The following is a 284,054-nucleotide window of genomic DNA, read 5'->3' as shown; positions in this document are numbered from 1 at the left end:
TCTATACAGATTTTTTTATTAATCCTAATTTGACATGAAGGGGCGGTGGTAAAAATACTTTTTCTGGTTTAACTAGAGGCTCAGGAATGGTTTTTTTTTTACCAGGAGTTAAGTTCTCATGTTTCTTCCACTGTTTTACCACATTTATAACATTTCACCAGGAGTTAAATGTAATAAATTATTTCTTTCATAATTTCATGACAGATTGGTACAGAAGGGTTTATTACTATTGTAAAGTAGAACTACTTTTTATTTAAGCTATGCTTGCAGGAATCAATGAAAATGCACCACTTCTAAGATTTATGCAACTTGCCCTAATAATAACATAAGCTCATGATTATTTTACAATAAACTAAGTAATTTTCTTCAGCAAAGCGGGGAGAAAAATTTTTCTATCGGGTTCAATCACCTGAGATTTATATATTTAAATCCCAACCTTGCAATCTTGAGCCTAAACGTTTAGCTTAGTTTTTTGATAAGTTTAAATCTCTCATTTACCTTACTTTGTGATATAAGATGTGGCTTACTGGATTGTAATTCTAAGTCTCAATCATGATTGTTATCTTCCATTTTTTTATCAAATATCAAAACAAGTTTTCAGAAACCTTGGAAACTCTAATTGATTCACAATGACGTACAGGTCTGAGTACAGTTGGCTTAGATTTCTTAGAAATTTCATAGACATTAGTTTAACAGAAATAACAATTAAGTGATCTTTTGGTTCACATCAAACCATAAAGACACCAAATTGCAAGGCCTTTCATGTGCCTTTTAGTTATCCTCTTATTTTGATCGAAACAATTGTTAGTACATGTTATATGAGGAGCCAGTATCTTATCCTGATCACCAGTTTTACATTCAAAGTAAAATTAATAACATTTATTTATTATTGTTAATGAAATGAAATTTTAAATTTAAAAAAATAACCTACACGAGTTTTATAATTTCTTATTCTTAATGCACAACTTATTGTGTGTAACTTCTTCTGTAACGTAAAAATCCTTTATTTGAATACAACTTAATTATTGGTACATCATTACTTCCTTTAATAATATTATCCTTTCATATTATGTAATTTAAGAGTAATTTACACTTAAATCTATGAATATTATAAGATATTATGATCAGCATTACACTAACAACTTTATTTGTGATGACAGTTCTTGTAGAACTCTGATAATCAGCTTCCAACATAAGTTACAGTGGCTAGAATATCTGGCTTTTTGTAGAATAGGTTGTTTTTTAAATTTATCATTATTCATATTATTAAAGATTTCATGGAGTACTTTCTTTCTGTATTAGTATAATTTAATTGTACCTATTAATTAATGACTGAGTGCTCAGAAAATGTGTTTGTTTAATTTTTTATTAAATACTGGTAATATTTGTTTGGCAGAATGACAGCAGTATTTTCTAGCTATACTCAGAACTCTCTTCGGCACATGTTATTTATCCTACATACAGAATGTCCCACGAGGAAACTGATACTTCACAGGTGTATTCCTCTCATCAAAATAATGAAAGAAGTTCACATAAACGTAGGTCTGGAAACGCTTTGGTAACGAATTACAGTTAGCAAGAGATTTCGCCCAGAATTCAGCACCCCAGTGAAATGAGGTCGTAGTGAAATTTTTAAGATGTTGATTGAGGGCAAAATTAATGGTTTCCTATGTTTTTTGACCTGAAAAAATTGAATAAAATAGTCCCAGAACTGTATTTCTAGTAGTGAAAATGTTTTTGTCTGAAATTGTTTTTTTAGGTGCGCAATAGAATACATTTTTTAAATGACTATTGTAAAATAGAGAATTTAATTCTAATTCTAAAAACAGTAATGTAAATATAAATAAGTCCAATAAAAATGAAATAAATGTTTTAAAAAAACAAATTTTACTGAAGAAGAAATAGAAATGGCTTGCATAAAAATTATTATTTTTAAATTTAATTTCCATATCTTGCAGATAGTATTCAAAATGATCTCCTTGATAGTTTATGCAAAATCTAGTATAACATGTTACATCAAAGGATGTTTTTCTAATAGTGTCGGTTGTTCTTAAGATATTCAAAATCATTTAAAATTTGATTTAATAATTCTTCTTTGTTTCAAATTTTTCTTCTTTGTTCCTTTAAATGACCCCAAAGGTAATAGTCTCAGGGATTTAAATCGGGAGACCTAGGAAGTCAGTTTGGACCCACCTTAACCAATCCATCTGCCTGGAAAACTAATATTAAATGCGGCCTAACGTCTTATGAATAATAAGGTGGTTCACCGTCGTTGGAATAACATTTGTGCACGTTTTTCAGAGCAGAACTGGCAATTGGTTTTGTAAAAAATCTTTGTACACAAAACAAGAAAGGTGATTTTGAAAAATAAATGGTCCAATTAACTGGTCCCAACTATACCTCACCAAACATTTATTGAAAATCAAGTTTGAAACTTTGAATCTAGTTGCATTTGAATTTTCACTTGACCAGCTGTGACTGTTCTTCAAATTTTTTATTCTGTTTCTTGAAAAAAATCGGTTCATCAGTGAATAAAATGTAATGAGTAATATTTCAATTTTCTTGTACCCATCAACAAAAATTTTATCTTTATTCACTGTCACCTGATTGAAGATTTTGAACAGTTTGCAAACAATAAGGATAGCCTCTTCTTTCGTGCTCTCCAGACTGTACTGCGAGATATGCCTGTATGCCTGTTCAATTTGAAATTCTGTGAGTGCTGAGTTGAGAACTGCGCTGCATCATTTGAATGATTTCTTGTTCAACTTCATACTGCCCTACAGGATGTTCAATGGAACAAACAATCATTGGAAAAGAATCTTCATTCATATTCATGTTTTGTAGTCCAGTTATTTCCGAAATCAATATCTGCATATTCTTGATTTGGAAATTTGAATAGCATCTCCCTTTTTTTAAAAAAGCATGAATACTTTATACGTACATGCATATGTACATGCAAAAGGAGCATGCACACTACATAAATCACAGATAAGAGACTAGTTATGATTAATAATAAGTAAGTTTTTGAACAGCTGAACAATAACTTCGATTCAAATTTTGTTTCTGAAAAGAACACCGTTGCCAACTTTAGATTTTCTATAAACTTAAAGAACTTCAATGAATACCATATTCTTGAAATCCTGTTTTTGTAGAATGTTTTATAATTGTTTTGTAAGTACTTACTTAATTAAATACAATACTATGTGTTTATTAGTAACTGTATTTTTTAAACAAAAATTGAAAGGATTGCAAAAATTTTCAGAATAGGTCATTTCATTTATTTTTTGTTCTGTTTCTTCAGTAAAATTTGATTTTTTAAAACATTTGATGTTTATTGGACTTATTATTTTTATTGGACATCACTATTTTTAAAATTAAATCTTCTGTAAGTCTTTTTAATAAAGCACATTTATTAGTCGTTTAAAAAGGTTATTTTATTACAAAGCTAAAAAAAATGGTTTTCAGACAAAATATTTTTCAGTTTTACTTTGAATATCATGAAAACTACTGGAGGTACAGTTCTGGGACCTATTTTATTCAATTCTTCAGGTCAAAACCGTAGGTGTCCTAAAAATTTCAGTGGGAACCGTGTTTCCAGGGAACTGGAAATCTGATAAAACTGACCTTTTTTTATTATTTTGATGAGAGGAGTGCACCAGTGAAGTATGTCAGTTTCCTTGTGGGACTACTCAATTATTTTGATATTCTTTATTATTTTTTATGAAAACATTCTCTAAAAGAGCACACATATTATTCACAAATATTCACAGATGATTCAGTCATATTGAGGCACACATAAAAAATACAGTTTTTATTGTCTTCATAAACTAGAATTAAGGCTGTAGAAAAAGAATAACATTATGCTGCAATAGGCACATTCAACTCTAGATATTTTATAAAAACATATTTTTTATCCTCTATTTTTATTTTCTGTAGAATTTAATCAAATTTTAATAAAACTAAATAAACTACAGTGAATTTATGTTTAGAATTTTTAAAAGGTTTTCCTGAGATAAGATATTCATTATAAACTTTTATTTATTGCAGCAAATGCAATTTGAGGTGAGCTTTCAAGTGTACAATAAACTTTATAAAATACAATTTATTTATATTTCTTTCTTTGCTTGTTTTTATAATTCATTTATTTTAATATAATATTTTACATATTGCAGAATGTTTTTCTTTTTTAGAATTTTTCATATATCTACTTTGTATATAAGATTTATAATTCATTTTTTTTTTAAATTCATCTACTATTTCCATAATTTGCTTAGGTATTCTAGTTTCCCCAGCTTAACTAGTTATTTTACCATCAAATCACATTCTCTAGGGTTGAATCATCATAATAACATCTTTTATACACAAAAAACAATAGGTAATCGCCAACTGCTATGTATAACTCCAAGCTGACATCGTTTTCAATTTTATTGAAAAAGATATTAATTACTGGAGCACTGATAATTTCATATATCAGTGTGTTTATGTTGAATTAGTTTTTTTTGTTATGTAGTATAAGGATTGTCTAGAAAGTAATAAATTTTTATCTGAAAGAAAATGACAACGGAATGTTTTTGATTCACAAAACTTATTTAAAAAATGACAGCTTTCAGTACACAGTACCTTAAGGGGTGCAATAAGTATTACTTATAAAGTATATTTTAAGTATTACCTACAAATGTTAGATAAACTTCATATATTATTGTAAATATTCCCCTTTTTCTGAGTCGACTAACTATTAAATTTATTTACAACTGATAAATGTGTTCACTCCCTAATGTTGAACTTATCTTTTTGCTTTATCTCTACTTTTTTGCTTTTGCATTCTGTACATAACATCTGAGGAAGGTAATGTGTACCAAAACAGCTGCAATCTTTTAAGTAAATTTTATGAATTTTTTCATTTTGTTTTCATTTTTTTTGTTATGGATTCTCACCAAGTAAAGGCATCATCAATTGATTATTTATTAAATTTTTCATTACATGAAAATAATAATGAAAACATTTTTGAATATTTACTGTATGAATTTTTCTATATGAACTATATTTATCTTCATCACTAAAATTAAAGTACTATTATATTGGAAAAAGATTTAAAAAATCAATCGCCAAGTTTTTGATAACTTTTAATACCATATCCTGAGAGCTTAACAAAATTCTCTACTGCTTGTTTTTGAAAACTAGTTTTATGTAATAAAATTAGTCCAAATAAATGGAAAATAAATAAAAATTATAAAAATATGCCGAATAATATTATCTTGAAAATGTCAGAATTATCGAAATATGCAATGTATGTATGTATGTTAAATATATAATGTATGTTATAAATAATCAAAAACTTTGTACATCTATCTTTCTTGTAACTGTAATACATTTGGTTTTAAAGTATCTGTGGTACAAGCAGCACCAGTCCAGTTAGTTTTGCCGAGTATACAGCCATTCCTTGCAGTGGTCTAAGTGAAGATGACAGTTGCACAGGGCTGAATATTACCTGTATTTTGGTAGGGTCGACATACTGATATGCGACAGTGCATTCAACTTAGTGAAGAAATCACTTCATTCTCTTTAGTAAGCCTGGCATGGGATCTGTTATTCAGATTATACAGCCATTTTTGCCACTTTTTCCATGAGCTGTAGCATTATTTTTTGGAAAGAGTAAAGATGGAAAACTAAATCTTGTTACACTCTGTAACTAAGTATTGAACTAAGTACTACTAGTACGTAAAAGTTAAAAGGTAAAAAAAACAGCCCTGTTACCCTAAGCCTGTCATTATTTATTTTGGGCCAAAAATTTGAAAAAAAACAAAAAAATGACTTCCAAAGTGAAGTTACGTGCTAATAATTTTCCTCTGCAGCCATTTGACAATACTTGACTACTATGTTTAATCAAGACTGATTTTATCTAGTATTTTTTGGCAGAGAAATTTAGAAATGTATTCTAAACAGTTCAGAATTGCTCTCTCAGAGGACAGTGTTGCTTAGTATACACCAAGTTTGTGTGACTAAATATACCGCTATAGGAAACAGGGAAGTAATCACTTAATCGGGCTGAATGTCAGTTGAATGAGACAAAATCAGCTACAGTGGACATTTACTCATTGTCTATATTTTAAAATTTGTATATATTAAAAAGTATTATTGGTTAATTTATTTTAATCTTTTCTAAAGTTAAAATCTTTCTTCATGATTTAACAAGTTTTTATAAAACAGACTATATTCTATGGATTTAATTAAGTGAAATTACTGTTGTAATCAGTTTCAACCACTTCTTATTAAAATTATTTTCTTTTTATTGCTTTACACAGTAGATTTTCTCAGAATAGTTTTTCACAGTACTTTAAACTGTTTTCTTGTTTTATTTGCGTGCTTCTAAATTCTTGTGTTTCCTCTGCTATTTTATTTAAATAGGAAAATAATACTGTATTTAAAGTTTCTGTGTGTAAATGTGTATGTTTGTGTGCTTCAGAATTTCATAAAATGTAAAAATTGTAGCGGAAAATTTAGTTTAGCCTTAATTTATACACATTTTTTTTTAAGCTTGTGTGTGTATGTGTGTGTTTTTGCACAGGCAATGTACACCATATTCAGGAATATTAAAAATATTTTTGAGCAGTTTGCAAAAATATAAAGCAAGTTAGAAACTGAATTATTAAATTTTTTTGAAATTCTCATTTGCTAACTAAGTATAGCATAACATGTGCACTAAAATTGTAGGATACAAAACAATGTTTGAGAATTGTTCAGTTTAATACTTCAGTTGGGCATTGGAATCCAGACACAAAACCAAAGGATTATACAAGGTTTTATAAATAAATGAGATTGGTTCAGAAAAACTTTTTACTTACAATCCAATTATACATGGACTATCACCTTCAAAATAGTTCCCTTAAGAAGCCATTCAGTGCTTCAATCCACTCTTCATAGCAATGTTAGAACTCAGAAACTGGTATATCCTTCTGATAGTCGGTTACATTTTAATTTTCTGCTGTTCCAAAATGGCATCCTTTGAGGTGTTTTTTAAAGTCGGGAACAGGAAAAAGTCACAGGGACTCAAGTCAGGTTAATAAGGTGGTTGAGGAACTGCAGGAATTTTTTTTTTGCCAAAAACTCGTTAATTGAGGGTGCAGTGGGACAAGGTGCATTGTTGTGATGCAGCATCCAGTTGTCTTTGATGGCTGGTCTCATGTGGGCAACTCTTTTTCATGGTCTTCCAAGAATTTCTCAGTAAACATATTGATTTACAGTCTGCCCTGTAGGCAAAAATTTCTTATAGATAATGTCATTACTATCGAAACAAATTAGCATGGTTTAATTTTTGAGCTCATTTTTGTTTTTTTTGGGTCGTGGTGAATTTGAGGTGTGCCACTTCTTGCTCTAAGGTTTTGTTTCTAGGTTGTACTCAAATATTCAAGATTCATCTCCAGTAATAACATTTTTTTAGCAAATCAGGATCAGTTTCAATTTGTTCTAGAAGATCATGGCACACTTCCACCCTGTTGTTTTTCTGTTCAACAGTGAGGTTTTTTGGGACCAATATTGTACAAACTTTTTTCATGTCCAATTCATTTGTAAAAATTGGATGGACTGTGGTATGGTTCAAATTCAGTTGTTGTAAACCACCTGTAAATTTGGGCTCATGACAGAGTGTAATCTCCATACACCCTTTTCAATTTTTAAAAAGTTCCAATGGCATTCTCATCGAGTTCATAATTAGTATCATTCATTTTTGTAACACACAACAAAAACTTGTTTCAAGAAAAGTTTGTTTACGTTTCACTGGCAACAATAGATTAAAAATATTAATACCTATTACAAATGAGCTGTTCATATTTAATAAACAATATGTTTACTAGTAACAATAAACAATACTAGGAACAGCAAACAATATGTTTACTAGTAACTTTACAGTGTTGCCACTTTGGCTGCCAAAAAACTTAGTCTCATTACTTTATTCACAGAAACCTTGTATTAGATGTTAATTTGAAGTAATACGGGCAGTTTAGAAAGTAAAAGTATGTTATATATTTCTTCAATAAAAATTATATTCTTAGTAAAGTAAAGAAATTCACATAGTACTCATCATATTTTGCTTACTCCAGTTTGCTATCTGAAATCAAGCTTCACTCCAAAAATTAGATTAAAAATCTTTTCATACATGAAATTAATTTTTTGAAAAAAAATTATTTTTTAATACTACTTAATTACATATTGTATACGATTGTATACATTCTTAAGAATGTATAAATAACTGATAGTAATCTAATGGCTATGGTCTATCTAAGATTTGTCCAATGATGAACCTGTACTACTCTTTACATTTATGAGATCTCTGCTGTATTATAGCATATTATAAGCTGATGAACATTATATAAGAATATCTAACTCCATCTTAACATTCAGCTTAATATTATCTTCCTTATCATAGACTGACAGTGTCCATTAATGTCTAAAGAGAAAGACAGAATTGAGATTATTAAATAAATTGCAAGGTTGATGCTAGAATATAATTTTAATTTATGTTAGCTATCAGATTTATTAATATCAAGTTTTATTTAAAATCCTCTATTTATAGTTTTTTGCATTCTCTATTAATTAGTTTATTGTGGCTTTATATAAATTTTATTTTTTTTATTTGTCAAGACAGAGTGCCTTAAAATGTTGTTTTGTCACTCTTAATTTAACGCTAATCATTCTTAGAAAACTACTAGCACAAACTAATACAATTATAAACTGAAACAGGTATTGTAATTTAGAAAAAAAAAGTAAGTAAATTGTTGACTTAATTGGCAAGAGCAAGCTCTGCCAGTAACAGTAAACAGGGTTCTACATGAGAAGGTGTGTGGTTCATTCCTTACAGGCTGTTTTCACAATACCGAAACATCTCAGGGAAAAATCATTCGGAAGTTGGCTGTATGAAATAAGAATAAATATCAATAGCTGAAGCCATATTTAATAAACCATCTGCAGAAGATCACCAAAGTTAAATGTCTGCATTTTTTCTTGTTCAAGTAGCAGAAAAAATTAAAAAAATGAAGGAAAAGTTAAAAGATAATTTTGTGATACCAAATTGTAGTTCAGTATCAGATAGGTTTGAATTCAACCGCTGAGGCATGGCATTTTTCATATGCTACCAAACTTACTTATATTTCATATTTCAATTCACAAATTTCGAAGCTTGTAAGAGGAATTAATCATCAAAAAAAAATTCAATAAGTTCTTTCTGCTAAGAAAGTCTAGACTAGACAAATGAACGTGTATTGAACAGATTTTAGAATTTGTACTCGTGTTATTAAATAGGACATCCGCTAGTGTAAATAAGTATTAATTTATGTTTATTCAGTCGTTTGGTGTGTGCTGACTATTATTTGTGTGACAAAGTTCATATTTTTAATAAAAAAAATAATATGATCTATACTGACTGCAGTTTCTCCAGATTTTTTTTGGTTCATACCATCTAGTTATTCAGTATTTCACAACCTAAAATCTATAAAATGACGTGTTTTTATTTAGTAAAACTTGATTATTACAAATAATTAAGTTTTTTTTTTCAAGAACTACTCTGCATTTTATAATTTCATACCTCATGGTTTTTTCATGGTAGTTTAAAAACAATATTTTTATATGCTAAGATACTGTGTTATGTGCTCTGATAATCAAATGTATACCTGTCTGTATGAATATATAATACTTACATAGAAATAAGTAGTAACAATAAATAATGAACAATTTGAAATGTTTTAATTTAATTTTAGGGTTATCGATGTTGTGGAGGGATATCATCTATGTACCCCCACAAGGTGGGAGAGTGGCAGACTCGCATTCGACTAGATGTTATAGAGCGTATGTGTGCCCGCACCCTACCAACTAAAACTCCGGTTTCACCGTTCCTTTCTACCCAGAGCCAGTTTTGCAATTAAGTATATCAGTGGCAGACTCGCATTCGACTAGATGTTATAGAGCGTATGTGTGCCCGCACCCTACCAACTAAAACTCCGGTTTCACCGTTCCTTTCTACCCAGAGCCATTTTTGCAATTAAGTATATCACAACTCTGAAGGTGACAAGCACCTTCTATATTTCTCACAGCTATTTTTAATGCTGATATTATTAAAATTATTTAAAACCATTGCCTTTAAACTACGACACAAAGAACATGGTGGTATTCTGGATGATAATGTTACAGTAATTGATAAGTTGCTTACATTTGTGAAAGCTGTAAGTAGTTATTTAAACTTAGTACATTTTTCATTGTTTGTTCTTAATTTCATTGTGATCTCTATACTACCACAAGAATCTACTTTCAGTGAACACATACTCTATGTTTTATCATACATACAGAACATATTAAAGCAATTTCCTTCCCTTTTTTTCAAAAGTAGGAACCTTGAATAATGTTGCATCTATTCAGAAACAAGAGGAAGGCCAAAAATTTTAAAATCGCATAAAAAACAGTATTTTTGTCCAGTATTTTTTGTAGATATGGCATCGGTCAAAATAATATAAATTAACAATTGTAGAAAAAAATAGGAGACTTACTTTATATACGATCTGCACATACTTATCATATATTTATTTTTGGCACAGTTTTTTTTTATTACAGCTTTTCTTCCTTTTTTTTATGCGATTGATTTTTTACACTAATCTAGAGCTTTTTACAAAACTGCCCAAAAAGGAATGTATTTAGGGTGTATGTATATGTATGTATGTACATTTGCTCCACCATACCAGCTCATTGGACCCATATATGACCCACTGTTGGAATCCTTATGTTACCAGGAGTGACTTAGTGTATAAATAATATTTATATATTATTAAACATATTATGTATATATATATATATATATATGTGTGTGTGTGTTAAATAAATTTAAAAAAAAGTCTGTCAGATGAATGGGTTGTTTTTGAATAACTCACATCTCGCGCTTTATTTTTAATGATTTGGAAATCTTGTATCTCATACGTGTGAATTTGTTGCCTTACTAGTGTTTTTACATGACTGCCCAAAAAAGGAGTGTAATGCATTTAAGGTATATATATGTATGTATATACATACAAATATATATATATTTGTTCCACTGTAGGAGTTCAACTGCTGATGTATATATGTTTAAATAAATTTAACAAAGTAGAAAAAATATACAATATATACAAAATTGTCACCTGCATACTCTTTAATTATCCTATATTGTTAATTATCCTACATTAAAGAGCAATGTTTGTCGGCAATGATTTTTTTTGTCGGTTATGTTTTTTAATTTTTAATATTTACCTCTTGATTCTCCCTTTTGATATCATCTTTACACAACTCATTAGCATAATTTCTTTTGCAGGTCATTTTATCTCATTGTATGTTACTGCTTACAATGTTTTTTTTTATTACTTTATGACCCTTTTTTAGTGCTTCTACAAAGTTAAATTCTTATTAAATTTAAGATAATATACTTTTTATATGTGTTAATAATAAGCTCCATTTTTCCATTTGGAAAAAGTATTATTACAAATCATGTTAAAGAAGATACTATGAATAGTGCATAAACATTCACAAATATATTAATAGATGTGAATATTTCAATCCAAAAATGTATAAACTGAAATGATACACTTAAGAAATTTTTTACGCTAATTTTTTTGTAAAACCACCTTTGACATTTTATACGTATTTAAATATTATTCAGTAAGAATTTTGTAAGAGCAAAATCCACATTGTTAATGGTACTTGATAGACATTATAAGATAATATTGTTCTTCAAAAATACAAATAATTCTTTTTATATTTTAAGAAGCTCGATTCAACAAAAATTAGTCATAAGAATTATTGACTATTAAAAAATGTGATGATTATAAAAACAATATGAATGAAATGAATAGAAGATAAAAATCAAGATAAGTATTGCAGTATTTAACATTCCACTGAGGAAGCAAAATTTAGAAAAAATTAGTCCACAAAAAAGTAATAGAAAATGCATAAAACTAGTTAAATGAAAATGATCGATATCAAAACATAATGAAGCAAAAGAATCTTGCGAGTATTGCATATCCCAAAAATAAACTAAAATATTAAGAATAAGAATAATTATCTGCTGATTTTTATTTACTGTTTAACTCATCTCTATGAGTGGAATGAAGATGATGTCTGTCCTCCAATGAGGAAAGTGTAAATAAAAACAATAAACTATTAAAAGTTTTAACACATTTGGGAAAACCAGGTAGGTTTTAATGCTAATAGTTCTTCGATACTACCTTCTCACCACCATTTTATTATTAATAATAAATAATATGTAACACCTATTATCCTAGTGAACCAGAGGTGTAAAACATTTCAGGTATACTCCACTATATGTATATGGGATCCGGCTACTACGAGCCCCAAATTGACAAGATGGATGTGATGCAAAGAGACTTCTATAGTACACAAATTAGCTTATTACCTTTCCTCTCTCCCCTGATTACTACACGGTATCTATATGCAAGTATCTCTGATAATATTCAGTTAATTCAGATAAAATGAAAAGAGCTATTATTAAATGGCATTTCTAAGGAGATTTCAACAGTTACAGGAAATCTTCTGTACTTACTGAATTAATTCTCAGTAAAATTAAGAAAAATTACCAAAATTAGATATTTTATTTTACAGTTAATATTTTTATTTTCTATATTCATTCTGTGAAATTTTGAAAAAAATTTATCATAGTTTCTTAAAAATCCTGACCCAAAAGCTTTGACTGGGAATCCCAAACCATTGGAATGTGGACAATCAATCATTAGTTGACTTTAAAATCGGTCTTGGGTTCAATTCATAGCAAGGATGTGACATTTTTTCAGGTACTGTCTCATTCATATAATCCTCCTCACTAAAATACATTCCAATTTGGTTAACAATGTCATATTTTATTAAAAATAAATTGTTTTAAGCATAATAAATTTTATTTCAGGTATTTATTGATTTAACAAAACTTGTAGATACTACTTTCTCTGGGTTTGTATGTTTAATTGTACTTATTTCAGAGAGGGTCAGACATCTTCTGAAGAATGTCATAGACTATATGGAAGATGTTCTGGGAATGAAATAAACCGCATTCAGTTACAAGATTCCAGATTTTTTGGTGAATATGAAGGAAAAAGTTTTACGTACGCTAGCTTCCATTCGCGTAGAAAGTAAGTTTATTATATTTAAATTGAATGATCTTTACTTCCTGGCGTGGCAATTAATCAAAAAATGGGACATGAACCAAGGACACCAAAAAAGCAAAAATAAAGATGGGGGTAATGTTAGTACTTATGTACTTGCATTGGCGTGTTTGAAGCTTAATAACGTGACTGGATGAACCGATTTTGATGAAATTTTATACAGACATTCGTGTATATGGGGCAATTTGTTGGTAAAATTTTGGGATCAATATCTCCAGGAGAAGGGGATGGGAGATTTTGGGGGGTCAATATTTTCAAAATTTTGTTAACATTATCGCACTTTATATTAAGCTTATATGCAGGCATTACATGCCTGCATCTTAACCATCTTTTTTAAAAAAATTGTCCCAAAATTAAAAAATATTTTGTTCAAAAATTAAAAAAATATATTTTTATTTATTGCATGTTTTTAATCAAATTTTTTAAAACTTTTCCGGGGTATAGTGATAGTGCAAGTAATAAAAAAAAAAATACTTTAAGGGCAATATTAAGGGGCAAGCCAATCAAAGTTAAAAATATTAATTTTTTGAAACTTTTTGGGGTTTATTTAAAATTTTAATACTATTAAGTGATAAAATTTTAGTGGTAATATTACAATAAAATTTCATCGTAATTCATCCTCCCCTCCATAAAAAGAATCTTAGGTAATTTTTTATTGGTTGTCCACTTTTTAGTGGAATTTTTTCTGTTTTCTTCCATTTAACATAGTAAATGTATAAAATCAAAAAAAATTTCTTGTAAGATCATTTTGGAGGGGAGCAGAAAAAGTAAAAAATACAGATTTTTTGAAGTCCTTTTTGGTTTATTTAAACATAATTTTAAAAATTCATCATAAAAGAAATCTTAAGTATCAAAAAAGAAATTTTAGATTCTTTTTCAGTTATGTATAAATATATGTTATTATTTTTCCACTACATAAGAAGAAGTAACCGATGCCAGGAAAGTATTACAATTTAAAAAAAATTACTTTAGAGTTTTGACTTCTTTCAGTTGATGTATAAACTAGTCATAGTTAACTACAGTGTGCGCTGCGGCGCTCCAGGGAGCCGCGGAGCACCCTATTCACAGGGGCACCCTATAATTATTAATTTAATGTTAATAAAGTAAAAAAAAGTAATGAAGATACACAAGTTTTATTTATTTTTATCTGTTACGAGTAGTCATTTTTTTACTTATGGTAGGGCCCGTGGAAAAATTTTAATTGAAAAAGGGCGCTGTGATTCGGAAGAGTTTGGGAACCACTGGTTTACTATTATTTATCAAATTTTATTAATGGATATTATGAATTTGCATCAGTATCATTCCACACGATGAGTAAGCAAAATTTTTTTGTTATTATTAATGATAATTTGTCTGTAGTATGATAACTACTTGTTAAATGCAAAGTGTAAAACTAGATTTAGTAGTTCTGTCCTGTACTTTTTGTGTAAATGTCCTGTACTGTTTTTGTAAATCTCATGCGTATCATATCAAATATTAGGATCTGATATCAAATCAATATTAGTAGTACTGACAGATAAAGTTGCGATTTGTACCGATGAATGCACCCAGATTTCTTGTTTGTGTACGACGTGGTTTTATGAAAGAGTTATAGTACTAGGTGAAAATTATACTGTTCAAAAGTAAATGTATAGAATTATAACATTTGTATGAATAACTTTTAGAAATAAATTAAACACTTATAACATTTTTTATACCGTTTAAACTCTGTTAACTTTTATTTTCCTTTAAATTAAAAATTCTTCAGTTTTCCATTCTGACTAGCAGACAGTTTTTAAAACGCACAAAAAAATAAAAACAGAATTTTCATTTTATTTTTTTTTTAAAAAAGTTTGAAACTATAACAGTAAACATCTTACCTACCATGTAAAAAAATAATTTAATCTATAATTAAACTCTAAAAGATCGATTCTATTTATTTCAAAATTGAAATGTATTTCAGCAACCTTCATATTTCAAAAATGATTATGAAGAATTGAATTCAATATATTACAGAAATTATTCGACTGATTGACTTAAATATAACAATCTTCACTGGAATGAAGATGATTTTACTTTGGATTTTTTTATATTCTTAAAATTAAACATTTTTTACCCCCAGAAATGTTATTACCTATAGAAACAAAATTCCGTATTACAGGAAGATTAGGAAAAATATTTACCTACATTTTGAGGTAGATTTCAAAAGAAAGCTACCTATTGTAATGGGTACCATGATTCGCCTTCCGTAAAATTACAACATTTTTTATATATATTTCACTTTCTTGTGGACACGATAACAGCCGTAATTTTGCGACAATCACTTTCAAATTTATACGTAAAATATAACGACCCAAAATCTCGGTCGAGTTCATTAATGAGCAAAATCGGACCATTGGAGAGGAAATGGGGAGCTTTTTCGAATAAACAAAGTATAGCTATAACTTTCTTATTAAGTGAAATATCGAATTGTTTAAAATTGTTTAAGGGCCTAAAACTTATCTAAGTTAAGTTTTTTGAGATCAACCATTGGCTCTGGGGAGGGGGGGTAAAAAATGGGGTTTCGAAGAAAAAATAGATCATACCTCCCTTTATAGGTACAATATCGAATCGGTTTAAAGTGGTCGTTTGTTCTTTAAACATTATCTACAACTTTTGTCTTAAACAACTTTTGATATAACCAACCCTTACGGTAGGGGACGACCAAATGTTTGCTGAAATTGTAAGAAGATGGTGCTTGTCGTATGCTAAACATGTAGTATTGAGTAAACAACCAATTTCGTATTGAGTAAAATTGAAGTTTTTCTTAACTTTAAACTGGAACGCTTTTTTATCCCCTACTTAGCACCGGTGAAATCTACCTCCGTCTTCTGGCGTGCCGAAAGGTATTTTTTTTATTGTTATGTAAATAACTACCAGTACAGTCTGCTAATTTGTATCTCCAACACACTTATTCACATGTACATAACTAAGGAGAATGCGAAGAAAAAATTACGTGTTGTATATCTAAGATTCGTATTGTAGAATTTCTAATTGAAATTAAGCGACGATGGATAACTTCTTTACATTATTTATCTCAATCTACCGATATTCACGGCAGTCCTTTATTTTTAATATCGTCATCAACGGTAGGGATCGTTTACTATATTGTTTTTAACCGTAATTGTAATTAAGTTACGTGAAACCGAAGTTTATAATAGAGGTGTGATTTAAAAAAGTATCCAATCTTGGCCCATAAAAAAATACTTAACTCATTTAGTTCCGTGATTTGTCCTCTTCAAAGTGTAGGCCCACGCTTATCTTAAGCAATGTTGCAATTTTTGATTCTTTCCTAAGCCTAAAATTCCATTTATAGAAATAAGATTAAAGACGGATTCATTCATAGTGTTCTCTCATTCGGGCAAATCCTGTCAGTACTGGCTCTCCACCAGTACCGCCATGTCATTAGCAAAACTTCCCCCGATCTTTATTCCTCTTTTCCCATTCAGGCAGCGTTTAATTATTTTTTCAGATATGTTTTAAACAGTGTTGGTGACGTGCATCATCCCTACCTAATTTCCCTTCCAATCCCTGTTCTTCCTAAATTAATTATTATTTGAAATTTAAATACAACTGTCAATAGAATAACTTTATAATTTTCAAAATTTTACCATTTTCAGTTCTAATGTTATCAAATGTGGGAATTATACTTCCCGGAGCCCACTGGAGTTCCCAGGCAATAATAAAATAATATTTTTAAATAAGTGGGAAGTATACTTCCCAGAGCCTGTTAAAGGGTTGTATAAAAAAAAATTAGCAATTACTCCTGTCTGAAGTCTATTTTTTGTCACACCCGAAATCACCATAGGAGGCAACTCAAACATTTTAAATAAAAAGGGTAAAATTGTGACAATTTTAAAATACATAAAAAAGAAAACATTTGATGTAAAATACTTCAGACTACAACTATGACCAAAATGGCTACTGTTTAGTATATTTCATTGAAGTGACCAACAATAAATCCCCTTCCTCTCAAGTAGTATAGCATTTTTCTGTTTTCTACGATTCTCCTAAATACTTCATTTGTTGCCGTCTAACATTTTTCATTGTGTGCCACATCCACATCTCAAAAGTCTCAATTTCTTAAAAGTCTTTAATTTCTACTGTGCAAGTCAATCTTTAAATCTCTTTCCTTTAAGTGGAATTTAAGGTTAGGAAAGAGTCAAAAATCGCAGGAAACATCCGGTGAGTAAGAAGCCTGCTGAAGTCGATCGATCGTATGTTTTACTATGAATCTCTGGATAAGTAGTGATGTATGGTCTGAAACATTGTCATGATTCTCAAGGACAAACTACAAATTGGCAATAAAAACTACTACATAACTTTTCTTTGTAGTCTAAGAGATGTTGTTCGAAGCAAGAGATCTCAGCTTTTGGAAAATTCATCATAATTTATCCAGAAATTATTGGCAAAATATGGGATCAAACCAACTTCACCGGACTTTGCTTCCTGCGATTTTTTACTCTTTTCTGTGCTAACAATTCCCCATAAAGGAAAGACATTTGAAGAAATAATGTTACCTGTATCAAACAATATATATATATATATATATACACAAAATTCTGTCATCAGAATTCAGTAACAGTTAACAAAAAATGATACTGTTTTTAGATAATCTTAGGAATGGATATAATATTTACAAAATTAGGATAATTCGGAGTTAGTCCTTTCTCTTAAGACAGTTACGGTTAGACTAATTCCTTGCACTTGACAAGTGCGAAGTGATTCTTAGTGAATCGACGTAGTCTGCGGGTAGGATCGGGTTTCTAAAGATTTTTTTTTTCTGAACATAGTAGACCCAAATGAAAATTTAGATGCTTCTTTTTTACTGACTTTTCGAAGAAATGTACGGTATAACAGTCGGTCGCACAGTGATATTGGAGGATGAAATAGATTTTTTTTTTACGTTGTATGGTATGAGGATTACGAAAATACCATTCAATTAAAGTGCAATTTCCTTATAAGCCTATATATAAAATTTGTGGCTCGAAAATGTACAAAACCATTTCATTGAAATTTAGATATGCTTTGGTAGAGCATCTGTAGTTGTGCATGTGAAAATTTGATGAAGACTAACCGAGTCGTTTTTCAGTTACGCTCAATTTAAGTTCGACAACAGACAACATAACCTCAATTTGTGGTTATGTTGACTTTGTATTGGTGTAATTTCATACAAGTTTATACAGTGAATCATGGTGGTGAGCGAGTTTAAACTTGCTTGATTGGAGGATCTCTTCTCGTTATTTTTAATTAAATTACGATTTTAAACAAATAATATATTTTAATATTATAACGAAAAGTCGGTCTTCCTTTTAAGAATAATTTTAGTATGTATTGATTAAATATGCATTAAGTTATTATTCCTATAATAAGGATAAATAATTATATGTGAAATAAACTATATTGTATACGTACTGTTTTAAAATATATATTAACTACATACTTTTTTTAGTGAACTATAATCTGTAATAAATACCAATAACTATTTTGTTTGTTTTTTTAGGTAAGTTTCGTTTTCTGATTATTATTCACTTCTATTACGTAAGTAACATTTTAAATTAAAATTTTGATTTTATATTTATAGATTTTTAGTTTATGCAAATGCTTGTTTATTGATTTCTAAACAGTATTATAAAAAAAAAAAAAAATCAAAGTCGTTTTATTTTCTATTGATTTCTTAAAATAGAGGATGTGTTTTCAAGCAGGCATTATTTCACTTCCTCTGTTGTCAACGGATTAACATTCGGAGGAAAAACGTTTCTACAAGCAGGTATTTACTTATGACCTAGTTGCATTTATCTAGAGAAAAAAATCTTCGCATCGTGTAAGAGACGATAAATTGTGCTCTGAGTATAATCCATCGTTAATGCGTTACTAATGGTTTAGGAATAAAGAAAGAACGGTAATTTTTTTAAAATAGACCCCTGAGGGAGATCGGTAGCTGTTATACAAGATGAAACTCATAAGAGACTCTCATCCGAATAAAAAAGCCGGATTACTTATTAGTAATAATAATGATGATTTTAATAGTAGGCGCTTATGAGGTAAAAAAGTGAAATATAAAATGTGTTACGGGGGCTATAAGAGTCTGCAATAAAGTCGCAGATCGTGTGCTCTGGTATCTTAAAAATGTCCGCAAAACGAAATTTAGTCCTAGTTCCCTTGGTGAACTCTACTTCAGTTCATACCCCTGATTTTGGGTTAATTTACGGACTCCGGTCTGTTCTACAAGGGAGAGGCGGACAGACCTCCCTTGTTGATGCTCTAGAGAAACCTGTTGCAAGAGATCCATCAAGAAGAACAAATCTTAACTAATAAAAGAAATAAACTTTCTCATTAATTGTTGCAAAAATTGTCCAGGTTTTGAGAATTTTATGACTGGCAAGGATTTTTTTTTTAATTTTAGACCTATATGTTTGACATCGCATTTTTAAACATTCTCTTATGGCCATGCATCTCTCAGCCAACCTTGAAGCAAACGCTGATGTCCATTTTGATGGAGGTGTGGCTACTGGTCTCACCACAACTTTTTATTTAGTCATTTGGCAACAAAACAGGGGCAGTATGTTTATGTTGTTTTTGTGCGTGAAATAACTCGTCTAGACATTTTTAATCATTTTATCTCTATTCGTTTTCTGTCTCATACTTTAGCAGTGGCAAAAGGAAATGTGTATTTAATGTTAACCTGCAACAGGAATACAAATTTTTAAAATTGTGTAATGACCGTAACAATGAACGTATTTATTGCACGCAATGTCCCGGAGAATTTTCTGTTTCACATAAAGGAAAGGGTGATATTGAGTACCACGTGAAAACAGCTAAACATAGAAGTGCTACTAATGTTACTGCTTCACTAAACATAAAAGATTTTTTTTAAAGCCAAAGATGGGAATAACAGTAACAGTGATCTGAATGTGCTGCTAAAAAAGCTACATTTTCATACCACACTGCTAGATATAAACTCAGTTTCAAAACATGACTGCACAACTAAACTGGTTAAAAAGTTATGTGACCCAAAATTTTCATGTGTTAGAATCACAACCAAGGCAATTATTGTTAACCTTATTTTGCCATTTGCATTTGATGTGTTGCGTTCTATGGAAAAAAAAAGTTGTACCAGTAACAATGGAGCTCAAACAGAAGTGAAGTAAAACACATTCCAATTGCTGTAAGATTTGAGTCTGGAGGAGGGAATTCAAGTTAAACTTTTAAATTTCATTGAAATGTCAGTTTAAACTGCTCAAATTTTGACTCAGTGTATTTTGCAGTGTGTGAAAAATTACAAACTTGAAGAAAAGTTGGTTTGTTGTACTGCTGATAATACTAACAATAATTTTGGTGGTGTGATGAGAAAGGGGAATGAAAATGTGTTCAGAAAATTTCAAAGTGATTTAGATAGACCTATTTTAGGTATTGTTTGTCCAGCCCACATTGTACACAGTTCAGTACAAATGGCATGTGATTCTCTACCCCTGGATATAGAGGTTATTGTAATAAAAATTTATAAATATTTTCACATGTATACTGAAAGATTAAACTTAAAGATTTCTGTATATTTATGGAAACAGATTACAAAAATGTATTACTTTATAGCAGCACAATGTTCCTTAATCTGTTACCTTCAATAGAAAGAATTATTTTGTTTTTTATGGTCTAAAATCATACTTCTCTTGTGACAAATGCACAAAATTAATGTTTGATTTTTTTGAAAATCTGAAAAATGAACTTTTTTGAAATTTTTCTATGGTACTCTACAGTTATTTAATAATGCAGTTCAGAAATCTGAAGCTAATTCTGTCACAGCAACAGAAGCATTTCAGACATATTCTTAATTAATTTATCAACTTCAGGAAAGAAAAACCCACAAATTTATACTTTTGTCAAACAATTGCTATGGACTCAAAGAAAATAATGATGTTCAGGAACAAAAATTCTTCTCAAGCGTAGACAATTTTTATAATTCTAGTATCCAATACTAAGAGTTGTGAAGAACCAGTTTTGATAAAGTTAGTAAGTTTCAGTGGATAAAATCTACGAAATGAAATTGCCTGGTCTGATCTAGAAGAAAGTGCACAAGTTGTTAATGAAATTATAAAAGTAAAAAGTATAAATTATTTGATTGAACGAACATTGTTGAACCAGGAAATTCAAAACCAAAGGATAGGTTGTGGTTCAAGTTCTGAAAAAGTACCAGATACTATTGAAGAGAAGTGGAATGCAATTTTTAAGGCGGACTTAATGTTGCAATATTTCTAAAATGGTTGATTTTGCAATGTCTTTGCCTGGGACATCTGCTCTAGTTGAGAGTTTTTTCAATTATGGGAAGCATTTGGTTTGCAGAAAGGGGTCAACTTTCAGTATCTGCTGTTAAACATCTGCTAAATGTTAAAAATTAATTCAGAACTTACTTGTTATGAATTTTATGTTGTAATTAAAACAAACAAACCATTTCTGAAAAAGGTCATATCTAATGACAAATAAACTGAATAGATAGTTTAATGTTTCACTAAACTGTTAAGACTTAATTTCAAAAATATATCCCGAGTTGGACCCAGAAAAATATGATAAGCCTATTTATTTAACTTTATTTAAATTATCAGATTTAGTTTAAATAAGTTTTAATTTTTTCCATTTTCCCTAATCTAATATACATACCACATCTTATATGGTTAAAGGAATAATAAAAGCCTTCCAAAGTGAGGTTTTCTTTATCTTTGATGTCAATATATCGAATTGAATGCAGCCGATCAGCCAACCTGGAAAAGTGCTTTGATGTTATTTGTTTTATCAACCACTTGGTTTAGAATTCTGATTACCATGACTGTTCTTCACAATCATAATTAGCTATTCTTCAGGAAAATCTATGACATATTACTTTAAAGCTTCTTTTTCTGTATTCACTAAGCTCAGGAATCTACATTATTTACCATTTGTTTGGATACATTTCCACACCACAATAGAAATAAGATTTCATGTTGTAGCATCCATGGCGCGTTGAGATTTTTTTTTGTTAAAGAGTGAAATCTCTCCCCCGGAGGCCTACTATAAAACACTCAAAACTGTTGTCGACAGGGATCGACATTATGGAAATTTACTAGAAATTCCCATAGGGAGTGGAAAAGGGTAGTTTTTCAACCAATCTGCAATTCGATCCCTTACACAGTTGTTTTAATTATACCAGGCAACAGAGTATTATTTAATAAGTCCTATTTTATAAAAAAAAACCTTTGAGACCGACAAATAAATCGCGTAATAGCAATGTAAGACCACGGTCTTTTAATGCTGCGGTCAAATGAAAATCAGTAACTGTAGTACATGAACAACAGAATGTTGTTCTTTAAAGACCGTTCAGTTGAGACTTATCCTTCGCCAATATTCGTTGACGACGACCTATTAGAAAACGCACATCGAAATCGTACGTAAATCGATTCACCGCACTCTCTGCGAGTGGTCAGTGTTACACCAGCCCTTACACCCACTACCATAACGGGTACAGACTCAGTATTTAGGTTACCCATAAAAAGTGCCCAATCCATTCTACCTAGACCTGATGAAGCATTATCATAACAAACCCATTTCATTAGTAGATCTGATTTTACCTAACCATTTACTGTCCTGTCATTTCAACACTCAACATTTCCTTGCCTAACATTTACTTGCCTAGTATTTTGTGGCCTAGTATTTCCTCACATAATTATGACATCGTAGTCATTGAATTGAACATTTGATCAGCATAAGGATTCATACGTTTCTATATGGTTTTGCTAATAGGTAGTTGTTGTCGAATAGAGGTGAAGGAATACGTCTCACTCAAAGGTCTTATTATTAAGTCTTTCATGCTTCAACAACTTTACGATGTTGTTAAATGTATTTGTAGGATTTAATGCTTTTCCCCTGATATCCGGCATCATTAAATGAGCGCCGGTTATCTTGAGTACTTTCCTTGGTTGTCCTCAAATCGCTGTTATACGATTTATCTGTTGATCTCAAGCCTGGATTTTTATAAAACAGCAATTGTAACAAAAGAGTATGAGATAAAATTTGCTCCCATCGTCGAATATCGTATACCATATTAGCTTTCTCAAACTTTATAAACCGTACAATCCATAGATTGTACAATCAGTAGAAGTAAATAGTATTTTTACTCCAATATATAAAATGTCATATTACAATTACTTATAAATTACAATAAGTTACGCAATATGTTTTTTCGGTTTTATAAATCTTATAACAACAAATTGTCGAATCGGGTATTTAATCTTCATAAGCATTTTTTAAATACCCTCCTTATATGGTTTCACAGCTTCCTCGATATTAGTTAGGATTTTAAATGCAACATTTTCGTTGCCACAACTTGGACAACCAAGTTATTACGTACTAACTAATAGTACTAAACAAATAGTATTAAAACAAATACTATTAGTACTATTAATACTATTAGTACTAACTAATAGTATTAAAACAAATTTAAACTAAAGTATTAACCTAATAGAATATTAATAATAATAAAATCTGAACAATTAGAATGATAGACTCATGAAACAAGTAAGAAGAGTGGAATGAGAACAAAGGTGTGCGGGAATCCTATCGAAAGCTTTTAGAAATGCACAAAAATTTACAGGATCGGTGGGAGAGTAAAGTGGAAGGCCGCTGCAATATAGGTTGATGAAGACTAACATTAAGAAAATAAGAGAATTTTTACTTAAATTATGACCGTTAACATAAAAAAATCTGATATGGTCACCACATGACTTCCTTGTACGCCTATTAAATTACATTACGCATTTTTTTTTTAGTAAAAAGTACATAAAATTTTATTTCATTAATAACTTCTGATACTTTTCATTTTTTTTAATATTATTATTGAATATTATTTATCGTAATTTCTTTTTTACAATCAGGTAAATAATTATTAATAAATCAATATATTTAAGTTAAAAAAAAAGGAGATGAAGTCGGATTTGAACCGCTGTGCCCGTGTAAGATTCAAGTCTTAAAAATACGATAAGTTTATTTAAAAGAAACATAAAAGTAAAAATAATTTAAAAAAACTAGGTGGGAGAGTAAAGTGGAAGGGTGCTGCAATATAGGTTGATGAAGACTAACATTAAGAAAATATTCCAGAAAGGTCTGAAAAAAGAATAACCTGAGAAAATGTTTGCCATCAGAATGGAGACACCAGGCGCAAAGAATATTGATGGCTTCTTAGAGGACAACTAAAGGCTGAAATCCAAGCCCTAATTGAAATGGACGTATTAACCTAATAGAAAGTAATATTAATTATAATAAAATTTGAAGTCTTAGAACGATACACTGATGAAACAAGTAAGAAGAGTGGAATGAGAACAAAGGTGTGCGGGAATCCTATCGAAAGCTTTTAGATATGCACAAAAATTTACAGGATCGGTGGGAGAGTAAAGTGGAAGGCCGCTGCAATATAGGTTGATTAAGACTAACATTAAGAAAATATTCCAGAAAGGTTTGAAAAATAACGTGAGAAAAGTTTTGCCATCAGAATGGAGACACCAGGCGCAAAGAATATTGATGGCTTCTTAGAGGACAACTAAAGGCTGAAATCCAAGCCCTAATTGAAATGGACGTATTAACCTAATAGAAAGTAATATTAATTATAATAAAATTTGAAGTCTTAGAACGATACACTGATGAAACAAGTAAGAAGAGTGGAATGAGAACAAAGGTGTGCGGGAATCCTATCGAAAGCTTTTAGATATGCACAAAAATTTACAGGATCGGTGGGAGAGTAAAGTGGAAGGCCGCTGCAATATAGGTTGATTAAGACTAACATTAAGAAAATATTCCAGAAAGGTTTGAAAAATAACGTGAGAAAAGTTTTGCCATCAGAATGGAGACACCAGGCGCACAGAATATTGATGGCTTCTTAGAGGACTATATGCTGGAGTAAGTAACAGCAACGAACAAGTAAAATGTATCAATGTTAAGGTATGGTAGGTAGTTGTGAATGTTAAGTGTACTGAATTTGAATGTTAATTTTGTGAATATAATTGTACTGTGATTAATTTAACGTATGAATGTTAATTTAAAAATGTATGAATGTTAATGGTAGTTGTGAATGTTAAGTGTACTGAATTTGAATGTTAATTTTGTAAATGTAATTGTACTGTGGGATTAAATAATAATAATAACATGTAACAGTGCACACCAGTAGGAAGTTTGTAAATAGTTGTGAATGTTAAGTGTACTGAATTTGAATGTTAATTTTGTAAATGTAATTGTACTGTGATTAATTTAACGTTATGAATGTTAATTTTAAAATGTATGATGTTAATGGTAGTTGTGAATGTTAAGTGTACTGAATTTGAATGTTAATTTTGTAAATGTAATTGTTAAATTTGTTTGTGCGATTAAATAATAATAATTAATAATAATAATAATAATAATAATAATAATAATAATGTGTGTAACAGTGCACCCTAGTAGGAAGTTTGAAAATACCTCATTCATGACATGCTCATCCTGTCATTTAAAAAAATACACCTTCCTCGATGATTGTGTTCAGATGAACACAATGATTGTGTTATCATCACCTGGATGATAACACAATTGCAGATAGGTTGAAAAACGTTCGACAGTATGGGTGCACTGCAGGTAAAGAATAAAGAAATATATCTCTATATTTAAAAAAAAAAACAAGTACAAGAAAATTTTATATATAATTAGTTATTAGTAATTTATATACATGGTGAAATAATTTTCAATAGTTACTAATGATTGACAAGGGTATTTATACTGTAATTTTGGTAATGAGCAGCCTTTTGTTATTTAATGGAAATTTTTACTACTACTACTACTGCAACTACATCTACAACTACAACTATTAGTAAATTTATGTTCTAAGTTGCCAAGTTTTTTCGTAGTTTCAATTTTGTCAACTAAGTTCATTTTGTGTTGTAATTCTGTTTCTAAAGCTCTTAGTGTGTCATTTTGGGATATGTTTTCTTGTTCCATAAGATTTATATGGTAAAGGGCTGCAGGCGCCTGGTGTTGGTATAGTAGGAATTCTTTTTGAAGCCGTTGGATGTGTTGGAAATCGAGAGTGGTTTCTTCACGAAGACGTTGGAGTTCATCTAGGAGATCGTCTATCGTTTCTAATTGTTCATTTTTTTTACCTTTTTTTCTAAAGATAATTCTAAAAATGTTAATTATGCAAGACATAACTTATATATATACAATATGACTAATATATATATCGTAAGCTGATTGTATTTACCTTTATCAGAGTTTTCTTAAGGTGCTATCTATAGCGTTTTACAGTTTTTTTTAAATTGTTTTATAGTAATATTTTATTTAGAAAACGACGTTGCTATAGAATCCAAGAGTTAACAATTTGAACACAATAAACAGATTTAATAAAATTACGTTGCTCGGTGACCTAACTATAATAAATTATTAAAAAAAAAAAAGATTAAAAATAATAATAGTAGTAATAATAAATTAAAATCAGAAATAATTAGAAAATATTCATGTTTTTCTAGTCAATATACAAAAAAATCTCTTACCAACAAGTGAATTTGATGCGTTGAAGGGTTTTCGGAATTAATTTCCATCCTAAGGTACTCGCATATTTGTAACAATAATAAAACTTCACATATTAATTATGAAAGTTGTAATATTTGCATAATTACATCAGTTGATCGTCGTATGTTTTAAAATTATGTCAACGTGAACGTCATGTGAACTTATTATAACAAAATTATTATAAATTCCTGTTTTTATTTGCAAAGTCAAATCAGAATAACATCTTTCTTTTCCACTCATTTTTTAAAGATATTAATTTTAAGCTACAGAATTCAGAATTTTATTTTAATTTTTAACTGATGCTGTTCCTTTACGGTATGTGAATAGTTAAGTTTATTAAATTCATTCGTTGACTATGATCACAATTATAATTTTATTCTGATTGAAGGAGATTGTTTCATGTTCAAATTATAAATGGAATTCAAGTCAAATAAAAATGTTCGAAATGAATAATGGGATTGAAAATTCTTTGAATACTGTCAAATAAAATAAACAAAAAAAAGCGTGTACAATTGTTATTTACTTTTTAATAACTGAAAACTACGTTTATACATGTTTTATTAGAGTATAGAAAAGCTTTATAAATCTATAGATATTATAAAATTCAGAGATTAATAGTATCAAAATTGATAAAAAAAAAAAAAATGGGCGTAGAGAGAATAAGGGTCACTATTTTTTGTTTGAAATATTTAGTTTTTCTCATGAAAATTCAGAAAAATCCTAAAGATTAAAATAATCATTATTCTTTAAGATTCCTTTTTCAACGTAAGGGAGAATGAAACAGAGGTAAACATTTTATTTCCAAAGCAAAAAATAATTATACCAATTTATTTAAACCTTTCTAAATAATTTGGAATTTGATGTTTTTATATGAAGATTTATATCAAATTTTTAATATTTCAAGTTAAAAATTTTGATTTTTTAAAAAAAATAGTATGATATTTTTTTCATAGATGAGTACTCAATTTGTATCGTATTGTTAAATTTAAATTGTAAAATATTATACCAGTTTGTCCTTTGCTTCTTCTAGTTAAATAAGAACTATTGTCCCTAAAAAATTATTTTTCTCAATGAAATCACACGTTTTAAGTATACTTTCTATAACTCAGATCAGTTCTGTAGGTATAATAAATTAAGAAAAATCAAGTGGATAGATACTACTAATGTCACTAAACCCTATCTTTCATTCGTTTGGATTTGCTTTTCACGTTTACTGCCAAAAAAAAACGAGCATTCTTCTGAGGAAATCAAAAATTGAAATATTTACAAACGTCATAACTAAATTATTTTTCATCGTAAAGAATAAATTTTTTTTTGTCTACAGTCATTTGACTGATTTGATGCATCTTTCCAAGATTTCCAATCTAGTGCTAGTCGTTTCATTTCGTTATACCCCCTATATTTTACATCCCTAACAATTTGTTTTACATATTCCAAACGTTGCCTGCCTGCACTATGTTTTCCTTCTACCTGTCCCTCCAATATTAAAGCGACTATTCCAGTATGCCTTAATATGTGGCCTATAAGTCTGTCTCTTCTTTTAACTACACTTTTCCAAATTCTTCTTTCTTCATCGATTTGCCGCAATACCTCTTCATTTGTTACTTTATCCACCCATCTGATTTTAAAATTCTCTTATAGCATCACATTTCAAGAGCTTCTAATCTTTACTTCTCAGGTATTCCGATCGTCGATTAATTTTTGATGTAAACAAATTATATTTCTGACTGAAGGCTCGTTTCGCCTGTGCTATTCGGCATTTTATATCGCTCCTGCTTCGTTCATCTTTACTAATTCTACTTCTCAAATAACAAAATTCTTCTACCTCAATAATTTTTTCTTTTCCTATTTTTACATTCAATGGTCCATCTTCTAAAGAATAAATAATAGAACTAAACTGCAGGGAATTTAATAAGTTTTAAAAAAGGTTATAGATATTCTTTTACTAAAATCAGTTACTTTTTATATACATATGCAAAAAATCATCTTTATTCCCATTCACCGCACTTAACTCTTTAACAGATAAGTCTATTAGAAACGTAGAACTTTCTGGAATCCTTTATAAATAATTAAAGATGAACATTTCAAACAAAACTAAATTAATGAATGACCTCTCTTTCCTTATTCTGTATCTATTTTTACAATATTAGAATGAAATCCCAATAATTTATCGATACAAGAATTTAACCCTAGTAAATTTAATAATTAATTTTTTTGTAAAATCATTTTAAAGGAAATTCGTGTGCGTCCTGTTAAAAAAATTAAAATTGCATCCTTTATTCTGGTAAAAGATTTTCGTTTTAAAAAAAGTTTTTTCAAATATATCATTTCCTTATCAGTGTGAAGTGACTAAATTATAAAATTTTATGTGATTTGGTTACGGATTAGGTAAGTTATTTGACTTTTTTATAAGTTAAATATTTTTCAAGTGAAAAGTGAAATTTTTTATTATTTTTTCTGGTTTTGGTGGGTTGTATTGTGATTGGAATGGATTGTCTTTACAATACAATATAACGGAGTGAATTAAACTTAACATTTTTTAAGTGAATAAGTTATTTTAAGGTTATATATTATATAAGTTACAGTAAAATATTTTAAGTTATACTGACAAGCTTTGGCTTGTCAGTTACGTCATACTCAGACGAAAGTAAACAAGAACTTAGATTTATTTTCGTTTAATAAATCTTCAGTAGTGAAATATTCTAAGTCAAACGAAGTGTTATAGGGGTTCCAGTTTCAGAACTATAACTTTTTCCCTATAGCTCCGATTCCAAAATATCTATCCGAATCATAAAATTGCCTATCCCCAGACCCCCCATCCCCCAATTTTTTTGGGGCCCCCCATTTTGGAACCCCTAAAATGGGGTTCCATCATGTGTGGGTACTTGTTGGAAAAGGAATTGTCTCCAGAGTGTAACTAGCTATAATGCGTCGCCGAGGCTCACTCCCGACGGAAGATATGGCCTCCCAAAGTGGTAGTTTTTCGAAGGCATCCACGTCGAAGAAAGTAGAAGTAAAGGGGAAAAAAGAGCACATCAGGGTTCATCAGAAGAAGAGGAACCTTCGCCTGGAAGTTTGGGGAGCCTGACCTATCAGTTGGGATTGGTCATGATCTCCCTTAAGCAACATATGGGAGCCCGGGTATCCAAGTATATTAACGAACATGAGCAGGAATTGAAAAAAATATATACTTGGGGTTGAAATCGTTGATAGAAATGTCTCCCCCATTGGCGTCAGCCACTCAGGCTACACAGACAGACACAGTGGCTATGGAGGTGGACATGGAGGCAGTATTGTCTGGAGATTTGTCAGACATGAAATTAATAGAGCTCTTACCGAGGAAATGGCCAAATACATTGCGAGAAAGAATTTTAAACATCACAGAAGTTCCTGCGGAAGCGGGAGATACTTGTAGAATTAATGACAGCAAAAGTCAATAGAGCAGAGGATAGTGAAGGTAGTCGTTTAAAGTATAAGGCGGGCGATATATTAAAGGTTGAAATTTCCATTATTGGAGAAGAAACAGTTGAAGTCAGAAGAAGTAAATATAAAATATACTATGATTCAAGAGCAGCGGAGAAAATAAGAATGAACATCGTTCTTAAGGCAATTAGCAAGGTTTTACAACAATCACCGGGGACTGCATTTTTACTGCTGCCCGGAAGCATTGGTAATTATACCAAAAAGGCATTGTAATATATAACAAAAGACCAGGTGGAGCCGGTTAGAGTATTGACACTCCATGCAGATACACAGGCAAGACAGTTAAGGCCGGGACAAGCGGCAATAAAGAAGGCCACTCCACCTGCGGAGGAGAGCCGCACAGTGATAGTAAAAGCAGTGGGTAAGTTGTATGCTGAACTACTCAAAACAATGAAATCTGCGGTAAATAGTGACGAGGCCAATGACATCATATCCCTCAGAAAAGGTAGGAATGAGGAGTTACATGTCCGCATCAAGGGGGCTCAAAGTGCAGCAGATTTTACTAGTACGCTCAGGGATAAAGCCGCGGACCTGCAAGTAGACTTAAAAACTAGAGCAGATAGAAGAACAATAGTGCACATAAGGGACATTGAAATGGATACTCCAGAACAGGAGATACTGGCAGCAATAATGAATAGGGCAGGGGATGGTGAAGAGGTTAAAATTACATCCATAAGACCAGGGTATGATGAAACACAGAATGCTACGGCAGTCACGTCCTACAGAGCAGCATGCAGATTGGTTCACCAAAGAATAAAGATAGGATGGGTCAATTGTAGGGCGTACATACGAGAAGATCAAGAAAGGTGTTTCAGATGTTGGAGCACGGGACATCGCAGGAGTGAGTGTAACGGCCCAGATAGATTGAACTTTGCTTCAATTGTGGGGGCAAAGGTCACAAAATTGCAGATTGTAAAGAGCTCAGTAGCTGTCTTAACTGCGGGAGCCAGGATCACCGAACAGGGGCTTGGGCATGTTTAAAAAATCAAAATGCTTAGGGCTCTCCTAGTTAATACTAATCGGAGTTCTATGTCATGTGATTTGGTCAGTGAACTGGCGGTGTCACAGAGGACCGACTTGTTGGTGGTTACAGTACCCAACATTTATGTAGCAGCAAGAGCGGGCTGGATAGCCGATACAGAAGGGGATGTAGTGGTGAGAGATATCAGTGGGAGAATAGCCTGGAGGAAAACTGCGAGATCGAAAGAAATAGTGGCAATTGAATCCGACTCTATACTCGTAATTGCAGTATATATTTCGCCTAATTGTGAGTTGAGTGAATTTGTGAGATGCATGGATACCATACAAAGAATAACTACTAGAAATAGGAAGAAATTTATACTCCTGGGGGATTTTAACTGTAAATCAGTGGCTACAGGGTGTGCTTACACAAATAGAAGAGGTGAAATATTGACGGACACTATGAGCTCTATTGGCGGTCATTGTGTCAATGACAGTAACCCCACCTATCAGGCGAGAGGGCACTCGTCGGTTCTGGACCTTACAATCCTGGACAACAGGTGGAGAGGGGAGCAATGGGACTGGCGAGTATTACCTCACGCCAGTGATCATTTAGCGACCAGAATTTGTATTGATGATTCGATGTTTGCTACTATAGAAAGACTGTTACCCCAGAAGTTTATGGCAGAAGAGATTGAAAGAATAGTTAGTAGGACATCCACGAGGCTCATAAATATGACTGAATTAACACCGCTGGTGCTGACCAATGTAGTCAAACAAGAGATGGAAAGGGAGGAGAGACACAGAAAGGGAGGAGCAGAAAGAGAAGCTCAGCATATTGGTGGTCAAAGCAAATAGAGACCCTAAGAGATAAGTTACAAAAATCCAGTAGAAAGAAACAACGACTCAGGATCACAGGTGAACAAGAATATGAGGCAGCGGCCCTTGTATATATTAAAGATAGACGATCATTAAATAGGGCTATTAGGACAGCAAAGAGAAATCGCTGGCGGGTATTGTGTGAGGAGTTATTCAACGACCCCTGGGGACAGGCGTATAAAATAATTACAAAGAGATTTGGCAGGCGCCTGGCTATTTTAAGTAGGTCGCAAGCGGAACAGGAAATTAGTGAGTTATTTCCTTGTACAGAAGAGGTGATCGAGGGAATCATTAATTGTGACAGCAGGAGGTTCACTCTTGGAGAATTAATCGCAGCGGTCGGGCATCTTGGGAATAAAAAGAGCCCCGGATTGGACGGGATTCCTGCGGCGCTCCTAAAGGGTCTAGTTAGGAGAGTCCCATGGGAAATGCTGGAGATTACCAGTCAGGGCCTGGAGAATAGAAATTTCCCGGCGTGCTGGAAAGAAGCCAGAATTGTGTTCCTTCAGAAGGGTCCAAAGGAAAATGGAGATATATCTTACAGACCACTTAGCCTCCTTAATACCTTGGGTAAGGTAGTGGAAAAAATGGCATTAATAAATAATTAATAAATAGCATTAATGTGATGATTGTTTTCAGGTTTCTTGTGTAAAAGTTTCTTTTGGAAAGGATTTTTAGTTTGCACAAGACTTTCATACACATTCTATCTCACGCAGTTTCCAGTATTTTTCTACTATGTCGGTCAAGTCAGGACACCAATGTTTTATTCTTTCAAAATACATAATCAAAATACAAAAATTGGAGATGTGGGGCATCATGTTGATAGTTGTCCTGTTGAAAAGGCGGGTGGCTCACCAACTTGTGCAAATTTTCCAAGTTTAGAAAGCCGGCTGGACACAATAGTAAGTCGATTGATTGTCCCACATACTAGTGAACACGGGACTTATTAATTGAATTGAGAGGTTGTTTGGAATTTTAGTTGTGAGTTTTATCATTTGTTTTAATTTGTATTTTACTTTAGTCTTGTAGGTTTTATTTGTTGGTTATGTTGTTCTCTTTAGTGCTCTTTCTTTTAAAGAACACTTTCTTTTTAAGTTTGTTTTAATGTAGTAAATACAACCTGAAATGTATACTATGTTTTATGTTAAAATTCAGCTGGATAGGTATATATGCTTTGGACTGAAATAAAAAAGGATATTGTTATTTATCTGTTAATACACATGTACATGTATGATAGATAACATACAATGAATAAATAATAACTATGGTTTAAATTCGTTATACTACTCTATTTAGTTAAAATACAAATATATTAAAGTAATAAGTTTTACTCTAATTAATTTTTTTATAGGATTATTATGTGGTGCTATTATCTCCTATGGAGTTAGATACTACAATGAGAATGATTCTTCAAGTACAAATTTGGGCACAAAGAGTCATTTATATTCAGGGTTCCTGCTTAAAAGATGTTGATCTAGCAAAAGCTCGTATGAATGAAGCTGAGGCATGTTTTGTTCTAGCTGCACGCAATTATGCTGATAAAACAGCTGCTGTAAGTTAAACTTATATATTTTCTTTCAGGTTTCATATTTATGGTATTATTTTATATTAATTAGAATAAAAAAATTAAATAGATTTTTTAACTTAGAATTAAAGTAATGCATCAGTTTGTTTCTGAAAAAAAAAATGGTACTTTTTTAAATCAACTAAAAGACATCTCTTATAAGAAATCTGTATTTATAACAAATGGAAACATGTAAGGTAATATATTCCCTACACTCTAAATTGTAATGATTAGATAAAATTGTCACTTTTAATTATACAAATTACACTGCTAAACATAATTTTTGTTTCTTAACATGTGATACATGATTTTAATCTGTTTTTTGATGATGAAAACATATATGAACTCAGAACCTTTCTATCACCAACCATTTTTGAAAAGTTTAATTTTTAATTAATGGATTTTTTTTAAATTTTTCAGGATCTATTTTGTATTTTGTTAGTTCATTTTGTAATGTTTAACTTTATTAACATAATTTTTAAGCCATAAGTAAACAATTATATTTATGATAATAAAATAAACAATTATATGATTTAATTCTAGTCACATTATGACATCATATCTAATACTGAAGAGTGAGCCTTCATGGACAAGATTAATCGTGTCTGTGCAGGTCAAAACATGTAGCTGAAAACACAGCTGTGTTGTTTGTAGTAAGGACTGGATTTAGGAATGAATTAATTTTGTTCAGTCTTATTGATGTATTAATTTTGTGTCGTTATTAACAGTATTATGTATTAACAGTGTTGTAATGCCTCGAAATTGTGTAAATGATGAGAATGCCTTTTGTTATGTATGTGGTGAGTTTATCGTAAAATCAAATAGAAAACAATTATACCTTTAATTAAAAAAGCATATCATTTGTACTTTCAGTGTAAAATTGGTGATCAGGATAAGATGTGGGCTCCTCATATAGTATGCACTAATAGTTCTGTATATTTAAGAGGATGGCTGAAAGGAACACAAAAGGCTTTGCCCTTTAGTGTACCTATGGTTTGGCGTGAACCAAAGGATCATGTAACCGATTGTTACTTTTGTAAAATATTTTTACCTTCTCCTCATATCAAGCTAGGACTACTGAAAAATGTTGTTAAAGCAGTGAAGAAGGACAGTCCTGGATTTTTGCACATCAGGCAGAAATTTCCGAATGTAAGTGAAGGAAAAATTAAAGAAGGAATTTTGTTAGTCCTCAAATAAGAGAGTCGGTCAAAGATGATGTATTTAACTCAATGTTAAATAATGTAGAAAGTGCAGCTTGGGCTTCATTTAAAGATGTTTGCAAAAATTTTCTCGGCAAACAAAAATTCAACAATTACCACGATATTGTTAATCAACTTCTTACTTCATACAGAACTATGGGATGTAATATGTCTTTGAAACTTTGAAAATACATTTCCTCCACTCGGATCTGATTTTTTTTCCTGGACAACCTCAGAGATGTAAGTGATGAACATGATAAATGTTTCCACCAACACATATTTCAGTGATGGAAAGCCGCTGTGAAGGGAAATGGAATACTAACATGCTAGCCAATTATTGACATTAATTCGAAATGTGTCTGAGGTTATTTATAAAAGAAAAGCATCAACAAAATCATTCTAGCACAGGGATGGCCATGAAAAATTATAAATTTTACAGATTTTAACTATATTTTTCGATTATAATTATAATTACATTTTTCAAAACACAATTTTTTTTTTTGAAGTATAATTTATTTAAAACTAAGACTGATAGAAAAATTGTGTTTACAGATCTGTAATGTATGCAAAAAAGTAATTCAAGAAATGTTATCGCACTTGGAGAAACATTAAAAAACTTTTTTTGTCTATCGGTGTTATTTACTACAGCTTCCATCTCTTTGCAGACTTTTATTTAATGCATTTTATTTTTTTGTTTATTTTTATTCATTTAAGAAAAAAAAAATTGGTAATGTCTTTTAATAAGAAATATTAAATAAAAATCTGCCTAAGAAATTGAAATTGTAAATAATTTTTATAATTTAAAGAGATAACCATTTGATCTTATGGTTACAACTTAGAGTGCAGTGGACACTTTACCTTATATGTTTCCATTTCTTCTGATTAAAATGTATAAAGTTTAAGTGTGCACTCCTTTTTAAAACAACGATGAGCTAAAAGGTAGTTTCCCTAACTACTAATAAGAAAATAGTTAATGAAAAAAGTGTCTTATTATTACATTCTTTATTTGCATTAGAGGATGTGTTCAAAGTACTGTCCTTCTGACCTTATTCATTCATGTCAGCATCTAACCGCTGAGTTACACTTTTTTTTTTTATTAAGTTTTGTCCTAGTTCATAAAATCAACTGATTTTTCAGTCGATAGTTTGGGACACCTCATGTCATTTTCATTCAAAGATAATACCATATCTTCGGCATCTCCAAATAAAAAAAAGCATAAAATCGCATTAGCTGTTAAATATCCTATGCGTTCAGGAAAAAGTTTGATTGAGGTTGTCTATCTTGAAAAAGATAGGAAGAAGGTGGTATCCCATATTAGTCCCAATAATAGGAATAGCTAATGTCAAACATATGATTGTTTATTAGTTATTAACATCTCAAGATATAAATCACCTGTTACACTTAAATCCTTACATTCCTTTTTACGTGATCCCTCAACTAATAATAACATTAAGTTTCTTCTCTATAATTATACAGGAATTTTTAGACCACAGTTATGATAAATTAGTAATGGAGAATTAGGAAATCTTGCGAAAAAGTCTTCATTGATAGCAATAGTACTTTTATTATTTTTTTGTCAATACTGAAGCGTAAAATATTTGTACTAGTTTTCTGTACTTCAACGCTTTGTATTATCAACACACGTATAAAAATGAATTAAATAATAGTCATTATACAACACAAGATTTTGTATCTAACATGTTACACAACTTTTCTCACTGTAATTTGGGTGCTGATTTCAAATACGCTATTGAAATTGTGTTATCACATAAAGGTTTTTAAAAAGTTGTTTTTAAAACATCATTCAATTTAGCAAAACTTATTTTTAAATGATTAAATCATGGTCCTTCTTAGTCTAGTGCCTTTACAAAAATTTTCTCGAATTTGATGTGAATTAGCAACAGTATGATTTTACACTCTCATTTAATGATAAATGCTTTACATTAGCTACAAAGTTATGTTGCAATGGCCAATTCTATACTTGGTAATGTCTTTTGTATCTAAACTATTTCAAAGACAAAGAAAACAACAATATTTCATAAACCCACCTTGTAAACCAAGAAGTAATGCAACAATTTTCAGATCACTGCAAACTTGCCACATATGCTTTTTGTATTTTATTGATTCTAAGAATGATGGTAAGCTTAAGGAGGATATATATTTATGAGTCTGAAAATCAAGAAACTGCTTAAGGACTCAATAAATGGCAATAAACTTAACGAATATGAATTAGCTGCATCGAAGTCCTTCAAACATGTTGTTGGTGGTTTTTAGGCATCAGAAAAGATGAAAAGATGTTTTTTGGTTAGTAAGCTGTTAGAAAACTACAAATGTTTAGGATGCAGAATGTCGTTAAAAATTAATCTCCTACACTCCCACCTAGACTTTTTTTCCAAAAATTTGGGTTTTGTCAGTGATCAGGATATTCTGACCATGGAGCATCTGTACCATAAACCTAAGACAATTCCAATAATTTAAATTTTTGAAAGTTGTTATTTTAAAACCATTTCCAATGATTATGCATTTGTTGGTAAAAAATTGTATGTCTTATTCGTACGTATCTAATTTTGATAACAGTTTGAATTCAGCTCCCCAAAATTGGTTAAAATCACCATGTACGATTCCAGGTACACATAGATAAATCGATTACCATCAATTGCAAAACCAAAATTTATTGCTTGTTATAGAATCTAAAAAACAGACTTTTAGATCACCATGTATGAAAGATACTTAATAAAAAGGATATTTTTTTTTTAATTTTCAATTTTACACTAGTTCAAACTACAATTTTTTCTGTGTTGTATACTTTTTACACTGAATTAAATATTAATGAGTGAGTGCAGCTGGCTGTATGATTTTTTATAATCACTTATATGATACTATTATTTACATGAATTATAGCTGTTTTCATCTTCACCAATACAAATATTCGTAATGTTTTTTGTTTCTAGTCATATATTTAATACACATTTTTATTTTGCAGTATTGTAATAAAATAATTTTTTTGTTGAAACCTTAAAATGTGAAATATGTTTTTGTATGTTACCTTACCTTTTGCAGCATTTTTTTTGTTCACAGAGGTTTTTTTAGTTTATAGAAATCTGTAAGCACAAATAAATTGTCATCAGTGTTACCTAAGTATATTATTTTTATATAACTTCATAACATAGCACTGTTTATTGATTTCTTCTCATAGCACTCCTGTGGCAGTAACCACTTAATCAGATAAATTTGAAAAAAAAAAATTGAAAAAAACAGACATTTTGTTTAAAAATTTTTAACAGTTCCTCCAATCATCGAAAAAAAAAAAAACATTGATTACTATAGCAAGTGGTGAAAATATGGTAGCAGTAAAAATATGGTTAGAGTACAACATATATACGGAATAAGAATAGTTTGCAGCTACTATGCAGTTTAATAAGATTGATATTTATGTATTTGTGTGTTCTTGAATCCTTTCTAAAATTAATAAAGTAAATAAAGTAATGAGACTAGTTTTTTTTTTTAGCAGCAAAAGTGACAACACTGTAAAGTTACTAGTAAACATATGGCTGTATGAACAGCTGATTTATATTAAGTATTAATATTTTTAATCTATTGTTGCCATGTGATTTGTTTAAGTCTATACAGATTTTTTTATTAATCCTAATTTGACATGAAGGGGCGGTGGTAAAAATACTTTTTCTGGTTTAACTAGAGGCTCAGGAATGGTTTTTTTTTTACCAGGAGTTAAGTTCTCATGTTTCTTCCACTGTTTTACCACATTTATAACATTTCACCAGGAGTTAAATGTAATAAATTATTTCTTTCATAATTTCATGACAGATTGGTACAGAAGGGTTTATTACTATTGTAAAGTAGAACTACTTTTTATTTAAGCTATGCTTGCAGGAATCAATGAAAATGCACCACTTCTAAGATTTATGCAACTTGCCCTAATAATAACATAAGCTCATGATTATTTTACAATAAACTAAGTAATTTTCTTCAGCAAAGCGGGGAGAAAAATTTTTCTATCGGGTTCAATCACCTGAGATTTATATATTTAAATCCCAACCTTGCAATCTTGAGCCTAAACGTTTAGCTTAGTTTTTTGATAAGTTTAAATCTCTCATTTACCTTACTTTGTGATATAAGATGTGGCTTACTGGATTGTAATTCTAAGTCTCAATCATGATTGTTATCTTCCATTTTTTTATCAAATATCAAAACAAGTTTTCAGAAACCTTGGAAACTCTAATTGATTCACAATGACGTACAGGTCTGAGTACAGTTGGCTTAGATTTCTTAGAAATTTCATAGACATTAGTTTAACAGAAATAACAATTAAGTGATCTTTTGGTTCACATCAAACCATAAAGACACCAAATTGCAAGGCCTTTCATGTGCCTTTTAGTTATCCTCTTATTTTGATCGAAACAATTGTTAGTACATGTTATATGAGGAGCCAGTATCTTATCCTGATCACCAGTTTTACATTCAAAGTAAAATTAATAACATTTATTTATTATTGTTAATGAAATGAAATTTTAAATTTAAAAAAATAACCTACACGAGTTTTATAATTTCTTATTCTTAATGCACAACTTATTGTGTGTAACTTCTTCTGTAACGTAAAAATCCTTTATTTGAATACAACTTAATTATTGGTACATCATTACTTCCTTTAATAATATTATCCTTTCATATTATGTAATTTAAGAGTAATTTACACTTAAATCTATGAATATTATAAGATATTATGATCAGCATTACACTAACAACTTTATTTGTGATGACAGTTCTTGTAGAACTCTGATAATCAGCTTCCAACATAAGTTACAGTGGCTAGAATATCTGGCTTTTTGTAGAATAGGTTGTTTTTTAAATTTATCATTATTCATATTATTAAAGATTTCATGGAGTACTTTCTTTCTGTATTAGTATAATTTAATTGTACCTATTAATTAATGACTGAGTGCTCAGAAAATGTGTTTGTTTAATTTTTTATTAAATACTGGTAATATTTGTTTGGCAGAATGACAGCAGTATTTTCTAGCTATACTCAGAACTCTCTTCGGCACATGTTATTTATCCTACATACAGAATGTCCCACGAGGAAACTGATACTTCACAGGTGTATTCCTCTCATCAAAATAATGAAAGAAGTTCACATAAACGTAGGTCTGGAAACGCTTTGGTAACGAATTACAGTTAGCAAGAGATTTCGCCCAGAATTCAGCACCCCAGTGAAATGAGGTCGTAGTGAAATTTTTAAGATGTTGATTGAGGGCAAAATTAATGGTTTCCTATGTTTTTTGACCTGAAAAAATTGAATAAAATAGTCCCAGAACTGTATTTCTAGTAGTGAAAATGTTTTTGTCTGAAATTGTTTTTTTAGGTGCGCAATAGAATACATTTTTTAAATGACTATTGTAAAATAGAGAATTTAATTCTAATTCTAAAAACAGTAATGTAAATATAAATAAGTCCAATAAAAATGAAATAAATTTTTTTTAGGTGCGCAATAAAATACATTTTTTAAATGACTAATAAATTTGTAAAATAGAGAATTTAATTCTAAAAACAGTAATGTAAATATAAATAAGTCCAATAAAAATGAAATAAATGTTTTAAAAAAACAAATTTTACTGAAGAAGAAATAGAAATGGCTTGCATAAAAATTATTATTTTTAAATTTAATTTCCATATCTTGCAGATAGTATTCAAAATGATCTCCTTGATAGTTTATGCAAAATCTAGTATAACATGTTACATCAAAGGATGTTTTTCTAATAGTGTCGGTTGTTCTTAAGATATTCAAAATCATTTAAAATTTGATTTAATAATTCTTCTTTGTTTCAAATTTTTCTTCTTTGTTCCTTTAAATGACCCCAAAGGTAATAGTCTCAGGGATTTAAATCGGGAGACCTAGGAAGTCAGTTTGGACCCACCTTAACCAATCCATCTGCCTGGAAAACTAATATTAAATGCGGCCTAACGTCTTATGAATAATAAGGTGGTTCACCGTCGTTGGAATAACATTTGTGCACGTTTTTCAGAGCAGAACTGGCAATTGGTTTTGTAAAAAATCTTTGTACACAAAACAAGAAAGGTGATTTTGAAAAATAAATGGTCCAATTAACTGGTCCCAACTATACCTCACCAAACATTTATTGAAAATCAAGTTTGAAACTTTGAATCTAGTTGCATTTGAATTTTCACTTGACCAGCTGTGACTGTTCTTCAAATTTTTTATTCTGTTTCTTGAAAAAAATCGGTTCATCAGTGAATAAAATGTAATGAGTAATATTTCAATTTTCTTGTACCCATCAACAAAAATTTTATCTTTATTCACTGTCACCTGATTGAAGATTTTGAACAGTTTGCAAACAATAAGGATAGCCTCTTCTTTCGTGCTCTCCAGACTGTACTGCGAGATATGCCTGTATGCCTGTTCAATTTGAAATTCTGTGAGTGCTGAGTTGAGAACTGCGCTGCATCATTTGAATGATTTCTTGTTCAACTTCATACTGCCCTACAGGATGTTCAATGGAACAAACAATCATTGGAAAAGAATCTTCATTCATATTCATGTTTTGTAGTCCAGTTATTTCCGAAATCAATATCTGCATATTCTTGATTTGGAAATTTGAATAGCATCTCCCTTTTTTTAAAAAAGCATGAATACTTTATACGTACATGCATATGTACATGCAAAAGGAGCATGCACACTACATAAATCACAGATAAGAGACTAGTTATGATTAATAATAAGTAAGTTTTTGAACAGCTGAACAATAACTTCGATTCAAATTTTGTTTCTGAAAAGAACACCGTTGCCAACTTTAGATTTTCTATAAACTTAAAGAACTTCAATGAATACCATATTCTTGAAATCCTGTTTTTGTAGAATGTTTTATAATTGTTTTGTAAGTACTTACTTAATTAAATACAATACTATGTGTTTATTAGTAACTGTATTTTTTAAACAAAAATTGAAAGGATTGCAAAAATTTTCAGAATAGGTCATTTCATTTATTTTTTGTTCTGTTTCTTCAGTAAAATTTGATTTTTTAAAACATTTGATGTTTATTGGACTTATTATTTTTATTGGACATCACTATTTTTAAAATTAAATCTTCTGTAAGTCTTTTTAATAAAGCACATTTATTAGTCGTTTAAAAAGGTTATTTTATTACAAAGCTAAAAAAAATGGTTTTCAGACAAAATATTTTTCAGTTTTACTTTGAATATCATGAAAACTACTGGAGGTACAGTTCTGGGACCTATTTTATTCAATTCTTCAGGTCAAAACCGTAGGTGTCCTAAAGATTTCAGTGGGAACCGTGTTTCCAGGGAACTGGAAATCTGATAAAACTGACCTTTTTTTATTATTTTGATGAGAGGAGTGCACCAGTGAAGTATGTCAGTTTCCTTGTGGGACTACTCAATTATTTTGATATTCTTTATTATTTTTTATGAAAACATTCTCTAAAAGAGCACACATATTATTCACAAATATTCACAGATGATTCAGTCATATTGAGGCACACATAAAAAATACAGTTTTTATTGTCTTCATAAACTAGAATTAAGGCTGTAGAAAAAGAATAACATTATGCTGCAATAGGCACATTCAACTCTAGATATTTTATAAAAACATATTTTTTATCCTCTATTTTTATTTTCTGTAGAATTTAATCAAATTTTAATAAAACTAAATAAACTACAGTGAATTTATGTTTAGAATTTTTAAAAGGTTTTCCTGAGATAAGATATTCATTATAAACTTTTATTTATTGCAGCAAATGCAATTTGAGGTGAGCTTTCAAGTGTACAATAAACTTTATAAAATACAATTTATTTATATTTCTTTCTTTGCTTGTTTTTATAATTCATTTATTTTAATATAATATTTTACATATTGCAGAATGTTTTTCTTTTTTAGAATTTTTCATATATCTACTTTGTATATAAGATTTATAATTCATTTTTTTTTTAAATTCATCTACTATTTCCATAATTTGCTTAGGTATTCTAGTTTCCCCAGCTTAACTAGTTATTTTACCATCAAATCACATTCTCTAGGGTTGAATCATCATAATAACATCTTTTATACACAAAAAACAATAGGTAATCGCCAACTGCTATGTATAACTCCAAGCTGACATCGTTTTCAATTTTATTGAAAAAGATATTAATTACTGGAGCACTGATAATTTCATATATCAGTGTGTTTATGTTGAATTAGTTTTTTTTGTTATGTAGTATAAGGATTGTCTAGAAAGTAATAAATTTTTATCTGAAAGAAAATGACAACGGAATGTTTTTGATTCACAAAACTTATTTAAAAAATGACAGCTTTCAGTACACAGTACCTTAAGGGGTGCAATAAGTATTACTTATAAAGTATATTTTAAGTATTACCTACAAATGTTAGATAAACTTCATATATTATTGTAAATATTCCCCTTTTTCTGAGTCGACTAACTATTAAATTTATTTACAACTGATAAATGTGTTCACTCCCTAATGTTGAACTTATCTTTTTGCTTTATCTCTACTTTTTTGCTTTTGCATTCTGTACATAACATCTGAGGAAGGTAATGTGTACCAAAACAGCTGCAATCTTTTAAGTAAATTTTATGAATTTTTTCATTTTGTTTTCATTTTTTTTGTTATGGATTCTCACCAAGTAAAGGCATCATCAATTGATTATTTATTAAATTTTTCATTACATGAAAATAATAATGAAAACATTTTTGAATATTTACTGTATGAATTTTTCTATATGAACTATATTTATCTTCATCACTAAAATTAAAGTACTATTATATTGGAAAAAGATTTAAAAAATCAATCGCCAAGTTTTTGATAACTTTTAATACCATATCCTGAGAGCTTAACAAAATTCTCTACTGCTTGTTTTTGAAAACTAGTTTTATGTAATAAAATTAGTCCAAATAAATGGAAAATAAATAAAAATTATAAAAATATGCCGAATAATATTATCTTGAAAATGTCAGAATTATCGAAATATGCAATGTATGTATGTATGTTAAATATATAATGTATGTTATAAATAATCAAAAACTTTGTACATCTATCTTTCTTGTAACTGTAATACATTTGGTTTTAAAGTATCTGTGGTACAAGCAGCACCAGTCCAGTTAGTTTTGCCGAGTATACAGCCATTCCTTGCAGTGGTCTAAGTGAAGATGACAGTTGCACAGGGCTGAATATTACCTGTATTTTGGTAGGGTCGACATACTGATATGCGACAGTGCATTCAACTTAGTGAAGAAATCACTTCATTCTCTTTAGTAAGCCTGGCATGGGATCTGTTATTCAGATTATACAGCCATTTTTGCCACTTTTTCCATGAGCTGTAGCATTATTTTTTGGAAAGAGTAAAGATGGAAAACTAAATCTTGTTACACTCTGTAACTAAGTATTGAACTAAGTACTACTAGTACGTAAAAGTTAAAAGGTAAAAAAAACAGCCCTGTTACCCTAAGCCTGTCATTATTTATTTTGGGCCAAAAATTTGAAAAAAAACAAAAAAATGACTTCCAAAGTGAAGTTACGTGCTAATAATTTTCCTCTGCAGCCATTTGACAATACTTGACTACTATGTTTAATCAAGACTGATTTTATCTAGTATTTTTTGGCAGAGAAATTTAGAAATGTATTCTAAACAGTTCAGAATTGCTCTCTCAGAGGACAGTGTTGCTTAGTATACACCAAGTTTGTGTGACTAAATATACCGCTATAGGAAACAGGGAAGTAATCACTTAATCGGGCTGAATGTCAGTTGAATGAGACAAAATCAGCTACAGTGGACATTTACTCATTGTCTATATTTTAAAATTTGTATATATTAAAAAGTATTATTGGTTAATTTATTTTAATCTTTTCTAAAGTTAAAATCTTTCTTCATGATTTAACAAGTTTTTATAAAACAGACTATATTCTATGGATTTAATTAAGTGAAATTACTGTTGTAATCAGTTTCAACCACTTCTTATTAAAATTATTTTCTTTTTATTGCTTTACACAGTAGATTTTCTCAGAATAGTTTTTCACAGTACTTTAAACTGTTTTCTTGTTTTATTTGCGTGCTTCTAAATTCTTGTGTTTCCTCTGCTATTTTATTTAAATAGGAAAATAATACTGTATTTAAAGTTTCTGTGTGTAAATGTGTATGTTTGTGTGCTTCAGAATTTCATAAAATGTAAAAATTGTAGCGGAAAATTTAGTTTAGCCTTAATTTATACACATTTTTTTTAAGCTTGTGTGTGTATGTGTGTGTTTTTGCACAGGCAATGTACACCATATTCAGGAATATTAAAAATATTTTTGAGCAGTGTGCAAAAATATAAAGCAAGTTAGAAACTGAATTATTAAATTTTTTTGAAATTCTCATTTGCTAACTAAGTATAGCATAACATGTGCACTAAAATTGTAGGATACAAAACAATGTTTGAGAATTGTTCAGTTTAATACTTCAGTTGGGCATTGGAATCCAGACACAAAACCAAAGGATTATACAAGGTTTTATAAATAAATGAGATTGGTTCAGAAAAACTTTTTACTTACAATCCAATTATACATGGACTATCACCTTCAAAATAGTTCCCTTAAGAAGCCATTCAGTGCTTCAATCCACTCTTCATAGCAATGTTAGAACTCAGAAACTGGTATATCCTTCTGATAGTCGGTTACATTTTAATTTTCTGCTGTTCCAAAATGGCATCCTTTGAGGTGTTTTTTAAAGTCGGGAACAGGAAAAAGTCACAGGGACTCAAGTCAGGTTAATAAGGTGGTTGAGGAACTGCAGGAATTTTTTTTTTGCCAAAAACTCGTTAATTGAGGGTGCAGTGGGACAAGGTGCATTGTTGTGATGCAGCATCCAGTTGTCTTTGATGGCTGGTCTCATGTGGGCAACTCTTTTTCATGGTCTTCCAAGAATTTCTCAGTAAACATATTGATTTACAGTCTGCTCTGTAGGCAAAAATTTCTTATAGATAATGTCATTACTATCGAAACAAATTAGCATGGTTTAATTTTTGAGCTCATTTTTGTTTTTTTTGGGTCGTGGTGAATTTGAGGTGTGCCACTTCTTGCTCTAAGGTTTTGTTTCTAGGTTGTACTCAAATATTCAAGATTCATCTCCAGTAATAACATTTTTTTAGCAAATCAGGATCAGTTTCAATTTGTTCTAGAAGATCATGGCACACTTCCACCCTGTTGTTTTTCTGTTCAACAGTGAGGTTTTTTGGGACCAATATTGTACAAACTTTTTTCATGTCCAATTCATTTGTAAAAATTGGATGGACTGTGGTATGGTTCAAATTCAGTTGTTGTAAACCACCTGTAAATTTGGGCTCATGACAGAGTGTAATCTCCATACACCCTTTTCAATTTTTAAAAAGTTCCAATGGCATTCTCATCGAGTTCATAATTAGTATCATTCATTTTTGTAACACACAACAAAAACTTGTTTCAAGAAAAGTTTGTTTACGTTTCACTGGCAACAATAGATTAAAAATATTAATACCTATTACAAATGAGCTGTTCATATTTAATAAACAATATGTTTACTAGTAACAATAAACAATACTAGGAACAGCAAACAATATGTTTACTAGTAACTTTACAGTGTTGCCACTTTGGCTGCCAAAAAACTTAGTCTCATTACTTTATTCACAGAAACCTTGTATTAGATGTTAATTTGAAGTAATACGGGCAGTTTAGAAAGTAAAAGTATGTTATATATTTCTTCAATAAAAATTATATTCTTAGTAAAGTAAAGAAATTCACATAGTACTCATCATACTTTGCTTACTCCAGTTTGCTATCTGAAATCAAGCTTCACTCCAAAAATTAGATTAAAAATCTTTTCATACATGAAATTAATTTTTTGAAAAAAAATTATTTTTTAATACTACTTAATTACATATTGTATACGATTGTATACATTCTTAAGAATGTATAAATAACTGATAGTAATCTAATGGCTATGGTCTATCTAAGATTTGTCCAATGATGAACCTGTACTACTCTTTACATTTATGAGATCTCTGCTGTATTATAGCATATTATAAGCTGATGAACATTATATAAGAATATCTAACTCCATCTTAACATTCAGCTTAATATTATCTTCCTTATCATAGACTGACAGTGTCCATTAATGTCTAAAGAGAAAGACAGAATTGAGATTATTAAATAAATTGCAAGGTTGATGCTAGAATATAATTTTAATTTATGTTAGCTATCAGATTTATTAATATCAAGTTTTATTTAAAATCCTCTATTTATAGTTTTTTGCATTCTCTATTAATTAGTTTATTGTGGCTTTATATAAATTTTATTTTTTTTATTTGTCAAGACAGAGTGCCTTAAAATGTTGTTTTGTCACTCTTAATTTAACGCTAATCATTCTTAGAAAACTACTAGCACAAACTAATACAATTATAAACTGAAACAGGTATTGTAATTTAGAAAAAAAAAGTAAGTAAATTGTTGACTTAATTGGCAAGAGCAAGCTCTGCCAGTAACAGTAAACAGGGTTCTACATGAGAAGGTGTGTGGTTCATTCCTTACAGGCTGTTTTCACAATACCGAAACATCTCAGGGAAAAATCATTCGGAAGTTGGCTGTATGAAATAAGAATAAATATCAATAGCTGAAGCCATATTTAATAAACCATCTGCAGAAGATCACCAAAGTTAAATGTCTGCATTTTTTCTTGTTCAAGTAGCAGAAAAAATTAAAAAAATGAAGGAAAAGTTAAAAGATAATTTTGTGATACCAAATTGTAGTTCAGTATCAGATAGGTTTGAATTCAACCGCTGAGGCATGGCATTTTTCATATGCTACCAAACTTACTTATATTTCATATTTCAATTCACAAATTTCGAAGCTTGTAAGAGGAATTAATCATCAAAAAAAAATTCAATAAGTTCTTTCTGCTAAGAAAGTCTAGACTAGACAAATGAACGTGTATTGAACAGATTTTAGAATTTGTACTCGTGTTATTAAATAGGACATCCGCTAGTGTAAATAAGTATTAATTTATGTTTATTCAGTCGTTTGGTGTGTGCTGACTATTATTTGTGTGACAAAGTTCATATTTTTAATAAAAAAAATAATATGATCTATACTGACTGCAGTTTCTCCAGATTTTTTTTGGTTCATACCATCTAGTTATTCAGTATTTCACAACCTAAAATCTATAAAATGACGTGTTTTTATTTAGTAAAACTTGATTATTACAAATAATTAAGTTTTTTTTTTCAAGAACTACTCTGCATTTTATAATTTCATACCTCATGGTTTTTTCATGGTAGTTTAAAAACAATATTTTTATATGCTAAGATACTGTGTTATGTGCTCTGATAATCAAATGTATACCTGTCTGTATGAATATATAATACTTACATAGAAATAAGTAGTAACAATAAATAATGAACAATTTGAAATGTTTTAATTTAATTTTAGGGTTATCGATGTTGTGGAGGGATATCATCTATGTACCCCCACAAGGTGGGAGAGTGGCAGACTCGCATTCGACTAGATGTTATAGAGCGTATGTGTGCCCGCACCCTACCAACTAAAACTCCGGTTTCACCGTTCCTTTCTACCCAGAGCCAGTTTTGCAATTAAGTATATCAGTGGCAGACTCGCATTCGACTAGATGTTATAGAGCGTATGTGTGCCCGCACCCTACCAACTAAAACTCCGGTTTCACCGTTCCTTTCTACCCAGAGCCATTTTTGCAATTAAGTATATCACAACTCTGAAGGTGACAAGCACGAACAGACGGTGGACTCCAATGAAAGCTGTCCCTCAACCCACACCCCCCCAAAATGACTCTTGATACCTCTGTCAGCTACTTCTGGGCTGTTTCTTTTCAGACTGTTTTAGTTCACTGCTTCAACTAATTAACTATATAGTTTAATCAATAACTAGATAACATAATGACTTACCGACTCTACTCACTTTGGCTAGTATTCACATACTACATCCTGTCTACCTTCCTTTTGGACATTGGTATCACTCACTTCTTGCTCAGAGGCTACGGGAGTCCCACCGTTTTATCACTAACACCCATCCATGTAAACACAGATGAGGGGCAACTCCACGAGGGGCTGTCTTTCACCCCCTTGCAACATCCGACCTGGCTGCCAGGGCTTCGTTGTGTATTCAACTCACTTGTCTAACTCTCCTTGCTTCATCATTTTCTTTCTGTTGTAACACTCATCAGACAAAATTAGCCACGGCTGCAAATTGGTCACTTCCCATTAGCATTATATTAATCACATTGTCAAGATTAATTTGTGTTATTATGCTGCGCACTATCATCTTTTCTTCTCCTGTCTACTACAGGAAAAGATGATGTTTTGCTCTTTCTCTTTCACTGCAGTACGGACACTCTGGACTATCTGCTCTGTGTTGTCTCGCAAACAAGTACGCTCTGAAGGAGCCATGGCCAGTCAGGAACTGTGTGAGCCAGTGATTTAGCTCATCGAATTCCCTCCTGATCCATGGCACAATCTCGCATATTTAATCGTCTCGTCCATTCACTTTTATGTGAAACAGTCCACCTTATCTGCCACTCCTAGCTCACAATGTGCCTCCTCTTTACTCGTACCTTTGACTACTTTCACCCAGGAATCAGCCATGAGCGGGGTTTTCGCTGCAGCGGAAACACCTCGGTGACCATGAATTCTCAGAGCTATCCTCAAATCTCTGTACCATACTAGTACACCATACAGTAAAATGGAATTTACTATGTGGGAATACAATCTCCGTTTAGAGGCCCACACCCCAGTCATAGTTCTCAGCAATCTGTTCAGGCTTTGGACGACTTGTTTGGCTTTTACCCAAACTTCCTGGACATGAAACGTGAAAGACCTCCTGTGGCCCAACCATAACCTGAGGTATTTTGCAGTCTTAACTGCCTGGATTGTGCCTGAAGAATACTTAGCGTAGCATTTCATCACCATAAAGCTTCTTTAACGAGTATTTTAAAAAGACAGCCAGCCAGTAATGATGTTAAGGACTTTAGATAAAGGATTTTTTTTTTAATAGCCTCTAGGTACATATACAAAAATAGCATATTCTACAAAATAATTAACATTTAGGAGTGTCTAGGAGACAAGATTAATCTCTAGGCTCTTTCAAGCATCATTTTTCTCAAATTATTGCTTTATGGGTATATATTTTTCTTTTATAATTTGGGTATATATTTTCCTTTCGTAATATTTAACTTCTATACCACTTGAGTTCGGGTTGGTGTTGAAAAGCTAATAAAAGGTATAACATATTAAGATGTTACCAAAACATGTTATGAACTGTTTTCAAGGAATACAATTTCTGCATTTACAAAGTATTTAGCTACACCTTTTTTTTATCATATTCTAGTAATTTTATTCATTATATTTTACTAGCTTTTATACACTTCATTTTTTCAACATTTCATTTCAGCATATATCATACTTATTATTCTTCACTTACTTGCTTACAACTTATTTTTACTAAAAACTAGTTGAAATAAAATTTTTTTGAAGCAATTACAGTTCAGCATTGTCATAAAAATTTGGTTTGGTGTTCTAGTTATTCCCCTGTTTCTTCCAAAACCTTTCCGTCTCTTTAATAACACCTATGTTTCTTAAAATCATCAAAATGTGTATTTTTTTTTTTTTGTTTTGACTTTCTTTGAATAAATATGTTCTTTTGTGTTCACTTTTCTGTATTATATTTTCATTGCAACCACTCTGTCTTCCTCTCATTTCCCCACTATCAATTTTTCACTTCCATTTAATCGCATGGTCTAAGTGAAGGATATAAACAACGAGCATTCCTTGTCTCAGGGTTATATGCTTACAAATTAAAAAAACATTTCTGATAGTTGGGAGGGTTAATTTTATAAAAATAAACCATCTGGTAATTTGATTATATACTTATACATTGGATAAGTAAATATTTCATTAAGTGAAATTAAGATTTTTAGTTTTTGTTAAAAACACAACTGTTAAAATATATTATGTAAAACAGTAATAAGTTGAACAAAAAATGACTGTTGAGAAATTATCACATTACCTAAAGCTTATAAAGAAATTTTTGTTGTAAAAACTACTTTACTCTTATTTTTGTAGAAAATATAGAAATAAATTTAAATTTGGAACTAGTCATTAAAACTTGGAGGTAAATACAATATTACATGTGGTGTTCATCAGTCATTTTTGAATTAAAATTGTAATACGCTCACAGAACTGTTGTACTTATTCAGTTTTGAAGTTTACTTTATTATTTTTTTTATCTCTTCCTCAATCCTTATATAGGTAACACATGTTCTTAAATTTTATTTAAGAATATGTACAAATTTAACTGTAAAAGTAGTTAGCTAACTATAACTTTTCTGTTATATAAAACTCTATGTAGATTTACAATCTTACCACGATGAAGTAACTAAATTAGATGATGTGATGAATAAAATAAAGTCAGTCCCTTGCTGAGAATTGAAACAAAATATGAAGAAAAAAGTTTTTTTTACTAAATTTGTATTAAAAAAAATTTGTGACTTTAAGTTTGAGTTAAAACACAGTTTAATAATAACAGAAATACTGCCATCATAATCTTGCAGGTAGTACTGGAATTATTCATCACATTAAAGAAAATAATAAAATACGTACGTTTTATATTTCAGTATTTGTTCAAACATCACCAAAATAATTTATATACATTGAACGAATTCAAGTTAAAGAATAAGCAGAAAATTCTCTCGATTGTCAAATTGCTTTTTAGTTTTAACACTATAATATGCACACCAACATGTCAGAATTTTAATTTTAAATGTTTGGAAATATTAATTTGCAATATAACATTTCCTTATGTGAATTCTGGTGCTAGTTATGTAGCACTACATAAATTACTGATACATTAATGTTTATTAAAGATTGTTTAAAAAATAGTTTATATCTGTTACCATGGAAATTCTTATTTTCATAAATAATATGATAAGGTTGACAGTTGGGACTTGCTTTGCTTGCCTGACTGTCTAGCCATTAAACCTGGACCTTTAGGACCCATGTTGGCCCAGGTGAGTCCTGGGGCCTCCAGGGGTCATATGGCTGAACCCAGGGCCACAGATTCATTTTTGCCATTCCTGTCTGACCAGGGGCTCTGCCCTCAGACCCCCCTGCATTGTTTGTTACTCTCAGTATTGTGAGAATAATACTAAAAGTATTCAGGTTTTATAGAAACCTGAAAAAGAAATAAACAGACATAATAATATTAACTATGGTACACAGACTTTTGGTGAGAAAAACTCCATAACCTGTTTCTGTTGTCAAAATGACAGGAATTTAATAATGAAGTAAAAGGATTAATTTTTTTCTCTTTTATGAATATCTTTAATTCACAACTTCACCCGTGGGAGCTAGGGCCTCAACTATGTCTTAAAACCTTCCCGGGGATAACACAAATGTATCCTGCAAATTTGAAAGGGATTGATCAGTTGGTTCTCATGTGAGGCTGTTGCAAATAAACAGACAAACTTGCAGAATTAAATGTAAGATTCATCGTTACAATTTTTGATAAAGGATAAAAAATGTCGGTTTGAAAATTTGAAATTCATGGAAACTGTTTTCTTTTGTGTTTAGTACATACGATCGGTGCTCTTTTCTTACAGCTATGTTACTTTTATAAGTAATATGTTCTTATTTACTTTAAAAGGAATAAATTAAAAATTACTTGTACATATAATTTTTTTTTTGTACTTATAATCAAATTGTTCCAATATGAATACATTTTCTTTTATCAGCTTTTAAATGCTAATCTGTTACTCCATCAGTGAAATTATTTATCACAATCTTCCTTTTCAAAATATATTCTTATTGATACTGATTTCTATACTCATTTCTACACAAGTTGGTTGTTTGCTGAATATTGTTCATAAAATCCGAATCTATAACGCACTAAAAAATATTTAATTTTTAAAAGTCTCAAGTAGTATTTTTTATTCATAATATGAAAACTAAACTTTTATTAAACAATAATAGATTGATGGTATCAGTATACCCGATAAGTGCTTCAAGGTTTCACATTACAGAGCTCATCAAGACGTCTTTCTGAAATTAAAATAATACCATCTAATTAAAACTATTCATTGATGTTCCTCACTATTTTATTGATATGTAGCACTTTACAGGTAATTTTTCTACAATTATTATGTATTAATATTTTTATTTTTCTTTCACTGCACAGGATGAGCACACGATATTGAGATCATGGGCTGTGAAAGATTTTGCACCGTGTGTGCCACAGTATGTTCAGATCTTCCGTCCCGAGAATAAACTACATGTTAAATTTGCTGAGCACATTGTATGTGAAGATGAATTGAAGTATGCCTTGCTAGCAAACAACTGCACATGTCCTGGTGCCTCTCCCTTGTTACACTTTTATTACATACCTCAAGAGGACAGTAAGTTCATTTTTTTTTTCAGTTATTTTATTTGTAAATAATATTTAAAGAATAATGCTGAATTACTAAAAACTGAATTCTCATTCCAGTGAGGAAAAATTAATTCATAAAACTAATAGTATTTTTGAATCATTTTAGTCTAATTTTGTCAACAACTGCTTTGTATTATCAGTTAATAATATTATACTTTTAATATTTTATTATTTTTTTAATGTTTACTGAAATATTTGTATTACTAATATTTATTTATGAATCCACAATGTGTAGAGTTCCAGTTGATTGACTAACTGATACTCTTTAAATCTATAAAAATGACTGAGGTCATGATATTTTGTAAACCAATAATTTTAAATATGTGTTATTGGTTTCAATGATACACATGAGATAATTAATTTACTCTGCTAAATATAGCATAATTTTTGCTCATTAAAGCATAGTTTTTAGATGGAAACTGTAGAATACAACAAAATAGTTAGTATATTCAACCACTTTTTTTATTAACTCAATAATGGATCCACTACATATAACTCAGTTAATTTATAAAAGTGAAACAGATATTCATCAAAATGTTTGAAAAGACAGTCAACAAAATATATGTAAAAAGTAAGATTTTTTTTTAAAGAAGTTATGTCTGTCTAACTGTATTGATATAGTGTGACATATTCCATTTAGATCAGAAATTCAAGTCAAAAGATTAAATTTCTGGTTCTATATTTCTCACAGCTATTTTTAATGCTGATATTATTAAAATTATTTAAAACCATTGCCTTTAAACTACGACACAAAGAACATGGTGGTATTCTGGATGATAATGTTACAGTAATTGATAAGTTGCTTACATTTGTGAAAGCTGTAAGTAGTTATTTAAACTTAGTACATTTTTCATTGTTTGTTCTTAATTTCATTGTGATCTCTATACTACCACAAGAATCTACTTTCAGTGAACACATACTCTATGTTTTATCATACATACAGAACATATTAAAGCAATTTCCTTCCCTTTTTTTCAAAAGTAGGAACCTTGAATAATGTTGCATCTATTCAGAAACAAGAGGAAGGCCAAAAATTTTAAAATCGCATAAAAAACAGTATTTTTGTCCAGTATTTTTTGTAGATATGGCATCGGTCAAAATAATATAAATTAACAATTGTAGAAAAAAATAGGAGACTTACTTTATATACGATCTGCACATACTTATCATATATTTATTTTTGGCACAGTTTTTTTTTATTACAGCTTTTCTTCCTTTTTTTTATGCGATTGATTTTTTACACTAATCTAGAGCTTTTTACAAAACTGCCCAAAAAGGAATGTATTTAGGGTGTATGTATATGTATGTATGTACATTTGCTCCACCATACCAGCTCATTGGACCCATATATGACCCACTGTTGGAATCCTTATGTTACCAGGAGTGACTTAGTGTATAAATAATATTTATATATTATTAAACATATTATGTATATATATATATATATATATGTGTGTGTGTGTTAAATAAATTTAAAAAAAAGTCTGTCAGATGAATGGGTTGTTTTTGAATAACTCACATCTCGCGCTTTATTTTTAATGATTTGGAAATCTTGTATCTCATACGTGTGAATTTGTTGCCTTACTAGTGTTTTTACATGACTGCCCAAAAAAGGAGTGTAATGCATTTAAGGTATATATATGTATGTATATACATACAAATATATATATATTTGTTCCACTGTAGGAGTTCAACTGCTGATGTATATATGTTTAAATAAATTTAACAAAGTAGAAAAAATATACAATATATACAAAATTGTCACCTGCATACTCTTTAATTATCCTATATTGTTAATTATCCTACATTAAAGAGCAATGTTTGTCGGCAATGATTTTTTTTGTCGGTTATGTTTTTTAATTTTTAATATTTACCTCTTGATTCTCCCTTTTGATATCATCTTTACACAACTCATTAGCATAATTTCTTTTGCAGGTCATTTTATCTCATTGTATGTTACTGCTTACAATGTTTTTTTTTATTACTTTATGACCCTTTTTTAGTGCTTCTACAAAGTTAAATTCTTATTAAATTTAAGATAATATACTTTTTATATGTGTTAATAATAAGCTCCATTTTTCCATTTGGAAAAAGTATTATTACAAATCATGTTAAAGAAGATACTATGAATAGTGCATAAACATTCACAAATATATTAATAGATGTGAATATTTCAATCCAAAAATGTATAAACTGAAATGATACACTTAAGAAATTTTTTACGCTAATTTTTTTGTAAAACCACCTTTGACATTTTATACGTATTTAAATATTATTCAGTAAGAATTTTGTAAGAGCAAAATCCACATTGTTAATGGTACTTGATAGACATTATAAGATAATATTGTTCTTCAAAAATACAAATAATTCTTTTTATATTTTAAGAAGCTCGATTCAACAAAAATTAGTCATAAGAATTATTGACTATTAAAAAATGTGATGATTATAAAAACAATATGAATGAAATGAATAGAAGATAAAAATCAAGATAAGTATTGCAGTATTTAACATTCCACTGAGGAAGCAAAATTTAGAAAAAATTAGTCCATAAAAAAGTAATAGAAAATGCATAAAACTAGTTAAATGAAAATGATCGATATCAAAACATAATGAAGCAAAAGAATCTTGCGAGTATTGCATATCCCAAAAATAAACTAAAATATTAAGAATAAGAATAATTATCTGCTGATTTTTATTTACTGTTTAACTCATCTCTATGAGTGGAATGAAGATGATGTCTGTCCTCCAATGAGGAAAGTGTAAATAAAAACAATAAACTATTAAAAGTTTTAACACATTTGGGAAAACCAGGTAGGTTTTAATGCTAATAGTTCTTCGATACTACCTTCTCACCACCATTTTATTATTAATAATAAATAATATGTAACACCTATTATCCTAGTGAACCAGAGGTGTAAAACATTTCAGGTATACTCCACTATATGTATATGGGATCCGGCTACTACGAGCCCCAAATTGACAAGATGGATGTGATGCAAAGAGACTTCTATAGTACACAAATTAGCTTATTACCTTTCCTCTCTCCCCTGATTACTACACGGTATCTATATGCAAGTATCTCTGATAATATTCAGTTAATTCAGATAAAATGAAAAGAGCTATTATTAAATGGCATTTCTAAGGAGATTTCAACAGTTACAGGAAATCTTCTGTACTTACTGAATTAATTCTCAGTAAAATTAAGAAAAATTACCAAAATTAGATATTTTATTTTACAGTTAATATTTTTATTTTCTATATTCATTCTGTGAAATTTTGAAAAAAATTTATCATAGTTTCTTAAAAATCCTGACCCAAAAGCTTTGACTGGGAATCCCAAACCATTGGAATGTGGACAATCAATCATTAGTTGACTTTAAAATCGGTCTTGGGTTCAATTCATAGCAAGGATGTGACATTTTTTCAGGTACTGTCTCATTCATATAATCCTCCTCACTAAAATACATTCCAATTTGGTTAACAATGTCATATTTTATTAAAAATAAATTGTTTTAAGCATAATAAATTTTATTTCAGGTATTTATTGATTTAACAAAACTTGTAGATACTACTTTCTCTGGGTTTGTATGTTTAATTGTACTTATTTCAGAGAGGGTCAGACATCTTCTGAAGAATGTCATAGACTATATGGAAGATGTTCTGGGAATGAAATAAACCGCATTCAGTTACAAGATTCCAGATTTTTTGGTGAATATGAAGGAAAAAGTTTTACGTACGCTAGCTTCCATTCGCGTAGAAAGTAAGTTTATTATATTTAAATTGAATGATCTTTACTTCCTGGCGTGGCAATTAATCAAAAAATGGGACATGAACCAAGGACACCAAAAAAGCAAAAATAAAGATGGGGGTAATGTTAGTACTTATGTACTTGCATTGGCGTGTTTGAAGCTTAATAACGTGACTGGATGAACCGATTTTGATGAAATTTTATACAGACATTCGTGTATATGGGGCAATTTGTTGGTAAAATTTTGGGATCAATATCTCCAGGAGAAGGGGATGGGAGATTTTGGGGGGTCAATATTTTCAAAATTTTGTTAACATTATCGCACTTTATATTAAGCTTATATGCAGGCATTACATGCCTGCATCTTAACCATCTTTTTTAAAAAAATTGTCCCAAAATTAAAAAATATTTTGTTCAAAAATTAAAAAAATATATTTTTATTTATTGCATGTTTTTAATCAAATTTTTTAAAACTTTTCCGGGGTATAGTGATAGTGCAAGTAATAAAAAAAAAAATACTTTAAGGGCAATATTAAGGGGCAAGCCAATCAAAGTTAAAAATATTAATTTTTTGAAACTTTTTGGGGTTTATTTAAAATTTTAATACTATTAAGTGATAAAATTTTAGTGGTAATATTACAATAAAATTTCATCGTAATTCATCCTCCCCTCCATAAAAAGAATCTTAGGTAATTTTTTATTAGTTGTCCACTTTTTAGTGGAATTTTTTCTGTTTTCTTCCATTTAACATAGTAAATGTATAAAATCAAAAAAAATTTCTTGTAAGATCATTTTGGAGGGGAGCAGAAAAAGTAAAAAATACAGATTTTTTGAAGTCCTTTTTGGTTTATTTTAACATAATTTTAAAAATTCATCATAAAAGAAATCTTAGTATCAAAAAAGAAATTTTAGATTCTTTTTCAGTTATGTATAAATATATGTTATTATTTTTCCACTACATAAGAAGAAGTAACCGATGCCAGGAAAGTATTACAATTTAAAAAAAATTACTTTAGAGTTTTGACTTCTTTCAGTTGATGTATAAACTAGTCATAGTTAACTACAGTGTGCGCTGCGGCGCTCCAGGGAGCCGCGGAGCACCCTATTCACAGGGGCACCCTATAATTATTAATTTAATGTTAATAAAGTAAAAAAAAGTAATGAAGATACACAAGTTTTATTTATTTTTATCTGTTACGAGTAGTCATTTTTTTACTTATGGTAGGGCCCGTGGAAAAATTTTAATTGAAAAAGGGCGCTGTGATTCGGAAGAGTTTGGGAACCACTGGTTTACTATTATTTATCAAATTTTATTAATGGATATTATGAATTTGCATCAGTATCATTCCACACGATGAGTAAGCAAAATTTTTTTGTTATTATTAATGATAATTTGTCTGTAGTATGATAACTACTTGTTAAATGCAAAGTGTAAAACTAGATTTAGTAGTTCTGTCCTGTACTTTTTGTGTAAATGTCCTGTACTGTTTTTGTAAATCTCATGCGTATCATATCAAATATTAGGATCTGATATCAAATCAATATTAGTAGTACTGACAGATAAAGTTGCGATTTGTACCGATGAATGCACCCAGATTTCTTGTTTGTGTACGACGTGGTTTTATGAAAGAGTTATAGTACTAGGTGAAAATTATACTGTTCAAAAGTAAATGTATAGAATTATAACATTTGTATGAATAACTTTTAGAAATAAATTAAACACTTATAACATTTTTTATACCGTTTAAACTCTGTTAACTTTTATTTTCCTTTAAATTAAAAATTCTTCAGTTTTCCATTCTGACTAGCAGACAGTTTTTAAAACGCACAAAAAAATAAAAACAGAATTTTCATTTTATTTTTTTTTTAAAAAAGTTTGAAACTATAACAGTAAACATCTTACCTACCATGTAAAAAAATAATTTAATCTATAATTAAACTCTAAAAGATCGATTCTATTTATTTCAAAATTGAAATGTATTTCAGCAACCTTCATATTTCAAAAATGATTATGAAGAATTGAATTCAATATATTACAGAAATTATTCGACTGATTGACTTAAATATAACAATCTTCACTGGAATGAAGATGATTTTACTTTGGATTTTTTTATATTCTTAAAATTAAACATTTTTTACCCCCAGAAATGTTATTACCTATAGAAACAAAATTCCGTATTACAGGAAGATTAGGAAAAATATTTACCTACATTTTGAGGTAGATTTCAAAAGAAAGCTACCTATTGTAATGGGTACCATGATTCGCCTTCCGTAAAATTACAACATTTTTTATATATATTTCACTTTCTTGTGGACACGATAACAGCCGTAATTTTGCGACAATCACTTTCAAATTTATACGTAAAATATAACGACCCAAAATCTCGGTCGAGTTCATTAATGAGCAAAATCGGACCATTGGAGAGGAAATGGGGAGCTTTTTCGAATAAACAAAGTATAGCTATAACTTTCTTATTAAGTGAAATATCGAATTGTTTAAAATTGTTTAAGGGCCTAAAACTTATCTAAGTTAAGTTTTTTGATATCACCATTGAGATCAACCATTGGCTCTGGGGAGGGGGGGTAAAAAATGGGGTTTCGAAGAAAAAATAGATCATACCTCCCTTTATAGGTACAATATCGAATCGGTTTAAAGTGGTCGTTTGTTCTTTAAACATTATCTACAACTTTTGTCTTAAACAACTTTTGATATAACCAACCCTTACGGTAGGGGACGACCAAATGTTTGCTGAAATTGTAAGAAGATGGTGCTTGTCGTATGCTAAACATGTAGTATTGAGTAAACAACCAATTTCGTATTGAGTAAAATTGAAGTTTTTCTTAACTTTAAACTGGAACGCTTTTTTATCCCCTACTTAGCACCGGTGAAATCTACCTCCGTCTTCTGGCGTGCCGAAAGGTATTTTTTTTATTGTTATGTAAATAACTACCAGTACAGTCTGCTAATTTGTATCTCCAACACACTTATTCACATGTACATAACTAAGGAGAATGCGAAGAAAAAATTACGTGTTGTATATCTAAGATTCGTATTGTAGAATTTCTAATTGAAATTAAGCGACGATGGATAACTTCTTTACATTATTTATCTCAATCTACCGATATTCACGGCAGTCCTTTATTTTTAATATCGTCATCAACGGTAGGGATCGTTTACTATATTGTTTTTAACCGTAATTGTAATTAAGTTACGTGAAACCGAAGTTTATAATAGAGGTGTGATTTAAAAAAGTATCCAATCTTGGCCCATAAAAAAATACTTAACTCATTTAGTTCCGTGATTTGTCCTCTTCAAAGTGTAGGCCCACGCTTATCTTAAGCAATGTTGCAATTTTTGATTCTTTCCTAAGCCTAAAATTCCATTTATAGAAATAAGATTAAAGACGGATTCATTCATAGTGTTCTCTCATTCGGGCAAATCCTGTCAGTACTGGCTCTCCACCAGTACCGCCATGTCATTAGCAAAACTTCCCCCGATCTTTATTCCTCTTTTCCCATTCAGGCAGCGTTTAATTATTTTTTCAGATATGTTTTAAACAGTGTTGGTGACGTGCATCATCCCTACCTAATTTCCCTTCCAATCCCTGTTCTTCCTAAATTAATTATTATTTGAAATTTAAATACAACTGTCAATAGAATAACTTTATAATTTTCAAAATTTTACCATTTTCAGTTCTAATGTTATCAAATGTGGGAATTATACTTCCCGGAGCCCACTGGAGTTCCCAGGCAATAATAAAATAATATTTTTAAATAAGTGGGAAGTATACTTCCCAGAGCCTGTTAAAGGTTTGTATAAAAAAAAATTAGCAATTACTCCTGTCTGAAGTCTATTTTTTGTCACACCCGAAATCACCATAGGAGGCAACTCAAACATTTTAAATAAAAAGGGTAAAATTGTGACAATTTTAAAATACATAAAAAAGAAAACATTTGATGTAAAATACTTCAGACTACAACTATGACCAAAATGGCTACTGTTTAGTATATTTCATTGAAGTGACCAACAATAAATCCCCTTCCTCTCAAGTAGTATAGCATTTTTCTGTTTTCTACGATTCTCCTAAATACTTCATTTGTTGCCGTCTAACATTTTTCATTGTGTGCCACATCCACATCTCAAAAGTCTCAATTTCTTAAAAGTCTTTAATTTCTACTGTGCAAGTCAATCTTTAAATCTCTTTCCTTTAAGTGGAATTTAAGGTTAGGAAAGAGTCAAAAATCGCAGGAAACATCCGGTGAGTAAGAAGCCTGCTGAAGTCGATCGATCGTATGTTTTACTATGAATCTCTGGATAAGTAGTGATGTATGGTCTGAAACATTGTCATGATTCTCAAGGACAAACTACAAATTGGCAATAAAAACTACTACATAACTTTTCTTTGTAGTCTAAGAGATGTTGTTCGAAGCAAGAGATCTCAGCTTTTGGAAAATTCATCATAATTTATCCAGAAATTATTGGCAAAATATGGGATCAAACCAACTTCACCGGACTTTGCTTCCTGCGATTTTTTACTCTTTTCTGTGCTAACAATTCCCCATAAAGGAAAGACATTTGAAGAAATAATGTTACCTGTATCAAACAATATATATATATATATATACACAAAATTCTGTCATCAGAATTCAGTAACAGTTAACAAAAAATGATACTGTTTTTAGATAATCTTAGGAATGGATATAATATTTACAAAATTAGGATAATTCGGAGTTAGTCCTTTCTCTTAAGACAGTTACGGTTAGACTAATTCCTTGCACTTGACAAGTGCGAAGTGATTCTTAGTGAATCGACGTAGTCTGCGGGTAGGATCGGGTTTCTAAAGATTTTTTTTTTCTGAACATAGTAGACCCAAATGAAAATTTAGATGCTTCTTTTTTACTGACTTTTCGAAGAAATGTACGGTATAACAGTCGGTCGCACAGTGATATTGGAGGATGAAATTGATTTTTTTTTTACGTTGTATGGTATGAGGATTACGAAAATACCATTCAATTAAAGTGCAATTTCCTTATAAGCCTATATATAAAATTTGTGGCTCGAAAATGTACAAAACCATTTCATTGAAATTTAGATATGCTGTGGTAGAGTATCTGTAGTTGTGCATGTGAAAATTTGATGAAGACTAACCGAGTCGTTTTTCAGTTACGCTCAATTTAAGTTCGACAACAGACAACATAACCTCAATTTGTGGTTATGTTGACTTTGTATTGGTGTAATTTCATACAAGTTTATACAGTGAATCATGGTGGTGAGCGAGTTTAAACTTGCTTGATTGGAGGATCTCTTCTCGTTATTTTTAATTAAATTACGATTTTAAACAAATAATATATTTTAATATTATAACGAAAAGTCGGTCTTCCTTTTAAGAATAATTTTAGTATGTATTGATTAAATATGCATTAAGTTATTATTCCTATAATAAGGATAAATAATTATATGTGAAATAAACTATATTGTATACGTACTGTTTTAAAATATATATTAACTACATACTTTTTTTAGTGAACTATAATCTGTAATAAATACCAATAACTATTTTGTTTGTTTTTTTAGGTAAGTTTCGTTTTCTGATTATTATTCACTTCTATTACGTAAGTAACATTTTAAATTAAAATTTTGATTTTATATTTATAGATTTTTAGTTTATGCAAATGCTTGTTTATTGATTTCTAAACAGTATTATAAAAAAAAAAAAAAATCAAAGTCGTTTTATTTTCTATTGATTTCTTAAAATAGAGGATGTGTTTTCAAGCAGGCATTATTTCACTTCCTCTGTTGTCAACGGATTAACATTCGGAGGAAAAACGTTTCTACAAGCAGGTATTTACTTATGACCTAGTTGCATTTATCTAGAGAAAAAAATCTTCGCATCGTGTAAGAGACGATAAATTGTGCTCTGAGTATAATCCATCGTTAATGCGTTACTAATGGTTTAGGAATAAAGAAAGAACGGTAATTTTTTTAAAATAGACCCCTGAGGGAGATCGGTAGCTGTTATACAAGATGAAACTCATAAGAGACTCTCATCCGAATAAAAAAGCCGGATTACTTATTAGTAATAATAATGATGATTTTAATAGTAGGCGCTTATGAGGTAAAAAAGTGAAATATAAAATGTGTTACGGGGGCTATAAGAGTCTGCAATGAAGTCGCAGATCGTGTGCTCTGGTATCTTAAAAATGTCCGCAAAACGAAATTTAGTCCTAGTTCCCTTGGTGAACTCTACTTCAGTTCATACCCCTGATTTTGGGTTAATTTACGGACTCCGGTCTGTTCTACAAGGGAGAGGCGGACAGACCTCCCTTGTTGATGCTCTAGAGAAACCTGTTGCAAGAGATCCATCAAGAAGAACAAATCTTAACTAATAAAAGAAATAAACTTTCTCATTAATTGTTGCAAAAATTGTCCAGGTTTTGAGAATTTTATGACTGGCAAGGATTTTTTTTTTAATTTTAGACCTATATGTTTGACATAGCATTTTTAAACATTCTCTTATGGCCATGCATCTCTCAGCCAACCTTGAAGCAAACGCTGATGTCCATTTTGATGGAGGTGTGGCTACTGGTCTCACCACAACTTTTTATTTAGTCATTTGGCAACAAAACAGGGGCAGTATGTTTATGTTGTTTTTGTGCGTGAAATAACTCGTCTAGACATTTTTAATCATTTTATCTCTATTCGTTTTCTGTCTCATACTTTAGCAATGGCAAAAGGAAATGTGTATTTAATGTTAACCTGCAACAGGAATACAAATTTTTAAAATTGTGTAATGACCGTAACAATGAACGTATTTATTGCACGCAATGTCCCGGAGAATTTTCTGTTTCACATAAAGGAAAGGGTGATATTGAGTACCACGTGAAAACAGCTAAACATAGAAGTGCTACTAATGTTACTGCTTCACTAAACATAAAAGATTTTTTTTAAAGCCAAAGATGGGAATAACAGTAACAGTGATCTGCTAGATATAAACTCAGTTTCAAAACATGACTGCACAACTAAACTGGTTAAAAAGTTATGTGACCCAAAATTTTCATGTGTTAGAATCACAACCAAGGCAATTATTGTTAACCTTATTTTGCCATTTGCATTTGATGTGTTGCGTTCTATGGAAAAAAAAAGTTGTACCAGTAACAATGGAGCTCAAACAGAAGTGAAGTAAAACACATTCCAATTGCTGTAAGATTTGAGTCTGGAGGAGGGAATTCAAGTTAAACTTTTAAATTTCATTGAAATGTCAGTTTAAACTGCTCAAATTTTGACTCAGTGTATTTTGCAGTGTGTGAAAAATTACAAACTTGAAGAAAAGTTGGTTTGTTGTACTGCTGATAATACTAACAATAATTTTGGTGGTGTGATGAGAAAGGGGAATGAAAATGTGTTCAGAAAATTTCAAAGTGATTTAGATAGACCTATTTTAGGTATTGTTTGTCCAGCCCACATTGTACACAGTTCAGTACAAATGGCATGTGATTCTCTACCCCTGGATATAGAGGTTATTGTAATAAAAATTTATAAATATTTTCACATGTATACTGAAAGATTAAACTTAAAGATTTCTGTATATTTATGGAAACAGATTACAAAAATGTATTACTTTATAGCAGCACAATGTTCCTTAATCTGTTACCTTCAATAGAAAGAATTATTTTGTTTTTTATGGTCTAAAATCATACTTCTCTTGTGACAAATGCACAAAATTAATGTTTGATTTTTTTGAAAATCTGAAAAATGAACTTTTTTGAAATTTTTCTATGGTACTCTACAGTTATTTAATAATGCAGTTCAGAAATCTGAAGCTAATTCTGTCACAGCAACAGAAGCATTTCAGACATATTCTTAATTAATTTATCAACTTCAGGAAAGAAAAACCCACAAATTTATACTTTTGTCAAACAATTGCTATGGACTCAAAGAAAATAATGATGTTCAGGAACAAAAATTCTTCTCAAGCGTAGACAATTTTTATAATTCTAGTATCCAATACTAAGAGTTGTGAAGAACCAGTTTTGATAAAGTTAGTAAGTTTCAGTGGATAAAATCTACGAAATGAAATTGCCTGGTCTGATCTAGAAGAAAGTGCACAAGTTGTTAATGAAATTATAAAAGTAAAAAGTATAAATTATTTGATTGAACGAACATTGTTGAACCAGGAAATTCAAAACCAAAGGGTAGGTTGTGGTTCAAGTTCTGAAAAAGTACCAGATACTATTGAAGAGAAGTGGAATGCAATTTTTAAGGCGGACTTAATGTTGCAATATTTCTAAAATGGTTGATTTTGCAATGTCTTTGCCTGGGACATCTGCTCTAGTTGAGAGTTTTTTCAATTATGGGAAGCATTTGGTTTGCAGAAAGGGGTCAACTTTCAGTATCTGCTGTTAAACATCTGCTAAATGTTAAAAATTAATTCAGAACTTACTTGTTATGAATTTTATGTTGTAATTAAAACAAACAAACCATTTCTGAAAAAGGTCATATCTAATGACAAATAAACTGAATAGATAGTTTAATGTTTCACTAAACTGTTAAGACTTAATTTCAAAAATATATCCCGAGTTGGACCCAGAAAAATATGATAAGCCTATTTATTTAACTTTATTTAAATTATCAGATTTAGTTTAAATAAGTTTTAATTTTTTCCATTTTCCCTAATCTAATATACATACCACATCTTATATGGTTAAAGGAATAATAAAAGCCTTCCAAAGTGAGGTTTTCTTTATCTTTGATGTCAATATATCGAATTGAATGCAGCCGATCAGCCAACCTGGAAAAGTGCTTTGATGTTATTTGTTTTATCAACCACTTGGTTTAGAATTCTGATTACCATGACTGTTCTTCACAATCATAATTAGCTATTCTTCAGGAAAATCTATGACATATTACTTTAAAGCTTCTTTTTCTGTATTCACTAAGCTCAGGAATCTACATTATTTACCATTTGTTTGGATACATTTCCACACCACAATAGAAATAAGATTTCATGTTGTAGCATCCATGGCGCGTTGAGATTTTTTTTTGTTAAAGAGTGAAATCTCTCCCCCGGAGGCCTACTATAAAACACTCAAAACTGTTGTCGACAGGGATCGACATTATGGAAATTTACTAGAAATTCCCATAGGGAGTGGAAAAGGGTAGTTTTTCAACCAATCTGCAATTCGATCCCTTACACAGTTGTTTTAATTATACCAGGCAACAGAGTATTATTTAATAAGTCCTATTTTATAAAAAAAAACCTTTGAGACCGACAAATAAATCGCGTAATAGCAATGTAAGACCACGGTCTTTTAATGCTGCGGTCAAATGAAAATCAGTAACTGTAGTACATGAACAACAGAATGTTGTTCTTTAAAGACCGTTCAGTTGAGACTTATCCTTCGCCAATATTCGTTGACGACGACCTATTAGAAAACGCACATCGAAATCATACGTAAATCGATTCACCGCACTCTCTGCGAGTGGTCAGTGTTACACCAGCCCTTACACCCACTACCATAACGGGTACAGACTCAGTATTTAGGTTACCCATAAAAAGTGCCCAATCCATTCTACCTAGACCTGATGAAGCATTATCATAACAAACCCATTTCATTAGTAGATCTGATTTTACCTAACCATTTACTGTCCTGTCATTTCAACACTCAACATTTCCTTGCCTAACATTTACTTGCCTAGTATTTTGTGGCCTAGTATTTCCTCACATAATTATGACATCGTAGTCATTGAATTGAACATTTGATCAGCATAAGGATTCATACGTTTCTATATGGTTTTGCTAATAGGTAGTTGTTGTCGAATAGAGGTGAAGGAATACGTCTCACTCAAAGGTCTTATTATTAAGTCTTTCATGCTTCAACAACTTTACGATGTTGTTAAATGTATTTGTAGGATTTAATGCTTTTCCCCTGATATCCGGCATCATTAAATGAGCGCCGGTTATCTTGAGTACTTTCCTTGGTTGTCCTCAAATCGCTGTTATACGATTTATCTGTTGATCTCAAGCCTGGATTTTTATAAAACAGCAATTGTAACAAAAGAGTATGAGATAAAATTTGCTCCCATCGTCGAATATCGTATACCATATTAGCTTTCTCAAACTTTATAAACCGTACAATCCATAGATTGTACAATCAGTAGAAGTAAATAGTATTTTTACTCCAATATATAAAATGTCATATTACAATTACTTATAAATTACAATAAGTTACGCAATATGTTTTTTCGGTTTTATAAATCTTATAACAACAAATTGTCGAATCGGGTATTTAATCTTCATAAGCATTTTTTAAATACCCTCCTTATATGGTTTCACAGCTTCCTCGATATTAGTTAGGATTTTAAATGCAACATTTTCGTTGCCACAACTTGGACAACCAAGTTATTACGTACTAACTAATAGTACTAAACAAATAGTATTAAAACAAATACTATTAGTACTATTAATACTATTAGTACTAACTAATAGTATTAAAACAAATTTAAACTAAAGTATTAACCTAATAGAATATTAATAATAATAAAATCTGAACAATTAGAATGATAGACTCATGAAACAAGTAAGAAGAGTGGAATGAGAACAAAGGTGTGCGGGAATCCTATCGAAAGCTTTTAGAAATGCACAAAAATTTACAGGATCGGTGGGAGAGTAAAGTGGAAGGCCGCTGCAATATAGGTTGATGAAGACTAACATTAAGAAAATAAGAGAATTTTTACTTAAATTATGACCGTTAACATAAAAAAATCTGATATGGTCACCACATGACTTCCTTGTACGCCTATTAAATTACATTACGCATTTTTTTTTTAGTAAAAAGTACATAAAATTTTATTTCATTAATAACTTCTGATACTTTTCATTTTTTTTAATATTATTATTGAATATTATTTATCGTAATTTCTTTTTTACAATCAGGTAAATAATTATTAATAAATCAATATATTTAAGTTAAAAAAAAAGGAGATGAAGTCGGATTTGAACCGCTGTGCCCGTGTAAGATTCAAGTCTTAAAAATACGATAAGTTTATTTAAAAGAAACATAAAAGTAAAAATAATTTAAAAAAACTAGGTGGGAGAGTAAAGTGGAAGGGTGCTGCAATATAGGTTGATGAAGACTAACATTAAGAAAATATTCCAGAAAGGTTTGAAAAATAACGTGAGAAAAGTTTTGCCATCAGAATGGAGACACCAGGCGCAAAGAATATTGATGGCTTCTTAGAGGACAACTAAAGGCTGAAATCCAAGCCCTAATTGAAATGGACGTATTAACCTAATAGAAAGTAATATTAATTATAATAAAATTTGAAGTCTTAGAACGATACACTGATGAAACAAGTAAGAAGAGTGGAATGAGAACAAAGGTGTGCGGGAATCCTATCGAAAGCTTTTAGATATGCACAAAAATTTACAGGATCGGTGGGAGAGTAAAGTGGAAGGCCGCTGCAATATAGGTTGATTAAGACTAACATTAAGAAAATATTCCAGAAAGGTTTGAAAAATAACGTGAGAAAAGTTTTGCCATCAGAATGGAGACACCAGGCGCACAGAATATTGATGGCTTCTTAGAGGACTATATGCTGGAGTAAGTAACAGCAACGAACAAGTAAAATGTATCAATGTTAAGGTATGGTAGGTAGTTGTGAATGTTAAGTGTACTGAATTTGAATGTTAATTTTGTGAATATAATTGTACTGTGATTAATTTAACGTATGAATGTTAATTTAAAAATGTATGAATGTTAATGGTAGTTGTGAATGTTAAGTGTACTGAATTTGAATGTTAATTTTGTAAATGTAATTGTACTGTGGGATTAAATAATAATAATAACGTGTAACAGTGCACACCAGTAGGAAGTTTGTAAATAGTTGTGAATGTTAAGTGTACTGAATTTGAATGTTAATTTTGTAAATGTAATTGTACTGTGATTAATTTAACGTTATGAATGTTAATTTTAAAATGTATGATGTTAATGGTAGTTGTGAATGTTAAGTGTACTGAATTTGAATGTTAATTTTGTAAATGTAATTGTTAAATTTGTTTGTGCGATTAAATAATAATAATTAATAATAATAATAATAATAATAATGTGTGTAACAGTGCACCCTAGTAGGAAGTTTGAAAATACCTCATTCATGACATGCTCATCCTGTCATTTAAAAAAATACACCTTCCTCGATGATTGTGTTCAGATGAACACAATGATTGTGTTATCATCACCTGGATGATAACACAATTGCAGATAGGTTGAAAAACGTTCGACAGTATGGGTGCACTGCAGGTAAAGAATAAAGAAATATATCTCTATATTTAAAAAAAAAAACAAGTACAAGAAAATTTTATATATAATTAGTGATTAGTAATTTATATACATGGTGAAATAATTTTCAATAGTTACTAATGATTGACAAGGGTATTTATACTGTAATTTTGGTAATGAGCAGCCTTTTGTTATTTAATGGAAATTTTTACTACTACTACTACTGCAACTACATCTACAACTACAACTATTAGTAAATTTATGTTCTAAGTTGCCAAGTTTTTTCGTAGTTTCAATTTTGTCAACTAAGTTCATTTTGTGTTGTAATTCTGTTTCTAAAGCTCTTAGTGTGTCATTTTGGGATATGTTTTCTTGTTCCATAAGATTTATATGGTAAAGGGCTGCAGGCGCCTGGTGTTGGTATAGTAGGAATTCTTTTTGAAGCCGTTGGATGTGTTGGAAATCGAGAGTGGTTTCTTCACGAAGACGTTGGAGTTCATCTAGGAGATCGTCTATCGTTTCTAATTGTTCATTTTTTTTACCTTTTTTTCTAAAGATAATTCTAAAAATGTTAATTATGCAAGACATAACTTATATATATACAATATGACTAATATATATATCGTAAGCTGATTGTATTTACCTTTATCAGAGTTTTCTTAAGGTGCTATCTATAGCGTTTTACAGTTTTTTTTAAATTGTTTTATAGTAATATTTTATTTAGAAAACGACGTTGCTATAGAATCCAAGAGTTAACAATTTGAACACAATAAACAGATTTAATAAAATTACGTTGCTCGGTGACCTAACTATAATAAATTATTAAAAAAAAAAAAGATTAAAAATAATAATAGTAGTAATAATAAATTAAAATCAGAAATAATTAGAAAATATTCATGTTTTTCTAGTCAATATACAAAAAAATCTCTTACCAACAAGTGAATTTGATGCGTTGAAGGGTTTTCGGAATTAATTTCCATCCTAAGGTACTCGCATATTTGTAACAATAATAAAACTTCACATATTAATTATGAAAGTTGTAATATTTGCATAATTACATCAGTTGATCGTCGTATGTTTTAAAATTATGTCAACGTGAACGTCATGTGAACTTATTATAACAAAATTATTATAAATTCCTGTTTTTATTTGCAAAGTCAAATCAGAATAACATCTTTCTTTTCCACTCATTTTTTAAAGATATTAATTTTAAGCTACAGAATTCAGAATTTTATTTTAATTTTTAACTGATGCTGTTCCTTTACGGTATGTGAATAGTTAAGTTTATTAAATTCATTCGTTGACTATGATCACAATTATAATTTTATTCTGATTGAAGGAGATTGTTTCATGTTCAAATTATAAATGGAATTCAAGTCAAATAAAAATGTTCGAAATGAATAATGGGATTGAAAATTCTTTGAATACTGTCAAATAAAATAAACAAAAAAAAGCGTGTACAATTGTTATTTACTTTTTAATAACTGAAAACTACGTTTATACATGTTTTATTAGAGTATAGAAAAGCTTTATAAATCTATAGATATTATAAAATTCAGAGATTAATAGTATCAAAATTGATAAAAAAAAAAAAAATGGGCGTAGAGAGAATAAGGGTCACTATTTTTTGTTTGAAATATTTAGTTTTTCTCATGAAAATTCAGAAAAATCCTAAAGATTAAAATAATCATTATTCTTTAAGATTCCTTTTTCAACGTAAGGGAGAATGAAACAGAGGTAAACATTTTATTTCCAAAGCAAAAAATAATTATACCAATTTATTTAAACCTTTCTAAATAATTTGGAATTTGATGTTTTTATATGAAGATTTATATCAAATTTTTAATATTTCAAGTTAAAAATTTTGATTTTTTAAAAAAAATAGTATGATATTTTTTTCATAGATGAGTACTCAATTTGTATCGTATTGTTAAATTTAAATTGTAAAATATTATACCAGTTTGTCCTTTGCTTCTTCTAGTTAAATAAGAACTATTGTCCCTAAAAAATTATTTTTCTCAATGAAATCACACGTTTTAAGTATACTTTCTATAACTCAGATCAGTTCTGTAGGTATAATAAATTAAGAAAAATCAAGTGGATAGATACTACTAATGTCACTAAACCCTATCTTTCATTCGTTTGGATTTGCTTTTCACGTTTACTGCCAAAAAAAAACGAGCATTCTTCTGAGGAAATCAAAAATTGAAATATTTACAAACGTCATAACTAAATTATTTTTCATCGTAAAGAATAAATTTTTTTTTGTCTACAGTCATTTGACTGATTTGATGCATCTTTCCAAGATTTCCAATCTAGTGCTAGTCGTTTCATTTCGTTATACCCCCTATATTTTACATCCCTAACAATTTGTTTTACATATTCCAAACGTTGCCTGCCTGCACTATGTTTTCCTTCTACCTGTCCCTCCAATATTAAAGCGACTATTCCAGTATGCCTTAATATGTGGCCTATAAGTCTGTCTCTTCTTTTAACTACACTTTTCCAAATTCTTCTTTCTTCATCGATTTGCCGCAATACCTCTTCATTTGTTACTTTATCCACCCATCTGATTTTAAAATTCTCTTATAGCATCACATTTCAAGAGCTTCTAATCTTTACTTCTCAGGTATTCCGATCGTCCAAGTTTCAACTCCAAATAAAGGTACGCTCCAAAAATATACTTTCAAAAATCTATTCCTGACGATTAAATTAATTTTTGATGTAAACAAATTATATTTCTGACTGAAGGCTCGTTTCGCCTGTGCTATTCGGCATTTTATATCGCTCCTGCTTCGTTCATCTTTACTAATTCTACTTCTCAAATAACAAAATTCTTCTACCTCAATAATTTTTTCTTTTCCTATTTTTACATTCAATGGTCCATCTTCTAAAGAATAAATAATAGAACTAAACTGCAGGGAATTTAATAAGTTTTAAAAAAGGTTATAGATATTCTTTTACTAAAATCAGTTACTTTTTATATACATATGCAAAAAATCATCTTTATTCCCATTCACCGCACTTAACTCTTTAACAGATAAGTCTATTAGAAACGTAGAACTTTCTGGAATCCTTTATAAATAATTAAAGATGAACATTTCAAACAAAACTAAATTAATGAATGACCTCTCTTTCCTTATTCTGTATCTATTTTTACAATATTAGAATGAAATCCCAATAATTTATCGATACAAGAATTTAACCCTAGTAAATTTAATAATTAATTTTTTTGTAAAATCATTTTAAAGGAAATTCGTGTGCGTCCTGTTAAAAAAATTAAAATTGCATCCTTTATTCTGGTAAAAGATTTTCGTTTTAAAAAAAGTTTTTTCAAATATATCATTTCCTTATCAGTGTGAAGTGACTAAATTATAAAATTTTATGTGATTTGGTTACGGATTAGGTAAGTTATTTGACTTTTTTATAAGTTAAATATTTTTCAAGTGAAAAGTGAAATTTTTTATTATTTTTTCTGGTTTTGGTGGGTTGTATTGTGATTGGAATGGATTGTCTTTACAATACAATATAACGGAGTGAATTAAACTTAACATTTTTTAAGTGAATAAGTTATTTTAAGGTTATATATTATATAAGTTACAGTAAAATATTTTAAGTTATACTGACAAGCTTTGGCTTGTCAGTTACGTCATACTCAGACGAAAGTAAACAAGAACTTAGATTTATTTTCGTTTAATAAATCTTCAGTAGTGAAATATTCTAAGTCAAACGAAGTGTTATAGGGGTTCCAGTTTCAGAACTATAACTTTTTCCCTATAGCTCCGATTCCAAAATATCTATCCAAATCATAAAATTGCCTATCCCCAGACCCCCCATCCCCCAATTTTTTTGGGGCCCCCCATTTTGGAACCCCTAAAATGGGGTTCCATCATGTGTGGGTACTTGTTGGAAAAGGAATTGTCTCCAGAGTGTAACTAGCTATAATGCGTCGCCGAGGCTCACTCCCGACGGAAGATATGGCCTCCCAAAGTGGTAGTTTTTCGAAGGCATCCACGTCGAAGAAAGTAGAAGTAAAGGGGAAAAAAGAGCACATCAGGGTTCATCAGAAGAAGAGGAACCTTCGCCTGGAAGTTTGGGGAGCCTGACCTATCAGTTGGGATTGGTCATGATCTCCCTTAAGCAACATATGGGAGCCCGGGTATCCAAGTATATTAACGAACATGAGCAGGAATTGAAAAAAATATATACTTGGGGTTGAAATCGTTGATAGAAATGTCTCCCCCATTGGCGTCAGCCACTCAGGCTACACAGACAGACACAGTGGCTATGGAGGTGGACATGGAGGCAGTATTGTCTGGAGATTTGTCAGACATGAAATTAATAGAGCTCTTACCGAGGAAATGGCCAAATACATTGCGAGAAAGAATTTTAAACATCACAGAAGTTCCTGCGGAAGCGGGAGATACTTGTAGAATTAATGACAGCAAAAGTCAATAGAGCAGAGGATAGTGAAGGTAGTCGTTTAAAGTATAAGGCGGGCGATATATTAAAGGTTGAAATTTCCATTATTGGAGAAGAAACAGTTGAAGTCAGAAGAAGTAAATATAAAATATACTATGATTCAAGAGCAGCGGAGAAAATAAGAATGAACATCGTTCTTAAGGCAATTAGCAAGGTTTTACAACAATCACCGGGGACTGCATTTTTACTGCTGCCCGGAAGCATTGGTAATTATACCAAAAAGGCATTGTAATATATAACAAAAGACCAGGTGGAGCCGGTTAGAGTATTGACACTCCATGCAGATACACAGGCAAGACAGTTAAGGCCGGGACAAGCGGCAATAAAGAAGGCCACTCCACCTGCGGAGGAGAGCCGCACAGTGATAGTAAAAGCAGTGGGTAAGTTGTATGCTGAACTACTCAAAACAATGAAATCTGCGGTAAATAGTGACGAGGCCAATGACATCATATCCCTCAGAAAAGGTAGGAATGAGGAGTTACATGTCCGCATCAAGGGGGCTCAAAGTGCAGCAGATTTTACTAGTACGCTCAGGGATAAAGCCGCGGACCTGCAAGTAGACTTAAAAACTAGAGCAGATAGAAGAACAATAGTGCACATAAGGGACATTGAAATGGATACTCCAGAACAGGAGATACTGGCAGCAATAATGAATAGGGCAGGGGATGGTGAAGAGGTTAAAATTACATCCATAAGACCAGGGTATGATGAAACACAGAATGCTACGGCAGTCACGTCCTACAGAGCAGCATGCAGATTGGTTCACCAAAGAATAAAGATAGGATGGGTCAATTGTAGGGCGTACATACGAGAAGATCAAGAAAGGTGTTTCAGATGTTGGAGCACGGGACATCGCAGGAGTGAGTGTAACGGCCCAGATAGATTGAACTTTGCTTCAATTGTGGGGGCAAAGGTCACAAAATTGCAGATTGTAAAGAGCTCAGTAGCTGTCTTAACTGCGGGAGCCAGGATCACCGAACAGGGGCTTGGGCATGTTTAAAAAATCAAAATGCTTAGGGCTCTCCTAGTTAATACTAATCGGAGTTCTATGTCATGTGATTTGGTCAGTGAACTGGCGGTGTCACAGAGGACCGACTTGTTGGTGGTTACAGTACCCAACATTTATGTAGCAGCAAGAGCGGGCTGGATAGCCGATACAGAAGGGGATGTAGTGGTGAGAGATATCAGTGGGAGAATAGCCTGGAGGAAAACTGCGAGATCGAAAGAAATAGTGGCAATTGAATCCGACTCTATACTCGTAATTGCAGTATATATTTCGCCTAATTGTGAGTTGAGTGAATTTGTGAGATGCATGGATACCATACAAAGAATAACTACTAGAAATAGGAAGAAATTTATACTCCTGGGGGATTTTAACTGTAAATCAGTGGCTACAGGGTGTGCTTACACAAATAGAAGAGGTGAAATATTGACGGACACTATGAGCTCTATTGGCGGTCATTGTGTCAATGACAGTAACCCCACCTATCAGGCGAGAGGGCACTCGTCGGTTCTGGACCTTACAATCCTGGACAACAGGTGGAGAGGGGAGCAATGGGACTGGCGAGTATTACCTCACGCCAGTGATCATTTAGCGACCAGAATTTGTATTGATGATTCGATGTTTGCTACTATAGAAAGACTGTTACCCCAGAAGTTTATGGCAGAAGAGATTGAAAGAATAGTTAGTAGGACATCCACGAGGCTCATAAATATGACTGAATTAACACCGCTGGTGCTGACCAATGTAGTCAAACAAGAGATGGAAAGGGAGGAGAGACACAGAAAGGGAGGAGCAGAAAGAGAAGCTCAGCATATTGGTGGTCAAAGCAAATAGAGACCCTAAGAGATAAGTTACAAAAATCCAGTAGAAAGAAACAACGACTCAGGATCACAGGTGAACAAGAATATGAGGCAGCGGCCCTTGTATATATTAAAGATAGACGATCATTAAATAGGGCTATTAGGACAGCAAAGAGAAATCGCTGGCGGGTATTGTGTGAGGAGTTATTCAACGACCCCTGGGGACAGGCGTATAAAATAATTACAAAGAGATTTGGCAGGCGCCTGGCTATTTTAAGTAGGTCGCAAGCGGAACAGGAAATTAGTGAGTTATTTCCTTGTACAGAAGAGGTGATCGAGGGAATCATTAATTGTGACAGCAGGAGGTTCACTCTTGGAGAATTAATCGCAGCGGTCGGGCATCTTGGGAATAAAAAGAGCCCCGGATTGGACGGGATTCCTGCGGCGCTCCTAAAGGGTCTAGTTAGGAGAGTCCCATGGGAAATGCTGGAGATTACCAGTCAGGGCCTGGAGAATAGAAATTTCCCGGCGTGCTGGAAAGAAGCCAGAATTGTGTTCCTTCAGAAGGGTCCAAAGGAAAATGGAGATATATCTTACAGACCACTTAGCCTCCTTAATACCTTGGGTAAGGTAGTGGAAAAAATGGCATTAATAAATAAATTAATAAATAGCATTAATGTGATGATTGTTTTCAGGTTTCTTGTGTAAAAGTTTCTTTTGGAAAGGATTTTTAGTTTGCACAAGACTTTCATACACATTCTATCTCACGCAGTTTCCAGTATTTTTCTACTATGTCGGTCAAGTCAGGACACCAATGTTTTATTCTTTCAAAATACATAATCAAAATACAAAAATTGGAGATGTGGGGCATCATGTTGATAGTTGTCCTGTTGAAAAGGCGGGTGGCTCACCAACTTGTGCAAATTTTCCAAGTTTAGAAAGCCGGCTGGACACAATAGTAAGTCGATTGATTGTCCCACATACTAGTGAACACGGGACTTATTAATTGAATTGAGAGGTTGTTTGGAATTTTAGTTGTGAGTTTTATCATTTGTTTTAATTTGTATTTTACTTTAGTCTTGTAGGTTTTATTTGTTGGTTATGTTGTTCTCTTTAGTGCTCTTTCTTTTAAAGAACACTTTCTTTTTAAGTTTGTTTTAATGTAGTAAATACAACCTGAAATGTATACTATGTTTTATGTTAAAATTCAGCTGGATAGGTATATATGCTTTGGACTGAAATAAAAAAGGATATTGTTATTTATCTGTTAATACACATGTACATGTATGATAGATAACATACAATGAATAAATAATAACTATGGTTTAAATTCGTTATACTACTCTATTTAGTTAAAATACAAATATATTAAAGTAATAAGTTTTACTCTAATTAATTTTTTTATAGGATTATTATGTGGTGCTATTATCTCCTATGGAGTTAGATACTACAATGAGAATGATTCTTCAAGTACAAATTTGGGCACAAAGAGTCATTTATATTCAGGGTTCCTGCTTAAAAGATGTTGATCTAGCAAAAGCTCGTATGAATGAAGCTGAGGCATGTTTTGTTCTAGCTGCACGCAATTATGCTGATAAAACAGCTGCTGTAAGTTAAACTTATATATTTTCTTTCAGGTTTCATATTTATGGTATTATTTTATATTAATTAGAATAAAAAAATTAAATAGATTTTTTAACTTAGAATTAAAGTAATGCATCAGTTTGTTTCTGAAAAAAAAAATGGTACTTTTTTAAATCAACTAAAAGACATCTCTTATAAGAAATCTGTATTTATAACAAATGGAAACATGTAAGGTAATATATTCCCTACACTCTAAATTGTAATGATTAGATAAAATTGTCACTTTTAATTATACAAATTACACTGCTAAACATAATTTTTGTTTCTTAACATGTGATACATGATTTTAATCTGTTTTTTGATGATGAAAACATATATGAACTCAGAACCTTTCTATCACCAACCATTTTTGAAAAGTTTAATTTTTAATTAATGGATTTTTTTTTAATTTTTCAGGATCTATTTTGTATTTTGTTAGTTCATTTTGTAATGTTTAACTTTATTAACATAATTTTTAAGCCATAAGTAAACAATTATATTTATGATAATAAAATAAACAATTATATGATTTAATTCTAGTCACATTATGACATCATATCTAATACTGAAGAGTGAGCCTTCATGGACAAGATTAATCGTGTCTGTGCAGGTCAAAACATGTAGCTGAAAACACAGCTGTGTTGTTTGTAGTAAGGACTGGATTTAGGAATGAATTAATTTTGTTCAGTCTTATTGATGTATTAATTTTGTGTCGTTATTAACAGTATTATGTATTAACAGTGTTGTAATGCCTCGAAATTGTGTAAATGATGAGAATGCCTTTTGTTATGTATGTGGTGAGTTTATCGTAAAATCAAATAGAAAACAATTATACCTTTAATTAAAAAAGCATATCATTTGTACTTTCAGTGTAAAATTGGTGATCAGGATAAGATGTGGGCTCCTCATATAGTATGCACTAATAGTTCTGTATATTTAAGAGGATGGCTGAAAGGAACACAAAAGGCTTTGCCCTTTAGTGTACCTATGGTTTGGCGTGAACCAAAGGATCATGTAACCGATTGTTACTTTTGTAAAATATTTTTACCTTCTCCTCATATCAAGCTAGGACTACTGAAAAATGTTGTTAAAGCAGTGAAGAAGGACAGTCCTGGATTTTTGCACATCAGGCAGAAATTTCCGAATGTAAGTGAAGGAAAAATTAAAGAAGGAATTTTGTTAGTCCTCAAATAAGAGAGTCGGTCAAAGATGATGTATTTAACTCAATGTTAAATAATGTAGAAAGTGCAGCTTGGGCTTCATTTAAAGATGTTTGCAAAAATTTTCTCGGCAAACAAAAATTCAACAATTACCACGATATTGTTAATCAACTTCTTACTTCATACAGAACTATGGGATGTAATATGTCTTTGAAACTTTGAAAATACATTTCCTCCACTCGGATCTGATTTTTTTCCTGGACAACCTCAGAGATGTAAGTGATGAACATGATAAATGTTTCCACCAACACATATTTCAGTGATGGAAAGCCGCTGTGAAGGGAAATGGAATACTAACATGCTAGCCAATTATTGACATTAATTCGAAATGTGTCTGAGGTTATTTATAAAAGAAAAGCATCAACAAAATCATTCTAGCACAGGGATGGCCATGAAAAATTATAAATTTTACAGATTTTAACTATATTTTTCGATTATAATTATAATTACATTTTTCAAAACACAATTTTTTTTTTTGAAGTATAATTTATTTAAAACTAAGACTGATAGAAAAATTGTGTTTACAGATCTGTAATGTATGCAAAAAAGTAATTCAAGAAATGTTATCGCACTTGGAGAAACATTAAAAAACTTTTTTTGTCTATCGGTGTTATTTACTACAGCTTCCATCTCTTTGCAGACTTTTATTTAATGCATTTTATTTTTTTGTTTATTTTTATTCATTTAAGAAAAAAAAAATTGGTAATGTCTTTTAATAAGAAATATTAAATAAAAATCTGCCTAAGAAATTGAAATTGTAAATAATTTTTATAATTTAAAGAGATAACCATTTGATCTTATGGTTACAACTTAGAGTGCAGTGGACACTTTACCTTATATGTTTCCATTTCTTCTGATTAAAATGTATAAAGTTTAAGTGTGCACTCCTTTTTAAAACAACGATGAGCTAAAAGGTAGTTTCCCTAACTACTAATAAGAAAATAGTTAATGAAAAAAGTGTCTTATTATTACATTCTTTATTTGCATTAGAGGATGTGTTCAAAGTACTGTCCTTCTGACCTTATTCATTCATGTCAGCATCTAACCGCTGAGTTACACTTTTTTTTTTTATTAAGTTTTGTCCTAGTTCATAAAATCAACTGATTTTTCAGTCGATAGTTTGGGACACCTCATGTCATTTTCATTCAAAGATAATACCATATCTTCGGCATCTCCAAATAAAAAAAAGCATAAAATCGCATTAGCTGTTAAATATCCTATGCGTTCAGGAAAAAGTTTGATTGAGGTTGTCTATCTTGAAAAAGATAGGAAGAAGGTGGTATCCCATATTAGTCCCAATAATAGGAATAGCTAATGTCAAACATATGATTGTTTATTAGTTATTAACATCTCAAGATATAAATCACCTGTTACACTTAAATCCTTACATTCCTTTTTACGTGATCCCTCAACTAATAATAACATTAAGTTTCTTCTCTATAATTATACAGGAATTTTTAGACCACAGTTATGATAAATTAGTAATGGAGAATTAGGAAATCTTGCGAAAAAGTCTTCATTGATAGCAATAGTACTTTTATTATTTTTTTGTCAATACTGAAGCGTAAAATATTTGTACTAGTTTTCTGTACTTCAACGCTTTGTATTATCAACACACGTATAAAAATGAATTAAATAATAGTCATTATACAACACAAGATTTTGTATCTAACATGTTACACAACTTTTCTCACTGTAATTTGGGTGCTGATTTCAAATACGCTATTGAAATTGTGTTATCACATAAAGGTTTTTAAAAAGTTGTTTTTAAAACATCATTCAATTTAGCAAAACTTATTTTTAAATGATTAAATCATGGTCCTTCTTAGTCTAGTGCCTTTACAAAAATTTTCTCGAATTTGATGTGAATTAGCAACAGTATGATTTTACACTCTCATTTAATGATAAATGCTTTACATTAGCTACAAAGTTATGTTGCAATGGCCAATTCTATACTTGGTAATGTCTTTTGTATCTAAACTATTTCAAAGACAAAGAAAACAACAATATTTCATAAACCCACCTTGTAAACCAAGAAGTAATGCAACAATTTTCAGATCACTGCAAACTTGCCACATATGCTTTTTGTATTTTATTGATTCTAAGAATGATGGTAAGCTTAAGGAGGATATATATTTATGAGTCTGAAAATCAAGAAACTGCTTAAGGACTCAATAAATGGCAATAAACTTAACGAATATGAATTAGCTGCATCGAAGTCCTTCAAACATGTTGTTGGTGGTTTTTAGGCATCAGAAAAGATGAAAAGATGTTTTTTGGTTAGTAAGCTGTTAGAAAACTACAAATGTTTAGGATGCAGAATGTCGTTAAAAATTAATCTCCTACACTCCCACCTAGACTTTTTTTCCAAAAATTTGGGTTTTGTCAGTGATCAGGATATTCTGACCATGGAGCATCTGTACCATAAACCTAAGACAATTCCAATAATTTAAATTTTTGAAAGTTGTTATTTTAAAACCATTTCCAATGATTATGCATTTGTTGGTAAAAAATTGTATGTCTTATTCGTACGTATCTAATTTTGATAACAGTTTGAATTCAGCTCCCCAAAATTGGTTAAAATCACCATGTACGATTCCAGGTACACATAGATAAATCGATTACCATCAATTGCAAAACCAAAATTTATTGCTTGTTATAGAATCTAAAAAACAGACTTTTAGATCACCATGTATGAAAGATACTTAATAAAAAGGATATTTTTTTTTTAATTTTCAATTTTACACTAGTTCAAACTACAATTTTTTCTGTGTTGTATACTTTTTACACTGAATTAAATATTAATGAGTGAGTGCAGCTGGCTGTATGATTTTTTATAATCACTTATATGATACTATTATTTACATGAATTATAGCTGTTTTCATCTTCACCAATACAAATATTCGTAATGTTTTTTGTTTCTAGTCATATATTTAATACACATTTTTATTTTGCAGTATTGTAATAAAATAATTTTTTTGTTGAAACCTTAAAATGTGAAATATGTTTTTGTATGTTACCTTACCTTTTGCAGCATTTTTTTTGTTCACAGAGGTTTTTTTAGTTTATAGAAATCTGTAAGCACAAATAAATTGTCATCAGTGTTACCTAAGTATATTATTTTTATATAACTTCATAACATAGCACTGTTTATTGATTTCTTCTCATAGCACTCCTGTGGCAGTAACCACTTAATCAGATAAATTTGAAAAAAAAAAATTGAAAAAAACAGACATTTTGTTTAAAAATTTTTAACAGTTCCTCCAATCATCGAAAAAAAAAAAAACATTGATTACTATAGCAAGTGGTGAAAATATGGTAGCAGTAAAAATATGGTTAGAGTACAACATATATACGGAATAAGAATAGTTTGCAGCTACTATGCAGTTTAATAAGATTGATATTTATGTATTTGTGTGTTCTTGAATCCTTTCTAAAATTAATAAAGTAAATAAAGTAATGAGACTAGTTTTTTTTTTTAGCAGCAAAAGTGACAACACTGTAAAGTTACTAGTAAACATATGGCTGTATGAACAGCTGATTTATATTAAGTATTAATATTTTTAATCTATTGTTGCCATGTGATTTGTTTACGTCTATACAGATTTTTTTATTAATCCTAATTTGACATGAAGGGGCGGTGGTAAAAATACTTTTTCTGGTTTAACTAGAGGCTCAGGAATGGTTTTTTTTTTACCAGGAGTTAAGTTCTCATGTTTCTTCCACTGTTTTACCACATTTATAACATTTCACCAGGAGTTAAATGTAATAAATTATTTCTTTCATAATTTCATGACAGATTGGTACAGAAGGGTTTATTACTATTGTAAAGTAGAACTACTTTTTATTTAAGCTATGCTTGCAGGAATCAATGAAAATGCACCACTTCTAAGATTTATGCAACTTGCCCTAATAATAACATAAGCTCATGATTATTTTACAATAAACTAAGTAATTTTCTTCAGCAAAGCGGGGAGAAAAATTTTTCTATCGGGTTCAATCACCTGAGATTTATATATTTAAATCCCAACCTTGCAATCTTGAGCCTAAACGTTTAGCTTAGTTTTTTGATAAGTTTAAATCTCTCATTTACCTTACTTTGTGATATAAGATGTGGCTTACTGGATTGTAATTCTAAGTCTCAATCATGATTGTTATCTTCCATTTTTTTATCAAATATCAAAACAAGTTTTCAGAAACCTTGGAAACTCTAATTGATTCACAATGACGTACAGGTCTGAGTACAGTTGGCTTAGATTTCTTAGAAATTTCATAGACATTAGTTTAACAGAAATAACAATTAAGTGATCTTTTGGTTCACATCAAACCATAAAGACACCAAATTGCAAGGCCTTTCATGTGCCTTTTAGTTATCCTCTTATTTTGATCGAAACAATTGTTAGTACATGTTATATGAGGAGCCAGTATCTTATCCTGATCACCAGTTTTACATTCAAAGTAAAATTAATAACATTTATTTATTATTGTTAATGAAATGAAATTTTAAATTTAAAAAAATAACCTACACGAGTTTTATAATTTCTTATTCTTAATGCACAACTTATTGTGTGTAACTTCTTCTGTAACGTAAAAATCCTTTATTTGAATACAACTTAATTATTGGTACATCATTACTTCCTTTAATAATATTATCCTTTCATATTATGTAATTTAAGAGTAATTTACACTTAAATCTATGAATATTATAAGATATTATGATCAGCATTACACTAACAACTTTATTTGTGATGACAGTTCTTGTAGAACTCTGATAATCAGCTTCCAACATAAGTTACAGTGGCTAGAATATCTGGCTTTTTGTAGAATAGGTTGTTTTTTAAATTTATCATTATTCATATTATTAAAGATTTCATGGAGTACTTTCTTTCTGTATTAGTATAATTTAATTGTACCTATTAATTAATGACTGAGTGCTCAGAAAATGTGTTTGTTTAATTTTTTATTAAATACTGGTAATATTTGTTTGGCAGAATGACAGCAGTATTTTCTAGCTATACTCAGAACTCTCTTCGGCACATGTTATTTATCCTACATACAGAATGTCCCACGAGGAAACTGATACTTCACAGGTGTATTCCTCTCATCAAAATAATGAAAGAAGTTCACATAAACGTAGGTCTGGAAACGCTTTGGTAACGAATTACAGTTAGCAAGAGATTTCGCCCAGAATTCAGCACCCCAGTGAAATGAGGTCGTAGTGAAATTTTTAAGATGTTGATTGAGGGCAAAATTAATGGTTTCCTATGTTTTTTGACCTGAAAAAATTGAATAAAATAGTCCCAGAACTGTATTTCTAGTAGTGAAAATGTTTTTGTCTGAAATTGTTTTTTTAGGTGCGCAATAGAATACATTTTTTAAATGACTATTGTAAAATAGAGAATTTAATTCTAATTCTAAAAACAGTAATGTAAATATAAATAAGTCCAATAAAAATGAAATAAATTTTTTTTAGGTGCGCAATAAAATACATTTTTTAAATGACTAATAAATTTGTAAAATAGAGAATTTAATTCTAAAAACAGTAATGTAAATATAAATAAGTCCAATAAAAATGAAATAAATGTTTTAAAAAAACAAATTTTACTGAAGAAGAAATAGAAATGGCTTGCATAAAAATTATTATTTTTAAATTTAATTTCCATATCTTGCAGATAGTATTCAAAATGATCTCCTTGATAGTTTATGCAAAATCTAGTATAACATGTTACATCAAAGGATGTTTTTCTAATAGTGTCGGTTGTTCTTAAGATATTCAAAATCATTTAAAATTTGATTTAATAATTCTTCTTTGTTTCAAATTTTTCTTCTTTGTTCCTTTAAATGACCCCAAAGGTAATAGTCTCAGGGATTTAAATCGGGAGACCTAGGAAGTCAGTTTGGACCCACCTTAACCAATCCATCTGCCTGGAAAACTAATATTAAATGCGACCTAACGTCTTATGAATAATAAGGTGGTTCACCGTCGTTGGAATAACATTTGTGCACGTTTTTCAGAGCAGAACTGGCAATTGGTTTTGTAAAAAATCTTTGTACACAAAACAAGAAAGGTGATTTTGAAAAATAAATGGTCCAATTAACTGGTCCCAACTATACCTCACCAAACATTTATTGAAAATCAAGTTTGAAACTTTGAATCTAGTTGCATTTGAATTTTCACTTGACCAGCTGTGACTGTTCTTCAAATTTTTTATTCTGTTTCTTGAAAAAAATCGGTTCATCAGTGAATAAAATGTAATGAGTAATATTTCAATTTTCTTGTACCCATCAACAAAAATTTTATCTTTATTCACTGTCACCTGATTGAAGATTTTGAACAGTTTGCAAACAATAAGGATAGCCTCTTCTTTCGTGCTCTCCAGACTGTACTGCGAGATATGCCTGTATGCCTGTTCAATTTGAAATTCTGTGAGTGCTGAGTTGAGAACTGCGCTGCATCATTTGAATGATTTCTTGTTCAACTTCATACTGCCCTACAGGATGTTCAATGGAACAAACAATCATTGGAAAAGAATCTTCATTCATATTCATGTTTTGTAGTCCAGTTATTTCCGAAATCAATATCTGCATATTCTTGATTTGGAAATTTGAATAGCATCTCCCTTTTTTTAAAAAAGCATGAATACTTTATACGTACATGCATATGTACATGCAAAAGGAGCATGCACACTACATAAATCACAGATAAGAGACTAGTTATGATTAATAATAAGTAAGTTTTTGAACAGCTGAACAATAACTTCGATTCAAATTTTGTTTCTGAAAAGAACACCGTTGCCAACTTTAGATTTTCTATAAACTTAAAGAACTTCAATGAATACCATATTCTTGAAATCCTGTTTTTGTAGAATGTTTTATAATTGTTTTGTAAGTACTTACTTAATTAAATACAATACTATGTGTTTATTAGTAACTGTATTTTTTAAACAAAAATTGAAAGGATTGCAAAAATTTTCAGAATAGGTCATTTCATTTATTTTTTGTTCTGTTTCTTCAGTAAAATTTGATTTTTTAAAACATTTGATGTTTATTGGACTTATTATTTTTATTGGACATCACTATTTTTAAAATTAAATCTTCTGTAAGTCTTTTTAATAAAGCACATTTATTAGTCGTTTAAAAAGGTTATTTTATTACAAAGCTAAAAAAAATGGTTTTCAGACAAAATATTTTTCAGTTTTACTTTGAATATCATGAAAACTACTGGAGGTACAGTTCTGGGACCTATTTTATTCAATTCTTCAGGTCAAAACCGTAGGTGTCCTAAAAATTTCAGTGGGAACCGTGTTTCCAGGGAACTGGAAATCTGATAAAACTGACCTTTTTTTATTATTTTGATGAGAGGAGTGCACCAGTGAAGTATGTCAGTTTCCTTGTGGGACTACTCAATTATTTTGATATTCTTTATTATTTTTTATGAAAACATTCTCTAAAAGAGCACACATATTATTCACAAATATTCACAGATGATTCAGTCATATTGAGGCACACATAAAAAATACAGTTTTTATTGTCTTCATAAACTAGAATTAAGGCTGTAGAAAAAGAATAACATTATGCTGCAATAGGCACATTCAACTCTAGATATTTTATAAAAACATATTTTTTATCCTCTATTTTTATTTTCTGTAGAATTTAATCAAATTTTAATAAAACTAAATAAACTACAGTGAATTTATGTTTAGAATTTTTAAAAGGTTTTCCTGAGATAAGATATTCATTATAAACTTTTATTTATTGCAGCAAATGCAATTTGAGGTGAGCTTTCAAGTGTACAATAAACTTTATAAAATACAATTTATTTATATTTCTTTCTTTGCTTGTTTTTATAATTCATTTATTTTAATATAATATTTTACATATTGCAGAATGTTTTTCTTTTTTAGAATTTTTCATATATCTACTTTGTATATAAGATTTATAATTCATTTTTTTTTTAAATTCATCTACTATTTCCATAATTTGCTTAGGTATTCTAGTTTCCCCAGCTTAACTAGTTATTTTACCATCAAATCACATTCTCTAGGGTTGAATCATCATAATAACATCTTTTATACACAAAAAACAATAGGTAATCGCCAACTGCTATGTATAACTCCAAGCTGACATCGTTTTCAATTTTATTGAAAAAGATATTAATTACTGGAGCACTGATAATTTCATATATCAGTGTGTTTATGTTGAATTAGTTTTTTTTGTTATGTAGTATAAGGATTGTCTAGAAAGTAATAAATTTTTATCTGAAAGAAAATGACAACGGAATGTTTTTGATTCACAAAACTTATTTAAAAAATGACAGCTTTCAGTACACAGTACCTTAAGGGGTGCAATAAGTATTACTTATAAAGTATATTTTAAGTATTACCTACAAATGTTAGATAAACTTCATATATTATTGTAAATATTCCCCTTTTTCTGAGTCGACTAACTATTAAATTTATTTACAACTGATAAATGTGTTCACTCCCTAATGTTGAACTTATCTTTTTGCTTTATCTCTACTTTTTTGCTTTTGCATTCTGTACATAACATCTGAGGAAGGTAATGTGTACCAAAACAGCTGCAATCTTTTAAGTAAATTTTATGAATTTTTTCATTTTGTTTTCATTTTTTTTGTTATGGATTCTCACCAAGTAAAGGCATCATCAATTGATTATTTATTAAATTTTTCATTACATGAAAATAATAATGAAAACATTTTTGAATATTTACTGTATGAATTTTTCTATATGAACTATATTTATCTTCATCACTAAAATTAAAGTACTATTATATTGGAAAAAGATTTAAAAAATCAATCGCCAAGTTTTTGATAACTTTTAATACCATATCCTGAGAGCTTAACAAAATTCTCTACTGCTTGTTTTTGAAAACTAGTTTTATGTAATAAAATTAGTCCAAATAAATGGAAAATAAATAAAAATTATAAAAATATGCCGAATAATATTATCTTGAAAATGTCAGAATTATCGAAATATGCAATGTATGTATGTATGTTAAATATATAATGTATGTTATAAATAATCAAAAACTTTGTACATCTATCTTTCTTGTAACTGTAATACATTTGGTTTTAAAGTATCTGTGGTACAAGCAGCACCAGTCCAGTTAGTTTTGCCGAGTATACAGCCATTCCTTGCAGTGGTCTAAGTGAAGATGACAGTTGCACAGGGCTGAATATTACCTGTATTTTGGTAGGGTCGACATACTGATATGCGACAGTGCATTCAACTTAGTGAAGAAATCACTTCATTCTCTTTAGTAAGCCTGGCATGGGATCTGTTATTCAGATTATACAGCCATTTTTGCCACTTTTTCCATGAGCTGTAGCATTATTTTTTGGAAAGAGTAAAGATGGAAAACTAAATCTTGTTACACTCTGTAACTAAGTATTGAACTAAGTACTACTAGTACGTAAAAGTTAAAAGGTAAAAAAAACAGCCCTGTTACCCTAAGCCTGTCATTATTTATTTTGGGCCAAAAATTTGAAAAAAAACAAAAAAATGACTTCCAAAGTGAAGTTACGTGCTAATAATTTTCCTCTGCAGCCATTTGACAATACTTGACTACTATGTTTAATCAAGACTGATTTTATCTAGTATTTTTTGGCAGAGAAATTTAGAAATGTATTCTAAACAGTTCAGAATTGCTCTCTCAGAGGACAGTGTTGCTTAGTATACACCAAGTTTGTGTGACTAAATATACCGCTATAGGAAACAGGGAAGTAATCACTTAATCGGGCTGAATGTCAGTTGAATGAGACAAAATCAGCTACAGTGGACATTTACTCATTGTCTATATTTTAAAATTTGTATATATTAAAAAGTATTATTGGTTAATTTATTTTAATCTTTTCTAAAGTTAAAATCTTTCTTCATGATTTAACAAGTTTTTATAAAACAGACTATATTCTATGGATTTAATTAAGTGAAATTACTGTTGTAATCAGTTTCAACCACTTCTTATTAAAATTATTTTCTTTTTATTGCTTTACACAGTAGATTTTCTCAGAATAGTTTTTCACAGTACTTTAAACTGTTTTCTTGTTTTATTTGCGTGCTTCTAAATTCTTGTGTTTCCTCTGCTATTTTATTTAAATAGGAAAATAATACTGTATTTAAAGTTTCTGTGTGTAAATGTGTATGTTTGTGTGCTTCAGAATTTCATAAAATGTAAAAATTGTAGCGGAAAATTTAGTTTAGCCTTAATTTATACACATTTTTTTTAAGCTTGTGTGTGTATGTGTGTGTTTTTGCACAGGCAATGTACACCATATTCAGGAATATTAAAAATATTTTTGAGCAGTGTGCAAAAATATAAAGCAAGTTAGAAACTGAATTATTAAATTTTTTTGAAATTCTCATTTGCTAACTAAGTATAGCATAACATGTGCACTAAAATTGTAGGATACAAAACAATGTTTGAGAATTGTTCAGTTTAATACTTCAGTTGGGCATTGGAATCCAGACACAAAACCAAAGGATTATACAAGGTTTTATAAATAAATGAGATTGGTTCAGAAAAACTTTTTACTTACAATCCAATTATACATGGACTATCACCTTCAAAATAGTTCCCTTAAGAAGCCATTCAGTGCTTCAATCCACTCTTCATAGCAATGTTAGAACTCAGAAACTGGTATATCCTTCTGATAGTCGGTTACATTTTAATTTTCTGCTGTTCCAAAATGGCATCCTTTGAGGTGTTTTTTAAAGTCGGGAACAGGAAAAAGTCACAGGGACTCAAGTCAGGTTAATAAGGTGGTTGAGGAACTGCAGGAATTTTTTTTTTTGCCAAAAACTCGTTAATTGAGGGTGCAGTGGGACAAGGTGCATTGTTGTGATGCAGCATCCAGTTGTCTTTGATGGCTGGTCTCATGTGGGCAACTCTTTTTCATGGTCTTCCAAGAATTTCTCAGTAAACATATTGATTTACAGTCTGCCCTGTAGGCAAAAATTTCTTATAGATAATGTCATTACTATCGAAACAAATTAGCATGGTTTAATTTTTGAGCTCATTTTTGTTTTTTTTGGGTCGTGGTGAATTTGAGGTGTGCCACTTCTTGCTCTAAGGTTTTGTTTCTAGGTTGTACTCAAATATTCAAGATTCATCTCCAGTAATAACATTTTTTTAGCAAATCAGGATCAGTTTCAATTTGTTCTAGAAGATCATGGCACACTTCCACCCTGTTGTTTTTCTGTTCAACAGTGAGGTTTTTTGGGACCAATATTGTACAAACTTTTTTCATGTCCAATTCATTTGTAAAAATTGGATGGACTGTGGTATGGTTCAAATTCAGTTGTTGTAAACCACCTGTAAATTTGGGCTCATGACAGAGTGTAATCTCCATACACCCTTTTCAATTTTTAAAAAGTTCCAATGGCATTCTCATCGAGTTCATAATTAGTATCATTCATTTTTGTAACACACAACAAAAACTTGTTTCAAGAAAAGTTTGTTTACGTTTCACTGGCAACAATAGATTAAAAATATTAATACCTATTACAAATGAGCTGTTCATATTTAATAAACAATATGTTTACTAGTAACAATAAACAATACTAGGAACAGCAAACAATATGTTTACTAGTAACTTTACAGTGTTGCCACTTTGGCTGCCAAAAAACTTAGTCTCATTACTTTATTCACAGAAACCTTGTATTAGATGTTAATTTGAAGTAATACGGGCAGTTTAGAAAGTAAAAGTATGTTATATATTTCTTCAATAAAAATTATATTCTTAGTAAAGTAAAGAAATTCACATAGTACTCATCATATTTTGCTTACTCCAGTTTGCTATCTGAAATCAAGCTTCACTCCAAAAATTAGATTAAAAATCTTTTCATACATGAAATTAATTTTTTGAAAAAAAATTATTTTTTAATACTACTTAATTACATATTGTATACGATTGTATACATTCTTAAGAATGTATAAATAACTGATAGTAATCTAATGGCTATGGTCTATCTAAGATTTGTCCAATGATGAACCTGTACTACTCTTTACATTTATGAGATCTCTGCTGTATTATAGCATATTATAAGCTGATGAACATTATATAAGAATATCTAACTCCATCTTAACATTCAGCTTAATATTATCTTCCTTATCATAGACTGACAGTGTCCATTAATGTCTAAAGAGAAAGACAGAATTGAGATTATTAAATAAATTGCAAGGTTGATGCTAGAATATAATTTTAATTTATGTTAGCTATCAGATTTATTAATATCAAGTTTTATTTAAAATCCTCTATTTATAGTTTTTTGCATTCTCTATTAATTAGTTTATTGTGGCTTTATATAAATTTTATTTTTTTTATTTGTCAAGACAGAGTGCCTTAAAATGTTGTTTTGTCACTCTTAATTTAACGCTAATCATTCTTAGAAAACTACTAGCACAAACTAATACAATTATAAACTGAAACAGGTATTGTAATTTAGAAAAAAAAAGTAAGTAAATTGTTGACTTAATTGGCAAGAGCAAGCTCTGCCAGTAACAGTAAACAGGGTTCTACATGAGAAGGTGTGTGGTTCATTCCTTACAGGCTGTTTTCACAATACCGAAACATCTCAGGGAAAAATCATTCGGAAGTTGGCTGTATGAAATAAGAATAAATATCAATAGCTGAAGCCATATTTAATAAACCATCTGCAGAAGATCACCAAAGTTAAATGTCTGCATTTTTTCTTGTTCAAGTAGCAGAAAAAATTAAAAAAATGAAGGAAAAGTTAAAAGATAATTTTGTGATACCAAATTGTAGTTCAGTATCAGATAGGTTTGAATTCAACCGCTGAGGCATGGCATTTTTCATATGCTACCAAACTTACTTATATTTCATATTTCAATTCACAAATTTCGAAGCTTGTAAGAGGAATTAATCATCAAAAAAAAATTCAATAAGTTCTTTCTGCTAAGAAAGTCTAGACTAGACAAATGAACGTGTATTGAACAGATTTTAGAATTTGTACTCGTGTTATTAAATAGGACATCCGCTAGTGTAAATAAGTATTAATTTATGTTTATTCAGTCGTTTGGTGTGTGCTGACTATTATTTGTGTGACAAAGTTCATATTTTTAATAAAAAAAATAATATGATCTATACTGACTGCAGTTTCTCCAGATTTTTTTTGGTTCATACCATCTAGTTATTCAGTATTTCACAACCTAAAATCTATAAAATGACGTGTTTTTATTTAGTAAAACTTGATTATTACAAATAATTAAGTTTTTTTTTTCAAGAACTACTCTGCATTTTATAATTTCATACCTCATGGTTTTTTCATGGTAGTTTAAAAACAATATTTTTATATGCTAAGATACTGTGTTATGTGCTCTGATAATCAAATGTATACCTGTCTGTATGAATATATAATACTTACATAGAAATAAGTAGTAACAATAAATAATGAACAATTTGAAATGTTTTAATTTAATTTTAGGGTTATCGATGTTGTGGAGGGATATCATCTATGTACCCCCACAAGGTGGGAGAGTGGCAGACTCGCATTCGACTAGATGTTATAGAGCGTATGTGTGCCCGCACCCTACCAACTAAAACTCCGGTTTCACCGTTCCTTTCTACCCAGAGCCAGTTTTGCAATTAAGTATATCAGTGGCAGACTCGCATTCGACTAGATGTTATAGAGCGTATGTGTGCCCGCACCCTACCAACTAAAACTCCGGTTTCACCGTTCCTTTCTACCCAGAGCCATTTTTGCAATTAAGTATATCACAACTCTGAAGGTGACAAGCACCTTCTATATTTCTCACAGCTATTTTTAATGCTGATATTATTAAAATTATTTAAAACCATTGCCTTTAAACTACGACACAAAGAACATGGTGGTATTCTGGATGATAATGTTACAGTAATTGATAAGTTGCTTACATTTGTGAAAGCTGTAAGTAGTTATTTAAACTTAGTACATTTTTCATTGTTTGTTCTTAATTTCATTGTGATCTCTATACTACCACAAGAATCTACTTTCAGTGAACACATACTCTATGTTTTATCATACATACAGAACATATTAAAGCAATTTCCTTCCCTTTTTTTCAAAAGTAGGAACCTTGAATAATGTTGCATCTATTCAGAAACAAGAGGAAGGCCAAAAATTTTAAAATCGCATAAAAAACAGTATTTTTGTCCAGTATTTTTTGTAGATATGGCATCGGTCAAAATAATATAAATTAACAATTGTAGAAAAAAATAGGAGACTTACTTTATATACGATCTGCACATACTTATCATATATTTATTTTTGGCACAGTTTTTTTTTATTACAGCTTTTCTTCCTTTTTTTTATGCGATTGATTTTTTACACTAATCTAGAGCTTTTTACAAAACTGCCCAAAAAGGAATGTATTTAGGGTGTATGTATATGTATGTATGTACATTTGCTCCACCATACCAGCTCATTGGACCCATATATGACCCACTGTTGGAATCCTTATGTTACCAGGAGTGACTTAGTGTATAAATAATATTTATATATTATTAAACATATTATGTATATATATATATATATATATGTGTGTGTGTGTTAAATAAATTTAAAAAAAAGTCTGTCAGATGAATGGGTTGTTTTTGAATAACTCACATCTCGCGCTTTATTTTTAATGATTTGGAAATCTTGTATCTCATACGTGTGAATTTGTTGCCTTACTAGTGTTTTTACATGACTGCCCAAAAAAGGAGTGTAATGCATTTAAGGTATATATATGTATGTATATACATACAAATATATATATATTTGTTCCACTGTAGGAGTTCAACTGCTGATGTATATATGTTTAAATAAATTTAACAAAGTAGAAAAAATATACAATATATACAAAATTGTCACCTGCATACTCTTTAATTATCCTATATTGTTAATTATCCTACATTAAAGAGCAATGTTTGTCGGCAATGATTTTTTTTGTCGGTTATGTTTTTTAATTTTTAATATTTACCTCTTGATTCTCCCTTTTGATATCATCTTTACACAACTCATTAGCATAATTTCTTTTGCAGGTCATTTTATCTCATTGTATGTTACTGCTTACAATGTTTTTTTTTATTACTTTATGACCCTTTTTTAGTGCTTCTACAAAGTTAAATTCTTATTAAATTTAAGATAATATACTTTTTATATGTGTTAATAATAAGCTCCATTTTTCCATTTGGAAAAAGTATTATTACAAATCATGTTAAAGAAGATACTATGAATAGTGCATAAACATTCACAAATATATTAATAGATGTGAATATTTCAATCCAAAAATGTATAAACTGAAATGATACACTTAAGAAATTTTTTACGCTAATTTTTTTGTAAAACCACCTTTGACATTTTATACGTATTTAAATATTATTCAGTAAGAATTTTGTAAGAGCAAAATCCACATTGTTAATGGTACTTGATAGACATTATAAGATAATATTGTTCTTCAAAAATACAAATAATTCTTTTTATATTTTAAGAAGCTCGATTCAACAAAAATTAGTCATAAGAATTATTGACTATTAAAAAATGTGATGATTATAAAAACAATATGAATGAAATGAATAGAAGATAAAAATCAAGATAAGTATTGCAGTATTTAACATTCCACTGAGGAAGCAAAATTTAGAAAAAATTAGTCCACAAAAAAGTAATAGAAAATGCATAAAACTAGTTAAATGAAAATGATCGATATCAAAACATAATGAAGCAAAAGAATCTTGCGAGTATTGCATATCCCAAAAATAAACTAAAATATTAAGAATAAGAATAATTATCTGCTGATTTTTATTTACTGTTTAACTCATCTCTATGAGTGGAATGAAGATGATGTCTGTCCTCCAATGAGGAAAGTGTAAATAAAAACAATAAACTATTAAAAGTTTTAACACATTTGGGAAAACCAGGTAGGTTTTAATGCTAATAGTTCTTCGATACTACCTTCTCACCACCATTTTATTATTAATAATAAATAATATGTAACACCTATTATCCTAGTGAACCAGAGGTGTAAAACATTTCAGGTATACTCCACTATATGTATATGGGATCCGGCTACTACGAGCCCCAAATTGACAAGATGGATGTGATGCAAAGAGACTTCTATAGTACACAAATTAGCTTATTACCTTTCCTCTCTCCCCTGATTACTACACGGTATCTATATGCAAGTATCTCTGATAATATTCAGTTAATTCAGATAAAATGAAAAGAGCTATTATTAAATGGCATTTCTAAGGAGATTTCAACAGTTACAGGAAATCTTCTGTACTTACTGAATTAATTCTCAGTAAAATTAAGAAAAATTACCAAAATTAGATATTTTATTTTACAGTTAATATTTTTATTTTCTATATTCATTCTGTGAAATTTTGAAAAAAATTTATCATAGTTTCTTAAAAATCCTGACCCAAAAGCTTTGACTGGGAATCCCAAACCATTGGAATGTGGACAATCAATCATTAGTTGACTTTAAAATCGGTCTTGGGTTCAATTCATAGCAAGGATGTGACATTTTTTCAGGTACTGTCTCATTCATATAATCCTCCTCACTAAAATACATTCCAATTTGGTTAACAATGTCATATTTTATTAAAAATAAATTGTTTTAAGCATAATAAATTTTATTTCAGGTATTTATTGATTTAACAAAACTTGTAGATACTACTTTCTCTGGGTTTGTATGTTTAATTGTACTTATTTCAGAGAGGGTCAGACATCTTCTGAAGAATGTCATAGACTATATGGAAGATGTTCTGGGAATGAAATAAACCGCATTCAGTTACAAGATTCCAGATTTTTTGGTGAATATGAAGGAAAAAGTTTTACGTACGCTAGCTTCCATTCGCGTAGAAAGTAAGTTTATTATATTTAAATTGAATGATCTTTACTTCCTGGCGTGGCAATTAATCAAAAAATGGGACATGAACCAAGGACACCAAAAAAGCAAAAATAAAGATGGGGGTAATGTTAGTACTTATGTACTTGCATTGGCGTGTTTGAAGCTTAATAACGTGACTGGATGAACCGATTTTGATGAAATTTTATACAGACATTCGTGTATATGGGGCAATTTGTTGGTAAAATTTTGGGATCAATATCTCCAGGAGAAGGGGATGGGAGATTTTGGGGGGTCAATATTTTCAAAATTTTGTTAACATTATCGCACTTTATATTAAGCTTATATGCAGGCATTACATGCCTGCATCTTAACCATCTTTTTTAAAAAAATTGTCCCAAAATTAAAAAATATTTTGTTCAAAAATTAAAAAAATATATTTTTATTTATTGCATGTTTTTAATCAAATTTTTTAAAACTTTTCCGGGGTATAGTGATAGTGCAAGTAATAAAAAAAAAAATACTTTAAGGGCAATATTAAGGGGCAAGCCAATCAAAGTTAAAAATATTAATTTTTTGAAACTTTTTGGGGTTTATTTAAAATTTTAATACTATTAAGTGATAAAATTTTAGTGGTAATATTACAATAAAATTTCATCGTAATTCATCCTCCCCTCCATAAAAAGAATCTTAGGTAATTTTTTATTAGTTGTCCACTTTTTAGTGGAATTTTTTCTGTTTTCTTCCATTTAACATAGTAAATGTATAAAATCAAAAAAAATTTCTTGTAAGATCATTTTGGAGGGGAGCAGAAAAAGTAAAAAATACAGATTTTTTGAAGTCCTTTTTGGTTTATTTTAACATAATTTTAAAAATTCATCATAAAAGAAATCTTAGTATCAAAAAAGAAATTTTAGATTCTTTTTCAGTTATGTATAAATATATGTTATTATTTTTCCACTACATAAGAAGAAGTAACCGATGCCAGGAAAGTATTACAATTTAAAAAAAATTACTTTAGAGTTTTGACTTCTTTCAGTTGATGTATAAACTAGTCATAGTTAACTACAGTGTGCGCTGCGGCGCTCCAGGGAGCCGCGGAGCACCCTATTCACAGGGGCACCCTATAATTATTAATTTAATGTTAATAAAGTAAAAAAAAGTAATGAAGATACACAAGTTTTATTTATTTTTATCTGTTACGAGTAGTCATTTTTTTACTTATGGTAGGGCCCGTGGAAAAATTTTAATTGAAAAAGGGCGCTGTGATTCGGAAGAGTTTGGGAACCACTGGTTTACTATTATTTATCAAATTTTATTAATGGATATTATGAATTTGCATCAGTATCATTCCACACGATGAGTAAGCAAAATTTTTTTGTTATTATTAATGATAATTTGTCTGTAGTATGATAACTACTTGTTAAATGCAAAGTGTAAAACTAGATTTAGTAGTTCTGTCCTGTACTTTTTGTGTAAATGTCCTGTACTGTTTTTGTAAATCTCATGCGTATCATATCAAATATTAGGATCTGATATCAAATCAATATTAGTAGTACTGACAGATAAAGTTGCGATTTGTACCGATGAATGCACCCAGATTTCTTGTTTGTGTACGACGTGGTTTTATGAAAGAGTTATAGTACTAGGTGAAAATTATACTGTTCAAAAGTAAATGTATAGAATTATAACATTTGTATGAATAACTTTTAGAAATAAATTAAACACTTATAACATTTTTTATACCGTTTAAACTCTGTTAACTTTTATTTTCCTTTAAATTAAAAATTCTTCAGTTTTCCATTCTGACTAGCAGACAGTTTTTAAAACGCACAAAAAAATAAAAACAGAATTTTCATTTTATTTTTTTTTTAAAAAAGTTTGAAACTATAACAGTAAACATCTTACCTACCATGTAAAAAAATAATTTAATCTATAATTAAACTCTAAAAGATCGATTCTATTTATTTCAAAATTGAAATGTATTTCAGCAACCTTCATATTTCAAAAATGATTATGAAGAATTGAATTCAATATATTACAGAAATTATTCGACTGATTGACTTAAATATAACAATCTTCACTGGAATGAAGATGATTTTACTTTGGATTTTTTTATATTCTTAAAATTAAACATTTTTTACCCCCAGAAATGTTATTACCTATAGAAACAAAATTCCGTATTACAGGAAGATTAGGAAAAATATTTACCTACATTTTGAGGTAGATTTCAAAAGAAAGCTACCTATTGTAATGGGTACCATGATTCGCCTTCCGTAAAATTACAACATTTTTTATATATATTTCACTTTCTTGTGGACACGATAACAGCCGTAATTTTGCGACAATCACTTTCAAATTTATACGTAAAATATAACGACCCAAAATCTCGGTCGAGTTCATTAATGAGCAAAATCGGACCATTGGAGAGGAAATGGGGAGCTTTTTCGAATAAACAAAGTATAGCTATAACTTTCTTATTAAGTGAAATATCGAATTGTTTAAAATTGTTTAAGGGCCTAAAACTTATCTAAGTTAAGTTTTTTGATATCACCATTGAGATCAACCATTGGCTCTGGGGAGGGGGGGTAAAAAATGGGGTTTCGAAGAAAAAATAGATCATACCTCCCTTTATAGGTACAATATCGAATCGGTTTAAAGTGGTCGTTTGTTCTTTAAACATTATCTACAACTTTTGTCTTAAACAACTTTTGATATAACCAACCCTTACGGTAGGGGACGACCAAATGTTTGCTGAAATTGTAAGAAGATGGTGCTTGTCGTATGCTAAACATGTAGTATTGAGTAAACAACCAATTTCGTATTGAGTAAAATTGAAGTTTTTCTTAACTTTAAACTGGAACGCTTTTTTATCCCCTACTTAGCACCGGTGAAATCTACCTCCGTCTTCTGGCGTGCCGAAAGGTATTTTTTTTATTGTTATGTAAATAACTACCAGTACAGTCTGCTAATTTGTATCTCCAACACACTTATTCACATGTACATAACTAAGGAGAATGCGAAGAAAAAATTACGTGTTGTATATCTAAGATTCGTATTGTAGAATTTCTAATTGAAATTAAGCGACGATGGATAACTTCTTTACATTATTTATCTCAATCTACCGATATTCACGGCAGTCCTTTATTTTTAATATCGTCATCAACGGTAGGGATCGTTTACTATATTGTTTTTAACCGTAATTGTAATTAAGTTACGTGAAACCGAAGTTTATAATAGAGGTGTGATTTAAAAAAGTATCCAATCTTGGCCCATAAAAAAATACTTAACTCATTTAGTTCCGTGATTTGTCCTCTTCAAAGTGTAGGCCCACGCTTATCTTAAGCAATGTTGCAATTTTTGATTCTTTCCTAAGCCTAAAATTCCATTTATAGAAATAAGATTAAAGACGGATTCATTCATAGTGTTCTCTCATTCGGGCAAATCCTGTCAGTACTGGCTCTCCACCAGTACCGCCATGTCATTAGCAAAACTTCCCCCGATCTTTATTCCTCTTTTCCCATTCAGGCAGCGTTTAATTATTTTTTCAGATATGTTTTAAACAGTGTTGGTGACGTGCATCATCCCTACCTAATTTCCCTTCCAATCCCTGTTCTTCCTAAATTAATTATTATTTGAAATTTAAATACAACTGTCAATAGAATAACTTTATAATTTTCAAAATTTTACCATTTTCAGTTCTAATGTTATCAAATGTGGGAATTATACTTCCCGGAGCCCACTGGAGTTCCCAGGCAATAATAAAATAATATTTTTAAATAAGTGGGAAGTATACTTCCCAGAGCATGTTAAAGGGTTGTATAAAAAAAAATTAGCAATTACTCCTGTCTGAAGTCTATTTTTTGTCACACCCGAAATCACCATAGGAGGCAACTCAAACATTTTAAATAAAAAGGGTAAAATTGTGACAATTTTAAAATACATAAAAAAGAAAACATTTGATGTAAAATACTTCAGACTACAACTATGACCAAAATGGCTACTGTTTAGTATATTTCATTGAAGTGACCAACAATAAATCCCCTTCCTCTCAAGTAGTATAGCATTTTTCTGTTTTCTACGATTCTCCTAAATACTTCATTTGTTGCCGTCTAACATTTTTCATTGTGTGCCACATCCACATCTCAAAAGTCTCAATTTCTTAAAAGTCTTTAATTTCTACTGTGCAAGTCAATCTTTAAATCTCTTTCCTTTAAGTGGAATTTAAGGTTAGGAAAGAGTCAAAAATCGCAGGAAACATCCGGTGAGTAAGAAGCCTGCTGAAGTCGATCGATCGTATGTTTTACTATGAATCTCTGGATAAGTAGTGATGTATGGTCTGAAACATTGTCATGATTCTCAAGGACAAACTACAAATTGGCAATAAAAACTACTACATAACTTTTCTTTGTAGTCTAAGAGATGTTGTTCGAAGCAAGAGATCTCAGCTTTTGGAAAATTCATCATAATTTATCCAGAAATTATTGGCAAAATATGGGATCAAACCAACTTCACCGGACTTTGCTTCCTGCGATTTTTTACTCTTTTCTGTGCTAACAATTCCCCATAAAGGAAAGACATTTGAAGAAATAATGTTACCTGTATCAAACAATATATATATATATATACACAAAATTCTGTCATCAGAATTCAGTAACAGTTAACAAAAAATGATACTGTTTTTAGATAATCTTAGGAATGGATATAATATTTACAAAATTAGGATAATTCGGAGTTAGTCCTTTCTCTTAAGACAGTTACGGTTAGACTAATTCCTTGCACTTGACAAGTGCGAAGTGATTCTTAGTGAATCGACGTAGTCTGCGGGTAGGATCGGGTTTCTAAAGATTTTTTTTTTCTGAACATAGTAGACCCAAATGAAAATTTAGATGCTTCTTTTTTACTGACTTTTCGAAGAAATGTACGGTATAACAGTCGGTCGCACAGTGATATTGGAGGATGAAATTGATTTTTTTTTTACGTTGTATGGTATGAGGATTACGAAAATACCATTCAATTAAAGTGCAATTTCCTTATAAGCCTATATATAAAATTTGTGGCTCGAAAATGTACAAAACCATTTCATTGAAATTTAGATATGCTGTGGTAGAGCATCTGTAGTTGTGCATGTGAAAATTTGATGAAGACTAACCGAGTCGTTTTTCAGTTACGCTCAATTTAAGTTCGACAACAGACAACATAACCTCAATTTGTGGTTATGTTGACTTTGTATTGGTGTAATTTCATACAAGTTTATACAGTGAATCATGGTGGTGAGCGAGTTTAAACTTGCTTGATTGGAGGATCTCTTCTCGTTATTTTTAATTAAATTACGATTTTAAACAAATAATATATTTTAATATTATAACGAAAAGTCGGTCTTCCTTTTAAGAATAATTTTAGTATGTATTGATTAAATATGCATTAAGTTATTATTCCTATAATAAGGATAAATAATTATATGTGAAATAAACTATATTGTATACGTACTGTTTTAAAATATATATTAACTACATACTTTTTTTAGTGAACTATAATCTGTAATAAATACCAATAACTATTTTGTTTGTTTTTTTAGGTAAGTTTCGTTTTCTGATTATTATTCACTTCTATTACGTAAGTAACATTTTAAATTAAAATTTTGATTTTATATTTATAGATTTTTAGTTTATGCAAATGCTTGTTTATTGATTTCTAAACAGTATTATAAAAAAAAAAAAAAATCAAAGTCGTTTTATTTTCTATTGATTTCTTAAAATAGAGGATGTGTTTTCAAGCAGGCATTATTTCACTTACTCTGTTGTCAACGGATTAACATTCGGAGGAAAAACGTTTCTACAAGCAGGTATTTACTTATGACCTAGTTGCATTTATCTAGAGAAAAAAATCTTCGCATCGTGTAAGAGACGATAAATTGTGCTCTGAGTATAATCCATCGTTAATGCGTTACTAATGGTTTAGGAATAAAGAAAGAACGGTAATTTTTTTAAAATAGACCCCTGAGGGAGATCGGTAGCTGTTATACAAGATGAAACTCATAAGAGACTCTCATCCGAATAAAAAAGCCGGATTACTTATTAGTAATAATAATGATGATTTTAATAGTAGGCGCTTATGAGGTAAAAAAGTGAAATATAAAATGTGTTACGGGGGCTATAAGAGTCTGCAATAAAGTCGCAGATCGTGTGCTCTGGTATCTTAAAAATGTCCGCAAAACGAAATTTAGTCCTAGTTCCCTTGGTGAACTCTACTTCAGTTCATACCCCTGATTTTGGGTTAATTTACGGACTCCGGTCTGTTCTACAAGGGAGAGGCGGACAGACCTCCCTTGTTGATGCTCTAGAGAAACCTGTTGCAAGAGATCCATCAAGAAGAACAAATCTTAACTAATAAAAGAAATAAACTTTCTCATTAATTGTTGCAAAAATTGTCCAGGTTTTGAGAATTTTATGACTGGCAAGGATTTTTTTTTTAATTTTAGACCTATATGTTTGACATCGCATTTTTAAACATTCTCTTATGGCCATGCATCTCTCAGCCAACCTTGAAGCAAACGCTGATGTCCATTTTGATGGAGGTGTGGCTACTGGTCTCACCACAACTTTTTATTTAGTCATTTGGCAACAAAACAGGGGCAGTATGTTTATGTTGTTTTTGTGCGTGAAATAACTCGTCTAGACATTTTTAATCATTTTATCTCTATTCGTTTTCTGTCTCATACTTTAGCAGTGGCAAAAGGAAATGTGTATTTAATGTTAACCTGCAACAGGAATACAAATTTTTAAAATTGTGTAATGACCGTAACAATGAACGTATTTATTGCACGCAATGTCCCGGAGAATTTTCTGTTTCACATAAAGGAAAGGGTGATATTGAGTACCACGTGAAAACAGCTAAACATAGAAGTGCTACTAATGTTACTGCTTCACTAAACATAAAAGATTTTTTTTAAAGCCAAAGATGGGAATAACAGTAACAGTGATCTGAATGTGCTGCTAAAAAAGCTACATTTTCATACCACACTGCTAGATATAAACTCAGTTTCAAAACATGACTGCACAACTAAACTGGTTAAAAAGTTATGTGACCCAAAATTTTCATGTGTTAGAATCACAACCAAGGCAATTATTGTTAACCTTATTTTGCCATTTGCATTTGATGTGTTGCGTTCTATGGAAAAAAAAAGTTGTACCAGTAACAATGGAGCTCAAACAGAAGTGAAGTAAAACACATTCCAATTGCTGTAAGATATTTGAGTCTGGAGGAGGGAATTCAAGTTAAACTTTTAAATTTCATTGAAATGTCAGTTTAAACTGCTCAAATTTTGACTCAGTGTATTTTGCAGTGTGTGAAAAATTACAAACTTGAAGAAAAGTTGGTTTGTTGTACTGCTGATAATACTAACAATAATTTTGGTGGTGTGATGAGAAAGGGGAATGAAAATGTGTTCAGAAAATTTCAAAGTGATTTAGATAGACCTATTTTAGGTATTGTTTGTCCAGCCCACATTGTACACAGTTCAGTACAAATGGCATGTGATTCTCTACCCCTGGATATAGAGGTTATTGTAATAAAAATTTATAAATATTTTCACATGTATACTGAAAGATTAAACTTAAAGATTTCTGTATATTTATGGAAACAGATTACAAAAATGTATTACTTTATAGCAGCACAATGTTCCTTAATCTGTTACCTTCAATAGAAAGAATTATTTTGTTTTTTATGGTCTAAAATCATACTTCTCTTGTGACAAATGCACAAAATTAATGTTTGATTTTTTTGAAAATCTGAAAAATGAACTTTTTTGAAATTTTTCTATGGTACTCTACAGTTATTTAATAATGCAGTTCAGAAATCTGAAGCTAATTCTGTCACAGCAACAGAAGCATTTCAGACATATTCTTAATTAATTTATCAACTTCAGGAAAGAAAAACCCACAAATTTATACTTTTGTCAAACAATTGCTATGGACTCAAAGAAAATAATGATGTTCAGGAACAAAAATTCTTCTCAAGCGTAGACAATTTTTATAATTCTAGTATCCAATACTAAGAGTTGTGAAGAACCAGTTTTGATAAAGTTAGTAAGTTTCAGTGGATAAAATCTACGAAATGAAATTGCCTGGTCTGATCTAGAAGAAAGTGCACAAGTTGTTAATGAAATTATAAAAGTAAAAAGTATAAATTATTTGATTGAACGAACATTGTTGAACCAGGAAATTCAAAACCAAAGGATAGGTTGTGGTTCAAGTTCTGAAAAAGTACCAGATACTATTGAAGAGAAGTGGAATGCAATTTTTAAGGCGGACTTAATGTTGCAATATTTCTAAAATGGTTGATTTTGCAATGTCTTTGCCTGGGACATCTGCTCTAGTTGAGAGTTTTTTCAATTATGGGAAGCATTTGGTTTGCAGAAAGGGGTCAACTTTCAGTATCTGCTGTTAAACATCTGCTAAATGTTAAAAATTAATTCAGAACTTACTTGTTATGAATTTGATGTTGTAATTAAAACAAACAAACCATTTCTGAAAAAGGTCATATCTAATGACAAATAAACTGAATAGATAGTTTAATGTTTCACTAAACTGTTAAGACTTAATTTCAAAAATATATCCCGAGTTGGACCCAGAAAAATATGATAAGCCTATTTATTTAACTTTATTTAAATTATCAGATTTAGTTTAAATAAGTTTTAATTTTTTCCATTTTCCCTAATCTAATATACATACCACATCTTATATGGTTAAAGGAATAATAAAAGCCTTCCAAAGTGAGGTTTTCTTTATCTTTGATGTCAATATATCGAATTGAATGCAGCCGATCAGCCAACCTGGAAAAGTGCTTTGATGTTATTTGTTTTATCAACCACTTGGTTTAGAATTCTGATTACCATGACTGTTCTTCACAATCATAATTAGCTATTCTTCAGGAAAATCTATGACATATTACTTTAAAGCTTCTTTTTCTGTATTCACTAAGCTCAGGAATCTACATTATTTACCATTTGTTTGGATACATTTCCACACCACAATAGAAATAAGATTTCATGTTGTAGCATCCATGGCGCGTTGAGATTTTTTTTTGTTAAAGAGTGAAATCTCTCCCCCGGAGGCCTACTATAAAACACTCAAAACTGTTGTCGACAGGGATCGACATTATGGAAATTTACTAGAAATTCCCATAGGGAGTGGAAAAGGGTAGTTTTTCAACCAATCTGCAATTCGATCCCTTACACAGTTGTTTTAATTATACCAGGCAACAGAGTATTATTTAATAAGTCCTATTTTATAAAAAAAAACCTTTGAGACCGACAAATAAATCGCGTAATAGCAATGTAAGACCACGGTCTTTTAATGCTGCGGTCAAATGAAAATCAGTAACTGTAGTACATGAACAACAGAATGTTGTTCTTTAAAGACCGTTCAGTTGAGACTTATCCTTCGCCAATATTCGTCGACGACGACCTATTAGAAAACGCACATCGAAATCGTACGTAAATCGATTCACCGCACTCTCTGCGAGTGGTCAGTGTTACACCAGCCCTTACACCCACTACCATAACGGGTACAGACTCAGTATTTAGGTTACCCATAAAAAGTGCCCAATCCATTCTACCTAGACCTGATGAAGCATTATCATAACAAACCCATTTCATTAGTAGATCTGATTTTACCTAACCATTTACTGTCCTGTCATTTCAACACTCAACATTTCCTTGCCTAACATTTACTTGCCTAGTATTTTGTGGCCTAGTATTTCCTCACATAATTATGACATCGTAGTCATTGAATTGAACATTTGATCAGCATAAGGATTCATACGTTTCTATATGGTTTTGCTAATAGGTAGTTGTTGTCGAATAGAGGTGAAGGAATACGTCTCACTCAAAGGTCTTATTATTAAGTCTTTCATGCTTCAACAACTTTACGATGTTGTTAAATGTATTTGTAGGATTTAATGCTTTTCCCCTGATATCCGGCATCATTAAATGAGCGCCGGTTATCTTGAGTACTTTCCTTGGTTGTCCTCAAATCGCTGTTATACGATTTATCTGTTGATCTCAAGCCTGGATTTTTATAAAACAGCAATTGTAACAAAAGAGTATGAGATAAAATTTGCTCCCATCGTCGAATATCGTATACCATATTAGCTTTCTCAAACTTTATAAACCGTACAATCCATAGATTGTACAATCAGTAGAAGTAAATAGTATTTTTACTCCAATATATAAAATGTCATATTACAATTACTTATAAATTACAATAAGTTACGCAATATGTTTTTTCGGTTTTATAAATCTTATAACAACAAATTGTCGAATCGGGTATTTAATCTTCATAAGCATTTTTTAAATACCCTCCTTATATGGTTTCACAGCTTCCTCGATATTAGTTAGGATTTTAAATGCAACATTTTCGTTGCCACAACTTGGACAACCAAGTTATTACGTACTAACTAATAGTACTAAACAAATAGTATTAAAACAAATACTATTAGTACTATTAATACTATTAGTACTAACTAATAGTATTAAAACAAATTTAAACTAAAGTATTAACCTAATAGAATATTAATAATAATAAAATCTGAACAATTAGAATGATAGACTCATGAAACAAGTAAGAAGAGTGGAATGAGAACAAAGGTGTGCGGGAATCCTATCGAAAGCTTTTAGAAATGCACAAAAATTTACAGGATCGGTGGGAGAGTAAAGTGGAAGGCCGCTGCAATATAGGTTGATGAAGACTAACATTAAGAAAATAAGAGAATTTTTACTTAAATTATGACCGTTAACATAAAAAAATCTGATATGGTCACCACATGACTTCCTTGTACGCCTATTAAATTACATTACGCATTTTTTTTTTAGTAAAAAGTACATAAAATTTTATTTCATTAATAACTTCTGATACTTTTCATTTTTTTTAATATTATTATTGAATATTATTTATCGTAATTTCTTTTTTACAATCAGGTAAATAATTATTAATAAATCAATATATTTAAGTTAAAAAAAAAGGAGATGAAGTCGGATTTGAACCGCTGTGCCCGTGTAAGATTCAAGTCTTAAAAATACGATAAGTTTATTTAAAAGAAACATAAAAGTAAAAATAATTTAAAAAAACTAGGTGGGAGAGTAAAGTGGAAGGGTGCTGCAATATAGGTTGATGAAGACTAACATTAAGAAAATATTCCAGAAAGGTCTGAAAAAAGAATAACCTGAGAAAATGTTTGCCATCAGAATGGAGACACCAGGCGCAAAGAATATTGATGGCTTCTTAGAGGACAACTAAAGGCTGAAATCCAAGCCCTAATTGAAATGGACGTATTAACCTAATAGAAAGTAATATTAATTATAATAAAATTTGAAGTCTTAGAACGATACACTGATGAAACAAGTAAGAAGAGTGGAATGAGAACAAAGGTGTGCGGGAATCCTATCGAAAGCTTTTAGATATGCACAAAAATTTACAGGATCGGTGGGAGAGTAAAGTGGAAGGCCGCTGCAATATAGGTTGATTAAGACTAACATTAAGAAAATATTCCAGAAAGGTTTGAAAAATAACGTGAGAAAAGTTTTGCCATCAGAATGGAGACACCAGGCGCAAAGAATATTGATGGCTTCTTAGAGGACAACTAAAGGCTGAAATCCAAGCCCTAATTGAAATGGACGTATTAACCTAATAGAAAGTAATATTAATTATAATAAAATTTGAAGTCTTAGAACGATACACTGATGAAACAAGTAAGAAGAGTGGAATGAGAACAAAGGTGTGCGGGAATCCTATCGAAAGCTTTTAGATATGCACAAAAATTTACAGGATCGGTGGGAGAGTAAAGTGGAAGGCCGCTGCAATATAGGTTGATTAAGACTAACATTAAGAAAATATTCCAGAAAGGTTTGAAAAATAACGTGAGAAAAGTTTTGCCATCAGAATGGAGACACCAGGCGCACAGAATATTGATGGCTTCTTAGAGGACTATATGCTGGAGTAAGTAACAGCAACGAACAAGTAAAATGTATCAATGTTAAGGTATGGTAGGTAGTTGTGAATGTTAAGTGTACTGAATTTGAATGTTAATTTTGTGAATATAATTGTACTGTGATTAATTTAACGTATGAATGTTAATTTAAAAATTATGAATGTTAATGGTAGTTGTGAATGTTAAGTGTACTGAATTTGAATGTTAATTTTGTAAATGTAATTGTACTGTGGGATTAAATAATAATAATAACGTGTAACAGTGCACACCAGTAGGAAGTTTGTAAATAGTTGTGAATGTTAAGTGTACTGAATTTGAATGTTAATTTTGTAAATGTAATTGTACTGTGATTAATTTAACGTTATGAATGTTAATTTTAAAATGTATGATGTTAATGGTAGTTGTGAATGTTAAGTGTACTGAATTTGAATGTTAATTTTGTAAATGTAATTGTTAAATTTGTTTGTGCGATTAAATAATAATAATTAATAATAATAATAATAATAATAATAATAATAATAATGTGTGTAACAGTGCACCCTAGTAGGAAGTTTGAAAATACCTCATTCATGACATGCTCATCCTGTCATTTAAAAAAATACACCTTCCTCGATGATTGTGTTCAGATGAACACAATGATTGTGTTATCATCACCTGGATGATAACACAATTGCAGATAGGTTGAAAAACGTTCGACAGTATGGGTGCACTGCAGGTAAAGAATAAAGAAATATATCTCTATATTTAAAAAAAAAAACAAGTACAAGAAAATTTTATATATAATTAGTGATTAGTAATTTATATACATGGTGAAATAATTTTCAATAGTTACTAATGATTGACAAGGGTATTTATACTGTAATTTTGGTAATGAGCAGCCTTTTGTTATTTAATGGAAATTTTTACTACTACTACTACTGCAACTACATCTACAACTACAACTATTAGTAAATTTATGTTCTAAGTTGCCAAGTTTTTTCGTAGTTTCAATTTTGTCAACTAAGTTCATTTTGTGTTGTAATTCTGTTTCTAAAGCTCTTAGTGTGTCATTTTGGGATATGTTTTCTTGTTCCATAAGATTTATATGGTAAAGGGCTGCAGGCGCCTGGTGTTGGTATAGTAGGAATTCTTTTTGAAGCCGTTGGATGTGTTGGAAATCGAGAGTGGTTTCTTCACGAAGACGTTGGAGTTCATCTAGGAGATCGTCTATCGTTTCTAATTGTTCATTTTTTTTACCTTTTTTTCTAAAGATAATTCTAAAAATGTTAATTATGCAAGACATAACTTATATATATACAATATGACTAATATATATATCGTAAGCTGATTGTATTTACCTTTATCAGAGTTTTCTTAAGGTGCTATCTATAGCGTTTTACAGTTTTTTTTAAATTGTTTTATAGTAATATTTTATTTAGAAAACGACGTTGCTATAGAATCCAAGAGTTAACAATTTGAACACAATAAACAGATTTAATAAAATTACGTTGCTCGGTGACCTAACTATAATAAATTATTAAAAAAAAAAAAGATTAAAAATAATAATAGTAGTAATAATAAATTAAAATCAGAAATAATTAGAAAATATTCATGTTTTTCTAGTCAATATACAAAAAAATCTCTTACCAACAAGTGAATTTGATGCGTTGAAGGGTTTTCGGAATTAATTTCCATCCTAAGGTACTCGCATATTTGTAACAATAATAAAACTTCACATATTAATTATGAAAGTTGTAATATTTGCATAATTACATCAGTTGATCGTCGTATGTTTTAAAATTATGTCAACGTGAACGTCATGTGAACTTATTATAACAAAATTATTATAAATTCCTGTTTTTATTTGCAAAGTCAAATCAGAATAACATCTTTCTTTTCCACTCATTTTTTAAAGATATTAATTTTAAGCTACAGAATTCAGAATTTTATTTTAATTTTTAACTGATGCTGTTCCTTTACGGTATGTGAATAGTTAAGTTTATTAAATTCATTCGTTGACTATGATCACAATTATAATTTTATTCTGATTGAAGGAGATTGTTTCATGTTCAAATTATAAATGGAATTCAAGTCAAATAAAAATGTTCGAAATGAATAATGGGATTGAAAATTCTTTGAATACTGTCAAATAAAATAAACAAAAAAAAGCGTGTACAATTGTTATTTACTTTTTAATAACTGAAAACTACGTTTATACATGTTTTATTAGAGTATAGAAAAGCTTTATAAATCTATAGATATTATAAAATTCAGAGATTAATAGTATCAAAATTGATAAAAAAAAAAAAAATGGGCGTAGAGAGAATAAGGGTCACTATTTTTTGTTTGAAATATTTAGTTTTTCTCATGAAAATTCAGAAAAATCCTAAAGATTAAAATAATCATTATTCTTTAAGATTCCTTTTTCAACGTAAGGGAGAATGAAACAGAGGTAAACATTTTATTTCCAAAGCAAAAAATAATTATACCAATTTATTTAAACCTTTCTAAATAATTTGGAATTTGATGTTTTTATATGAAGATTTATATCAAATTTTTAATATTTCAAGTTAAAAATTTTGATTTTTTAAAAAAAATAGTATGATATTTTTTTCATAGATGAGTACTCAATTTGTATCGTATTGTTAAATTTAAATTGTAAAATATTATACCAGTTTGTCCTTTGCTTCTTCTAGTTAAATAAGAACTATTGTCCCTAAAAAATTATTTTTCTCAATGAAATCACACGTTTTAAGTATACTTTCTATAACTCAGATCAGTTCTGTAGGTATAATAAATTAAGAAAAATCAAGTGGATAGATACTACTAATGTCACTAAACCCTATCTTTCATTCGTTTGGATTTGCTTTTCACGTTTACTGCCAAAAAAAAACGAGCATTCTTCTGAGGAAATCAAAAATTGAAATATTTACAAACGTCATAACTAAATTATTTTTCATCGTAAAGAATAAATTTTTTTTTGTCTACAGTCATTTGACTGATTTGATGCATCTTTCCAAGATTTCCAATCTAGTGCTAGTCGTTTCATTTCGTTATACCCCCTATATTTTACATCCCTAACAATTTGTTTTACATATTCCAAACGTTGCCTGCCTGCACTATGTTTTCCTTCTACCTGTCCCTCCAATATTAAAGCGACTATTCCAGTATGCCTTAATATGTGGCCTATAAGTCTGTCTCTTCTTTTAACTACACTTTTCCAAATTCTTCTTTCTTCATCGATTTGCCGCAATACCTCTTCATTTGTTACTTTATCCACCCATCTGATTTTAAAATTCTCTTATAGCATCACATTTCAAGAGCTTCTAATCTTTACTTCTCAGGTATTCCGATCGTCGATTAATTTTTGATGTAAACAAATTATATTTCTGACTGAAGGCTCGTTTCGCCTGTGCTATTCGGCATTTTATATCGCTCCTGCTTCGTTCATCTTTACTAATTCTACTTCTCAAATAACAAAATTCTTCTACCTCAATAATTTTTTCTTTTCCTATTTTTACATTCAATGGTCCATCTTCTAAAGAATAAATAATAGAACTAAACTGCAGGGAATTTAATAAGTTTTAAAAAAGGTTATAGATATTCTTTTACTAAAATCAGTTACTTTTTATATACATATGCAAAAAATCATCTTTATTCCCATTCACCGCACTTAACTCTTTAACAGATAAGTCTATTAGAAACGTAGAACTTTCTGGAATCCTTTATAAATAATTAAAGATGAACATTTCAAACAAAACTAAATTAATGAATGACCTCTCTTTCCTTATTCTGTATCTATTTTTACAATATTAGAATGAAATCCCAATAATTTATCGATACAAGAATTTAACCCTAGTAAATTTAATAATTAATTTTTTTGTAAAATCATTTTAAAGGAAATTCGTGTGCGTCCTGTTAAAAAAATTAAAATTGCATCCTTTATTCTGGTAAAAGATTTTCGTTTTAAAAAAAGTTTTTTCAAATATATCATTTCCTTATCAGTGTGAAGTGACTAAATTATAAAATTTTATGTGATTTGGTTACGGATTAGGTAAGTTATTTGACTTTTTTATAAGTTAAATATTTTTCAAGTGAAAAGTGAAATTTTTTATTATTTTTTCTGGTTTTGGTGGGTTGTATTGTGATTGGAATGGATTGTCTTTACAATACAATATAACGGAGTGAATTAAACTTAACATTTTTTAAGTGAATAAGTTATTTTAAGGTTATATATTATATAAGTTACAGTAAAATATTTTAAGTTATACTGACAAGCTTTGGCTTGTCAGTTACGTCATACTCAGACGAAAGTAAACAAGAACTTAGATTTATTTTCGTTTAATAAATCTTCAGTAGTGAAATATTCTAAGTCAAACGAAGTGTTATAGGGGTTCCAGTTTCAGAACTATAACTTTTTCCCTATAGCTCCGATTCCAAAATATCTATCCGAATCATAAAATTGCCTATCCCCAGACCCCCCATCCCCCAATTTTTTTGGGGCCCCCCATTTTGGAACCCCTAAAATGGGGTTCCATCATGTGTGGGTACTTGTTGGAAAAGGAATTGTCTCCAGAGTGTAACTAGCTATAATGCGTCGCCGAGGCTCACTCCCGACGGAAGATATGGCCTCCCAAAGTGGTAGTTTTTCGAAGGCATCCACGTCGAAGAAAGTAGAAGTAAAGGGGAAAAAAGAGCACATCAGGGTTCATCAGAAGAAGAGGAACCTTCGCCTGGAAGTTTGGGGAGCCTGACCTATCAGTTGGGATTGGTCATGATCTCCCTTAAGCAACATATGGGAGCCCGGGTATCCAAGTATATTAACGAACATGAGCAGGAATTGAAAAAAATATATACTTGGGGTTGAAATCGTTGATAGAAATGTCTCCCCCATTGGCGTCAGCCACTCAGGCTACACAGACAGACACAGTGGCTATGGAGGTGGACATGGAGGCAGTATTGTCTGGAGATTTGTCAGACATGAAATTAATAGAGCTCTTACCGAGGAAATGGCCAAATACATTGCGAGAAAGAATTTTAAACATCACAGAAGTTCCTGCGGAAGCGGGAGATACTTGTAGAATTAATGACAGCAAAAGTCAATAGAGCAGAGGATAGTGAAGGTAGTCGTTTAAAGTATAAGGCGGGCGATATATTAAAGGTTGAAATTTCCATTATTGGAGAAGAAACAGTTGAAGTCAGAAGAAGTAAATATAAAATATACTATGATTCAAGAGCAGCGGAGAAAATAAGAATGAACATCGTTCTTAAGGCAATTAGCAAGGTTTTACAACAATCACCGGGGACTGCATTTTTACTGCTGCCCGGAAGCATTGGTAATTATACCAAAAAGGCATTGTAATATATAACAAAAGACCAGGTGGAGCCGGTTAGAGTATTGACACTCCATGCAGATACACAGGCAAGACAGTTAAGGCCGGGACAAGCGGCAATAAAGAAGGCCACTCCACCTGCGGAGGAGAGCCGCACAGTGATAGTAAAAGCAGTGGGTAAGTTGTATGCTGAACTACTCAAAACAATGAAATCTGCGGTAAATAGTGACGAGGCCAATGACATCATATCCCTCAGAAAAGGTAGGAATGAGGAGTTACATGTCCGCATCAAGGGGGCTCAAAGTGCAGCAGATTTTACTAGTACGCTCAGGGATAAAGCCGCGGACCTGCAAGTAGACTTAAAAACTAGAGCAGATAGAAGAACAATAGTGCACATAAGGGACATTGAAATGGATACTCCAGAACAGGAGATACTGGCAGCAATAATGAATAGGGCAGGGGATGGTGAAGAGGTTAAAATTACATCCATAAGACCAGGGTATGATGAAACACAGAATGCTACGGCAGTCACGTCCTACAGAGCAGCATGCAGATTGGTTCACCAAAGAATAAAGATAGGATGGGTCAATTGTAGGGCGTACATACGAGAAGATCAAGAAAGGTGTTTCAGATGTTGGAGCACGGGACATCGCAGGAGTGAGTGTAACGGCCCAGATAGATTGAACTTTGCTTCAATTGTGGGGGCAAAGGTCACAAAATTGCAGATTGTAAAGAGCTCAGTAGCTGTCTTAACTGCGGGAGCCAGGATCACCGAACAGGGGCTTGGGCATGTTTAAAAAATCAAAATGCTTAGGGCTCTCCTAGTTAATACTAATCGGAGTTCTATGTCATGTGATTTGGTCAGTGAACTGGCGGTGTCACAGAGGACCGACTTGTTGGTGGTTACAGTACCCAACATTTATGTAGCAGCAAGAGCGGGCTGGATAGCCGATACAGAAGGGGATGTAGTGGTGAGAGATATCAGTGGGAGAATAGCCTGGAGGAAAACTGCGAGATCGAAAGAAATAGTGGCAATTGAATCCGACTCTATACTCGTAATTGCAGTATATATTTCGCCTAATTGTGAGTTGAGTGAATTTGTGAGATGCATGGATACCATACAAAGAATAACTACTAGAAATAGGAAGAAATTTATACTCCTGGGGGATTTTAACTGTAAATCAGTGGCTACAGGGTGTGCTTACACAAATAGAAGAGGTGAAATATTGACGGACACTATGAGCTCTATTGGCGGTCATTGTGTCAATGACAGTAACCCCACCTATCAGGCGAGAGGGCACTCGTCGGTTCTGGACCTTACAATCCTGGACAACAGGTGGAGAGGGGAGCAATGGGACTGGCGAGTATTACCTCACGCCAGTGATCATTTAGCGACCAGAATTTGTATTGATGATTCGATGTTTGCTACTATAGAAAGACTGTTACCCCAGAAGTTTATGGCAGAAGAGATTGAAAGAATAGTTAGTAGGACATCCACGAGGCTCATAAATATGACTGAATTAACACCGCTGGTGCTGACCAATGTAGTCAAACAAGAGATGGAAAGGGAGGAGAGACACAGAAAGGGAGGAGCAGAAAGAGAAGCTCAGCATATTGGTGGTCAAAGCAAATAGAGACCCTAAGAGATAAGTTACAAAAATCCAGTAGAAAGAAACAACGACTCAGGATCACAGGTGAACAAGAATATGAGGCAGCGGCCCTTGTATATATTAAAGATAGACGATCATTAAATAGGGCTATTAGGACAGCAAAGAGAAATCGCTGGCGGGTATTGTGTGAGGAGTTATTCAACGACCCCTGGGGACAGGCGTATAAAATAATTACAAAGAGATTTGGCAGGCGCCTGGCTATTTTAAGTAGGTCGCAAGCGGAACAGGAAATTAGTGAGTTATTTCCTTGTACAGAAGAGGTGATCGAGGGAATCATTAATTGTGACAGCAGGAGGTTCACTCTTGGAGAATTAATCGCAGCGGTCGGGCATCTTGGGAATAAAAAGAGCCCCGGATTGGACGGGATTCCTGCGGCGCTCCTAAAGGGTCTAGTTAGGAGAGTCCCATGGGAAATGCTGGAGATTACCAGTCAGGGCCTGGAGAATAGAAATTTCCCGGCGTGCTGGAAAGAAGCCAGAATTGTGTTCCTTCAGAAGGGTCCAAAGGAAAATGGAGATATATCTTACAGACCACTTAGCCTCCTTAATACCTTGGGTAAGGTAGTGGAAAAAATGGCATTAATAAATAAATTAATAAATAGCATTAATGTGATGATTGTTTTCAGGTTTCTTGTGTAAAAGTTTCTTTTGGAAAGGATTTTTAGTTTGCACAAGACTTTCATACACATTCTATCTCACGCAGTTTCCAGTATTTTTCTACTATGTCGGTCAAGTCAGGACACCAATGTTTTATTCTTTCAAAATACATAATCAAAATACAAAAATTGGAGATGTGGGGCATCATGTTGATAGTTGTCCTGTTGAAAAGGCGGGTGGCTCACCAACTTGTGCAAATTTTCCAAGTTTAGAAAGCCGGCTGGACACAATAGTAAGTCGATTGATTGTCCCACATACTAGTGAACACGGGACTTATTAATTGAATTGAGAGGTTGTTTGGAATTTTAGTTGTGAGTTTTATCATTTGTTTTAATTTGTATTTTACTTTAGTCTTGTAGGTTTTATTTGTTGGTTATGTTGTTCTCTTTAGTGCTCTTTCTTTTAAAGAACACTTTCTTTTTAAGTTTGTTTTAATGTAGTAAATACAACCTGAAATGTATACTATGTTTTATGTTAAAATTCAGCTGGATAGGTATATATGCTTTGGACTGAAATAAAAAAGGATATTGTTATTTATCTGTTAATACACATGTACATGTATGATAGATAACATACAATGAATAAATAATAACTATGGTTTAAATTCGTTATACTACTCTATTTAGTTAAAATACAAATATATTAAAGTAATAAGTTTTACTCTAATTAATTTTTTTATAGGATTATTATGTGGTGCTATTATCTCCTATGGAGTTAGATACTACAATGAGAATGATTCTTCAAGTACAAATTTGGGCACAAAGAGTCATTTATATTCAGGGTTCCTGCTTAAAAGATGTTGATCTAGCAAAAGCTCGTATGAATGAAGCTGAGGCATGTTTTGTTCTAGCTGCACGCAATTATGCTGATAAAACAGCTGCTGTAAGTTAAACTTATATATTTTCTTTCAGGTTTCATATTTATGGTATTATTTTATATTAATTAGAATAAAAAAATTAAATAGATTTTTTAACTTAGAATTAAAGTAATGCATCAGTTTGTTTCTGAAAAAAAAAATGGTACTTTTTTAAATCAACTAAAAGACATCTCTTATAAGAAATCTGTATTTATAACAAATGGAAACATGTAAGGTAATATATTCCCTACACTCTAAATTGTAATGATTAGATAAAATTGTCACTTTTAATTATACAAATTACACTGCTAAACATAATTTTTGTTTCTTAACATGTGATACATGATTTTAATCTGTTTTTTGATGATGAAAACATATATGAACTCAGAACCTTTCTATCACCAACCATTTTTGAAAAGTTTAATTTTTAATTAATGGATTTTTTTTAAATTTTTCAGGATCTATTTTGTATTTTGTTAGTTCATTTTGTAATGTTTAACTTTATTAACATAATTTTTAAGCCATAAGTAAACAATTATATTTATGATAATAAAATAAACAATTATATGATTTAATTCTAGTCACATTATGACATCATATCTAATACTGAAGAGTGAGCCTTCATGGACAAGATTAATCGTGTCTGTGCAGGTCAAAACATGTAGCTGAAAACACAGCTGTGTTGTTTGTAGTAAGGACTGGATTTAGGAATGAATTAATTTTGTTCAGTCTTATTGATGTATTAATTTTGTGTCGTTATTAACAGTATTATGTATTAACAGTGTTGTAATGCCTCGAAATTGTGTAAATGATGAGAATGCCTTTTGTTATGTATGTGGTGAGTTTATCGTAAAATCAAATAGAAAACAATTATACCTTTAATTAAAAAAGCATATCATTTGTACTTTCAGTGTAAAATTGGTGATCAGGATAAGATGTGGGCTCCTCATATAGTATGCACTAATAGTTCTGTATATTTAAGAGGATGGCTGAAAGGAACACAAAAGGCTTTGCCCTTTAGTGTACCTATGGTTTGGCGTGAACCAAAGGATCATGTAACCGATTGTTACTTTTGTAAAATATTTTTACCTTCTCCTCATATCAAGCTAGGACTACTGAAAAATGTTGTTAAAGCAGTGAAGAAGGACAGTCCTGGATTTTTGCACATCAGGCAGAAATTTCCGAATGTAAGTGAAGGAAAAATTAAAGAAGGAATTTTGTTAGTCCTCAAATAAGAGAGTCGGTCAAAGATGATGTATTTAACTCAATGTTAAATAATGTAGAAAGTGCAGCTTGGGCTTCATTTAAAGATGTTTGCAAAAATTTTCTCGGCAAACAAAAATTCAACAATTACCACGATATTGTTAATCAACTTCTTACTTCATACAGAACTATGGGATGTAATATGTCTTTGAAACTTTGAAAATACATTTCCTCCACTCGGATCTGATTTTTTTTCCTGGACAACCTCAGAGATGTAAGTGATGAACATGATAAATGTTTCCACCAACACATATTTCAGTGATGGAAAGCCGCTGTGAAGGGAAATGGAATACTAACATGCTAGCCAATTATTGACATTAATTCGAAATGTGTCTGAGGTTATTTATAAAAGAAAAGCATCAACAAAATCATTCTAGCACAGGGATGGCCATGAAAAATTATAAATTTTACAGATTTTAACTATATTTTTCGATTATAATTATAATTACATTTTTCAAAACACAATTTTTTTTTTTGAAGTATAATTTATTTAAAACTAAGACTGATAGAAAAATTGTGTTTACAGATCTGTAATGTATGCAAAAAAGTAATTCAAGAAATGTTATCGCACTTGGAGAAACATTAAAAAACTTTTTTTGTCTATCGGTGTTATTTACTACAGCTTCCATCTCTTTGCAGACTTTTATTTAATGCATTTTATTTTTTTGTTTATTTTTATTCATTTAAGAAAAAAAAAATTGGTAATGTCTTTTAATAAGAAATATTAAATAAAAATCTGCCTAAGAAATTGAAATTGTAAATAATTTTTATAATTTAAAGAGATAACCATTTGATCTTATGGTTACAACTTAGAGTGCAGTGGACACTTTACCTTATATGTTTCCATTTCTTCTGATTAAAATGTATAAAGTTTAAGTGTGCACTCCTTTTTAAAACAACGATGAGCTAAAAGGTAGTTTCCCTAACTACTAATAAGAAAATAGTTAATGAAAAAAGTGTCTTATTATTACATTCTTTATTTGCATTAGAGGATGTGTTCAAAGTACTGTCCTTCTGACCTTATTCATTCATGTCAGCATCTAACCGCTGAGTTACACTTTTTTTTTTTATTAAGTTTTGTCCTAGTTCATAAAATCAACTGATTTTTCAGTCGATAGTTTGGGACACCTCATGTCATTTTCATTCAAAGATAATACCATATCTTCGGCATCTCCAAATAAAAAAAAGCATAAAATCGCATTAGCTGTTAAATATCCTATGCGTTCAGGAAAAAGTTTGATTGAGGTTGTCTATCTTGAAAAAGATAGGAAGAAGGTGGTATCCCATATTAGTCCCAATAATAGGAATAGCTAATGTCAAACATATGATTGTTTATTAGTTATTAACATCTCAAGATATAAATCACCTGTTACACTTAAATCCTTACATTCCTTTTTACGTGATCCCTCAACTAATAATAACATTAAGTTTCTTCTCTATAATTATACAGGAATTTTTAGACCACAGTTATGATAAATTAGTAATGGAGAATTAGGAAATCTTGCGAAAAAGTCTTCATTGATAGCAATAGTACTTTTATTATTTTTTTGTCAATACTGAAGCGTAAAATATTTGTACTAGTTTTCTGTACTTCAACGCTTTGTATTATCAACACACGTATAAAAATGAATTAAATAATAGTCATTATACAACACAAGATTTTGTATCTAACATGTTACACAACTTTTCTCACTGTAATTTGGGTGCTGATTTCAAATACGCTATTGAAATTGTGTTATCACATAAAGGTTTTTAAAAAGTTGTTTTTAAAACATCATTCAATTTAGCAAAACTTATTTTTAAATGATTAAATCATGGTCCTTCTTAGTCTAGTGCCTTTACAAAAATTTTCTCGAATTTGATGTGAATTAGCAACAGTATGATTTTACACTCTCATTTAATGATAAATGCTTTACATTAGCTACAAAGTTATGTTGCAATGGCCAATTCTATACTTGGTAATGTCTTTTGTATCTAAACTATTTCAAAGACAAAGAAAACAACAATATTTCATAAACCCACCTTGTAAACCAAGAAGTAATGCAACAATTTTCAGATCACTGCAAACTTGCCACATATGCTTTTTGTATTTTATTGATTCTAAGAATGATGGTAAGCTTAAGGAGGATATATATTTATGAGTCTGAAAATCAAGAAACTGCTTAAGGACTCAATAAATGGCAATAAACTTAACGAATATGAATTAGCTGCATCGAAGTCCTTCAAACATGTTGTTGGTGGTTTTTAGGCATCAGAAAAGATGAAAAGATGTTTTTTGGTTAGTAAGCTGTTAGAAAACTACAAATGTTTAGGATGCAGAATGTCGTTAAAAATTAATCTCCTACACTCCCACCTAGACTTTTTTTCCAAAAATTTGGGTTTTGTCAGTGATCAGGATATTCTGACCATGGAGCATCTGTACCATAAACCTAAGACAATTCCAATAATTTAAATTTTTGAAAGTTGTTATTTTAAAACCATTTCCAATGATTATGCATTTGTTGGTAAAAAATTGTATGTCTTATTCGTACGTATCTAATTTTGATAACAGTTTGAATTCAGCTCCCCAAAATTGGTTAAAATCACCATGTACGATTCCAGGTACACATAGATAAATCGATTACCATCAATTGCAAAACCAAAATTTATTGCTTGTTATAGAATCTAAAAAACAGACTTTTAGATCACCATGTATGAAAGATACTTAATAAAAAGGATATTTTTTTTTTAATTTTCAATTTTACACTAGTTCAAACTACAATTTTTTCTGTGTTGTATACTTTTTACACTGAATTAAATATTAATGAGTGAGTGCAGCTGGCTGTATGATTTTTTATAATCACTTATATGATACTATTATTTACATGAATTATAGCTGTTTTCATCTTCACCAATACAAATATTCGTAATGTTTTTTGTTTCTAGTCATATATTTAATACACATTTTTATTTTGCAGTATTGTAATAAAATAATTTTTTTGTTGAAACCTTAAAATGTGAAATATGTTTACCTTACCTTTTGCAGCATTTTTTTTGTTCACAGAGGTTTTTTTAGTTTATAGAAATCTGTAAGCACAAATAAATTGTCATCAGTGTTACCTAAGTATATTATTTTTATATAACTTCATAACATAGCACTGTTTATTGATTTCTTCTCATAGCACTCCTGTGGCAGTAACCACTTAATCAGATAAATTTGAAAAAAAAAAATTGAAAAAAACAAAGACATTTTGTTTAAAAATTTTTAACAGTTCCTCCAATCATCGAAAAAAAAAAACATTGATTACTATAGCAAGTGGTGAAAATATGGTAGCAGTAAAAATATGGTTAGAGTACAACATATATACGGAATAAGAATAGTTTGCAGCTACTATGCAGTTTAATAAGATTGATATTTATGTATTTGTGTGTTCTTGAATCCTTTCTAAAATTAATAAAGTAAATAAAGTAATGAGACTAGTTTTTTTTTTTAGCAGCAAAAGTGACAACACTGTAAAGTTACTAGTAAACATATGGCTGTATGAACAGCTGATTTATATTAAGTATTAATATTTTTAATCTATTGTTGCCATGTGATTTGTTTACGTCTATACAGATTTTTTTATTAATCCTAATTTGACATGAAGGGGCGGTGGTAAAAATACTTTTTCTGGTTTAACTAGAGGCTCAGGAATGGTTTTTTTTTTTACCAGGAGTTAAGTTCTCATGTTTCTTCCACTGTTTTACCACATTTATAACATTTCACCAGGAGTTAAATGTAATAAATTATTTCTTTCATAATTTCATGACAGATTGGTACAGAAGGGTTTATTACTATTGTAAAGTAGAACTACTTTTTATTTAAGCTATGCTTGCAGGAATCAATGAAAATGCACCACTTCTAAGATTTATGCAACTTGCCCTAATAATAACATAAGCTCATGATTATTTTACAATAAACTAAGTAATTTTCTTCAGCAAAGCGGGGAGAAAAATTTTTCTATCGGGTTCAATCACCTGAGATTTATATATTTAAATCCCAACCTTGCAATCTTGAGCCTAAACGTTTAGCTTAGTTTTTTGATAAGTTTAAATCTCTCATTTACCTTACTTTGTGATATAAGATGTGGCTTACTGGATTGTAATTCTAAGTCTCAATCATGATTGTTATCTTCCATTTTTTTATCAAATATCAAAACAAGTTTTCAGAAACCTTGGAAACTCTAATTGATTCACAATGACGTACAGGTCTGAGTACAGTTGGCTTAGATTTCTTAGAAATTTCATAGACATTAGTTTAACAGAAATAACAATTAAGTGATCTTTTGGTTCACATCAAACCATAAAGACACCAAATTGCAAGGCCTTTCATGTGCCTTTTAGTTATCCTCTTATTTTGATCGAAACAATTGTTAGTACATGTTATATGAGGAGCCAGTATCTTATCCTGATCACCAGTTTTACATTCAAAGTAAAATTAATAACATTTATTTATTATTGTTAATGAAATGAAATTTTAAATTTAAAAAAATAACCTACACGAGTTTTATAATTTCTTATTCTTAATGCACAACTTATTGTGTGTAACTTCTTCTGTAACGTAAAAATCCTTTATTTGAATACAACTTAATTATTGGTACATCATTACTTCCTTTAATAATATTATCCTTTCATATTATGTAATTTAAGAGTAATTTACACTTAAATCTATGAATATTATAAGATATTATGATCAGCATTACACTAACAACTTTATTTGTGATGACAGTTCTTGTAGAACTCTGATAATCAGCTTCCAACATAAGTTACAGTGGCTAGAATATCTGGCTTTTTGTAGAATAGGTTGTTTTTTAAATTTATCATTATTCATATTATTAAAGATTTCATGGAGTACTTTCTTTCTGTATTAGTATAATTTAATTGTACCTATTAATTAATGACTGAGTGCTCAGAAAATGTGTTTGTTTAATTTTTTATTAAATACTGGTAATATTTGTTTGGCAGAATGACAGCAGTATTTTCTAGCTATACTCAGAACTCTCTTCGGCACATGTTATTTATCCTACATACAGAATGTCCCACGAGGAAACTGATACTTCACAGGTGTATTCCTCTCATCAAAATAATGAAAGAAGTTCACATAAACGTAGGTCTGGAAACGCTTTGGTAACGAATTACAGTTAGCAAGAGATTTCGCCCAGAATTCAGCACCCCAGTGAAATGAGGTCGTAGTGAAATTTTTAAGATGTTGATTGAGGGCAAAATTAATGGTTTCCTATGTTTTTTGACCTGAAAAAATTGAATAAAATAGTCCCAGAACTGTATTTCTAGTAGTGAAAATGTTTTTGTCTGAAATTGTTTTTTTAGGTGCGCAATAGAATACATTTTTTAAATGACTATTGTAAAATAGAGAATTTAATTCTAATTCTAAAAACAGTAATGTAAATATAAATAAGTCCAATAAAAATGAAATAAATTTTTTTTAGGTGCGCAATAAAATACATTTTTTAAATGATATAAATAAGTCCAATAAAAATGAAATAAATGTTTTAAAAAAACAAATTTTACTGAAGAAGAAATAGAAATGGCTTGCATAAAAATTATTATTTTTAAATTTAATTTCCATATCTTGCAGATAGTATTCAAAATGATCTCCTTGATAGTTTATGCAAAATCTAGTATAACATGTTACATCAAAGGATGTTTTTCTAATAGTGTCGGTTGTTCTTAAGATATTCAAAATCATTTAAAATTTGATTTAATAATTCTTCTTTGTTTCAAATTTTTCTTCTTTGTTCCTTTAAATGACCCCAAAGGTAATAGTCTCAGGGATTTAAATCGGGAGACCTAGGAAGTCAGTTTGGACCCACCTTAACCAATCCATCTGCCTGGAAAACTAATATTAAATGCGGCCTAACGTCTTATGAATAATAAGGTGGTTCACCGTCGTTGGAATAACATTTGTGCACGTTTTTCAGAGCAGAACTGGCAATTGGTTTTGTAAAAAATCTTTGTACACAAAACAAGAAAGGTGATTTTGAAAAATAAATGGTCCAATTAACTGGTCCCAACTATACCTCACCAAACATTTATTGAAAATCAAGTTTGAAACTTTGAATCTAGTTGCATTTGAATTTTCACTTGACCAGCTGTGACTGTTCTTCAAATTTTTTATTCTGTTTCTTGAAAAAAATCGGTTCATCAGTGAATAAAATGTAATGAGTAATATTTCAATTTTCTTGTACCCATCAACAAAAATTTTATCTTTATTCACTGTCACCTGATTGAAGATTTTGAACAGTTTGCAAACAATAAGGATAGCCTCTTCTTTCGTGCTCTCCAGACTGTACTGCGAGATATGCCTGTATGCCTGTTCAATTTGAAATTCTGTGAGTGCTGAGTTGAGAACTGCGCTGCATCATTTGAATGATTTCTTGTTCAACTTCATACTGCCCTACAGGATGTTCAATGGAACAAACAATCATTGGAAAAGAATCTTCATTCATATTCATGTTTTGTAGTCCAGTTATTTCCGAAATCAATATCTGCATATTCTTGATTTGGAAATTTGAATAGCATCTCCCTTTTTTTAAAAAAGCATGAATACTTTATACGTACATGCATATGTACATGCAAAAGGAGCATGCACACTACATAAATCACAGATAAGAGACTAGTTATGATTAATAATAAGTAAGTTTTTGAACAGCTGAACAATAACTTCGATTCAAATTTTGTTTCTGAAAAGAACACCGTTGCCAACTTTAGATTTTCTATAAACTTAAAGAACTTCAATGAATACCATATTCTTGAAATCCTGTTTTTGTAGAATGTTTTATAATTGTTTTGTAAGTACTTACTTAATTAAATACAATACTATGTGTTTATTAGTAACTGTATTTTTTAAACAAAAATTGAAAGGATTGCAAAAATTTTCAGAATAGGTCATTTCATTTATTTTTTGTTCTGTTTCTTCAGTAAAATTTGATTTTTTAAAACATTTGATGTTTATTGGACTTATTATTTTTATTGGACATCACTATTTTTAAAATTAAATCTTCTGTAAGTCTTTTTAATAAAGCACATTTATTAGTCGTTTAAAAAGGTTATTTTATTACAAAGCTAAAAAAAATGGTTTTCAGACAAAATATTTTTCAGTTTTACTTTGAATATCATGAAAACTACTGGAGGTACAGTTCTGGGACCTATTTTATTCAATTCTTCAGGTCAAAACCGTAGGTGTCCTAAAAATTTCAGTGGGAACCGTGTTTCCAGGGAACTGGAAATCTGATAAAACTGACCTTTTTTTATTATTTTGATGAGAGGAGTGCACCAGTGAAGTATGTCAGTTTCCTTGTGGGACTACTCAATTATTTTGATATTCTTTATTATTTTTTATGAAAACATTCTCTAAAAGAGCACACATATTATTCACAAATATTCACAGATGATTCAGTCATATTGAGGCACACATAAAAAATACAGTTTTTATTGTCTTCATAAACTAGAATTAAGGCTGTAGAAAAAGAATAACATTATGCTGCAATAGGCACATTCAACTCTAGATATTTTATAAAAACATATTTTTTATCCTCTATTTTTATTTTCTGTAGAATTTAATCAAATTTTAATAAAACTAAATAAACTACAGTGAATTTATGTTTAGAATTTTTAAAAGGTTTTCCTGAGATAAGATATTCATTATAAACTTTTATTTATTGCAGCAAATGCAATTTGAGGTGAGCTTTCAAGTGTACAATAAACTTTATAAAATACAATTTATTTATATTTCTTTCTTTGCTTGTTTTTATAATTCATTTATTTTAATATAATATTTTACATATTGCAGAATGTTTTTCTTTTTTAGAATTTTTCATATATCTACTTTGTATATAAGATTTATAATTCATTTTTTTTTTAAATTCATCTACTATTTCCATAATTTGCTTAGGTATTCTAGTTTCCCCAGCTTAACTAGTTATTTTACCATCAAATCACATTCTCTAGGGTTGAATCATCATAATAACATCTTTTATACACAAAAAACAATAGGTAATCGCCAACTGCTATGTATAACTCCAAGCTGACATCGTTTTCAATTTTATTGAAAAAGATATTAATTACTGGAGCACTGATAATTTCATATATCAGTGTGTTTATGTTGAATTAGTTTTTTTTGTTATGTAGTATAAGGATTGTCTAGAAAGTAATAAATTTTTATCTGAAAGAAAATGACAACGGAATGTTTTTGATTCACAAAACTTATTTAAAAAATGACAGCTTTCAGTACACAGTACCTTAAGGGGTGCAATAAGTATTACTTATAAAGTATATTTTAAGTATTACCTACAAATGTTAGATAAACTTCATATATTATTGTAAATATTCCCCTTTTTCTGAGTCGACTAACTATTAAATTTATTTACAACTGATAAATGTGTTCACTCCCTAATGTTGAACTTATCTTTTTGCTTTATCTCTACTTTTTTGCTTTTGCATTCTGTACATAACATCTGAGGAAGGTAATGTGTACCAAAACAGCTGCAATCTTTTAAGTAAATTTTATGAATTTTTTCATTTTGTTTTCATTTTTTTTGTTATGGATTCTCACCAAGTAAAGGCATCATCAATTGATTATTTATTAAATTTTTCATTACATGAAAATAATAATGAAAACATTTTTGAATATTTACTGTATGAATTTTTCTATATGAACTATATTTATCTTCATCACTAAAATTAAAGTACTATTATATTGGAAAAAGATTTAAAAAATCAATCGCCAAGTTTTTGATAACTTTTAATACCATATCCTGAGAGCTTAACAAAATTCTCTACTGCTTGTTTTTGAAAACTAGTTTTATGTAATAAAATTAGTCCAAATAAATGGAAAATAAATAAAAATTATAAAAATATGCCGAATAATATTATCTTGAAAATGTCAGAATTATCGAAATATGCAATGTATGTATGTATGTTAAATATATAATGTATGTTATAAATAATCAAAAACTTTGTACATCTATCTTTCTTGTAACTGTAATACATTTGGTTTTAAAGTATCTGTGGTACAAGCAGCACCAGTCCAGTTAGTTTTGCCGAGTATACAGCCATTCCTTGCAGTGGTCTAAGTGAAGATGACAGTTGCACAGGGCTGAATATTACCTGTATTTTGGTAGGGTCGACATACTGATATGCGACAGTGCATTCAACTTAGTGAAGAAATCACTTCATTCTCTTTAGTAAGCCTGGCATGGGATCTGTTATTCAGATTATACAGCCATTTTTGCCACTTTTTCCATGAGCTGTAGCATTATTTTTTGGAAAGAGTAAAGATGGAAAACTAAATCTTGTTACACTCTGTAACTAAGTATTGAACTAAGTACTACTAGTACGTAAAAGTTAAAAGGTAAAAAAAACAGCCCTGTTACCCTAAGCCTGTCATTATTTATTTTGGGCCAAAAATTTGAAAAAAAACAAAAAAATGACTTCCAAAGTGAAGTTACGTGCTAATAATTTTCCTCTGCAGCCATTTGACAATACTTGACTACTATGTTTAATCAAGACTGATTTTATCTAGTATTTTTTGGCAGAGAAATTTAGAAATGTATTCTAAACAGTTCAGAATTGCTCTCTCAGAGGACAGTGTTGCTTAGTATACACCAAGTTTGTGTGACTAAATATACCGCTATAGGAAACAGGGAAGTAATCACTTAATCGGGCTGAATGTCAGTTGAATGAGACAAAATCAGCTACAGTGGACATTTACTCATTGTCTATATTTTAAAATTTGTATATATTAAAAAGTATTATTGGTTAATTTATTTTAATCTTTTCTAAAGTTAAAATCTTTCTTCATGATTTAACAAGTTTTTATAAAACAGACTATATTCTATGGATTTAATTAAGTGAAATTACTGTTGTAATCAGTTTCAACCACTTCTTATTAAAATTATTTTCTTTTTATTGCTTTACACAGTAGATTTTCTCAGAATAGTTTTTCACAGTACTTTAAACTGTTTTCTTGTTTTATTTGCGTGCTTCTAAATTCTTGTGTTTCCTCTGCTATTTTATTTAAATAGGAAAATAATACTGTATTTAAAGTTTCTGTGTGTAAATGTGTATGTTTGTGTGCTTCAGAATTTCATAAAATGTAAAAATTGTAGCGGAAAATTTAGTTTAGCCTTAATTTATACACATTTTTTTTAAGCTTGTGTGTGTATGTGTGTGTTTTTGCACAGGCAATGTACACCATATTCAGGAATATTAAAAATATTTTTGAGCAGTGTGCAAAAATATAAAGCAAGTTAGAAACTGAATTATTAAATTTTTTTGAAATTCTCATTTGCTAACTAAGTATAGCATAACATGTGCACTAAAATTGTAGGATACAAAACAATGTTTGAGAATTGTTCAGTTTAATACTTCAGTTGGGCATTGGAATCCAGACACAAAACCAAAGGATTATACAAGGTTTTATAAATAAATGAGATTGGTTCAGAAAAACTTTTTACTTACAATCCAATTATACATGGACTATCACCTTCAAAATAGTTCCCTTAAGAAGCCATTCAGTGCTTCAATCCACTCTTCATAGCAATGTTAGAACTCAGAAACTGGTATATCCTTCTGATAGTCGGTTACATTTTAATTTTCTGCTGTTCCAAAATGGCATCCTTTGAGGTGTTTTTTAAAGTCGGGAACAGGAAAAAGTCACAGGGACTCAAGTCAGGTTAATAAGGTGGTTGAGGAACTGCAGGAATTTTTTTTTTTTGCCAAAAACTCGTTAATTGAGGGTGCAGTGGGACAAGGTGCATTGTTGTGATGCAGCATCCAGTTGTCTTTGATGGCTGGTCTCATGTGGGCAACTCTTTTTCATGGTCTTCCAAGAATTTCTCAGTAAACATATTGATTTACAGTCTGCCCTGTAGGCAAAAATTTCTTATAGATAATGTCATTACTATCGAAACAAATTAGCATGGTTTAATTTTTGAGCTCATTTTTGTTTTTTTTGGGTCGTGGTGAATTTGAGGTGTGCCACTTCTTGCTCTAAGGTTTTGTTTCTAGGTTGTACTCAAATATTCAAGATTCATCTCCAGTAATAACATTTTTTTAGCAAATCAGGATCAGTTTCAATTTGTTCTAGAAGATCATGGCACACTTCCACCCTGTTGTTTTTCTGTTCAACAGTGAGGTTTTTTGGGACCAATATTGTACAAACTTTTTTCATGTCCAATTCATTTGTAAAAATTGGATGGACTGTGGTATGGTTCAAATTCAGTTGTTGTAAACCACCTGTAAATTTGGGCTCATGACAGAGTGTAATCTCCATACACCCTTTTCAATTTTTAAAAAGTTCCAATGGCATTCTCATCGAGTTCATAATTAGTATCATTCATTTTTGTAACACACAACAAAAACTTGTTTCAAGAAAAGTTTGTTTACGTTTCACTGGCAACAATAGATTAAAAATATTAATACCTATTACAAATGAGCTGTTCATATTTAATAAACAATATGTTTACTAGTAACAATAAACAATACTAGGAACAGCAAACAATATGTTTACTAGTAACTTTACAGTGTTGCCACTTTGGCTGCCAAAAAACTTAGTCTCATTACTTTATTCACAGAAACCTTGTATTAGATGTTAATTTGAAGTAATACGGGCAGTTTAGAAAGTAAAAGTATGTTATATATTTCTTCAATAAAAATTATATTCTTAGTAAAGTAAAGAAATTCACATAGTACTCATCATATTTTGCTTACTCCAGTTTGCTATCTGAAATCAAGCTTCACTCCAAAAATTAGATTAAAAATCTTTTCATACATGAAATTAATTTTTTGAAAAAAAATTATTTTTTAATACTACTTAATTACATATTGTATACGATTGTATACATTCTTAAGAATGTATAAATAACTGATAGTAATCTAATGGCTATGGTCTATCTAAGATTTGTCCAATGATGAACCTGTACTACTCTTTACATTTATGAGATCTCTGCTGTATTATAGCATATTATAAGCTGATGAACATTATATAAGAATATCTAACTCCATCTTAACATTCAGCTTAATATTATCTTCCTTATCATAGACTGACAGTGTCCATTAATGTCTAAAGAGAAAGACAGAATTGAGATTATTAAATAAATTGCAAGGTTGATGCTAGAATATAATTTTAATTTATGTTAGCTATCAGATTTATTAATATCAAGTTTTATTTAAAATCCTCTATTTATAGTTTTTTGCATTCTCTATTAATTAGTTTATTGTGGCTTTATATAAATTTTATTTTTTTTATTTGTCAAGACAGAGTGCCTTAAAATGTTGTTTTGTCACTCTTAATTTAACGCTAATCATTCTTAGAAAACTACTAGCACAAACTAATACAATTATAAACTGAAACAGGTATTGTAATTTAGAAAAAAAAAGTAAGTAAATTGTTGACTTAATTGGCAAGAGCAAGCTCTGCCAGTAACAGTAAACAGGGTTCTACATGAGAAGGTGTGTGGTTCATTCCTTACAGGCTGTTTTCACAATACCGAAACATCTCAGGGAAAAATCATTCGGAAGTTGGCTGTATGAAATAAGAATAAATATCAATAGCTGAAGCCATATTTAATAAACCATCTGCAGAAGATCACCAAAGTTAAATGTCTGCATTTTTTCTTGTTCAAGTAGCAGAAAAAATTAAAAAAATGAAGGAAAAGTTAAAAGATAATTTTGTGATACCAAATTGTAGTTCAGTATCAGATAGGTTTGAATTCAACCGCTGAGGCATGGCATTTTTCATATGCTACCAAACTTACTTATATTTCATATTTCAATTCACAAATTTCGAAGCTTGTAAGAGGAATTAATCATCAAAAAAAAATTCAATAAGTTCTTTCTGCTAAGAAAGTCTAGACTAGACAAATGAACGTGTATTGAACAGATTTTAGAATTTGTACTCGTGTTATTAAATAGGACATCCGCTAGTGTAAATAAGTATTAATTTATGTTTATTCAGTCGTTTGGTGTGTGCTGACTATTATTTGTGTGACAAAGTTCATATTTTTAATAAAAAAAATAATATGATCTATACTGACTGCAGTTTCTCCAGATTTTTTTTGGTTCATACCATCTAGTTATTCAGTATTTCACAACCTAAAATCTATAAAATGACGTGTTTTTATTTAGTAAAACTTGATTATTACAAATAATTAAGTTTTTTTTTTCAAGAACTACTCTGCATTTTATAATTTCATACCTCATGGTTTTTTCATGGTAGTTTAAAAACAATATTTTTATATGCTAAGATACTGTGTTATGTGCTCTGATAATCAAATGTATACCTGTCTGTATGAATATATAATACTTACATAGAAATAAGTAGTAACAATAAATAATGAACAATTTGAAATGTTTTAATTTAATTTTAGGGTTATCGATGTTGTGGAGGGATATCATCTATGTACCCCCACAAGGTGGGAGAGTGGCAGACTCGCATTCGACTAGATGTTATAGAGCGTATGTGTGCCCGCACCCTACCAACTAAAACTCCGGTTTCACCGTTCCTTTCTACCCAGAGCCAGTTTTGCAATTAAGTATATCAGTGGCAGACTCGCATTCGACTAGATGTTATAGAGCGTATGTGTGCCCGCACCCTACCAACTAAAACTCCGGTTTCACCGTTCCTTTCTACCCAGAGCCATTTTTGCAATTAAGTATATCACAACTCTGAAGGTGACAAGCACGAACAGACGGTGGACTCCAATGAAAGCTGTCCCTCAACCCACACCCCCCCAAAATGACTCTTGATACCTCTGTCAGCTACTTCTGGGCTGTTTCTTTTCAGACTGTTTTAGTTCACTGCTTCAACTAATTAACTATATAGTTTAATCAATAACTAGATAACATAATGACTTACCGACTCTACTCACTTTGGCTAGTATTCACATACTACATCCTGTCTACCTTCCTTTTGGACATTGGTATCACTCACTTCTTGCTCAGAGGCTACGGGAGTCCCACCGTTTTATCACTAACACCCATCCATGTAAACACAGATGAGGGGCAACTCCACGAGGGGCTGTCTTTCACCCCCTTGCAACATCCGACCTGGCTGCCAGGGCTTCGTTGTGTATTCAACTCACTTGTCTAACTCTCCTTGCTTCATCATTTTCTTTCTGTTGTAACACTCATCAGACAAAATTAGCCACGGCTGCAAATTGGTCACTTCCCATTAGCATTATATTAATCACATTGTCAAGATTAATTTGTGTTATTATGCTGCGCACTATCATCTTTTCTTCTCCTGTCTACTACAGGAAAAGATGATGTTTTGCTCTTTCTCTTTCACTGCAGTACGGACACTCTGGACTATCTGCTCTGTGTTGTCTCGCAAACAAGTACGCTCTGAAGGAGCCATGGCCAGTCAGGAACTGTGTGAGCCAGTGATTTAGCTCATCGAATTCCCTCCTGATCCATGGCACAATCTCGCATATTTAATCGTCTCGTCCATTCACTTTTATGTGAAACAGTCCACCTTATCTGCCACTCCTAGCTCACAATGTGCCTCCTCTTTACTCGTACCTTTGACTACTTTCACCCAGGAATCAGCCATGAGCGGGGTTTTCGCTGCAGCGGAAACACCTCGGTGACCATGAATTCTCAGAGCTATCCTCAAATCTCTGTACCATACTAGTACACCATACAGTAAAATGGAATTTACTATGTGGGAATACAATCTCCGTTTAGAGGCCCACACCCCAGTCATAGTTCTCAGCAATCTGTTCAGGCTTTGGACGACTTGTTTGGCTTTTACCCAAACTTCCTGGACATGAAACGTGAAAGACCTCCTGTGGCCCAACCATAACCTGAGGTATTTTGCAGTCTTAACTGCCTGGATTGTGCCTGAAGAATACTTAGCGTAGCATTTCATCACCATAAAGCTTCTTTAACGAGTATTTTAAAAAGACAGCCAGCCAGTAATGATGTTAAGGACTTTAGATAAAGGATTTTTTTTTTAATAGCCTCTAGGTACATATACAAAAATAGCATATTCTACAAAATAATTAACATTTAGGAGTGTCTAGGAGACAAGATTAATCTCTAGGCTCTTTCAAGCATCATTTTTCTCCATAATCTAATAATATATTTTAAAAATTATTGCTTTATGGGTATATATTTTTCTTTTATAATTTGGGTATATATTTTCCTTTCGTAATATTTAACTTCTATACCACTTGAGTTCGGGTTGGTGTTGAAAAGCTAATAAAAGGTATAACATATTAAGATGTTACCAAAACATGTTATGAACTGTTTTCAAGGAATACAATTTCTGCATTTACAAAGTATTTAGCTACACCTTTTTTTTATCATATTCTAGTAATTTTATTCATTATATTTTACTAGCTTTTATACACTTCATTTTTTCAACATTTCATTTCAGCATATATCATACTTATTATTCTTCACTTACTTGCTTACAACTTATTTTTACTAAAAACTAGTTGAAATAAAATTTTTTTGAAGCAATTACAGTTCAGCATTGTCATAAAAATTTGGTTTGGTGTTCTAGTTATTCCCCTGTTTCTTCCAAAACCTTTCCGTCTCTTTAATAACACCTATGTTTCTTAAAATCATCAAAATGTGTATTTTTTTTTTTTTGTTTTGACTTTCTTTGAATAAATATGTTCTTTTGTGTTCACTTTTCTGTATTATATTTTCATTGCAACCACTCTGTCTTCCTCTCATTTCCCCACTATCAATTTTTCACTTCCATTTAATCGCATGGTCTAAGTGAAGGATATAAACAACGAGCATTCCTTGTCTCAGGGTTATATGCTTACAAATTAAAAAAACATTTCTGATAGTTGGGAGGGTTAATTTTATAAAAATAAACCATCTGGTAATTTGATTATATACTTATACATTGGATAAGTAAATATTTCATTAAGTGAAATTAAGATTTTTAGTTTTTGTTAAAAACACAACTGTTAAAATATATTATGTAAAACAGTAATAAGTTGAACAAAAAATGACTGTTGAGAAATTATCACATTACCTAAAGCTTATAAAGAAATTTTTGTTGTAAAAACTACTTTACTCTTATTTTTGTAGAAAATATAGAAATAAATTTAAATTTGGAACTAGTCATTAAAACTTGGAGGTAAATACAATATTACATGTGGTGTTCATCAGTCATTTTTGAATTAAAATTGTAATACGCTCACAGAACTGTTGTACTTATTCAGTTTTGAAGTTTACTTTATTATTTTTTTTATCTCTTCCTCAATCCTTATATAGGTAACACATGTTCTTAAATTTTATTTAAGAATATGTACAAATTTAACTGTAAAAGTAGTTAGCTAACTATAACTTTTCTGTTATATAAAACTCTATGTAGATTTACAATCTTACCACGATGAAGTAACTAAATTAGATGATGTGATGAATAAAATAAAGTCAGTCCCTTGCTGAGAATTGAAACAAAATATGAAGAAAAAAGTTTTTTTTACTAAATTTGTATTAAAAAAAATTTGTGACTTTAAGTTTGAGTTAAAACACAGTTTAATAATAACAGAAATACTGCCATCATAATCTTGCAGGTAGTACTGGAATTATTCATCACATTAAAGAAAATAATAAAATACGTACGTTTTATATTTCAGTATTTGTTCAAACATCACCAAAATAATTTATATACATTGAACGAATTCAAGTTAAAGAATAAGCAGAAAATTCTCTCGATTGTCAAATTGCTTTTTAGTTTTAACACTATAATATGCACACCAACATGTCAGAATTTTAATTTTAAATGTTTGGAAATATTAATTTGCAATATAACATTTCCTTATGTGAATTCTGGTGCTAGTTATGTAGCACTACATAAATTACTGATACATTAATGTTTATTAAAGATTGTTTAAAAAATAGTTTATATCTGTTACCATGGAAATTCTTATTTTCATAAATAATATGATAAGGTTGACAGTTGGGACTTGCTTTGCTTGCCTGACTGTCTAGCCATTAAACCTGGACCTTTAGGACCCATGTTGGCCCAGGTGAGTCCTGGGGCCTCCAGGGGTCATATGGCTGAACCCAGGGCCACAGATTCATTTTTGCCATTCCTGTCTGACCAGGGGCTCTGCCCTCAGACCCCCCTGCATTGTTTGTTACTCTCAGTATTGTGAGAATAATACTAAAAGTATTCAGGTTTTATAGAAACCTGAAAAAGAAATAAACAGACATAATAATATTAACTATGGTACACAGACTTTTGGTGAGAAAAACTCCATAACCTGTTTCTGTTGTCAAAATGACAGGAATTTAATAATGAAGTAAAAGGATTAATTTTTTTCTCTTTTATGAATATCTTTAATTCACAACTTCACCCGTGGGAGCTAGGGCCTCAACTATGTCTTAAAACCTTCCCGGGGATAACACAAATGTATCCTGCAAATTTGAAAGGGATTGATCAGTTGGTTCTCATGTGAGGCTGTTGCAAATAAACAGACAAACTTGCAGAATTAAATGTAAGATTCATCGTTACAATTTTTGATAAAGGATAAAAAATGTCGGTTTGAAAATTTGAAATTCATGGAAACTGTTTTCTTTTGTGTTTAGTACATACGATCGGTGCTCTTTTCTTACAGCTATGTTACTTTTATAAGTAATATGTTCTTATTTACTTTAAAAGGAATAAATTAAAAATTACTTGTACATATAATTTTTTTTTTGTACTTATAATCAAATTGTTCCAATATGAATACATTTTCTTTTATCAGCTTTTAAATGCTAATCTGTTACTCCATCAGTGAAATTATTTATCACAATCTTCCTTTTCAAAATATATTCTTATTGATACTGATTTCTATACTCATTTCTACACAAGTTGGTTGTTTGCTGAATATTGTTCATAAAATCCGAATCTATAACGCACTAAAAAATATTTAATTTTTAAAAGTCTCAAGTAGTATTTTTTATTCATAATATGAAAACTAAACTTTTATTAAACAATAATAGATTGATGGTATCAGTATACCCGATAAGTGCTTCAAGGTTTCACATTACAGAGCTCATCAAGACGTCTTTCTGAAATTAAAATAATACCATCTAATTAAAACTATTCATTGATGTTCCTCACTATTTTATTGATATGTAGCACTTTACAGGTAATTTTTCTACAATTATTATGTATTAATATTTTTATTTTTCTTTCACTGCACAGGATGAGCACACGATATTGAGATCATGGGCTGTGAAAGATTTTGCACCTTGTGTGCCACAGTATGTTCAGATCTTCCGTCCCGAGAATAAACTACATGTTAAATTTGCTGAGCACATTGTATGTGAAGATGAATTGAAGTATGCCTTGCTAGCAAACAACTGCACATGTCCTGGTGCCTCTCCCTTGTTACACTTTTATTACATACCTCAAGAGGACAGTAAGTTCATTTTTTTTTTCAGTTATTTTATTTGTAAATAATATTTAAAGAATAATGCTGAATTACTAAAAACTGAATTCTCATTCCAGTGAGGAAAAATTAATTCATAAAACTAATAGTATTTTTGAATCATTTTAGTCTAATTTTGTCAACAACTGCTTTGTATTATCAGTTAATAATATTATACTTTTAATATTTTATTATTTTTTTAATGTTTACTGAAATATTTGTATTACTAATATTTATTTATGAATCCACAATGTGTAGAGTTCCAGTTGATTGACTAACTGATACTCTTTAAATCTATAAAAATGACTGAGGTCATGATATTTTGTAAACCAATAATTTTAAATATGTGTTATTGGTTTCAATGATACACATGAGATAATTAATTTACTCTGCTAAATATAGCATAATTTTTGCTCATTAAAGCATAGTTTTTAGATGGAAACTGTAGAATACAACAAAATAGTTAGTATATTCAACCACTTTTTTTATTAACTCAATAATGGATCCACTACATATAACTCAGTTAATTTATAAAAGTGAAACAGATATTCATCAAAATGTTTGAAAAGACAGTCAACAAAATATATGTAAAAAGTAAGATTTTTTTTTAAAGAAGTTATGTCTGTCTAACTGTATTGATATAGTGTGACATATTCCATTTAGATCAGAAATTCAAGTCAAAAGATTAAATTTCTGGTTCTATATTTCTCACAGCTATTTTTAATGCTGATATTATTAAAATTATTTAAAACCATTGCCTTTAAACTACGACACAAAGAACATGGTGGTATTCTGGATGATAATGTTACAGTAATTGATAAGTTGCTTACATTTGTGAAAGCTGTAAGTAGTTATTTAAACTTAGTACATTTTTCATTGTTTGTTCTTAATTTCATTGTGATCTCTATACTACCACAAGAATCTACTTTCAGTGAACACATACTCTATGTTTTATCATACATACAGAACATATTAAAGCAATTTCCTTCCCTTTTTTTCAAAAGTAGGAACCTTGAATAATGTTGCATCTATTCAGAAACAAGAGGAAGGCCAAAAATTTTAAAATCGCATAAAAAACAGTATTTTTGTCCAGTATTTTTTGTAGATATGGCATCGGTCAAAATAATATAAATTAACAATTGTAGAAAAAAATAGGAGACTTACTTTATATACGATCTGCACATACTTATCATATATTTATTTTTGGCACAGTTTTTTTTTATTACAGCTTTTCTTCCTTTTTTTTATGCGATTGATTTTTTACACTAATCTAGAGCTTTTTACAAAACTGCCCAAAAAGGAATGTATTTAGGGTGTATGTATATGTATGTATGTACATTTGCTCCACCATACCAGCTCATTGGACCCATATATGACCCACTGTTGGAATCCTTATGTTACCAGGAGTGACTTAGTGTATAAATAATATTTATATATTATTAAACATATTATGTATATATATATATATATATATATATATGTGTGTGTGTGTTAAATAAATTTAAAAAAAAGTCTGTCAGATGAATGGGTTGTTTTTGAATAACTCACATCTCGCGCTTTATTTTTAATGATTTGGAAATCTTGTATCTCATACGTGTGAATTTGTTGCCTTACTAGTGTTTTTACATGACTGCCCAAAAAAGGAGTGTAATGCATTTAAGGTATATATATGTATGTATATACATACAAATATATATATATTTGTTCCACTGTAGGAGTTCAACTGCTGATGTATATATGTTTAAATAAATTTAACAAAGTAGAAAAAATATACAATATATACAAAATTGTCACCTGCATACTCTTTAATTATCCTATATTGTTAATTATCCTACATTAAAGAGCAATGTTTGTCGGCAATGATTTTTTTTGTCGGTTATGTTTTTTAATTTTTAATATTTACCTCTTGATTCTCCCTTTTGATATCATCTTTACACAACTCATTAGCATAATTTCTTTTGCAGGTCATTTTATCTCATTGTATGTTACTGCTTACAATGTTTTTTTTTATTACTTTATGACCCTTTTTTAGTGCTTCTACAAAGTTAAATTCTTATTAAATTTAAGATAATATACTTTTTATATGTGTTAATAATAAGCTCCATTTTTCCATTTGGAAAAAGTATTATTACAAATCATGTTAAAGAAGATACTATGAATAGTGCATAAACATTCACAAATATATTAATAGATGTGAATATTTCAATCCAAAAATGTATAAACTGAAATGATACACTTAAGAAATTTTTTACGCTAATTTTTTTGTAAAACCACCTTTGACATTTTATACGTATTTAAATATTATTCAGTAAGAATTTTGTAAGAGCAAAATCCACATTGTTAATGGTACTTGATAGACATTATAAGATAATATTGTTCTTCAAAAATACAAATAATTCTTTTTATATTTTAAGAAGCTCGATTCAACAAAAATTAGTCATAAGAATTATTGACTATTAAAAAATGTGATGATTATAAAAACAATATGAATGAAATGAATAGAAGATAAAAATCAAGATAAGTATTGCAGTATTTAACATTCCACTGAGGAAGCAAAATTTAGAAAAAATTAGTCCACAAAAAAGTAATAGAAAATGCATAAAACTAGTTAAATGAAAATGATCGATATCAAAACATAATGAAGCAAAAGAATCTTGCGAGTATTGCATATCCCAAAAATAAACTAAAATATTAAGAATAAGAATAATTATCTGCTGATTTTTATTTACTGTTTAACTCATCTCTATGAGTGGAATGAAGATGATGTCTGTCCTCCAATGAGGAAAGTGTAAATAAAAACAATAAACTATTAAAAGTTTTAACACATTTGGGAAAACCAGGTAGGTTTTAATGCTAATAGTTCTTCGATACTACCTTCTCACCACCATTTTATTATTAATAATAAATAATATGTAACACCTATTATCCTAGTGAACCAGAGGTGTAAAACATTTCAGGTATACTCCACTATATGTATATGGGATCCGGCTACTACGAGCCCCAAATTGACAAGATGGATGTGATGCAAAGAGACTTCTATAGTACACAAATTAGCTTATTACCTTTCCTCTCTCCCCTGATTACTACACGGTATCTATATGCAAGTATCTCTGATAATATTCAGTTAATTCAGATAAAATGAAAAGAGCTATTATTAAATGGCATTTCTAAGGAGATTTCAACAGTTACAGGAAATCTTCTGTACTTACTGAATTAATTCTCAGTAAAATTAAGAAAAATTACCAAAATTAGATATTTTATTTTACAGTTAATATTTTTATTTTCTATATTCATTCTGTGAAATTTTGAAAAAAATTTATCATAGTTTCTTAAAAATCCTGACCCAAAAGCTTTGACTGGGAATCCCAAACCATTGGAATGTGGACAATCAATCATTAGTTGACTTTAAAATCGGTCTTGGGTTCAATTCATAGCAAGGATGTGACATTTTTTCAGGTACTGTCTCATTCATATAATCCTCCTCACTAAAATACATTCCAATTTGGTTAACAATGTCATATTTTATTAAAAATAAATTGTTTTAAGCATAATAAATTTTATTTCAGGTATTTATTGATTTAACAAAACTTGTAGATACTACTTTCTCTGGGTTTGTATGTTTAATTGTACTTATTTCAGAGAGGGTCAGACATCTTCTGAAGAATGTCATAGACTATATGGAAGATGTTCTGGGAATGAAATAAACCGCATTCAGTTACAAGATTCCAGATTTTTTGGTGAATATGAAGGAAAAAGTTTTACGTACGCTAGCTTCCATTCGCGTAGAAAGTAAGTTTATTATATTTAAATTGAATGATCTTTACTTCCTGGCGTGGCAATTAATCAAAAAATGGGACATGAACCAAGGACACCAAAAAAGCAAAAATAAAGATGGGGGTAATGTTAGTACTTATGTACTTGCATTGGCGTGTTTGAAGCTTAATAACGTGACTGGATGAACCGATTTTGATGAAATTTTATACAGACATTCGTGTATATGGGGCAATTTGTTGGTAAAATTTTGGGATCAATATCTCCAGGAGAAGGGGATGGGAGATTTTGGGGGGTCAATATTTTCAAAATTTTGTTAACATTATCGCACTTTATATTAAGCTTATATGCAGGCATTACATGCCTGCATCTTAACCATCTTTTTTAAAAAAATTGTCCCAAAATTAAAAAATATTTTGTTCAAAAATTAAAAAAATATATTTTTATTTATTGCATGTTTTTAATCAAATTTTTTAAAACTTTTCCGGGGTATAGTGATAGTGCAAGTAATAAAAAAAAAAATACTTTAAGGGCAATATTAAGGGGCAAGCCAATCAAAGTTAAAAATATTAATTTTTTGAAACTTTTTGGGGTTTATTTAAAATTTTAATACTATTAAGTGATAAAATTTTAGTGGTAATATTACAATAAAATTTCATCGTAATTCATCCTCCCCTCCATAAAAAGAATCTTAGGTAATTTTTTATTAGTTGTCCACTTTTTAGTGGAATTTTTTCTGTTTTCTTCCATTTAACATAGTAAATGTATAAAATCAAAAAAAATTTCTTGTAAGATCATTTTGGAGGGGAGCAGAAAAAGTAAAAAATACAGATTTTTTGAAGTCCTTTTTGGTTTATTTTAACATAATTTTAAAAATTCATCATAAAAGAAATCTTAGTATCAAAAAAGAAATTTTAGATTCTTTTTCAGTTATGTATAAATATATGTTATTATTTTTCCACTACATAAGAAGAAGTAACCGATGCCAGGAAAGTATTACAATTTAAAAAAAATTACTTTAGAGTTTTGACTTCTTTCAGTTGATGTATAAACTAGTCATAGTTAACTACAGTGTGCGCTGCGGCGCTCCAGGGAGCCGCGGAGCACCCTATTCACAGGGGCACCCTATAATTATTAATTTAATGTTAATAAAGTAAAAAAAAGTAATGAAGATACACAAGTTTTATTTATTTTTATCTGTTACGAGTAGTCATTTTTTTACTTATGGTAGGGCCCGTGGAAAAATTTTAATTGAAAAAGGGCGCTGTGATTCGGAAGAGTTTGGGAACCACTGGTTTACTATTATTTATCAAATTTTATTAATGGATATTATGAATTTGCATCAGTATCATTCCACACGATGAGTAAGCAAAATTTTTTTGTTATTATTAATGATAATTTGTCTGTAGTATGATAACTACTTGTTAAATGCAAAGTGTAAAACTAGATTTAGTAGTTCTGTCCTGTACTTTTTGTGTAAATGTCCTGTACTGTTTTTGTAAATCTCATGCGTATCATATCAAATATTAGGATCTGATATCAAATCAATATTAGTAGTACTGACAGATAAAGTTGCGATTTGTACCGATGAATGCACCCAGATTTCTTGTTTGTGTACGACGTGGTTTTATGAAAGAGTTATAGTACTAGGTGAAAATTATACTGTTCAAAAGTAAATGTATAGAATTATAACATTTGTATGAATAACTTTTAGAAATAAATTAAACACTTATAACATTTTTTATACCGTTTAAACTCTGTTAACTTTTATTTTCCTTTAAATTAAAAATTCTTCAGTTTTCCATTCTGACTAGCAGACAGTTTTTAAAACGCACAAAAAAATAAAAACAGAATTTTCATTTTATTTTTTTTTTAAAAAAGTTTGAAACTATAACAGTAAACATCTTACCTACCATGTAAAAAAATAATTTAATCTATAATTAAACTCTAAAAGATCGATTCTATTTATTTCAAAATTGAAATGTATTTCAGCAACCTTCATATTTCAAAAATGATTATGAAGAATTGAATTCAATATATTACAGAAATTATTCGACTGATTGACTTAAATATAACAATCTTCACTGGAATGAAGATGATTTTACTTTGGATTTTTTTATATTCTTAAAATTAAACATTTTTTACCCCCAGAAATGTTATTACCTATAGAAACAAAATTCCGTATTACAGGAAGATTAGGAAAAATATTTACCTACATTTTGAGGTAGATTTCAAAAGAAAGCTACCTATTGTAATGGGTACCATGATTCGCCTTCCGTAAAATTACAACATTTTTTATATATATTTCACTTTCTTGTGGACACGATAACAGCCGTAATTTTGCGACAATCACTTTCAAATTTATACGTAAAATATAACGACCCAAAATCTCGGTCGAGTTCATTAATGAGCAAAATCGGACCATTGGAGAGGAAATGGGGAGCTTTTTCGAATAAACAAAGTATAGCTATAACTTTCTTATTAAGTGAAATATCGAATTGTTTAAAATTGTTTAAGGGCCTAAAACTTATCTAAGTTAAGTTTTTTGATATCACCATTGAGATCAACCATTGGCTCTGGGGAGGGGGGGTAAAAAATGGGGTTTCGAAGAAAAAATAGATCATACCTCCCTTTATAGGTACAATATCGAATCGGTTTAAAGTGGTCGTTTGTTCTTTAAACATTATCTACAACTTTTGTCTTAAACAACTTTTGATATAACCAACCCTTACGGTAGGGGACGACCAAATGTTTGCTGAAATTGTAAGAAGATGGTGCTTGTCGTATGCTAAACATGTAGTATTGAGTAAACAACCAATTTCGTATTGAGTAAAATTGAAGTTTTTCTTAACTTTAAACTGGAACGCTTTTTTATCCCCTACTTAGCACCGGTGAAATCTACCTCCGTCTTCTGGCGTGCCGAAAGGTATTTTTTTTATTGTTATGTAAATAACTACCAGTACAGTCTGCTAATTTGTATCTCCAACACACTTATTCACATGTACATAACTAAGGAGAATGCGAAGAAAAAATTACGTGTTGTATATCTAAGATTCGTATTGTAGAATTTCTAATTGAAATTAAGCGACGATGGATAACTTCTTTACATTATTTATCTCAATCTACCGATATTCACGGCAGTCCTTTATTTTTAATATCGTCATCAACGGTAGGGATCGTTTACTATATTGTTTTTAACCGTAATTGTAATTAAGTTACGTGAAACCGAAGTTTATAATAGAGGTGTGATTTAAAAAAGTATCCAATCTTGGCCCATAAAAAAATACTTAACTCATTTAGTTCCGTGATTTGTCCTCTTCAAAGTGTAGGCCCACGCTTATCTTAAGCAATGTTGCAATTTTTGATTCTTTCCTAAGCCTAAAATTCCATTTATAGAAATAAGATTAAAGACGGATTCATTCATAGTGTTCTCTCATTCGGGCAAATCCTGTCAGTACTGGCTCTCCACCAGTACCGCCATGTCATTAGCAAAACTTCCCCCGATCTTTATTCCTCTTTTCCCATTCAGGCAGCGTTTAATTATTTTTTCAGATATGTTTTAAACAGTGTTGGTGACGTGCATCATCCCTACCTAATTTCCCTTCCAATCCCTGTTCTTCCTAAATTAATTATTATTTGAAATTTAAATACAACTGTCAATAGAATAACTTTATAATTTTCAAAATTTTACCATTTTCAGTTCTAATGTTATCAAATGTGGGAATTATACTTCCCGGAGCCCACTGGAGTTCCCAGGCAATAATAAAATAATATTTTTAAATAAGTGGGAAGTATACTTCCCAGAGCCTGTTAAAGGTTTGTATAAAAAAAAATTAGCAATTACTCCTGTCTGAAGTCTATTTTTTGTCACACCCGAAATCACCATAGGAGGCAACTCAAACATTTTAAATAAAAAGGGTAAAATTGTGACAATTTTAAAATACATAAAAAAGAAAACATTTGATGTAAAATACTTCAGACTACAACTATGACCAAAATGGCTACTGTTTAGTATATTTCATTGAAGTGACCAACAATAAATCCCCTTCCTCTCAAGTAGTATAGCATTTTTCTGTTTTCTACGATTCTCCTAAATACTTCATTTGTTGCCGTCTAACATTTTTCATTGTGTGCCACATCCACATCTCAAAAGTCTCAATTTCTTAAAAGTCTTTAATTTCTACTGTGCAAGTCAATCTTTAAATCTCTTTCCTTTAAGTGGAATTTAAGGTTAGGAAAGAGTCAAAAATCGCAGGAAACATCCGGTGAGTAAGAAGCCTGCTGAAGTCGATCGATCGTATGTTTTACTATGAATCTCTGGATAAGTAGTGATGTATGGTCTGAAACATTGTCATGATTCTCAAGGACAAACTACAAATTGGCAATAAAAACTACTACATAACTTTTCTTTGTAGTCTAAGAGATGTTGTTCGAAGCAAGAGATCTCAGCTTTTGGAAAATTCATCATAATTTATCCAGAAATTATTGGCAAAATATGGGATCAAACCAACTTCACCGGACTTTGCTTCCTGCGATTTTTTACTCTTTTCTGTGCTAACAATTCCCCATAAAGGAAAGACATTTGAAGAAATAATGTTACCTGTATCAAACAATATATATATATATATATACACAAAATTCTGTCATCAGAATTCAGTAACAGTTAACAAAAAATGATACTGTTTTTAGATAATCTTAGGAATGGATATAATATTTACAAAATTAGGATAATTCGGAGTTAGTCCTTTCTCTTAAGACAGTTACGGTTAGACTAATTCCTTGCACTTGACAAGTGCGAAGTGATTCTTAGTGAATCGACGTAGTCTGCGGGTAGGATCGGGTTTCTAAAGATTTTTTTTTTCTGAACATAGTAGACCCAAATGAAAATTTAGATGCTTCTTTTTTACTGACTTTTCAAAGAAATGTACGGTATAACAGTCGGTCGCACAGTGATATTGGAGGATGAAATTGATTTTTTTTTTACGTTGTATGGTATGAGGATTACGAAAATACCATTCAATTAAAGTGCAATTTCCTTATAAGCCTATATATAAAATTTGTGGCTCGAAAATGTACAAAACCATTTCATTGAAATTTAGATATGCTGTGGTAGAGTATCTGTAGTTGTGCATGTGAAAATTTGATGAAGACTAACCGAGTCGTTTTTCAGTTACGCTCAATTTAAGTTCGACAACAGACAACATAACCTCAATTTGTGGTTATGTTGACTTTGTATTGGTGTAATTTCATACAAGTTTATACAGTGAATCATGGTGGTGAGCGAGTTTAAACTTGCTTGATTGGAGGATCTCTTCTCGTTATTTTTAATTAAATTACGTTTTTAAACAAATAATATATTTTAATATTATAACGAAAAGTCGGTCTTCCTTTTAAGAATAATTTTAGTATGTATTGATTAAATATGCATTAAGTTATTATTCCTATAATAAGGATAAATAATTATATGTGAAATAAACTATATTGTATACGTACTGTTTTAAAATATATATTAACTACATACTTTTTTTAGTGAACTATAATCTGTAATAAATACCAATAACTATTTTGTTTGTTTTTTTAGGTAAGTTTCGTTTTCTGATTATTATTCACTTCTATTACGTAAGTAACATTTTAAATTAAAATTTTGATTTTATATTTATAGATTTTTAGTTTATGCAAATGCTTGTTTATTGATTTCTAAACAGTATTATAAAAAAAAAAAAAAATCAAAGTCGTTTTATTTTCTATTGATTTCTTAAAATAGAGGATGTGTTTTCAAGCAGGCATTATTTCACTTCCTCTGTTGTCAACGGATTAACATTCGGAGGAAAAACGTTTCTACAAGCAGGTATTTACTTATGACCTAGTTGCATTTATCTAGAGAAAAAAATCTTCGCATCGTGTAAGAGACGATAAATTGTGCTCTGAGTATAATCCATCGTTAATGCGTTACTAATGGTTTAGGAATAAAGAAAGAACGGTAATTTTTTTAAAATAGACCCCTGAGGGAGATCGGTAGCTGTTATACAAGATGAAACTCATAAGAGACTCTCATCCGAATAAAAAAGCCGGATTACTTATTAGTAATAATAATGATGATTTTAATAGTAGGCGCTTATGAGGTAAAAAAGTGAAATATAAAATGTGTTACGGGGGCTATAAGAGTCTGCAATGAAGTCGCAGATCGTGTGCTCTGGTATCTTAAAAATGTCCGCAAAACGAAATTTAGTCCTAGTTCCCTTGGTGAACTCTACTTCAGTTCATACCCCTGATTTTGGGTTAATTTACGGACTCCGGTCTGTTCTACAAGGGAGAGGCGGACAGACCTCCCTTGTTGATGCTCTAGAGAAACCTGTTGCAAGAGATCCATCAAGAAGAACAAATCTTAACTAATAAAAGAAATAAACTTTCTCATTAATTGTTGCAAAAATTGTCCAGGTTTTGAGAATTTTATGACTGGCAAGGATTTTTTTTTTAATTTTAGACCTATATGTTTGACATAGCATTTTTAAACATTCTCTTATGGCCATGCATCTCTCAGCCAACCTTGAAGCAAACGCTGATGTCCATTTTGATGGAGGTGTGGCTACTGGTCTCACCACAACTTTTTATTTAGTCATTTGGCAACAAAACAGGGGCAGTATGTTTATGTTGTTTTTGTGCGTGAAATAACTCGTCTAGACATTTTTAATCATTTTATCTCTATTCGTTTTCTGTCTCATACTTTAGCAATGGCAAAAGGAAATGTGTATTTAATGTTAACCTGCAACAGGAATACAAATTTTTAAAATTGTGTAATGACCGTAACAATGAACGTATTTATTGCACGCAATGTCCCGGAGAATTTTCTGTTTCACATAAAGGAAAGGGTGATATTGAGTACCACGTGAAAACAGCTAAACATAGAAGTGCTACTAATGTTACTGCTTCACTAAACATAAAAGATTTTTTTTAAAGCCAAAGATGGGAATAACAGTAACAGTGATCTGCTAGATATAAACTCAGTTTCAAAACATGACTGCACAACTAAACTGGTTAAAAAGTTATGTGACCCAAAATTTTCATGTGTTAGAATCACAACCAAGGCAATTATTGTTAACCTTATTTTGCCATTTGCATTTGATGTGTTGCGTTCTATGGAAAAAAAAAGTTGTACCAGTAACAATGGAGCTCAAACAGAAGTGAAGTAAAACACATTCCAATTGCTGTAAGATATTTGAGTCTGGAGGAGGGAATTCAAGTTAAACTTTTAAATTTCATTGAAATGTCAGTTTAAACTGCTCAAATTTTGACTCAGTGTATTTTGCAGTGTGTGAAAAATTACAAACTTGAAGAAAAGTTGGTTTGTTGTACTGCTGATAATACTAACAATAATTTTGGTGGTGTGATGAGAAAGGGGAATGAAAATGTGTTCAGAAAATTTCAAAGTGATTTAGATAGACCTATTTTAGGTATTGTTTGTCCAGCCCACATTGTACACAGTTCAGTACAAATGGCATGTGATTCTCTACCCCTGGATATAGAGGTTATTGTAATAAAAATTTATAAATATTTTCACATGTATACTGAAAGATTAAACTTAAAGATTTCTGTATATTTATGGAAACAGATTACAAAAATGTATTACTTTATAGCAGCACAATGTTCCTTAATCTGTTACCTTCAATAGAAAGAATTATTTTGTTTTTTATGGTCTAAAATCATACTTCTCTTGTGACAAATGCACAAAATTAATGTTTGATTTTTTTGAAAATCTGAAAAATGAACTTTTTTGAAATTTTTCTATGGTACTCTACAGTTATTTAATAATGCAGTTCAGAAATCTGAAGCTAATTCTGTCACAGCAACAGAAGCATTTCAGACATATTCTTAATTAATTTATCAACTTCAGGAAAGAAAAACCCACAAATTTATACTTTTGTCAAACAATTGCTATGGACTCAAAGAAAATAATGATGTTCAGGAACAAAAATTCTTCTCAAGCGTAGACAATTTTTATAATTCTAGTATCCAATACTAAGAGTTGTGAAGAACCAGTTTTGATAAAGTTAGTAAGTTTCAGTGGATAAAATCTACGAAATGAAATTGCCTGGTCTGATCTAGAAGAAAGTGCACAAGTTGTTAATGAAATTATAAAAGTAAAAAGTATAAATTATTTGATTGAACGAACATTGTTGAACCAGGAAATTCAAAACCAAAGGGTAGGTTGTGGTTCAAGTTCTGAAAAAGTACCAGATACTATTGAAGAGAAGTGGAATGCAATTTTTAAGGCGGACTTAATGTTGCAATATTTCTAAAATGGTTGATTTTGCAATGTCTTTGCCTGGGACATCTGCTCTAGTTGAGAGTTTTTTCAATTATGGGAAGCATTTGGTTTGCAGAAAGGGGTCAACTTTCAGTATCTGCTGTTAAACATCTGCTAAATGTTAAAAATTAATTCAGAACTTACTTGTTATGAATTTTATGTTGTAATTAAAACAAACAAACCATTTCTGAAAAAGGTCATATCTAATGACAAATAAACTGAATAGATAGTTTAATGTTTCACTAAACTGTTAAGACTTAATTTCAAAAATATATCCCGAGTTGGACCCAGAAAAATATGATAAGCCTATTTATTTAACTTTATTTAAATTATCAGATTTAGTTTAAATAAGTTTTAATTTTTTCCATTTTCCCTAATCTAATATACATACCACATCTTATATGGTTAAAGGAATAATAAAAGCCTTCCAAAGTGAGGTTTTCTTTATCTTTGATGTCAATATATCGAATTGAATGCAGCCGATCAGCCAACCTGGAAAAGTGCTTTGATGTTATTTGTTTTATCAACCACTTGGTTTAGAATTCTGATTACCATGACTGTTCTTCACAATCATAATTAGCTATTCTTCAGGAAAATCTATGACATATTACTTTAAAGCTTCTTTTTCTGTATTCACTAAGCTCAGGAATCTACATTATTTACCATTTGTTTGGATACATTTCCACACCACAATAGAAATAAGATTTCATGTTGTAGCATCCATGGCGCGTTGAGATTTTTTTTTGTTAAAGAGTGAAATCTCTCCCCCGGAGGCCTACTATAAAACACTCAAAACTGTTGTCGACAGGGATCGACATTATGGAAATTTACTAGAAATTCCCATAGGGAGTGGAAAAGGGTAGTTTTTCAACCAATCTGCAATTCGATCCCTTACACAGTTGTTTTAATTATACCAGGCAACAGAGTATTATTTAATAAGTGCTATTTTATAAAAAAAAACCTTTGAGACCGACAAATAAATCGCGTAATAGCAATGTAAGACCACGGTCTTTTAATGCTGCGGTCAAATGAAAATCAGTAACTGTAGTACATGAACAACAGAATGTTGTTCTTTAAAGACCGTTCAGTTGAGACTTATCCTTCGCCAATATTCGTTGACGACGACCTATTAGAAAACGCACATCGAAATCATACGTAAATCGATTCACCGCACTCTCTGCGAGTGGTCAGTGTTACACCAGCCCTTACACCCACTACCATAACGGGTACAGACTCAGTATTTAGGTTACCCATAAAAAGTGCCCAATCCATTCTACCTAGACCTGATGAAGCATTATCATAACAAACCCATTTCATTAGTAGATCTGATTTTACCTAACCATTTACTGTCCTGTCATTTCAACACTCAACATTTCCTTGCCTAACATTTACTTGCCTAGTATTTTGTGGCCTAGTATTTCCTCACATAATTATGACATCGTAGTCATTGAATTGAACATTTGATCAGCATAAGGATTCATACGTTTCTATATGGTTTTGCTAATAGGTAGTTGTTGTCGAATAGAGGTGAAGGAATACGTCTCACTCAAAGGTCTTATTATTAAGTCTTTCATGCTTCAACAACTTTACGATGTTGTTAAATGTATTTGTAGGATTTAATGCTTTTCCCCTGATATCCGGCATCATTAAATGAGCGCCGGTTATCTTGAGTACTTTCCTTGGTTGTCCTCAAATCGCTGTTATACGATTTATCTGTTGATCTCAAGCCTGGATTTTTATAAAACAGCAATTGTAACAAAAGAGTATGAGATAAAATTTGCTCCCATCGTCGAATATCGTATACCATATTAGCTTTCTCAAACTTTATAAACCGTACAATCCATAGATTGTACAATCAGTAGAAGTAAATAGTATTTTTACTCCAATATATAAAATGTCATATTACAATTACTTATAAATTACAATAAGTTACGCAATATGTTTTTTCGGTTTTATAAATCTTATAACAACAAATTGTCGAATCGGGTATTTAATCTTCATAAGCATTTTTTAAATACCCTCCTTATATGGTTTCACAGCTTCCTCGATATTAGTTAGGATTTTAAATGCAACATTTTCGTTGCCACAACTTGGACAACCAAGTTATTACGTACTAACTAATAGTACTAAACAAATAGTATTAAAACAAATACTATTAGTACTATTAATACTATTAGTACTAACTAATAGTATTAAAACAAATTTAAACTAAAGTATTAACCTAATAATAGAATATTAATAATAATAAAATCTGAACAATTAGAATGATAGACTCATGAAACAAGTAAGAAGAGTGGAATGAGAACAAAGGTGTGCGGGAATCCTATCGAAAGCTTTTAGAAATGCACAAAAATTTACAGGATCGGTGGGAGAGTAAAGTGGAAGGCCGCTGCAATATAGGTTGATGAAGACTAACATTAAGAAAATAAGAGAATTTTTACTTAAATTATGACCGTTAACATAAAAAAATCTGATATGGTCACCACATGACTTCCTTGTACGCCTATTAAATTACATTACGCATTTTTTTTTTAGTAAAAAGTACATAAAATTTTATTTCATTAATAACTTCTGATACTTTTCATTTTTTTTAATATTATTATTGAATATTATTTATCGTAATTTCTTTTTTACAATCAGGTAAATAATTATTAATAAATCAATATATTTAAGTTAAAAAAAAAGGAGATGAAGTCGGATTTGAACCGCTGTGCCCGTGTAAGATTCAAGTCTTAAAAATACGATAAGTTTATTTAAAAGAAACATAAAAGTAAAAATAATTTAAAAAAACTAGGTGGGAGAGTAAAGTGGAAGGGTGCTGCAATATAGGTTGATGAAGACTAACATTAAGAAAATATTCCAGAAAGGTTTGAAAAATAACGTGAGAAAAGTTTTGCCATCAGAATGGAGACACCAGGCGCAAAGAATATTGATGGCTTCTTAGAGGACAACTAAAGGCTGAAATCCAAGCCCTAATTGAAATGGACGTATTAACCTAATAGAAAGTAATATTAATTATAATAAAATTTGAAGTCTTAGAACGATACACTGATGAAACAAGTAAGAAGAGTGGAATGAGAACAAAGGTGTGCGGGAATCCTATCGAAAGCTTTTAGATATGCACAAAAATTTACAGGATCGGTGGGAGAGTAAAGTGGAAGGCCGCTGCAATATAGGTTGATTAAGACTAACATTAAGAAAATATTCCAGAAAGGTTTGAAAAATAACGTGAGAAAAGTTTTGCCATCAGAATGGAGACACCAGGCGCACAGAATATTGATGGCTTCTTAGAGGACTATATGCTGGAGTAAGTAACAGCAACGAACAAGTAAAATGTATCAATGTTAAGGTATGGTAGGTAGTTGTGAATGTTAAGTGTACTGAATTTGAATGTTAATTTTGTGAATATAATTGTACTGTGATTAATTTAACGTATGAATGTTAATTTAAAAATGTATGAATGTTAATGGTAGTTGTGAATGTTAAGTGTACTGAATTTGAATGTTAATTTTGTAAATGTAATTGTACTGTGGGATTAAATAATAATAATAACGTGTAACAGTGCACACCAGTAGGAAGTTTGTAAATAGTTGTGAATGTTAAGTGTACTGAATTTGAATGTTAATTTTGTAAATGTAATTGTACTGTGATTAATTTAACGTTATGAATGTTAATTTTAAAATGTATGATGTTAATGGTAGTTGTGAATGTTAAGTGTACTGAATTTGAATGTTAATTTTGTAAATGTAATTGTTAAATTTGTTTGTGCGATTAAATAATAATAATTAATAATAATAATAATAATAATAATGTGTGTAACAGTGCACCCTAGTAGGAAGTTTGAAAATACCTCATTCATGACATGCTCATCCTGTCATTTAAAAAAATACACCTTCCTCGATGATTGTGTTCAGATGAACACAATGATTGTGTTATCATCACCTGGATGATAACACAATTGCAGATAGGTTGAAAAACGTTCGACAGTATGGGTGCACTGCAGGTAAAGAATAAAGAAATATATCTCTATATTTAAAAAAAAAAACAAGTACAAGAAAATTTTATATATAATTAGTGATTAGTAATTTATATACATGGTGAAATAATTTTCAATAGTTACTAATGATTGACAAGGGTATTTATACTGTAATTTTGGTAATGAGCAGCCTTTTGTTATTTAATGGAAATTTTTACTACTACTACTACTGCAACTACATCTACAACTACAACTATTAGTAAATTTATGTTCTAAGTTGCCAAGTTTTTTCGTAGTTTCAATTTTGTCAACTAAGTTCATTTTGTGTTGTAATTCTGTTTCTAAAGCTCTTAGTGTGTCATTTTGGGATATGTTTTCTTGTTCCATAAGATTTATATGGTAAAGGGCTGCAGGCGCCTGGTGTTGGTATAGTAGGAATTCTTTTTGAAGCCGTTGGATGTGTTGGAAATCGAGAGTGGTTTCTTCACGAAGACGTTGGAGTTCATCTAGGAGATCGTCTATCGTTTCTAATTGTTCATTTTTTTTACCTTTTTTTCTAAAGATAATTCTAAAAATGTTAATTATGCAAGACATAACTTATATATATACAATATGACTAATATATATATCGTAAGCTGATTGTATTTACCTTTATCAGAGTTTTCTTAAGGTGCTATCTATAGCGTTTTACAGTTTTTTTTAAATTGTTTTATAGTAATATTTTATTTAGAAAACGACGTTGCTATAGAATCCAAGAGTTAACAATTTGAACACAATAAACAGATTTAATAAAATTACGTTGCTCGGTGACCTAACTATAATAAATTATTAAAAAAAAAAAAGATTAAAAATAATAATAGTAGTAATAATAAATTAAAATCAGAAATAATTAGAAAATATTCATGTTTTTCTAGTCAATATACAAAAAAATCTCTTACCAACAAGTGAATTTGATGCGTTGAAGGGTTTTCGGAATTAATTTCCATCCTAAGGTACTCGCATATTTGTAACAATAATAAAACTTCACATATTAATTATGAAAGTTGTAATATTTGCATAATTACATCAGTTGATCGTCGTATGTTTTAAAATTATGTCAACGTGAACGTCATGTGAACTTATTATAACAAAATTATTATAAATTCCTGTTTTTATTTGCAAAGTCAAATCAGAATAACATCTTTCTTTTCCACTCATTTTTTAAAGATATTAATTTTAAGCTACAGAATTCAGAATTTTATTTTAATTTTTAACTGATGCTGTTCCTTTACGGTATGTGAATAGTTAAGTTTATTAAATTCATTCGTTGACTATGATCACAATTATAATTTTATTCTGATTGAAGGAGATTGTTTCATGTTCAAATTATAAATGGAATTCAAGTCAAATAAAAATGTTCGAAATGAATAATGGGATTGAAAATTCTTTGAATACTGTCAAATAAAATAAACAAAAAAAAGCGTGTACAATTGTTATTTACTTTTTAATAACTGAAAACTACGTTTATACATGTTTTATTAGAGTATAGAAAAGCTTTATAAATCTATAGATATTATAAAATTCAGAGATTAATAGTATCAAAATTGATAAAAAAAAAAAAAATGGGCGTAGAGAGAATAAGGGTCACTATTTTTTGTTTGAAATATTTAGTTTTTCTCATGAAAATTCAGAAAAATCCTAAAGATTAAAATAATCATTATTCTTTAAGATTCCTTTTTCAACGTAAGGGAGAATGAAACAGAGGTAAACATTTTATTTCCAAAGCAAAAAATAATTATACCAATTTATTTAAACCTTTCTAAATAATTTGGAATTTGATGTTTTTATATGAAGATTTATATCAAATTTTTAATATTTCAAGTTAAAAATTTTGATTTTTTAAAAAAAATAGTATGATATTTTTTTCATAGATGAGTACTCAATTTGTATCGTATTGTTAAATTTAAATTGTAAAATATTATACCAGTTTGTCCTTTGCTTCTTCTAGTTAAATAAGAACTATTGTCCCTAAAAAATTATTTTTCTCAATGAAATCACACGTTTTAAGTATACTTTCTATAACTCAGATCAGTTCTGTAGGTATAATAAATTAAGAAAAATCAAGTGGATAGATACTACTAATGTCACTAAACCCTATCTTTCATTCGTTTGGATTTGCTTTTCACGTTTACTGCCAAAAAAAAACGAGCATTCTTCTGAGGAAATCAAAAATTGAAATATTTACAAACGTCATAACTAAATTATTTTTCATCGTAAAGAATAAATTTTTTTTTGTCTACAGTCATTTGACTGATTTGATGCATCTTTCCAAGATTTCCAATCTAGTGCTAGTCGTTTCATTTCGTTATACCCCCTATATTTTACATCCCTAACAATTTGTTTTACATATTCCAAACGTTGCCTGCCTGCACTATGTTTTCCTTCTACCTGTCCCTCCAATATTAAAGCGACTATTCCAGTATGCCTTAATATGTGGCCTATAAGTCTGTCTCTTCTTTTAACTACACTTTTCCAAATTCTTCTTTCTTCATCGATTTGCCGCAATACCTCTTCATTTGTTACTTTATCCACCCATCTGATTTTAAAATTCTCTTATAGCATCACATTTCAAGAGCTTCTAATCTTTACTTCTCAGGTATTCCGATCGTCCAAGTTTCAACTCCAAATAAAGGTACGCTCCAAAAATATACTTTCAAAAATCTATTCCTGACGATTAAATTAATTTTTGATGTAAACAAATTATATTTCTGACTGAAGGCTCGTTTCGCCTGTGCTATTCGGCATTTTATATCGCTCCTGCTTCGTTCATCTTTACTAATTCTACTTCTCAAATAACAAAATTCTTCTACCTCAATAATTTTTTCTTTTCCTATTTTTACATTCAATGGTCCATCTTCTAAAGAATAAATAATAGAACTAAACTGCAGGGAATTTAATAAGTTTTAAAAAAGGTTATAGATATTCTTTTACTAAAATCAGTTACTTTTTATATACATATGCAAAAAATCATCTTTATTCCCATTCACCGCACTTAACTCTTTAACAGATAAGTCTATTAGAAACGTAGAACTTTCTGGAATCCTTTATAAATAATTAAAGATGAACATTTCAAACAAAACTAAATTAATGAATGACCTCTCTTTCCTTATTCTGTATCTATTTTTACAATATTAGAATGAAATCCCAATAATTTATCGATACAAGAATTTAACCCTAGTAAATTTAATAATTAATTTTTTTGTAAAATCATTTTAAAGGAAATTCGTGTGCGTCCTGTTAAAAAAATTAAAATTGCATCCTTTATTCTGGTAAAAGATTTTCGTTTTAAAAAAAGTTTTTTCAAATATATCATTTCCTTATCAGTGTGAAGTGACTAAATTATAAAATTTTATGTGATTTGGTTACGGATTAGGTAAGTTATTTGACTTTTTTATAAGTTAAATATTTTTCAAGTGAAAAGTGAAATTTTTTATTATTTTTTCTGGTTTTGGTGGGTTGTATTGTGATTGGAATGGATTGTCTTTACAATACAATATAACGGAGTGAATTAAACTTAACATTTTTTAAGTGAATAAGTTATTTTAAGGTTATATATTATATAAGTTACAGTAAAATATTTTAAGTTATACTGACAAGCTTTGGCTTGTCAGTTACGTCATACTCAGACGAAAGTAAACAAGAACTTAGATTTATTTTCGTTTAATAAATCTTCAGTAGTGAAATATTCTAAGTCAAACGAAGTGTTATAGGGGTTCCAGTTTCAGAACTATAACTTTTTCCCTATAGCTCCGATTCCAAAATATCTATCCGAATCATAAAATTGCCTATCCCCAGACCCCCCATCCCCCAATTTTTTTGGGGCCCCCCATTTTGGAACCCCTAAAATGGGGTTCCATCATGTGTGGGTACTTGTTGGAAAAGGAATTGTCTCCAGAGTGTAACTAGCTATAATGCGTCGCCGAGGCTCACTCCCGACGGAAGATATGGCCTCCCAAAGTGGTAGTTTTTCGAAGGCATCCACGTCGAAGAAAGTAGAAGTAAAGGGGAAAAAAGAGCACATCAGGGTTCATCAGAAGAAGAGGAACCTTCGCCTGGAAGTTTGGGGAGCCTGACCTATCAGTTGGGATTGGTCATGATCTCCCTTAAGCAACATATGGGAGCCCGGGTATCCAAGTATATTAACGAACATGAGCAGGAATTGAAAAAAATATATACTTGGGGTTGAAATCGTTGATAGAAATGTCTCCCCCATTGGCGTCAGCCACTCAGGCTACACAGACAGACACAGTGGCTATGGAGGTGGACATGGAGGCAGTATTGTCTGGAGATTTGTCAGACATGAAATTAATAGAGCTCTTACCGAGGAAATGGCCAAATACATTGCGAGAAAGAATTTTAAACATCACAGAAGTTCCTGCGAAAGCGGGAGATACTTGTAGAATTAATGACAGCAAAAGTCAATAGAGCAGAGGATAGTGAAGGTAGTCGTTTAAAGTATAAGGCGGGCGATATATTAAAGGTTGAAATTTCCATTATTGGAGAAGAAACAGTTGAAGTCAGAAGAAGTAAATATAAAATATACTATGATTCAAGAGCAGCGGAGAAAATAAGAATGAACATCGTTCTTAAGGCAATTAGCAAGGTTTTACAACAATCACCGGGGACTGCATTTTTACTGCTGCCCGGAAGCATTGGTAATTATACCAAAAAGGCATTGTAATATATAACAAAAGACCAGGTGGAGCCGGTTAGAGTATTGACACTCCATGCAGATACACAGGCAAGACAGTTAAGGCCGGGACAAGCGGCAATAAAGAAGGCCACTCCACCTGCGGAGGAGAGCCGCACAGTGATAGTAAAAGCAGTGGGTAAGTTGTATGCTGAACTACTCAAAACAATGAAATCTGCGGTAAATAGTGACGAGGCCAATGACATCATATCCCTCAGAAAAGGTAGGAATGAGGAGTTACATGTCCGCATCAAGGGGGCTCAAAGTGCAGCAGATTTTACTAGTACGCTCAGGGATAAAGCCGCGGACCTGCAAGTAGACTTAAAAACTAGAGCAGATAGAAGAACAATAGTGCACATAAGGGACATTGAAATGGATACTCCAGAACAGGAGATACTGGCAGCAATAATGAATAGGGCAGGGGATGGTGAAGAGGTTAAAATTACATCCATAAGACCAGGGTATGATGAAACACAGAATGCTACGGCAGTCACGTCCTACAGAGCAGCATGCAGATTGGTTCACCAAAGAATAAAGATAGGATGGGTCAATTGTAGGGCGTACATACGAGAAGATCAAGAAAGGTGTTTCAGATGTTGGAGCACGGGACATCGCAGGAGTGAGTGTAACGGCCCAGATAGATTGAACTTTGCTTCAATTGTGGGGGCAAAGGTCACAAAATTGCAGATTGTAAAGAGCTCAGTAGCTGTCTTAACTGCGGGAGCCAGGATCACCGAACAGGGGCTTGGGCATGTTTAAAAAATCAAAATGCTTAGGGCTCTCCTAGTTAATACTAATCGGAGTTCTATGTCATGTGATTTGGTCAGTGAACTGGCGGTGTCACAGAGGACCGACTTGTTGGTGGTTACAGTACCCAACATTTATGTAGCAGCAAGAGCGGGCTGGATAGCCGATACAGAAGGGGATGTAGTGGTGAGAGATATCAGTGGGAGAATAGCCTGGAGGAAAACTGCGAGATCGAAAGAAATAGTGGCAATTGAATCCGACTCTATACTCGTAATTGCAGTATATATTTCGCCTAATTGTGAGTTGAGTGAATTTGTGAGATGCATGGATACCATACAAAGAATAACTACTAGAAATAGGAAGAAATTTATACTCCTGGGGGATTTTAACTGTAAATCAGTGGCTACAGGGTGTGCTTACACAAATAGAAGAGGTGAAATATTGACGGACACTATGAGCTCTATTGGCGGTCATTGTGTCAATGACAGTAACCCCACCTATCAGGCGAGAGGGCACTCGTCGGTTCTGGACCTTACAATCCTGGACAACAGGTGGAGAGGGGAGCAATGGGACTGGCGAGTATTACCTCACGCCAGTGATCATTTAGCGACCAGAATTTGTATTGATGATTCGATGTTTGCTACTATAGAAAGACTGTTACCCCAGAAGTTTATGGCAGAAGAGATTGAAAGAATAGTTAGTAGGACATCCACGAGGCTCATAAATATGACTGAATTAACACCGCTGGTGCTGACCAATGTAGTCAAACAAGAGATGGAAAGGGAGGAGAGACACAGAAAGGGAGGAGCAGAAAGAGAAGCTCAGCATATTGGTGGTCAAAGCAAATAGAGACCCTAAGAGATAAGTTACAAAAATCCAGTAGAAAGAAACAACGACTCAGGATCACAGGTGAACAAGAATATGAGGCAGCGGCCCTTGTATATATTAAAGATAGACGATCATTAAATAGGGCTATTAGGACAGCAAAGAGAAATCGCTGGCGGGTATTGTGTGAGGAGTTATTCAACGACCCCTGGGGACAGGCGTATAAAATAATTACAAAGAGATTTGGCAGGCGCCTGGCTATTTTAAGTAGGTCGCAAGCGGAACAGGAAATTAGTGAGTTATTTCCTTGTACAGAAGAGGTGATCGAGGGAATCATTAATTGTGACAGCAGGAGGTTCACTCTTGGAGAATTAATCGCAGCGGTCGGGCATCTTGGGAATAAAAAGAGCCCCGGATTGGACGGGATTCCTGCGGCGCTCCTAAAGGGTCTAGTTAGGAGAGTCCCATGGGAAATGCTGGAGATTACCAGTCAGGGCCTGGAGAATAGAAATTTCCCGGCGTGCTGGAAAGAAGCCAGAATTGTGTTCCTTCAGAAGGGTCCAAAGGAAAATGGAGATATATCTTACAGACCACTTAGCCTCCTTAATACCTTGGGTAAGGTAGTGGAAAAAATGGCATTAATAAATAAATTAATAAATAGCATTAATGTGATGATTGTTTTCAGGTTTCTTGTGTAAAAGTTTCTTTTGGAAAGGATTTTTAGTTTGCACAAGACTTTCATACACATTCTATCTCACGCAGTTTCCAGTATTTTTCTACTATGTCGGTCAAGTCAGGACACCAATGTTTTATTCTTTCAAAATACATAATCAAAATACAAAAATTGGAGATGTGGGGCATCATGTTGATAGTTGTCCTGTTGAAAAGGCGGGTGGCTCACCAACTTGTGCAAATTTTCCAAGTTTAGAAAGCCGGCTGGACACAATAGTAAGTCGATTGATTGTCCCACATACTAGTGAACACGGGACTTATTAATTGAATTGAGAGGTTGTTTGGAATTTTAGTTGTGAGTTTTATCATTTGTTTTAATTTGTATTTTACTTTAGTCTTGTAGGTTTTATTTGTTGGTTATGTTGTTCTCTTTAGTGCTCTTTCTTTTAAAGAACACTTTCTTTTTAAGTTTGTTTTAATGTAGTAAATACAACCTGAAATGTATACTATGTTTTATGTTAAAATTCAGCTGGATAGGTATATATGCTTTGGACTGAAATAAAAAAGGATATTGTTATTTATCTGTTAATACACATGTACATGTATGATAGATAACATACAATGAATAAATAATAACTATGGTTTAAATTCGTTATACTACTCTATTTAGTTAAAATACAAATATATTAAAGTAATAAGTTTTACTCTAATTAATTTTTTTATAGGATTATTATGTGGTGCTATTATCTCCTATGGAGTTAGATACTACAATGAGAATGATTCTTCAAGTACAAATTTGGGCACAAAGAGTCATTTATATTCAGGGTTCCTGCTTAAAAGATGTTGATCTAGCAAAAGCTCGTATGAATGAAGCTGAGGCATGTTTTGTTCTAGCTGCACGCAATTATGCTGATAAAACAGCTGCTGTAAGTTAAACTTATATATTTTCTTTCAGGTTTCATATTTATGGTATTATTTTATATTAATTAGAATAAAAAAATTAAATAGATTTTTTAACTTAGAATTAAAGTAATGCATCAGTTTGTTTCTGAAAAAAAAAATGGTACTTTTTTAAATCAACTAAAAGACATCTCTTATAAGAAATCTGTATTTATAACAAATGGAAACATGTAAGGTAATATATTCCCTACACTCTAAATTGTAATGATTAGATAAAATTGTCACTTTTAATTATACAAATTACACTGCTAAACATAATTTTTGTTTCTTAACATGTGATACATGATTTTAATCTGTTTTTTGATGATGAAAACATATATGAACTCAGAACCTTTCTATCACCAACCATTTTTGAAAAGTTTAATTTTTAATTAATGGATTTTTTTTTAATTTTTCAGGATCTATTTTGTATTTTGTTAGTTCATTTTGTAATGTTTAACTTTATTAACATAATTTTTAAGCCATAAGTAAACAATTATATTTATGATAATAAAATAAACAATTATATGATTTAATTCTAGTCACATTATGACATCATATCTAATACTGAAGAGTGAGCCTTCATGGACAAGATTAATCGTGTCTGTGCAGGTCAAAACATGTAGCTGAAAACACAGCTGTGTTGTTTGTAGTAAGGACTGGATTTAGGAATGAATTAATTTTGTTCAGTCTTATTGATGTATTAATTTTGTGTCGTTATTAACAGTATTATGTATTAACAGTGTTGTAATGCCTCGAAATTGTGTAAATGATGAGAATGCCTTTTGTTATGTATGTGGTGAGTTTATCGTAAAATCAAATAGAAAACAATTATACCTTTAATTAAAAAAGCATATCATTTGTACTTTCAGTGTAAAATTGGTGATCAGGATAAGATGTGGGCTCCTCATATAGTATGCACTAATAGTTCTGTATATTTAAGAGGATGGCTGAAAGGAACACAAAAGGCTTTGCCCTTTAGTGTACCTATGGTTTGGCGTGAACCAAAGGATCATGTAACCGATTGTTACTTTTGTAAAATATTTTTACCTTCTCCTCATATCAAGCTAGGACTACTGAAAAATGTTGTTAAAGCAGTGAAGAAGGACAGTCCTGGATTTTTGCACATCAGGCAGAAATTTCCGAATGTAAGTGAAGGAAAAATTAAAGAAGGAATTTTGTTAGTCCTCAAATAAGAGAGTCGGTCAAAGATGATGTATTTAACTCAATGTTAAATAATGTAGAAAGTGCAGCTTGGGCTTCATTTAAAGATGTTTGCAAAAATTTTCTCGGCAAACAAAAATTCAACAATTACCACGATATTGTTAATCAACTTCTTACTTCATACAGAACTATGGGATGTAATATGTCTTTGAAACTTTGAAAATACATTTCCTCCACTCGGATCTGATTTTTTTTCCTGGACAACCTCAGAGATGTAAGTGATGAACATGATAAATGTTTCCACCAACACATATTTCAGTGATGGAAAGCCGCTGTGAAGGGAAATGGAATACTAACATGCTAGCCAATTATTGACATTAATTCGAAATGTGTCTGAGGTTATTTATAAAAGAAAAGCATCAACAAAATCATTCTAGCACAGGGATGGCCATGAAAAATTATAAATTTTACAGATTTTAACTATATTTTTCGATTATAATTATAATTACATTTTTCAAAACACAATTTTTTTTTTTGAAGTATAATTTATTTAAAACTAAGACTGATAGAAAAATTGTGTTTACAGATCTGTAATGTATGCAAAAAAGTAATTCAAGAAATGTTATCGCACTTGGAGAAACATTAAAAAACTTTTTTTGTCTATCGGTGTTATTTACTACAGCTTCCATCTCTTTGCAGACTTTTATTTAATGCATTTTATTTTTTTGTTTATTTTTATTCATTTAAGAAAAAAAAAATTGGTAATGTCTTTTAATAAGAAATATTAAATAAAAATCTGCCTAAGAAATTGAAATTGTAAATAATTTTTATAATTTAAAGAGATAACCATTTGATCTTATGGTTACAACTTAGAGTGCAGTGGACACTTTACCTTATATGTTTCCATTTCTTCTGATTAAAATGTATAAAGTTTAAGTGTGCACTCCTTTTTAAAACAACGATGAGCTAAAAGGTAGTTTCCCTAACTACTAATAAGAAAATAGTTAATGAAAAAAGTGTCTTATTATTACATTCTTTATTTGCATTAGAGGATGTGTTCAAAGTACTGTCCTTCTGACCTTATTCATTCATGTCAGCATCTAACCGCTGAGTTACACTTTTTTTTTTTATTAAGTTTTGTCCTAGTTCATAAAATCAACTGATTTTTCAGTCGATAGTTTGGGACACCTCATGTCATTTTCATTCAAAGATAATACCATATCTTCGGCATCTCCAAATAAAAAAAAGCATAAAATCGCATTAGCTGTTAAATATCCTATGCGTTCAGGAAAAAGTTTGATTGAGGTTGTCTATCTTGAAAAAGATAGGAAGAAGGTGGTATCCCATATTAGTCCCAATAATAGGAATAGCTAATGTCAAACATATGATTGTTTATTAGTTATTAACATCTCAAGATATAAATCACCTGTTACACTTAAATCCTTACATTCCTTTTTACGTGATCCCTCAACTAATAATAACATTAAGTTTCTTCTCTATAATTATACAGGAATTTTTAGACCACAGTTATGATAAATTAGTAATGGAGAATTAGGAAATCTTGCGAAAAAGTCTTCATTGATAGCAATAGTACTTTTATTATTTTTTTGTCAATACTGAAGCGTAAAATATTTGTACTAGTTTTCTGTACTTCAACGCTTTGTATTATCAACACACGTATAAAAATGAATTAAATAATAGTCATTATACAACACAAGATTTTGTATCTAACATGTTACACAACTTTTCTCACTGTAATTTGGGTGCTGATTTCAAATACGCTATTGAAATTGTGTTATCACATAAAGGTTTTTAAAAAGTTGTTTTTAAAACATCATTCAATTTAGCAAAACTTATTTTTAAATGATTAAATCATGGTCCTTCTTAGTCTAGTGCCTTTACAAAATTTTTCTCGAATTTGATGTGAATTAGCAACAGTATGATTTTACACTCTCATTTAATGATAAATGCTTTACATTAGCTACAAAGTTATGTTGCAATGGCCAATTCTATACTTGGTAATGTCTTTTGTATCTAAACTATTTCAAAGACAAAGAAAACAACAATATTTCATAAACCCACCTTGTAAACCAAGAAGTAATGCAACAATTTTCAGATCACTGCAAACTTGCCACATATGCTTTTTGTATTTTATTGATTCTAAGAATGATGGTAAGCTTAAGGAGGATATATATTTATGAGTCTGAAAATCAAGAAACTGCTTAAGGACTCAATAAATGGCAATAAACTTAACGAATATGAATTAGCTGCATCGAAGTCCTTCAAACATGTTGTTGGTGGTTTTTAGGCATCAGAAAAGATGAAAAGATGTTTTTTGGTTAGTAAGCTGTTAGAAAACTACAAATGTTTAGGATGCAGAATGTCGTTAAAAATTAATCTCCTACACTCCCACCTAGACTTTTTTCCAAAAATTTGGGTTTTGTCAGTGATCAGGATATTCTGACCATGGAGCATCTGTACCATAAACCTAAGACAATTCCAATAATTTAAATTTTTGAAAGTTGTTATTTTAAAACCATTTCCAATGATTATGCATTTGTTGGTAAAAAATTGTATGTCTTATTCGTACGTATCTAATTTTGATAACAGTTTGAATTCAGCTCCCCAAAATTGGTTAAAATCACCATGTACGATTCCAGGTACACATAGATAAATCGATTACCATCAATTGCAAAACCAAAATTTATTGCTTGTTATAGAATCTAAAAAACAGACTTTTAGATCACCATGTATGAAAGATACTTAATAAAAAGGATATTTTTTTTTTAATTTTCAATTTTACACTAGTTCAAACTACAATTTTTTCTGTGTTGTATACTTTTTACACTGAATTAAATATTAATGAGTGAGTGCAGCTGGCTGTATGATTTTTTATAATCACTTATATGATACTATTATTTACATGAATTATAGCTGTTTTCATCTTCACCAATACAAATATTCGTAATGTTTTTTGTTTCTAGTCATATATTTAATACACATTTTTATTTTGCAGTATTGTAATAAAATAATTTTTTTGTTGAAACCTTAAAATGTGAAATATGTTTTTGTATGTTACCTTACCTTTTGCAGCATTTTTTTTGTTCACAGAGGTTTTTTTAGTTTATAGAAATCTGTAAGCACAAATAAATTGTCATCAGTGTTACCTAAGTATATTATTTTTATATAACTTCATAACATAGCACTGTTTATTGATTTCTTCTCATAGCACTCCTGTGGCAGTAACCACTTAATCAGATAAATTTGAAAAAAAAAAATTGAAAAAAACAGACATTTTGTTTAAAAATTTTTAACAGTTCCTCCAATCATCGAAAAAAAAAAAAACATTGATTACTATAGCAAGTGGTGAAAATATGGTAGCAGTAAAAATATGGTTAGAGTACAACATATATACGGAATAAGAATAGTTTGCAGCTACTATGCAGTTTAATAAGATTGATATTTATGTATTTGTGTGTTCTTGAATCCTTTCTAAAATTAATAAAGTAAATAAAGTAATGAGACTAGTTTTTTTTTTTAGCAGCAAAAGTGACAACACTGTAAAGTTACTAGTAAACATATGGCTGTATGAACAGCTGATTTATATTAAGTATTAATATTTTTAATCTATTGTTGCCATGTGATTTGTTTACGTCTATACAGATTTTTTTATTAATCCTAATTTGACATGAAGGGGCGGTGGTAAAAATACTTTTTCTGGTTTAACTAGAGGCTCAGGAATGGTTTTTTTTTTACCAGGAGTTAAGTTCTCATGTTTCTTCCACTGTTTTACCACATTTATAACATTTCACCAGGAGTTAAATGTAATAAATTATTTCTTTCATAATTTCATGACAGATTGGTACAGAAGGGTTTATTACTATTGTAAAGTAGAACTACTTTTTATTTAAGCTATGCTTGCAGGAATCAATGAAAATGCACCACTTCTAAGATTTATGCAACTTGCCCTAATAATAACATAAGCTCATGATTATTTTACAATAAACTAAGTAATTTTCTTCAGCAAAGCGGGGAGAAAAATTTTTCTATCGGGTTCAATCACCTGAGATTTATATATTTAAATCCCAACCTTGCAATCTTGAGCCTAAACGTTTAGCTTAGTTTTTTGATAAGTTTAAATCTCTCATTTACCTTACTTTGTGATATAAGATGTGGCTTACTGGATTGTAATTCTAAGTCTCAATCATGATTGTTATCTTCCATTTTTTTATCAAATATCAAAACAAGTTTTCAGAAACCTTGGAAACTCTAATTGATTCACAATGACGTACAGGTCTGAGTACAGTTGGCTTAGATTTCTTAGAAATTTCATAGACATTAGTTTAACAGAAATAACAATTAAGTGATCTTTTGGTTCACATCAAACCATAAAGACACCAAATTGCAAGGCCTTTCATGTGCCTTTTAGTTATCCTCTTATTTTGATCGAAACAATTGTTAGTACATGTTATATGAGGAGCCAGTATCTTATCCTGATCACCAGTTTTACATTCAAAGTAAAATTAATAACATTTATTTATTATTGTTAATGAAATGAAATTTTAAATTTAAAAAAATAACCTACACGAGTTTTATAATTTCTTATTCTTAATGCACAACTTATTGTGTGTAACTTCTTCTGTAACGTAAAAATCCTTTATTTGAATACAACTTAATTATTGGTACATCATTACTTCCTTTAATAATATTATCCTTTCATATTATGTAATTTAAGAGTAATTTACACTTAAATCTATGAATATTATAAGATATTATGATCAGCATTACACTAACAACTTTATTTGTGATGACAGTTCTTGTAGAACTCTGATAATCAGCTTCCAACATAAGTTACAGTGGCTAGAATATCTGGCTTTTTGTAGAATAGGTTGTTTTTTAAATTTATCATTATTCATATTATTAAAGATTTCATGGAGTACTTTCTTTCTGTATTAGTATAATTTAATTGTACCTATTAATTAATGACTGAGTGCTCAGAAAATGTGTTTGTTTAATTTTTTATTAAATACTGGTAATATTTGTTTGGCAGAATGACAGCAGTATTTTCTAGCTATACTCAGAACTCTCTTCGGCACATGTTATTTATCCTACATACAGAATGTCCCACGAGGAAACTGATACTTCACAGGTGTATTCCTCTCATCAAAATAATGAAAGAAGTTCACATAAACGTAGGTCTGGAAACGCTTTGGTAACGAATTACAGTTAGCAAGAGATTTCGCCCAGAATTCAGCACCCCAGTGAAATGAGGTCGTAGTGAAATTTTTAAGATGTTGATTGAGGGCAAAATTAATGGTTTCCTATGTTTTTTGACCTGAAAAAATTGAATAAAATAGTCCCAGAACTGTATTTCTAGTAGTGAAAATGTTTTTGTCTGAAATTGTTTTTTTAGGTGCGCAATAGAATACATTTTTTAAATGACTATTGTAAAATAGAGAATTTAATTCTAATTCTAAAAACAGTAATGTAAATATAAATAAGTCCAATAAAAATGAAATAAATTTTTTTTAGGTGCGCAATAAAATACATTTTTTAAATGACTAATAAATTTGTAAAATAGAGAATTTAATTCTAAAAACAGTAATGTAAATATAAATAAGTCCAATAAAAATGAAATAAATGTTTTAAAAAAACAAATTTTACTGAAGAAGAAATAGAAATGGCTTGCATAAAAATTATTATTTTTAAATTTAATTTCCATATCTTGCAGATAGTATTCAAAATGATCTCCTTGATAGTTTATGCAAAATCTAGTATAACATGTTACATCAAAGGATGTTTTTCTAATAGTGTCGGTTGTTCTTAAGATATTCAAAATCATTTAAAATTTGATTTAATAATTCTTCTTTGTTTCAAATTTTTCTTCTTTGTTCCTTTAAATGACCCCAAAGGTAATAGTCTCAGGGATTTAAATCGGGAGACCTAGGAAGTCAGTTTGGACCCACCTTAACCAATCCATCTGCCTGGAAAACTAATATTAAATGCGGCCTAACGTCTTATGAATAATAAGGTGGTTCACCGTCGTTGGAATAACATTTGTGCACGTTTTTCAGAGCAGAACTGGCAATTGGTTTTGTAAAAAATCTTTGTACACAAAACAAGAAAGGTGATTTTGAAAAATAAATGGTCCAATTAACTGGTCCCAACTATACCTCACCAAACATTTATTGAAAATCAAGTTTGAAACTTTGAATCTAGTTGCATTTGAATTTTCACTTGACCAGCTGTGACTGTTCTTCAAATTTTTTATTCTGTTTCTTGAAAAAAATCGGTTCATCAGTGAATAAAATGTAATGAGTAATATTTCAATTTTCTTGTACCCATCAACAAAAATTTTATCTTTATTCACTGTCACCTGATTGAAGATTTTGAACAGTTTGCAAACAATAAGGATAGCCTCTTCTTTCGTGCTCTCCAGACTGTACTGCGAGATATGCCTGTATGCCTGTTCAATTTGAAATTCTGTGAGTGCTGAGTTGAGAACTGCGCTGCATCATTTGAATGATTTCTTGTTCAACTTCATACTGCCCTACAGGATGTTCAATGGAACAAACAATCATTGGAAAAGAATCTTCATTCATATTCATGTTTTGTAGTCCAGTTATTTCCGAAATCAATATCTGCATATTCTTGATTTGGAAATTTGAATAGCATCTCCCTTTTTTTAAAAAAGCATGAATACTTTATACGTACATGCATATGTACATGCAAAAGGAGCATGCACACTACATAAATCACAGATAAGAGACTAGTTATGATTAATAATAAGTAAGTTTTTGAACAGCTGAACAATAACTTCGATTCAAATTTTGTTTCTGAAAAGAACACCGTTGCCAACTTTAGATTTTCTATAAACTTAAAGAACTTCAATGAATACCATATTCTTGAAATCCTGTTTTTGTAGAATGTTTTATAATTGTTTTGTAAGTACTTACTTAATTAAATACAATACTATGTGTTTATTAGTAACTGTATTTTTTAAACAAAAATTGAAAGGATTGCAAAAATTTTCAGAATAGGTCATTTCATTTATTTTTTGTTCTGTTTCTTCAGTAAAATTTGATTTTTTAAAACATTTGATGTTTATTGGACTTATTATTTTTATTGGACATCACTATTTTTAAAATTAAATCTTCTGTAAGTCTTTTTAATAAAGCACATTTATTAGTCGTTTAAAAAGGTTATTTTATTACAAAGCTAAAAAAAATGGTTTTCAGACAAAATATTTTTCAGTTTTACTTTGAATATCATGAAAACTACTGGAGGTACAGTTCTGGGACCTATTTTATTCAATTCTTCAGGTCAAAACCGTAGGTGTCCTAAAAATTTCAGTGGGAACCGTGTTTCCAGGGAACTGGAAATCTGATAAAACTGACCTTTTTTTATTATTTTGATGAGAGGAGTGCACCAGTGAAGTATGTCAGTTTCCTTGTGGGACTACTCAATTATTTTGATATTCTGTATTATTTTTTATGAAAACATTCTCTAAAAGAGCACACATATTATTCACAAATATTCACAGATGATTCAGTCATATTGAGGCACACATAAAAAATACAGTTTTTATTGTCTTCATAAACTAGAATTAAGGCTGTAGAAAAAGAATAACATTATGCTGCAATAGGCACATTCAACTCTAGATATTTTATAAAAACATATTTTTTATCCTCTATTTTTATTTTCTGTAGAATTTAATCAAATTTTAATAAAACTAAATAAACTACAGTGAATTTATGTTTAGAATTTTTAAAAGGTTTTCCTGAGATAAGATATTCATTATAAACTTTTATTTATTGCAGCAAATGCAATTTGAGGTGAGCTTTCAAGTGTACAATAAACTTTATAAAATACAATTTATTTATATTTCTTTCTTTGCTTGTTTTTATAATTCATTTATTTTAATATAATATTTTACATATTGCAGAATGTTTTTCTTTTTTAGAATTTTTCATATATCTACTTTGTATATAAGATTTATAATTCATTTTTTTTTTAAATTCATCTACTATTTCCATAATTTGCTTAGGTATTCTAGTTTCCCCAGCTTAACTAGTTATTTTACCATCAAATCACATTCTCTAGGGTTGAATCATCATAATAACATCTTTTATACACAAAAAACAATAGGTAATCGCCAACTGCTATGTATAACTCCAAGCTGACATCGTTTTCAATTTTATTGAAAAAGATATTAATTACTGGAGCACTGATAATTTCATATATCAGTGTGTTTATGTTGAATTAGTTTTTTTTGTTATGTAGTATAAGGATTGTCTAGAAAGTAATAAATTTTTATCTGAAAGAAAATGACAACGGAATGTTTTTGATTCACAAAACTTATTTAAAAAATGACAGCTTTCAGTACACAGTACCTTAAGGGGTGCAATAAGTATTACTTATAAAGTATATTTTAAGTATTACCTACAAATGTTAGATAAACTTCATATATTATTGTAAATATTCCCCTTTTTCTGAGTCGACTAACTATTAAATTTATTTACAACTGATAAATGTGTTCACTCCCTAATGTTGAACTTATCTTTTTGCTTTATCTCTACTTTTTTGCTTTTGCATTCTGTACATAACATCTGAGGAAGGTAATGTGTACCAAAACAGCTGCAATCTTTTAAGTAAATTTTATGAATTTTTTCATTTTGTTTTCATTTTTTTTTGTTATGGATTCTCACCAAGTAAAGGCATCATCAATTGATTATTTATTAAATTTTTCATTACATGAAAATAATAATGAAAAACATTTTTGAATATTTACTGTATGAATTTTTCTATATGAACTATATTTATCTTCATCACTAAAATTAAAGTACTATTATATTGGAAAAAGATTTAAAAAATCAATCGCCAAGTTTTTGATAACTTTTAATACCATATCCTGAGAGCTTAACAAAATTCTCTACTGCTTGTTTTTGAAAACTAGTTTTATGTAATAAAATTAGTCCAAATAAATGGAAAATAAATAAAAATTATAAAAATATGCCGAATAATATTATCTTGAAAATGTCAGAATTATCGAAATATGCAATGTATGTATGTATGTTAAATATATAATGTATGTTATAAATAATCAAAAACTTTGTACATCTATCTTTCTTGTAACTGTAATACATTTGGTTTTAAAGTATCTGTGGTACAAGCAGCACCAGTCCAGTTAGTTTTGCCGAGTATACAGCCATTCCTTGCAGTGGTCTAAGTGAAGATGACAGTTGCACAGGGCTGAATATTACCTGTATTTTGGTAGGGTCGACATACTGATATGCGACAGTGCATTCAACTTAGTGAAGAAATCACTTCATTCTCTTTAGTAAGCCTGGCATGGGATCTGTTATTCAGATTATACAGCCATTTTTGCCACTTTTTCCATGAGCTGTAGCATTATTTTTTGGAAAGAGTAAAGATGGAAAACTAAATCTTGTTACACTCTGTAACTAAGTATTGAACTAAGTACTACTAGTACGTAAAAGTTAAAAGGTAAAAAAAACAGCCCTGTTACCCTAAGCCTGTCATTATTTATTTTGGGCCAAAAATTTGAAAAAAAAACAAAAAAATGACTTCCAAAGTGAAGTTACGTGCTAATAATTTTCCTCTGCAGCCATTTGACAATACTTGACTACTATGTTTAATCAAGACTGATTTTATCTAGTATTTTTTGGCAGAGAAATTTAGAAATGTATTCTAAACAGTTCAGAATTGCTCTCTCAGAGGACAGTGTTGCTTAGTATACACCAAGTTTGTGTGACTAAATATACCGCTATAGGAAACAGGGAAGTAATCACTTAATCGGGCTGAATGTCAGTTGAATGAGACAAAATCAGCTACAGTGGACATTTACTCATTGTCTATATTTTAAAATTTGTATATATTAAAAAGTATTATTGGTTAATTTATTTTAATCTTTTCTAAAGTTAAAATCTTTCTTCATGATTTAACAAGTTTTTATAAAACAGACTATATTCTATGGATTTAATTAAGTGAAATTACTGTTGTAATCAGTTTCAACCACTTCTTATTAAAATTATTTTCTTTTTATTGCTTTACACAGTAGATTTTCTCAGAATAGTTTTTCACAGTACTTTAAACTGTTTTCTTGTTTTATTTGCGTGCTTCTAAATTCTTGTGTTTCCTCTGCTATTTTATTTAAATAGGAAAATAATACTGTATTTAAAGTTTCTGTGTGTAAATGTGTATGTTTGTGTGCTTCAGAATTTCATAAAATGTAAAAATTGTAGCGGAAAATTTAGTTTAGCCTTAATTTATACACATTTTTTTTAAGCTTGTGTGTGTATGTGTGTGTTTTTGCACAGGCAATGTACACCATATTCAGGAATATCAAAAATATTTTTGAGCAGTGTGCAAAAATATAAAGCAAGTTAGAAACTGAATTATTAAATTTTTTTGAAATTCTCATTTGCTAACTAAGTATAGCATAACATGTGCACTAAAATTGTAGGATACAAAACAATGTTTGAGAATTGTTCAGTTTAATACTTCAGTTGGGCATTGGAATCCAGACACAAAACCAAAGGATTATACAAGGTTTTATAAATAAATGAGATTGGTTCAGAAAAACTTTTTACTTACAATCCAATTATACATGGACTATCACCTTCAAAATAGTTCCCTTAAGAAGCCATTCAGTGCTTCAATCCACTCTTCATAGCAATGTTAGAACTCAGAAACTGGTATATCCTTCTGATAGTCGGTTACATTTTAATTTTCTGCTGTTCCAAAATGGCATCCTTTGAGGTGTTTTTTAAAGTCGGGAACAGGAAAAAGTCACAGGGACTCAAGTCAGGTTAATAAGGTGGTTGAGGAACTGCAGGAATTTTTTTTTTTGCCAAAAACTCGTTAATTGAGGGTGCAGTGGGACAAGGTGCATTGTTGTGATGCAGCATCCAGTTGTCTTTGATGGCTGGTCTCATGTGGGCAACTCTTTTTCATGGTCTTCCAAGAATTTCTCAGTAAACATATTGATTTACAGTCTGCCCTGTAGGCAAAAATTTCTTATAGATAATGTCATTACTATCGAAACAAATTAGCATGGTTTAATTTTTGAGCTCATTTTTGTTTTTTTTGGGTCGTGGTGAATTTGAGGTGTGCCACTTCTTGCTCTAAGGTTTTGTTTCTAGGTTGTACTCAAATATTCAAGATTCATCTCCAGTAATAACATTTTTTTAGCAAATCAGGATCAGTTTCAATTTGTTCTAGAAGATCATGGCACACTTCCACCCTGTTGTTTTTCTGTTCAACAGTGAGGTTTTTTGGGACCAATATTGTACAAACTTTTTTCATGTCCAATTCATTTGTAAAAATTGGATGGACTGTGGTATGGTTCAAATTCAGTTGTTGTAAACCACCTGTAAATTTGGGCTCATGACAGAGTGTAATCTCCATACACCCTTTTCAATTTTTAAAAAGTTCCAATGGCATTCTCATCGAGTTCATAATTAGTATCATTCATTTTTGTAACACACAACAAAAACTTGTTTCAAGAAAAGTTTGTTTACGTTTCACTGGCAACAATAGATTAAAAATATTAATACCTATTACAAATGAGCTGTTCATATTTAATAAACAATATGTTTACTAGTAACAATAAACAATACTAGGAACAGCAAACAATATGTTTACTAGTAACTTTACAGTGTTGCCACTTTGGCTGCCAAAAAACTTAGTCTCATTACTTTATTCACAGAAACCTTGTATTAGATGTTAATTTGAAGTAATACGGGCAGTTTAGAAAGTAAAAGTATGTTATATATTTCTTCAATAAAAATTATATTCTTAGTAAAGTAAAGAAATTCACATAGTACTCATCATATTTTGCTTACTCCAGTTTGCTATCTGAAATCAAGCTTCACTCCAAAAATTAGATTAAAAATCTTTTCATACATGAAATTAATTTTTTGAAAAAAAATTATTTTTTAATACTACTTAATTACATATTGTATACGATTGTATACATTCTTAAGAATGTATAAATAACTGATAGTAATCTAATGGCTATGGTCTATCTAAGATTTGTCCAATGATGAACCTGTACTACTCTTTACATTTATGAGATCTCTGCTGTATTATAGCATATTATAAGCTGATGAACATTATATAAGAATATCTAACTCCATCTTAACATTCAGCTTAATATTATCTTCCTTATCATAGACTGACAGTGTCCATTAATGTCTAAAGAGAAAGACAGAATTGAGATTATTAAATAAATTGCAAGGTTGATGCTAGAATATAATTTTAATTTATGTTAGCTATCAGATTTATTAATATCAAGTTTTATTTAAAATCCTCTATTTATAGTTTTTTGCATTCTCTATTAATTAGTTTATTGTGGCTTTATATAAATTTTATTTTTTTTATTTGTCAAGACAGAGTGCCTTAAAATGTTGTTTTGTCACTCTTAATTTAACGCTAATCATTCTTAGAAAACTACTAGCACAAACTAATACAATTATAAACTGAAACAGGTATTGTAATTTAGAAAAAAAAAGTAAGTAAATTGTTGACTTAATTGGCAAGAGCAAGCTCTGCCAGTAACAGTAAACAGGGTTCTACATGAGAAGGTGTGTGGTTCATTCCTTACAGGCTGTTTTCACAATACCGAAACATCTCAGGGAAAAATCATTCGGAAGTTGGCTGTATGAAATAAGAATAAATATCAATAGCTGAAGCCATATTTAATAAACCATCTGCAGAAGATCACCAAAGTTAAATGTCTGCATTTTTTCTTGTTCAAGTAGCAGAAAAAATTAAAAAAATGAAGGAAAAGTTAAAAGATAATTTTGTGATACCAAATTGTAGTTCAGTATCAGATAGGTTTGAATTCAACCGCTGAGGCATGGCATTTTTCATATGCTACCAAACTTACTTATATTTCATATTTCAATTCACAAATTTCGAAGCTTGTAAGAGGAATTAATCATCAAAAAAAAATTCAATAAGTTCTTTCTGCTAAGAAAGTCTAGACTAGACAAATGAACGTGTATTGAACAGATTTTAGAATTTGTACTCGTGTTATTAAATAGGACATCCGCTAGTGTAAATAAGTATTAATTTATGTTTATTCAGTCGTTTGGTGTGTGCTGACTATTATTTGTGTGACAAAGTTCATATTTTTAATAAAAAAAATAATATGATCTATACTGACTGCAGTTTCTCCAGATTTTTTTTGGTTCATACCATCTAGTTATTCAGTATTTCACAACCTAAAATCTATAAAATGACGTGTTTTTATTTAGTAAAACTTGATTATTACAAATAATTAAGTTTTTTTTTTCAAGAACTACTCTGCATTTTATAATTTCATACCTCATGGTTTTTTCATGGTAGTTTAAAAACAATATTTTTATATGCTAAGATACTGTGTTATGTGCTCTGATAATCAAATGTATACCTGTCTGTATGAATATATAATACTTACATAGAAATAAGTAGTAACAATAAATAATGAACAATTTGAAATGTTTTAATTTAATTTTAGGGTTATCGATGTTGTGGAGGGATATCATCTATGTACCCCCACAAGGTGGGAGAGTGGCAGACTCGCATTCGACTAGATGTTATAGAGCGTATGTGTGCCCGCACCCTACCAACTAAAACTCCGGTTTCACCGTTCCTTTCTACCCAGAGCCAGTTTTGCAATTAAGTATATCAGTGGCAGACTCGCATTCGACTAGATGTTATAGAGCGTATGTGTGCCCGCACCCTACCAACTAAAACTCCGGTTTCACCGTTCCTTTCTACCCAGAGCCATTTTTGCAATTAAGTATATCACAACTCTGAAGGTGACAAGCACGAACAGACGGTGGACTCCAATGAAAGCTGTCCCTCAACCCACACCCCCCCAAAATGACTCTTGATACCTCTGTCAGCTACTTCTGGGCTGTTTCTTTTCAGACTGTTTTAGTTCACTGCTTCAACTAATTAACTATATAGTTTAATCAATAACTAGATAACATAATGACTTACCGACTCTACTCACTTTGGCTAGTATTCACATACTACATCCTGTCTACCTTCCTTTTGGACATTGGTATCACTCACTTCTTGCTCAGAGGCTACGGGAGTCCCACCGTTTTATCACTAACACCCATCCATGTAAACACAGATGAGGGGCAACTCCACGAGGGGCTGTCTTTCACCCCCTTGCAACATCCGACCTGGCTGCCAGGGCTTCGTTGTGTATTCAACTCACTTGTCTAACTCTCCTTGCTTCATCATTTTCTTTCTGTTGTAACACTCATCAGACAAAATTAGCCACGGCTGCAAATTGGTCACTTCCCATTAGCATTATATTAATCACATTGTCAAGATTAATTTGTGTTATTATGCTGCGCACTATCATCTTTTCTTCTCCTGTCTACTACAGGAAAAGATGATGTTTTGCTCTTTCTCTTTCACTGCAGTACGGACACTCTGGACTATCTGCTCTGTGTTGTCTCGCAAACAAGTACGCTCTGAAGGAGCCATGGCCAGTCAGGAACTGTGTGAGCCAGTGATTTAGCTCATCGAATTCCCTCCTGATCCATGGCACAATCTCGCATATTTAATCGTCTCGTCCATTCACTTTTATGTGAAACAGTCCACCTTATCTGCCACTCCTAGCTCACAATGTGCCTCCTCTTTACTCGTACCTTTGACTACTTTCACCCAGGAATCAGCCATGAGCGGGGTTTTCGCTGCAGCGGAAACACCTCGGTGACCATGAATTCTCAGAGCTATCCTCAAATCTCTGTACCATACTAGTACACCATACAGTAAAATGGAATTTACTATGTGGGAATACAATCTCCGTTTAGAGGCCCACACCCCAGTCATAGTTCTCAGCAATCTGTTCAGGCTTTGGACGACTTGTTTGGCTTTTACCCAAACTTCCTGGACATGAAACGTGAAAGACCTCCTGTGGCCCAACCATAACCTGAGGTATTTTGCAGTCTTAACTGCCTGGATTGTGCCTGAAGAATACTTAGCGTAGCATTTCATCACCATAAAGCTTCTTTAACGAGTATTTTAAAAAGACAGCCAGCCAGTAATGATGTTAAGGACTTTAGATAAAGGATTTTTTTTTTAATAGCCTCTAGGTACATATACAAAAATAGCATATTCTACAAAATAATTAACATTTAGGAGTGTCTAGGAGACAAGATTAATCTCTAGGCTCTTTCAAGCATCATTTTTCTCCATAATCTAATAATATATTTTAAAAATTATTGCTTTATGGGTATATATTTTTCTTTTATAATTTGGGTATATATTTTCCTTTCGTAATATTTAACTTCTATACCACTTGAGTTCGGGTTGGTGTTGAAAAGCTAATAAAAGGTATAACATATTAAGATGTTACCAAAACATGTTATGAACTGTTTTCAAGGAATACAATTTCTGCATTTACAAAGTATTTAGCTACACCTTTTTTTTATCATATTCTAGTAATTTTATTCATTATATTTTACTAGCTTTTATACACTTCATTTTTTCAACATTTCATTTCAGCATATATCATACTTATTATTCTTCACTTACTTGCTTACAACTTATTTTTACTAAAAACTAGTTGAAATAAAATTTTTTTGAAGCAATTACAGTTCAGCATTGTCATAAAAATTTGGTTTGGTGTTCTAGTTATTCCCCTGTTTCTTCCAAAACCTTTCCGTCTCTTTAATAACACCTATGTTTCTTAAAATCATCAAAATGTGTATTTTTTTTTTTTTGTTTTGACTTTCTTTGAATAAATATGTTCTTTTGTGTTCACTTTTCTGTATTATATTTTCATTGCAACCACTCTGTCTTCCTCTCATTTCCCCACTATCAATTTTTCACTTCCATTTAATCGCATGGTCTAAGTGAAGGATATAAACAACGAGCATTCCTTGTCTCAGGGTTATATGCTTACAAATTAAAAAAACATTTCTGATAGTTGGGAGGGTTAATTTTATAAAAATAAACCATCTGGTAATTTGATTATATACTTATACATTGGATAAGTAAATATTTCATTAAGTGAAATTAAGATTTTTAGTTTTTGTTAAAAACACAACTGTTAAAATATATTATGTAAAACAGTAATAAGTTGAACAAAAAATGACTGTTGAGAAATTATCACATTACCTAAAGCTTATAAAGAAATTTTTGTTGTAAAAACTACTTTACTCTTATTTTTGTAGAAAATATAGAAATAAATTTAAATTTGGAACTAGTCATTAAAACTTGGAGGTAAATACAATATTACATGTGGTGTTCATCAGTCATTTTTGAATTAAAATTGTAATACGCTCACAGAACTGTTGTACTTATTCAGTTTTGAAGTTTACTTTATTATTTTTTTTATCTCTTCCTCAATCCTTATATAGGTAACACATGTTCTTAAATTTTATTTAAGAATATGTACAAATTTAACTGTAAAAGTAGTTAGCTAACTATAACTTTTCTGTTATATAAAACTCTATGTAGATTTACAATCTTACCACGATGAAGTAACTAAATTAGATGATGTGATGAATAAAATAAAGTCAGTCCCTTGCTGAGAATTGAAACAAAATATGAAGAAAAAAGTTTTTTTTACTAAATTTGTATTAAAAAAAATTTGTGACTTTAAGTTTGAGTTAAAACACAGTTTAATAATAACAGAAATACTGCCATCATAATCTTGCAGGTAGTACTGGAATTATTCATCACATTAAAGAAAATAATAAAATACGTACGTTTTATATTTCAGTATTTGTTCAAACATCACCAAAATAATTTATATACATTGAACGAATTCAAGTTAAAGAATAAGCAGAAAATTCTCTCGATTGTCAAATTGCTTTTTAGTTTTAACACTATAATATGCACACCAACATGTCAGAATTTTAATTTTAAATGTTTGGAAATATTAATTTGCAATATAACATTTCCTTATGTGAATTCTGGTGCTAGTTATGTAGCACTACATAAATTACTGATACATTAATGTTTATTAAAGATTGTTTAAAAAATAGTTTATATCTGTTACCATGGAAATTCTTATTTTCATAAATAATATGATAAGGTTGACAGTTGGGACTTGCTTTGCTTGCCTGACTGTCTAGCCATTAAACCTGGACCTTTAGGACCCATGTTGGCCCAGGTGAGTCCTGGGGCCTCCAGGGGTCATATGGCTGAACCCAGGGCCACAGATTCATTTTTGCCATTCCTGTCTGACCAGGGGCTCTGCCCTCAGACCCCCCTGCATTGTTTGTTACTCTCAGTATTGTGAGAATAATACTAAAAGTATTCAGGTTTTATAGAAACCTGAAAAAGAAATAAACAGACATAATAATATTAACTATGGTACACAGACTTTTGGTGAGAAAAACTCCATAACCTGTTTCTGTTGTCAAAATGACAGGAATTTAATAATGAAGTAAAAGGATTAATTTTTTTCTCTTTTATGAATATCTTTAATTCACAACTTCACCCGTGGGAGCTAGGGCCTCAACTATGTCTTAAAACCTTCCCGGGGATAACACAAATGTATCCTGCAAATTTGAAAGGGATTGATCAGTTGGTTCTCATGTGAGGCTGTTGCAAATAAACAGACAAACTTGCAGAATTAAATGTAAGATTCATCGTTACAATTTTTGATAAAGGATAAAAAATGTCGGTTTGAAAATTTGAAATTCATGGAAACTGTTTTCTTTTGTGTTTAGTACATACGATCGGTGCTCTTTTCTTACAGCTATGGTACTTTTATAAGTAATATGTTCTTATTTACTTTAAAAGGAATAAATTAAAAATTACTTGTACATATAATTTTTTTTTTGTACTTATAATCAAATTGTTCCAATATGAATACATTTTCTTTTATCAGCTTTTAAATGCTAATCTGTTACTCCATCAGTGAAATTATTTATCACAATCTTCCTTTTCAAAATATATTCTTATTGATACTGATTTCTATACTCATTTCTACACAAGTTGGTTGTTTGCTGAATATTGTTCATAAAATCCGAATCTATAACGCACTAAAAAATATTTAATTTTTAAAAGTCTCAAGTAGTATTTTTTATTCATAATATGAAAACTAAACTTTTATTAAACAATAATAGATTGATGGTATCAGTATACCCGATAAGTGCTTCAAGGTTTCACATTACAGAGCTCATCAAGACGTCTTTCTGAAATTAAAATAATACCATCTAATTAAAACTATTCATTGATGTTCCTCACTATTTTATTGATATGTAGCACTTTACAGGTAATTTTTCTACAATTATTATATATTAATATTTTTATTTTTCTTTCACTGCACAGGATGAGCACACGATATTGAGATCATGGGCTGTGAAAGATTTTGCACCTTGTGTGCCACAGTATGTTCAGATCTTCCGTCCCGAGAATAAACTACATGTTAAATTTGCTGAGCACATTGTATGTGAAGATGAATTGAAGTATGCCTTGCTAGCAAACAACTGCACATGTCCTGGTGCCTCTCCCTTGTTACACTTTTATTACATACCTCAAGAGGACAGTAAGTTCATTTTTTTTTTCAGTTATTTTATTTGTAAATAATATTTAAAGAATAATGCTGAATTACTAAAAACTGAATTCTCATTCCAGTGAGGAAAAATTAATTCATAAAACTAATAGTATTTTTGAATCATTTTAGTCTAATTTTGTCAACAACTGCTTTGTATTATCAGTTAATAATATTATACTTTTAATATTTTATTATTTTTTTAATGTTTACTGAAATATTTGTATTACTAATATTTATTTATGAATCCACAATGTGTAGAGTTCCAGTTGATTGACTAACTGATACTCTTTAAATCTATAAAAATGACTGAGGTCATGATATTTTGTAAACCAATAATTTTAAATATGTGTTATTGGTTTCAATGATACACATGAGATAATTAATTTACTCTGCTAAATATAGCATAATTTTTGCTCATTAAAGCATAGTTTTTAGATGGAAACTGTAGAATACAACAAAATAGTTAGTATATTCAACCACTTTTTTTATTAACTCAATAATGGATCCACTACATATAAATCAGTTAATTTATAAAAGTGAAACAGATATTCATCAAAATGTTTGAAAAGACAGTCAACAAAATATATGTAAAAAGTAAGATTTTTTTTTAAAGAAGTTATGTCTGTCTAACTGTATTGATATAGTGTGACATATTCCATTTAGATCAGAAATTCAAGTCAAAAGATTAAATTTCTGGTTCTATATTTCTCACAGCTATTTTTAATGCTGATATTATTAAAATTATTTAAAACCATTGCCTTTAAACTACGACACAAAGAACATGGTGGTATTCTGGATGATAATGTTACAGTAATTGATAAGTTGCTTACATTTGTGAAAGCTGTAAGTAGTTATTTAAACTTAGTACATTTTTCATTGTTTGTTCTTAATTTCATTGTGATCTCTATACTACCACAAGAATCTACTTTCAGTGAACACATACTCTATGTTTTATCATACATACAGAACATATTAAAGCAATTTCCTTCCCTTTTTTTCAAAAGTAGGAACCTTGAATAATGTTGCATCTATTCAGAAACAAGAGGAAGGCCAAAAATTTTAAAATCGCATAAAAAACAGTATTTTTGTCCAGTATTTTTTGTAGATATGGCATCGGTCAAAATAATATAAATTAACAATTGTAGAAAAAAATAGGAGACTTACTTTATATACGATCTGCACATACTTATCATATATTTATTTTTGGCACAGTTTTTTTTTATTACAGCTTTTCTTCCTTTTTTTTATGCGATTGATTTTTTACACTAATCTAGAGCTTTTTACAAAACTGCCCAAAAAGGAATGTATTTAGGGTGTATGTATATGTATGTATGTACATTTGCTCCACCATACCAGCTCATTGGACCCATATATGACCCACTGTTGGAATCCTTATGTTACCAGGAGTGACTTAGTGTATAAATAATATTTATATATTATTAAACATATTATGTATATATATATATATATATATATATATGTGTGTGTGTGTTAAATAAATTTAAAAAAAAGTCTGTCAGATGAATGGGTTGTTTTTGAATAACTCACATCTCGCGCTTTATTTTTAATGATTTGGAAATCTTGTATCTCATACGTGTGAATTTGTTGCCTTACTAGTGTTTTTACATGACTGCCCAAAAAAGGAGTGTAATGCATTTAAGGTATATATATGTATGTATATACATACAAATATATATATATTTGTTCCACTGTAGGAGTTCAACTGCTGATGTATATATGTTTAAATAAATTTAACAAAGTAGAAAAAATATACAATATATACAAAATTGTCACCTGCATACTCTTTAATTATCCTATATTGTTAATTATCCTACATTAAAGAGCAATGTTTGTCGGCAATGATTTTTTTTGTCGGTTATGTTTTTTAATTTTTAATATTTACCTCTTGATTCTCCCTTTTGATATCATCTTTACACAACTCATTAGCATAATTTCTTTTGCAGGTCATTTTATCTCATTGTATGTTACTGCTTACAATGTTTTTTTTTATTACTTTATGACCCTTTTTTAGTGCTTCTACAAAGTTAAATTCTTATTAAATTTAAGATAATATACTTTTTATATGTGTTAATAATAAGCTCCATTTTTCCATTTGGAAAAAGTATTATTACAAATCATGTTAAAGAAGATACTATGAATAGTGCATAAACATTCACAAATATATTAATAGATGTGAATATTTCAATCCAAAAATGTATAAACTGAAATGATACACTTAAGAAATTTTTTACGCTAATTTTTTTGTAAAACCACCTTTGACATTTTATACGTATTTAAATATTATTCAGTAAGAATTTTGTAAGAGCAAAATCCACATTGTTAATGGTACTTGATAGACATTATAAGATAATATTGTTCTTCAAAAATACAAATAATTCTTTTTATATTTTAAGAAGCTCGATTCAACAAAAATTAGTCATAAGAATTATTGACTATTAAAAAATGTGATGATTATAAAAACAATATGAATGAAATGAATAGAAGATAAAAATCAAGATAAGTATTGCAGTATTTAACATTCCACTGAGGAAGCAAAATTTAGAAAAAATTAGTCCACAAAAAAGTAATAGAAAATGCATAAAACTAGTTAAATGAAAATGATCGATATCAAAACATAATGAAGCAAAAGAATCTTGCGAGTATTGCATATCCCAAAAATAAACTAAAATATTAAGAATAAGAATAATTATCTGCTGATTTTTATTTACTGTTTAACTCATCTCTATGAGTGGAATGAAGATGATGTCTGTCCTCCAATGAGGAAAGTGTAAATAAAAACAATAAACTATTAAAAGTTTTAACACATTTGGGAAAACCAGGTAGGTTTTAATGCTAATAGTTCTTCGATACTACCTTCTCACCACCATTTTATTATTAATAATAAATAATATGTAACACCTATTATCCTAGTGAACCAGAGGTGTAAAACATTTCAGGTATACTCCACTATATGTATATGGGATCCGGCTACTACGAGCCCCAAATTGACAAGATGGATGTGATGCAAAGAGACTTCTATAGTACACAAATTAGCTTATTACCTTTCCTCTCTCCCCTGATTACTACACGGTATCTATATGCAAGTATCTCTGATAATATTCAGTTAATTCAGATGAAATGAAAAGAGCTATTATTAAATGGCATTTCTAAGGAGATTTCAACAGTTACAGGAAATCTTCTGTACTTACTGAATTAATTCTCAGTAAAATTAAGAAAAATTACCAAAATTAGATATTTTATTTTACAGTTAATATTTTTATTTTCTATATTCATTCTGTGAAATTTTGAAAAAAATTTATCATAGTTTCTTAAAAATCCTGACCCAAAAGCTTTGACTGGGAATCCCAAACCATTGGAATGTGGACAATCAATCATTAGTTGACTTTAAAATCGGTCTTGGGTTCAATTCATAGCAAGGATGTGACATTTTTTCAGGTACTGTCTCATTCATATAATCCTCCTCACTAAAATACATTCCAATTTGGTTAACAATGTCATATTTTATTAAAAATAAATTGTTTTAAGCATAATAAATTTTATTTCAGGTATTTATTGATTTAACAAAACTTGTAGATACTACTTTCTCTGGGTTTGTATGTTTAATTGTACTTATTTCAGAGAGGGTCAGACATCTTCTGAAGAATGTCATAGACTATATGGAAGATGTTCTGGGAATGAAATAAACCGCATTCAGTTACAAGATTCCAGATTTTTTGGTGAATATGAAGGAAAACGTTTTACGTACGCTAGCTTCCATTCGCGTAGAAAGTAAGTTTATTATATTTAAATTGAATGATCTTTACTTCCTGGCGTGGCAATTAATTAAAAAATGGGACATGAACCAAGGACACCAAAAAAGCAAAAAAAAAGATGGGGGTAATGTTAGTACTTATGTACTTGCATTGGCGTGTTTGAAGCTTAATAACGTGACTGGATGAACCGATTTTGATGAAATTTTATACAGACATTCGTGTATATGGGGCAATTTGTTGGTAAAATTTTGGGATCAATATCTCCAGGAGAAGGGGATGGGAGATTTTGGGGGGTCAATATTTTCAAAATTTTGTTAACATTATCGCACTTTATATTAAGCTTATATGCAGGCATTACATGCCTGCATCTTAACCATCTTTTTTAAAAAAATTGTCCCAAAATTAAAAAATATTTTGTTCAAAAATTAAAAAAATATATTTTTATTTATTGCATGTTTTTAATCAAATTTTTTAAAACTTTTCCGGGGTATAGTGATAGTGCAAGTAATAAAAAAAAAAATACTTTAAGGGTAATATTAAGGGGCAAGCCAATCAAAGTTAAAAATATTAATTTTTTGAAACTTTTTGGGGTTTATTTAAAATTTTAATACTATTAAGTGATAAAATTTTAGTGGTAATATTACAATAAAATTTCATCGTAATTCATCCTCCCCTCCATAAAAAGAATCTTAGGTAATTTTTTATTAGTTGTCCACTTTTTGGTGGAATTTTTTCTGTTTTCTTCCATTTAACATAGTAAATGTATAAAATCAAAAAAAATTTCTTGTAAGATCATTTTGGAGGGGAGCAGAAAAAGTAAAAAATACAGATTTTTTGAAGTCCTTTTTGGTTTATTTTAACATAATTTTAAAAATTCATCATAAAAGAAATCTTAGTATCAAAAAAGAAATTTTAGATTCTTTTTCAGTTATGTATAAATATATGTTATTATTTTTCCACTACATAAGAAGAAGTAACCGATGCCAGGAAAGTATTACAATTTAAAAAAAATTACTTTAGAGTTTTGACTTCTTTCAGTTGATGTATAAACTAGTCATAGTTAACTACAGTGTGCGCTGCGGCGCTCCAGGGAGCCGCGGAGCACCCTATTCACAGGGGCACCCTATAATTATTAATTTAATGTTAATAAAGTAAAAAAAAGTAATGAAGATACACAAGTTTTATTTATTTTTATCTGTTACGAGTAGTCATTTTTTTACTTATGGTAGGGCCCGTGGAAAAATTTTAATTGAAAAAGGGCGCTGTGATTCGGAAGAGTTTGGGAACCACTGGTTTACTATTATTTATCAAATTTTATTAATGGATATTATGAATTTGCATCAGTATCATTCCACACGATGAGTAAGCAAAATTTTTTTGTTATTATTAATGATAATTTGTCTGTAGTATGATAACTACTTGTTAAATGCAAAGTGTAAAACTAGATTTAGTAGTTCTGTCCTGTACTTTTTGTGTAAATGTCCTGTACTGTTTTTGTAAATCTCATGCGTATCATATCAAATATTAGGATCTGATATCAAATCAATATTAGTAGTACTGACAGATAAAGTTGCGATTTGTACCGATGAATGCACCCAGATTTCTTGTTTGTGTACAACGTGGTTTTATGAAAGAGTTATAGTACTAGGTGAAAATTATACTGTTCAAAAGTAAATGTATAGAATTATAACATTTGTATGAATAACTTTTAGAAATAAATTAAACACTTATAACATTTTTTATACCGTTTAAACTCTGTTAACTCTGTATTTTCCTTTAAATTAAAAATTCTTCAGTTTTCCATTCTGACTAGCAGACAGTTTTTAAAACGCACAAAAAAATAAAAACAGAATTTTCATTTTATTTTTTTTTTAAAAAAGTTTGAAACTATAACAGTAAACATCTTACCTACCATGTAAAAAAATAATTTAATCTATAATTAAACTCTAAAAGATCGATTCTATTTATTTCAAAATTGAAATGTATTTCAGCAACCTTCATATTTCAAAAATGATTATGAAGAATTGAATTCAATATATTACAGAAATTATTCGACTGATTGACTTAAATATAACAATCTTCACTGGAATGAAGATGATTTTACTTTGGATTTTTTTATATTCTTAAAATTAAACATTTTTTACCCCCAGAAATGTTATTACCTATAGAAACAAAATTCCGTATTACAGGAAGATTAGGAAAAATATTTACCTACATTTTGAGGTAGATTTCAAAAGAAAGCTACCTATTGTAATGGGTACCATGATTCGCCTTCCGTAAAATTACAACATTTTTTATATATATTTCACTTTCTTGTGGACACGATAACAGCCGTAATTTTGCGACAATCACTTTCAAATTTATACGTAAAATATAACGACCCAAAATCTCGGTCGAGTTCATTAATGAGCAAAATCGGACCATTGGAGAGGAAATGGGGAGCTTTTTCGAATAAACAAAGTATAGCTATAACTTTCTTATTAAGTGAAATATCGAATTGTTTAAAATTGTTTAAGGGCCTAAAACTTATCTAAGTTAAGTTTTTTGATATCACCATTGAGATCAACCATTGGCTCTGGGGAGGGGGGGTAAAAAATGGGGTTTCGAAGAAAAAATAGATCATACCTCCCTTTATAGGTACAATATCGAATCGGTTTAAAGTGGTCGTTTGTTCTTTAAACATTATCTACAACTTTTGTCTTAAACAACTTTTGATATAACCAACCCTTACGGTAGGGGACGACCAAATGTTTGCTGAAATTGTAAGAAGATGGTGCTTGTCGTATGCTAAACATGTAGTATTGAGTAAACAACCAATTTCGTATTGAGTAAAATTGAAGTTTTTCTTAACTTTAAACTGGAACGCTTTTTTATCCCCTACTTAGCACCGGTGAAATCTACCTCCGTCTTCTGGCGTGCCGAAAGGTATTTTTTTTATTGTTATGTAAATAACTACCAGTACAGTCTGCTAATTTGTATCTCCAACACACTTATTCACATGTACATAACTAAGGAGAATGCGAAGAAAAAATTACGTGTTGTATATCTAAGATTCGTATTGTAGAATTTCTAATTGAAATTAAGCGACGATGGATAACTTCTTTACATTATTTATCTCAATCTACCGATATTCACGGCAGTCCTTTATTTTTAATATCGTCATCAACGGTAGGGATCGTTTACTATATTGTTTTTAACCGTAATTGTAATTAAGTTACGTGAAACCGAAGTTTATAATAGAGGTGTGATTTAAAAAAGTATCCAATCTTGGCCCATAAAAAAATACTTAACTCATTTAGTTCCGTGATTTGTCCTCTTCAAAGTGTAGGCCCACGCTTATCTTAAGCAATGTTGCAATTTTTGATTCTTTCCTAAGCCTAAAATTCCATTTATAGAAATAAGATTAAAGACGGATTCATTCATAGTGTTCTCTCATTCGGGCAAATCCTGTCAGTACTGGCTCTCCACCAGTACCGCCATGTCATTAGCAAAACTTCCCCCGATCTTTATTCCTCTTTTCCCATTCAGGCAGCGTTTAATTATTTTTTCAGATATGTTTTAAACAGTGTTGGTGACGTGCATCATCCCTACCTAATTTCCCTTCCAATCCCTGTTCTTCCTAAATTAATTATTATTTGAAATTTAAATACAACTGTCAATAGAATAACTTTATAATTTTCAAAATTTTACCATTTTCAGTTCTAATGTTATCAAATGTGGGAATTATACTTCCCGGAGCCCACTGGAGTTCCCAGGCAATAATAAAATAATATTTTTAAATAAGTGGGAAGTATACTTCCCAGAGCCTGTTAAAGGTTTGTATAAAAAAAAATTAGCAATTACTCCTGTCTGAAGTCTATTTTTTGTCACACCCGAAATCACCATAGGAGGCAACTCAAACATTTTAAATAAAAAGGGTAAAATTGTGACAATTTTAAAATACATAAAAAAGAAAACATTTGATGTAAAATACTTCAGACTACAACTATGACCAAAATGGCTACTGTTTAGTATATTTCATTGAAGTGACCAACAATAAATCCCCTTCCTCTCAAGTAGTATAGCATTTTTCTGTTTTCTACGATTCTCCTAAATACTTCATTTGTTGCCGTCTAACATTTTTCATTGTGTGCCACATCCACATCTCAAAAGTCTCAATTTCTTAAAAGTCTTTAATTTCTACTGTGCAAGTCAATCTTTAAATCTCTTTCCTTTAAGTGGAATTTAAGGTTAGGAAAGAGTCAAAAATCGCAGGAAACATCCGGTGAGTAAGAAGCCTGCTGAAGTCGATCGATCGTATGTTTTACTATGAATCTCTGGATAAGTAGTGATGTATGGTCTGAAACATTGTCATGATTCTCAAGGACAAACTACAAATTGGCAATAAAAACTACTACATAACTTTTCTTTGTAGTCTAAGAGATGTTGTTCGAAGCAAGAGATCTCAGCTTTTGGAAAATTCATCATAATTTATCCAGAAATTATTGGCAAAATATGGGATCAAACCAACTTCACCGGACTTTGCTTCCTGCGATTTTTTACTCTTTTCTGTGCTAACAATTCCCCATAAAGGAAAGACATTTGAAGAAATAATGTTACCTGTATCAAACAATATATATATATATACACAAAATTCTGTCATCAGAATTCAGTAACAGTTAACAAAAAATGATACTGTTTTTAGATAATCTTAGGAATGGATATAATATTTACAAAATTAGGATAATTCGGAGTTAGTCCTTTCTCTTAAGACAGTTACGGTTAGACTAATTCCTTGCACTTGACAAGTGCGAAGTGATTCTTAGTGAATCGACGTAGTCTGCGGGTAGGATCGGGTTTCTAAAGATTTTTTTTTTCTGAACATAGTAGACCCAAATGAAAATTTAGATGCTTCTTTTTTACTGACTTTTCGAAGAAATGTACGGTATAACAGTCGGTCGCACAGTGATATTGGAGGATGAAATTGATTTTTTTTTTACGTTGTATGGTATGAGGATTACGAAAATACCATTCAATTAAAGTGCAATTTCCTTATAAGCCTATATATAAAATTTGTGGCTCGAAAATGTACAAAACCATTTCATTGAAATTTAGATATGCTGTGGTAGAGTATCTGTAGTTGTGCATGTGAAAATTTGATGAAGACTAACCGAGTCGTTTTTCAGTTACGCTCAATTTAAGTTCGACAACAGACAACATAACCTCAATTTGTGGTTATGTTGACTTTGTATTGGTGTAATTTCATACAAGTTTATACAGTGAATCATGGTGGTGAGCGAGTTTAAACTTGCTTGATTGGAGGATCTCTTCTCGTTATTTTTAATTAAATTACGTTTTTAAACAAATAATATATTTTAATATTATAACGAAAAGTCGGTCTTCCTTTTAAGAATAATTTTAGTATGTATTGATTAAATATGCATTAAGTTATTATTCCTATAATAAGGATAAATAATTATATGTGAAATAAACTATATTGTATACGTACTGTTTTAAAATATATATTAACTACATACTTTTTTTAGTGAACTATAATCTGTAATAAATACCAATAACTATTTTGTTTGTTTTTTTAGGTAAGTTTCGTTTTCTGATTATTATTCACTTCTATTACGTAAGTAACATTTTAAATTAAAATTTTGATTTTATATTTATAGATTTTTAGTTTATGCAAATGCTTGTTTATTGATTTCTAAACAGTATTATAAAAAAAAAAAAAAATCAAAGTCGTTTTATTTTCTATTGATTTCTTAAAATAGAGGATGTGTTTTCAAGCAGGCATTATTTCACTTCCTCTGTTGTCAACGGATTAACATTCGGAGGAAAAACGTTTCTACAAGCAGGTATTTACTTATGACCTAGTTGCATTTATCTAGAGAAAAAAATCTTCGCATCGTGTAAGAGACGATAAATTGTGCTCTGAGTATAATCCATCGTTAATGCGTTACTAATGGTTTAGGAATAAAGAAAGAACGGTAATTTTTTTAAAATAGACCCCTGAGGGAGATCGGTAGCTGTTATACAAGATGAAACTCATAAGAGACTCTCATCCGAATAAAAAAGCCGGATTACTTATTAGTAATAATAATGATGATTTTAATAGTAGGCGCTTATGAGGTAAAAAAGTGAAATATAAAATGTGTTACGGGGGCTATAAGAGTCTGCAATGAAGTCGCAGATCGTGTGCTCTGGTATCTTAAAAATGTCCGCAAAACGAAATTTAGTCCTAGTTCCCTTGGTGAACTCTACTTCAGTTCATACCCCTGATTTTGGGTTAATTTACGGACTCCGGTCTGTTCTACAAGGGAGAGGCGGACAGACCTCCCTTGTTGATGCTCTAGAGAAACCTGTTGCAAGAGATCCATCAAGAAGAACAAATCTTAACTAATAAAAGAAATAAACTTTCTCATTAATTGTTGCAAAAATTGTCCAGGTTTTGAGAATTTTATGACTGGCAAGGATTTTTTTTTTAATTTTAGACCTATATGTTTGACATCGCATTTTTAAACATTCTCTTATGGCCATGCATCTCTCAGCCAACCTTGAAGCAAACGCTGATGTCCATTTTGATGGAGGTGTGGCTACTGGTCTCACCACAACTTTTTATTTAGTCATTTGGCAACAAAACAGGGGCAGTATGTTTATGTTGTTTTTGTGCGTGAAATAACTCGTCTAGACATTTTTAATCATTTTATCTCTATTCGTTTTCTGTCTCATACTTTAGCAATGGCAAAAGGAAATGTGTATTTAATGTTAACCTGCAACAGGAATACAAATTTTTAAAATTGTGTAATGACCGTAACAATGAACGTATTTATTGCACGCAATGTCCCGGAGAATTTTCTGTTTCACATAAAGGAAAGGGTGATATTGAGTACCACGTGAAAACAGCTAAACATAGAAGTGCTACTAATGTTACTGCTTCACTAAACATAAAAGATTTTTTTTAAAGCCAAAGATGGGAATAACAGTAACAGTGATCTGCTAGATATAAACTCAGTTTCAAAACATGACTGCACAACTAAACTGGTTAAAAAGTTATGTGACCCAAAATTTTCATGTGTTAGAATCACAACCAAGGCAATTATTGTTAACCTTATTTTGCCATTTGCATTTGATGTGTTGCGTTCTATGGAAAAAAAAAGTTGTACCAGTAACAATGGAGCTCAAACAGAAGTGAAGTAAAACACATTCCAATTGCTGTAAGATATTTGAGTCTGGAGGAGGGAATTCAAGTTAAACTTTTAAATTTCATTGAAATGTCAGTTTAAACTGCTCAAATTTTGACTCAGTGCATTTTGCAGTGTGTGAAAAATTACAAACTTGAAGAAAAGTTGGTTTGTTGTACTGCTGATAATACTAACAATAATTTTGGTGGTGTGATGAGAAAGGGGAATGAAAATGTGTTCAGAAAATTTCAAAGTGATTTAGATAGACCTATTTTAGGTATTGTTTGTCCAGCCCACATTGTACACAGTTCAGTACAAATGGCATGTGATTCTCTACCCCTGGATATAGAGGTTATTGTAATAAAAATTTATAAATATTTTCACATGTATACTGAAAGATTAAACTTAAAGATTTCTGTATATTTATGGAAACAGATTACAAAAATGTATTACTTTATAGCAGCACAATGTTCCTTAATCTGTTACCTTCAATAGAAAGAATTATTTTGTTTTTTATGGTCTAAAATCATACTTCTCTTGTGACAAATGCACAAAATTAATGTTTGATTTTTTTGAAAATCTGAAAAATGAACTTTTTTGAAATTTTTCTATGGTACTCTACAGTTATTTAATAATGCAGTTCAGAAATCTGAAGCTAATTCTGTCACAGCAACAGAAGCATTTCAGACATATTCTTAATTAATTTATCAACTTCAGGAAAGAAAAACCCACAAATTTATACTTTTGTCAAACAATTGCTATGGACTCAAAGAAAATAATGATGTTCAGGAACAAAAATTCTTCTCAAGCGTAGACAATTTTTATAATTCTAGTATCCAATACTAAGAGTTGTGAAGAACCAGTTTTGATAAAGTTAGTAAGTTTCAGTGGATAAAATCTACGAAATGAAATTGCCTGGTCTGATCTAGAAGAAAGTGCACAAGTTGTTAATGAAATTATAAAAGTAAAAAGTATAAATTATTTGATTGAACAAACATTGTTGAACCAGGAAATTCAAAACCAAAGGGTAGGTTGTGGTTCAAGTTCTGAAAAAGTACCAGATACTATTGAAGAGAAGTGGAATGCAATTTTTAAGGCGGACTTAATGTTGCAATATTTCTAAAATGGTTGATTTTGCAATGTCTTTGCCTGGGACATCTGCTCTAGTTGAGAGTTTTTTCAATTATGGGAAGCATTTGGTTTGCAGAAAGGGGTCAACTTTCAGTATCTGTTGTTAAACATCTGCTAAATGTTAAAAATTAATTCAGAACTTACTTGTTATGAATTTTATGTTGTAATTAAAACAAACAAACCATTTCTGAAAAAGGTCATATCTAATGACAAATAAACTGAATAGATAGTTTAATGTTTCACTAAACTGTTAAGACTTAATTTCAAAAATATATCCCGAGTTGGACCCAGAAAAATATGATAAGCCTATTTATTTAACTTTATTTAAATTATCAGATTTAGTTTAAATAAGTTTTAATTTTTTCCATTTTCCCTAATCTAATATACATACCACATCTTATATGGTTAAAGGAATAATAAAAGCCTTCCAAAGTGAGGTTTTCTTTATCTTTGATGTCAATATATCGAATTGAATGCAGCCGATCAGCCAACCTGGAAAAGTGCTTTGATGTTATTTGTTTTATCAACCACTTGGTTTAGAATTCTGATTACCATGACTGTTCTTCACAATCATAATTAGCTATTCTTCAGGAAAATCTATGACATATTACTTTAAAGCTTCTTTTTCTGTATTCACTAAGCTCAGGAATCTACATTATTTACCATTTGTTTGGATACATTTCCACACCACAATAGAAATAAGATTTCATGTTGTAGCATCCATGGCGCGTTGAGATTTTTTTTTGTTAAAGAGTGAAATCTCTCCCCCGGAGGCCTACTATAAAACACTCAAAACTGTTGTCGACAGGGATCGACATTATGGAAATTTACTAGAAATTCCCATAGGGAGTGGAAAAGGGTAGTTTTTCAACCAATCTGCAATTCGATCCCTTACACAGTTGTTTTAATTATACCAGGCAACAGAGTATTATTTAATAAGTGCTATTTTATAAAAAAAAACCTTTGAGACCGACAAATAAATCGCGTAATAGCAATGTAAGACCACGGTCTTTTAATGCTGCGGTCAAATGAAAATCAGTAACTGTAGTACATGAACAACAGAATGTTGTTCTTTAAAGACCGTTCAGTTGAGACTTATCCTTCGCCAATATTCGTCGACGACGACCTATTAGAAAACGCACATCGAAATCGTACGTAAATCGATTCACCGCACTCTCTGCGAGTGGTCAGTGTTACACCAGCCCTTACACCCACTACCATAACGGGTACAGACTCAGTATTTAGGTTACCCATAAAAAGTGCCCAATCCATTCTACCTAGACCTGATGAAGCATTATCATAACAAACCCATTTCATTAGTAGATCTGATTTTACCTAACCATTTACTGTCCTGTCATTTCAACACTCAACATTTCCTTGCCTAACATTTACTTGCCTAGTATTTTGTGGCCTAGTATTTCCTCACATAATTATGACATCGTAGTCATTGAATTGAACATTTGATCAGCATAAGGATTCATACGTTTCTATATGGTTTTGCTAATAGGTAGTTGTTGTCGAATAGAGGTGAAGGAATACGTCTCACTCAAAGGTCTTATTATTAAGTCTTTCATGCTTCAACAACTTTACGATGTTGTTAAATGTATTTGTAGGATTTAATGCTTTTCCCCTGATATCCGGCATCATTAAATGAGCGCCGGTTATCTTGAGTACTTTCCTTGGTTGTCCTCAAATCGCTGTTATACGATTTATCTGTTGATCTCAAGCCTGGATTTTTATAAAACAGCAATTGTAACAAAAGAGTATGAGATAAAATTTGCTCCCATCGTCGAATATCGTATACCATATTAGCTTTCTCAAACTTTATAAACCGTACAATCCATAGATTGTACAATCAGTAGAAGTAAATAGTATTTTTACTCCAATATATAAAATGTCATATTACAATTACTTATAAATTACAATAAGTTACGCAATATGTTTTTTCGGTTTTATAAATCTTATAACAACAAATTGTCGAATCGGGTATTTAATCTTCATAAGCATTTTTTAAATACCCTCCTTATATGGTTTCACAGCTTCCTCGATATTAGTTAGGATTTTAAATGCAACATTTTCGTTGCCACAACTTGGACAACCAAGTTATTACGTACTAACTAATAGTACTAAACAAATAGTATTAAAACAAATACTATTAGTACTATTAATACTATTAGTACTAACTAATAGTATTAAAACAAATTTAAACTAAAGTATTAACCTAATAGAATATTAATAATAATAAAATCTGAACAATTAGAATGATAGACTCATGAAACAAGTAAGAAGAGTGGAATGAGAACAAAGGTGTGCGGGAATCCTATCGAAAGCTTTTAGAAATGCACAAAAATTTACAGGATCGGTGGGAGAGTAAAGTGGAAGGCCGCTGCAATATAGGTTGATGAAGACTAACATTAAGAAAATAAGAGAATTTTTACTTAAATTATGACCGTTAACATAAAAAAATCTGATATGGTCACCACATGACTTCCTTGTACGCCTATTAAATTACATTACGCATTTTTTTTTTAGTAAAAAGTACATAAAATTTTATTTCATTAATAACTTCTGATACTTTTCATTTTTTTAAATATTATTATTGAATATTATTTATCGTAATTTCTTTTTTACAATCAGGTAAATAATTATTAATAAATCAATATATTTAAGTTAAAAAAAAAGGAGATGAAGTCGGATTTGAACCGCTGTGCCCGTGTAAGATTCAAGTCTTAAAAATACGATAAGTTTATTTAAAAGAAACATAAAAGTAAAAATAATTTAAAAAAACTAGGTGGGAGAGTAAAGTGGAAGGGTGCTGCAATATAGGTTGATGAAGACTAACATTAAGAAAATATTCCAGAAAGGTCTGAAAAAAGAATAACCTGAGAAAATGTTTGCCATCAGAATGGAGACACCAGGCGCAAAGAATATTGATGGCTTCTTAGAGGACAACTAAAGGCTGAAATCCAAGCCCTAATTGAAATGGACGTATTAACCTAATAGAAAGTAATATTAATTATAATAAAATTTGAAGTCTTAGAACGATACACTGATGAAACAAGTAAGAAGAGTGGAATGAGAACAAAGGTGTGCGGGAATCCTATCGAAAGCTTTTAGATATGCACAAAAATTTACAGGATCGGTGGGAGAGTAAAGTGGAAGGCCGCTGCAATATAGGTTGATTAAGACTAACATTAAGAAAATATTCCAGAAAGGTTTGAAAAATAACGTGAGAAAAGTTTTGCCATCAGAATGGAGACACCAGGCGCAAAGAATATTGATGGCTTCTTAGAGGACAACTAAAGGCTGAAATCCAAGCCCTAATTGAAATGGACGTATTAACCTAATAGAAAGTAATATTAATTATAATAAAATTTGAAGTCTTAGAACGATACACTGATGAAACAAGTAAGAAGAGTGGAATGAGAACAAAGGTGTGCGGGAATCCTATCGAAAGCTTTTAGATATGCACAAAAATTTACAGGATCGGTGGGAGAGTAAAGTGGAAGGCCGCTGCAATATAGGTTGATTAAGACTAACATTAAGAAAATATTCCAGAAAGGTTTGAAAAATAACGTGAGAAAAGTTTTGCCATCAGAATGGAGACACCAGGCGCACAGAATATTGATGGCTTCTTAGAGGACTATATGCTGGAGTAAGTAACAGCAACGAACAAGTAAAATGTATGAATGTTAAGGTATGGTAGGTAGTTGTGAATGTTAAGTGTACTGAATTTGAATGTTAATTTTGTGAATATAATTGTACTGTGATTAATTTAACGTATGAATGTTAATTTAAAAATGTATGAATGTTAATGGTAGTTGTGAATGTTAAGTGTACTGAATTTGAATGTTAATTTTGTAAATGTAATTGTACTGTGGGATTAAATAATAATAATAACGTGTAACAGTGCACACCAGTAGGAAGTTTGTAAATAGTTGTGAATGTTAAGTGTACTGAATTTGAATGTTAATTTTGTAAATGTAATTGTACTGTGATTAATTTAACGTTATGAATGTTAATTTTAAAATGTATGATGTTAATGGTAGTTGTGAATGTTAAGTGTACTGAATTTGAATGTTAATTTTGTAAATGTAATTGTTAAATTTGTTTGTGCGATTAAATAATAATAATTAATAATAATAATAATAATAATAATGTGTGTAACAGTGCACCCTAGTAGGAAGTTTGAAAATACCTCATTCATGACATGCTCATCCTGTCATTTAAAAAAATACACCTTCCTCGATGATTGTGTTCAGATGAACACAATGATTGTGTTATCATCACCTGGATGATAACACAATTGCAGATAGGTTGAAAAACGTTCGACAGTATGGGTGCACTGCAGGTAAAGAATAAAGAAATATATCTCTATATTTAAAAAAAAAAACAAGTACAAGAAAATTTTATATATAATTAGTGATTAGTAATTTATATACATGGTGAAATAATTTTCAATAGTTACTAATGATTGACAAGGGTATTTATACTGTAATTTTGGTAATGAGCAGCCTTTTGTTATTTAATGGAAATTTTTACTACTACTACTACTGCAACTACATCTACAACTACAACTATTAGTAAATTTATGTTCTAAGTTGCCAAGTTTTTTCGTAGTTTCAATTTTGTCAACTAAGTTCATTTTGTGTTGTAATTCTGTTTCTAAAGCTCTTAGTGTGTCATTTTGGGATATGTTTTCTTGTTCCATAAGATTTATATGGTAAAGGGCTGCAGGCGCCTGGTGTTGGTATAGTAGGAATTCTTTTTGAAGCCGTTGGATGTGTTGGAAATCGAGAGTGGTTTCTTCACGAAGACGTTGGAGTTCATCTAGGAGATCGTCTATCGTTTCTAATTGTTCATTTTTTTTACCTTTTTTTCTAAAGATAATTCTAAAAATGTTAATTATGCAAGACATAACTTATATATATACAATATGACTAATATATATATCGTAAGCTGATTGTATTTACCTTTATCAGAGTTTTCTTAAGGTGCTATCTATAGCGTTTTACAGTTTTTTTTAAATTGTTTTATAGTAATATTTTATTTAGAAAACGACGTTGCTATAGAATCCAAGAGTTAACAATTTGAACACAATAAACAGATTTAATAAAATTACGTTGCTCGGTGACCTAACTATAATAAATTATTAAAAAAAAAAAAGATTAAAAATAATAATAGTAGTAATAATAAATTAAAATCAGAAATAATTAGAAAATATTCATGTTTTTCTAGTCAATATACAAAAAAATCTCTTACCAACAAGTGAATTTGATGCGTTGAAGGGTTTTCGGAATTAATTTCCATCCTAAGGTACTCGCATATTTGTAACAATAATAAAACTTCACATATTAATTATGAAAGTTGTAATATTTGCATAATTACATCAGTTGATCGTCGTATGTTTTAAAATTATGTCAACGTGAACGTCATGTGAACTTATTATAACAAAATTATTATAAATTCCTGTTTTTATTTGCAAAGTCAAATCAGAATAACATCTTTCTTTTCCACTCATTTTTTAAAGATATTAATTTTAAGCTACAGAATTCAGAATTTTATTTTAATTTTTAACTGATGCTGTTCCTTTACGGTATGTGAATAGTTAAGTTTATTAAATTCATTCGTTGACTATGATCACAATTATAATTTTATTCTGATTGAAGGAGATTGTTTCATGTTCAAATTATAAATGGAATTCAAGTCAAATAAAAATGTTCGAAATGAATAATGGGATTGAAAATTCTTTGAATACTGTCAAATAAAATAAACAAAAAAAAGCGTGTACAATTGTTATTTACTTTTTAATAACTGAAAACTACATTTATACATGTTTTATTAGAGTATAGAAAAGCTTTATAAATCTATAGATATTATAAAATTCAGAGATTAATAGTATCAAAATTGATAAAAAAAAAAAAAATGGGCGTAGAGAGAATAAGGGTCACTATTTTTTGTTTGAAATATTTAGTTTTTCTCATGAAAATTCAGAAAAATCCTAAAGATTAAAATAATCATTATTCTTTAAGATTCCTTTTTCAACGTAAGGGAGAATGAAACAGAGGTAAACATTTTATTTCCAAAGCAAAAAATAATTATACCAATTTATTTAAACCTTTCTAAATAATTTGGAATTTGATGTTTTTATATGAAGATTTATATCAAATTTTTAATATTTCAAGTTAAAAATTTTGATTTTTTAAAAAAAATAGTATGATATTTTTTTCATAGATGAGTACTCAATTTGTATCGTATTGTTAAATTTAAATTGTAAAATATTATACCAGTTTGTCCTTTGCTTCTTCTAGTTAAATAAGAACTATTGTCCCTAAAAAATTATTTTTCTCAATGAAATCACACGTTTTAAGTATACTTTCTATAACTCAGATCAGTTCTGTAGGTATAATAAATTAAGAAAAATCAAGTGGATAGATACTACTAATGTCACTAAACCCTATCTTTCATTCGTTTGGATTTGCTTTTCACGTTTACTGCCAAAAAAAAACGAGCATTCTTCTGAGGAAATCAAAAATTGAAATATTTACAAACGTCATAACTAAATTATTTTTCATCGTAAAGAATAAATTTTTTTTTGTCTACAGTCATTTGACTGATTTGATGCATCTTTCCAAGATTTCCAATCTAGTGCTAGTCGTTTCATTTCGTTATACCCCCTATATTTTACATCCCTAACAATTTGTTTTACATATTCCAAACGTTGCCTGCCTGCACTATGTTTTCCTTCTACCTGTCCCTCCAATATTAAAGCGACTATTCCAGTATGCCTTAATATGTGGCCTATAAGTCTGTCTCTTCTTTTAACTACACTTTTCCAAATTCTTCTTTCTTCATCGATTTGCCGCAATACCTCTTCATTTGTTACTTTATCCACCCATCTGATTTTAAAATTCTCTTATAGCATCACATTTCAAGAGCTTCTAATCTTTACTTCTCAGGTATTCCGATCGTCCAAGTTTCAACTCCAAATAAAGGTACGCTCCAAAAATATACTTTCAAAAATCTATTCCTGACGATTAAATTAATTTTTGATGTAAACAAATTATATTTCTGACTGAAGGCTCGTTTCGCCTGTGCTATTCGGCATTTTATATCGCTCCTGCTTCGTTCATCTTTACTAATTCTACTTCTCAAATAACAAAATTCTTCTACCTCAATAATTTTTTCTTTTCCTATTTTTACATTCAATGGTCCATCTTCTAAAGAATAAATAATAGAACTAAACTGCAGGGAATTTAATAAGTTTTAAAAAAGGTTATAGATATTCTTTTACTAAAATCAGTTACTTTTTATATACATATGCAAAAAATCATCTTTATTCCCATTCACCGCACTTAACTCTTTAACAGATAAGTCTATTAGAAACGTAGAACTTTCTGGAATCCTTTATAAATAATTAAAGATGAACATTTCAAACAAAACTAAATTAATGAATTACCTCTCTTTCCTTATTCTGTATCTATTTTTACAATATTAGAATGAAATCCCAATAATTTATCGATACAAGAATTTAACCCTAGTAAATTTAATAATTAATTTTTTTGTAAAATCATTTTAAAGGAAATTCGTGTGCGTCCTGTTAAAAAAATTAAAATTGCATCCTTTATTCTGGTAAAAGATTTTCGTTTTAAAAAAAGTTTTTTCAAATATATCATTTCCTTATCAGTGTGAAGTGACTAAATTATAAAATTTTATGTGATTTGGTTACGGATTAGGTAAGTTATTTGACTTTTTTATAAGTTAAATATTTTTCAAGTGAAAAGTGAAATTTTTTATTATTTTTTCTGGTTTTGGTGGGTTGTATTGTGATTGGAATGGATTGTCTTTACAATACAATATAACGGAGTGAATTAAACTTAACATTTTTTAAGTGAATAAGTTATTTTAAGGTTATATATTATATAAGTTACAGTAAAATATTTTAAGTTATACTGACAAGCTTTGGCTTGTCAGTTACGTCATACTCAGACGAAAGTAAACAAGAACTTAGATTTATTTTCGTTTAATAAATCTTCAGTAGTGAAATATTCTAAGTCAAACGAAGTGTTATAGGGGTTCCAGTTTCAGAACTATAACTTTTTCCCTATAGCTCCGATTCCAAAATATCTATCCGAATCATAAAATTGCCTATCCCCAGACCCCCCATCCCCCAATGTTTTTGGGGCCCCCCATTTTGGAACCCCTAAAATGGGGTTCCATCATGTGTGGGTACTTGTTGGAAAAGGAATTGTCTCCAGAGTGTAACTAGCTATAATGCGTCACCGAGGCTCACTCCCGACGGAAGATATGGCCTCCCAAAGTGGTAGTTTTTCGAAGGCATCCACGTCGAAGAAAGTAGAAGTAAAGGGGAAAAAAGAGCACATCAGGGTTCATCAGAAGAAGAGGAACCTTCGCCTGGAAGTTTGGGGAGCCTGACCTATCAGTTGGGATTGGTCATGATCTCCCTTAAACAACATATGGGAGCCCGGGTATCCAAGTATATTAACGAACATGAGCAGGAATTGAAAAAAATATATACTTGGGGTTGAAATCGTTGATAGAAATGTCTCGCCCATTGGCGTCAGCCACTCAGGCTACACAGACAGACACAGTGGCTATGGAGGTGGAAATGGAGGCAGTATTGTCTGGAGATTTGTCAGACATGAAATTAATAGAGCTCTTACCGAGGAAATGGCCAAATACATTGCGAGAAAGAATTTTAAACATCACAGAAGTTCCTGCGGAAGCGGGAGATACTTGTAGAATTAATGACAGCAAAAGTCAATAGAGCAGAGGATAGTGAAGGTAGTCGTTTAAAGTATAAGGCGGGCGATATATTAAAGGTTGAAATTTCCATTATTGGAGAAGAAACAGTTGAAGTCAGAAGAAGTAAATATAAAATATACTATGATTCAAGAGCAGCGGAGAAAATAAGAATGAACATCATTCTTAAGGCAATTAGCAAGGTTTTACAACAATCACCGGGGACTGCATTTTTACTGCTGCCCGGAAGCATTGGTAATTATACCAAAAAGGCATTGTAATATATAACAAAAGACCAGGTGGAGCCGGTTAGAGTATTGACACTCCATGCAGATACACAGGCAAGACAGTTAAGGCCGGGACAAGCGGCAATAAAGAAGGCCACTCCACCTGCGGAGGAGAGCCGCACAGTGATAGTAAAAGCAGTGGGTAAGTTGTATGCTGAACTACTCAAAACAATGAAATCTGCGGTAAATAGTGACGAGGCCAATGACGTCATATCCCTCAGAAAAGGTAGGAATGAGGAGTTACATGTCTGCATCAAGGGGGCTCAAAGTGCAGCAGATTTTACTAGTACGCTCAGGGATAAAGCCGCGGACCTGCAAGTAGACTTAAAAACTAGAGCAGATAGAAGAACAATAGTGCACATAAGGGACATTGAAATGGATACTCCAGAACAGGAGATACTGGCAGCAATAATGAATAGGGCAGGGGATGGTGAAGAGGTTAAAATTACATCCATAAGACCAGGGTATGATGAAACACAGAATGCTACGGCAGTCACGTCCTACAGAGCAGCATGCAGATTGGTTCACCAAAGAATAAAGATAGGATGGGTCAATTGTAGGGCGTACATACGAGAAGATCAAGAAAGGTGTTTCAGATGTTGGAGCACGGGACATCGCAGGAGTGAGTGTAACGGCCCAGATAGATTGAACTTTGCTTCAATTGTGGGGGCAAAGGTCACAAAATTGCAGATTGTAAAGAGCTCAGTAGCTGTCTTAACTGCGGGAGCCAGGATCACCGAACAGGGGCTTGGGCATGTTTAAAAAATCAAAATGCTTAGGGCTCTCCTAGTTAATACTAATCGGAGTTCTATGTCATGTGATTTGGTCAGTGAACTGGCGGTGTCACAGAGGACCGACTTGTTGGTGGTTACAGTACCCAACATTTATGTAGCAGCAAGAGCGGGCTGGATAGCCGATACAGAAGGGGATGTAGTGGTGAGAGATATCAGTGGGAGAATAGCCTGGAGGAAAACTGCGAGATCGAAAGAAATAGTGGCAATTGAATCCGACTCTATACTCGTAATTGCAGTATATATTTCGCCTAATTGTGAGTTGAGTGAATTTGTGAGATGCATGGATACCATACAAAGAATAACTACTAGAAATAGGAAGAAATTTATACTCCTGGGGGATTTTAACTGTAAATCAGTGGCTACAGGGTGTGCTTACACAAATAGAAGAGGTGAAATATTGACGGACACTATGAGCTCTATTGGCGGTCATTGTGTCAATGACAGTAACCCCACCTATCAGGCGAGAGGGCACTCGTCGGTTCTGGACCTTACAATCCTGGACAACAGGTGGAGAGGGGAGCAATGGGACTGGCGAGTATTACCTCACGCCAGTGATCATTTAGCGACCAGAATTTGTATTGATGATTCGATGTTTGCTACTATAGAAAGACTGTTACCCCAGAAGTTTATGGCAGAAGAGATTGAAAGAATAGTTAGTAGGACATCCACGAGGCTCATAAATATGACTGAATTAACACCGCTGGTGCTGACCAATGTAGTCAAACAAGAGATGGAAAGGGAGGAGAGACACAGAAAGGGAGGAGCAGAAAGAGAAGCTCAGCATATTGGTGGTCAAAGCAAATAGAGACCCTAAGAGATAAGTTACAAAAATCCAGTAGAAAGAAACAACGACTCAGGATCACAGGTGAACAAGAATATGAGGCAGCGGCCCTTGTATATATTAAAGATAGACGATCATTAAATAGGGCTATTAGGACAGCAAAGAGAAATCGCTGGCGGGTATTGTGTGAGGAGTTATTCAACGACCCCTGGGGACAGGCGTATAAAATAATTACAAAGAGATTTGGCAGGCGCCTGGCTATTTTAAGTAGGTCGCAAGCGGAACAGGAAATTAGTGAGTTATTTCCTTGTACAGAAGAGGTGATCGAGGGAATCATTAATTGTGACAGCAGGAGGTTCACTCTTGGAGAATTAATCGCAGCGGTCGGGCATCTTGGGAATAAAAAGAGCCCCGGATTGGACGGGATTCCTGCGGCGCTCCTAAAGGGTCTAGTTAGGAGAGTCCCATGGGAAATGCTGGAGATTACCAGTCAGGGCCTGGAGAATAGAAATTTCCCGGCGTGCTGGAAAGAAGCCAGAATTGTGTTCCTTCAGAAGGGTCCAAAGGAAAATGGAGATATATCTTACAGACCACTTAGCCTCCTTAATACCTTGGGTAAGGTAGTGGAAAAAATGGCATTAATAAATAAATTAATAAATAGCATTAATGTGATGATTGTTTTCAGGTTTCTTGTGTAAAAGTTTCTTTTGGAAAGGATTTTTAGTTTGCACAAGACTTTCATACACATTCTATCTCACGCAGTTTCCAGTATTTTTCTACTATGTCGGTCAAGTCAGGACACCAATGTTTTATTCTTTCAAAATACATAATCAAAATACAAAAATTGGAGATGTGGGGCATCATGTTGATAGTTGTCCTGTTGAAAAGGCGGGTGGCTCACCAACTTGTGCAAATTTTCCAAGTTTAGAAAGCCGGCTGGACACAATAGTAAGTCGATTGATTGTCCCACATACTAGTGAACACGGGACTTATTAATTGAATTGAGAGGTTGTTTGGAATTTTAGTTGTGAGTTTTATCATTTGTTTTAATTTGTATTTTACTTTAGTCTTGTAGGTTTTATTTGTTGGTTATGTTGTTCTCTTTAGTGCTCTTTCTTTTAAAGAACACTTTCTTTTTAAGTTTGTTTTAATGTAGTAAATACAACCTGAAATGTATACTATGTTTTATGTTAAAATTCAGCTGGATAGGTATATATGCTTTGGACTGAAATAAAAAAGGATATTGTTATTTATCTGTTAATACACATGTACATGTATGATAGATAACATACAATGAATAAATAATAACTATGGTTTAAATTCGTTATACTACTCTATTTAGTTAAAATACAAATATATTAAAGTAATAAGTTTTACTCTAATTAATTTTTTTATAGGATTATTATGTGGTGCTATTATCTCCTATGGAGTTAGATACTACAATGAGAATGATTCTTCAAGTACAAATTTGGGCACAAAGAGTCATTTATATTCAGGGTTCCTGCTTAAAAGATGTTGATCTAGCAAAAGCTCGTATGAATGAAGCTGAGGCATGTTTTGTTCTAGCTGCACGCAATTATGCTGATAAAACAGCTGCTGTAAGTTAAACTTATATATTTTCTTTCAGGTTTCATATTTATGGTATTATTTTATATTAATTAGAATAAAAAAATTAAATAGATTTTTTAACTTAGAATTAAAGTAATGCATCAGTTTGTTTCTGAAAAAAAAAATGGTACTTTTTTAAATCAACTAAAAGACATCTCTTATAAGAAATCTGTATTTATAACAAATGGAAACATGTAAGGTAATATATTCCCTACACTCTAAATTGTAATGATTAGATAAAATTGTCACTTTTAATTATACAAATTACACTGCTAAACATAATTTTTGTTTCTTAACATGTGATACATGATTTTAATCTGTTTTTTGATGATGAAAACATATATGAACTCAGAACCTTTCTATCACCAACCATTTTTGAAAAGTTTAATTTTTAATTAATGGATTTTTTTTTAATTTTTCAGGATCTATTTTGTATTTTGTTAGTTCATTTTGTAATGTTTAACTTTATTAACATAATTTTTAAGCCATAAGTAAACAATTATATTTATGATAATAAAATAAACAATTATATGATTTAATTCTAGTCACATTATGACATCATATCTAATACTGAAGAGTGAGCCTTCATGGACAAGATTAATCGTGTCTGTGCAGGTCAAAACATGTAGCTGAAAACACAGCTGTGTTGTTTGTAGTAAGGACTGGATTTAGGAATGAATTAATTTTGTTCAGTCTTATTGATGTATTAATTTTGTGTCGTTATTAACAGTATTATGTATTAACAGTGTTGTAATGCCTCGAAATTGTGTAAATGATGAGAATGCCTTTTGTTATGTATGTGGTGAGTTTATCGTAAAATCAAATAGAAAACAATTATACCTTTAATTAAAAAAGCATATCATTTGTACTTTCAGTGTAAAATTGGTGATCAGGATAAGATGTGGGCTCCTCATATAGTATGCACTAATAGTTCTGTATATTTAAGAGGATGGCTGAAAGGAACACAAAAGGCTTTGCCCTTTAGTGTACCTATGGTTTGGCGTGAACCAAAGGATCATGTAACCGATTGTTACTTTTGTAAAATATTTTTACCTTCTCCTCATATCAAGCTAGGACTACTGAAAAATGTTGTTAAAGCAGTGAAGAAGGACAGTCCTGGATTTTTGCACATCAGGCAGAAATTTCCGAATGTAAGTGAAGGAAAAATTAAAGAAGGAATTTTGTTAGTCCTCAAATAAGAGAGTCGGTCAAAGATGATGTATTTAACTCAATGTTAAATAATGTAGAAAGTGCAGCTTGGGCTTCATTTAAAGATGTTTGCAAAAATTTTCTCGGCAAACAAAAATTCAACAATTACCACGATATTGTTAATCAACTTCTTACTTCATACAGAACTATGGGATGTAATATGTCTTTGAAACTTTGAAAATACATTTCCTCCACTCGGATCTGATTTTTTTTCCTGGACAACCTCAGAGATGTAAGTGATGAACATGATAAATGTTTCCACCAACACATATTTCAGTGATGGAAAGCCGCTGTGAAGGGAAATGGAATACTAACATGCTAGCCAATTATTGACATTAATTCGAAATGTGTCTGAGGTTATTTATAAAAGAAAAGCATCAACAAAATCATTCTAGCACAGGGATGGCCATGAAAAATTATAAATTTTACAGATTTTAACTATATTTTTCGATTATAATTATAATTACATTTTTCAAAACACAATTTTTTTTTTTGAAGTATAATTTATTTAAAACTAAGACTGATAGAAAAATTGTGTTTACAGATCTGTAATGTATGCAAAAAAGTAATTCAAGAAATGTTATCGCACTTGGAGAAACATTAAAAAACTTTTTTTGTCTATCGGTGTTATTTACTACAGCTTCCATCTCTTTGCAGACTTTTATTTAATGCATTTTATTTTTTTGTTTATTTTTATTCATTTAAGAAAAAAAAAATTGGTAATGTCTTTTAATAAGAAATATTAAATAAAAATCTGCCTAAGAAATTGAAATTGTAAATAATTTTTATAATTTAAAGAGATAACCATTTGATCTTATGGTTACAACTTAGAGTGCAGTGGACACTTTACCTTATATGTTTCCATTTCTTCTGATTAAAATGTATAAAGTTTAAGTGTGCACTCCTTTTTAAAACAACGATGAGCTAAAAGGTAGTTTCCCTAACTACTAATAAGAAAATAGTTAATGAAAAAAGTGTCTTATTATTACATTCTTTATTTGCATTAGAGGATGTGTTCAAAGTACTGTCCTTCTGACCTTATTCATTCATGTCAGCATCTAACCGCTGAGTTACACTTTTTTTTTTTATTAAGTTTTGTCCTAGTTCATAAAATCAACTGATTTTTCAGTCGATAGTTTGGGACACCTCATGTCATTTTCATTCAAAGATAATACCATATCTTCGGCATCTCCAAATAAAAAAAAGCATAAAATCGCATTAGCTGTTAAATATCCTATGCGTTCAGGAAAAAGTTTGATTGAGGTTGTCTATCTTGAAAAAGATAGGAAGAAGGTGGTATCCCATATTAGTCCCAATAATAGGAATAGCTAATGTCAAACATATGATTGTTTATTAGTTATTAACATCTCAAGATATAAATCACCTGTTACACTTAAATCCTTACATTCCTTTTTACGTGATCCCTCAACTAATAATAACATTAAGTTTCTTCTCTATAATTATACAGGAATTTTTAGACCACAGTTATGATAAATTAGTAATGGAGAATTAGGAAATCTTGCGAAAAAGTCTTCATTGATAGCAATAGTACTTTTATTATTTTTTTGTCAATACTGAAGCGTAAAATATTTGTACTAGTTTTCTGTACTTCAACGCTTTGTATTATCAACACACGTATAAAAATGAATTAAATAATAGTCATTATACAACACAAGATTTTGTATCTAACATGTTACACAACTTTTCTCACTGTAATTTGGGTGCTGATTTCAAATACGCTATTGAAATTGTGTTATCACATAAAGGTTTTTAAAAAGTTGTTTTTAAAACATCATTCAATTTAGCAAAACTTATTTTTAAATGATTAAATCATGGTCCTTCTTAGTCTAGTGCCTTTACAAAAATTTTCTCGAATTTGATGTGAATTAGCAACAGTATGATTTTACACTCTCATTTAATGATAAATGCTTTACATTAGCTACAAAGTTATGTTGCAATGGCCAATTCTATACTTGGTAATGTCTTTTGTATCTAAACTATTTCAAAGACAAAGAAAACAACAATATTTCATAAACCCACCTTGTAAACCAAGAAGTAATGCAACAATTTTCAGATCACTGCAAACTTGCCACATATGCTTTTTGTATTTTATTGATTCTAAGAATGATGGTAAGCTTAAGGAGGATATATATTTATGAGTCTGAAAATCAAGAAACTGCTTAAGGACTCAATAAATGGCAATAAACTTAACGAATATGAATTAGCTGCATCGAAGTCCTTCAAACATGTTGTTGGTGGTTTTTAGGCATCAGAAAAGATGAAAAGATGTTTTTTGGTTAGTAAGCTGTTAGAAAACTACAAATGTTTAGGATGCAGAATGTCGTTAAAAATTAATCTCCTACACTCCCACCTAGACTTTTTTTCCAAAAATTTGGGTTTTGTCAGTGATCAGGATATTCTGACCATGGAGCATCTGTACCATAAACCTAAGACAATTCCAATAATTTAAATTTTTGAAAGTTGTTATTTTAAAACCATTTCCAATGATTATGCATTTGTTGGTAAAAAATTGTATGTCTTATTCGTACGTATCTAATTTTGATAACAGTTTGAATTCAGCTCCCCAAAATTGGTTAAAATCACCATGTACGATTCCAGGTACACATAGATAAATCGATTACCATCAATTGCAAAACCAAAATTTATTGCTTGTTATAGAATCTAAAAAACAGACTTTTAGATCACCATGTATGAAAGATACTTAATAAAAAGGATATTTTTTTTTTAATTTTCAATTTTACACTAGTTCAAACTACAATTTTTTCTGTGTTGTATACTTTTTACACTGAATTAAATATTAATGAGTGAGTGCAGCTGGCTGTATGATTTTTTATAATCACTTATATGATACTATTATTTACATGAATTATAGCTGTTTTCATCTTCACCAATACAAATATTCGTAATGTTTTTTGTTTCTAGTCATATATTTAATACACATTTTTATTTTGCAGTATTGTAATAAAATAATTTTTTTGTTGAAACCTTAAAATGTGAAATATGTTTTTGTATGTTACCTTACCTTTTGCAGCATTTTTTTTGTTCACAGAGGTTTTTTTAGTTTATAGAAATCTGTAAGCACAAATAAATTGTCATCAGTGTTACCTAAGTATATTATTTTTATATAACTTCATAACATAGCACTGTTTATTGATTTCTTCTCATAGCACTCCTGTGGCAGTAACCACTTAATCAGATAAATTTGAAAAAAAAAAATTGAAAAAAACAGACATTTTGTTTAAAAATTTTTAACAGTTCCTCCAATCATCGAAAAAAAAAAAAACATTGATTACTATAGCAAGTGGTGAAAATATGGTAGCAGTAAAAATATGGTTAGAGTACAACATATATACGGAATAAGAATAGTTTGCAGCTACTATGCAGTTTAATAAGATTGATATTTATGTATTTGTGTGTTCTTGAATCCTTTCTAAAATTAATAAAGTAAATAAAGTAATGAGACTAGTTTTTTTTTTTAGCAGCAAAAGTGACAACACTGTAAAGTTACTAGTAAACATATGGCTGTATGAACAGCTGATTTATATTAAGTATTAATATTTTTAATCTATTGTTGCCATGTGATTTGTTTACGTCTATACAGATTTTTTTATTAATCCTAATTTGACATGAAGGGGCGGTGGTAAAAATACTTTTTCTGGTTTAACTAGAGGCTCAGGAATGGTTTTTTTTTTACCAGGAGTTAAGTTCTCATGTTTCTTCCACTGTTTTACCACATTTATAACATTTCACCAGGAGTTAAATGTAATAAATTATTTCTTTCATAATTTCATGACAGATTGGTACAGAAGGGTTTATTACTATTGTAAAGTAGAACTACTTTTTATTTAAGCTATGCTTGCAGGAATCAATGAAAATGCACCACTTCTAAGATTTATGCAACTTGCCCTAATAATAACATAAGCTCATGATTATTTTACAATAAACTAAGTAATTTTCTTCAGCAAAGCGGGGAGAAAAATTTTTCTATCGGGTTCAATCACCTGAGATTTATATATTTAAATCCCAACCTTGCAATCTTGAGCCTAAACGTTTAGCTTAGTTTTTTGATAAGTTTAAATCTCTCATTTACCTTACTTTGTGATATAAGATGTGGCTTACTGGATTGTAATTCTAAGTCTCAATCATGATTGTTATCTTCCATTTTTTTATCAAATATCAAAACAAGTTTTCAGAAACCTTGGAAACTCTAATTGATTCACAATGACGTACAGGTCTGAGTACAGTTGGCTTAGATTTCTTAGAAATTTCATAGACATTAGTTTAACAGAAATAACAATTAAGTGATCTTTTGGTTCACATCAAACCATAAAGACACCAAATTGCAAGGCCTTTCATGTGCCTTTTAGTTATCCTCTTATTTTGATCGAAACAATTGTTAGTACATGTTATATGAGGAGCCAGTATCTTATCCTGATCACCAGTTTTACATTCAAAGTAAAATTAATAACATTTATTTATTATTGTTAATGAAATGAAATTTTAAATTTAAAAAAATAACCTACACGAGTTTTATAATTTCTTATTCTTAATGCACAACTTATTGTGTGTAACTTCTTCTGTAACGTAAAAATCCTTTATTTGAATACAACTTAATTATTGGTACATCATTACTTCCTTTAATAATATTATCCTTTCATATTATGTAATTTAAGAGTAATTTACACTTAAATCTATGAATATTATAAGATATTATGATCAGCATTACACTAACAACTTTATTTGTGATGACAGTTCTTGTAGAACTCTGATAATCAGCTTCCAACATAAGTTACAGTGGCTAGAATATCTGGCTTTTTGTAGAATAGGTTGTTTTTTAAATTTATCATTATTCATATTATTAAAGATTTCATGGAGTACTTTCTTTCTGTATTAGTATAATTTAATTGTACCTATTAATTAATGACTGAGTGCTCAGAAAATGTGTTTGTTTAATTTTTTATTAAATACTGGTAATATTTGTTTGGCAGAATGACAGCAGTATTTTCTAGCTATACTCAGAACTCTCTTCGGCACATGTTATTTATCCTACATACAGAATGTCCCACGAGGAAACTGATACTTCACAGGTGTATTCCTCTCATCAAAATAATGAAAGAAGTTCACATAAACGTAGGTCTGGAAACGCTTTGGTAACGAATTACAGTTAGCAAGAGATTTCGCCCAGAATTCAGCACCCCAGTGAAATGAGGTCGTAGTGAAATTTTTAAGATGTTGATTGAGGGCAAAATTAATGGTTTCCTATGTTTTTTGACCTGAAAAAATTGAATAAAATAGTCCCAGAACTGTATTTCTAGTAGTGAAAATGTTTTTGTCTGAAATTGTTTTTTTAGGTGCGCAATAGAATACATTTTTTAAATGACTATTGTAAAATAGAGAATTTAATTCTAATTCTAAAAACAGTAATGTAAATATAAATAAGTCCAATAAAAATGAAATAAATTTTTTTTAGGTGCGCAATAAAATACATTTTTTAAATGACTAATAAATTTGTAAAATAGAGAATTTAATTCTAAAAACAGTAATGTAAATATAAATAAGTCCAATAAAAATGAAATAAATGTTTTAAAAAAACAAATTTTACTGAAGAAGAAATAGAAATGGCTTGCATAAAAATTATTATTTTTAAATTTAATTTCCATATCTTGCAGATAGTATTCAAAATGATCTCCTTGATAGTTTATGCAAAATCTAGTATAACATGTTACATCAAAGGATGTTTTTCTAATAGTGTCGGTTGTTCTTAAGATATTCAAAATCATTTAAAATTTGATTTAATAATTCTTCTTTGTTTCAAATTTTTCTTCTTTGTTCCTTTAAATGACCCCAAAGGTAATAGTCTCAGGGATTTAAATCGGGAGACCTAGGAAGTCAGTTTGGACCCACCTTAACCAATCCATCTGCCTGGAAAACTAATATTAAATGCGACCTAACGTCTTATGAATAATAAGGTGGTTCACCGTCGTTGGAATAACATTTGTGCACGTTTTTCAGAGCAGAACTGGCAATTGGTTTTGTAAAAAATCTTTGTACACAAAACAAGAAAGGTGATTTTGAAAAATAAATGGTCCAATTAACTGGTCCCAACTATACCTCACCAAACATTTATTGAAAATCAAGTTTGAAACTTTGAATCTAGTTGCATTTGAATTTTCACTTGACCAGCTGTGACTGTTCTTCAAATTTTTTATTCTGTTTCTTGAAAAAAATCGGTTCATCAGTGAATAAAATGTAATGAGTAATATTTCAATTTTCTTGTACCCATCAACAAAAATTTTATCTTTATTCACTGTCACCTGATTGAAGATTTTGAACAGTTTGCAAACAATAAGGATAGCCTCTTCTTTCGTGCTCTCCAGACTGTACTGCGAGATATGCCTGTATGCCTGTTCAATTTGAAATTCTGTGAGTGCTGAGTTGAGAACTGCGCTGCATCATTTGAATGATTTCTTGTTCAACTTCATACTGCCCTACAGGATGTTCAATGGAACAAACAATCATTGGAAAAGAATCTTCATTCATATTCATGTTTTGTAGTCCAGTTATTTCCGAAATCAATATCTGCATATTCTTGATTTGGAAATTTGAATAGCATCTCCCTTTTTTTAAAAAAGCATGAATACTTTATACGTACATGCATATGTACATGCAAAAGGAGCATGCACACTACATAAATCACAGATAAGAGACTAGTTATGATTAATAATAAGTAAGTTTTTGAACAGCTGAACAATAACTTCGATTCAAATTTTGTTTCTGAAAAGAACACCGTTGCCAACTTTAGATTTTCTATAAACTTAAAGAACTTCAATGAATACCATATTCTTGAAATCCTGTTTTTGTAGAATGTTTTATAATTGTTTTGTAAGTACTTACTTAATTAAATACAATACTATGTGTTTATTAGTAACTGTATTTTTTAAACAAAAATTGAAAGGATTGCAAACATTTTCAGAATAGGTCATTTCATTTATTTTTTGTTCTGTTTCTTCAGTAAAATTTGATTTTTTAAAACATTTGATGTTTATTGGACTTATTATTTTTATTGGACATCACTATTTTTAAAATTAAATCTTCTGTAAGTCTTTTTAATAAAGCACATTTATTAGTCGTTTAAAAAGGTTATTTTATTACAAAGCTAAAAAAAATGGTTTTCAGACAAAATATTTTTCAGTTTTACTTTGAATATCATGAAAACTACTGGAGGTACAGTTCTGGGACCTATTTTATTCAATTCTTCAGGTCAAAACCGTAGGTGTCCTAAAAATTTCAGTGGGAACCGTGTTTCCAGGGAACTGGAAATCTGATAAAACTGACCTTTTTTTATTATTTTGATGAGAGGAGTGCACCAGTGAAGTATGTCAGTTTCCTTGTGGGACTACTCAATTATTTTGATATTCTTTATTATTTTTTATGAAAACATTCTCTAAAAGAGCACACATATTATTCACAAATATTCACAGATGATTCAGTCATATTGAGGCACACATAAAAAATACAGTTTTTATTGTCTTCATAAACTAGAATTAAGGCTGTAGAAAAAGAATAACATTATGCTGCAATAGGCACATTCAACTCTAGATATTTTATAAAAACATATTTTTTATCCTCTATTTTTATTTTCTGTAGAATTTAATCAAATTTTAATAAAACTAAATAAACTACAGTGAATTTATGTTTAGAATTTTTAAAAGGTTTTCCTGAGATAAGATATTCATTATAAACTTTTATTTATTGCAGCAAATGCAATTTGAGGTGAGCTTTCAAGTGTACAATAAACTTTATAAAATACAATTTATTTATATTTCTTTCTTTGCTTGTTTTTATAATTCATTTATTTTAATATAATATTTTACATATTGCAGAATGTTTTTCTTTTTTAGAATTTTTCATATATCTACTTTGTATATAAGATTTATAATTCATTTTTTTTTTAAATTCATCTACTATTTCCATAATTTGCTTAGGTATTCTAGTTTCCCCAGCTTAACTAGTTATTTTACCATCAAATCACATTCTCTAGGGTTGAATCATCATAATAACATCTTTTATACACAAAAAACAATAGGTAATCGCCAACTGCTATGTATAACTCCAAGCTGACATCGTTTTCAATTTTATTGAAAAAGATATTAATTACTGGAGCACTGATAATTTCATATATCAGTGTGTTTATGTTGAATTAGTTTTTTTTGTTATGTAGTATAAGGATTGTCTAGAAAGTAATAAATTTTTATCTGAAAGAAAATGACAACGGAATGTTTTTGATTCACAAAACTTATTTAAAAAATGACAGCTTTCAGTACACAGTACCTTAAGGGGTGCAATAAGTATTACTTATAAAGTATATTTTAAGTATTACCTACAAATGTTAGATAAACTTCATATATTATTGTAAATATTCCCCTTTTTCTGAGTCGACTAACTATTAAATTTATTTACAACTGATAAATGTGTTCACTCCCTAATGTTGAACTTATCTTTTTGCTTTATCTCTACTTTTTTGCTTTTGCATTCTGTACATAACATCTGAGGAAGGTAATGTGTACCAAAACAGCTGCAATCTTTTAAGTAAATTTTATGAATTTTTTCATTTTGTTTTCATTTTTTTTGTTATGGATTCTCACCAAGTAAAGGCATCATCAATTGATTATTTATTAAATTTTTCATTACATGAAAATAATAATGAAAAACATTTTTGAATATTTACTGTATGAATTTTTCTATATGAACTATATTTATCTTCATCACTAAAATTAAAGTACTATTATATTGGAAAAAGATTTAAAAAATCAATCGCCAAGTTTTTGATAACTTTTAATACCATATCCTGAGAGCTTAACAAAATTCTCTACTGCTTGTTTTTGAAAACTAGTTTTATGTAATAAAATTAGTCCAAATAAATGGAAAATAAATAAAAATTATAAAAATATGCCGAATAATATTATCTTGAAAATGTCAGAATTATCGAAATATGCAATGTATGTATGTATGTTAAATATATAATGTATGTTATAAATAATCAAAAACTTTGTACATCTATCTTTCTTGTAACTGTAATACATTTGGTTTTAAAGTATCTGTGGTACAAGCAGCACCAGTCCAGTTAGTTTTGCCGAGTATACAGCCATTCCTTGCAGTGGTCTAAGTGAAGATGACAGTTGCACAGGGCTGAATATTACCTGTATTTTGGTAGGGTCGACATACTGATATGCGACAGTGCATTCAACTTAGTGAAGAAATCACTTCATTCTCTTTAGTAAGCCTGGCATGGGATCTGTTATTCAGATTATACAGCCATTTTTGCCACTTTTTCCATGAGCTGTAGCATTATTTTTTGGAAAGAGTAAAGATGGAAAACTAAATCTTGTTACACTCTGTAACTAAGTATTGAACTAAGTACTACTAGTACGTAAAAGTTAAAAGGTAAAAAAAACAGCCCTGTTACCCTAAGCCTGTCATTATTTATTTTGGGCCAAAAATTTGAAAAAAAAACAAAAAAATGACTTCCAAAGTGAAGTTACGTGCTAATAATTTTCCTCTGCAGCCATTTGACAATACTTGACTACTATGTTTAATCAAGACTGATTTTATCTAGTATTTTTTGGCAGAGAAATTTAGAAATGTATTCTAAACAGTTCAGAATTGCTCTCTCAGAGGACAGTGTTGCTTAGTATACACCAAGTTTGTGTGACTAAATATACCGCTATAGGAAACAGGGAAGTAATCACTTAATCGGGCTGAATGTCAGTTGAATGAGACAAAATCAGCTACAGTGGACATTTACTCATTGTCTATATTTTAAAATTTGTATATATTAAAAAGTATTATTGGTTAATTTATTTTAATCTTTTCTAAAGTTAAAATCTTTCTTCATGATTTAACAAGTTTTTATAAAACAGACTATATTCTATGGATTTAATTAAGTGAAATTACTGTTGTAATCAGTTTCAACCACTTCTTATTAAAATTATTTTCTTTTTATTGCTTTACACAGTAGATTTTCTCAGAATAGTTTTTCACAGTACTTTAAACTGTTTTCTTGTTTTATTTGCGTGCTTCTAAATTCTTGTGTTTCCTCTGCTATTTTATTTAAATAGGAAAATAATACTGTATTTAAAGTTTCTGTGTGTAAATGTGTATGTTTGTGTGCTTCAGAATTTCATAAAATGTAAAAATTGTAGCGGAAAATTTAGTTTAGCCTTAATTTATACACATTTTTTTTAAGCTTGTGTGTGTATGTGTGTGTTTTTGCACAGGCAATGTACACCATATTCAGGAATATTAAAAATATTTTTGAGCAGTGTGCAAAAATATAAAGCAAGTTAGAAACTGAATTATTAAATTTTTTTGAAATTCTCATTTGCTAACTAAGTATAGCATAACATGTGCACTAAAATTGTAGGATACAAAACAATGTTTGAGAATTGTTCAGTTTAATACTTCAGTTGGGCATTGGAATCCAGACACAAAACCAAAGGATTATACAAGGTTTTATAAATAAATGAGATTGGTTCAGAAAAACTTTTTACTTACAATCCAATTATACATGGACTATCACCTTCAAAATAGTTCCCTTAAGAAGCCATTCAGTGCTTCAATCCACTCTTCATAGCAATGTTAGAACTCAGAAACTGGTATATCCTTCTGATAGTCGGTTACATTTTAATTTTCTGCTGTTCCAAAATGGCATCCTTTGAGGTGTTTTTTAAAGTCGGGAACAGGAAAAAGTCACAGGGACTCAAGTCAGGTTAATAAGGTGGTTGAGGAACTGCAGGAATTTTTTTTTTTGCCAAAAACTCGTTAATTGAGGGTGCAGTGGGACAAGGTGCATTGTTGTGATGCAGCATCCAGTTGTCTTTGATGGCTGGTCTCATGTGGGCAACTCTTTTTCATGGTCTTCCAAGAATTTCTCAGTAAACATATTGATTTACAGTCTGCCCTGTAGGCAAAAATTTCTTATAGATAATGTCATTACTATCGAAACAAATTAGCATGGTTTAATTTTTGAGCTCATTTTTGTTTTTTTTGGGTCGTGGTGAATTTGAGGTGTGCCACTTCTTGCTCTAAGGTTTTGTTTCTAGGTTGTACTCAAATATTCAAGATTCATCTCCAGTAATAACATTTTTTTAGCAAATCAGGATCAGTTTCAATTTGTTCTAGAAGATCATGGCACACTTCCACCCTGTTGTTTTTCTGTTCAACAGTGAGGTTTTTTGGGACCAATATTGTACAAACTTTTTTCATGTCCAATTCATTTGTAAAAATTGGATGGACTGTGGTATGGTTCAAATTCAGTTGTTGTAAACCACCTGTAAATTTGGGCTCATGACAGAGTGTAATCTCCATACACCCTTTTCAATTTTTAAAAAGTTCCAATGGCATTCTCATCGAGTTCATAATTAGTATCATTCATTTTTGTAACACACAACAAAAACTTGTTTCAAGAAAAGTTTGTTTACGTTTCACTGGCAACAATAGATTAAAAATATTAATACCTATTACAAATGAGCTGTTCATATTTAATAAACAATATGTTTACTAGTAACAATAAACAATACTAGGAACAGCAAACAATATGTTTACTAGTAACTTTACAGTGTTGCCACTTTGGCTGCCAAAAAACTTAGTCTCATTACTTTATTCACAGAAACCTTGTATTAGATGTTAATTTGAAGTAATACGGGCAGTTTAGAAAGTAAAAGTATGTTATATATTTCTTCAATAAAAATTATATTCTTAGTAAAGTAAAGAAATTCACATAGTACTCATCATATTTTGCTTACTCCAGTTTGCTATCTGAAATCAAGCTTCACTCCAAAAATTAGATTAAAAATCTTTTCATACATGAAATTAATTTTTTGAAAAAAAATTATTTTTTAATACTACTTAATTACATATTGTATACGATTGTATACATTCTTAAGAATGTATAAATAACTGATAGTAATCTAATGGCTATGGTCTATCTAAGATTTGTCCAATGATGAACCTGTACTACTCTTTACATTTATGAGATCTCTGCTGTATTATAGCATATTATAAGCTGATGAACATTATATAAGAATATCTAACTCCATCTTAACATTCAGCTTAATATTATCTTCCTTATCATAGACTGACAGTGTCCATTAATGTCTAAAGAGAAAGACAGAATTGAGATTATTAAATAAATTGCAAGGTTGATGCTAGAATATAATTTTAATTTATGTTAGCTATCAGATTTATTAATATCAAGTTTTATTTAAAATCCTCTATTTATAGTTTTTTGCATTCTCTATTAATTAGTTTATTGTGGCTTTATATAAATTTTATTTTTTTTATTTGTCAAGACAGAGTGCCTTAAAATGTTGTTTTGTCACTCTTAATTTAACGCTAATCATTCTTAGAAAACTACTAGCACAAACTAATACAATTATAAACTGAAACAGGTATTGTAATTTAGAAAAAAAAAGTAAGTAAATTGTTGACTTAATTGGCAAGAGCAAGCTCTGCCAGTAACAGTAAACAGGGTTCTACATGAAGGTGTGTGGTTCATTCCTTACAGGCTGTTTTCACAATACCGAAACATCTCAGGGAAAAATCATTCGGAAGTTGGCTGTATGAAATAAGAATAAATATCAATAGCTGAAGCCATATTTAATAAACCATCTGCAGAAGATCACCAAAGTTAAATGTCTGCATTTTTTCTTGTTCAAGTAGCAGAAAAAATTAAAAAAATGAAGGAAAAGTTAAAAGATAATTTTGTGATACCAAATTGTAGTTCAGTATCAGATAGGTTTGAATTCAACCGCTGAGGCATGGCATTTTTCATATGCTACCAAACTTACTTATATTTCATATTTCAATTCACAAATTTCGAAGCTTGTAAGAGGAATTAATCATCAAAAAAAAATTCAATAAGTTCTTTCTGCTAAGAAAGTCTAGACTAGACAAATGAACGTGTATTGAACAGATTTTAGAATTTGTACTCGTGTTATTAAATAGGACATCCGCTAGTGTAAATAAGTATTAATTTATGTTTATTCAGTCGTTTGGTGTGTGCTGACTATTATTTGTGTGACAAAGTTCATATTTTTAATAAAAAAAATAATATGATCTATACTGACTGCAGTTTCTCCAGATTTTTTTTGGTTCATACCATCTAGTTATTCAGTATTTCACAACCTAAAATCTATAAAATGACGTGTTTTTATTTAGTAAAACTTGATTATTACAAATAATTAAGTTTTTTTTTTCAAGAACTACTCTGCATTTTATAATTTCATACCTCATGGTAGTTTAAAAACAATATTTTTATATGCTAAGATACTGTGTTATGTGCTCTGATAATCAAATGTATACCTGTCTGTATGAATATATAATACTTACATAGAAATAAGTAGTAACAATAAATAATGAACAATTTGAAATGTTTTAATTTAATTTTAGGGTTATCGATGTTGTGGAGGGATATCATCTATGTACCCCCACAAGGTGGGAGAGTGGCAGACTCGCATTCGACTAGATGTTATAGAGCGTATGTGTGCCCGCACCCTACCAACTAAAACTCCGGTTTCACCGTTCCTTTCTACCCAGAGCCAGTTTTGCAATTAAGTATATCAGTGGCAGACTCGCATTCGACTAGATGTTATAGAGCGTATGTGTGCCCGCACCCTACCAACTAAAACTCCGGTTTCACCGTTCCTTTCTACCCAGAGCCATTTTTGCAATTAAGTATATCACAACTCTGAAGGTGACAAGCACGAACAGACGGTGGACTCCAATGAAAGCTGTCCCTCAACCCACACCCCCCCAAAATGACTCTTGATACCTCTGTCAGCTACTTCTGGGCTGTTTCTTTTCAGACTGTTTTAGTTCACTGCTTCAACTAATTAACTATATAGTTTAATCAATAACTAGATAACATAATGACTTAACGACTCTACTCACTTTGGCTAGTATTCACATACTACATCCTGTCTACCTTCCTTTTGGACATTGGTATCACTCACTTCTTGCTCAGAGGCTACGGGAGTCCCACCGTTTTATCACTAACACCCATCCATGTAAACACAGATGAGGGGCAACTCCACGAGGGGCTGTCTTTCACCCCCTTGCAACATCCGACCTGGCTGCCAGGGCTTCGTTGTGTATTCAACTCACTTGTCTAACTCTCCTTGCTTCATCATTTTCTTTCTGTTGTAACACTCATCAGACAAAATTAGCCACGGCTGCAAATTGGTCACTTCCCATTAGCATTATATTAATCACATTGTCAAGATTAATTTGTGTTATTATGCTGCGCACTATCATCTTTTCTTCTCCTGTCTACTACAGGAAAAGATGATGTTTTGCTCTTTCTCTTTCACTGCAGTACGGACACTCTGGACTATCTGCTCTGTGTTGTCTCGCAAACAAGTACGCTCTGAAGGAGCCATGGCCAGTCAGGAACTGTGTGAGCCAGTGATTTAGCTCATCGAATTCCCTCCTGATCCATGGCACAATCTCGCATATTTAATCGTCTCGTCCATTCACTTTTATGTGAAACAGTCCACCTTATCTGCCACTCCTAGCTCACAATGTGCCTCCTCTTTACTCGTACCTTTGACTACTTTCACCCAGGAATCAGCCATGAGCGGGGTTTTCGCTGCAGCGGAAACACCTCGGTGACCATGAATTCTCAGAGCTATCCTCAAATCTCTGTACCATACTAGTACACCATACAGTAAAATGGAATTTACTATGTGGGAATACAATCTCCGTTTAGAGGCCCACACCCCAGTCATAGTTCTCAGCAATCTGTTCAGGCTTTGGACGACTTGTTTGGCTTTTACCCAAACTTCCTGGACATGAAACGTGAAAGACCTCCTGTGGCCCAACCATAACCTGAGGTATTTTGCAGTCTTAACTGCCTGGATTGTGCCTGAAGAATACTTAGCGTAGCATTTCATCACCATAAAGCTTCTTTAACGAGTATTTTAAAAAGACAGCCAGCCAGTAATGATGTTAAGGACTTTAGATAAAGGATTTTTTTTTTAATAGCCTCTAGGTACATATACAAAAATAGCATATTCTACAAAATAATTAACATTTAGGAGTGTCTAGGAGACAAGATTAATCTCTAGGCTCTTTCAAGCATCATTTTTCTCCATAATCTAATAATATATTTTAAAAATTATTGCTTTATGGGTATATATTTTTCTTTTATAATTTGGGTATATATTTTCCTTTCGTAATATTTAACTTCTATACCACTTGAGTTCGGGTTGGTGTTGAAAAGCTAATAAAAGGTATAACATATTAAGATGTTACCAAAACATGTTATGAACTGTTTTCAAGGAATACAATTTCTGCATTTACAAAGTATTTAGCTACACCTTTTTTTTATCATATTCTAGTAATTTTATTCATTATATTTTACTAGCTTTTATACACTTCATTTTTTCAACATTTCATTTCAGCATATATCATACTTATTATTCTTCACTTACTTGCTTACAACTTATTTTTACTAAAAACTAGTTGAAATAAAATTTTTTTGAAGCAATTACAGTTCAGCATTGTCATAAAAATTTGGTTTGGTGTTCTAGTTATTCCCCTGTTTCTTCCAAAACCTTTCCGTCTCTTTAATAACACCTATGTTTCTTAAAATCATCAAAATGTGTATTTTTTTTTTTTTGTTTTGACTTTCTTTGAATAAATATGTTCTTTTGTGTTCACTTTTCTGTATTATATTTTCATTGCAACCACTCTGTCTTCCTCTCATTTCCCCACTATCAATTTTTCACTTCCATTTAATCGCATGGTCTAAGTGAAGGATATAAACAACGAGCATTCCTTGTCTCAGGGTTATATGCTTACAAATTAAAAAAACATTTCTGATAGTTGGGAGGGTTAATTTTATAAAAATAAACCATCTGGTAATTTGATTATATACTTATACATTGGATAAGTAAATATTTCATTAAGTGAAATTAAGATTTTTAGTTTTTGTTAAAAACACAACTGTTAAAATATATTATGTAAAACAGTAATAAGTTGAACAAAAAATGACTGTTGAGAAATTATCACATTACCTAAAGCTTATAAAGAAATTTTTGTTGTAAAAACTACTTTACTCTTATTTTTGTAGAAAATATAGAAATAAATTTAAATTTGGAACTAGTCATTAAAACTTGGAGGTAAATACAATATTACATGTGGTGTTCATCAGTCATTTTTGAATTAAAATTGTAATACGCTCACAGAACTGTTGTACTTATTCAGTTTTGAAGTTTACTTTATTATTTTTTTTATCTCTTCCTCAATCCTTATATAGGTAACACATGTTCTTAAATTTTATTTAAGAATATGTACAAATTTAACTGTAAAAGTAGTTAGCTAACTATAACTTTTCTGTTATATAAAACTCTATGTAGATTTACAATCTTACCACGATGAAGTAACTAAATTAGATGATGTGATGAATAAAATAAAGTCAGTCCCTTGCTGAGAATTGAAACAAAATATGAAGAAAAAAGTTTTTTTTACTAAATTTGTATTAAAAAAAATTTGTGACTTAAGTTTGAGTTAAGTTTAAGTTTAAGTTTTTAAGTTTGACTTAAGTTTGAGTTAAAACACAGTTTAATAATAACAGAAATACTGCCATCATAATCTTGCAGGTAGTACTGGAATTATTCATCACATTAAAGAAAATAATAAAATACGTACGTTTTATATTTCAGTATTTGTTCAAACATCACCAAAATAATTTATATACATTGAACGAATTCAAGTTAAAGAATAAGCAGAAAATTCTCTCGATTGTCAAATTGCTTTTTAGTTTTAACACTATAATATGCACACCAACATGTCAGAATTTTAATTTTAAATGTTTGGAAATATTAATTTGCAATATAACATTTCCTTATGTGAATTCTGGTGCTAGTTATGTAGCACTACATAAATTACTGATACATTAATGTTTATTAAAGATTGTTTAAAAAATAGTTTATATCTGTTACCATGGAAATTCTTATTTTCATAAATAATATGATAAGGTTGACAGTTGGGACTTGCTTTGCTTGCCTGACTGTCTAGCCATTAAACCTGGACCTTTAGGACCCATGTTGGCCCAGGTGAGTCCTGGGGCCTCCAGGGGTCATATGGCTGAACCCAGGGCCACAGATTCATTTTTGCCATTCCTGTCTGACCAGGGGCTCTGCCCTCAGACCCCCCTGCATTGTTTGTTACTCTCAGTATTGTGAGAATAATACTAAAAGTATTCAGGTTTTATAGAAACCTGAAAAAGAAATAAACAGACATAATAATATTAACTATGGTACACAGACTTTTGGTGAGAAAAACTCCATAACCTGTTTCTGTTGTCAAAATGACAGGAATTTAATAATGAAGTAAAAGGATTAATTTTTTTCTCTTTTATGAATATCTTTAATTCACAACTTCACCCGTGGGAGCTAGGGCCTCAACTATGTCTTAAAACCTTCCCGGGGATAACACAAATGTATCCTGCAAATTTGAAAGGGATTGATCAGTTGGTTCTCATGTGAGGCTGTTGCAAATAAACAGACAAACTTGCAGAATTAAATGTAAGATTCATCGTTACAATTTTTGATAAAGGATAAAAAATGTCGGTTTGAAAATTTGAAATTCATGGAAACTGTTTTCTTTTGTGTTTAGTACATACGATCGGTGCTCTTTTCTTACAGCTATGGTACTTTTATAAGTAATATGTTCTTATTTACTTTAAAAGGAATAAATTAAAAATTACTTGTACATATAATTTTTTTTTTGTACTTATAATCAAATTGTTCCAATATGAATACATTTTCTTTTATCAGCTTTTAAATGCTAATCTGTTACTCCATCAGTGAAATTATTTATCACAATCTTCCTTTTCAAAATATATTCTTATTGATACTGATTTCTATACTCATTTCTACACAAGTTGGTTGTTTGCTGAATATTGTTCATAAAATCCGAATCTATAACGCACTAAAAAATATTTAATTTTTAAAAGTCTCAAGTAGTATTTTTTATTCATAATATGAAAACTAAACTTTTATTAAACAATAATAGATTGATGGTATCAGTATACCCGATAAGTGCTTCAAGGTTTCACATTACAGAGCTCATCAAGACGTCTTTCTGAAATTAAAATAATACCATCTAATTAAAACTATTCATTGATGTTCCTCACTATTTTATTGATATGTAGCACTTTACAGGTAATTTTTCTACAATTATTATATATTAATATTTTTATTTTTCTTTCACTGCACAGGATGAGCACACGATATTGAGATCATGGGCTGTGAAAGATTTTGCACCTTGTGTGCCACAGTATGTTCAGATCTTCCGTCCCGAGAATAAACTACATGTTAAATTTGCTGAGCACATTGTATGTGAAGATGAATTGAAGTATGCCTTGCTAGCAAACAACTGCACATGTCCTGGTGCCTCTCCCTTGTTACACTTTTATTACATACCTCAAGAGGACAGTAAGTTCATTTTTTTTTTCAGTTATTTTATTTGTAAATAATATTTAAAGAATAATGCTGAATTACTAAAAACTGAATTCTCATTCCAGTGAGGAAAAATTAATTCATAAAACTAATAGTATTTTTGAATCATTTTAGTCTAATTTTGTCAACAACTGCTTTGTATTATCAGTTAATAATATTATACTTTTAATATTTTATTATTTTTTTAATGTTTACTGAAATATTTGTATTACTAATATTTATTTATGAATCCACAATGTGTAGAGTTCCAGTTGATTGACTAACTGATACTCTTTAAATCTATAAAAATGACTGAGGTCATGATATTTTGTAAACCAATAATTTTAAATATGTGTTATTGGTTTCAATGATACACATGAGATAATTAATTTACTCTGCTAAATATAGCATAATTTTTGCTCATTAAAGCATAGTTTTTAGATGGAAACTGTAGAATACAACAAAATAGTTAGTATATTCAACCACTTTTTTTATTAACTCAATAATGGATCCACTACATATAACTCAGTTAATTTATAAAAGTGAAACAGATATTCATCAAAATGTTTGAAAAGACAGTCAACAAAATATATGTAAAAAGTAAGATTTTTTTTTAAAGAAGTTATGTCTGTCTAACTGTATTGATATAGTGTGACATATTCCATTTAGATCAGAAATTCAAGTCAAAAGATTAAATTTCTGGTTCTATATTTCTCACAGCTATTTTTAATGCTGATATTATTAAAATTATTTAAAACCATTGCCTTTAAACTACGACACAAAGAACATGGTGGTATTCTGGATGATAATGTTACAGTAATTGATAAGTTGCTTACATTTGTGAAAGCTGTAAGTAGTTATTTAAACTTAGTACATTTTTCATTGTTTGTTCTTAATTTCATTGTGATCTCTATACTACCACAAGAATCTACTTTCAGTGAACACATACTCTATGTTTTATCATACATACAGAACATATTAAAGCAATTTCCTTCCCTTTTTTTCAAAAGTAGGAACCTTGAATAATGTTGCATCTATTCAGAAACAAGAGGAAGGCCAAAAATTTTAAAATCGCATAAAAAACAGTATTTTTGTCCAGTATTTTTTGTAGATATGGCATCGGTCAAAATAATATAAATTAACAATTGTAGAAAAAAATAGGAGACTTACTTTATATACGATCTGCACATACTTATCATATATTTATTTTTGGCACAGTTTTTTTTTATTACAGCTTTTCTTCCTTTTTTTTATGCGATTGATTTTTTACACTAATCTAGAGCTTTTTACAAAACTGCCCAAAAAGGAATGTATTTAGGGTGTATGTATATGTATGTATGTACATTTGCTCCACCATACCAGCTCATTGGACCCATATATGACCCACTGTTGGAATCCTTATGTTACCAGGAGTGACTTAGTGTATAAATAATATTTATATATTATTAAACATATTATGTATATATATATATATATATATGTGTGTGTGTTAAATAAATTTAAAAAAAAGTCTGTCAGATGAATGGGTTGTTTTTGAATAACTCACATCTCGCGCTTTATTTTTAATGATTTGGAAATCTTGTATCTCATACGTGTGAATTTGTTGCCTTACTAGTGTTTTTACATGACTGCCCAAAAAAGGAGTGTAATGCATTTAAGGTATATATATGTATGTATATACATACAAATATATATATATTTGTTCCACTGTAGGAGTTCAACTGCTGATGTATATATGTTTAAATAAATTTAACAAAGTAGAAAAAATATACAATATATACAAAATTGTCACCTGCATACTCTTTAATTATCCTATATTATTAATTATCCTACATTAAAGAGCAATGTTTGTCGGCAATGATTTTTTTTGTCGGTTATGTTTTTTAATTTTTAATATTTACCTCTTGATTCTCCCTTTTGATATCATCTTTACACAACTCATTAGCATAATTTCTTTTGCAGGTCATTTTATCTCATTGTATGTTACTGCTTACAATGTTTTTTTTTATTACTTTATGACCCTTTTTTAGTGCTTCTACAAAGTTAAATTCTTATTAAATTTAAGATAATATACTTTTTATATGTGTTAATAATAAGCTCCATTTTTCCATTTGGAAAAAGTATTATTACAAATCATGTTAAAGAAGATACTATGAATAGTGCATAAACATTCACAAATATATTAATAGATGTGAATATTTCAATCCAAAAATGTATAAACTGAAATGATACACTTAAGAAATTTTTTACGCTAATTTTTTTGTAAAACCACCTTTGACATTTTATACGTATTTAAATATTATTCAGTAAGAATTTTGTAAGAGCAAAATCCACATTGTTAATGGTACTTGATAGACATTATAAGATAATATTGTTCTTCAAAAATACAAATAATTCTTTTTATATTTTAAGAAGCTCGATTCAACAAAAATTAGTCATAAGAATTATTGACTATTAAAAAATGTGATGATTATAAAAACAATATGAATGAAATGAATAGAAGATAAAAATCAAGATAAGTATTGCAGTATTTAACATTCCACTGAGGAAGCAAAATTTAGAAAAAATTAGTCCACAAAAAAGTAATAGAAAATGCATAAAACTAGTTAAATGAAAATGATCGATATCAAAACATAATGAAGCAAAAGAATCTTGCGAGTATTGCATATCCCAAAAATAAACTAAAATATTAAGAATAAGAATAATTATCTGCTGATTTTTATTTACTGTTTAACTCATCTCTATGAGTGGAATGAAGATGATGTCTGTCCTCCAATGAGGAAAGTGTAAATAAAAACAATAAACTATTAAAAGTTTTAACACATTTGGGAAAACCAGGTAGGTTTTAATGCTAATAGTTCTTCGATACTACCTTCTCACCACCATTTTATTATTAATAATAAATAATATGTAACACCTATTATCCTAGTGAACCAGAGGTGTAAAACATTTCAGGTATACTCCACTATATGTATATGGGATCCGGCTACTACGAGCCCCAAATTGACAAGATGGATGTGATGCAAAGAGACTTCTATAGTACACAAATTAGCTTATTACCTTTCCTCTCTCCCCTGATTACTACACGGTATCTATATGCAAGTATCTCTGATAATATTCAGTTAATTCAGATAAAATGAAAAGAGCTATTATTAAATGGCATTTCTAAGGAGATTTCAACAGTTACAGGAAATCTTCTGTACTTACTGAATTAATTCTCAGTAAAATTAAGAAAAATTACCAAAATTAGATATTTTATTTTACAGTTAATATTTTTATTTTCTATATTCATTCTGTGAAATTTTGAAAAAAATTTATCATAGTTTCTTAAAAATCCTGACCCAAAAGCTTTGACTGGGAATCCCAAACCATTGGAATGTGGACAATCAATCATTAGTTGACTTTAAAATCGGTCTTGGGTTCAATTCATAGCAAGGATGTGACATTTTTTCAGGTACTGTCTCATTCATATAATCCTCCTCACTAAAATACATTCCAATTTGGTTAACAATGTCATATTTTATTAAAAATAAATTGTTTTAAGCATAATAAATTTATGTATAAATATATGTTATTATTTTTCCACTACATAAGAAGAAGTAACCGATGCCAGGAAAGTATTACAATTTAAAAAAAATTACTTTAGAGTTTTGACTTCTTTCAGTTGATGTATAAACTAGTCATAGTTAACTACAGTGTGCGCTGCGGCGCTCCAGGGAGCCGCGGAGCACCCTATTCACAGGGGCACCCTATAATTATTAATTTAATGTTAATAAAGTAAAAAAAAGTAATGAAGATACACAAGTTTTATTTATTTTTATCTGTTACGAGTAGTCATTTTTTTACTTATGGTAGGGCCCGTGGAAAAATTTTAATTGAAAAAGGGCGCTGTGATTCGGAAGAGTTTGGGAACCACTGGTTTACTATTATTTATCAAATTTTATTAATGGATATTATGAATTTGCATCAGTATCATTCCACACGATGAGTAAGCAAAATTTTTTTGTTATTATTAATGATAATTTGTCTGTAGTATGATAACTACTTGTTAAATGCAAAGTGTAAAACTAGATTTAGTAGTTCTGTCCTGTACTTTTTGTGTAAATGTCCTGTACTGTTTTTGTAAATCTCATGCGTATCATATCAAATATTAGGATCTGATATCAAATCAATATTAGTAGTACTGACAGATAAAGTTGCGATTTGTACCGATGAATGCACCCAGATTTCTTGTTTGTGTACGACGTGGTTTTATGAAAGAGTTATAGTACTAGGTGAAAATTATACTGTTCAAAAGTAAATGTATAGAATTATAACATTTGTATGAATAACTTTTAGAAATAAATTAAACACTTATAACATTTTTTATACCGTTTAAACTCTGTTAACTCTGTATTTTCCTTTAAATTAAAAATTCTTCAGTTTTCCATTCTGACTAGCAGACAGTTTTTAAAACGCACAAAAAAATAAAAACAGAATTTTCATTTTATTTTTTTTTTAAAAAAGTTTGAAACTATAACAGTAAACATCTTACCTACCATGTAAAAAAATAATTTAATCTATAATTAAACTCTAAAAGATCGATTCTATTTATTTCAAAATTGAAATGTATTTCAGCAACCTTCATATTTCAAAAATGATTATGAAGAATTGAATTCAATATATTACAGAAATTATTCGACTGATTGACTTAAATATAACAATCTTCACTGGAATGAAGATGATTTTACTTTGGATTTTTTTATATTCTTAAAATTAAACATTTTTTACCCCCAGAAATGTTATTACCTATAGAAACAAAATTCCGTATTACAGGAAGATTAGGAAAAATATTTACCTACATTTTGAGGTAGATTTCAAAAGAAAGCTACCTATTGTAATGGGTACCATGATTCGCCTTCCGTAAAATTACAACATTTTTTATATATATTTCACTTTCTTGTGGACACGATAACAGCCGTAATTTTGCGACAATCACTTTCAAATTTATACGTAAAATATAACGACCCAAAATCTCGGTCGAGTTCATTAATGAGCAAAATCGGACCATTGGAGAGGAAATGGGGAGCTTTTTCGAATAAACAAAGTATAGCTATAACTTTCTTATTAAGTGAAATATCGAATTGTTTAAAATTGTTTAAGGGCCTAAAACTTATCTAAGTTAAGTTTTTTGATATCACCATTGAGATCAACCATTGGCTCTGGGGAGGGGGGGTAAAAAATGGGGTTTCGAAGAAAAAATAGATCATACCTCCCTTTATAGGTACAATATCGAATCGGTTTAAAGTGGTCGTTTGTTCTTTAAACATTATCTACAACTTTTGTCTTAAACAACTTTTGATATAACCAACCCTTACGGTAGGGGACGACCAAATGTTTGCTGAAATTGTAAGAAGATGGTGCTTGTCGTATGCTAAACATGTAGTATTGAGTAAACAACCAATTTCGTATTGAGTAAAATTGAAGTTTTTCTTAACTTTAAACTGGAACGCTTTTTTATCCCCTACTTAGCACCGGTGAAATCTACCTCCGTCTTCTGGCGTGCCGAAAGGTATTTTTTTTATTGTTATGTAAATAACTACCAGTACAGTCTGCTAATTTGTATCTCCAACACACTTATTCACATGTACATAACTAAGGAGAATGCGAAGAAAAAATTACGTGTTGTATATCTAAGATTCGTATTGTAGAATTTCTAATTGAAATTAAGCGACGATGGATAACTTCTTTACATTATTTATCTCAATCTACCGATATTCACGGCAGTCCTTTATTTTTAATATCGTCATCAACGGTAGGGATCGTTTACTATATTGTTTTTAACCGTAATTGTAATTAAGTTACGTGAAACCGAAGTTTATAATAGAGGTGTGATTTAAAAAAGTATCCAATCTTGGCCCATAAAAAAATACTTAACTCATTTAGTTCCGTGATTTGTCCTCTTCAAAGTGTAGGCCCACGCTTATCTTAAGCAATGTTGCAATTTTTGATTCTTTCCTAAGCCTAAAATTCCATTTATAGAAATAAGATTAAAGACGGATTCATTCATAGTGTTCTCTCATTCGGGCAAATCCTGTCAGTACTGGCTCTCCACCAGTACCGCCATGTCATTAGCAAAACTTCCCCCGATCTTTATTCCTCTTTTCCCATTCAGGCAGCGTTTAATTATTTTTTCAGATATGTTTTAAACAGTGTTGGTGACGTGCATCATCCCTACCTAATTTCCCTTCCAATCCCTGTTCTTCCTAAATTAATTATTATTTGAAATTTAAATACAACTGTCAATAGAATAACTTTATAATTTTCAAAATTTTACCATTTTCAGTTCTAATGTTATCAAATGTGGGAATTATACTTCCCGGAGCCCACTGGAGTTCCCAGGCAATAATAAAATAATATTTTTAAATAAGTGGGAAGTATACTTCCCAGAGCATGTTAAAGGGTTGTATAAAAAAAAATTAGCAATTACTCCTGTCTGAAGTCTATTTTTTGTCACACCCGAAATCACCATAGGAGGCAACTCAAACATTTTAAATAAAAAGGGTAAAATTGTGACAATTTTAAAATACATAAAAAAGAAAACATTTGATGTAAAATACTTCAGACTACAACTATGACCAAAATGGCTACTGTTTAGTATATTTCATTGAAGTGACCAACAATAAATCCCCTCCTCTCAAGTAGTATAGCATTTTTCTGTTTTCTACGATTCTCCTAAATACTTCATTTGTTGCCGTCTAACATTTTTCATTGTGTGCCACATCCACATCTCAAAAGTCTCAATTTCTTAAAAGTCTTTAATTTCTACTGTGCAAGTCAATCTTTAAATCTCTTTCCTTTAAGTGGAATTTAAGGTTAGGAAAGAGTCAAAAATCGCAGGAAACATCCGGTGAGTAAGAAGCCTGCTGAAGTCGATCGATCGTATGTTTTACTATGAATCTCTGGATAAGTAGTGATGTATGGTCTGAAACATTGTCATGATTCTCAAGGACAAACTACAAATTGGCAATAAAAACTACTACATAACTTTTCTTTGTAGTCTAAGAGATGTTGTTCGAAGCAAGAGATCTCAGCTTTTGGAAAATTCATCATAATTTATCCAGAAATTATTGGCAAAATATGGGATCAAACCAACTTCACCGGACTTTGCTTCCTGCGATTTTTTACTCTTTTCTGTGCTAACAATTCCCCATAAAGGAAAGACATTTGAAGAAATAATGTTACCTGTATCAAACAATATATATATATATATATACACAAAATTCTGTCATCAGAATTCAGTAACAGTTAACAAAAAATGATACTGTTTTTAGATAATCTTAGGAATGGATATAATATTTACAAAATTAGGATAATTCGGAGTTAGTCCTTTCTCTTAAGACAGTTACGGTTAGACTAATTCCTTGCACTTGACAAGTGCGAAGTGATTCTTAGTGAATCGACGTAGTCTGCGGGTAGGATCGGGTTTCTAAAGATTTTTTTTTTCTGAACATAGTAGACCCAAATGAAAATTTAGATGCTTCTTTTTTACTGACTTTTCGAAGAAATGTACGGTATAACAGTCGGTCGCACAGTGATATTGGAGGATGAAATTGATTTTTTTTTTACGTTGTATGGTATGAGGATTACGAAAATACCATTCAATTAAAGTGCAATTTCCTTATAAGCCTATATATAAAATTTGTGGCTCGAAAATGTACAAAACCATTTCATTGAAATTTAGATATGCTGTGGTAGAGTATCTGTAGTTGTGCATGTGAAAATTTGATGAAGACTAACCGAGTCGTTTTTCAGTTACGCTCAATTTAAGTTCGACAACAGACAACATAACCTCAATTTGTGGTTATGTTGACTTTGTATTGGTGTAATTTCATACAAGTTTATACAGTGAATCATGGTGGTGAGCGAGTTTAAACTTGCTTGATTGGAGGATCTCTTCTCGTTATTTTTAATTAAATTACGTTTTTAAACAAATAATATATTTTAATATTATAACGAAAAGTCGGTCTTCCTTTTAAGAATAATTTTAGTATGTATTGATTAAATATGCATTAAGTTATTATTCCTATAATAAGGATAAATAATTATATGTGAAATAAACTATATTGTATACGTACTGTTTTAAAATATATATTAACTACATACTTTTTTTAGTGAACTATAATCTGTAATAAATACCAATAACTATTTTGTTTGTTTTTTTAGGTAAGTTTCGTTTTCTGATTATTATTCACTTCTATTACGTAAGTAACATTTTAAATTAAAATTTTGATTTTATATTTATAGATTTTTAGTTTATGCAAATGCTTGTTTATTGATTTCTAAACAGTATTATAAAAAAAAAAAAAAATCAAAGTCGTTTTATTTTCTATTGATTTCTTAAAATAGAGGATGTGTTTTCAAGCAGGCATTATTTCACTTCCTCTGTTGTCAACGGATTAACATTCGGAGGAAAAACGTTTCTACAAGCAGGTATTTACTTATGACCTAGTTGCATTTATCTAGAGAAAAAAATCTTCGCATCGTGTAAGAGACGATAAATTGTGCTCTGAGTATAATCCATCGTTAATGCGTTACTAATGGTTTAGGAATAAAGAAAGAACGGTAATTTTTTTAAAATAGACCCCTGAGGGAGATCGGTAGCTGTTATACAAGATGAAACTCATAAGAGACTCTCATCCGAATAAAAAAGCCGGATTACTTATTAGTAATAATAATGATGATTTTAATAGTAGGCGCTTATGAGGTAAAAAAGTGAAATATAAAATGTGTTACGGGGGCTATAAGAGTCTGCAATGAAGTCGCAGATCGTGTGCTCTGGTATCTTAAAAATGTCCGCAAAACGAAATTTAGTCCTAGTTCCCTTGGTGAACTCTACTTCAGTTCATACCCCTGATTTTGGGTTAATTTACGGACTCCGGTCTGTTCTACAAGGGAGAGGCGGACAGACCTCCCTTGTTGATGCTCTAGAGAAACCTGTTGCAAGAGATCCATCAAGAAGAACAAATCTTAACTAATAAAAGAAATAAACTTTCTCATTAATTGTTGCAAAAATTGTCCAGGTTTTGAGAATTTTATGACTGGCAAGGATTTTTTTTTTAATTTTAGACCTATATGTTTGACATCGCATTTTTAAACATTCTCTTATGGCCATGCATCTCTCAGCCAACCTTGAAGCAAACGCTGATGTCCATTTTGATGGAGGTGTGGCTACTGGTCTCACCACAACTTTTTATTTAGTCATTTGGCAACAAAACAGGGGCAGTATGTTTATGTTGTTTTTGTGCGTGAAATAACTCGTCTAGACATTTTTAATCATTTTATCTCTATTCGTTTTCTGTCTCATACTTTAGCAATGGCAAAAGGAAATGTGTATTTAATGTTAACCTGCAACAGGAATACAAATTTTTAAAATTGTGTAATGACCGTAACAATGAACGTATTTATTGCACGCAATGTCCCGGAGAATTTTCTGTTTCACATAAAGGAAAGGGTGATATTGAGTACCACGTGAAAACAGCTAAACATAGAAGTGCTACTAATGTTACTGCTTCACTAAACATAAAAGATTTTTTTTAAAGCCAAAGATGGGAATAACAGTAACAGTGATCTGCTAGATATAAACTCAGTTTCAAAACATGACTGCACAACTAAACTGGTTAAAAAGTTATGTGACCCAAAATTTTCATGTGTTAGAATCACAACCAAGGCAATTATTGTTAACCTTATTTTGCCATTTGCATTTGATGTGTTGCGTTCTATGGAAAAAAAAAGTTGTACCAGTAACAATGGAGCTCAAACAGAAGTGAAGTAAAACACATTCCAATTGCTGTAAGATATTTGAGTCTGGAGGAGGGAATTCAAGTTAAACTTTTAAATTTCATTGAAATGTCAGTTTAAACTGCTCAAATTTTGACTCAGTGCATTTTGCAGTGTGTGAAAAATTACAAACTTGAAGAAAAGTTGGTTTGTTGTACTGCTGATAATACTAACAATAATTTTGGTGGTGTGATGAGAAAGGGGAATGAAAATGTGTTCAGAAAATTTCAAAGTGATTTAGATAGACCTATTTTAGGTATTGTTTGTCCAGCCCACATTGTACACAGTTCAGTACAAATGGCATGTGATTCTCTACCCCTGGATATAGAGGTTATTGTAATAAAAATTTATAAATATTTTCACATGTATACTGAAAGATTAAACTTAAAGATTTCTGTATATTTATGGAAACAGATTACAAAAATGTATTACTTTATAGCAGCACAATGTTCCTTAATCTGTTACCTTCAATAGAAAGAATTATTTTGTTTTTTATGGTCTAAAATCATACTTCTCTTGTGACAAATGCACAAAATTAATGTTTGATTTTTTTGAAAATCTGAAAAATGAACTTTTTTGAAATTTTTCTATGGTACTCTACAGTTATTTAATAATGCAGTTCAGAAATCTGAAGCTAATTCTGTCACAGCAACAGAAGCATTTCAGACATATTCTTAATTAATTTATCAACTTCAGGAAAGAAAAACCCACAAATTTATACTTTTGTCAAACAATTGCTATGGACTCAAAGAAAATAATGATGTTCAGGAACAAAAATTCTTCTCAAGCGTAGACAATTTTTATAATTCTAGTATCCAATACTAAGAGTTGTGAAGAACCAGTTTTGATAAAGTTAGTAAGTTTCAATGGATAAAATCTACGAAATGAAATTGCCTGGTCTGATCTAGAAGAAAGTGCACAAGTTGTTAATGAAATTATAAAAGTAAAAAGTATAAATTATTTGATTGAACGAACATTGTTGAACCAGGAAATTCAAAACCAAAGGGTAGGTTGTGGTTCAAGTTCTGAAAAAGTACCAGATACTATTGAAGAGAAGTGGAATGCAATTTTTAAGGCGGACTTAATGTTGCAATATTTCTAAAATGGTTGATTTTGCAATGTCTTTGCCTGGGACATCTGCTCTAGTTGAGAGTTTTTTCAATTATGGGAAGCATTTGGTTTGCAGAAAGGGGTCAACTTTCAGTATCTGCTGTTAAACATCTGCTAAATGTTAAAAATTAATTCAGAACTTACTTGTTATGAATTTTATGTTGTAATTAAAACAAACAAACCATTTCTGAAAAAGGTCATATCTAATGACAAATAAACTGAATAGATAGTTTAATGTTTCACTAAACTGTTAAGACTTAATTTCAAAAATATATCCCGAGTTGGACCCAGAAAAATATGATAAGCCTATTTATTTAACTTTATTTAAATTATCAGATTTAGTTTAAATAAGTTTTAATTTTTTCCATTTTCCCTAATCTAATATACATACCACATCTTATATGGTTAAAGGAATAATAAAAGCCTTCCAAAGTGAGGTTTTCTTTATCTTTGATGTCAATATATCGAATTGAATGCAGCCGATCAGCCAACCTGGAAAAGTGCTTTGATGTTATTTGTTTTATCAACCACTTGGTTTAGAATTCTGATTACCATGACTGTTCTTCACAATCATAATTAGCTATTCTTCAGGAAAATCTATGACATATTACTTTAAAGCTTCTTTTTCTGTATTCACTAAGCTCAGGAATCTACATTATTTACCATTTGTTTGGATACATTTCCACACCACAATAGAAATAAGATTTCATGTTGTAGCATCCATGGCGCGTTGAGATTTTTTTTTGTTAAAGAGTGAAATCTCTCCCCCGGAGGCCTACTATAAAACACTCAAAACTGTTGTCGACAGGGATCGACATTATGGAAATTTACTAGAAATTCCCATAGGGAGTGGAAAAGGGTAGTTTTTCAACCAATCTGCAATTCGATCCCTTACACAGTTGTTTTAATTATACCAGGCAACAGAGTATTATTTAATAAGTGCTATTTTATAAAAAAAAACCTTTGAGACCGACAAATAAATCGCGTAATAGCAATGTAAGACCACGGTCTTTTAATGCTGCGGTCAAATGAAAATCAGTAACTGTAGTACATGAACAACAGAATGTTGTTCTTTAAAGACCGTTCAGTTGAGACTTATCCTTCGCCAATATTCGTCGACGACGACCTATTAGAAAACGCACATCGAAATCGTACGTAAATCGATTCACCGCACTCTCTGCGAGTGGTCAGTGTTACACCAGCCCTTACACCCACTACCATAACGGGTACAGACTCAGTATTTAGGTTACCCATAAAAAGTGCCCAATCCATTCTACCTAGACCTGATGAAGCATTATCATAACAAACCCATTTCATTAGTAGATCTGATTTTACCTAACCATTTACTGTCCTGTCATTTCAACACTCAACATTTCCTTGCCTAACATTTACTTGCCTAGTATTTTGTGGCCTAGTATTTCCTCACATAATTATGACATCGTAGTCATTGAATTGAACATTTGATCAGCATAAGGATTCATACGTTTCTATATGGTTTTGCTAATAGGTAGTTGTTGTCGAATAGAGGTGAAGGAATACGTCTCACTCAAAGGTCTTATTATTAAGTCTTTCATGCTTCAACAACTTTACGATGTTGTTAAATGTATTTGTAGGATTTAATGCTTTTCCCCTGATATCCGGCATCATTAAATGAGCGCCGGTTATCTTGAGTACTTTCCTTGGTTGTCCTCAAATCGCTGTTATACGATTTATCTGTTGATCTCAAGCCTGGATTTTTATAAAACAGCAATTGTAACAAAAGAGTATGAGATAAAATTTGCTCCCATCGTCGAATATCGTATACCATATTAGCTTTCTCAAACTTTATAAACCGTACAATCCATAGATTGTACAATCAGTAGAAGTAAATAGTATTTTTACTCCAATATATAAAATGTCATATTACAATTACTTATAAATTACAATAAGTTACGCAATATGTTTTTTCGGTTTTATAAATCTTATAACAACAAATTGTCGAATCGGGTATTTAATCTTCATAAGCATTTTTTAAATACCCTCCTTATATGGTTTCACAGCTTCCTCGATATTAGTTAGGATTTTAAATGCAACATTTTCGTTGCCACAACTTGGACAACCAAGTTATTACGTACTAACTAATAGTACTAAACAAATAGTATTAAAACAAATACTATTAGTACTATTAATACTATTAGTACTAACTAATAGTATTAAAACAAATTTAAACTAAAGTATTAACCTAATAGAATATTAATAATAATAAAATCTGAACAATTAGAATGATAGACTCATGAAACAAGTAAGAAGAGTGGAATGAGAACAAAGGTGTGCGGGAATCCTATCGAAAGCTTTTAGAAATGCACAAAAATTTACAGGATCGGTGGGAGAGTAAAGTGGAAGGCCGCTGCAATATAGGTTGATGAAGACTAACATTAAGAAAATAAGAGAATTTTTACTTAAATTATGACCGTTAACATAAAAAAATCTGATATGGTCACCACATGACTTCCTTGTACGCCTATTAAATTACATTACGCATTTTTTTTTTAGTAAAAAGTACATAAAATTTTATTTCATTAATAACTTCTGATACTTTTCATTTTTTTTAATATTATTATTGAATATTATTTATCGTAATTTCTTTTTTACAATCAGGTAAATAATTATTAATAAATCAATATATTTAAGTTAAAAAAAAAGGAGATGAAGTCGGATTTGAACCGCTGTGCCCGTGTAAGATTCAAGTCTTAAAAATACGATAAGTTTATTTAAAAGAAACATAAAAGTAAAAATAATTTAAAAAAACTAGGTGGGAGAGTAAAGTGGAAGGGTGCTGCAATATAGGTTGATGAAGACTAACATTAAGAAAATATTCCAGAAAGGTCTGAAAAAAGAATAACCTGAGAAAATGTTTGCCATCAGAATGGAGACACCAGGCGCAAAGAATATTGATGGCTTCTTAGAGGACAACTAAAGGCTGAAATCCAGGCCCTAATTGAAATGGACGTATTAACCTAATAGAAAGTAATATTAATTATAATAAAATTTGAAGTCTTAGAACGATACACTGATGAAACAAGTAAGAAGAGTGGAATGAGAACAAAGGTGTGCGGGAATCCTATCGAAAGCTTTTAGATATGCACAAAAATTTACAGGATCGGTGGGAGAGTAAAGTGGAAGGCCGCTGCAATATAGGTTGATTAAGACTAACATTAAGAAAATATTCCAGAAAGGTTTGAAAAATAACGTGAGAAAAGTTTTGCCATCAGAATGGAGACACCAGGCGCAAAGAATATTGATGGCTTCTTAGAGGACAACTAAAGGCTGAAATCCAAGCCCTAATTGAAATGGACGTATTAACCTAATAGAAAGTAATATTAATTATAATAAAATTTGAAGTCTTAGAACGATACACTGATGAAACAAGTAAGAAGAGTGGAATGAGAACAAAGGTGTGCGGGAATCCTATCGAAAGCTTTTAGATATGCACAAAAATTTACAGGATCGGTGGGAGAGTAAAGTGGAAGGCCGCTGCAATATAGGTTGATTAAGACTAACATTAAGAAAATATTCCAGAAAGGTTTGAAAAATAACGTGAGAAAAGTTTTGCCATCAGAATGGAGACACCAGGCGCACAGAATATTGATGGCTTCTTAGAGGACTATATGCTGGAGTAAGTAACAGCAACGAACAAGTAAAATGTATGAATGTTAAGGTATGGTAGGTAGTTGTGAATGTTAAGTGTACTGAATTTGAATGTTAATTTTGTGAATATAATTGTACTGTGATTAATTTAACGTATGAATGTTAATTTAAAAATGTATGAATGTTAATGGTAGTTGTGAATGTTAAGTGTACTGAATTTGAATGTTAATTTTGTAAATGTAATTGTACTGTGGGATTAAATAATAATAATAACGTGTAACAGTGCACACCAGTAGGAAGTTTGTAAATAGTTGTGAATGTTAAGTGTACTGAATTTGAATGTTAATTTTGTAAATGTAATTGTACTGTGATTAATTTAACGTTATGAATGTTAATTTTAAAATGTATGATGTTAATGGTAGTTGTGAATGTTAAGTGTACTGAATTTGAATGTTAATTTTGTAAATGTAATTGTTAAATTTGTTTGTGCGATTAAATAATAATAATTAATAATAATAATAATAATAATGTGTGTAACAGTGCACCCTAGTAGGAAGTTTGAAAATACCTCATTCATGACATGCTCATCCTGTCATTTAAAAAAATACACCTTCCTCGATGATTGTGTTCAGATGAACACAATGATTGTGTTATCATCACCTGGATGATAACACAATTGCAGATAGGTTGAAAAACGTTCGACAGTATGGGTGCACTGCAGGTAAAGAATAAAGAAATATATCTCTATATTTAAAAAAAAAAACAAGTACAAGAAAATTTTATATATAATTAGTGATTAGTAATTTATATACATGGTGAAATAATTTTCAATAGTTACTAATGATTGACAAGGGTATTTATACTGTAATTTTGGTAATGAGCAGCCTTTTGTTATTTAATGGAAATTTTTACTACTACTACTACTGCAACTACATCTACAACTACAACTATTAGTAAATTTATGTTCTAAGTTGCCAAGTTTTTTCGTAGTTTCAATTTTGTCAACTAAGTTCATTTTGTGTTGTAATTCTGTTTCTAAAGCTCTTAGTGTGTCATTTTGGGATATGTTTTCTTGTTCCATAAGATTTATATGGTAAAGGGCTGCAGGCGCCTGGTGTTGGTATAGTAGGAATTCTTTTTGAAGCCGTTGGATGTGTTGGAAATCGAGAGTGGTTTCTTCACGAAGACGTTGGAGTTCATCTAGGAGATCGTCTATCGTTTCTAATTGTTCATTTTTTTTACCTTTTTTTCTAAAGATAATTCTAAAAATGTTAATTATGCAAGACATAACTTATATATATACAATATGACTAATATATATATCGTAAGCTGATTGTATTTACCTTTATCAGAGTTTTCTTAAGGTGCTATCTATAGCGTTTTACAGTTTTTTTTAAATTGTTTTATAGTAATATTTTATTTAGAAAACGACGTTGCTATAGAATCCAAGAGTTAACAATTTGAACACAATAAACAGATTTAATAAAATTACGTTGCTCGGTGACCTAACTATAATAAATTATTAAAAAAAAAAAAGATTAAAAATAATAATAGTAGTAATAATAAATTAAAATCAGAAATAATTAGAAAATATTCATGTTTTTCTAGTCAATATACAAAAAAATCTCTTACCAACAAGTGAATTTGATGCGTTGAAGGGTTTTCGGAATTAATTTCCATCCTAAGGTACTCGCATATTTGTAACAATAATAAAACTTCACATATTAATTATGAAAGTTGTAATATTTGCATAATTACATCAGTTGATCGTCGTATGTTTTAAAATTATGTCAACGTGAACGTCATGTGAACTTATTATAACAAAATTATTATAAATTCCTGTTTTTATTTGCAAAGTCAAATCAGAATAACATCTTTCTTTTCCACTCATTTTTTAAAGATATTAATTTTAAGCTACAGAATTCAGAATTTTATTTTAATTTTTAACTGATGCTGTTCCTTTACGGTATGTGAATAGTTAAGTTTATTAAATTCATTCGTTGACTATGATCACAATTATAATTTTATTCTGATTGAAGGAGATTGTTTCATGTTCAAATTATAAATGGAATTCAAGTCAAATAAAAATGTTCGAAATGAATAATGGGATTGAAAATTCTTTGAATACTGTCAAATAAAATAAACAAAAAAAAGCGTGTACAATTGTTATTTACTTTTTAATAACTGAAAACTACGTTTATACATGTTTTATTAGAGTATAGAAAAGCTTTATAAATCTATAGATATTATAAAATTCAGAGATTAATAGTATCAAAATTGATAAAAAAAAAAAAAATGGGCGTAGAGAGAATAAGGGTCACTATTTTTTGTTTGAAATATTTAGTTTTTCTCATGAAAATTCAGAAAAATCCTAAAGATTAAAATAATCATTATTCTTTAAGATTCCTTTTTCAACGTAAGGGAGAATGAAACAGAGGTAAACATTTTATTTCCAAAGCAAAAAATAATTATACCAATTTATTTAAACCTTTCTAAATAATTTGGAATTTGATGTTTTTATATGAAGATTTATATCAAATTTTTAATATTTCAAGTTAAAAATTTTGATTTTTTAAAAAAAATAGTATGATATTTTTTTCATAGATGAGTACTCAATTTGTATCGTATTGTTAAATTTAAATTGTAAAATATTATACCAGTTTGTCCTTTGCTTCTTCTAGTTAAATAAGAACTATTGTCCCTAAAAAATTATTTTTCTCAATGAAATCACACGTTTTAAGTATACTTTCTATAACTCAGATCAGTTCTGTAGGTATAATAAATTAAGAAAAATCAAGTGGATAGATACTACTAATGTCACTAAACCCTATCTTTCATTCGTTTGGATTTGCTTTTCACGTTTACTGCCAAAAAAAAACGAGCATTCTTCTGAGGAAATCAAAAATTGAAATATTTACAAACGTCATAACTAAATTATTTTTCATCGTAAAGAATAAATTTTTTTTTGTCTACAGTCATTTGACTGATTTGATGCATCTTTCCAAGATTTCCAATCTAGTGCTAGTCGTTTCATTTCGTTATACCCCCTATATTTTACATCCCTAACAATTTGTTTTACATATTCCAAACGTTGCCTGCCTGCACTATGTTTTCCTTCTACCTGTCCCTCCAATATTAAAGCGACTATTCCAGTATGCCTTAATATGTGGCCTATAAGTCTGTCTCTTCTTTTAACTACACTTTTCCAAATTCTTCTTTCTTCATCGATTTGCCGCAATACCTCTTCATTTGTTACTTTATCCACCCATCTGATTTTAAAATTCTCTTATAGCATCACATTTCAAGAGCTTCTAATCTTTACTTCTCAGGTATTCCGATCGTCCAAGTTTCAACTCCAAATAAAGGTACGCTCCAAAAATATACTTTCAAAAATCTATTCCTGACGATTAAATTAATTTTTGATGTAAACAAATTATATTTCTGACTGAAGGCTCGTTTCGCCTGTGCTATTCGGCATTTTATATCGCTCCTGCTTCGTTCATCTTTACTAATTCTACTTCTCAAATAACAAAATTCTTCTACCTCAATAATTTTTTCTTTTCCTATTTTTACATTCAATGGTCCATCTTCTAAAGAATAAATAATAGAACTAAACTGCAGGGAATTTAATAAGTTTTAAAAAAGGTTATAGATATTCTTTTACTAAAATCAGTTACTTTTTATATACATATGCAAAAAATCATCTTTATTCCCATTCACCGCACTTAACTCTTTAACAGATAAGTCTATTAGAAACGTAGAACTTTCTGGAATCCTTTATAAATAATTAAAGATGAACATTTCAAACAAAACTAAATTAATGAATGACCTCTCTTTCCTTATTCTGTATCTATTTTTACAATATTAGAATGAAATCCCAATAATTTATCGATACAAGAATTTAACCCTAGTAAATTTAATAATTAATTTTTTTGTAAAATCATTTTAAAGGAAATTCGTGTGCGTCCTGTTAAAAAAATTAAAATTGCATCCTTTATTCTGGTAAAAGATTTTCGTTTTAAAAAAAGTTTTTTCAAATATATCATTTCCTTATCAGTGTGAAGTGACTAAATTATAAAATTTTATGTGATTTGGTTACGGATTAGGTAAGTTATTTGACTTTTTTATAAGTTAAATATTTTTCAAGTGAAAAGTGAAATTTTTTATTATTTTTTCTGGTTTTGGTGGGTTGTATTGTGATTGGAATGGATTGTCTTTACAATACAATATAACGGAGTGAATTAAACTTAACATTTTTTAAGTGAATAAGTTATTTTAAGGTTATATATTATATAAGTTACAGTAAAATATTTTAAGTTATACTGACAAGCTTTGGCTTGTCAGTTACGTCATACTCAGACGAAAGTAAACAAGAACTTAGATTTATTTTCGTTTAATAAATCTTCAGTAGTGAAATATTCTAAGTCAAACGAAGTGTTATAGGGGTTCCAGTTTCAGAACTATAACTTTTTCCCTATAGCTCCGATTCCAAAATATCTATCCGAATCATAAAATTGCCTATCCCCAGACCCCCCATCCCCCAATTTTTTTGGGGCCCCCCATTTTGGAACCCCTAAAATGGGGTTCCATCATGTGTGGGTACTTGTTGGAAAAGGAATTGTCTCCAGAGTGTAACTAGCTATAATGCGTCGCCGAGGCTCACTCCCGACGGAAGATATGGCCTCCCAAAGTGGTAGTTTTTCGAAGGCATCCACGTCGAAGAAAGTAGAAGTAAAGGGGAAAAAAGAGCACATCAGGGTTCATCAGAAGAAGAGGAACCTTCGCCTGGAAGTTTGGGGAGCCTGACCTATCAGTTGGGATTGGTCATGATCTCCCTTAAGCAACATATGGGAGCCCGGGTATCCAAGTATATTAACGAACATGAGCAGGAATTGAAAAAAATATATACTTGGGGTTGAAATCGTTGATAGAAATGTCTCCCCCATTGGCGTCAGCCACTCAGGCTACACAGACAGACACAGTGGCTATGGAGGTGGACATGGAGGCAGTATTGTCTGGAGATTTGTCAGACATGAAATTAATAGAGCTCTTACCGAGGAAATGGCCAAATACATTGCGAGAAAGAATTTTAAACATCACAGAAGTTCCTGCGAAAGCGGGAGATACTTGTAGAATTAATGACAGCAAAAGTCAATAGAGCAGAGGATAGTGAAGGTAGTCGTTTAAAGTATAAGGCGGGCGATATATTAAAGGTTGAAATTTCCATTATTGGAGAAGAAACAGTTGAAGTCAGAAGAAGTAAATATAAAATATACTATGATTCAAGAGCAGCGGAGAAAATAAGAATGAACATCGTTCTTAAGGCAATTAGCAAGGTTTTACAACAATCACCGGGGACTGCATTTTTACTGCTGCCCGGAAGCATTGGTAATTATACCAAAAAGGCATTGTAATATATAACAAAAGACCAGGTGGAGCCGGTTAGAGTATTGACACTCCATGCAGATACACAGGCAAGACAGTTAAGGCCGGGACAAGCGGCAATAAAGAAGGCCACTCCACCTGCGGAGGAGAGCCGCACAGTGATAGTAAAAGCAGTGGGTAAGTTGTATGCTGAACTACTCAAAACAATGAAATCTGCGGTAAATAGTGACGAGGCCAATGACATCATATCCCTCAGAAAAGGTAGGAATGAGGAGTTACATGTCCGCATCAAGGGGGCTCAAAGTGCAGCAGATTTTACTAGTACGCTCAGGGATAAAGCCGCGGACCTGCAAGTAGACTTAAAAACTAGAGCAGATAGAAGAACAATAGTGCACATAAGGGACATTGAAATGGATACTCCAGAACAGGAGATACTGGCAGCAATAATGAATAGGGCAGGGGATGGTGAAGAGGTTAAAATTACATCCATAAGACCAGGGTATGATGAAACACAGAATGCTACGGCAGTCACGTCCTACAGAGCAGCATGCAGATTGGTTCACCAAAGAATAAAGATAGGATGGGTCAATTGTAGGGCGTACATACGAGAAGATCAAGAAAGGTGTTTCAGATGTTGGAGCACGGGACATCGCAGGAGTGAGTGTAACGGCCCAGATAGATTGAACTTTGCTTCAATTGTGGGGGCAAAGGTCACAAAATTGCAGATTGTAAAGAGCTCAGTAGCTGTCTTAACTGCGGGAGCCAGGATCACCGAACAGGGGCTTGGGCATGTTTAAAAAATCAAAATGCTTAGGGCTCTCCTAGTTAATACTAATCGGAGTTCTATGTCATGTGATTTGGTCAGTGAACTGGCGGTGTCACAGAGGACCGACTTGTTGGTGGTTACAGTACCCAACATTTATGTAGCAGCAAGAGCGGGCTGGATAGCCGATACAGAAGGGGATGTAGTGGTGAGAGATATCAGTGGGAGAATAGCCTGGAGGAAAACTGCGAGATCGAAAGAAATAGTGGCAATTGAATCCGACTCTATACTCGTAATTGCAGTATATATTTCGCCTAATTGTGAGTTGAGTGAATTTGTGAGATGCATGGATACCATACAAAGAATAACTACTAGAAATAGGAAGAAATTTATACTCCTGGGGGATTTTAACTGTAAATCAGTGGCTACAGGGTGTGCTTACACAAATAGAAGAGGTGAAATATTGACGGACACTATGAGCTCTATTGGCGGTCATTGTGTCAATGACAGTAACCCCACCTATCAGGCGAGAGGGCACTCGTCGGTTCTGGACCTTACAATCCTGGACAACAGGTGGAGAGGGGAGCAATGGGACTGGCGAGTATTACCTCACGCCAGTGATCATTTAGCGACCAGAATTTGTATTGATGATTCGATGTTTGCTACTATAGAAAGACTGTTACCCCAGAAGTTTATGGCAGAAGAGATTGAAAGAATAGTTAGTAGGACATCCACGAGGCTCATAAATATGACTGAATTAACACCGCTGGTGCTGACCAATGTAGTCAAACAAGAGATGGAAAGGGAGGAGAGACACAGAAAGGGAGGAGCAGAAAGAGAAGCTCAGCATATTGGTGGTCAAAGCAAATAGAGACCCTAAGAGATAAGTTACAAAAATCCAGTAGAAAGAAACAACGACTCAGGATCACAGGTGAACAAGAATATGAGGCAGCGGCCCTTGTATATATTAAAGATAGACGATCATTAAATAGGGCTATTAGGACAGCAAAGAGAAATCGCTGGCGGGTATTGTGTGAGGAGTTATTCAACGACCCCTGGGGACAGGCGTATAAAATAATTACAAAGAGATTTGGCAGGCGCCTGGCTATTTTAAGTAGGTCGCAAGCGGAACAGGAAATTAGTGAGTTATTTCCTTGTACAGAAGAGGTGATCGAGGGAATCATTAATTGTGACAGCAGGAGGTTCACTCTTGGAGAATTAATCGCAGCGGTCGGGCATCTTGGGAATAAAAAGAGCCCCGGATTGGACGGGATTCCTGCGGCGCTCCTAAAGGGTCTAGTTAGGAGAGTCCCATGGGAAATGCTGGAGATTACCAGTCAGGGCCTGGAGAATAGAAATTTCCCGGCGTGCTGGAAAGAAGCCAGAATTGTGTTCCTTCAGAAGGGTCCAAAGGAAAATGGAGATATATCTTACAGACCACTTAGCCTCCTTAATACCTTGGGTAAGGTAGTGGAAAAAATGGCATTAATAAATAAATTAATAAATAGCATTAATGTGATGATTGTTTTCAGGTTTCTTGTGTAAAAGTTTCTTTTGGAAAGGATTTTTAGTTTGCACAAGACTTTCATACACATTCTATCTCACGCAGTTTCCAGTATTTTTCTACTATGTCGGTCAAGTCAGGACACCAATGTTTTATTCTTTCAAAATACATAATCAAAATACAAAAATTGGAGATGTGGGGCATCATGTTGATAGTTGTCCTGTTGAAAAGGCGGGTGGCTCACCAACTTGTGCAAATTTTCCAAGTTTAGAAAGCCGGCTGGACACAATAGTAAGTCGATTGATTGTCCCACATACTAGTGAACACGGGACTTATTAATTGAATTGAGAGGTTGTTTGGAATTTTAGTTGTGAGTTTTATCATTTGTTTTAATTTGTATTTTACTTTAGTCTTGTAGGTTTTATTTGTTGGTTATGTTGTTCTCTTTAGTGCTCTTTCTTTTAAAGAACACTTTCTTTTTAAGTTTGTTTTAATGTAGTAAATACAACCTGAAATGTATACTATGTTTTATGTTAAAATTCAGCTGGATAGGTATATATGCTTTGGACTGAAATAAAAAAGGATATTGTTATTTATCTGTTAATACACATGTACATGTATGATAGATAACATACAATGAATAAATAATAACTATGGTTTAAATTCGTTATACTACTCTATTTAGTTAAAATACAAATATATTAAAGTAATAAGTTTTACTCTAATTAATTTTTTTATAGGATTATTATGTGGTGCTATTATCTCCTATGGAGTTAGATACTACAATGAGAATGATTCTTCAAGTACAAATTTGGGCACAAAGAGTCATTTATATTCAGGGTTCCTGCTTAAAAGATGTTGATCTAGCAAAAGCTCGTATGAATGAAGCTGAGGCATGTTTTGTTCTAGCTGCACGCAATTATGCTGATAAAACAGCTGCTGTAAGTTAAACTTATATATTTTCTTTCAGGTTTCATATTTATGGTATTATTTTATATTAATTAGAATAAAAAAATTAAATAGATTTTTTAACTTAGAATTAAAGTAATGCATCAGTTTGTTTCTGAAAAAAAAATGGTACTTTTTTAAATCAACTAAAAGACATCTCTTATAAGAAATCTGTATTTATAACAAATGGAAACATGTAAGGTAATATATTCCCTACACTCTAAATTGTAATGATTAGATAAAATTGTCACTTTTAATTATACAAATTACACTGCTAAACATAATTTTTGTTTCTTAACATGTGATACATGATTTTAATCTGTTTTTTGATGATGAAAACATATATGAACTCAGAACCTTTCTATCACCAACCATTTTTGAAAAGTTTAATTTTTAATTAATGGATTTTTTTTTAATTTTTCAGGATCTATTTTGTATTTTGTTAGTTCATTTTGTAATGTTTAACTTTATTAACATAATTTTTAAGCCATAAGTAAACAATTATATTTATGATAATAAAATAAACAATTATATGATTTAATTCTAGTCACATTATGACATCATATCTAATACTGAAGAGTGAGCCTTCATGGACAAGATTAATCGTGTCTGTGCAGGTCAAAACATGTAGCTGAAAACACAGCTGTGTTGTTTGTAGTAAGGACTGGATTTAGGAATGAATTAATTTTGTTCAGTCTTATTGATGTATTAATTTTGTGTCGTTATTAACAGTATTATGTATTAACAGTGTTGTAATGCCTCGAAATTGTGTAAATGATGAGAATGCCTTTTGTTATGTATGTGGTGAGTTTATCGTAAAATCAAATAGAAAACAATTATACCTTTAATTAAAAAAGCATATCATTTGTACTTTCAGTGTAAAATTGGTGATCAGGATAAGATGTGGGCTCCTCATATAGTATGCACTAATAGTTCTGTATATTTAAGAGGATGGCTGAAAGGAACACAAAAGGCTTTGCCCTTTAGTGTACCTATGGTTTGGCGTGAACCAAAGGATCATGTAACCGATTGTTACTTTTGTAAAATATTTTTACCTTCTCCTCATATCAAGCTAGGACTACTGAAAAATGTTGTTAAAGCAGTGAAGAAGGACAGTCCTGGATTTTTGCACATCAGGCAGAAATTTCCGAATGTAAGTGAAGGAAAAATTAAAGAAGGAATTTTGTTAGTCCTCAAATAAGAGAGTCGGTCAAAGATGATGTATTTAACTCAATGTTAAATAATGTAGAAAGTGCAGCTTGGGCTTCATTTAAAGATGTTTGCAAAAATTTTCTCGGCAAACAAAAATTCAACAATTACCACGATATTGTTAATCAACTTCTTACTTCATACAGAACTATGGGATGTAATATGTCTTTGAAACTTTGAAAATACATTTCCTCCACTCGGATCTGATTTTTTTTCCTGGACAACCTCAGAGATGTAAGTGATGAACATGATAAATGTTTCCACCAACACATATTTCAGTGATGGAAAGCCGCTGTGAAGGGAAATGGAATACTAACATGCTAGCCAATTATTGACATTAATTCGAAATGTGTCTGAGGTTATTTATAAAAGAAAAGCATCAACAAAATCATTCTAGCACAGGGATGGCCATGAAAAATTATAAATTTTACAGATTTTAACTATATTTTTCGATTATAATTATAATTACATTTTTCAAAACACAATTTTTTTTTTTGAAGTATAATTTATTTAAAACTAAGACTGATAGAAAAATTGTGTTTACAGATCTGTAATGTATGCAAAAAAGTAATTCAAGAAATGTTATCGCACTTGGAGAAACATTAAAAAACTTTTTTTGTCTATCGGTGTTATTTACTACAGCTTCCATCTCTTTGCAGACTTTTATTTAATGCATTTTATTTTTTTGTTTATTTTTATTCATTTAAGAAAAAAAAAATTGGTAATGTCTTTTAATAAGAAATATTAAATAAAAATCTGCCTAAGAAATTGAAATTGTAAATAATTTTTATAATTTAAAGAGATAACCATTTGATCTTATGGTTACAACTTAGAGTGCAGTGGACACTTTACCTTATATGTTTCCATTTCTTCTGATTAAAATGTATAAAGTTTAAGTGTGCACTCCTTTTTAAAACAACGATGAGCTAAAAGGTAGTTTCCCTAACTACTAATAAGAAAATAGTTAATGAAAAAAGTGTCTTATTATTACATTCTTTATTTGCATTAGAGGATGTGTTCAAAGTACTGTCCTTCTGACCTTATTCATTCATGTCAGCATCTAACCGCTGAGTTACACTTTTTTTTTTTATTAAGTTTTGTCCTAGTTCATAAAATCAACTGATTTTTCAGTCGATAGTTTGGGACACCTCATGTCATTTTCATTCAAAGATAATACCATATCTTCGGCATCTCCAAATAAAAAAAAGCATAAAATCGCATTAGCTGTTAAATATCCTATGCGTTCAGGAAAAAGTTTGATTGAGGTTGTCTATCTTGAAAAAGATAGGAAGAAGGTGGTATCCCATATTAGTCCCAATAATAGGAATAGCTAATGTCAAACATATGATTGTTTATTAGTTATTAACATCTCAAGATATAAATCACCTGTTACACTTAAATCCTTACATTCCTTTTTACGTGATCCCTCAACTAATAATAACATTAAGTTTCTTCTCTATAATTATACAGGAATTTTTAGACCACAGTTATGATAAATTAGTAATGGAGAATTAGGAAATCTTGCGAAAAAGTCTTCATTGATAGCAATAGTACTTTTATTATTTTTTTGTCAATACTGAAGCGTAAAATATTTGTACTAGTTTTCTGTACTTCAACGCTTTGTATTATCAACACACGTATAAAAATGAATTAAATAATAGTCATTATACAACACAAGATTTTGTATCTAACATGTTACACAACTTTTCTCACTGTAATTTGGGTGCTGATTTCAAATACGCTATTGAAATTGTGTTATCACATAAAGGTTTTTAAAAAGTTGTTTTTAAAACATCATTCAATTTAGCAAAACTTATTTTTAAATGATTAAATCATGGTCCTTCTTAGTCTAGTGCCTTTACAAAATTTTTCTCGAATTTGATGTGAATTAGCAACAGTATGATTTTACACTCTCATTTAATGATAAATGCTTTACATTAGCTACAAAGTTATGTTGCAATGGCCAATTCTATACTTGGTAATGTCTTTTGTATCTAAACTATTTCAAAGACAAAGAAAACAACAATATTTCATAAACCCACCTTGTAAACCAAGAAGTAATGCAACAATTTTCAGATCACTGCAAACTTGCCACATATGCTTTTTGTATTTTATTGATTCTAAGAATGATGGTAAGCTTAAGGAGGATATATATTTATGAGTCTGAAAATCAAGAAACTGCTTAAGGACTCAATAAATGGCAATAAACTTAACGAATATGAATTAGCTGCATCGAAGTCCTTCAAACATGTTGTTGGTGGTTTTTAGGCATCAGAAAAGATGAAAATTGTGTTTTTTTGGTTAGTAAGCTGTTAGAAAACTACAAATGTTTAGGATGCAGAATGTCGTTAAAAATTAATCTCCTACACTCCCACCTAGACTTTTTTTCCAAAAATTTGGGTTTTGTCAGTGATCAGGATATTCTGACCATGGAGCATCTGTACCATAAACCTACGACAATTTATATGATTATATAAATTATGATTATGATTATGCATTTGTTGGTAAAAAATTGTATGTCTTATTCGTACGTATCTAATTTTGATAACAGTTTGAATTCAGCTCCCCAAAATTGGTTAAAATCACTATGTACGATTCCAGGTACACATAGATAAATCGATTACCATCAATTGCAAAACCAAAATTTATTGCTTGTTATAGAATCTAAAAAACAGACTTTTAGATCACCATGTATGAAAGATACTTAATAAAAAGGATATTTTTTTTTTAATTTTCAATTTTACACTAGTTCAAACTACAATTTTTTCTGTGTTGTATACTTTTTACACTGAAGGTTACCTTACCTTTTGCAGCATTTTGTTTGTTCACAGAGGTTTTTTTAGTTTATAGAAATCTGTAAGCACAAATAAATTGTCATCAGTGTTACCTAAGTATATTATTTTTATATAACTTCATAACATAGCACTGTTTATTGATTTCTTCTCATAGCACTCCTGTGGCAGTAACCACTTAATCAGATAAATTTGAAAAAAAAAAAATTGAAAAAACAAAGACATTTTGTTTAAAAATTTTTAACAGTTCCTCCAATCATCGAAAAAAAAAAAAACATTGATTACTATAGCAAGTAGTGAAAATATGGTAGCAGTAAAAATATGGTTAGAGTACAACATATATACGGAATAAGAATAGTTTGCAGCTACTATGCAGTTTAATAAGATTGATATTTATGTATTTGTGTGTTCTTGAATCCTTTCTAAAATTAATAAAGTAAATAAAGTAATGAGACTAGTTTTTTTTTTTTAGCAGCAAAAGTGACAACACTGTAAAGTTACTAGTAAACATATGGCTGTATGAACAGCTGATTTATATTAAGTATTAATATTTTTAATCTATTGTTGCCATGTGATTTGTTTACGTCTATACAGATTTTTTTATTAATCCTAATTTGACATGAAGGGGCGGTGGTAAAAATACTTTTTCTGGTTTAACTAGAGGCTCAGGAATGGTTTTTTTTTACCAGGAGTTAAGTTCTCATGTTTCTTCCACTGTTTTACCACATTTATAACATTTCACCAGGAGTTAAATGTAATAAATTATTTCTTTCATAATTTCATGACAGATTGGTACAGAAGGGTTTATTACTATTATAAAGTAGAACTACTTTTTATTTAAGCTATGCTTGCAGGAATCAATGAAAATGCACCACTTCTAAGATTTATGCAACTTGCCCTAATAATAACATAAGCTCATGATTATTTTACAATAAACTAAGTAATTTTCTTCAGCAAAGCGGGGAGAAAAATTTTTCTATCGGGTTCAATCACCTGAGATTTATATATTTAAATCCCAACCTTGTAATCTTGAGCCTAAACGTTTAGCTTAGTTTTTTGATAAGTTTAAATCTCTCATTTACCTTACTTTGTGATATAAGATGTGGCTTACTGGATTGTAATTCTAAGTCTCAATCATGATTGTTATCTTCCATTTTTTTTATCAAATATCAAAACAAGTTTTCAGAAACCTTGGAAACTCTAATTGATTCACAATGACGTACAGGTCTGAGTACAGTTGGCTTAGATTTCTTAGAAATTTCATAGACATTAGTTTAACAGAAATAACAATTAAGTGATCTTTTGGTTCACATCAAACCATAAAGACACCAAATTGCAAGGCCTTTCATGTGCCTTTTAGTTATCCTCTTATTTTGATCGAAACAATTGTTAGTACATGTTATATGAGGAGCCAGTATCTTATCCTGATCACCAGTTTTACATTCAAAGTAAAATTAATAACATTTATTTATTATTGTTAATGAAATGAAATTTTAAATTTAAAAAAATAACCTACACGAGTTTTATAATTTCTTATTCTTAATGCACAACTTATTGTGTGTAACTTCTTCTGTAACGTAAAAATCCTTTATTTGAATACAACTTAATTATTGGTACATCATTACTTCCTTTAATAATATTATCCTTTCATATTATGTAATTTAAGAGTAATTTACACTTAAATCTATGAATATTATAAGATATTATGATCAGCATTACACTAACAACTTTATTTGTGATGACAGTTCTTGTAGAACTCTGATAATCAGCTTCCAACATAAGTTACAGTGGCTAGAATATCTGGCTTTTTGTAGAATAGGTTGTTTTTTAAATTTATCATTATTCATATTATTAAAGATTTCATGGAGTACTTTCTTTCTGTATTAGTATAATTTAATTGTACCTATTAATTAATGACTGAGTGCTCAGAAAATGTGTTTGTTTAATTTTTTATTAAATACTGGTAATATTTGTTTGGCAGAATGACAGCAGTATTTTCTAGCTATACTCAGAACTCTCTTCGGCACATGTTATTTATCCTACATACAGAATGTCCCACGAGGAAACTGATACTTCACAGGTGTATTCCTCTCATCAAAATAATGAAAGAAGTTCACATAAACGTAGGTCTGGAAACGCTTTGGTAACGAATTACAGTTAGCAAGAGATTTCGCCCAGAATTCAGCACCCCAGTGAAATGAGGTCGTAGTGAAATTTTTAAGATGTTGATTGAGGGCAAAATTAATGGTTTCCTATGTTTTTTGACCTGAAAAAATTGAATAAAATAGTCCCAGAACTGTATTTCTAGTAGTGAAAATGTTTTTGTCTGAAATTGTTTTTTTAGGTGCGCAATAGAATACATTTTTTAAATGACTATTGTAAAATAGAGAATTTAATTCTAATTCTAAAAACAGTAATGTAAATATAAATAAGTCCAATAAAAATGAAATAAATTTTTTTTAGGTGCGCAATAAAATACATTTTTTAAATGACTAATAAATTTGTAAAATAGAGAATTTAATTCTAAAAACAGTAATGTAAATATAAATAAGTCCAATAAAAATGAAATAAATGTTTTAAAAAAACAAATTTTACTGAAGAAGAAATAGAAATGGCTTGCATAAAAATTATTATTTTTAAATTTAATTTCCATATCTTGCAGATAGTATTCAAAATGATCTCCTTGATAGTTTATGCAAAATCTAGTATAACATGTTACATCAAAGGATGCTTTTCTAATAGTGTCGGTTGTTCTTAAGATATTCAAAATCATTTAAAATTTGATTTAATAATTCTTCTTTGTTTCAAATTTTTCTTCTTTGTTCCTTTAAATGACCCCAAAGGTAATAGTCTCAGGGATTTAAATCGGGAGACCTAGGAAGTCAGTTTGGACCCACCTTAACCAATCCATCTGCCTGGAAAACTAATATTAAATGCGGCCTAACGTCTTATGAATAATAAGGTGGTTCACCGTCGTTGGAATAACATTTGTGCACGTTTTTCAGAGCAGAACTGGCAATTGGTTTTGTAAAAAATCTTTGTACACAAAACAAGAAAGGTGATTTTGAAAAATAAATGGTCCAATTAACTGGTCCCAACTATACCTCACCAAACATTTATTGAAAATCAAGTTTGAAACTTTGAATCTAGTTGCATTTGAATTTTCACTTGACCAGCTGTGACTGTTCTTCAAATTTTTTATTCTGTTTCTTGAAAAAATCGGTTCATCAGTGAATAAAATGTAATGAGTAATATTTCAATTTTCTTGTACCCATCAACAAAAATTTTATCTTTATTCACTGTCACCTGATTGAAGATTTTGAACAGTTTGCAAACAATAAGGATAGCCTCTTCTTTCGTGCTCTCCAGACTGTACTGCGAGATATGCCTGTATGCCTGTTCAATTTGAAATTCTGTGAGTGCTGAGTTGAGAACTGCGCTGCATCATTTGAATGATTTCTTGTTCAACTTCATACTGCCCTACAGGATGTTCAATGGAACAAACAATCATTGGAAAAGAATCTTCATTCATATTCATGTTTTGTAGTCCAGTTATTTCCGAAATCAATATCTGCATATTCTTGATTTGGAAATTTGAATAGCATCTCCCTTTTTTTAAAAAAGCATGAATACTTTATACGTACATGCATATGTACATGCAAAAGGAGCATGCACACTACATAAATCACAGATAAGAGACTAGTTATGATTAATAATAAGTAAGTTTTTGAACAGCTGAACAATAACTTCGATTCAAATTTTGTTTCTGAAAAGAACACCGTTGCCAACTTTAGATTTTCTATAAACTTAAAGAACTTCAATGAATACCATATTCTTGAAATCCTGTTTTTGTAGAATGTTTTATAATTGTTTTGTAAGTACTTACTTAATTAAATACAATACTATGTGTTTATTAGTAACTGTATTTTTTAAACAAAAATTGAAAGGATTGCAAAAATTTTCAGAATAGGTCATTTCATTTATTTTTTGTTCTGTTTCTTCAGTAAAATTTGATTTTTTAAAACATTTGATGTTTATTGGACTTATTATTTTTATTGGACATCACTATTTTTAAAATTAAATCTTCTGTAAGTCTTTTTAATAAAGCACATTTATTAGTCGTTTAAAAAGGTTATTTTATTACAAAGCTAAAAAAAATGGTTTTCAGACAAAATATTTTTCAGTTTTACTTTGAATATCATGAAAACTACTGGAGGTACAGTTCTGGGACCTATTTTATTCAATTCTTCAGGTCAAAACCGTAGGTGTCCTAAAAATTTCAGTGGGAACCGTGTTTCCAGGGAACTGGAAATCTGATAAAACTGACCTTTTTTTTATTATTTTGATGAGAGGAGTGCACCAGTGAAGTATGTCAGTTTCCTTGTGGGACTACTCAATTATTTTGATATTCTTTATTATTTTTTATGAAAACATTCTCTAAAAGAGCACACATATTATTCACAAATATTCACAGATGATTCAGTCATATTGAGGCACACATAAAAAATACAGTTTTTATTGTCTTCATAAACTAGAATTAAGGCTGTAGAAAAAGAATAACATTATGCTGCAATAGGCACATTCAACTCTAGATATTTTATAAAAACATATTTTTTATCCTCTATTTTTATTTTCTGTAGAATTTAATCAAATTTTAATAAAACTAAATAAACTACAGTGAATTTATGTTTAGAATTTTTAAAAGGTTTTCCTGAGATAAGATATTCATTATAAACTTTTATTTATTGCAGCAAATGCAATTTGAGGTGAGCTTTCAAGTGTACAATAAACTTTATAAAATACAATTTATTTATATTTCTTTCTTTGCTTGTTTTTATAATTCATTTATTTTAATATAATATTTTACATATTGCAGAATGTTTTTCTTTTTTAGAATTTTTCATATATCTACTTTGTATATAAGATTTATAATTCATTTTTTTTTTAAATTCATCTACTATTTCCATAATTTGCTTAGGTATTCTAGTTTCCCCAGCTTAACTAGTTATTTTACCATCAAATCACATTCTCTAGGGTTGAATCATCATAATAACATCTTTTATACACAAAAAACAATAGGTAATCGCCAACTGCTATGTATAACTCCAAGCTGACAACGTTTTCAATTTTATTGAAAAAGATATTAATTACTGGAGCACTGATAATTTCATATATCAGTATGTTTATGTTGAATTAGTTTTTTTTTGTTATGTAGTATAAGGATTGTCTAGAAAGTAATAAATTTTTATCTGAAAGAAAATGACAACGGAATGTTTTTGATTCACAAAACTTATTTAAAAAATGACAGCTTTCAGTACACAGTACCTTAAGGGGTGCAATAAGTATTACTTATAAAGTATATTTTAAGTATTACCTACAAATGTTAGATAAACTTCATATATTATTGTAAATATTCCCCTTTTTCTGAGTCGACTAACTATTAAATTTATTTACAACTGATAAATGTGTTCACTCCCTAATGTTGAACTTATCTTTTTGCTTTAGCTCTACTTTTTTGCTTTTGCATTCTGTACATAACATCTGAGGAAGGTAATGTGTACCAAAACAGCTGCAATCTTTTAAGTAAATTTTATGAATTTTTTCATTTTGTTTTCATTTTTTTTGTTATGGATTCTCACCAAGTAAAGGCATCATCAATTGATTATTTATTAAATTTTTCATTACATGAAAATAATAATGAAAAACATTTTTGAATGTAATTTGTACCTGAAAGTAATTGTAATTTGTATCTGAAAGTGTACGGTCGATAACGACTGTGTTTGTGATTCTGAAGAACCCTAAGAAGAGCGACTAGCAAGCCTAGTAAGAAAGAAAGATGGACTAGCAAGACTGAAGTATGCTAGCGATAAAAGATAAAAGAAACCTGAAAAAAGAATGAGTTTTTTTTAAATATACTGCTGTAATTGGCATGTGGAGAAATTGGAAAAATATTCATCAAAGAAAAGTTTCTGTTAAATATACCTTTCATATTCAATCAATCCCATGTTGATTTTTTATCCAAGTGCCAAAGTTTAAAATAGGAAATAGCCAGTTCAATCTTCAAAAATATATTTTTGCAGTTAAATATGATATTATTTAATAAACGTTATGAGCTGATCTAAATACATTGTGAAATAGAAACTAAAAGAGAAAGTACGACAGAATAATTAGTGTACACTTTCATTTCCCTAAGCATTTGTAACAATTTTTTTTTAATGTTTTAATGATATTTGTTCATTTTTTTATCTTATAATTTTAACGCCCAGTTTTGAAAATTTATTGGTAAAATATTACATCATTATTATTAAATTATTTGTTTTCTTCTTTTTGCAATATTTCAGGTAGTAGAAGACCAAGTATTTTACCGGTACCAGATAGGTTTACTAGCTCAACATTAAATATATCGTCAGGGGCTCAGGATGAAGGTGATGGTGATGATAGTAAAGATGAAATGGATGATGATATGCCTTGGTGATCGCCCAGCGAAAAAATAGCGTAAGTATTGTAATTGATTAGCATGAACTTATATCACAGTTATTGTGTTTCATAAAAGGATGGATGTTATGCACCTTAAGTGTTGTTTTCATCGTGTCTTATAATTATTAAAGTTTGTACATTTTACTAATATCAGTTTGGTTGTGTGTTGATTTATAAATCTCACTAGAATTAATAATAATATTAATAAGAGTGTATGTAAATTCAATGTTGTTTTTTTGTGCGATAGAATATTTTGCCAACTGGATTTTTTCAGCTAAGAAAGTATCTAAACTTAGTAATTGTAGTTTTATTCAGTTCAAAATTTATTTTGCAATATTTTAACTTATTTTTCTGCCGTATTACTAAGTTCTGTCTCTATTAAAAACATTTTTTTTTACCTTTTCCTAATATAATTTTATTATAAAATTGAATACAGAGAATAATTTGATATACAAGTAAATTAAAACTTTTTTTTAAAATGATTTTTTTTTAGTCTAATACTTAAAGAACTTTGTTTTGTAATTCATTCACTGAACTCGTAAACTCGTAATAACATTTAAAGATTTTACATAAAGACTTTAAAGATTTACATAATGTTTATTACTACTCAAAACTTTTCTCATTTTTCAAAATAACATTCTCTGGAATAAACATATAATTTCAATTTCAGTGGTAATAAGAGTATGCTGGCATACTAACTTTTGAGGAGTACTGGGATCATTAGATTTCTTTCTGCTTCAAATATTGTTAAATGAATTAACAGTTAAATTAACAAATACATCATATGTTATTTAGTGATTACTACTTAATTAAATGAATTAGTGAGTAATTAAAATGATCAATAGTGATTTTGTTAATCTCAATATTTCCTGAATTTTAGTTGGACACTGATTCCAAATATGAAGTCAGAATTTCTGTACCAGCCTCAGATTTTTTGTAATTGCCCTTCCTCTGTTCCAGTAAGTACATTTGCATGAATATTGCAAGTACATTATATTTATTTATTTTATTTATTACAGCAGTTAAGTCGCTAAATTAAGAATGTTGAAATTTTGGATTTAGGATTGTTGTAACATCTAGTTGTGATGACTAGTGATTGATGACATCTAGTTGATTGCAATTGACTGAAGCAAAAGTTCAAGAAGCCCAAAATCAAAAAAAAAAAATTGGATTTTGGACTTTTTCTTAATTGTAGTAATAAGCCCTCATTGAGAGTTTTTCAGTGATATATCATAAGCGATAACTATTTTCATTGGTTAAGGATTATTGAATGATTTTGCGCTGGTATTTAATGACACATCCACCTTGAATTATAATTTGATTTATTGATTACTTGATTACTGAACTAGTGGACTATATTGACATGTTGATCACGCTTTAAATGGCAGAAAGGTTCCTGGAATAGACGGAATACCTGTAGAATTACTGCGCAGTGCAGGTGAGTAAGCGATTGATAGATTATACAAACTGGTGTGCAATATTTATGAAAAAGGGGAATTTCCGTCAGACTTCAAAAAAAGTGTTATAGTCATGATACCAAAGAAAGCAGGGGCAGATAAATGTGAAGAATACAGAACAATTAGTTTAACTAGTCATGCATCAAAAATCTTAACTAGAATTCTGTACAGAAGAATTGAGAGGAGAGTGGAAGTGTTAGGAGAAGACCAATTTGATTTCAGGAAAAGTATAGGTACAAGGGAAGCAATTTTAGGCCTTAGATTAATAGTAGAAGGAAGATTAAAGAAAAACAAACCAACATACTTGGCGTTTATAGACCTATAAAAGGCATTCGATAACGTAGACTGGAATAAAATGTTCAGCATTTTAAAAAAATTAACGTTCAAATAGAGAGACTGAAGAATAATTGCTAACATTTACAGGAACCACAAACAGCAACAGTAATAATTGAAGAACACGAGAAAGAAGCCGTAAGAAGAAAGGGAGTCCGACAAGGATGTTCCCTATCCTCGTTACTTTTTAATCTTTACATGGAACTAGCAGTTAATGATGTTAAAGAACAATTTAGATTCGGAGTAACAGTACAAGGTGAAAAGATAAAGATTCTATGATTTGCTGATGATATAGTAATTCTAGCCAAGAGTAAAAAGGATTTAGAAGAAACAATGAAAGACATGGATGAAGTCCTACGCAAGAACTACCGCATGATAATAAACAAGAACAAAACGAAAGTAATGAAATGTAGTAGAAATAACGAAGATGGACCACTGAATGTGAAAATAGGAGGAGAAAAGTTTATGGAGGTAGAAGAATTTTGTTATTTGGGAAGTAGAATTACTAAAGATGGACGAAGCAGGAGCGATATAAAATATCGAATAGCACAAGCGAAACGAGCCTTCAGTAAGAAATATAATTTGTTTACATCAAAAATTAATTTAAATGTCAGGAAAAGATTTTTGAAAGTATATGTTTGGAGTGTCGCTTTATATGAAAGTGAAACTTGGACGATCGGAGTATCTGAAAGAAAAGATTAGAAGCTTTTGAAATGCGGTGCTATAGGAGAATGTTAAAAATCAGACGGGTGGATAAAGTGACAAATGAAGAGGTATTGCGACAAATAGATGAAGAAAGAAGCATTTGGAAAAATATAGTTAAAAGAAGAGACAGACTTATAGGCCACATACTAAGGCATCGTGGAATAGTCGCTTTAATATTGGAAGGATAGGTAGAAGGAAAAAATTGTGTAGGCAGGCCACGTTTGGAATATGTAATACAAATTGTTAGAGATGTAGGATGTAGAGGGTATACTGAAATGAAACGACTAGCACTAGATAGGGAATCTTGGAGAGCTGCATCAAACCAGTCAAACGACTGAAGACAAAAAAAAAGAAAAAAAAGTTGATCACGCTTCCAATACCAGACCCACTCTACTGTCGCTCCCTACTTTCGTACACTCATTCATCCACCCTCACCACACGACACTTGCACAATCACACTCGAACGCACATACAAGAACAATCATATAGTTATAGCCGAATAAAATTTTAATTAATGAAACGTTTGGATCTTACAAGGGGAAGGCACATCGATTTGAATTAAACTTCATCTCCTTTTGTTGTTAACTTCTTTTTTTTTAATTTAAATATATTGATTTATTAATGATTATTAACCTCTGATTATAAAAAAAATTATAATAAATAATAATTCAATAATAACAACAAAAAAAAAGAAAAAATATCAGAAAGCTATTAATGAAATAAGATTTTATGTACTTTTCATTTTAAAAAAAAGTGCAAGAAAAATCTGAAAAAGTTTACTTTCTGTTACTACACATTAAGCTATGTTTAATGGAAAATGTTGTGAGATCAAGTCCCATCATGATATATTACTTTAACAACATTTTAAAGTAATATATTTTTTTAAGTAATATATCATGATGGGACTTGATCTCACTTTCTAAAGAACAAGTTTCCTAATATAAGTGACGCTAAGATAAAGGAAGGTATATTTGTTGGACTGCAGATAACAAAACTAATAAAGGATATTGAATTTGAAGACAATTTGACTGTGAGTTTTAATTGCTAAGTTGTTATGTGGAAATGCTTTTAAAAGATTGTAAACAATTTCCTGGAAAATCATAAGGCAGATTCTGCAAACTTGTAACTGAGCGTCTTAAAAACTATAAAGCACTTGATGTAATACAGCACTATTGATCCACTTCTTAGATTCTCATCTGAATTTTTTCCCTACCGATCTTTGACGATGTGGGTGGCGAACATGGATAATGCTTTCACCAGGAAATATCCGCCATGAGAACATGCTACCAGGGAAAAGAGAATGCTGGCTGATTACTGCTGGAATCTAAATACTGATATAGGCTACCTACAGCAAACTACACTAAAAATTCTGAAAAAGCAGATTTTAGGCAGTAGAATTGATGTAAAATATTGTTATACTATTAACACAATGCTTTTTTCTTTAAAAAAAAACGGTAAAATGGTACAAAAAACTACCCCTATTAGAAAGAAACCACTTAGATTTTGAAATTAGTGAAAAAAAAGATTCAGCTATTAAAATTTTTTAAACAAACAAAAAACAAAATTTTGTTGTTAATATTATTATAACTATTGATTTATTAAGCTACCAGTTAATTTAAAAAGGTTCAAGAAAATTCTTTAAATTTGAAGAGATCTCTCTGCCCTTTTACTTAAACCGATGCAATTGCAGGTTGGTCTGTGAATCTACTAGGCAGAACTGTCTATTGTTATACAGAGTGAACGTAAATTATTCAGTGCATTTTAATGGTTACTAAAACATAAACAAAGCAAAGTAGTGCACATTGATTTTTTCAAACATTAGTGTAGGTACTTAGAGTCACTGAATGACCTTGAATGAACATGCTGGCTGGATGTAATGACAGGGGGATTGTCAGTTGAGGAATGGCTACCGTACAGAATGAAGCAAAGAAGAAAGTGTGTATTATGGTTTCATGAAAGCAGATCTGTTATTACTGTTCATAGACATTTTTGTCATTAGTATCAGCAGTTTAAGAATACAGGAAATGTAATACACAAAAAAAAGTTCCGGTAGACCTCCTGTCTTTGAGGAAGTTGTGAATCAAGTAAGAGAAACTTTTCAGAGAAGCCCTGATAAATCGACTAATCGTGTGAGTTTAAAACTGGGAATACCACAATCGATAATCGTGAAGGTTTTACATAAGCGCCTAAAACTTCATGCATACTAAATTCAGTCTATGCATGTAATTAAAGTGATGATAAACCACGTCACAGAAATATTTTTAATTAAAAATTCCTATTAGATACTGGTCTCTAATCAACAGTTTTTTCACTGTTAATTAAGCAAATTTCTCAACTACCTAATTCATATTTAACGTAACTTTTTTTAATTATAATTTCTAAGAAAGTAATTTACAATAATAAATAGTAAATCTGTTGTTTCTAATATATAGAGCAAACTAAAAGTAGAAGATTAAGCTCATTATAAATGTAAAAGATTAGAAGATTATATATAGAAATTCGCTAAAGCCCAGCATTGCAAACTGCTGAGCAATGCTCAATTGCTGAGGTCAGTATACATTTGAAATTCTAAAATTATCAGTATACCTCAGTGTTTATAAATTATAATTAAAATAATCAAAATGACCTACAACTTTTAGATTTTAAGTAATATTTCTGTAAATGGTTTTTGATTGTAATCTTTTTTCAATTTATTTTCTCTTATTCCTACTGCACTAGGGTATCACTCCAATTTTTCATCACCTGTAAAGTAACTCCATCATAAATCCAAGATTTTAAGGAAAAAAAGAATAATAAATTATGTAAATTATACATATCATTCATACAAAATTACTTATCCAATCTATTTATAATGTTATAATAATAATTATTGTCTGTATTTAATAAACAAATTTCTGCTTAGTATAAGATAAAATTTTATTTTTAAAATAAAATGTTTATTTATTAAGATAAAGTAGTATGTTTTTTCTACATTTTTTAGTTTACCAACTATTATATAATTATATGAAGTTAGAATTTTATTCACGCTTCAAAAGAAAATAGACTTTTGTTATATTTGTTTTATTTTCTCAGACCAATGAATGCTGAGGAAACATAGTTCAAACTATAAACAAATCACTAATTCAGGAAATCAGTAATAAATAAACTAATATTGAATAACTTTCTGTTTATTTATTTAATTTTTAAAATTATTTTCACGTTTTTCTTTTGAGATGACTTTTGTTTATCATTAAACATTCACAAACCGTAAACATTTTCTGAAAAAAAATTCTTTCCTATATTTCCATTTTTGCATTAAATAACTCGATAGGTATATCTCTAATAAAATCTATTGATTTATTGTAAATAGTTCTTCGTACCATACTACGATAATTAATGAATGTACTCCACATCTGATATAATTCTTATATCAGATAATTTCAATAATTTTTATATTAGGTTATTGACCTATTTAATATTATAAAATACAAATATTTTACACAAGTGTATTGTTGTAGGAATATTACAGAATTTTTATGCTATCGAAGTATCCTGACATTGAGTTTTCCAGCAGTATCTGGTAGTCATAGGTCTAATGCTGCAAATTTTTTTTTTAAGTATTGTTTGAAATCGGCTACTGGTGAATATTAACTGAATTATTTATTAATTGAATTTTGAAAGAAAAATATTAACTTTTTGGAGTGATGGTAAAAATTGACTAAAACTTAAAAAATTTCAATGTTTGAGCCGTGCTTTTTAATATTAACATTTCATATACAGTCAGGAATTAATATGTGAAATGACACAAAAACAGAAGATGTTCTATCACCAATACTTTTTAACAGAGTGGAATAAAGAATTAAAAAAAAAGGTAAGAATTGATGAAAACAACAAAATGAGAACAAAATTTGAATTTCTGTTTGTGAACATATTAGTCTTTGCAGACGATTTAGCTGAAAATATTGATGAAGTGAAAAAGAAAATTAAAAAATTATAATAATGTACAAATAAAATCGTGCTTAAAATGTTTATGAAAAAATAAAATGCTTCTCAAGTAGTAGAAACAAAGCTTAAACAAACAGAATCTTAGAAGAAAAAAATGAATAAAAGAATCCCAAAATTTAAATATACGGAAAACTATAACACCAAAAATCTTAGAAAAAATAGGAATGAAAGCTAGAATATAGTAGAAAATTGAAATAACAAATCATTTAACAAAGAATATTTATATAACAAAAAATTCTTTCCAAAAAAAAAAAAACTGAGACATTACAAGATAGTAATACTTCCAGAAGCTCTGTATGGGCCAGAGAGTTTACAAATATTTTCAGAAAAATAAATCAGCGAACTAGAAAAAAGAATTTTAAAAAATATATACAGTCCAAAATATGAAAACAGTATTTTATAAATTAAGAAAAGCAGAAGAAAACTATAAAGACTTTGAAAAAATATAATGCACAAATAAAGAAAAGAATATAAAATGAAAGAGCAGATTAAGTAAATGAAATTTTGTTCTTTAAAAAAAAAAAAAAAATGGTTTAGAGAAGCAGAAAGGATTTTTAAATACTCATTATAAAAGAATGCAGAATTCTCAAACAGACAAATTTTCAGAAAAAGATATATATAAATTTGAATATCGAGAACAACAGAAGAAAAAGCAAATCATAAATGGAATGATGAGATGAAAAAAAAGATGAGTGAAAGGATGAAGAGTTTTTGGAAAAGAAAGAAGTCTAAGCTGTGTAATTGTGATGTGGTCAGATCGAAAGGAAAAACAAATTTTACATATTACTGTTAAAAAATAACTGTTTTATTATGTTTTAAGTCTGTTTAAATTATTGACTTGTTTGTTACATACAATTGTGTACGTATTCTACATTGAGTGTGTTTAAAAGGTATTGGTTTCAATTTTTTGTTAGCAGCAGATCTTCCATTTTTCAGGTACAGCCTTGACTTCCCATACAGTAAAATTTCAGTCGTCTTTAATGCACATAACCAGTAAGTAGGTCCTTAACAACTTTTATCATCAATCTTCAGGATCATCCCCTTTTTTCTCATTTCTGATTGTTCATTATCTCATTTTGTAAATATGGTTTATTGTTTCCATATTTGCAATACATCATTCTTTAATTCAGTTCAATTTCATTTGTCATAGTAGTTGCTGTTTTTCACCTTAGGGGCTTAATTACTATCGTTTCAAAAGTGAGGTTGATGACATTATATTCAATCCTTGTCATCGGTGAACATAGGTTTTCAGTCAGAAGAGTCTATCTTAACCAATTGTGCTTTGTATTTAGGCAGCAGGAACTAATTTTCATTCTTAGCTAAACAACATTTTTAGCTAAAGAGGTTGGTCCTGGTCGTATATAAATAATATTTTCTTTTTGGTTTTGCCCCTCCAAGGGACACTGGTTGTCTTCCACATGTAGCCATTGTTTATAATTGTTCAGAATCACCGATAAATCATTTGAAACATTCTGTAATTCTGGTTTAGTTTTGGATTTTTTCTTTTTTGGGCAGGCTTACATTCAATGTTTTTAATTTCCATCTCAACTTGATCTTCTAATTCCTCCTTGTTCGGTAGGTAGTCAGAATCCTTGTCCGTATCATCATCAGGCTCCGATTCTTCTAATTCAAGGATGTCTTCCACGCCATCTTTCTCCTCCTCCTCCTCATCAGATAGTTCTTTTAATAACTGAAGAACTTCTTCCGGTTCATAATAAGTTTTCTCTAGTCTAACTGGAATTAAAACAGAAAAACGTTTAGTAAATTATATGTTATATGTTAATACTAAATCTACATAAAATTTACATACGACCAGTGCAGCACTTATTGCTAACTCTACGTAAATAAGCGTAGAGGAAGAAACAAGAATGCTACTGATGCTTAGTTATCCTATCCCCCTTTCTTACTAGCTGGCTTAGGATTTTTTATTTATTCTTAATTGTTTGTTCTGGAAGCTTTTAAGCACCTTTGCGGTGTGTACTTCCAAACCATTCACTCTACAGCAGCATTCTATTGATAACAGAATACACGTTATCGCTGTATCTTTAAAGATTTAAAACTTTAAACAAAATTTACAAGTCAGATTTATAGTATACTCCATAATAATGTTTGTTGTCCACTACAGAAGTCTAATTGCATTTCAGTCTAAATGTCAATTTCGTTTTTTATAAATGTAATTTGAAATACAATAACAGAGTAATATACCAATTAAAAATAATAAATGTAATGAGCACAGTCATAATCAAATATGTATCAACATTTTCTATTAACCAATATCCTTTATTTCTTAACAACATTACCGTAATCAGTTTGGCTTCTACTTCATCTCACTAGGATGAAAGTACATACTGATACACGTAGACTGGACTACTTCATCTCACTAGGATGAAAGTGTATACTGATACATGTAGACTGGACTGTTATCATTATATTTATTATATAGTTTACATTCTATGTATTAACAAATGTACATGTTTTTTTGGGTTTTTTTTTTAATTTAATTTAGCATGAACTGTTTTATAAATATTGTATTGCATTTTGAAGGTGTAACAATAACAAGTATGTATAACATGATATAAATGTTCACGGCAATAAAAAAATTATGTCTGTAAATATATATTTTTTTAATGTAGTATTTTAATTTTACTGAATGTTCCAAAAAGAATATGTTGTTTTTTCTTTTTGTTTATCTCTTCTTGTACTCCTCCGCTTTTTTCTTCTTCACTCCGCTTTGTGTGTATCGGCATGCCTGAACTGCCTCTCTTTCACTTCCTCAGATTCCATGTATCAAGTGTCGACTCTGAAGATGAACTTCAAAATACTGATTATACGTGGAAAGCAGATTGTGCACGGTACATAGTACATTTCGCTCTTTCCTTTGAGTAACATCATTCTTTCTCTTTCTTTCTATATATCTATCTTTATTTTTGCATTGTAACAGCACTTATTTAGAATGCATGTTATAGTTAACTTAAAATTGTTTTATTTATTTATATGCAATCATATTTTTTTAAAACAAATATTTTATCTATGCTTTTATTTTTCTTAATTTTTTAACACCTATAGTGCTGAAAACGTTTCACTATACTAGTTACAGAATAGTGTTGTAGTGTCACATAATAATAAAACAACTCTTTGCCATAAGAATGAAAATTCAAATTCTGTAAACAGTTTGCTAGCCGTCTTATTGTAGACAATAATTGTGTGAAATATGTGAAAATATCTTTTTCAATGTCTTTGGCTGTGTTGATATCTAGCAGGTATGCTGTGGTGGTAGAAGAAAGGAGGGAGTTGAAGTATGGCAAGACCACGGGAAGTTTTTTGTAAATAAGTACCTGTCGTGACACATCATCTAGACCACTTGTGTTCCCTTCCTACCACTCCAGCAAAGTGCTACGATAACTTTGATGAATTTTTGAAAAATTTAGGTTAGAAAATAGGCATATGTTTGCCGACCAGTATAATAATCTCACTTCTTGATTAAGCAGTCTTGACATTTCTATGCCTACAAATACAAATTTATCAGATAGTTTTGTATGGTAATTGTATCGAAGAATAAATTATAATTGTCTTAATTAAATTTGTAAGTTCAGTTGAATGATGATTAATTTGTTTCTTTCTAAAATTTTTGCTATCTTATATCAAAAAATTTAGTCCATAAATATTAAACATCAAATAATAATTTCAGTAGAAGATTGTTAAAAATGTTTCTGACCAAAAAAACAGCCATTAAGAAGGAATAGCTTATCAAATGAACTTTAATTTTTTTTTATCTTTCATTTTTGCTAGTAAAACTCATGTTGGATTTTCAAATAACATTAATTTTTTTTTCAAAAATAGGTCAGTTAAGTCCTTTTAATTGGAAATAATAATTTGACTATCTTTTTAATGGATCATGGAGGATATTAATTCTCACTTATAACTTTAAATGATCAGTAACTTTGATGGTTTATAATGAGGATGGACTGGCAAATACTTATATTATAATAACTATAGAAAGTAACTCAATGTGTTGTAGATGACTTGTACAATAGAAAGTTAAATAATTACTATAAATGTAGTCTGCCTTGTTTGTCGTTTTCTTGTGTTTTTTCTCTCTTTTGTTTGAATTTTTGGTGGAGATTCACTCGACTCCTAAATGGGGGATCTTGATACCACTGGTGGCTTTTAATAATTGAATTATGTAAATAACATTCACAAGAGTTATTTTATTTACGTTTCATTTATTTATTTATTTTTTTTAAGTTTTGATAAAAATTATTATAAATCTGCCTGACTGATTGTGATTAACCAGAACTTAAGATTTTTGTGAGTTTGATGAAGAATTTGATGGATTTTGTAGGCTGCTTATTGCATTATTGTTTGTTAACAAGTTTTTTATTTTGGTTCAGAGCAATTGTTCTGTAAATTTGTATTTAACTAATATGAAATCATAGTTTTATTTCTATTTGGTTTAAACAGTACTGCGTGATTTTACTGATGTAATTCTTTTTTTATTATTATTATATAACAGAATGAAGGTACACTTTTATTTTATTGCAAGGAATCACTACATTTGTTAATCATTTATAATGAATTATTGCATTTCTTACCTTTATGTTGTTTTTTAAGTTTTAGTTATATGTATAGTGCCCAAATTTAATCAATAGCCTCTCCTTCAGCTTATAAACATGCACCATGATAATAGAGGATGATAAAAGGAACTACATAGACTCCATCTCTCTTCCTCTTCCATTTAGCTTGTATTTAATTCTTTTTTGCTTGATAGTGAATATTTTTTTTAAATGGTTAATACAAAACCTTACTTCCCATGTTCTCCATTACATAACTGTTTCAATTTCATTTATTATCTCTGATTATATGATAATCCATCTCCAGTTGTGGTTTTTGTAGTGTACTACACCACATCAGTAACATAAGTTATTTTTTTATTTATGTTTTTCATCAACCTCCATCATGCTTTATTCCATGAATCTTTGACAAATCAAGTAACAATGCAGTTTCAGTTCTTATCGGTTATCTGCCTGCCACGTATACTTCTGTTCCAAGTTCAAACAGTAAGTAGTAATCAATTTACATTTTAGCTATGTATTATTTACTGAAATGTCATTATATTTTAAAATTAGTGTAACATTATTACAATTTGATAATTGTTATCTCTATTGACAGCGGCGCTTATCATTCAACTGATATCTGTGGAATACTTCTTGTTTTTATTCTATTTAGTATTTTACCTCAATTAGATCAGTTTGTAGTTTTGTGCTTCTAATTTACATTGTATGAAATGAACATCTGGCAATTACCAAATATATAACTTCACGGCAGTGCAGTTCTTTATTGAATTTAGGTTAGGTTAAATTGTTGTTAGGTATTGTTTCAAACTTAAAAACATTGATTAAAACATCGATTATACATGACGGGCAGATAACTGATAAGTACCACAGTTTTTTTTAATTTTAAATTAATTCAATTCAGTGCACAGATTTGTTTGCCCAAATAATATTTCCATTTGTGTTATGTTTGTCATGTCATTTTTAAGTTTTGTTTCATGTTTGTTAAACAGAAATAGCACTTTGAATTTTTATTGGGTACCAGAATTAAAGCCTGATTGGGCTTTAATTCTGTTTTAATAGCATATGATCTAAAAATTTTACTCGTTTTCATATGTTCTTGTTTTAATTTTGCCCTGTATTACTACTGCTATTTTTTTCTGTCAGTTTCTTTTCTCTTGCTTTTTTCTTAATAATACTACTTAGAGCTTTCCATTTTCTATATAAGTAAGAGATATTCTCACATATGTCCAACACATAATTGATGCAGGTTTTTCTTCCCTTTAAGAAAAAAGTAAAAAGTCTGCAGCTTTTCTTCCCACTACACACAGAGCTCCAGAACACTTTATTCTCAGAATGCTGAGAATGATCTGTGGTAAGTCTGCTGATGGAAAGTAGTGAGCAATCCCTTTTGCATTAACAGAATCAAATTATTTACACTTACATAGCTCGTATTGAAGTGCATCAAAATCATCCAGCATTTAATGCACTATTTTATAACCAACATCTGATTCTATACCAACAACAGCCAAGATCTACTGTTCCAGTAAGCATCAGAGCTCACCGCATTTGTCCTTATAGTTGCTCCATGTTATTATCCTCCTTGGCAATCTTCTCTCGTTAATTACTGCTTTGATTTTTGTCAATATAATAAAAAGAACCCAAATTCAATTATATTGCAATAGGAATCTTATAATATTTTGACTAGCATGAATCCTGATGTTACCGTTTATATGGATGGCTCTAGAAACATTAATTTTGTTTGTTGTGTTTGGCAATAGAACATACATCTTTGGCCTTCCCAGCATCACCAGTATTTTCATTGCAGAAGTATATGCAATTAATAAGGCCTTACATATGGTTAGGCTGAAATTTCTACATGTTCTTGTTTGATCAGATTCCATGAGAGCCTTACAAGCACCTAGAGACATATATTCCAGACACCCTGTTGTTTGTGAGATTTGCAAAATAACACACTGTTATTTTGCAAATGATTAGACATAATACAACAGTGAACTTCTGCTAGATCCCCAGCCATATAGGAATTTCAGGCAGTAAGTGCGCAGACAGTGCAGCAAAAGAAACTTGTTTTCAGTCTCCCTTTATTAGTTGCATTGCTTCTAATGATTTTATCTGTTTCCTGAAGTAGGTATTTCATGATGAGTGGGATGCTACCATGAACAATAAACTTCGCCCAATTAATAACAGTTTCACTCTGGAGCTCCTCATGCAGAAATAATATCGGGAGGAGGTTATTATCTGCCATTTGTGAATAGTGTACACTAGATTCACTCATGGATATCTGATGACTCAAACAGTTGCATCAGTTTGTGCTCGCTGCAACTGCCGACTGACAGTTCACCACATTCTTGTGAAATGTATCTGTTATGTGGCATTGCGTCGCAAGTTTAAACTAGGAGATAATGAAGCGAAGTTATCTTGTGTATTACAAATCCTTAGGGGCTGTCTGTGTATATTCGAATATTTGAATTACTGTGTTTCAGCTATTTATGCCATTTGCTGTAAAACGAACAGTAATTTTTATCATCTTAATCAAATATATAGTGTGATATATCTTTGTGATGTCATTTTGATTTTAGCATACACTACAGGTTTGTAGATGGATTTTAATTGGTATTAAAGATGTTTTTGTTTTTAATTGTAAATATTTGACACTTAGTTTTTTAAAACAAATACATCGTGTGTGGGTGATGATAATATTAAAGTGTTTTTCACCCTGGAAAAAAAACAGTAACCAGTCAATTTTATTGAATATTAACTTATATAATTTTTTATTTTTATTTTTAGGTTTGTGAGCACTGTACACATCGTAATGCATATAAAGAATATAATTGGCAGAATAAAACTATAATATTAGCTGCTGATTATGATTATGCATCAAATTGTATATACAATTTTATAATACCGTTAAGAGCACATTTTCATTCGAAAACTTCCCTAAATCCAATTATATTACTGCTTGAAAGACGACCAGATATTGCCTTCCTTGATGCTATTTCTTACTTCCCTTTATTGGATGCAAGGATCAATAGATCGGTAAGTAAACAATAGTAATTCAACAAACTAATTTTTATATCTTACTTCTTGCACAAATTTACTTGGCAGGTAACAAGAATGAATCAGTAATATAAATATTTTCGAATATTTCAGCCATATTTTTAGTAAAATTATTTAAAATTCTTACATTGTTGACTTAAATATGTTGATGATAATACTCATTCTAATAGAGAGTCTGAAATCACCAGATGTTATTGGGCTCTCAAATGTAATTAAAACTTTTTCAAATTAATTTTAAAATGTCTGACGGTCATTAAAAACGACCATAAACAGCTTAAGTTGCCTGCCGTGCAATATTTATGTATATTTCTATGCCTGCCCTGTAGTAAATCTTTGTTGTAGGGCACATAACTCTAATGTAGGTTATGCAAATAGACTTAACTAACTACAAATCTTTGAATACGTCTATAGTTAGTGGTAATTTTATTTTTATACAAATAATTAAATGACATGCAAATAAAAGTAATTTGCTGATGAAAAACAAAAATTTAGTAACTGGTGAAAAAATACAAAAATAAAGCATACTTATTTAATCATTAATGAATTACCTCAATTATTTCCATATAATATAAATACTGTGCCTAAAATGGTGGGCTGGGTGTACATTTTCGGATTCTATGTGTCAAAATGAACAAAAATTTTTATGAAGAAATGTTGATTTCCCCTTCATTTTACTTCTGCCTGCCATTCTGTGTTTTCAAATTGAGAATCTCAATAATACTTGGTTCACACATTTATACCAATGTTGTCTAATAAACAAAAAAAATTACGGTCACAAATTTTTAAATGGCAGCTATGTCAATTTTTCAATCCGTTATATTTATGTAATCCTCAGTTTTATCATATCACATATTATTTGAAAAAATGTTAAGCATTTTATTGTGAATAAAATGACATTTAATTTTGAAAATCAGATTACAAATAAGCAAAATAAATTAACATTATAATAATCAATATAAACTTAAGTAAGTTTATTTCATTTAGATGTCAAAATAATCGAGCCACAATTACTGTAAAATATAGCCATATCTTGTTGGAATTTTAATTTAATACAAGTTTAGAAGAAACTGATAAAGAATGTTCATCAGAAACTAATGAATTAGAAATGTATTCCATATACTTTAATTATTAAATATTTGCAAAATATTAATCATTTTTTAATACATTTAGAAAAATAGATTTTATATTTATTATGCACAGAAATATCTTGTTAAATTTTTTTAGTTTACTCCTCTTCACATTAAATGTACTTAACTTTTACTGTTTAAGATTGCCTGTTTTTATCTTTTTTAATCATATTTTAGCAGTTCAAAAATATAATGTAAATTGATTGCGAAAGTAATCTATTTACCATATATATAATACTTTTTTTAATTTTATAGTTTGGATGATTTACTGAGAGCTGGTATAACATTAGCAGAGAATGTGGTAGTGGTCAACAAAGAACTATCTAATTCAGCAGAAGAAGATACACAGGCTGATTGTAATACAATAGTAGCTGTACAAATTATGTTTAAGTAAGTTTTTTTTTAATGCATCAAAAGATAAAAGATTAATAAAAATGTCATAAAACAGATCATCATAATTTTTTCTAAAGCATACATTGGTTGGTACAGCAGATAACTATACAACTACAGATAATCCAGCCATGTTCTGATGAACTGGTTTCTGGAGATAACTAATGTTAAACAATTCTAAGTACTGTTATATGACATGGTATTAGAGATATAGTTTTTTAATTCTTATAAAGAAATTTTATTTTTAGTTTAACACTTTTAAAATTTAGTAACTCTAAATCTGAAATATTTTAATTCCAGTTCAGTTTTAGATTCATTTAATTACACTTAAAAAACTTATCTAACAAAAATAAAATGCTAAACAAACTGTTAGGCTAAAATAACCTAATCAACCTTAAATATTAAACTAAATTGTTAGGCTGAGTTCATAATTAAATACAATAACCGATTATTTAGTCAAAAAATAATGTACATTACACTTGTACAATGCTGAATTACAAAATGTTTAGAGACGGTACTGTGTAACTTACAAGGTACGTAACTCCGGTGAAAGGCGTTTTCGACAAACAATTTCAGTTGTAACGAATAACTTTGGTTCCTAAATAAGATATATTCCAAATTTCATCAAAATCAGAAATGGGACTTAATTGTATGTAATTACCCCTTTTCCACATTTTATTTCCCAATGAAAATTACACTTGGTTAATTTTTAATGAGAAAAAAAATCATAATTTTAAATAAATGGTCAAGACTTTTCTTAATGTACACCTACACCCTTTCTTTTAACTAATTTTACAGCATCATCAGTGACATTAGTAAATGTGTTTTGCATTGCAATTACAACCAAAATTATTGTTGACAATATATTTATTTTTTTTTTGATCATATACTGCATATTTTCCAGCGCTATTTGATTTAAAAACATAAACTTACCTTAAAAAACCTAAAAAACCTTTTAACAAGATTAAGGTTTTGTTTGTGTGACTGAACTTTCTACGATTGAATATAATTTATTCTACTTCTTATTAATTTAATAACTTTTTAATAATGTTATAAGAAATCTTATCCTAATACTGAGATAATTTAAACTTTTTTTTTATCCAGGTTCTTCCCGAGTATCAAAAGTATCACAGAATTATCACAGTCATCAGATATGAGGTTCATGCAGTTTCGAGCACATGATCGCTACGCACTTCATCTCTCCAAAATGGAAAAGGTACTGGGTTTTAAATCCCAGCCTCTCAGTGGTGAAGATGTTGGCATCATGTCACTTTTGCTGGTAACCCACACCATTGCTGCTTGATCTCCACACCACACACCTTCCTTTCCTAAGTATCAAAAGGCATCAATCCTTGCTTTAATTGCCAGACATGTAGCATTTCTGCATGTGTTAACAACAAATATAATGCAGCTGATTTTTACATAAAAAAAGTTTTTTTTTGATTTTTAAATGTATCATTTAAACAAACAGGTAAACCGCGTTACAAATAGGAAAATTCACATTATAGGTCAAGATAAGTAGCTACTCAATAGGTATTTATAACAGTAATTAAATAATATTCTGTTTTTCATTCCCAGCATGAATAATTATTCATACTATATTTTTTAATGAAATATTCTGATATAAAATTGATTTTCTTAAACGTATTACTTATATTATAGTTTTATTACATCAGAAAATTATTAATAAAATATTATAATTTAATGTAGTTGCTATTTAATTATTTAGAATTGTAAAGTTATACTCAAAAGAGAGAAACCCTCTATTGAATGGAAAATAATTTTATGATTCAATTTCTGAGGATATAAAAACTGTTTTTATTATAATTAAATACTTAATACTGACATTACAAGTTTAATAACTTGAGTCCCCAGTAAGAAGTTCTCAGAATACACACAGAACTGTTGCAAAAGGCTAAGACTAATTTTAAAATATAGAAGAAAAAGATAAATAAATATATTAACTTCTTTATTCAAAGTGTATCTTCCTAGATTCATACTAAACATGAATATGATTAACTGCAAAATTTTTTGAAAACTTGTAACAACATCCATGTGTTGTGATACCTGAGTCAAATTCTGTGGCCAGTCAACCATGTTTATTCAAATAATGGAAAGATATCCATGTCTGTAAAAACTACCAGAAGCCAAAAAGGATTCAGTCAAAAAATTATAGAACGAATTAGCTCAGGACTAATAGGAATATAATTTTCCTTCATTTAATTTTACCAGCTACTAATTAATAAAGTCTAAATTCTAAGAAAGCCCATAAACTATAGATCTCGTAAGTGGAGGGAAATCTAAATTAGACAACTAGTGTCTTAATCACAACCTGTTGGCAGCAAAGTGTGATCTAGCATTATATCACATGTTATTTTTTTAAACTTATTTAAAACTTCCCAGCATTTTGATATAAAATTAAGCTAACTTCTTAATCATTAGTACTTAAGAGACAACTAAATCTTAGAGAGATCTTCAGTCTCTTAGTAGAACTTGCAGAATTGTTGGTCGTGCCAGATTCTGAGTAGAAGGCTTGTACTCACATCTAGTGGATTTTTGAGGGCTCACATATGGAGTTTTTATTTCTCCACTTGGTTTTAGACAGCCTGTCCTAGCAGCCGTATACAGGTTCCCTTCCTCTCAAAATTCTTCACACCATCTCATGATCTGCTGTACACAGGTGGATCTTTCTACCTAAAATAATCACTGCACAGTCACTGGAATAGTCCACAGGTATTCATTTTAACAAACAAAATAACTTCTCATACTCAAGTGCCATGTGTATTTTTATTAATATTACTTCCTAGAAGGAAATCATTAAACATAATACATATATTTATAGTACAGTAATTTGAAAAGGAAAAGTTTTCCTTCACTACTATGTAATGCAGTTTAATATCTGTTTCATAATTTGTGGATGATATATGGTATATATTATAAATCTTTAATATTTTTTATGTATACACAGTTAAAAGCCTCGCTGTTCATTTGTGGGAAATCTTGTTGTATACTGGTATGTGTAATTATATACTTGACATGTATATATTTTATCAGTAAAAAGTAAAAATCAAAGGAAATTTGCTAAAACTTCTGCTACAAAATCTCTATTTTCATTCATTTCTATCTGGTTTGATGGATATTAACACAGTTTATTTATTTTTTAGCTCTTAATCATTTATATCTTATCCATGCACCTTATTTTTATTGTTTTTATCTCATTTTTTAAACAGATCTAATAGTGCAATTTTTTTTTAAATCACTTGTCCTATAATCTGATTTCCTTTACCTTCAGAACATCACACCTTTATCTATCTTATCGTATTCATTATTGATTTTACATCCATTATTTGTTATATATCAGCAACCTTCTCATCCATCCTAGCTGTTTACCATTTTCCATTATCCTTTCTTCCTATTGCTGTAATTTTTGTACATAGATTATTTAATCTGTCTATTTTTTTATTAAACTTACATTACAAGCAGTCAACATAACCTATTATGCATGTTCATACCATATACATTTACTTAATTATTGTTTTAAATATTTTATTTATTTTATTGGTGTAATTGACCTTATGTTTAGTATTTATAGCTGTTTTAAGGAATGAGTATTATCTTGTAATAGATTTCATTTTATGTATAATTATTTATCTTTTAATGTGTGATTTCTTATTAAATTTTTTAAAACATATTTATTTGTAATAATATTTTAAAACTACCATTAGGATTTGGTTATTGTTTATAATTGAATTTTAGTGATTTATTTTTACTATTACCATTTTAATAATATTTTTTTTTTTTAAATTAATTTCTTAATACTGTAAATCTGTATTTTAACATACTATTTATTGCATATATATAGTTTTTAGTCTCTTAAAATTATATTTTTTTTAATGATTATCTTTGTACATAAATTTTTAAAGAATCTAGAAAAACGTAAATTAAAAATGGATAAGTAAAATAGAATAAATAAAAATAAATAAATTATAAAGTAAATAAATAAACCTGAGAGCGCCATCTCACAAATAGATTAATGAAATGATAGTAAAACCTCATTTACACAACTTTAATGAAAAGGAAATGCAGTAGATGGTTTTACATGTAACAGATCTCTGCAATGCAGAGTTAAAGGGAAATGCATCTGTTATTTTTGGTAATTAGTTTATAATAAATTAAAATAAAATAGAACTATTTGTGTTAACAAGGAACTGCGAGGGATGTCCAACAATTAATGATGTAAAGAAAAAACAATTTATTCAGTGACAATAAACATACACTAATTTTCAACATAGTTTCCAGCAACATTTAAATACTTATCCCACTGTGTTTTTAGCTTTCTGATTCCGGCAGCATAGAAGTCTTTACCTTCCTGTTTGAACCAGGCCAAAAAAATGAAAACTAGATGTGGTGGGGGTCTGGGTAGTAAGGAGGGTGTGGCAACACCTCCCGATCCAACTTCTCAAGCGTTTCTCCCATTCTCTGAATGATGTGGGGGTGCATGTTGTCATGCAAGAGAATCAACCATTTGAGAAAGCGCCCTGATGTTTTTGCCTTATCCCCTTATCGCAGGTCTCACTTTCTGTTGGAGCATGTTAGAACAGTATTCACTGTTCACAGTACGTTGTTCTCCTAAGTAGTAAAAATTTGACCTTGTGGGTCCCAGGAGACTGTCAGCATCACTTTACTGGCTGATGTATGAGTTTTTAATTGGTTTTTGGTGGGCAAATCCAAATGTTTCCACTCAAGACTTTGCCACTTGAATTCGGACTCGAAATGGTACATCCATGTTTCTTACATAGAAAGATCATAAAAAAATTTATGATCATAAAATAACTTTTTTGTTTTGAATTTAAATCTTCCGCTTCAAACCATTCTTTGAGTTTAGAATAAACACAGGTGTCTTTTTAGGCTTGAGTCAACTGTCTTGGAACCCTTCTGAAACACATTTTGTGATAATTCAGCACATTATGAATGACTGAATGTGTGGTTCCAACACTAATATTACATAAACTAGCAATTTGGGAAATTTTGACTCGCCTGTCTTCACAAATACTTGGTAGTCAAGATTTCATATATTACATATACCTAATATTGATATAGACAATTATTTGATTGTTGGAACCTAAAAAATGTGTACAGAAAAAGTTTTTCTTTTTAAATCTCTCAGCCTTTTGGAGAGAACAATTACCTGAAGAGTTGCAAATAATTTTGAGTGGTTCTATTTGGCTCTTGAGGCAACAGACATTACTGATATTGCTCGGTTGGGACTGTTTATTCAAGGAATCAATGTTGAGTTTTTTGTTAAAGAATTAGCTTCTTAAGTAGTCTGCATAAAATGACTCTGAGAGAGAATATTTAAAAAAAGTTGAATAAACTTTATAACAAAGAACAATCTGAAGTGGAACAGCTAAATTGTACGACATGGTGGTGGTAAAAGCACGTGTGGAAAGAGAAAGGTTTAGTTGGAAACTTTTACAAGCATTGTGAAAATACAGTGTTCAAAGTCTAGGGTTATTCATGCATTATTCATCAGGGGATACTTTGTAGGAAAAATCTGAATCTTCATGTGTTTTTGAACCAGTTATGTTATCAGTGAACATCATTCGCTCTCGTGGACTTAACCGTTGTCAGTTCTGTGATTTTTATGTGAAACAGATGCTGAATACCTGAGGCTTGCCATACCATATAGAGTTTGATGGCTCAGCTGTGATAAAAGTTTTATTGGAATATTTTTTGAACTTAGAGCACAGGTTGAAATTTTTCTTAATGAAAACATCTGTTCTTAAGCAGTATTATCGAACACTGAATGACTATGGAAATTAACTTTTACTACATATATCATAGGATATATTAACGGATTCAACTTAAAACTACAATCCAAAACAGTGCTTGTAGGTGAAAATTATACTGCAGTAAAATAATTTTGAAAACAACTTGCGTTGGTCGAGTCACAAATCATATGAAACTACTTCGTACATTTTGCATGCTGTTAAAACTGCATGCAGTGATAATGTGATCGACTTTTTTTAAATTTGAGATCTACAGAAACCACATAAAATGTGACTTTAAACATTAACATTTTATCCAAACTTCACACTCATCAATTTCTACGATGCTACTTCCTGAGATTCTATCAGAAATTTTTATTATGAATCAAAGTGGTAACTAAGATCATAAATATTATTATCAGACTATTACATATAACTTCAACTTATAACTTCATAGATTCTTCTTACAATACTTCTCCATTTACTTATTATCTATGCATGTAAAACAACATCTCGGTAAAAAACATGAGTAATTTATAATCATCACCAAGCAAAAATTGACCTGTACTCATGTTTTTCTTATTATGTAACTTCATACTAAGAAAAGATTTTTCCAAAATTTTGAGTTTAAAGGGTTTAAATAGAGTAACAATGAAATTTACTATTTTTTTAATCTCTCATTAACAAATTAAGAAATCGGCTTGATTTTTGGTATGTGATCTTTACGTGAATGAAACGTATTTTATCTAGAAACCTATTTCTAGATTTTTGAAATTCTGATTTTAAAGGATATAATGGATTCTAGAATTCTTTCTGAAACCTATTTTTTTAATTTCTTAGTAATAAATGAAGATATTAACTTGATTTTTTAGTGTGTAATCTTCATGAAAATATGTAAAATATAATTTCTAGATTTTTTTAAATTCAACCTTGTAAGGGGGTGAAAAAAGTAAAAATAACATTTTGAACAACGATCGCAAATATTACCAATTTCCGACTATACCAAACAAAACATATTCACTCGATTTGATTTGCAAATACTCTTCAGATAAATATCTAAAACTTTTTTTGAATTTTAATATTTTAAGGGGTAAAAAGTATTGTTTTTACATCTTTTATGTTTTATTCTATCGCTATTGAATCAATATTTATGGGATTTGGTAATATTGTGATTGTAATTTATGTTTGTAATGTTGATTATGTATTTCGTAGTGAAGCTGCACCAGGAAATCTATAAAAACCAATTATTGGGTTCTGTACTGACCAAACTGTTTTCAAAGAAATTACAATACACTGAGTTTTTATCATTTTTAACAGGTTTCAATTTTTATTTATCATTATTATTCTCACAAGTATGAACACAGGTGGATCCAGGGACATGCCCCCTGGATGCCTTCTCCTATGCCCTCCTCCTGTGATTGGTGATGTCTAAATATCCTCTGACCATGACTGGGATGCTGGTATAATTTAAAATTGTAATCGTGAATAAATTGTTGAAGTGAAATATTTTTTCCTTGGTTAACAACATGCTTTCACCATGCTTGTTTTACAATACCAGCGATAGTTTGGAAGGTGGGCAGAGGGAGTTCGATTTATTATTTGTGGCAACTATAACACAACTTAAGTTACAAGTATTTTAACGCTTTTGGTACAAGGTATAGTGAAGATTAACATTAAATTTCTTTAGTTAAAACTGGAAGCATAATTATACTACTAAAAATATTTTGTCAGGTTTGGTCTTTTACAATATTTTAAGAGTAAAGTTATGATTTGATAAATAATCTGTTAAACTGCTTTAATATAAGCTGCATGAAAGAATCTGCTAAGAAAATTCAGCACCTATTTGCAATAGAGTAATTATTGGTGGGTATATCTTCAAAAAATCACTTTAATTCGTACTGCTTTTGTGTTCCACTATCCATTAAACTGTTAAAGATCATGGTATTGGTTATAGATTTTTTTAGTTTAATTTTATGTATAATTAATGGCAGTTTTAAAGTTCAGCACATTTTGTATCATAGTTCAAAATACCACCATCTATAAAAGTAGTAATTACCACAGCGTAGACACACACACACTCATTAAACTTTGCATATATCAACACAGTAGTTGGCAATAATTTCAAAAAATATCTGTCTATATCCTTTCTTAACCTGTCACCCAATTCTTTTCAATTTTTTGGAATAATATTCATCCCGAATGCTAAGAATGTGCGATTGATTTTTACTTAATGTGATATGGCCATTATTATGTAAAATATCACCAAATTCTACTACTCAGTTATGTTGTATTGTTATAATAGTATTTAAACTAAAACAGTATAATTTCATTTACTTAAAAATAAAAAATAAATTATAATATATGAATTTCTTAAAAGTAAGAAAAAATTATAAATTTTCTTTAACTTAATATGAATAACTAATTACAAATTATACAAACTATAATATATTAATTACATAAAATTTTATTCAAGTTTGGTTTTATTCTCTTTTTTTCAATTTTAGCTCCGATGTCAGAGTTGGGGTAATGATTGCGAATTGCCTGGCTTGGAATCAATATGAAACTATGGGAACAAACTGCTGTTATAGTCATTAAAAAAAAAAAATAGATTTAGATTTAATTATCAGATTTTGTTATAATAATTTAGTATATATTTATAATTATTAATAAGGTTATTCTTTTACTAAAAATTATATAGTTTTTAGTTATTATTACACTGTTAAGTTAAATAAACTTGTAACTATTATTCTAGTAAAAGTTATTATTACAAAAATTAGATTTATTAAGCGATTAAAAAACTACCAAAAAAAATTATAATGTTAAAGAGTTCTTTAGTTTTTTAATACTTCCATTAATTTATCCTATTTTACATGACCGAAAGCTTTTTCCACATCTGTAAATCATTACTTATTTCTTTGCTACCTCTAACCAATAGTCTAGTTGCATACCCTGTCCTCTTCCATTCTCATCTTCTTTGTTTCAGTTTTACTCCATTTCATTTTGGGTTACCCTCGTAGTTCTCTTATAATCATCCAGCCATATATTTAACAATTTCAGGACTTATTTCCATCATTCTCATAATTTTTTCTACGCTTCTAGTTCAGGATGTTGGGAGATGTCCACAACCATTCTGAATCCATATTCCTCGTCTGTAATTATTTCATGTTTTTTATTCAGTCTTCTGTTCAGTATTCACAAAAAATCTTTGCAAAATTAAACTTATTGACTGCAATTTGGACACTATGCTAAACCATGCTCATTAGGGATTGAAATCAAGGTTATTTTAAACTATTCAATAAGACAAATGCATTAATTTAAAATAAAATTTACACAGGAATTGAATAAAATGAATAAACTGGTTGCTCAACTGTTATAGGTCAATTAAGAACTGCATTTTATTTCTTTATTGTAATAATAACAACAAACTGTCATCAGAACCGATCTACATAAGTGATTGGTAGTTGCTTTTCAATCAGACAGTTCTAGGTTTGAATCCAAGTCAGGTTTGAGATTTTTCACATTCATTTCTCAACATAAAACAAAAATTATATTTGAGCATCAGCCTATAGATAACAATACAAACGGAAAAATAATGTCTATATGTATGATTTATATATACAAGAAAAACTGTCATGCTTACCACCCACCACTTTGCCTTTTCTTGGAGAAGTGTACAGTTTGTCATAGCTCCATATATTTTCCCACTGTAAAAATTCTTCAAATATATATGTAATAACATAGACTCTCTTTCATTTAGTTAAGAATAATTTATTCATATGTATCTAATTTAAAATCACCATGTTTATTAAATTTGAATGATTATAACTGAAAAGGTGTTACTAGAAAAACAGTTAAACTTTAAAACATTAAATATATACTATAAATGGACGAAATGATTCCGGAACCGATTTAAACTTTCTCCATACTTAAAATCTCAATTAAGAAAATTGGTTTGCGCCTCCACGTTGGTTCGTCTGGATAACCAGTTAGAAACGTGGAGATTTCTACTGGTGAACTAAATCGGAATCACCTCTCTGGATCACATCCAGAGTTGTGTGGGAATTTATTCCCACCCAAGGCTGACTTGCCTTTGAAAGTCAAATATGGAAGGTCTTTTAAGAAAAAATCCACCGTCTGGTAAATACCAGAGAAGGTATTCCGATTCTGCACTCGGATCCGGTGGGCAGCTGCTTAAAAGATAACAATGAATCGGAGCGTTTGGAAACACCCAAAAACAACACAACTTCAAAATTGAGGATAAGACACAAGCAAATAAACTACATTGCCACTCTCAACATTAATTCTCTAACTCAACCCGGCAAACTAAAAACTCTAACAGACATAATGGACAAACAAAATATCCAAATCGCAGGACTTCAAGAAATGAGAAACACCGATCGAGAGCCGTTTGAATCTCAGGGTTACAGAATTTACAAAGGAATCCCCGGGAAACGTGTGATGAAGAATTGCCCACAGTTCGGAACAGGATTTGCAATCAATCTTAAAATAATTGACTCAGTCGTAGAATTTAAGTCTTACTCCCCCAGGATTTCAACCTTAACCCTAAAATCAGCCAATAAATTCTACACCATAATAAATGTCCATGCTCCCACCAATGACAAAAACAATCTTAAAAAAGATAGAGAAGAGATGGACAAATTCTGGGAACTTCTTGACCAAACTGCAAACAACATAAATAAGACCCACACGAAGATTTTAATAGGGGACTTTAATGCCCAACTTGGTAAAGAACGAAGATATCGTGATATTATCGGAAAATGGCCTGCCCAAAAGAAAACTAACAAGAACGGCCAAAGACTTGTCGAATTTTGCAGAAACCATAATATGATCTCAAAATCCACCTATTTTATGAGAAAACCAAACAAATTGAAGACTTGGAAACACCCAGATTGGAAAAAAGGAGAATGGCAACTGGATCATGTTTGCATGGACCGGAATTATCACAAGGAGATTTATAATGTAAAAGTCTTAAGAGGAACAGATACTGGATCGGACCATTACTTAATTAAAGTTAAAATAAAATTCACCCCGCATAAAAAGAAAAAATCCCAACCTAAAAACAAAAGAGCTTATGATCCACATAAATTAATAAACAATGCCATCTTTGAAGAAACAACAAAAAAAATCAAATTAACTAATAATTTAAAAGAACTGACATCCCAACTGAAAGAAATAGCTGAAGAACTAGCCCCTATAAACCCAAGAAAAAAACACCAATGGTGGAATGAAGAATGTGACAAAGCAGTCAAAGACCGACACCGGGCTTGGATCAACCACCAAACCCAGAAAACTGAAGAATCTAACCATGAATTCACCAAACAAAGGAAAATAACTCAGAAAATGATAAGAGGAACCAAACGACAAGCCCAAAAAAACTTGATTCAGCAAATAGAAGAAACTTCCAAGAAAACTAATTTTCGAGACTATTATAAAATTTTTGGTCAGGCTCTTCAAAGATATGAACCACCCACCCTTATGCTGAGAGGAAAAAAAGGAAATATGGCCCACACCAATAAAGAAAATGGTGAAATTTTGGCAGAAACCTTCAACAGACTCCTCAACTGTGACGACCCCCCAGAGCTTTTTGAGATTGACACTGAAACTCCAGTTAAAACTTCACCGGTAAATATCAACCCGCCAACAATACAAGAAGTTCTCGCAGCCTTAAATGAAATAAAAAACTACAAAGCAAGCGGAGAAGACCAGCTTTTCGCAGAACTCTGGAAACACTCATCAGTTTATTCAGTCAAAACTTCCCTACATCTATGCCTCGT

The 284,054-nt window shown here is 30.3% G+C and overlaps 2 protein-coding genes across 4 annotated transcripts; both read left to right on the top strand.

The window, feature by feature from the left end:
* The first annotated feature begins 13,007 nt into the window (after positions 1 to 13,007).
* LOC142329175 (potassium channel subfamily T member 1-like) lies at positions 13,008 to 77,277 on the top strand. The gene is made up of 6 exons (XM_075373562.1): positions 13,008 to 13,151; positions 18,706 to 18,743; positions 33,433 to 33,633; positions 53,103 to 53,319; positions 62,675 to 62,712; positions 77,068 to 77,277. Exons 1-6 carry the CDS (start codon positions 13,106 to 13,108, stop codon positions 77,275 to 77,277), a joined length of 750 nt encoding a protein of 249 aa, XP_075229677.1. The 5' UTR covers positions 13,008 to 13,105.
* A 17,948-nt stretch (positions 77,278 to 95,225) lies between these two features.
* On the top strand, positions 95,226 to 272,489 carry LOC142329149 (uncharacterized). 3 transcript variants are annotated; one of them, XM_075373490.1, is made up of 16 exons: positions 95,226 to 95,369; positions 100,931 to 100,968; positions 115,660 to 115,860; positions 135,297 to 135,513; positions 144,875 to 144,912; positions 159,273 to 159,473; positions 178,969 to 179,185; positions 188,544 to 188,581; positions 203,290 to 203,490; positions 223,014 to 223,230; positions 231,439 to 231,476; positions 246,182 to 246,382; positions 256,732 to 256,885; positions 257,748 to 257,826; positions 270,705 to 270,953; positions 272,357 to 272,489. In XM_075373490.1, the coding sequence occupies exons 1-13, from the start codon at positions 95,324 to 95,326 to the stop codon at positions 256,786 to 256,788; spliced, it is 1,710 nt and encodes a 569-aa protein (XP_075229605.1). In that variant the 5' UTR covers positions 95,226 to 95,323; the 3' UTR covers positions 256,789 to 256,885; positions 257,748 to 257,826; positions 270,705 to 270,953; positions 272,357 to 272,489. The 3 variants fall into 3 exon arrangements, with proteins under 3 accessions (XP_075229605.1, XP_075229606.1, XP_075229607.1); XM_075373491.1 differs by lacking the exon at positions 100,931 to 100,968; XM_075373492.1 differs by lacking the exons at positions 95,226 to 95,369; positions 100,931 to 100,968 and adding an exon at positions 100,681 to 100,930.
* The last annotated feature ends 11,565 nt before the right edge of the window (positions 272,490 to 284,054 follow it).

Source organism: Lycorma delicatula, chromosome 8 (genome assembly GCF_047948215.1).
Source record: "Lycorma delicatula isolate Av1 chromosome 8, ASM4794821v1, whole genome shotgun sequence".
Classification (NCBI taxonomy): Eukaryota; Metazoa; Arthropoda; class Insecta; order Hemiptera; family Fulgoridae; genus Lycorma; species Lycorma delicatula.
The sequence above is the reverse complement of the archived record's forward strand: the minus strand, read 5'-3'. Positions and strand labels throughout refer to the sequence as shown.

What these genes read in the sequence shown, in the direction of transcription:
- LOC142329175 (XM_075373562.1), top strand. Translation starts at nt 13,106, where the DNA reads ATGAAGGAAAAAGTTTTACGTACGCTAGCTTCCATTCGCGTAGAAA. An exon ending in TTACATACCTCAAGAGGACA is followed by an intron (nt 53,320 to 62,674) that starts GTAAGTTCATTT and finishes TTGTTTTTTTAG; the next exon opens with GTAAGTTTCGTTTTCTGATT. An exon ending in TTATTATTCACTTCTATTAC is followed by an intron (nt 62,713 to 77,067) that starts GTAAGTAACATT and finishes ATTTTTTTATAG; the next exon opens with GATTATTATGTGGTGCTATT.
- LOC142329149 (XM_075373490.1), top strand. Translation starts at nt 95,324, where the DNA reads ATGAAGGAAAAAGTTTTACGTACGCTAGCTTCCATTCGCGTAGAAA. An exon ending in TTACATACCTCAAGAGGACA is followed by an intron (nt 179,186 to 188,543) that starts GTAAGTTCATTT and finishes TTGTTTTTTTAG; the next exon opens with GTAAGTTTCGTTTTCTGATT. An exon ending in ATGCTGATAAAACAGCTGCT is followed by an intron (nt 203,491 to 223,013) that starts GTAAGTTAAACT and finishes TTCACTGCACAG; the next exon opens with GATGAGCACACGATATTGAG.